Source organism: Hyla sarda, chromosome 3 (genome assembly GCF_029499605.1).
Source record: "Hyla sarda isolate aHylSar1 chromosome 3, aHylSar1.hap1, whole genome shotgun sequence".
Classification (NCBI taxonomy): Eukaryota; Metazoa; Chordata; class Amphibia; order Anura; family Hylidae; genus Hyla; species Hyla sarda.
In genome coordinates, this window is record NC_079191.1 from 284,144,488 (window position 1) to 284,432,845 (window position 288,358).

Sequence of the window (288,358 nt, forward strand, 5' to 3'; positions counted from 1 at the left end):
ACACACCTAAAAGGGACTACAACTCCCAGCATACACACACACACACACCTGGCAGGGACTACAACTCCCAGCATACACACACACCTAACAGGGACTACAACTCCCAGCATACAAACACACACCTAACAGGGACTACAACTCCTAGCATAATCACACCTAACATGGACTACATCTCCCAGCATACACACACCTGGCAGGGACTACAACTCCCAGCATACACACACACCTAACAGGGACTACAACTCCCAGCATACACACCTAACAGGGACTACAACTCCCAGCATACACACACCTAACAGGGACTACAACTCCCAGCATACACACACCTAAAAGGGACTACAACTCCCAGCATACACACACACACACACACCTGGCAGGGACTACAACTCCCAGCATACACACCTAACAGGGACTACAACTCCCAGCATACACACACCTAACAGGGACTACAACTCCCAGCATACACACACCTAACAGGGACTACAACTCCCAGCATACACACACCTAAAAGGGACTACAACTCCCAGCATACACACACACCTAACAGGGACTACAACTCCCAGCACACACACACACACACCTAACAGGGACTACAACTCCCAGCATAATCACACCTAACATGGACTACATCTCCCAGCATACACACACCTAAAAGGGACTACAACTCCCAGCATACACACACACACACACACACCTGGCAGGGACTACAACTCCCAGCATACACACACACCTGGCAGGGACTACAACTCCCAGCATACACACACACCTAACAGGGACTACAACTCCCAGCATACACACACACCTAACAGGGACTACAACTCCCAGCATACACACACCTAACAGGGACTACAACTCCCAGCATACACACACACCTAACAGGGACTACAACTCCCAGCACACACACACACACACCTAACAGGGACTACAACTCCCAGCATAATCACACCTAACATGGACTACATCTCCCAGCATACACACACCTAAAAGGGACTACAACTCCCAGCATACACACACACACACCTGGCAGGGACTACAACTCCCAGCATACACACACACCTAACAGGGACTACAACCCCCAGCATACACACACACCTAACAGGGACTACAACCCCCAGCATACACACACACATAACAGGGACTACAACTCCCAGCATACACACACCTAACAGGAACTACAACCCCCAGCATATACACACCTAACAGGGACTACAACTCCCAGCATACACACACCTAACAGGGACTACAACTCCCAGCATATACACCTAACAGGGACTACAACTCCCAGCATACAAACACACACCTAACAGGGACTACAACTCCCAGCATACACACACCTAACAGGGACTACAACTCCCAGCATACACACACACCTAACAGGGACTACAACTCCCAGCATACACACCTGGCAGGGACTACAACTCCCAGCACACACACACACACCTAACGGACTACAACTCCCAACATACACACACACACACATCTCCCAGCATACACACACCTAAAAGGGACTACAACTCCCAGCATACACACACACACACCTGGCAGGGACTACAACTCCCAGTATACACACACACCTAACAGGGACTACAACTCCCAGCATACAAACACACACCTAACAGGGACTACAACTCCTAGCATAATCACACCTAACATGGACTACATCTCCCAGCATACACACACCTGGCAGGGACTACAACTCCCAGCATACACACACACATAACAGGGACTACAACTCCCAGCATACACACACCTAACAGGAACTACAACCCCCAGCATATACACACCTAACAGGGACTACAACTCCCAGCATACACACACCTAACAGGGACTACAACTCCCAGCATATACACCTAACAGGGACTACAACTCCCAGCATACAAACACACACCTAACAGGGACTACAACTCCCAGCATACACACACACACCTAACAGGGACTACAACTCCCAGCATACACACACACCTAACGGACTACAACTCCCAGCATACACACACCTAACAGGGACTACAACTCCCAGCATACACACACCTAACAGGGACTACAACTCCCAGCATACACACACCTAACAGGGACTACAACTCCCAGCATACACACACACCTAACAGGGACTACAACTCCCAGCATACACACCTGGCAGGGACTACAACTCCCAGCACACACACACACACACCTAACGGACTACAACTCCCAACATACACACACACACACACACCTAACAGGGACTACAACTCCCAGCATACACACAACTAACAGGGACTACAACTCCCAGCATACACACACCTAACAGGGACTACAACTCCCAGCATACACACACCTAACAGGGACTACAACTCCCAGCATACACACACCTAACAGGGACTACAACTCCCAGCATAATCACACCTAACATGGACTACATCTCCCAGCATACACACACCTAAAAGGGACTACAACTCCCAGCATACACACACACACACACACACACCTGGCAGGGACTACAACTCCCAGCATACACACACACACACCCCTAACAGGGACTACAACTCCCAGCATACACACACACCTAACGGACTACAACTCCCAGCATACACACACCTAACAGGGACTACAACTCCCAGCATACATACACACCTAACAGGGACTACAACTCCCAGCATACAAACACACACCTAACAGGGACTACATCTCCCAGCATACACACACACCTAACAGGGACTACAACCCCCAGCATACACACACACATAACAGGGACTACAACTCCCAGCATACACACACCTAACAGGGACTACAACCCCCAGCATATACACACCTAACAGGGACTACAACTCCCAGCATACACACATCTGGCAGGGACTACAACTCCCAGCATCACACACACCTAACAGGGACTACAACTCCCAGCATACACACACACACACACCTGGCAGGGACTACAACTCCCAGCATACACACACACCTAACAGGGACTACAACTCCCAGCATACACACCTAACAGGGACTACAACTCCCAGCATACACACACACCTGGCAGGGACTACAACTCCCAGCATACACACACACCTAACAGGGACTACAACTCCCAGCATACACACACACCTAACAGGGACTACAACTCCCAGCATACAAACACACACCTAACAGGGACTACATCTCCCAGCATACACACACACCTAACAGGGACTACATCTCCCAGCATACACACACACACACACCTAACAGGGACTACAACTCCCAGCATACACACCTAACAGGGACTACAACTCCCAGCATACATACACACCTAACAGGGACTACAACTCCCAGCATACACACACCTAACAGGGACTACAACTCCCAGCATACACACACCTAACAGGGACTACAACTCCCAGCATACACACACCTAACAGGGACTACAACTCCCAGCATACACACACCTAACAGGGACTACAACTCCCAGCATACAAACACACCTAACAGGGACTACAACTCCCAGCATACAAACACACCTAACAGGGACTACAACTCCCAGCATATACACCTAACAGGGACTACAACCCCCAGCATACATACACACCTAACAGGGACTACAACTCCCAGCATACACACACCTAACAGGGACTACAACTCCCAGCATACACACACCTAACAGGGACTACAACTCCCGGCATACATACACACCTAACGGACTACAACTCCCAGCATACACACCTAACAGGGACTACAACTCCCAGCATACAAACACACACCTAACAGGGACTACATCTCCCAGCATACACACACACCTAACAGGGACTACAACTCCCAGCATACACACACACACCTAACAGGGACTACAACTCCCAGCATACACACACACCTGGCAGGGACTACAACTCCCAGCATACAAACACACACCTAACAGGGACTACATCTCCCAGCATACACACACACCTAACAGGGACTACATCTCCCAGCATACACACACACACACACCTAACAGGGACTACAACTCCCAGCATACACACACACACACACCTAACAGGGACTACAACTCCCAGCATACACACACACACCTAACTGGGACTACAACTCCCAGCATACACACCTAACAGGGACTACAACTCCCAGCATACATACACACCTAACAGGGACTACAACTCCCAGCATACACACACCTAACAGGGACTACAACTCCCAGCATACACACACCTGGCAGGGACTACAACTCCCAGCATACACACACACCTAACAGGGACTACAACTCCCAGCATACACACACACACACACCTAACAGGGACTACAACTCCCAGCATACACACACACCTAACTGGGACTACAACTCCCAGCATACACACACACCTAACAGGGATTACAACTCCCAGCATACACACACCTAACAGGGACTACAACTCCCAGCATACAAACACACACACCTAACAGGGACTACAACTCCCAGCATAATCACACACACCTAACAGGGACTACAACTCCCAGCATACACACACACCTAACAGGGACTACATCTCCCAGCATACACACACACCTAACAGGGACTACAACTCCCAGCATAATCACACCTAACATGGACTACATCTCCCAGCATACACACACCTAAAAGGGACTACAACTCCCAGCATACACACACACACACACACCTGGCAGGGACTACAACCCCCAGCATATACACACCTAACAGGGACTACAACTCCCAGCATACACACACCTGGCAGGGACTACAACTCCCAGCATACAAACACACACCTAACAGGGACTACAACTCCCAGCATACACACACACGCCTAACAGGGACTACAACTCCCAGCATACACACACACACGCCTAACAGGGACTACAACTCCCAGCATACACACACACACGCCTAACAGGGACTACATCTCCCAGCATACACACACCTAACAGGGACTACATCTCCCAGCATACACACACACACCTAACAGGGACTACAACTCCCAGCATACACACACACACACCGAACAGGGACTACAACTCCCAGCATACACACCTAACAGGGACTACAACTCCCAGCATACACACCTAACAGGGACTACAACTCCCAGCATACACACCTAACAGGGACTACAACTCCCAGCATAATCACACCTAACATGGACTACATCTCCCAGCATACACACACCTGGCAGGGACTACAACTCCCAGCATACACACACACACCTGGCAGGGACTACAACTCCCAGCATACACACACACCTGGCAGGGACTACAACTCCCAGCATACACACACACCTAACAGGGACTACAACTCCCAGCATACACACACACCTGGCAGGGACTACAACTCCCAGCATACACACACACCTAACAGGGACTACAACTCCCAGCATACATACACACCTAACAGGGACTACAACTCCCAGCATACACACACACCTGGCAGGGACTACAACTCCCATCATACACACACACCTAACAGGGACTACAACTCCCAGCATACATACACACCTAACAGGGACTACAACTCCCAGCATACACACACACCTAACAGGGACTACAACTCCCAGCATACAAACACACACCTAACAGGGACTACATCTCCCAGCATACACACACACCTAACAGGGACTACATCTCCCAGCATACACACACACACACCTAACAGGGACTACAACTCCCAGCATACACACACCTAACAGGGACTACAACTCCCAGCATACACACACCTAACAGGGACTACAACTCCCAGCATACACACACCTAACAGGGACTACAACTCCCAGCATACACACACACACACACACACCTGGCAGGGACTACAACTCCCAGCATACACACACACCAGGCAGGGACTACAACTCCCAGCATACACACACCTAACAGGGACTACAACTCCCAGCATACACACACACCTAACAGGGACTACAACTCCCAGCATACACACACACCTAACAGGGACTACAACTCCCAGCATACACACACACCTAACAGGGACTACAACTCCCAGCATACACACACCTAACAGGGACTACAACTCCCAGCATACACACACACACACCTAACAGGGACTACAACTCCCAGCATAATCACACCTAACATGGACTACATCTCCCAGCATACACACACACACACACCTAACAGGGACTACAACTCCCAGCATACACACACACACCTAACAGGGATTACAACTCCCAGCATACACACACCTAACAGGGACTACAACTCCCAGCATACACACACACACACACACACCTGGCAGGGACTACAACTCCCAGCATACACACACACCAGGCAGGGACTACAACTCCCAGCATACACACACCTAACAGGGACTACAACTCCCAGCATACACACACACCTAACAGGGACTACAACTCCCAGCATACACACACACCTAACAGGGACTACAACTCCCAGCATACACACACACCTAACAGGGACTACAACTCCCAGCATACACACACCTAACAGGGACTACAACTCCCAGCATACACACACACACACCTAACAGGGACTACAACTCCCAGCATAATCACACCTAACATGGACTACATCTCCCAGCATACACACACCTAAAAGGGACTACAACTCCCAGCATACACACACACACACCTGGCAGGGACTACAACTCCCAGCATACACACACACACCTAACAGGGACTACAACTCCCAGCATACAAACACACACCTAACAGGGACTACAACTCCCAGCATACACACACCTAACAGGGACTACAACTCCCAGCATACACACACCTAACAGGGACTACAACTCCCAGCATACACACACACCTAACAGGGACTACATCTCCCAGCATACACACACACCTAACAGGGACTACAACTCCCAGCATACACACCTGGCAGGGACTACAACTCCCAGCACACACACACACCTAACGGACTACAACTCCCAACATACACACACACACACACCTAACAGGGACTACAACTCCCAGCATACACACACCTAACAGGGACTACAACTCCCAGCATACACACACCTAACAGGGACTACAACTCCCAGCATACACACACCTAACAGGGACTACAACTCCCAGCATACAAACACACCTAACAGGGACTACAACTCCCAGCATACAAACACACCTAACAGGGACTACAACTCCCAGCATATACACCTAACAGGGACTACAACTCCCAGCATACACACACCTAACAGGGACTACAACTCCCGGCATACACACACCTAACAGGGACTACAACTCCCGGCATACATACACACCTAACGGACTACAACTCCCAGCATACAAACACACACCTAACAGGGACTACATCTCCCAGCATACACACACACACCTAACAGGGACTACAACTCCCAGCATACACACACACACCTAACAGGGACTACAACTCCCAGCATACACACACACACCTAACTGGGACTACAACTCCCAGCATACACACCTAACAGGGACTACAACTCCCAGCATACATACACACCTAACAGGGACTACAACTCCCAGCATACACACACCTAACAGGGACTACAACTCCCAGCATACACACCTAACAGGGACTACAACTCCCAGCATACACACACCTGGCAGGGACTACAACTCCCAGCATACACACACACCTAACAGGGACTACAACTCCCAGCATACACACACACACCTAACAGGGACTACAACTCCCAGCATACACACACACACACCTAACTGGGACTACAACTCCCAGCATACACACACACACCTAACAGGGATTACAACTCCCAGCATACACACACCTAACAGGGACTACAACTCCCAGCATACAAACACACACACCTAACAGGGACTACAACTCCCAGCATACACACACACACCTAACAGGGACTACAACTCCCAGAATACACACACACACCTAACAGGGACTACAACTCCCAGCATACACACACACACCTAACAGGGATTACAACTCCCAGCATACACACACACCTAACAGGGACTACATCTCCCAGCATACACACACACCTAACAGGGACTACAACTCTCAGCATACACACACCTGGCAGGGACTACAACTCCCAGCATACACACACACACACCTAACAGGGACTACAACTCCCAGCATACACACACACACCTAACAGGGACTACAACTCCCAGCATACACACACACACCTAACAGGGACTACATCTCCCAGCATACACACACACCTAACAGGGACTACAACTCTCAGCATACACACACCTGGCAGGGACTACAACTCCCAGCATACACACACCTGGCAGGAACTACAACTCCCAGCATACACACACCTAACAGGGACTATAACTCCCAGCATACACACACACACACCTGGCAGGGACTACAACTCCCAGCATACACACACACCTAACGGACCCCCCTCCTCCTCACATAGAAATCATCCCCAGGCAGAGATTTATTCCCAATCCCTGCAGTGTATACATCCCCAGCCCGTGTACAGTAAACATAGTCAGAGCTCAGGCAGGGGAGATGAGGAACAGTGCTCTGGCTTCTAGACCTGCATCCTCCGAGGGGAGGGGAGATGCCGGAGCCATACTCCTCCTCCACTGCTCTAACTTTCCGTGGAGATCTGCGTCCTCAGCTCGGGGAGATGAGGGAGGGCGCATGTACCTTCTCTCACCCCTTACTCTGCCCTCCCCCAGCTCTAGCTTCGGAAATCTTCGGAGAGCTGGCAGAGGAGCGGACGCATGAATTCACGGGGGCGCAAAATTCCACCTCACACCGGGTCTCGGCGGTGAGCACGGCAGGTGAACGATGCTCCGATACTCCTCCTCCCTGGATAACACTACACTGCTAAACAGGGAGGAGGAAACCCCTGAGCAGCCTGCCGTGCGATTCGCTGCTCATCTATGCGCGCTCCCAATAGGAGCGCAGCATAGATGAAGTGAGGGCGGAAGTCGTCGCCCAGCAGGTGTCAGTGACGTTGCGCTTGCTGGGGAAGTCTGCTTCCGGGAGAGCTAGGGAGAAGAGCAGAAGATGAGACATTTATAAGGTAGCAAACATTTTTTTAAAGGCAGGGAGGGGGTTAGGGATAGTTTAGCAATATATAGGGACAAGAAAAAAAATACAGATGTGGGAGCTACTTTTTAAGCATTCATGTTAGTTATAAAATGCTACTTTTTTTTAAAGGAGCAGATTTTCAGGTCGTGTACATGACAGCCCCACTAAAGGTTATGCTACAATTTAAAACAGTTTTAATGCCCAATGTGCTAGTAGTATGAAATTGCATACAACTGCATCCTTTTTTTTTTTTTTTTTTTTTAACAGTATGCCAACGTATGCCTTGTCAAGTGGTTAAACAGCCACTTAATACGAGATAAGGAGCTATTAAAGGGTATCAATACGGAAAATATCATTTTGAAAACAATGCCTAAAATGTGAAGAAAAAATAAGACCGGTGACTAAGATTAATCAAGATATTATTTATTTGTTTGACCTAGGCTAATGCCAACACATGTATAATTTTTCCAGTGTTTTCACAGAATGGAGCTGTCAGTTTTTAAAAATAAAATACATTAGTCAATTTCTTCAGCCCTGTCTGACACCACAAATGATTCGTATTTTCACCTACTTAAAATTAGAAGTACCCGTAAGACAATGCAGGGACATCCAAATCCGAAAGGCCTTAGATGAATGTTCAAAATATTTCCCTTTGTAGTCTGAGGAGGAGCAAATACTGTTAAGTCTGCTTCTGCTTGTTTTCATTGTTGCCATAGGTGGAGCCTCTGTCTATTTCAGTCACGCCAATCATGCGACGCACTCCGACAGAAACTGAAATCAATATATATATATAAATTATTTCTTCTGATAAAATCAACAAAACAACTGTGGTCCTAAAAAAAAGTTATTCATTTTTCGGACTCCTTTTTCTATATTTTGATCACTGACTCCACCTTCATTACATTATCTACGAGTCTGATTGTGTCTGAGCTTCATTAAAAGGATTTAAATGAATGAGTTAAAAATTATATTAAATATTTTCAACAGAGCTATATAAAAAATCTGCAGCTCCTCCTGCTGTAAAACATTATGCTAGCAGACTGAACAGCTGCTTTGGTATGGCAAGATCCCTTTAAAACTGCCTGTGTCTACTACTGACACTGCAAAATCTGCTGCCCAGTATGTATTACATGATCCCTCCAGTAGGGCTGGCATCACATAGGCAAGGTATGTGTCGGTCTAGAGTACCCATTGGATGAAGGAGCCATGGCTGATCGCTGCATGCCTGGCCTGAGGGGCATATGTGTACAGTTAAATGCGGCACTAGACTGTAAATTTGAGCCATTGGCTCATCATCATTTTAAACCCTTTCGTGCCCACTAGCTACATTATGCTGGCTGTCACAAGAGGAGTAGATGTGTATAGAAAAAAATAGAACACTAGTTATCTTTATGTGGTTAGTATAGCAGCAGTTATTGCACCCACCTTTAGGTGTTGTGTGCTGAGCACAACATTGATGTAGACCTTGTTAATAAATATATCTCTCGCCAGGAAGCCACCAGCATCAGACCTGAATACTAGATTCCTGGGATGGTCAAAGAAAATCCAAAAGGAGCAAGTCCAATTGAAACAAGTGGTACTCTATTGGCGCTCACCCGCAGGCACAATATGAATAGTAAAAAATTTCAGGAAAATTATAATAAAACTAATTTATTGCAACTGCAAACTGACAAGACATTTTGAGGGGATGACACTCCTTTTCATCCAATATACAAAAAAACACTAATTTTAATAGGAACAAAAAAAAACTGTAAACTAACTGATGTGGCATGCATTTCATCATGTGGGTCAATCTTATACCGAGAAAGACCAATAGGTATGTGCAAACAGATAATTTGATAAAGAGACAAACATTTACATGAACTACTCAAAATTATCATAGGTATACATTAAAGATAGTGGATCACATAAATTTGCCATTAACAAGAACTGAAAGTCTGCTCCGTTTAAGTGCAGTTGTAACACTCATAACTTGCTGTAAGCCCAAGTGATGAAAATTTTGCCCATAGACTATAATGGTATCCTGTGTAGCCAATAAGAACACAGGCTGTCAATGTGGAAAGCTAAGCAGATCTAGGTCTGGTTGTAAGAGTGGATAGGAGACTACGTGGGCTTCTGATCTCCTCATTGTGAGATAAAATTTATGAATAAAGTATCAAATAGAAGCTGGTACATTGACCTTAACTGACAGTGAGTGAAACATCAAAGGAATGTAAATAGTCAATTAGAACATACCAATTAAAGCATAGGGGAAGTAGAAAACAATGTAATGGCTGTACACCAACATTTATTATTCATATTGTGCCGGCGGGTGAGTGCCGATAGAATACCACTTTTTTCAGTTGGACTTGCTCCTTCTTATGGATCTTCCACTGTGCTCTGGCCTTAGAATGAGGCCATTGTATGCTGCAGAGTAGAGGAGGAAGAGAAGAGGCCATGCTGTGGACTGCACAGGAGGCAGCAGGGGAAGGTAAGTATATATATATATATATTTTTTTATATTAGCAAAAATGCCACTACCTCTGCAAAGATCCCCATGAAACCACAAAATTTCAACCAACTTCTACCACTGCAAAGAGCTGCTAACCACAGGGGCCTACTAACTACGAGGGACAACTAACCACATGGGACTTCTAAATAATGTACAACTATCTGCAAGGGGACAACTATCTACTACTTCTTGGGGGCAAGTATCTACAGGGGAACCTACCTAAAGGTGGCAACTATCCACCTGGGGCAGTTACGGAAGGAGGAAACTACATGAAGTGACTTGTCTACATACTTAATGCGTTACTGTTGTTACAAACAAGGTTTTTCTCTTTAATACTTCCTTAAAAACTAAGCATTTTTCTTATATACTTCATACAAAAATGTTATTGCTAAAGATGTGAACTAAATGTTTAAAGAGTACCTGTCATCAACAAAAACTTTTAATATGTTGTTCATAATCATTAATGAAGAGATATTGTAATATATCTTCATTAAAAAATATTAATATTTATACCAGTTTTTTCATTTTATACTTTTGGCCACTAGGGGTCTCTCTTCTATGCCTGGTCTGCAGGCAGCTTCCTATGCTTTTCATAGAAAGTGTACAGCTTTTAGGACTAATGCTGGAAGGGCTCTGGTTCTTCCACCGGAAGTTCAGTACTCTCAGCTCAGGACTCGCTCCCAGCCTGTGAGCTACAAGCCTGCACATGCCTCTCATATAACAGAGGCCAGTGACCTCCCCCTCCCCCCTGCTCTGTGTTCTCCCTGCCCCTCACCACACGTTATCTTATACATTGTATTATCTCACTGCCCCCCCCCCTGACATTAATCTTAACCACTGCATCTGTAATTGCTGCCTCAGCCTCTGGTTCTCAGCATTGACTTTTTAGTGCAGAGAGACACAGGAGAGAGAGAGAGAGAGACAGGCTGCCGTCCCTCCCCTGTACTTAGTCTGTATGCACACTGCAGAGCAGTGTTTCCCAACCAGGGTGCCTCCAGCTGTTGCAAAACTACAACTCCCAGCATGCCCGGACAGCTGTACAGGGAGAGCAGCATACAGGAAGACTGGCAGAAGCAGAGTCCCAGCCAGGCTTCATGTGACATCATGCCTGCCGGGACCCGCCTCCTTCTACCCCTCAGAAAGACAGTGCTCCTGAGCTAATGAAGAGGGATAAAAAAAGGTATTTCCACAGCGTTTTAAACCTCAATAAACACAGGGATAGGCATAGTTAGAGAAAGGGACAGATGGGAAGGGGGATCAGGGAAAGTTTAGATGATGATAGGTACTCTTTAAAAACATGGCCACTAGGCGTCTCTGTTTCTTTAATTTTAAAAACGAAGGGCTCTTTGGTCCTGGTTACTAAGAAAAGGGACCGAAATTCTGAAGGGAGGGCGAGTAGGGGTGGTTTTTTCTCTCCTCTGCTCACTCAATACAGTATTAGAACCAAAGAATAAGTTGGCCAGCCCTATTGATTCTAAACTATTATATGGACCTGGCTTACAGGTGCAGGCTGCTGGGCTAAATATACAGCAACAGGAGAATACAGCAGCACACTGCTAGCACAAAGATATAGATAAAACATGAGTATATAGATAAAACATGAAAAGCTATACAGCTGTAGTGCAACAAATGAAAATATGAAATTATGAAACAGTGAGGTACTTAGCTTGCAAATTTGGCGGCCAAATAGCTTGGACCGTCCCACCATGGTAATTTCATATTTTCATTTGTTGCACTACAGCTGTATAGCTTTTCATGTTTTTTTTATTTGACATGTATCTCTTTAAATGGTAATAACTTTAGAACGCTTTTTCTGAGCAAAGCGATTCTGAGTGTTTTTTCGTGACATATTGTACTTTATATAAGTGGTGCATTTTTGTTGACACATGAAGCATTTTTGTGAAAAACTTCAAAATATTGTGAAAAACTGGAAAATTTCTGGCGTTTTTTACATTTTTTTTTATGGTGAACACGGTGTGGTAAAAGTAATGTTATATTTATTCTGTGGGTCAGTACGATTATGGCGATACCCATTTTATATAGCAGCAAAATTCTTTTTCTGCCATTCATTTTCCAACAGCTGTAACTTTTTTATTTTTTGTCCGCCGCCATTGAGTAAGGGCTTATTTTTTGCGGGATGAGCTGTAATTTTTTATTGGTATCAATTTTGTGCTACGTGCTACCTTTTGATCATTTCTATTCCGCTATTTGTACCAAATTTGGCGAATTTTGCGCTTTTTTTGATGGTTCTTTTTACAGCGTTCACCGTGTGGGATAATTTACATTATAGTTTTATAGTACACGTCATTACGGATGTGGCAATACCTATTATGTATATGATTTGTGTTTTTGATCTTTTTTGATGATAATACAGGGCTTTTATATGAATAGGGGCTTTTTCTTTCACACTTCATACTTTTATTGAAGAACTTTTTATTAGATTTTTTACACTTTTTACAGGTTATACTATGCTGCAATACATTTGTACTGCAGCATAGTATGACCTGATGAGCTGCAGACACTCCGGCCTGTGCGATCCAACATTTGGCTGGATCTCACAGGCTTCCATAGCAGGCATACAGGAGGTCATGATCTGACATCCTGCTGCCATAGCAACCAAAAGGGACCCGCAATTGTATCTCGGCGCCGCCGTTGGAGAACAGGGGGAGAGCGCTCCACCTGTCAACACCATAGATGCCGTGATCAGGATTGATCACGGCATCTATGGGGTTAATGCTTCCGGGACTGGCGCGATCGCCGCTCCGGCAGCTGCGGCGGGACTCCGGCTGTGATTGACAGCCGGGTCCCATCGCCGATCTCCTGCGCTGCCCGCGGCAGTGCCGGAGATCGCTATGACGTATGCATAAATCCAATTGCGCAAACGTGTCTGATGATTGGACGTATGCATACGTACTATAGCGGTTAAACCTCATTATCGTTATATGCAGTGCTGAGGGTATAGAAATAAGTTATGCAGTATAGCTCTATAAGCAACATACCGTATTTATCGGGGTATACCACGCACCGGCCTATAACACGCACCCTCATTTTACCAAGGATATTTGGGTAAAAAAAGTTCTTTACCCAAATATCCTTGGTAAAATGAGGGTGCGTGTGTATACCCCGATAAACTGTTTCTTACCCCACAGAAGCCCCCAGGAAAGGCAGGGGGAGAGAGGCCGTCGCTGCCCGCTTCTCTTCCCCCTGCCTTTCCTGGGGTCTAGAGCCCTGCTGCCGCCGCTTCTCTCCCCCTGTCTATTGGTGTCACTGCCCCAATGCCGGTGCCGACAGACAGGTGGAGAGAAGGGGCAGCGGCACCGGCACCCATTGCCGGCGCCGCTGCCCCTGCCCCGTTGCCTCCCCCGGTTGTATAATTACCTGTTGCCAGGGTCGGGTCTGCGCTACTTCAGGCCTCCGGTGTGGCGTCCCCTGCGTCGTTGCTATGCACTGCGAGACGTAATGACGAGTGACGTCACTCGTCATTGCGCCGCGCTGTGCAGCGCATAGCAACGACGCAGGGGACGCACACCGGAGGCCCGAAGCAGCGCGGACCCGACCCCGGCAACAGGTAATTATACAACCGGGGATGGGGGAGGCAACGGGGCAGCGGTGCCGGCAATGGGTGCCTCTGCCCCTTCTCTCCCCGTCTGTCAGCGCCGCTGCCCCATTACCGATAGCCAGGGGGAGAGAAGGGGCAGCGGCACCGATAGACAGGGGGAGAGAAGGGGCAGCGGCACCGATAGACAGGGGGAGAGAAGGGGCAGCGGCGCCGATAGCAGGGGGAGAGAAGCGGCGGCAGCAGGGACCCCAGACAGGCAGGGGCAGAAAAGCTGCCTGCGGTCTCTGCACCAGAAAAAGCCGCTGCAGTTCATTGATTTAAAGCGCCCGCTTTAAATCATTGAACTGCAGCGGCTTATCGGCGTATAACACGCAGGTAGACTTTAGGCTAAAAATTTCAGCCTAAAAAATGCGTGTTATACACCGATAAATACGGTATTTATACAGAAAGAAGGAAACTAGAGCAATTGCTACTGATTTAAAAATAGTATACTTTATCAATATATTAAAACCACATACATGTGAAATTTATTATATATAGTGTTGATACAAAACAAATGGATGTTTAGATTATTAAATCCAATAAGATGGTGGGGCAGGTGAAGATGGTCATATATAGTAACAAGACATTAGAATAAAGTAGCAGCGAGATGGAGCAGCAATATGTGGCTAGCATTCATGTGGAGTATCTATAGGGGAACTAGGGTATAACCCTCCGCTAGTTATTAGCCGCACAGAGCTGGCTGATACAATATAAAACACCCTATACACTAAAGATTCCGTATACCAGAGCTGTACGTTTCATCTACTTGATGGACTTTCTCAAGGGACGCTCAGCGTACGTTGGGACGGTGCTGACAGGACATTATTATGGGTATTTTTCTGCATATGGGGATGTTTGAGGGCTCCTTTTTAGCACCGTGATCTGAAGTTTTTATCAGTACAATAAAAAAAAAAGTATCGCTTTTTTTATGGTATAAAAAAAATGACCAAAAATACACTATTTTGGACTTTGGAATTTTTTTTTTTTAACGTGAACGCCATTGAGCGTGCGGTTAACCCCTTAAGAACCAGGCCATTTTTCACTGTAGAACAACCTATATAAATAGACCACCAATACCTGTTCAATGTAACCACCCAAAAATTGGGGACACTAAAACCAACAGTATGGTCCCACTCAGTAATGATAAATCACCAGTGTGATTTGCAAAAAATATATATCTTTATTAATCAATAACACAATTCATAATTGACACAGCATGGGAACAGCATGATAGAGTAAAAATATATCTTCACAGATTTGTTGTGCAAATAGTGCGTAAATCAACATGAAAGTGCAAAACCATTAAGCTGGATAAGTTTTCCATCATAATATTGGTATAGATAAGACTATGCACAAATAATGTCCTCAATCCACATACCCAAAGATATAAGTGGAGGCTTGTGTACAAACCAATGCAGCTCCAATGTACTGTGCTTAATTGAAAATTTTGTATTTTTCTAACTTTGAAGCTTTCTGCTTGTTAGGAAAATAGACATCCCAAATAAATTATACATTGATTCACAAATACAATGGGGGACATGTATCAAAGATTTTACCCCTGTTTTGTGTGTATTTTTTTGCGCAATTTTTTTGCGCACGTTTTGGTAGAGCATGTCCTCCAGATGTGGCTGAATCAGGGTACCTTTGAGTGACATCTATAGTACACATGGATTTATTAACTGCGTACTTTTTTTTTTACACCAAAAATTTTGCCGCAAGAGCTGTTTTTTTTGCGCAAATATAAGCCATCTTGGACTTAACGTAGCAAGATGCTCTAAATCATTGATTCTATTTTCCAAAGAGTGGATTTAGGAGATTACTATATTTACCCGCAATTTATGAAGCTCATTGCACTTGATTGATAAATTTTGCGCTTCTGCTCATAATTTAGAATTCGGGAAAAGGGGTAAAATGCTTCTACCATACACAAATAATGATACATGTTCCCCAATATGTCTACTTTATGTTTGCATCATAAAGTTGACATGTTTTTACTTTTAGAAGACATCAGAGGGCTTCAAAGTTCAGCAGCAATTTTCCAATTTTTCTCAAAATTAGCAAAATCGGAAATTTTCATGGGCCAGTTCAGGTTTGAAGAGGATTTGAAGGGGTTTCTTATTAGAAATACCCCACAAATGACCCCATTATAAAAACTGCACACCCTTTAGGTGTTTCACAGGAATAGCAGCAAAGTGAAGGAGAAAATTCAAAATCTTCATTTTTTACACTGGCATGTTCTTGTAGACCCAGTTTTTGAATTTTTACAAGGGTTAAAAGGAGAGAAATCTTCCTAAAATGTGTAACCCAATTTCTCTCGAGTAAGGAAATACCTCATATGTGTATGTCAAGTGTTCGGCGGGCAAAGTAGAGGGCTCAGAAGGGAAGGAGCTACAATGGGATTTTGGAGAGTGAGTTTTTCTGAAATGGTTTTTGGGGGGCATGTCACATTCAGGAAGCCCCTATAGTGCCAGAACAGCAGAAAAAAACCACATGGCATACTATTTTGGAAACTACACCCCTCAAGTCACGTAACAAGGGGTCCAGTGAGCCTTAATACCCCACAGGTGTTTGACGACTTTTCGTTAAAGTCGGATGTGTAAATGAAAAAAAAATGTATTTCACTAAAGTGCAGTTTTTTTCAAAGGGTAATGGGAGAAAATGACCCCCAAAATGTGTAACCCCATCTCTTTTGAGTATGGAAATACCCCATGTTAGGACGTAAAATACTCTGTGGGCGAACTACAATGCTCAGAAGAGAAGGAGTCACATTTGGCTTTTGGAAAGCAAATTTTGCTGAAATGGTTTTTGGGGGGCATGTCGCATTTAGGAAGCCCCTATGGTGCCAGAACAGCAAAAATACCCACATGGCCTACTATTTTGGAAACTACACCCCTGAAGGAACTTAACAATGGGTACAGTGAGCCTTAACACCTCACAGGTATTTCACGACTTTTTGTTAAAGTTGGATGTGTAAATGAAAAAATATAATTTTTTCACAAAAATGCTGTTTTTTCCCTAAATTTTACATTTTTACAAGGGGTAATAGGAGAAAATTACCCCCAAAATTTGTAACACCATTTCTTCTGAGTATGGAAATACCCCATGTGTGGACGTCAAGTGCTCTGCGGGCGAACTACAATGCTCAGAAGAGGAGGAGTGCCATTGAGCTTTTGAAGAGTGAATTTGTTTGAAATGGAAGTCAGGGACCATGTGCGTTTACAAAGCCCCCAGTGGTGCCAGAACAGTGGACCCCCCCACATGTGACCCCATTTTGGAAACTACACCCCTCTCAGAATTTAATAAGGGGTGCAGTGAGCATTTACACCCCACTGGCATTTGACAGATCTTTGGAACAGTGGGCTGAGTAAATGAAAAATTAAATTTTTCATTTTCACGGACCACTGTTCCAAAAATCTGTCAGACACCTGTGTGGCGTAAATGCTCACTGAACCCCTTGTTTCATTACATGAGGGGTGTAGTTTCCAGAATGGGGTCACATGTGGGGGGGGGGGGATCCAATGTTCTGGCACTATGGGGGCTTTGTAAACACACGTGGCCTTCAATTCCGGACACATTTTCTCTTCAAAATCCCAATGGCGCTCCTTCTCTTCTGAGCATTGTAGTTCACCCGTAGAGCACTTTACATCCACATATGGGGTATGTTCTTACTCAGAAGAAATAGGGTTACAAATTTTGGGGGTCTTTTTTCCTATTTTCCCTTGTGAAAATGAAAAATTTAGGGTAACATCAGCATTTTAGTGAAAAAAATTATTTTTTTCATTTTCCCATCCAACTTTAACGAAAAATTTTCAAACACCTGTGGGGTGTTAAGGCTCACTATACCAAAAATGGGGTCACATGCCGGTTTTTATTTTTTTGCATTTATGTCAGAACCGCTGTAAAATCAGCCACCCCTGTGCAAATCACCAATTTAGGCCTCAAATGTACATAGTGTGCTCTCACTCCTGAGCCTTGTTGTGCGCCCGCAGAAGATTTTACGCCCAAAATATGGGGTATTTACGTACTCAGGAGAAATTGTGTTACAAATTTTGGGGGTCTTTTTTCCTTTTACCTCTTGTGAAAATAAAAAGTATAGGGCAACACCAGCATGTTAGTGTAAATTTTTTTTTACACTATCAGGCTGGTGTAGACCCCAACTTTTCCTTTTCATAAGGGGTAAAAGGAGAAAAAGCCCCCCAAAATTTGTAGTTTAATTTCTCCCGAGTACGGAAATACCCCATATGTGGCCCTAAACTGTTTCCTTGAGATACGACAGGGCTCTGAAGTGAGAGAGCGCAATGCGCATTTGAGGACTAAATTAGGGATTGCATAGGGGTGGACATAGGGGTATTCTACGCCAGTGATTCCCAAACAGGGTGCCTCCAGCTGTTGCTAAACTCCTAACATGCCTGGACAGTCAGTGGCTGTCCAGAAATGCTGGGAGTTGTTGTTTTGCAACAGCTGGCGGCTCCATTTTGGAAACACTGCCATACGATACGTTTTTCATTTTTATTGGGGGGGGGGGACAGTGTAAGGGGGTGTATATGTAGTGTTTTACCCTTTATTATGTGTTAGTGTAGTGTTTTTAGGGTACATTCGCACTGGCAGAGGTTTACAGTGAGTTCCCCGCTCGGAGTTTGGAAAAATTTGCCGCAGCCCAAACTTGAAGCAGGGAACTTACTGTAAACCTGCTCGTGTGAATGTACCCTGTACATTCACATGGGGGGGGGCAAGCCTCCAGCTGTTTCAAAACTACAACTCCCAGCATATACTGACAGACCGTGCATACTGGGAGTTGTACTTTTGCAACAGCTGGAGGCACACTGGTTGGAAAACCTTCCGTTCTGTTACCTAACTCAGTATTTTCCAACCAGTGTGCCTCCAGCTGTTGCAAAACTACAACTCCCAGCATGTACTGATTGCCGAAGGGCATGCTGAGAGATGTAGTTATGCAACAGCTGGAGGTACGCAACTACAACTCCCAGCATGCCGAGACAGCTGTTTGCTGTTTGGGCATGCTGGGATTTGCAGTTTTGCAACATCTGGAGAGCTACAGTATAGAGACCACTGCACAGTGATCTCCAAACTGTGGCCCTCCAGCTGTTGCAAAACTACAAATCCCAGCATGCCCAAACAGCTGTCTGGGCATGCTGGGAGTTGTAGTTTTCCAACATCTGGAGTGCTGTATAGTGGTCTCAAACTGTAGCCCTCCAGATGTTGCAAGGCAACTCACCGGCTTCCGTTGGATCCAGGGAGCCAGCTGCACGACATCACCGCCCACCGATCTCCGACACCGATCGTCGCCCGCAGGGTAAGTAGACTTCAGCGCTGGTCCTCCTCTGTTTCCCTGTTCTGCCCCGCCTATGGTGGGTGGGCAGAAAGGGGAAAACGAAAGTTAACCCCGTGCCCCCGATCTGCTATTGGTCGTCGCGTCTATATGACCAATAGGAAGGGTGGCACTCCTGCCACCTCACTACTATCCCTTCAGGGGGATCGTGGGTGTCTTGGACAACCCCGATCCCCCTTATTTTCCTGGTCACCATAGACCCATATGACCCGGAATAGCCGCAAATCGCAAGTGTATATTCACATGGGGGGGGGGGGGGGGGTGTCTGGGCATTTGCGCGAGGTGACTGCTGATCAATATCAGCAGTCCCCCAGGACTAGTCCCCGCCCGGCAGGGACCGAAATTCCCACGGATGTACGCTTGTAACCTGTTAAGGATGCAGGGCGTATCCATATGCCCTGCATCCCGAGTCCTTAAGGACGCAGGGCGTATGGATACGTCCGTGGGAATTCCGGTCCCCGCCGCTAGCCGGTTGGGGACCGGATTGGGATGCCTGCTGAAATCACCCCGGCACATCGCCCAGGGGGGTCCTGAGACCCCCCATGTCGGCGATCGGAGAAAATCACATCTCAATTCAGACATGCGATTTTCTCCAATTCTGGGCTCATCCGGTCTCTGGTGACCCGATCGCCCGGAAAATAGGGATGATCGGAGTTGTCAGTGACAGCCCCGATCAGCCTAAGGGATAGGAGTGAGGTTGCGATTTCCTCCTATTCCCTGCCATTAGTCAGAACTGAGTTCTGACCAATGGCAGAGCAGGACAGGGGGTTGCAATGGAAACCCCCCGTTCTGCCCCCCCCCCTGGATGTTGGGCAGAACGGGGGGAGAAGATGGAGTCCTGTACCTGAGGAGAAGATGCGTGGGGCCCGGCGATCATCGCAGACATCCAGCGGAGATCACGGCTCAGGTAGGGAATCGTCGGTGGGGGGGAGAAATGAAAGTGAAAGTAATGTGATCTTTACTGTGGCAACCACTAGGAAGGCCGGACTGCAACTCCCAGCATGCCCAGACAGCCAAAGGCTGTCTGGGCATGCTGGGAGTTGTAGTTTTGCAACATCTGGAGGGTCACAGTTTGGTGACCACTGTTACAGTGGTGCCCAAATGGTAGCCCTCCAGATGTTGCCAAACTACAACTCTCAGCATGCCTAGACCACCCAGGCATGCTGGGAGTTGTAGTTCTGTAAGATCTGTCCCTTCAGATTTTGCAATTTTCATGAAATTTTTGAAAATTGCTGCTCTACTTTGAAGCCCTCTAATTTTTTCAAAAAGTAAAAATATGTCCATTTTATGATGCCAACATAAAGTGGACATATTGTATTTGTGAATAAAAATCAAATTTATTTTGAGTAGAGAGCTTCAAAGTTAGAAAAATGCAAAATTTTCATGAAATTTTGGGATTTTTCACCAAGAAAGGATGCAAGTAACGCCGAAAATTTACCACCAAAATAAAGTAGAATATGTCACGAAAAAACAATCTCACAATCAGAATATTCTTAACTCTTAAAGTGACGGTGGTCAGAATTGCGAAAAAGGGCTCAGTCCTTAAGGTGAAAAAGGGCTCAGTCCTTAAGTGGTTAAGGGGTTAATTAATGATATAATTTTTTTTATAGTTCTGACATTTACACACGCTGCGATACCACATATGTTTATATTTATTTACATAGTTTTTTTTTCATGTTAATCACATTTATTAACACTTTATTTTCATGGGAGCCGGCGCAGGACGTAAATATACGTCCTGCGTCATTAAGGAGTTAAAGGAGTTATCCACCATAAGGTGATTTAAAGGAGTAGTCCAGTGGTGAACCCAGTGGTGAACAACTTTTCCCCTATCCTAAGGATTGAGATCGCGGGGGGTCTGACCACTGGGGCCCCCTGCGATCTCCTGTACGGAGCCCCGACATCGCCCGCGAGAAGGGGGCGTGTCGACCTCCGCACGAAGCGGCGGCCGACACGCCCCCTCAATACAACTCTATGGCAGAGCCAGAGCGCTGCCTTCGGCAATCTCCAGCTCTGCCATAGAGATGTATTGAGGGGGCGTGTCGGCCGCCGCTTCGTGCGGAGGTCGACACCCGCTATCTGGCCGGAGAGCCTGGCCCCCGTACAGAGAGATCGCAGGGGGCCCAAGCGGTCGGACCCCCCGCAATCTCAAACTTATCCCCTATCCTTAGGATAGGGGATACGTTTTTCACCACTGGACTACCCCTTTAAGTAGTATGTACCTGCCAGAACTGGGTATTTCCTGTTGAATTTCGTTCTCTAAACTACACATCCCATAGTTCCATAGTTTGTAAGTATAAGGTCACTTTACACAGATTCATTCGGAAGCTGCATTCTTAGTAAGAGGAGGGACGGTGTAGCTGCTGCTGATTTAATAGGGAAATCGATAGCTAGGCTAGTGTATTCAGTGTGCACTACAGTCCTGAAGGACTCATCTGATCTCTGCTGTAAGGACAGCACCCCAAAAAGCCATTTTTAGAGCTAGAACATCAGTCTGCTTTTTTTTTTCCCTTTGTAATCTAATTGCAGTTCCCTGCCTGCCAGCGTGTGTGTCAGGCTTACAGCGTATACTTGCACAGCGTATACTTGCCACTTGCCCAGTGCTACCACTCATATCTGGTGTCACAATAGCTTGCATTTAAAAAATAACTTTTTTGACTGTGAAATAATAGCAGTCAGTTTCCTTCACACGTGTGCGTTTCAGGGCCTGCCAGGGCACAGTGTCACACCAATGCAACTCATATCTGGTGTAACAGTAGTGTACATTTAAAAAAAAATGATTTTGACTGTAATAGAATGAATAGCAGTTAGTTGTCTGCAAGCGCGTGTGTCAGGCCTACAGCGTCTACTCTGCCAACTTCTGCCAGTGCACAGTGCCACTCATATCTGTTGTCACGGTAGCTTGCATGCATAGTACCACTAATCGGAAAAAAAATGACAGGCAGAGGCAGGCCACCCCGCAGGGAAAGTCGTGGTCGTGGTGCTGTGATTCCCTTTGGCCCTAGAATAATGCCCAGTGTTCAGAGGCCATGTACCCTGAACTCGAAAAGTTCTGAGGACATAGTTGACTGGCTAACACAGGACACCCAATCTTCTACAGCTTCTGCTCGGAACCTTGACGCACCATCCTCCTCCAGCTTAGCTTTGGGCACCTCTCAAGTTACCACTCGCCTGCCTGTCGCCACCACCAACCCTAGCACCACAGCCGCTTCACTTGATCTGTCAGAGGAGTCAAATGAGTGATGTGCAACTATTATTGCCAGAGGATGTAGATAACAGGGATATGTCTCAGTCAGGCAGCATTACACACATGGACGTATGGTGTGATGATGATGATGATGTTGTACCCGCTGCTGCTTCCTTTGCTGAGTTGTCAGATACAAGTGGAGCGGTTGATGATGATGAATCCCTGGATGTCACGTGGGTGCCCGCTAGAAGAGAAGAAGAGGGGGAAAGTTCAGATGGGGAGACAGAGAGGAGGAGGGGACGAGTTGGAAGCAGGGGGAGGTCGTCGCAAGGAGCTAGTGGCACAGTCAGACAGCATGCATCTGCACCCGGGGTCAGCCAGACAGCACACTAATCAACACATGCTGTTGCCACCACCAGAATGCAGTCATTGCAGAGCTCAGCAGTGTGGCATTTTTTTGTGTGTCTGCCTCTGACAACAGCGATGCCATTTGCAACCTGTGCCAAAAGAAACTGAGTCGTGGGAAGTCCAACACCCACCTAGGTACAACTGCTTTGCGAAACAACATGCCAGTGAGGCGCTTGATTTGCGACAGCCCAACATGTTGGAATTTAACACTCCTAATGTTCGACCGCCTTCTCCAACAAGAAAAAGCCGTTAACGACTATTTGTATGACCGTGGTGCTAGGACAGCCTCTGTAGAGCTGGGAATTTTTTTGCCACGTTACTGGACGCTCATGCGCAATGCCTGTAGGCTCATGAGTCCTTTTGAGGATGTGACAAACCTAGTCAGTCGCACCGAAGGCACCATCAGCGACATCATACCATTTGTTTTCTTCCTGGAGCGTGCCCTGCGAAGAGTGCTGGATCAGGCCGTAGATGAGCGTGAAGAGGAAGAGTTGTGGTCACCATCACCACCAGAAACAGCCTGATCAGCATCGCTTGCTGGACCTGCGGCAATGCTGGAAGAGGATTGTGAGGAAGAGGAGTCAGAGGAGAAATGGCTTTGAGGAGGAGGAGGAAGACCAACCACAACAGGCATCCCAGGGTGCTCGTTGTCACCTATCTGGTACCCGTGGTGTTGTACGTGGCTGGGGGGAAGTACATACCTTCAGTGAGATCACTGAGGACGAGGAACGGGACATTAGTAGCTTGGCATCCAACCTTGTGCAAATGGGGTCTTTCATACTGTCGTGCCTGTTGAGGGACCCTCGTATAAAAAGGCTGAAGGAGAATGACCTGTACTGGGTGTCCACGCTACTAGACCCCCGGTATAAGCAGAAAGTGCCTGAAACACACCACTCCTATCTGGTGGCACATTAGATTGCACGCGCAGTGCCCCAAATTTGAAGTAGGAGGACCAACCAAGCATCTTTTTCCATCTCCCGGTTCCTAAAATCGATGCCATATACATGTCCCCTGATAGGGGACGTAACAGGGATTAAACTGATAAGAATAGTACTACTTAACACACCACTGCTATCTGGTGGCACATTAGATTGCACGCGCAGTGCCCCAAATTTGAAGTAGGAGGACCAACCAAGCATCTTTTTCCATCTCCTGGGTATTAAAATTGATGCTATATACACGTCCCCTGATGGGGGACGAAACAGGGATTAAACTGATAGGAATAGTACTACTTAACACACCTTATAATAACGCAGAGAGAGGAGTCTGAAGAAGAGGAGTCAGAGGAGGAAGGTGGCTTTGAGGAGGTGAAAGACCAAACACAGCAGGCGTCCCAGGGGGCTTGTTGTCACCTTTCGGGGACCCTTGGTGTTGTACATGGCTGGGTGGAGGAACAGACCTTCAATGACATCAATGAGGACAAGGAACGGGACATGGCTAGCTTGGTATCCAACCTTGTGCAAATGGGGAGTTTGCGGTTGTGCAAATGGACTGTTTGCAGTTGTTTACGGTGGGTTAAGCGGGGAGTTTGGTCTGTCACTGCGAAGCGGGTGTAACCCTTACACTACCTGATCGATACAACATCATACCTGATGTTTTAAAGCACGTTATTCCAAACAATTTAGGAAGGTTAGGTGATTTATGCCCTTTATGGATTGAAACCAGACTCTGCATCAACTATGTAATTTTCCACGGGAGTTTTGCCATGGATCCCCCTCCGGCATGCCACAGTCCAGGTGTTAGTCCCCTTGAAACAACTTTTCCATCACTATTGTGGCCAGAAAGAGTCACTGTGGGTTTTAAAATCCACCTGCCTATTGAAGTCTATGGCGGTTCGCCCGTTCGCGAACATTTGCGGAAATTCGCGAACGGAAAATTTTATGTTTGCAACATCGCTAATCGTAAATTAAACCGCACGGTCAATGGCATAAGTGCTAAAAGATTCCAGAGTCCAAAATAGAGTATTTTTGGTACCTTTTTATACCATAAAAAAAAGGAATAAAAAGCGATTAAAAAGTCTGATCAAAACAAAAATGGTACCGATTAAAACTTCAGATCACGTCGCAAAAAATTTATTCATTTCAGTGCATGTAGTTATGATTTTTTCCAAAAGTACGACAAAATCAAACCTATATAGGTAGGGTATCATTTTAATTGTATGGACCTACAGAAATGGAAGCCCCCAAAATTTACAAAATGGCGTTTTTTCTTAAATTTTGTGGAACAATTATTTTTTTTTCCGTTTCGCCGTACATTTTTGGGTAAAATGACTGTCATTACAAAGTAGAATTGGTGGAGCAAAAAATAAGGGATGCAACATTTTAAGGGTTACGATTTTTAAAAGGTAAGGAGGAAAAAATGAAAGAGCAAAAACAGAAAAACGCTTGGTCCTTAAGGGGTTAAGCAACATAATTCCCTAATAGGAAGGGGGGACCTATCCCAATCGACTAATCTACCCACTCTAGTGTGTGGGAAACCAAAGGGGGCATTATTGGTACTGGAAAACTGCAAAGTAGGGATGTCCCGATATCCTTTTTTTTAAGACAGATTACGAGTACCGATACTTTAATTCTAGTACTCGCTGATACCAAGTATGAGTACTTTTATTTTAAAGGGAATCTGACACCAGGGTGACCTGGTTACTGGTGCTGCCTACCGTATGATATGTGGGTTCCCTGTTGTGTACAATGGAGGCGGCTGCTGTAGAATGAGCCAAGATTTCTCTCTTCTCCATTGGACAGAACAGGGAATTTGCATTGGTGGCGAGACCGATTTCTCCGAAACGATTGCGCTGACGTTCACATGGTGAGCAGCGGTAGAAACCGGGTAACCTGCACTATCTACATATAAATTGAAGTTAGTGCAGGTGACTCTGCTGTAAGATTGTATAGTAGGTAGTATCCCCTTGTAGGTAGTATAGATAGCTGCAGACATTAGTAGCAGCCCTCCTGTAGACCGCAGCCCCACCCCTGTAGACTGCAGCCCCCCCTTGTAGACAGTACCCCCTCTTGTCCCCCTTGTAGACAGCGCCCCCCGTGTCCCACTTGTAGACAGCAGCCCCCCCCCCCTTGTAGACAGTGGGACACCTCCTTGTATACAGGGAGCAGGTCCCCCCTTGTAGGGAGCAGGCCAGTCCCTTATAGACAGCAGGCCCCCTCCCTTATAGACAGCAGCCCCCCCCCCTTACAGCTCACCTGCGGCTGTCCTCGTGTGTTGCCGCTCCGCAGTCCCGTTCTCCCGATCGCATCATTGTATCCTATGGAGGAGCATGTGACATACACGTCACTCTGCTTCCTCTGTAGCGTTACGCTGGGCGCAGGGGAGGAGGAGTGACGTGTATGTCACATGCTCCTCCATGGAACGCCATGATACGATCGGGAGAACGGGACAGCGGAGAAGGGGACAGTGGCCGCAAAGCAGCAGGTATCGGACATGGTATCGGAGACATTAAACGAATCCCCGATACCATGCAAATGCTGAGTATCGGCACCGATACCGATACTAGTATCAGTATCGTGACATCCTTACTGCAAAGCCTAAAATTTTGGCAGGCTCTGCAGAGACAAGTCATGCTGAAAGAAGTCTGGGCTGGATGGAGTAGAAAAAGGAAAGGAAATGACTCCATTTAGAAAAGATGTCACCTGGGAGTCACTAGATGTAACTGCATTGTATTTGGTCTGCAGTCTTACATGGTTTTATTGGTAATATTGGTCTCAGCATACAGGATTTGCTCAGTAACAGTGTAATAGTAATATTTATGGTGATAATATTCCTCCTTGTTGTATACTGGTAGTATTGGTAACATGGGCCTCGGTTTACAGGATTTGCCCAGTAAACGTTCAATAGTAAATTTCTGCTTACATACTTTTGTCATTTGGTAAATATATGATTTATTTAAAAGTATATAAGTATAAAATATTCAAACTCTGCAAAACAATGCTGCATGCAAAAAGGTAACAATAAGTGAAAAGGTAAGCGTGCATAAAAGGTGTGGTGTTTTGCCTAGTGTGGCAAAATCCTTTAAACAGTCCTGCCCTCCAGATACAGAGTTTAGACAACAACCCAGATTTATCATTCTGTCCAAGACAAAAAAAATTGTCTCTAACAGATAGAAGCCAATCACAGCTCATCTTGAGAAATTTGAAAAATAAGTTGAGCTGTGATTGGTTGCTATCTGTCTGACAAAAATGAAACTTTTTTTTTGTCTCAGACAGATAGATAAATCTTGGCCCATGTAATCAAAGGACAACACAAACATTAGGAGAGCAAAGTAATGTGACTGCATATGGAACTATTAAGCTACTAAATAGCATCAGTGGATCCTGAACACAATTTTAAATGGAAATAAAAATAAAAAAACATGCAAAAATCAGTACACAAATACTTGCAATCAAAATTATTCAACCCCCAGCTGACAGTTTGTACATTTTGCAAAATATTCAACTTGGGGTTGAATCTTTTGCAAAATGTACAAACTGTCAGTTGGAGAATGAATCAGCTGACAGTTTGTACATTTTGCAAAAAAAAATAAAAAATCTGAATAATGAATATCTTAACATATAACAAGTGGCTTTTCTGCATCCTGCATAAAATGCTACTTACTGTATATTAAATACTTCAATCTCTGAATTATTTAAAGGGGTGATCCAGGGAAGTTAAGAAAAATAAAAATGCCCCAAAAGCCACCACAATACCTGTTCTGTCTCCCCTGTAGTTATCCATATGGTTTTGCTAGCTCCTGTGGCCACTGTTGTCTCCTGAATATTCTTTTTTCTTGCTTGCAGCCAAGATTACAACTCCCAGCAGCTAGTGCAGCTCTGTGTAATGGCTGCTAGCAAATTGCTTTTGCTATCTGTCTACATGCTGTGTTGTTGTAAACACACTGTACATGTCTTTTCTTTCAAACTATCCCTCCCCCCCAACAATAAATCATGATATTGTCTGAATGGCAGCAGTCAGTGATAAGATCTGAAGCAGGAAAAGAGCAGCATTATGTGCTGAGGAGACTGGGCTGTCTTTTTTCTTGGCAAGATTCTCACACAGAGAGGGGAGGTGTGGCTGTGAAGCCAGAAATCATGTGGTGTTTGTTTTCCAGGGGGGTGGGGGCTAGTCTCATTGAGGGGTTTGCACAAAGACAAGGAGGATCTGATAATGACAACGTTCTCTCACTTCCTGCATGTAAGTTAAGTGACAGCTGAAAGAGGGAAACTGCTCTATATAGCTAATAGATGATATTTAGACAAATAAATAGGTTTGTGAGAGGGGAAAGATGGGCTATGGGTTTAGTTCCCCCGAGTACCCCTTTAACTCCCTAAATAGAATCGCTCATGTAAGCACACATTTCATTAGGTGCTTCATTTATTGAATTAAGTACCTGGTCTAGCGCTTTGCAAACAAGGATGTTTGATGGAAAAAGTGGTCCAAAAAGTGGCTCCTTTGAGTGACTTTAAAATACCTGCAGCAAGATTTAGTGGCAGAAGGGATTGAGATTTCTGTTTGCACAGTAAGGTACATACTTAATGCTGAAGGTCTTCACGCTTAATCTCCAAGATGACTACCTCTACTAACCAAAGAAAATTAAGCTCCAACATGCTCAAAACCATATAAAAGAAAGCTAGAAACATTTGGGGATTCTGTTAAATAGTACTGTAATAAGTACTTAAGATGCTGATCATAAAGAGGCTGAATAATTCTTACACTGCAGTTGTCCTTAAAAGCTTCATTTTGTGCTGCATTGGGAGAAACATTTTATATCAGTTTGTGTTGAGCTATGCACATTGTTCTAGTTTCATTGGTTTTATGAAAGTAGATGGATATTGTACATTTCTAAATAAAATAATTTGCAATGGGGGTTGAATATTGTGATCACAACTGTGTACACACAGTGAGACTTCACTGTGTAAACCAGAACATTTTCTTCTATCAGTACTGACCTATTTTTTATTCAGTGATCACTAAATAATAATTTTAACATATTGCACATTAGTACAATACTCTAATTTGTCTTAAGAATTGTTCTCTGCCCAATTGACAATGATATGTAATGCCCAACACTAATAACTGTTTTTATTCAAGATTATGTGACTTACCTATAACCATGAGCAGTGCAAAAATGGCCAATGTGAGGTATGATCCACTGCTGATCATGTTAGCGAGGACTTTGCATAGAGGATAAGATAACAAGGAGGCCCAAAACAGCCAGTTTAGTAGAGTCCATGGTCTTCGGGAAGGTACAATAGCAGTGCCAGGATAGATTCCTGTCTTGTAGTACTCTTCTTGAAAAGCATCCTAGCAAAATTAAATAACCAATATTAATGTAAATTTACTAAAGTAAAAAAAAAAGTTCAATTGAGCCATTTTGTCCAAAGCAAGATTCCCAATGCATTCTCCCTTTAAACCAGTCTGCTCTTTTCCCCCCATCTTTTTCTGTCCCTTTATACATATAGCACCATCTTTAGCTTGAGACCAAGTGCCATGGAATCATGTAATACTGGGTCTCGTGCTGGAGACGGGTGCTGTGGAGACAGAGCAGGAATCTTCTTCTCTTAATGCATAGTTACATATGGTGGGGGTGGGGAAATAGGCACCCTGTTTAGACACTTAGGTGCCGAATTAAACCCCTATAGGATGCAGGGTATTGAAAATTAATAAAAAGCAATAAAAAAAAAGTCCCATCAAAACTAAAATGGTACCGATAAAAACTACAGATCATCAAAATGAGCCCTCATACAGCCCCCTATACAGAAAAAAGAAAAGAAGAAAATTAAGTTGGGTATTGACATAATCATATGGACCTAAATAATAAAGATAATGGGGGAGATTTATCAAAACCAGTGTAGAGGAAGAATGCTTCTTTCATTTTTCACAGACCTCTTCAAAAATGAAAGAAGCAATCTGATTGGTTGCTATGGGCAACTGCATCATTCTTCCTCTGCACATGTTTTGATAAATCTCCCACAATGTGTAATTTTTTATGAAAAATATACTGTGTAGAAACTGAAGCCCCCAAAAGTTACAAAAAGATTTTTTTTATGCTCACCGTAAAATATCTTTCTTGGAGAATCCATTGGGGACAAAGACCTTGGGTATATGCTGCTGTCACTAGGCGGCTTGACACTATGGCAACAAGAAATTTGGCCCCTCCCAGCAGTGTATACCCGCCTACAGGCACCTGAGATAATCAGTTTTAGTCCCAGAGCAGTAGGAGAGAACAGACAGGTCAGAGAAGACCAAAAACTCGTCAGAGGAAACCACAGAATAAAAAGTAACTGAAACCACCCTCGGACAGGTAAACAAAAAAACAGGAACACCAGAAAAAATGGGCGGGTACTGTATCCCCAAATGGATCCTCCGAGAAAGAGATTTTACGGTAAGCATAAAAAAATCTCGTATTCTCAATCGGCTCCATTGCGGACATAGACCTTGGGACGTACCAAAGCAGTCCCTAGGGTGGGCAAAGAAACCCCGTCAGGTGGAAGGCTGGACCACCGTCGCCTGCAACACCTTGCGACCCAGACTAGCATCAGCAGATGCAAAGACGACCAGGTGGTCACCTTACAAACTTGTGAGGCCGAAGCCTTGTTATGGAGAGCCCAGGAGGCCCCAACAGAATGAGTGGAATGAGACGAGACCCTGAAGGGTGGGGCTTTCCCCATGCAGCAGTAAGCTTCTGAAATGGCGGACCGGATCCACCGAGAAATGGTGTCCCTTAAAGCAGGCAGACCCTTACTACGACCCTGTGTGAGAATGAAGAAAGAGTCACTCTGCCAAAAGGAGGAAGTGACTGAGAGGTAGGTCCGTACAGCCCGAACCACATCAAGCTTGTGAAGCAAGCGTTCCCTGGGATGAGATGGGGCCGGACAAAAGAATGGGAGAACAATGTCCTCATTGAGATGAAAGGCCGAAACAACTTTAGGCAAAAAGGAAGGTACGGGACGGAAAACAACTTTATCCTGGTGGATGACCAGGTAAGGAGAACAGCAGGAGAGAGCCGCCAGCTCTGAAACCCTCCTAATGGAAGTGACCGCAATAAGGAAGGCCACTTTCCAGGAGAGGAGATGAAGAGGGGTGTCCCTGAGAGGTTCAAAAGGAGTGCCCTGAAGAGCATCGAGAACCAAGTTCAGATCCCAATGGGTGATGTGTAAGGCGGAGCCGCGTGAGCCACCGCTTGGAGAAAGGTCCGAACATGAGGATCAGATGCCAGAGGACGTTGAAAAAGAACGGATAGAGCCGAAACTTGTCCCTTAAGGAAATGAAGGGCCAAATGTTGTTCCAACCCCGACTGTAAAAAGGAAAGAAGTCGTGGGAGAGAAAACGTGACTGGAGAAAAGGAGTGAGATTCACACCAACCAAAATAAGACCGCCAAGTATGGTAGTAAATCTTCACAAAAGAGGGCTTGCGTGCCCTGATCATAGTGCGAACAACTTGGTCATAGAATCCTTTGGCTCTCAAAACCGCGGTCTCAACCACCATGCCGTCAAATGCAGCGACTGTAAATTGGGGTGGCAAAGAGGACCCTGAGAGAAGGTCCGGGCAGAGAAGGAGGCACAGTGGAACATCGTCCACTAGACGAAACACGTCCGCGTACCACGCCTGTCTGGGCCAGTCCGGAGCCACGAGAATGGCGGGAATGCCTTCTTCTTTGAGCTTCCTCAGTACCCTGGGAAGAAGGGGAAGAGGAGGGAAGAGATAGGGGAGGACGAAGTTGGACCAGGGAACTACTAGGGCGCCCGTGGCTAGGGCCAGGGGATCCTGGGACTTTTCCACAAAGCGAGGAACTTTTCGGTTGCGACAAGACGCGAACAGGTCCATGTCCGGAGGGCCCCAGAGGTTGCATATGATCGCAAATACCTCTGGATGAAGAGACCACTCGCCGGGGTCGGCTGAGGATCGGCTGAGAAAGTCCGCCTCCCAATTGTCCACTCCCGGTATGTGAATCGCCGAGATGGATGGAACTCCTGCCCAAAGAAGAATCTTGGAGACCTCGGCCATCGCCGCAGAGCTGCATGTGCCTCCCTGGCGATTGATATACAACACAGCTGTGGAGTAGTCCGACTGGACACGAACAGGAAGGCCCAGAAGAAGGTACTCCCAATGGCACAGACAAAGATAGATTGCCCTTAATTCCAAGATGTTGATTGGGAGAATGTCTTCTTGAGAGGAAAAGAGGCCCTGGACTGTCCAGTCCCTGAAAACTCCTCTCCAACCGCTGAGACTGGCATCCGTCATCACAACCTGCCAGTGAGGTGGCAGAAAGGACCTCCCAAACAAAGAAGAGGAGATTGAAGCCACCAGCGAAGGGACTGGCGAGACTTGAGGGTAAGAATGATCGAGGGACAGTGGAGACCTGTCCCACCGGGACAGAAGAGAAAGCTGAAGAGGACGATAATGGAACTGGGCAAAAGGAACGGCTTCCATGGCCGCCACCATTCGGCCCAGGACCTCCATGCAGAATTGAATGGAAATTGGAACAGGCTTCCAGAGAGTCTGAACTCCTGACAAAAGAGTCAGCTGTTTGTCCGACGGAAGCCGAATCTGGGCGGACGCCGTGTCGAATTGGAGACCCAGGAATACTAGAGACTGGGTGGGAGTCAGGTTGATTGATCAACCAGCCGAACTGGGACAACGTCTGAAGAGTGAGACGGAGGCTCTCCTGATTCTGGGCCCTGGTGGGAGCCTTGACCAAGAGGTCATCCAGGTAGGGGGATCAACGATACCCCCCCCGTGATCGCAAGAGGGCGATCATTGCTGCCAGAACCTTGGTGAAAACCCTCGGAGCAGTGGCTAGACCGAAGGGAAGGGCCACAAACTGAAAATGACTTGTGTTGGAAAAATGGGGATGTGAAGGTAGGCCTCTCTGATGTCCACCAAGGAAAGAAACTACCCCTGATCCATGGACGCCACAACCGAACGGAGAGACTCCATCCGGAAATGACGGAGAAGATGTTGGTTGAGGCGCTTCAGATCCAAGATTGGGCGAACAGCACCCCCTTTTTTGAGAACCACGAACAGGTTAGAATGAAAACCTGAAAAACTCTCCTGAAGAGGAACTGGGATAATTACTACCTGCACGAGAAGGGACTGAAGCGCGCCCCAAAAGGCCCGTACCACTGAGGGAGATTGGGGGGGGCAGGAAAGAAAAAAAGTGATCCTTTGGGAAGGAAACAAACTCGATCCGGTAGCCGTTGGTAACGACATCTCGCACCCAGGAGTCCTGCACCTGGCCGATCCAGACGTCCCGTAAGAGTAAAAGGCGCCCTCCCACCCGAGAAAAATCTGCGGGCGGGGGCGTCCCTTCAGGCGGTGGTAGGTTTACGGGTGCCTGCTTTGGCTGTAAAACGGCCTGAACCATTATCCAATTTCCAGGAGGGATGGGTCTTGAAGGAAGGAGTCCTCTTGTCCTGTGAGGACGCCTGTTTAGAGCCCTTAAAATGGAGGCATACGTATGAAAGGACCGAAAGGACGTCGACTTTCAAGGAAAGCTAGTGGTGCAAGATTTATTTTGAGGTAATAAAAAACTCTTGCCTCCCGTTGCCTCTGAGATTGTCATCTAGGCGCTTACCAAACAGTCTAGAACCCATAAAAGGGAGTTCCGTAAGAGACTTCTTAGAAGCGGCATCAGCGTCCCACTCTTTGAGCCACGTGGAACGACTAAGGGCCACTAGATTACCTGTGGCAAAGGCTGTACAACGGACGGACTGCATGGAAGCAGAGCACAAAAAGTCCCCAGCATTAGAGAGCTGAAGGGCCCTGGGCTTTCGACATCCAGGCAGAAGCAAATGCCGGAAGTAAGGAGGATCCTGCCGTTTCAAAGGCGAATTTCGCCAGATTTTCAATTCATTTATCCGCTGGGTCTTTGAAGGAAGCCGCGTCTGCCAGGGGCAGAGTAGTTGCTTTTGACAGGCGGGAGACCGGTGGATCTACAGTTGGTGGAGATGTCCATTTCGCAATGAGGTCCTTGGCAAAGGGGAACTGAGCCTGAATCTTCTTAGTACCCTGAAAGCCCATGTCAGAATGTTTCCAAGCATTCTCCAGCAATGTGTCAAATTCAGCATGAGAGCTTAAAGCCTTAGGTGCGAGACGGAAGCGCTGAAAGGAAACTTCTGGAACTGCGTCCGAAGATCCTCAAGAGGCAGAACCTCAAGCCTCTTCCGGGTCCCTAGGAGAGAGGGAGCGGGTGGAGGCAGCCTTGGATGAAGGCGAAGCTGACCTGGTACGCAGATCTGGAGACTGAAGCTGCGACCAGGAGAATGGCCCCTGGAGGAGGGGCGCTAACGGGGTGCAGAAGTAGAGGGTCGATACCTATGAGGAGAGCGCCGGTTCCTGCTAGCGGACACTGGAGATGAGTCGGAGGACCGACCCCTATGATGCTTGTGAGAGCGCTTAAAATGTCGAGAGTCCCCCTAGAGGATTGGTGTAGGGTGGACCTTACCAAAGCAGTCACCACAGAACGGGAGACCCGTGCCAAGTCAGAAATAGACTGGGAGGGAGAAGACACCCATTCCGGAGCGGGAGCAGAGCCCACAGGGTCTGGTGGAGTAGCAATACCAGGACAGACAGGGTGTGGAGTGGTGCAGGCAGGACAGGTAGGTTCAACCGAACCAGGCATTTTTGATTTGCAACCCGTACAGGTATATGAGGTAATCATGGCCCCTGGCACCTGACTGGAGGGAGGAACAGTTCTGGGTTCGAACATATCTACTTAGAAAAATAAGTTGAAAAGATCTCACCCTGCGTCTGTGTCCCCCTGCAGAGAAGCAACAGCTGTGAGGAGAACTCCGGTCTGTAGTACAGAGGAGAGCCGTGATGGGGAGGAGAACTGGCCAATGAGACAAAAGGGGCCGTCCAGAGGCAGGTTGCCTCTAATTGGCTGCACAGGGACCGCCGCGTGTGCTGATTGGAGGAGGAATCATCCTGTATTTGCGCGCTTCGGCGCATAGGTTGCAAATTCCGCCAGCTGGAAGGGGGCGGGGCTAAGCCCTGGCAAGAAGCCTGTGGCCATTAAATGAAATTACCCCCCAGACAGCTGGCGAATACTATATAATGAAGCCGGGAGGAAGGGGGAGCCATCGGCAGTGTGCGCATCGCTGCCGACAGAGGAGAAAGAATGAATGAACCCGATGCTCCGTTCGCATCGCATAAGATGCGGGCGAAGTGAAGGTGCCGGTGACTGAGAGGGAGTATAATGGGACAGCCGGCTCAATAGTGAAAAATGCTCCCGGCAGTATAAAAATAGAAAACCCTTTTCCACACCACAGAAAACACGCCCCTTTAATGTCCGGGATGCCAAGCAGGCAGAAACAAAGGGGAATAAAAGGAGTGGGCTCTAAATAGGGGGACTCTAGAGGTGCAGATTGTGGGAAACCTGCAAGAAAAAAGGGGAGAATACTCACCTCGTCCGGAGAGACTAACCTATGAAGTCTTCAGACAGCATTTAGTCACCTGCATCATGCGGGGCTGAGACAGCGAGATGAGCAGGGATGAGGTACAACCCCAGGCACTGACCGTTGGCGAGAAGGGGTTGACAGTACATGACTCGATGTCTGTGCCCTTTCTTCGCAAATGGGCAAACAGTGAACACCGGGTTCACCGGGACCCCACCTAAAAAATAAAAAAACAAAAGGGAGAAATATTCTAACTAAACATCCCTAACTAAAAAATAAGAAATAAGCGACCAGGTCTGGAGAACACCAGACCAGCATCTGCCTCCTATAGACACTAAGCTAAAACTGATTAGCTTAGGTGCCTGTAGGCGGGTATACCCTGGTGGGAGGGGCCGACTTTCTTGTTGCCATAGTGTCAAGCCTCCTAGTGAAAGCAGCATATACCAAAGGTCTGTCCCCAATGGAGCAACATGAGAAATGGAATTTTTTTCATGGTAAAATAAGTGATGTTATTATAAAGTATAATACATGGCTCACAAAAAGTCTTCATTTGGCTCTGTAGGTGGAAAATTTAAAGCATTATGGCTATTAGAAGGCAAGGAAAGAAAAATGAGAGTGCAAAAATAAAAAATACTGATGCCCTTAAAGAGAATCTGACAGCTAGTTCACCTGAACTAAAGCCAGTATAGTGGGTTATAGTGCAGGAGCACAGCTGTAAAATAAGGGGTTACTCACTGAAATCCGTTGGTTAGGTGCTGCATTATGCTTTTATTCCTAATGTTCCCCAGCGCGCATTGGAGGTGGGGAGTCGGCTGGCCAAGCTTCCCTGTCCCTTCATTATTATGCTTATGAAGGCTGCAGGTGAGCGCACAGAGATCAGAGCGCTCACCTGCGGCCTTCATTAGCAGAATAAAGGGGGCTGGACTGACGGGAGAATATAGAGGAGTCAAGCGAGCTCGGCCAGCCAGCTCCCGCCTCTAATGCGCGGTAGGGCGCATTATGAACAAAATTATTTACAACCATAATGCAGGACCTAACCAACGGATTTCAGTGAGTAACCCCCTCATATTACAGCTCTTTACCCGTGCTTCTCCCGCACAGTTCTCATCTAAGTATCTAAACATAATAGTATAGTATGTGTGATACTGCAAGTTCTTAACAGAGTATCTAAGGATAATATGTGTGATACTGCCTACAACATAGTATGTGTGATACTAAAGCAGTGTATCTACACCCTGTACCAAATTATTATGCAAATTATATTTTTCTAATTTACCTAAATAATTAATGTAAATAACAGTCAGCATAATTCTCATGTTATCAACTATTAAGAGTACAATTCAAAGTTTATCGAACAAACCTCCTAATGATAACAGTATTTTTTTTTTAAAACATAAAAAACGTAAAATGCACTTTTCCAAATTACTGCGCACAGTAAGTTTCAAGACACTTTATTGGTTGTAAAGAACTGAAAATTGGAATTGGTTGTTTTTGCAGAATATTTACTGAAATCAGCATATTTAGTTTCAATCAAACTTTTAACAACATTTAAACTTTTTAAACATTTTAACAAGTCACGTTACATTTTATCATAGGACCCCTTATTTGATAGCAGCTTCACAAGTCTTGCATCCATTGAGCTTGTGAGTTTTTGAACAGTTTCCGCTTGAATTTGTTTGCAAGATGTCAGAATAGCCTCCCAGAGCTGCTGTTTGTAAACTGCCTCACACCCTCAGATCTTTTGCTTGAGGATGCTCCAAAGGTTCTCAATAGGATTGAGGTCAGGGATGTATGGAGACCACACCATGACTTTCTCTCCTTTTAACCCCATAGCAGCCATTGATGCAAAGATATTCTTTGCAGCATGAGATGGTGCATTTTCATGCATGAAGATGATTTTATTACTGAAATCATAGTTCCTTCTTCCAGGGAAGAAAGTGTTCAGTCAGAAACTCCACATACTTTGCAGAGGTCATCTTTACTCCTTCGAGGACCCTAAAGAGGCCAACCAGCTCTCTTCCCATGATTCCGGCCCAAAAGATGACTCCACCACCGCCTTGCTGACGTTGCAGCCTTGTTGGAACAGGGTGGCCGTCCACCAACCATCCACTACTCCATCCATCTGGACCATCCAGGGTTGCACGGCACTCATCAGTGAACAGGACTGTTTGAAAATTAGTCTTCATGTATTTTTCTGCCCAAAGCAGCCATTTCTGCTAGTGAGCATTGGTTAGTGGTGGACGAATAGAAGGTTTATGCACAGTTGCAAGACACTGGAGGACTCTACACCTTGATGTCCGTGGGACTCCAGAGACACAAGCAGCTTCAAATATCTGTTTGCTGCTATGTAATGCTATTTTAGCATCTGCTCTCTTGATCCAATGCATGGATCTGACAGAAATCTTCCTCAATGTGCCTTTATCTGCACGAACCCATCTGTGCTCTGAATCAGCCACAAATCTCTTGATAGTGCAATGATCATGCTTACGTTTTCGTGAAATATATAATGTTTTCATATCTCGTCCAAACCATTAAACTATTTCACTCTTTTCGGCAGCAGACAGATCCTTTTTCTTCCCCATATTGCTTGAAAATGGTGCTCTGCTTAATAATGTGGAACACCCACCTTTAGTAGTTTTCTTTAAATGGGGCTCACCTGGCAATCTAATTATCACATGTGTCCGATATTGTTTTCAGTGATCAAAAGAGCTTTTTTATCACAATGATATAAAATGCACTCTAAACTCCAAATAGAGAAAGATCTATAAGTAAAGGTCAGTGAACCACGCAGAAGACTCAAAGCCCCAATCCTGGCAGAAGATCATGCTTTCTCTGAAATTGTACAGCTGTTCAAAGTGCATCATATAAGTGATTGAGCCCCTGGTTTTGACACTTGTAACAGGCTCCCTTTAAACTGAGATGATAAATGGAAGAAGTTCTTACTTTTTCCTGGTAGAGTTTGTGCAGCCACTGGGCACATTCCTTCTCATTTTCAGGTATTTCTCCTAATGGAATCCGCCTGCAAAAAAAAGGAAACCTAGGTCAGATTTTCTGCAAAACTAGTTCTATGGACCAGAATTTTTAGCATTACCCATAAAAACACAGACTACAATTTTTTTTAGGGCCACTTTCACATACTGCAGATTTGGTCAGTACTATGAATGAATTTTAAAAATGAAGTCTAACCAAAAGTGTATTGGGAAAAAATCCCAATCCTTCCTATTCTGTGTTTGGGATACACTATAGTGATCCCTCAACTTACAATGGCTTCAGATTACAATATTTTAGACATACAATGGGCTTTTCTGGACCATTGTAACTTGAAACCAGACTCAACATACAATGCTATGAACAGTCAGATCTGTGAAACATGTCAATGGCTGGAAGAACTGACCAATCAGATTTGCCATTTCACTGGGAAAACACCTGTATTACTGAAGTGCATGCACTGACTGGCTCTATGGTAGTGCCCCCTACAGTACATGGAGGTACTACATGTTCTGTAGTACTTTTTACCTGTGTCAGGATTAGCTGCTCATTTAGACACCCAGGGATAGCGGCTCATTTTACTTTTTTGGACATTTTGTGTACCGTAAAGGACCCTGAAGAAGTTCCTGTCCTCAACATAGACAGTGATATACAGCTCCCAGCAGCTCTAGCTTACTTTTATATGTAAGGACTTGCTTTATCTGTGTTAGTTATCTACTTATTCTTTCTTTAATCCTCACTTTTTTCAATTTTTGGATGACATTTTGGGGGCTTCAGAACCAATTACCAGGTTTCCATAGAGTTATGGTCTCAACATACAATGGTCATCCTGGAACCAATTAAAGGTATGGTCACACATAGCATATATGTAGCATATTTCACACTACACAAAATCCGCTGCGCAGAGGGAAATCTGCTGCGCATTCTCCTATGAGCAGACACACAGGGCTACCTGGTGGCAGCCCTGTGTGCGCAGTGAGATTTTGAGTCATGTCCATGTGTCACAGTCACGTCGGCACGCTGGCCTCGCCTCCAAACCTCACTGCACACACAGGCCTGCCGTCAGAAAGCAGACCCACAGGGCTACCCAAGAGAATACACAGTGTATTTCCCACTGCTGAGCATGAAATAAATGGATGCACAATACTGACTAAATTTACACTGTGTTAAAGTTGTCTAAGGCCAGTTTCATCTCATGTGGTAATTACACTTATTCACTTGTTGTTACCTGTGACTGCCAAGGCCATTGATTGGCTAGTGTCACGTGCACAGTGTACAGTGACTGGAGGGGGAGAATACATTTTTGTTACTTACCCCCCACTCCCTGATCCCCTTTAAATACTGGTGGGAGATAACTTGCTTACATTAAATTGCCTTGATGAATCAGTATTTTGAACTTTATCCAATTTAACCCCTTAAGGACTGAGCCCTTTTTTGCAATTCTGACCACTGTCACTTTATGCATTAATAACTCTGGGATGCTTTTACCGATTATCCTGAGTCCAAGACAGTTTTTTCGTGACATATTCTACTTTAACATAGTGGTAAATTTTCGTTGTTACTTGCATCCTTTCTTGGTGAAAAAATCTCAAAATTTCATGAAAATTTAGCATTTTTCTAAATTTGAAGCTCCCTGCTTGTAAGGAAAAAGAAAATTCCAAATAAATTATATATTGATTCACATATACAATATGTCTACTTTATATTTTCATCATAAAGTTGCCATGTTTTTACTTTTGGAAGACATCAGACGGCTTCAAAGTTCAGCAGCAATTTTCCAATTTTTCCCGAAAATTTCGGAATCGGAATTTTTCAGGGACCAGTTCAGGTTTGAAGTGGATTTGACGGGCTTTCATGTTAGAAATACCCCATAAATTACCCCATAAATTTCACAGGAATAGCAGCAAAGTAAAGGAGAAAATTCAAAATCTTCATTTTTTACACTCGCATGTTCTAGTAGAGCCATTTTTTGAATTTCTACAAGGGATAAAAGGAGAGAAATCCCCCCAAAATTTGTAACCCCATTTTCCTCGAGCAAGGAAATACCTCATATGTGGATGTAAAGTGTTCTGTGGTTGCACTAGAGGGCTCAGAAGGGAAGGAGCGACAATGGGATTTTGGAGAGTGAATTTTGCTGAAATGGTTTTTGGGGGGCATGCCGCATTTAGGAAGCCCCTATGGTGCCAGAACACCAAAAAAAAAAAAAAAACACATGGCATACTATTTTGGAAACTACACCCCTTAAGGAATGTACAGTGAGCCTTAACACCCCACAGGTGTTAATTCGGATGTGTAAATGAAAAAACCTTATTTATTTATTAGTTTTTTTTAACTAAAATGCATTTCTTCTCCCCCAAATTTCACATTTTTACAAGCGGTAATATGATAAAATGCCCCCCAAAATTTGTAACCCCATTTCTTCTGAGTATGGAAATACCTCATGTGTGGACGTCAAGTTATCTGCTGCCGCACTACAATGCTCAGAAGAGAAGGAGCGTCATTGGGCTTTTGGAGAGAGAATTTGTTTGGAATGGAAGTCGGGGGCCATGAGCATTTACAAAGCCCCCCGTCGTGCCAAAGCAGTGGACCCACCTCCAGATGTGACCCCATTTTGGAAAATACACCCCTCACAGAATTTAATAAGGGGTGCAGTGAGTATTTACACCCCACTGGCATTTAACAGAAAAATTAATTACATTTTTCATTTTCACGGACCACTGTTCCAAAAATCTGTCAGACACCTGTGGGGTGTAAATGCTCACTGTACCCTGTATAACATTACGTGAAGGGTGCAGTTTCCAAAATGGGGTCACATTAGGGGGGGTCCATTGTTCTGGCAGTTTGGGGCTTTGTAAACACACATAGCCTTCAATTCCGGACAAATTTTCTATCCAAAAGCCCAATAGCACTCCTTCTCTTCTGAGAATTGTGGTGCACCCGCAGAGCACTTTACATCCACATGTATGCTCTTACTTAGAAGAAATGGGGCTACAAATTTTGGGGGGCTTTTTTCCTATTTCACCTTGTGAAAATGAAAAATTTTGGGTAACACCAGCATTTTAGTTAAAAAACATTTTTTTTTTCATTTTCCCATCCAACTTTAACAAAAATGTGTCAATCACCTGTGGGGTCTTAAGGCTCACTATACCCCTTGTTACATTCCGTGAGGGGTGTAGTTTCCAAGTGGGGTCACACGTGGGTATCTATGTTTTTGCGTTTATGTCAGAACCGCTGTAAAATCAGCCACCCCTGTGCAAATCACCAATTTAGGCCTAAAATTTACATAGAATTTAATTCCAATAGATTCCCTTTTGGGAAGACCCTAATTTCCCATATACTACTTATTTATATATTAAAACTCCCATAAGCTTTATCGAATACTACACACTTTTATATTAAAATCAAATAGAGCTGTTTGCTCCATTTGCTATTTTGATGAGATGATTTCCTAATGCAGACTTCTTTGCTAGGGTAGCTCCCACCATCCTATTTTTTTTTTTTGCTAGCCCGTTCACCCCCCCCCCCCCGCTACGGCACTAGCCCGTTCCCTCCTCCCCCCCCCCGCCCCGCTCCCCCGTTCCCTCATTACACTTGCAGTTACTGCAAAGTCCGTCAGCGGGCGTGCAGGGACAGCGGCGGCAACGAGGCGGCGGCAATGTGCGGGAGGAGTGGCCTCCCAGCCAGTGGCCGAGGAGCCAATGCGCTCGCTCCCGCCTGTCTGATTGACAGGCAGGGAGCGAGTGCAGCCTAACTGAAAAAGGACTGATTGCCACTCCAAAATCAGTCCTTTTTCAGTGGCCGGTTTTTAAATGTAAATTAAACCTTTTTAATGAAAAAAATAAAAAAATAAAAGTATATTAGAGATATGTTGTAGTACATAAGTACTACAACATATCAAAAAATAAAGTTGGTGACAGTGCCCATTTAAATACTGATTTGTTTATGATGGAACAACCATGTATGCCTGCAGGTCACACAAGGTTAAGTGCTAAGAGCAGCAGCACTATAGTAATTTAAAATATCCACTCTGCCCCCCTCAACATGTTTCGCTATGACGTAGCGTTATCAAGAGGTAATGGGCAACTGAGCGTGGATGCGGTGTCGGTCGTTCTTATAACCTCCGTTTGTAGCGTCACTGATAGACAGCAGGATGTATTGCCAACCAATGGGCTGCATTTACCGGCTTCAACACAGCCCATTGGACAAGCCCTTTCGATTGATGGGCTCTGACTCCAATCAGAGTCCTGCTCAGAAACCAGCCCTATTCATTGTATCCTCATCGCGCCCGTTAGCCAATCCTCTCCTTTGTTTACCAGCTACGTCAGTGTATGACGTAAGCTGCGCAGTCTCGGCTGCGTGAAGACTCTGTCTAGTTTCTTCATCACTTAGCGCACTATCCCGTGTGCGCGTTCTCATATGCGCAAACTGTTTGCTTCTGACATGTAATGTGCGCAGATCCGTATGCGCAGACTCTTAGATTTATTTTGAGGTACATTGATACAATGTACCAAATCCACCTTATAGCCTATTGTGTTAATACTTTATTCTATTGATTTTTATTCAATTTGGTCTCTATCTAAAAATATTAACATGTGCATGTCTGAGATAAACCCTCATGGGGGAAGGGGGGGAGGGGAGGGGGGGGTTGTATATTGTGAAGAAGGTTAGGAAGGTAGTGGATTAAGGGCTGTTTTTGAATTGTATCTTTAGGATTTTAGATTATTAATTTATTGTTTTTAATAAACTATTTTTAGATAATATCCTTAGGATTTTGGGCTATTTTCTTTTTTCTTTCTTTATTAGATGGACTTCTTCTCCTGTGCCCCTCCATTCATCGGAGGGGAGCACTACTTCTATCCATATCCTCTCCTCTCCATAGGTACGTATTTAAATCCACAATCTCCTTGTAGATATTAGTGATTATATATATACCGGTAATTCAATTACTGGTCATATATATAGTGTTTTAGGGGGAGGGGAGGGGAGGGAAGGGGGGAGGGGAGAAGGAAGGGGGGAGGGAGGGAATGTAAGGGGTAAGTGGGGAATGTGGGATGTGTGGGGTAGGAATAGGTAGTAAATTTGATGAACTATTTTAATTATGTCCTTGAAGTTTTAGGTTAGTAGTTAATTATTTTTCATCATGTTTTTTCTTTTTTTCTTTCTTTTCAGATGAACTTATTCTTCTATACCTCTACGTTCACCGGAGGGGAACATCACATTTCTCCACATCTTCTCTTCCCCATAGGTAGGTATTTGAATCTGCTAAATCCATCTTGGTTCCCATATATCATGCACTAACAATCTATGTTTAAATGGCATTAAGGTTAGACAATCAATATAATCATATTGTATGATTTTAGGATGGATGATATTTAGATCTAATAGGGCCTGTACTTAATTGGTATAAGGACAAACCACTTCATTAGTTGTTCGTTTAGTATCGGGTTCTAGTCATCCTTTACTACTTTCGACTCGACATCTGCTCTTTGTGTAGGCCGTTATTGAATTTATAAGGTGTTTTAATAGACATAATATGTTAATTAACTGATAGGCAGGCATGTTTAGAGGAAGGCAGAAAAGGTAAAGCCTTCGTTAAGTCCCAGTGGACTAAGAGTTTTTAGCCTATATATCCATGTTGCCTCCTCTCTTAGCAATTTTTTGTCTAGGTTTCCTCCTCTCGGACCCACATACATCTTTGGGCAAGACCACACAACAGCTGAGAAGGAAAATTTCCAAACATCTTAGCACAATTAGAACGGGTGTGGACACCACCCTAGCTAGACCCATCCGTGAAATACATAGGGGAGATATGTCAAATTTGAAGTTTTGGGGTTTTCTTAAACCCCGTCTGGGTCCGAGAGGAGGAAACCTAGACAAAAAATTTCTAATAGAGGTGTTCAGGGGTCTGGCCTGTGCATCCCATTATGAGGTAAACCTTAATTTGCTCTTACACCCTGTCTTCTCTTTCCCCCTTTCTCATTACTGCCCTCTTCTTTCTTTTCTTTTTCTTTCACTTCCGCCCATCCTGCTCCGTTTCTAACTATACTCCGCTCATAATGGGGCCCTATGGGACTATATGTGATACTGGATTGATTTTAGATTTCACACAGGCTTCCCAACCCACCCATCGATCCGGAGCTATTAATGTTTGTTGTTACTACATTACTTTTATTGTGATTTCGCTGTATTTGCTGTTGTAGTGGACACTAGGTGTTACGCCGAGCGTTCCGGGTCCCCGCTCCTCCCCGGAGCGCTCGCGGCGTTTACCTACTCGCAGCGCCCCGGTCAGACCTGCTGACCGGGAGCGCTGCGATAGTGTCCCTAGCAGGGACGCGATCCGCGATGCGGGACGCGCCCGTTCACGGATCGCATCCCAGCCCGCTTACCAGACCCGTTCCCCGTCTGCACAGTCCCGGCGCGCGTGGTCCCGCTCCCTAGGGCGCGCGCGCCGGCTCTCTGCGATTTAAAGGGCCAGTGCGCCGCTGATTGGCGCCTGGCTCAAATTAGTGAAATCACCTGTGCACTTCCCTATTTAACCTCACTTCCCCTTCCCTTCCTTGCCGGATCGTGTTGCCATTGTGCCAGTGAAAGCGTTCTTTGTATGTCCCAAGCCAGTGTTCCAGACCTCCTGCCGTTGCCCCTGACTACGATTCTTGCTGCCTGCCCTGACCTTCTGCTACGTCCGACCTTGCTCTTGCCTAATCCCTTGTACCGCGCCTATCTCAGCAGTCAGAGAGGTTAAGCCGTTACCGGTGGATACGACCTGGTTGCTACCACCGCTGCAAGACCATTCCGCTTTGCGGAGGGCTCTGGTGAATACCAGTAGCAACTTAGAACCGCTCCACCGGTATGGTCCACGCCAATCCCTCTCTGACACAGAGGATCCACCTCCAGCCTGCCGAATCCTAAGGTCCCGCTGCCAGTTATCACTGACCTTACCACGGTGGTCGCCCAGCAGTCGCAACAGATAGCGCAACAAGGCCATCAGCTGTCTCAACTGACTGTTATGCTACAACAGCTTCTACCACAGCTACAGCAACCATCTCCTCCGCCAGCTCCTGCACCTCCTCCGCAGCGAGTGGCCGCTTCCAGCCTCCGCTTATCTTTGCCGGACAAATTTGATGGGGACTCTAAACTTTGCCATGGTTTTCTCTCGCATTGTTCCCTGCATTTGGAGATGATGTCGGACCAATTTCCAACTGAACGGTCGAAGGTGGCTTTCGTGGTTAGTCTCCTGTCTGGGAAGGCCCTCTCAAGGGCCACACCGCTCTGGGACCGCAATGATCCTGTCACTGCCACTGTACAGTCCTTCTTCGCTAAGGTTAGTAGTGTCTTCGAGGAACCAGCCCGAGCTACTTCTGCCGAGACTGCCTTGCTGAACCTGGTCCAGGGTAATTCTTCTGTAGGCGAGTACGCCATCCAATTCTGTACCCTCGGCTCTGAATTATCTTGGAATAACGAGGCCCTCTGCGCGACCTTCAAAAAAGGCCTATCCAGTAACATCAAAGATGTGTTGGCCGCACGAGAACCTGCCAACCTGCATGAACTTATCCATGTGGCCACCCGCATTGACATGCGCTTTTCCAAAAGACGCCAGGAGCTCCGCCAGGATATGGACTTTGTTCGCACTAGGCGATTTCTCTCCCCGGCTCCTCTCTTCTCTGGTCCGCTGCAATCTGTTCCTGTGCCTTCTGCCGTGGAGGCTATGCAAGTAGACCGGTCTCGCCTGACACCACAAGAGAGGACACGCCGCCGCAATGAGAACCTATGCCTGTACTGTGCCAGTACCGAACACTTCCTGAAGGATTGTCCTATCCGTCCTCCACGTCAGGAAAGACGCACTCTGATTCCGCACAAAGGTGAGACAGCTCTAGGTGTGAACTCTGCTTCTCCTCGTCTTACTGTGCCTGTGCGGATTTCGGACTGCCTTGGCTCCAACGCCATTCTCCTACCCTTGACTGGACCACCGGGGAGATCAAGAACTGGGGTGCTTCTTGCCACAAAAAATGCCTCACGTCTGCTCCCAGTCCCGCCAGTCAAACTCCTGTGGCTCCTCCTATACCAGGTCTCCCCAAGGCCTATTTGGACTATGCCGATGTTTTTTACAAAAAACAAGCAGAGACTTTGCCTCCTCACAGGCCTTATGGCTGCCCTATTGATCTCCTTCCTGGTACTACTCCACCTCGGGGCAGGATCTATCCTCTGTCAGCTCCTGAGACACAAGCCATGTCGGATTACATCCAAGAAAATTTAAAGAGCGGATTCATCCGCAAGTCTTTCTCCCCTGCTGGAGTGGGGTTCTTCTTTGTCTCCAAAAAAGACGGTTCCTTACGGCCATGCATCGATTACCGCGGTCTTAATAAGATCACTATAAAAAAACGCTATTCCCTGCTTCTTATCTCGGAACTCTTTGACCACCTACGTGGCGCTAACATCTTCACCAAATTGGATTTAAGAGGTGCATATAATCTCATCCGCATCAGGGAAGGGGATGAGTGGAAGACCGCATTTAATACCAGAGACGGACACTTTGAATATCTGGTTATGCCCTTTGGGCTCTGCAACGCCCCTGCTGTCTTCCAGGACTTTGTGAATGAAATTTTTTGAGATCTCTTATATACTTGTGTTGTGGTTTACTTGGACTACATTTTGATTTTTTCTTCTAACCTCGAAGAACACCGCCGTCATGTCCGTCTTGTGCTCCAGAGACTCCGTAACAATTAATTATATGCCAAGATGGAGAAATGTCTCTTTGAATGACAATCTCTTCCCTTCCTAGGATGTTTAGTCTCTGGCCAGGAACTTCAAATGGACCCAGACAAACTGTCAGCCATGTTAGATTGGCCACGCCCCTCCGGACTCCTAGCTATCCAACGCTTCTTGGGGTTTGCCAATTACTACCGACAATTTATTCCACATTTTTCCACCATTGTGGCTCCAATTGTGGCCCTAACCAAGAAAAACGCCAACCCTAAGTCCTGGCCTCCCCAAGCGGACGAGGCATTCAACCGTCTCAAAACTGCCTTTTCTTCTGCTCCTGTACTCTCCAGACCTGATCCATCTAAACCCTTCTTGCTGGAGGTAGACGCCTCCTCGGTGGGAGCCGGAGCTGTACTCCTACAAAAAAACTCTTCTGGACATAACATTACTTGTGGTTTCTTTTCGAAGACCCTCTCTCCGGGGGAGAAAAATTACTCCATTGGTGATCGAGAACTGCTGGCCATAAAACTAGCCCTCGAGGAATGGAGGCACCTGATGGAGGGTTCCAAATACCCAATTATCATCTACACGGATCACAAGAATCTCTGTTATCTTCAGTCTGCCCAACGGCCAGGCTAGGTGGTCGTTGTTTTTTGCCCGTTTTAACTTTGAAATTCATTTTCGCCCTGCTGACAAAAACATCAGCAACCCCTGCAACACATTGTTCCTCCTGAGTGTTTGATCTCCTCTTCCCCAGCTTCCATCAGACAAACACCTCCTGGAAAGACTTTCGTCCCCCCATGCCAGCGCCTCAAGATCCTCAGGTGGGGACATTCCTCGCACCTCGCCGGCCATGCTGGCGTCAAGAAGTCCATCCAACTCATCTCTCGATTTTATTGGTGGCCTACCCTGGAAGCAGATGTTGCTGATTTCGTTCGGGCTTGTACAGTCTGTGCCCGGGACAAGACTCCTCGCCAGAAGCCTGCCGGCCTCCTTCATCCTCTGCCTGTCCCTGAGCTACTATGGTCTCAGATTGCCATGGACTTTATAACGGACCTGCCTTTATCCCATGGCAACACAGTCATTTGGGTGGTCGTTGATCGTTTCTCCAAGATGGCACATTTTATTCCACTTCCAGGCTTTCCTTCTGCGCCACAGTTGGCGAAACAATTTTTTGTGCACATTTTTCGCCTTCACGGGCTTCCCACGCATATAGTCTCGGATAGAGGCGTTCAATTTGTGTCGAAATTCTGGAGAGCTCTCTGTAATCAACTAAAAATCAAATAAAATTTCTCGTCTTCCTATCATCCCCAATCCAATTGGCAAGTAGAGAGCGTTAACCAGGTTCTTGGTGACTATTTGCGACATTTTGTTTCCTCCCGCCAGGATGATTGGGCCGATCTCCGATCTTCTACCCTGGGCTGAATTCTCGTACAATTTCAAAGAGACTGAATCCTCTGCTAAATCCCCGTTCTTTGTGGTGTACGGCCGTCACTCTCTTCCCCCCCTCCCCCCTCCCACGCCTTCTGGTTTGCCCGCTGTTGACGAAGTTACCCGGGACTTCTCCACCATCTGGAAGGAGACTCAAAAATCCCTCCTACAGGCCTCATCTCGGATGAAGAAGCATGCCGACAAAAAGAGAAGAACTCCTGTCTTTGCTCCTGGAGACAAAGTGTGGCTCTCCGCCAAGTATATCCACTTCCGTGTCCCCAGTTATAAACTGGGACCACGTTATCTTGGACCCTTCAAAATCAAGTGCCAAATCAATCCTGTCTCCTACAAACTCCTTCTTCCCCCTTCTCTCCGTATTCCTAATGCTTTTCATGTTTCTCTCCTTAAACCGCTTATCCTTAACCGCTTCTCGCCCAAGGTTGTCGCTCCAACTCCTGTCTCCGGGTCTTCTCGCGTCTAAGGCGGTCAGAGGTAAAAAAAAATTCTCGTAGATTGGGAGAATTGCGGCCCTGAGAAGAGGTCGTGGGAACCTGAGGATAACATCCTCGACAAGGACCTCATTCGCAAATTTTTGGGTTCCAAAAAGAGGGGGAGACCCAAGGGGGGGGGGGTACTGTTACGCCGAGCACTCCGGGTCCCCGCTCCTCCCCGGAGCGCTCGCAGCGTGTACCTGCTCGCAGCGCCCCGGTCAGACCCACTGACCGGGAGCGCTGCGATAGTGTCCCTAGCAGGGATGCGATCCGCGATGCGGGATGTGCCCGCTCACGGTTCGCATCCCAGCCCGCTTACCAGACCCGTTCCCCGTCTGCACAGTCCCGGCACGCGCCGGCTCTCTGCGATTTAAAGGGCCAGTGCGCTGCTGATTGGCGCCTGGCTCAAATTAGTGAAATCACCTGTGCACTTCCCTATTTAACCTCACTTCCCCTTCCCTTCCTTGCCGGATCTTGTTGCCATTGTGCCAGTGAAAGCGTTCTTAGTATGTCCCAAGCCAGTGTTCCAGACCTCCTGCCGCTGCCCCTGACTACGATCCTTGCTGCCTGCCCTGACCTTCTGCTACGTCCGACCTTGCTCTTGCCTAATCCCTTGTACCGCGTCTATCTCAGCAGTCAGAGAGGTTGAGCCGTTACCGGTGGATACGACCTGGTTGCTACCGCCGCTGCAAGACCATCCCGCTTTGCGGCGGGCTCTGGTGAATACCAGTAGCAACTTAGAACCGGTCCACCGGTACGGTCCACGCCAATCCCTCTCTGACACAGAGGATCCACCTCCAGCCTGCCGAATCCTGACACTAGGTGCCCATTTTGACACATGTATACTTGTTCCTCTGAAAAATCCAATAAACATTTTTACAAATAAATAAATTGCTAAGAGAGGAGGCAACATGGATATATAGGCTAAAAACTCTTAGTCCACTGGGACTTAATGAAGGGTTTACCTTTTCTGCCTTCCTCTAAACATGCCTGCCTATCATTTAATTAACATATTATGTCTATTAAAAACACCTTATAAATTCAATAACAGCCTACACAAAGAGTAGATGTCGAGTTGAAAGTAGTAAAGAATGACTAGAACCCGATACTAAATGAACAACTAATGAAGTAGTTTGTCCTTATACCAATTAAGTACAGGCCCTATTAGATCTAAATATCATCCATCCTAAAATCATACAATATGATTATATTGATTGTCTAACCTTAATGCCATTTAAACATAGATTGTTAGTGCATGATATATGGGAACCAAGATGGATTTAGCAGATTCAAATACCTACCTATGGGGAAGAGAAGATGTGGAGAAATGTGATGTTCCCCTCCGGTGAACGTAGAGGTATAGAAGAATAAGTTCATCTGAAAAGAAAGAAAAAAAGAAAAAACATGATGAAAAATAATTAACTACTAACCTAAAACTTCAAGGACATAATTAAAATAGTTCATCAAATTTACTACCTATTCCTACCCCACACATCCCACATTCCCCACTTACCCCTTACATTCCCTCCCTCCCCCCTTCCTTCTCCCTTCCCTCCCCTCCCCCCCCCCCACCAACACTATATATATGACCAGTAATCTAATTATATATATAATCACTAATATCCACAAGGAGATTGTGGATTTAAATACTTACCTATGGAGAAGAGAGGATATGGATAGAATTAGTGCTTCCCTCCGATGAATGGAGGGGCACAGGAGAAGAAGTCCATCTAAAAAAGAAAGAAAAAGAAAATAGCCCAAAATCCTAAGGATATTATCTAAAAATAGTTTATTAAAAACAATAAATTAATAATCTAAAATCCTAAAGATACAATTCAAAAACAGCCCTTAATCCACTACCTTCCTAACCTTCTTCACAATATACAACCTCCCCTCCCCTCCCCCCTTCCCCCATGAGGGTTTATCTCAGACATGCACATGTTAATATATTTAGATAGAGACCAAATTGAATAAAAATCAATAGAATAAAGTATTAACACAATAGGCTATAAGGTGGATATGGTACATTGTATCGATGTACCTCAAAATAAATCTAAGAGTCCGTGCATACGGATCTGCGCACATTACATTTCAGAAGCAAACAGTTCGCGCATATGAGAACGCGCACACGGGATAGTGCGCTAAGTGATGAAGAAACTAGACAGAGTCTTCACGCAGCCGAGACTGCGCAGCCTACGTCATACACTGACGTAGCTGGTAAACAAAGGAGAGGATTGGCTAACGGGCGCGATGAGGATACAATGAATAGGGCTGGTTTCTGGGCAGGACTCTGATTGGAGTCAGAGCCCATCAATCAAAAGGGCTTGTCCAATGGGCTGTGTTGAAGCCGGTAAACGCAGCCCATTGGTTGGCAATACATCCTGCTGTCTATCAGTGACGCTACAAACGGAGGTTATAAGAACGACCGACACCGCATCCACGCTCAGTTGCCCATTACCTCTTGATAACGCTACGTCATAGCGAAACATGTTGAGGGGGGCAGAGTGGATATTTTAAATTACTATAGCGCTGCTGCTGCACTTAACCTTGTGTGACCTGCAGGCATACATGGTTGTTCCATCATAAACAAATCAGTATTTAAGCAGCAAAGAAGTCTGTATAAGGAAATCATCTCATCAAAATAGCAAATGGAGCAAACAGCTCTATTTGATTTTAATATACAAGTGTGTAGTATTCAATAAAACTTATGGGAGTTTTAATATATAAATAAGTAGTATATGGGAAATTAGGGTCTTTTTGGATTCCCAAAAGGGAATCTATTGGAATTAAATAAACGAATTCAACCCTCCATATACTGGTCTATGCCAGTTATTGTAAAATGTACATAGTGCGCTCTCATTCCTGAGACTTGTTGTGCACCCGCAGAGCCTTTTGTGCCCACATATGGGGTATTTCCGTGCTCAGGAGAGATTGCATTACAAATTTTGAGCGTCTTTTTTCCCTTTAACCTCTTGTGAAAATAAAAAGTAAAGGACAACACCAGCATGTTAGTGTACATTTTTTCATTTTTTTACACTAACAGGCTGGTGTAGCCCCCAACTTTTCCTTTTCATAAGGGGTAAAAGGAGAAAAAGACCCCAAAATTTGTAGTGCAATTTCTACCGAGTACAGAAATACCCCATATGTGGCACTAAACTGTTTCCTTGAAATACGACAGGGCTCCAAAGTGAGATAGCGCCATGCGCATTTGAGGACTAAATTAGGGATTGCAAAGGGGTGGACATAGAGATATTCTAAGCCATTGATTCCCAAACAGGGTGCCTCCAGCTATTGCTATACTCCCAGCATGCCTGGACAGTCAGTGGCTGTCCGGAAATACTGAGAGTTGTTGTTTTGGAGGCTCCGTTTTGGAAACACTGCCGTACGATATGTTTTTCATTTTTATTGGGGAGGACAGTGTAAGGGGGTGTATTTGTAGTGTTTTACCCTTCATTTTGTGTTAATGTAGTGTATTTAGGGTAGATTCACACTGGCGGTGGTTTACAGTGAGTTTCCCGCTAGGAGAGAATTTGCCGCAGCTCAAACTTGAAGCAGGAAACTCACTGTAAACCCGCCCGTGTGAATGTACCCTGTACATTCACATGGGAGGGCAAACCTCCAGCTGTTTCAAAACTACAACTCCCAGAATGTACTGACAGACCGTGCATGCTTGGAGTTGTACTTTTGCAACAGCTGGAGGCACACTGGTTGGAAAGCCTTCTGTTACCTAACTCCGTATTTTCCAACCAGTGGGCCTCCAGCTGTTGCAAAACTACAACTCCCAGCATGTACTGATCGCCGAAGAGTATGCTGGGAGATGTAGTTATACAATAGCTGGAGGTATGCAGCTCAAACTCCCAGCGTGGCGAGACAGCTGTTTGCTGTTCGTGCATGCTGGGAGTTCTAGTTTTGCAAGATTTAGAGGTCCACAGCTTAGAAACCACCGCACAGTGATCTCCAAACTGTAGCCTTCCAGCTGTTGCAAAACTACAAATCCCAGCATGCCCAAACAGCTGTTTGGGCATGCTGGGAGTTGTAGTTTTGCAACATCTGGAGGGCTACAGTTTAGAGGCCACTGTATAGTGGTCTCAAACTGTAGCCCTCCAGATGTTGTAATGCAACTCACCGGCTTCCGTAGTCTGCAGCAGGGAGCCAACCGCACGTCATCGCTGCCCGCTGATTGTTGCCCGCTGCCGCCGCCGATCGTGAGTGACCTTTGGCGCTGGTCACAGTTGGTTCCCCCGCTCTGTCCAGACTACAGTGGGTGGGCAGAGCGGGGGAACCGAACATTATTGGCACCCCGATCCCCCTTATTTACAGGTCACCGGAGACCCGTTTAACCCTGATTCGCCGCAGATCGCCGGTCTGAATTGACTGCCGATTTGTGGCGATCGCTGACATGGGGGGGGGGGGGGGGGGTGTCTCAGGACCCCGCTGGGCATATGCATGGGATGCCTGCTGATAGATATCAGCAGTCATCCCGGTCCGGTCCCCGAAATTCCCACGGGCTTACCCATGCGCCCTCAGTCCTTAAGGACTCTAAAACTGGGGCGTATGGATATGCCCGGCTTCCTTTACCCCTTAAGGACCCAGCCCAAATATACCTTAAGGACCCGGCCATTTTTTGAACATCTGACCACTGTCACTTCAAGCATTAATAACTCTGGGATGCTTTTACCTTTCATTCTGATTCCGAGATTCATTCTGATTCCTGTTTTTTCGTGACATATTCTACTTTATGTTAGTGGTAAAATTTTGTCGATACTTGCATCATTTCTTGGTGAAAAATTCCAAAATTTGATGAAAAAATTGAAAATGTTGCATTTTTTTTTACTTTGAAGCTCTCTGCTTATAAGGAAAATGGATATTCCAAGTAAATTATACATTGATTCACATATACAATATGTCTACTTTATGTTTGCATCATAAAGTTGGCATGTTTTTACTTTTGGAAGACATCAGAGGGCTTCAAAGTTCAGCAGCAATTTTCCAATTTTTCACAAAATTTTCAAAATCGGAATTTTTCAGGGACCAGTTCAGTTTTGAAGTGGATTTGAAGGGCCTTCATATTAGAAATACCCCACAAATGACCCCATTATAAAAACTGCACCCCTCAAAGTATTCAAAATGGCATTCAGTAAGTGTGTTAACCCTTTAGGTGTTTCACAGGAATAGCAGCAAAGTGAAGGAGAAAATTCAAAATCTTAATTTTTTACACTCGCATGTTCTTGTAGACCCAGTTTTTGAATTTTTACAAGTGGTAATAGGAGAAAAAGCCCCCAAAATATGTAACCCAATTTCTCTCGAGTAAGGAAATACCTCATATGTGTATGTCAAGTGTTCGGCGGGCGCAGTAGAAGGCACAGAAGGGAAGGAGCGACAATGGGATTTTGGAGAGTGAATTTTTCTGAAATGGTTTTTAGGGGGCATGTCACATTTAGAAAGCCCCTATGGTGCCAGAACAGCAGAAAACACCACATGGCATACCATTTTGGAAACTACACCCCCTCAAGGCACGTAACAAGGGGTCCAGTTAGCCTTAACACCCCACAGGTGTTTGACAACTTTTCGTTAAAATCTGATGTGTAAATGGAAAAAAAAAAAATTCACACAAGTGCAGTTTTTCCCCCAAATTTACCATTTTTACAAAGCGTAATGGGAGAAAATGCCCCCCCCCCAAATTTTTAACCTCATCTCTTCTGAGTATGGAAATACCTTATGTTAGGACGTAAAATGCTTTGCGGGCGAATTACAATGCTCAGAAGAGAAGGAGTCACATTTGGCTTTTTGAAAGCAACTTTTGCTGAAATGGTTTTTTGGGGGCATGTCGCATTTAGGAAGCCCCTGTGGTACCAGAACAGCAAAAAATATCCACATGGCATACTATTTTGGAAACTACACCCCTCAAGGAACGTAACAAGGGGTCCGCTGAGCCTTAACACCCCACAGGTGTTTGACGACTTTTCGCTAAAGTTGGATGTGTAAATGAAAATTTTTTTTTTTTTTACTAAAATGCAGTTTTTCCCCTAAATTTTACATTTTTACAAGGGGTAATAGGAGAGAATGACCCCCAAAATTTGTAACCCCATTTCTTCTGAGTATGGAAATACCCCATGTTAGGAGGTAAAATGCTCTGCTGACGAACTACAATGCTCAGAAGAGGAGGAGCGCCATTGAGCTTTTGGAAAGAGAATTAGTTTGGAATGGTAGTCAGGGGCCATGTGCGTTTACAAAGCCCCCCGTGGTGCCAGAACAGTGGACCCCCCCCCACATGTGACCCCATTTTGGAAACTACACCCCTCACAGAACTTAATAAGGGGTGCAGTGAGTATTTACACCCCACAGATCTTTGGAACAGTGGGCTGTGCAAATTAAAAATTAAATTTTTCATTTTTACGGACCACTGTTCCAAAACTCTGTCAGACACTTGTGGGGCGTAAATTCTCAATGTACCCCTTGTTACATTACGTGAGGGGTGTAGTTTCCAAAATGCGGTCACATGTGTCGGGGGTCCATTGTTCTGGCACTATGGGGGCTTTGTAAACACATCTCTACAAAATCCCAATGGCGCTCCTTCTCTTCTAAGCATTGTAGTTCGCCCGCAGAGCACTTTAAATTCACATATGGGGTATGTTCTTACTCAGAAGAGATGGGGTTACAAATTTGGGAGGGTTTTTTTCCTATTTTCCCTTGTGAAAATGAAAAATTTAGGGTAACACCAGCATTTTAGTGAAAAAATATAATTTTTTTCATTTTCCCATCCAACTTTAACCTCTTCAGGACATAGGGCGTATGGATACGCCCTGCATCCCGAGTCCTTAAGGACCGAGGGCGTATCCATACGCCCGTGGGAATTCCGGCCCCCACCGTTAGCCGGTTGGGGACCGGAGCCGGATGCCTGCTGAAATCGTTCAGCAGGCATCCCGGCATATCGCCCAGGGGGGTCATTATGCCCCCCCATGTCGGCGATCGCCGCAGATCGCTGGACAATTCAGTCCAGCGATCTGCGGCGATTCCGGGTCAATCGGGTCTCCGGTGACCCGGTGACCCGGAATTACTGGCTGTTCGGGGCCGTCTCTGACGGCCCCGAACAGCCAGAGCCTGCAGGGGTGAGGTGGCACTGGTGCCACCTCACGATCGCCCTGATTCGTCGGCCGGATTACCGGCCGACCAATCAGGGCGCCTGCTGCGGGTGTCACTCCCGCACCCGCTCCGCCCCTCTTCCGGAGGACGTGAGCGGGTGCGGGAAGACGACCCCCGGTGCTGGGGACCCCGATCCCCGGCGCCCCTGTTGGGATCGGGGCCCCAGGAGCAGCTGCGGCGGCGAGGGACAGCCTGCGATGGAGCAGCAGCAGGAGGTGAGTTACAGCCTCCTGCTGTTGCTTAGCAACAGCTCCCAGCATGCAAAAAGGGCATGCTGGGAGCTGTAGTTATGCAACAGCAGGAGGCAGACCACCACAACTCCCAGCATTCCCTTATGGGCATGCTGGGACTTATGGTTTTGCAACAGCTGCAGGCACATTCTTTCTATGGAAAAGTGTACCTTCAGCTGTTGTATAACTACAACTCCCAGCTTGCACAAACAGCTAAAGTGCATGCTGGGAGTTGTAGTGGTGCATCTGCTGGTTGCATAACTACAACTCCCAGCATGCCCGTTGGCTGTCGGTGACTGCTGAGAGTTGTAGTTTTGCAACAGCTGAAGGCACACTGGTTGTGAAACTCAAGAGTTTTTTTTTACCTAACTCAGTGTTTCACGACCGGTGTGCCTCCAGCTGTTGCAAACTACAACTCTCAGCAGTCACCTTACACCATGCACCGTACATGCTGGGAGTTGTAGTTTTGCAACAGCTGGAGGCACACTGGTTGTGAAACACTGAGTTAGGTCACAAACTCAGTGATACATAACCAGTGTACCTACAGTTGTTGCAAAACTACAACTCTCAGCAGTCACCGACAGCCAACGGGCATGCTGGGAGTTGTAGTTATGCAACAGCTGGATGTCCCTCCCCCCAATGTGAACGTACAGGGTACACTCACATGGGCGGAGGATTACAGTAAGTATCTGGCTGCAAATTTGAGCTGCCGCAAACTTTCTGCTGCAGCTCAAACTGCCAGCGAGAAACTACTGTGAACCCCCCGCCCGTGCGACTGTACCCTAAAAACACTACACTACACTACCACAAAAAATAAAATAAAAAGTAAAAAACACTACATATACACATACCCCTACACAGCCCCCCTCCCCTCCCCAATAAAAATGAAAAACGTCTGGTACGCCACGGTTTCCAGAACGGAGCCTCCAGCTGTTGCAAAACAACTCCCAGTATTGTCGGACAGCCGTTGACTGTCCAGGCATGCTGGGAGTTTTGCAACAGCTGGAGGCACCCTGTTTGGGAATCACTGGCGTAGAATACCCCTATGTCCACCCCTATGCAATCCCTAATTTAGGCCTCAAATGCGCATGGCGCTCTCACTTTGGAGCCCTGTCGTATTTCAAGGCAACAGTTTAGGGTCACATATGGGGTATCGCCGTACTCGGGAGAAATTGTGTTACAAATTTTGGGGGGTATTTTCTGCTTTTACCCTTTTTAAAAATGTAAAATTTTGGGGAAAACAAGCATTTTAGGTAAAAAAAAAAAAAAAATTTTTACATATGCAAAAGTCGTGAAACACCTGTGGGGTATAAAGGTTCACTTAACCCCTTGTTACGTTCCCCGAGGGGTCTAGTTTCCAAAATGGTATGCCATGTGTTTTTTTTTTGCTATCCTGGCACCATAGGGGCTTCCTAAATGCGGCATGCCCCCAGAGCAAAATTCGCTTTCAAAAAGCCAAATGTGACTCCTTCTCTTCTGAGACCTGTAGTGCGCCAGCAGAGCACTTTTCACCCCCATATGGGGTGTTTTCTGAATCGGGAGAAATTGGGCTTCAAATTTTTAGGGGTATTTTCTGCTATTACCCTTTTTAAAAATAAAAATTTTTTGGGAAAACAAGCATTTTAGGTAAAATTTTTTTTTTTTTTTTTACATTTGCAAAAGTCGTGAAACACCTGTGGGGTATTAAGGTTCACTTTATCCCATGTTACATTCCCCGAGGGGTCTAGTTTCCAAAATGGTATGCCATGTGGGTTTTTTTTGCTGTTCTGGCACCATAAGGGCTTCCTAAAGGTAACATGCCCCCCAAAAACCATTTCAGAAAAACGTACTCTCCAAAATCCCCTTGTCGCTCCTTCCCTTCTGAGCCCTCTACTGCGCCCGCCGAACATTTTACATAGACATATGAGGTATGTGCTTACTCGAGAGAAATTGGGCTACAAATACAAGTAAAAATTTTGTCCTTTTACCCCTTGTAAAAATTCTAAAATTGGGTCTACAAGAACATGTGAGTGTAAAAAATGAAGATTGTGAATTTTCTCCTTCACTTTGCTGCTATTCGTGTGAAACACCTAAAGGGTTAAAACACTTACTGAATGTCATTTTGAATACTTTGGGGGGTGTAGTTTTTATAATGGGGTCATTTATGGGGTATTTCTAATATGAAGACCCTTCAAATCCACTTCAAACCTGAACTGGTCCCTGAAAAATACTGAGTTTGAAAATTTTGTGAAAAATCGGAAAATTGCTGCTGACCGTTGAAGCCCTCTGGTGTCTTCCAAAAGTAAAAACACGTCAATTTTATGATGCAAACATAAAGTAGACATATTGTATATGTGAACCAAAAAAAAATGTATTCGTAATATCCATTTTCCTTACAAGCAGAAAGCTTCAAAGTTAGAAAAATGCTAAATTTTCAAATTTTTCATCAAATTTACGGATTTTTCACCAAGAAAGGATGCAAGTATCGACAAAAATTTACCACTATGTTAAAGTAGAATATGTCACGAAAAAACAATCTCGGAATCAGAATGATAACTAAAAGCATTCCAGAGTTATTAATGATTAAAGTGACAGTGGTCAGATGTGCAAAAAACGCTCCGGTCCTTAAGGCCAAAATGGGCTCCGTCCTGAAGGGGTTAATGAAAATTCGTCAAACACCTGTGGGGTGTTCAGGCTCACTATACCCCTTGTCACTTTCGGTGAGGGGTGTAGTTTCCAAAATGGGGTCACATGTGGGTATTTTTTTTTTTTTTTTCGTTTGTCAGAACCGCTGTAAAATCAGCCACCCCTGTGCAAATCACCAATTTAGGCCTCAAATGTACATGGTGCGCTCTCACTCCTGAGCCTTGTTGTGTGCCCGCAGAGCATTTTACGCCCACATCTGGGGTATTTCCGTACTCAGGAGAAATTCTGTTACAAATTTTTGGGGTCTTTTTTTCCTTTTACCGCTTGTGGAAATAAAAAGTATGGGGCAACACCAGCATGTTAGTGTAAAATTTTTTAATTTTTTACACTAACAGGCTGGTGTAGCCCCCAACTTTTCCTTTTCACAAGTGGTAAAACAAATTTTTTTTTACATTTTTCATTGGGGGGGGGGGGGAGTGTAAGGGGGTGTATATGTGGTGTTTTACTCTTTATTATGTGTTAGTGTAGTGTAGTGTTTTTAGAGCACATTCACACTGGCGTGTTACGGTGAATTTCCCGCTAGGAGTTTGCGCTGCGGCGAAAAATTTGCCGCAGCCCAAACTTGAAGCAGGAAATTTACTGTAAACCTGCCCGTGTGAATGTACCCTGTACGTTCACATGGGGGGGGGGGGGGGGGACCTCCAGCTGTTTCAAAACTCCAACTCCCAGCATGTACTGACAGACCGTGCATGCTGGGAGTTGTACTTTTGCAACAGCTGGAGGCACACTGGTTGGAAAAACTTCAGTTAGGTTCTGTTACCTAACTCAGTATTTTCCAACCAGTGTGCCTCCAGCTGTTGCAAAACTACAACTCCCAGCATGTACTAATCACCGAAGGGCATGCTGGGAGATGTAGTTCTGCAACAGCTGGAGGTACCCAACTACAACTCCCAGCATGCCGAGACAGCTGTTTGCTTTCTGGGCATGCTGGGAATTGCAGTTTTGCAACGTCTGGAGAGCTACAGTTTTTAGACCACTGCACAGTGATCTCCAAACTGTGGACCTCCAGATGTTGCAAAACTACAACTCCCAGCATGCCCAGACAACAAACAGCTATGTGGGCATGCTAGTTTTGCAAGATCTGGAGGGATATAGTTTAGAGACCACTGTATAGTGGTCTCAAACTGCAGCCCTCCAGCTGTTGCAAAACTACAACTCCCAGCATGCACAAACAGCTGTCTGGGCATGCTGGGAGTTGTAGTTTTGCAACATCTGGAGGGCTACAGTTAGAGACCACAGTCTCAGACTGTAGCCCTCCAGATCAACTTACCGGCTTCCGTAGGATCCCGGGAGCCGTCCTCTTCAGACGCACGTCACGCCGCCCGCCGATCAACGTCGCCGCAGCCTCCGGATCGGTAAGTGGACGTCGGTGCCCGTTCCCCTTCGGTTCCCCGTTCTGTGGGTGGGCAGGATGGGGAAAACGAAAGTTAACCCCCCCCCCCCGCCCCCGGTCTGCTATTGGTCGTCGCCTCTGACGATCAATAGCAGACCAATAGCAGGGATAGGAGGGGTGGCAACCCTGCCACCTCACTCCTATGCCTACAGGGGGATCGTGGGTGTCTTAGACAACCGCGATCCCCCTTCTATTCCGGGTCACCGGGTCACTTGCGATTTGCGCCGATCGCCGACGGGCGGGGGTGGGAGGTGGCGCTGTCTGATGACCCCCCTGGGCATTTGCGCGGGGTGCCTGCTGATTGATATCAGCAGTCACCCCGGCCCGGTCCCCGCCCGGGGCGCGGCGGGGACCGAAATTCCCACTTGCGTATGGATACGCCCTGGGTCCTTAACTACCAGGACGTCAAGGCGTATCCATACGCCCTAGGTCCTTAAGTGGTTAAACTTTTTTTTTATTATTTTTTTTAAATCAACTGGTGCCAGAAAGTTAAACAGATTTGTAAATTACTTCTATTAAAAAATCTTAATCTTTCTAGTACTTATTAGCTGCTGAATACTACAGAGGAAATTATTTTCTTTTTGGAACACAGAGCTCTCTGCTGACATCATGACCACAGTGCGCTCTGCTGACATCTATGTCCATTTTAAGAACTGTCCAGAGTAGAAGAAAATCCCCATAGCAAACATATGCTGCTCTGGACAGTTCGTAAAATGGACAGAAATGTCAGCAGAGAGCACTGTGGTCATGATGTCAGCAGAGAGCTCTGTGTTCCAAAAAGAAAAGAATTTCCTCTGTAGTATTAAGCAGCTAATAAGCACTGGAATGATTAAGATTTTTTAATAGAAGTAATTTACAAATCTGTTTAAATTTCTGGCACCAGTTGATTTAAAAAAAAAAAAAAAAGTTTTCCAACGGAGTACCCCTTTAAGGGGTTAAAGGTGTTTTAAGTTTACAAAACACCTGACATTACAGTACAGAAAAATAGATGGTAAATGTTCAGCCATTTACCCATTAGAAACATCTTAGAATAAGGACATATTACCTATCCACAGCTAAGGTTATAGTGTCTGATTAGTGGGGGTCCAATCGCAGGATGTCTACCTATCATGAGAACAGGGGTCCCTGGTGAATGATTAAAGGGGTACTTCGATGGAAATCTATTTATTTTTTAAAATCAATTGGTGCCAGAAAGTTGCACAGATTCGTAAATTACATCTATTAAAAAATCTTAATCCTTCCAGCACTTATCAGCTGCTGTATGCTACAGAGGAAGTTGTGTAGTTCTTTTCAGTCTGACCACAGTGCTCTCTGCTTCCACCTCTGCTCATGTCAGGAACTGTCCCGAGCAGGAGCAAATCCCCATAGCAATCCTCTCCTGCTCTGGAAAGTTCCCAAAATGGACAGAGGTGTCAGTAGGGAGCACTGTGATCAGACAGAAAAGAAATTCCTCAGTAGCATACAGCAACTGATAAGTACTGGAAGGGTTAAGATTTTTAAATAGAAGTAACTTACAAATCTGTATAACTTTCTGGCACCAGTGGATTTAAAAAAAAAATTTCCACCGGAGTACCGCTTTAATTTTTTGTGGGATGTAATGTGCCCAAAAACTAGAAATTTTGGACTTAAGTTTTTTGTTTTTTTTTACGTTTACTGTTTGAACATTTATGCATGCGGCAATACCATATATGTATTTTTTCTTTACATTTTTTATTTATATAATGGAAACAGGGTGCAAATAAATTTTTTGATGGGGCAGAGGCTTATTCATTTATTTTATTTTTTAACTTTTTTAAGTCCCCACAGGGGACTATTTATGGCATAACAACAATCAGTTATATCTGCAATCTACTTGTATAGTCTGCCAGAAGGAGATTTATCAAAACCTGTACAGAGGAAGAGTTGACTAGTTGCCCATAGCAACCAATCAGGTTGCTTCTTTCATTTTTATCAAGGCTTCAGAAAAAAAAGAAGCAATCTGATTGGTTGCTCTGGGCAATTGGTCAACTTTTCCTTTGCACAATTCTTGATAAATCTTCACACTACGTTCATATCAGCATTGTGCAAATCCATTGTTAACAAAAGATTGTTAAAATTAACCTGTTAACCACCAATCACGTGTATACACGTCCTTGTGCCGTTAACTGTGTGGCGCGGGCTCCTGATTCCTGTAGCTGAGGGATGCTGCTAATAGCTAACATGCGGTTATTAACCCTTAAAGGGTATTCCAGAATTATTATTTTTTTTTATTTGACTATGCTACAGGGGCTGTAAAGTTAGTTAAGTTCATAATATAGTGTCTGTACCTGTGTGTGATGGTTTTCTCGCAATTCTTTTGTGATTTTCGCCCCATTATTTAATTTTAACAGCATACAAAATTACTCAGGGTTTTCCCAGGTTGCAGTGCGTCGAGACGTGACATCACTAGTCAGGTGTGCAAAGCAAGCCTGTCCTGCTTCAATGGGCGGAGCAACCACTTGGTGGGAGAAATCATTTTGCAACAGCTGTAGGCACCCTGGTTAGAAAACACTGGTCTTTTTCATGGAATGCAACTCATTTGTGTTTCAATCGGTTGGGTTATTTTTACTGCAACCCAGCCCTGTGGGACTGATTATAAAGGTCCACTTGTTATCCCTCACTATAAAGTGTAAAACTTAACTTTTATTATAAATCCTAATATGTGACTTATAAACAGTGAATTAAAAGCCCAACATCACTAGCACTCTATTATCACTTGTTCACGGTGGTCACATCATGGACGTACACTGTAATCATCTTTTAGCACACTTGCAGTGTGTGCCAATTTATAAGTGCTGATGCTGATTTAAAAACACTTCACAAGGCCTCCCCCTAACATGTTTCGTCACAGACGTGACGTCCTCAGAGGTTATGGGGCCATGGATGGGGTGGCTGATGGATGGTAGGGAGGAAAATGACTTCATACTTACAAACATGGAACTATGGGATGTGTAGTTTAGAGAATGAAATCAAATAGGAAATACCCAGTTCACAAAAAGATATCCTCAGCATTATGGTAATCTCACAACATAGCCATTTAGCCCCAAGACAAGCACAGATCCTTCCTAAGCATGTCCATTACTGTCTGGCAAGTACGTACTAAATTCATCTTATGGTGGGTACCCCCTCTAAGATCACTGCTTTCAAAGCTGACAGTGGTGTCTAAAGGGACTCTTATGCATCCCTGGTGGTCCAGTGGGTTGGATCTCCCCCTCCCCCCCCCCCCCCGCATCGTGACTACAGGGGGTGATCAACTATAGAGGTAGCTAGAGGGCTTACCTCTCCTTCCTGCCCATATGTGGATCTGCATTTGATTGAGCCAGGCTCAACCAAATGAGCACAGATCACACAGATCAATCATGTTCTATAGAACTATAGAATCTAATGATTCCTCCTAAAAGTCCCCTAAGGGGACAAATAAAGTGTAAAAAATAAAAAGTTTAAAGTTTAAAAACATCCATTAACCCCTTCCATATTAAAAGTTTAAATCACCCCCCTTCTCCCATTTTCCATATAATGATTTTTTTTTTAATAAACATTAAAAAGTCTGATCAACACCAAAATGGTACCGATTTAAAGGGGTATTCCAGGGAAAAACTTTTTTTTTTATATCCACTGCCTCCAGAAAGTTAAACAGATTTGTAAATTACCATATTTTTCAGGGTATACCACGCACCAGCCTATAACATGCACCCTAATTTTTCCACGGATATTTAGGTAAAAAAAGTTTTTTACCCAAATATCCTTGGTAAAATGAGGGTGCATGTGTGTGCATGTGTATACCCTGATATACTGTTTCTGACCCCGCAGAAGCGCGGCTTTTGCGGGGTCAGAGACCGCCGTCGCTGCCCGTTTTTCTCCCCCTGCCTTTCCTGGGGTCTAGAGTCCTGCTGCCGCCGCTTCTCTTCCCCTGGCTATCCAGAGACAGCCGCCGCTGCCCAATTACCTCCCCCATCCACGGTTTTATAATTACCTGTTCCCGAGGTCCACGCTGCTTCTGGCTCCGGAGGCGTCCTTAGCTGTCACTGTGCGCCGGACCACTGACGGTGACGTCGCGTTGAAGACGTCACTCGTCATTGCACAGCGCATAGCAACAACGCAGTACACCGCCGGAGCCAGAAGCAGTGCGGACCCCGGGAACAGGTACCGTAATTATAAAACCGGGGATGGGGAGGCAATGGGGCAGTGGCGGTCTCTGGACCCCAGGATACACAGGGGCAGAGAAGCGGGCAGCGACGGCAGGTCTCTGGCCCCGTAAAAGCCGCTGCAGTTCATTGATTTAACCCCTTAAGGACTTAGCATTTTTGCATTATTTTTTCCTCGTCACCTTCTAAAAATCATAACGCTTTCAATTTTGCACATAAAATTCCATATGATGGCTTATTTTTTGCGCCACCAATTCTACTTTGCAGTGAAATTAGTCATTTTCAAATATTCACAGAGAAACAGAAAAAAAATTCATTGTGCGACAAAATTGAAGAAAAAATGTCATTTTGTAACTTTTGGGGGCTTCCGTTTCTACGCAGGTAAAAATAACACCTTATCTTTATTCTGTATGTCCATACGGTTAAAATGATACCCTACTTATATAGGTTGGATATTGTGGTACTTCGTAAAAAAATCATAACTACATGCAGGAAAATTTATATGTTAAAAATTCTCATCTTCTAACCCCTATAACTTTTTTATTTTTCTGCGTACGGGCCGGTATGAGGACAAATTTTTTGCGCCGTGTTCTGAAGTTTTTATCGGTATCATTTTTGTATTGATCGGACTTTGTGATCGCTTTTTATTAATTTTTTCATGATATAAAAAGTGACCAAAAATACGCTATTTTGGACTTTGGAATTTTTTTGCGCATACGCCATTGACCGTGCAATTTAATTAACGAAATATTTTTATAGTATGGACAGTTCCGCACGCGGCGATACCACATATGTTTATTTTTATTTACACAGTTTTTTTTTTAATGGGAAAAGGGGTGTGATTCAAACTTTTAATAGGGAAGGGGTTAAATGACCTTTGATAACTTTTTTTTTCACTTTTTTTTTGCAGTGTAATAGCTCCGATAGGGACCTATAACACTGCACACACTGATCTCTTATGCTGATCCCTGCAAAGCCATAGCTTTGCATGGATCAGCTAGATAGGGGCTCGATTGCTCAAGCCTGTAGCTCAGGCTTGGAGCAATCAAACCCAGATCGGACGCGACGGAGCAAGGTAAGAGGGTCTCCGCTCGTGTCCTAGCTGATCGGGACATCACGATTTTATTGCGATGTCCCGATCAGCCCGACTGAGCTGCCGGGAAGCCTTTACTTTCACTTTCAGACGCGGCGGTCAACTTTGATCGCCGCATCTGAAGGGTTAATAGCGCGCGGCACAACGATCGGTGCCGCGCGCTGTTAGCCCAGGGTCCCGGCTATGAACAGCAGCCGGGACCGACCCGGTGTGATGCGGGGTCACGGCATGACCCCGTTTTAAACACCGGGACCGGGCTCAGGGCGTACAGGTACGCCCTGAGTACTTAAAGGAGTAGTCCAGTGGTGATTCAGTGGTGAGCAACTTATCCCCTATCCTAAGGATAGGGGATAAGTTGCAGATCGCGGGGGGTCCGACCCCTGGGGCCCCCCGCGATCTCCTGTACGGAGCCCCGACAGCCCGCTGGAAGGGGGCGTGTCGACCTCCGCACGAGGCGGCGGCCGACACGCCCCCTCAATACAACTCTATGGCAGAGCCGAAGCGCTGCCTTCGGCAATCTCTGGCTCTGCCATAGAGATGTATTGAGGGGGCGTGTCGGCCGCCGCCTCGTGCGGGGGTCGACACCCGCTATCTCGGCGGAGAGCCGGGGCCCCGTACAGAGAGATCGCAGGGGGCCCCAGCAGTCGGACCCCCCGCGATCTCAAACTTATCCCCTATCCTTAGGATAGGGGATAAGTTTTTCACCATTGAACTGCAGCGGTTTATCGGCGTATAACATGCAGATAGACTTTAGGCTAAAAATTTGGGCCTAAAAAATGCGTGTTATACGCCGATAGATACGGTACTTCTATTAAAAAATCTTAATCCTTTCAATAATTATCAGCTGCTGAAGTTCAGTTGTTGTTTTCTATCTGGCAACAGTGTTCTCTGCTGACATCTCCTCTTGTCTCAGGAACTGCACAGAGTAGAATAGGTTTGCTATGGGGATTTGCTTCTAAACTGGGCGGTTCCCGAGACACGTGTCATCAGAGAGCACTTAGACAGAAAAGAACAACTCAACCTCAGAAGCTCATAAGTACTGAAAGGATGAAGATTTTTTAATAGAAGTAATTTACATATCTGTTTAACTTTCTGGAGCCAGTTGATATAGAAAAAAACTTTTTTCCTGGACAACCCCTTTAAACAATAGATAACAGTGCAAAAAATTAGCCCTCATACAGCCCAGTATAAGAGAAGAAAAAAAAAAGGTATAGGACTCAGTTTAGAATATTTTTTAATTAGTAAAACCTGATGCAACTATACAAATTGGGAATTGTTTCAATCATGACGCCCTAAAGTATCAAGATTACATATTAGTTTGACCACACAATGAATGGCGTAAAAATGAAACCACCCCTAATTTGAAAATTATTATTTTTTATTTCACCTCACAATATATTTTTTCCCGTTTTGGACAAAACATTACAAAGACATTACAAAGTATAATTGGTCCTGCAAAAAAACAAGCCCTTATATGGGTGTGTAAATGAAAAAAAAAAAAGAGTTAGGGTACGTTCAGACGAGCGGATTTTTGCAGCGTATTTCGCTGCGGATCCGCTGCTGAAGGACCCTTTGTATTCTGCCTTTACATGTGCCTGCTCGGAGCGGCAACGCGCCGCTACGTGCAGACACACTGCTATGAGCGAGTTGCCGCGCGCATGCGCAGTATACTCGCACATCGCGGCAGCTCATTGAGCAGGGGGAGCGGCCGCGATGTGTGCGAGTACACCGCGCACGCACGGAGACTCGCACATCGTTTCAGTGTGTCGTTTTGCCGCTCCGAGCAGGCACATGTAAAGGCAGAATACAGAGGGTCTTTCATCGGCGGATCTGCAGCATAAAATATGCTGCAAATCCACTCGTGTGAACGTACCCTAAGGCTAGGTTTCTACTTGTTTTTTTTGGGGCAAAAACGTCAATAAAAACGCCCATTCTGCCACAGAGTTTTTTGTGAAAAAAACGCTGTGGCCAGATGTTAGCTACAAGTCAATAGGGAACTGAAAAATGCCATTTTAACTTTGGCGTTTTTGCTGGCGTTTTTTATTCTTTTTTGGAGTTTAGCGATCCAAAAAAGTGATGGAAATACCTTTTTTAATAAATTTCGTAGGGTACCATTAAAAAAAATAAAAAGATACAGTAGTGATGGAAAAAATTGTATTTAACGAAATTTATCTTTTTTATAACTAAATTTTTATTAATATTTAAACAATTTAAATCAATTTGTAGCCGACAATAATAAAAATGTAGTGTGTGTGTGTGTGTGGGTGTTTTTCACTTATTTCTTTTAAATATTTTAGGTAGTACTACTACTCCCAGCATGGAACACACTGTTCCATGATGGAAGTAGTAGTTCCTGAACTAATAGACAGATCACCCCGGGTCCGTTGCAATCCTTTTGTATCATTTATAGATGCGGCCTGCCGCTCTTCTACGGTCCCCCGCACTGCTGTATATATACATATTTCCCGCAGAGAGCTGTGATTGGCCAGATGGTTAAAGCCAATCACAACTCTCTATGGGAAATATGAATAGGTGTATATATAAGTCAGTGCAAGGGACCATAGAGGAGCGGCCGCCCGCATCTATACATTATACAGGACGATCGCATCGGGTGTCAGAAGGGGCACTCGCTGCGATCTGTCTATTAATGCAGGTACTACAGCTCCCAGCATGGAGCAGAGTGTGCTCCATGTTGGGAGTAGTAGTACCTGAAGTTGAGGACAGATCACAGTGGGTGTCACTCCTGACACCCGATGCGATTGTCCTATCTATTGCAGAGATGCGGAGCGGCTCTGTACAGCGCTCGCATCTCTGCACTATACTCCGGCCAGTGATATGAATAGAACATCACTGATTCATATTTCCCTCTGAGAGCGATGATTGGCTGCAACCATCCGGCCAATCCCCACTCTGGATGGAAAATATGAATGAGTGAGGTGAATATCTATTTACATCATTGGCCAGCCGGAGTACAGAGCAGAGATGCGAGCACTGTATAGAGCCGCTCCGCATCTCTGCAATAGATAGGATGATCACATTGGGTGTCAGGAGTGACACCCGAGGAGATCTTTCTTTTAGTACAGTTACCTCATACTCCCATCATGGAACAGTCTGTTGCATGCCGGGAGTAGTAGTACTACCTAAAAAATAAAAAATAAATTGATAAAAAAGTGAAACACACACCATTAAAAAATAAAAAAAATTGGCTATAAAAATTTTGTTAAATACATTTTTTCCCATCCCTACTGCAACTTTTTACATTTTTTTTTGGTACCCAACAAATTTAGAAAAAAAACAACAAAGGGGCCAAAAAAATGCAATTTCCACTTAAAGGCAAAAACACCCGAAAAACTGCCAAAAATGTAGGAAAAACCTGTGGCAGTTTTTCTGGCGTCTTTTAAGTGTTAAAAAAACAAACAAGTGGAAACCTAGCCTTATGGCTATTAAAGGGAGAGGAGGAAAAAAGGAAAGACCAAGAACAAAAATTGACCTGGTCCTTAAAGGGTAAATATAAAATAATGGACCATTAACATCCTTTATTATCCTTAAGGACGCAGGATTTTTTCTTTTTGCACTTTCGTTTTTTCCACCTTACCTTCTAAAAATCATAAAGCATTCAATTTCCCACCTACAGACCCATATGAGGGCTTGTTTTTTGTGCTACAGATTGCACTTTGTAATAACATCAATAATTTTACCACAAAATCTACATCAACACCAAACAAAATATTTTTTTTTTACTTTTGGGGGTTTCCGATTCTAGGTAGTGCACTTTTCGGTAAAAATGACACACTCTTTATTTTGTAGGTCCATATGATTACAACCATATCCAAATTTATAGGTTTTATTTTGTTTTACTTCTTTTAAAAAATTATTACTTTTTGTATAAAAATTAGTATGTTTAAAATTTTCCTTTTCAGAATGTGTGAGGGCTAATTTTTTCCGCTGTTATATGTAGTTTTAATCAGTTCCATTTTTGTTTTGATCTGACATTTTGACTGCTTTTTATTAATTTTTTATGCTATACAAAGTGACCAAAAATACGCAATTCTGAAATATGGTATATTTGGTATATGTATACGCCACTGACACTGTGTTTACATTTTATTTTTTTTTCATGGGAAACGGGGGGTGATTCAAACTCTTGTTAGGGAAGGAGTTAAAGGGGTATTCTGGTCATTTAAAAAAAAATAAATAAAATTATATCAACTGGCTCCGGAAAGTTAAACAGATTTGAAAATTACTTCTATTTAAAAATCTTAACCCTACCAGTATTTATCAGCTGCTGAAGTTGAGTTGTTCCTTTCTGTCTGACCACAGTGCTATCTGCTGACACCTCTGTCTGTCTCAGGAACTGTCCAGAGTAGGAGCAAATCCCCATAGCAAACCTCTCCTGCTCTGGACATTTCCTGAGACAGACAGAGGTGTCAGCAGAGAGCACTGTTGTCAGGCAGAAAAGAACAACTCAACTTCAGCAGATGATAAGTACTGGTAGGATTAAGATTTTTTAATAGAAGTCATTTACAAATCTGTTTAACTTATCTGGAGCCAGTTGATATGAAAAAAAAAAATGTTTTTAACCGGAATACCCCTTTAAATCACATTTATTAACTTTTATTTTTATTTTTTACATTTTATTTTACAAAATCTTCTGATTGCATATATTGTTCAATACTGTTCCATAGACCAGCACTGATCAGTGTTATCGGTGCTCCATTGCTCCAGTCTGCCATGGCAGACTAGCACTTTGATGCACTGATCGGATGGCGAGGAGGCAGGTAAAGGCCCTTTCGCTGTCCTCTCAGCTGATCGGGACACCGAGATTTCACTGCGGTGGTCCCAATCAGCCCAACTGAGCATCCGGTATTCATTTTTTTTACACTTTAGATGCCGCTATATGTGTACTAAGCTCCTTAGCACGCGTCATAGAAGGGGAATGGGCGCAGGGCGTACATGTATGTCCTGCATCCTTAAGGTGTTTGAGACAGAAAACAATAAAGCAACAATTATTTGAAAAACTAAACTAGAAAAAACTTTACAGCTTTCCCATTCACATGTAATCAAAAGAAAATGGGGTACATTTATCAAAACCTGTGCAGAGAAAAGGTTGACCAGTAGTCCATAGCAACCAATCAGATTTCTTCTTTCATTTTTCAGAGGCCTTTTCAAAACTAAAAGAAGCAAGCTAATAGGTTGCCATGGTCAACTGCCCAACTTTTCCTCTGCACAGATTTTCCCCAATGTGTCTAGCCATGAAGGTGAAAGACTGACCTGGTCTACTAGTGATTAACCCCTTAACGACCAAGGACGTATATTTACGTCCTTGGCCGGCTCCCGCGATATAACGTGGGGTCACGCGGTGACCCCGCGTCATATCGGATCGGTCCTGGCATGTATCTGATGCTGGGACCCGGGGCTAATAGCACGCGGCAGCGATCGCGGTGCCGCGCGCTATTAACCTTTTAGACGAGGCGTTCAAAGTTGAACGCCGTGTCTAAAATTAAAATAAAACCTTCCCGGCTGCTCAGCGGGGCTGATCGGGACTACCGCAGTGAAAATGCGGTGTCCCGATCAGCTGGGACACGAGCGGTGGTCCTCTTACCTGCCTCCGGCGTGTCCCCTTGGCGATTGATTGCTCCAAGGCTGAGATGCAGGCTTGAGCAATCGACCGCCGATAATGCTGATCATTGCAAAGCTATGGCTTTGAAGTGAACAGTGCTGGCAATCAGTGTGTGCAGTGTTATAGGTCCCTATGGGAGCTATAACACTGCAAAAAAAAAAGTGTAAAAAAAAAAGTTAATAAATGTGATTTAACCCTTTCCTTAATAAAAGTTCAAATCACCCCCCTTTTCCCATAAAAAAAAACACTATGTAAATAAAAATAAATATAAACATATGTGGTATCGCCGCGTGCGTAAATGTCCGAACTATAAAATTATATAATTAATTAAACCACACGGTCAATGGTGTACGCGCCAAAAAAATTCCAAAGTCCAAAATAACATACTTTTGGTCACTTTTTATATCATAAAAAAATGAATAAAAAGCGATCAAAAAGTCCAATCAATACAAAACGTCAGATCACGGCGCAAAAAATGAGCCCCCATACCGCCCCATACGCAGAAAAATAAAAAAGTGATAGGGTTCAGAAGATGACAATTTTAAACATATAAATTTCCGTGCATGTAGTTAGGATTTTTTCCAGAAGTAAGACAAAATCAAACCGATATAAGTAGGGTATCATTTTAATTGTATGGACCTACAGAATAAAGATAAGGTGTCATTTTTACCGAAAAATGTACTGCGTAGAAACGGAAGCCCCTAAAAGTTACAAAATTGCGTTTTTCCTTCAATTTCGTCGCACAATGATTTTTTTTCCCGTTTCGCCGTAGATTTTTGGGTAAAATTACTAATGTCACTGCAAAGTAGAATTTGTGGCGCAAAAAATAAGCTTAGGAGCAAAATTGAAAAGGGTTATGATTTTTAAAAGGTGAGGAGGAAAAAACGAAAGTGCAAAAACGGAAAAACCCGTGGTCCTTAAGGGGTTACAGGGAACCCATCAACAGATTTTACCATGTATAATGTGTTCCTGCCGGCAGCGACGGTGAGGATATACAGTTTGAAAGGTGTCCCCCGCTGGTCTATAAGTAGTTTCCTGGGTGAGAAGCCATACTCTGATACTCAGCTGTTTCTAGTCCTGGATAACCCCTTTGGATATGTTCACATTGTGGAGTGTCCGCACAGAAAATTGCTGGTGCTAGGACAGATTGGAAATGAGCTGTCTCGTAGCCGGGAATGTATTGCCTTGTGGAATCCGCAAAAACATTAAACATGTTCAATGTTTTTACGAACGGCAGCAACATGCTGCGGAAATTCTGCCGTGTGAACACAGCAGCAGAATCCCACTGGAATAAATGGGACTCTGCTGCTGCAGAATGTCCGTGCAGAAGATTCATGTGGAATTCCGCACGGACATTCTGGCATGTGAGCCATTAGGTGCCAAGCAGTATAATGTGCGTGGAGGCAAATACAGAAAGAGCTGGGTTGGAAGGGTCTGCGAGGTGTCGGGAGGGTTTGTTTTTTGTGGTGGTGTAATCCTGCAGTTCACAGGAATTTAGCTACACAGGAGAGACTGATCACCTCTTTACACAGTACAGTTTATATTTTTCTGGTGGTCTGGCTGGTGATCACATGACTGAACTGCAATAATGAAATGTATGTATGCAGCTGAACTGAGATGAAATAAATAAGCCTGCAGGAATACTGGTGCTGTTTGCATTATATGGGGAAAAACTGCATAAATAATAATAAAAAAATAAATAAAAAAAATCAATAATGAAATAAGCTGTAGGCTATTGATTTATTAATATCTAATGTAAGCACTGTTTTCACTTTTACCACACAGCAACATTGTGTTATTTCAAGGAGTAATTTACCTAAATGACCCTAGGGCAGTAAGGGGCCCTTAACTACCGATTAACCAAACCCCAAGGCAAAAGCCCGGAGTGAAAAACCCCTTTTAGAATCAACCCTTAAGGGTTGATTCTAAAAGGGGTTTTTCACCCCGGGCTTTTGCCTTGGGGTTTGGTTAATCATTTCAAGGAGTAGTCTCATGGATAGAAACCTATCCCCTATCCGCAGGAAATGAGTTTTAAATTGTGGGGGTTCCAAATGCTGGGGCCCCCCACAATCTCCATTATAGAGCCCTGGCTCTCACCTGGAGTGGCGCATCACACAGCAGTTTGCGGGGCCCTGCGATCCTAAACTTATCCCCTATCCTGCGGATAGAAGAGAAATTTTTATCTATGAGACTACTCCTTGAACGCACTATGAAACATTAACGGTGATAAAGCTATTTAGCAATATGCACATTATGGCAAAGGTCTCCATTAGTACGTACCTTACATAAAGATCTGCGTGGTACTTTTTCCCATTTAATACTCCAAGTAAGGTAGGATTTTCATTATTTTTAAAATTGAGGGTGGAGTCATATACTGCAGACACTGTAGGGAGGATGGAGAAATGTTAGTCAATATTTCAGGCACATATCTGATATCTGATTTAATGTTTTGAACCAATCTTTATTTAATAAAACACTCTGGCTTTCATTTTTTTATTTTGCCCATATCATGCACACTCACCATCACAGTCATACAGCATCATTTGTGTAATTACAGCACAGCTGCATCTATGAGTTTCATCACTCTAATTTAGTCATGTGATTACCAGTCTGACACAAAGAAAATGACAGTGCTTAACCACTTTAGGACACAGCCAATATTGGCCTTAAATGGGCACTGTTAGATCCCAAAACTTTTTATATGTTATTACTGATTAAAATTAACCCCTTAAGGACCCAGCCCATTTATACCTTAAAGGAGAACTCCAGAATATAAAAATTGTCCCCCACTTCTGGCAGTAAAAAAATAAAGATGTACATACAGTACCTTCCCATCACCGGCCGCAGGGAAGTCCTGACTAGGCTGGCGATAGGCTGAGTGGCAGTGTGACGTTTTCGGCCACGGCAGCAAGTGCCGGTGTAGTGAAGAATTTTGTGTCTTGAAGCGTTCTCACATTGCCGCTCAGCCTATCGCTGAGTGGGGACCGAGTGGGGACTTCCCTGCGGCCGGTGATTGGCTGGGCGCAGTATGACTCGCCGACCACCAGCAACCAGGAAGAGGATCGTGGCGGAGACCGGAGCCGGTTACCGGAGGCCCCCGGGGAGCGAAGGAAGGTATGTACATCTTTATTTTTTTTTACTGCCGGCAGTATGGGGGACAATTTTTATATTCTGGAGTTCTCCTTTAAGGACCCGGCCATTTTTTGAACATCTGACCACTGTCACTTTAAGCATTAATAACTATGGGATGCTTTTACCTTTCATTCTGATTCTGAGAATGTTTTTTCGTGACATATTCTACTTTATGATAGTGGAAGAATGTCATAGATATTTGCAACATTTCTTGGTGAAAAATTCCAAAATTTTATGAAAAAATTTAACATTTTGCATATTTTTTTTTTAACTTTGAAGCTCTCTGCTTATAAGGAAAATGGATATTCCAAATAAATTATATATTGATTCACATATACAATATGTCTTCTTTATGTTTGCATCATAAAGTTGACATGTTTTTACTTTTGGAAGACATCAGAGGGCTTCAAAGTTCAGCAGCAATTTTCCATTTTTTCACAAAATTTTCAAAATCGAAATTTTTCAGGGACCAGTTCAGTTTTGAAGTGGATTTGAAGGGCCTTCATATTACAAATACCCCACAAATGACCCCATTATAATAACTGCACCACTCAAAGTATTCAAAATGACATTCAGTAAGTGTGTTAACCCTTTAGGTGTTTCACAGAAATAGCAGCAAAGTGAAGGAGAAAATTCTAAATCTTCATTTTTTACACTCTCATGTTCTTGTAGACCCAGTTTTTGAATTTTTACAAGGAGAAAAAGAAAAATCTTCCTAAAATTTGTAACCCATATGTGTATGTAAAGTGTTTGGCGGGCGCAGTAAGGGGCTCAGAAGGGAAGGAGCGACAGTAGGATTTTGGAGAGTGAGTTTTTCTGAACTGGTTTTTGGGGGGCATGTCCCATTTAGGAAGCCCCTATGGTGCAAAAAAAAAAACACATGGCATACTATTTTGGAAACTACACCCCTCAAAGAACGTAACAAGGGGTCCAGTGAGCCTTAACACCCCACAGGTGTTTGACGACTTTTCGTTAAAGTTGGATTAGTAAATTATATATATTTTTTTCACTAAAATGCTGGTTTTCCCCCAAATTTTACATGGGGTAATAGGAGAAAATGCCCCCCAAAATTTGTAACCCCATCTCTTCTGAGTATGGAAATATCCCATGTGTGGACATCAAGTGCTCTGCTGGCGCACTACAATGCTCAGAAGAGAAGGAGTCACATTTGGCTTTTAGAAAGCAAATTTTGCTGAAATGGTTTTTGGGGGGCATGTCACATTTAGGAAGCCCCTATGCTGCCAGGACAGCAAAACAACACCCCTCAAGGAACGTAACAAGGGTTACAGTGAGCTTTAACACCCACTGGGAGGGGGGGGGCATATCGCATTTAGGAAGCCCCTATGGTGCCAGAAGAGCAAAAAAAAAAACACATGGTATACTATTTTGCAAACTACACCCCTCAAGGAATGTAACAAGGGGTACAGTGAGCCTTAACACCCCACAGGTGTTTGACAACTTTGGATGTGTAAATGATTTATTTTATTTTTTCCCCTAAAATGCTGTTTTTTCCCCCCAAATTTTACATTTTTACAAGGGGTAATAGGAGACAATTCCCCCAAAATGTGTAACCCCATCTCTTCTGAGTATGGAAATACCCCATGTGTGGACGTCAAGTGCTCTGCTGGCACACTACAATGCTCAGAAGAGAAGGAGTCACATTTGCAAATTTTGCTGAAATGAATGTCGCATTTAGGAAGCCCCTATGGTGCCAGAACAGCAAAAAAACACCCACAATTTGACCTCACTTTGCAAACTACACCCCTCAAGGCACGTAACAAGGGGTACAGTGAGCCTTAACACCCACAGGTATTTAATAAATGTTCATTAAGTGGGATGTGAAAAGGGAATTTTTTATTTTTTTACACTAAAATGCTGGGGTTACCCCAAATTTTTCATTTTCACAAGTGGTAATAGGAAAAAATGTCACCATAAATTTGTAAATACATTTCTTTGGAGTAAGGACATACCTCAAGTCTGGATGTTCGCTGCTCTGCGGGTGCACACTGTACTCTTAGGAGCAGGAGCGCAGTCAGGGCCTTGAGCTTTCGCATTGCTGCCTATGGAGCAGGAACAGTGGGAACCCCCCCCCCCACTCAAGGGGCATTACATGGTTTAAATAACTGGGGTACACTAACTAAAATGGGGGTACAGTGGAACATAAAATTATAAAACAGGTTATGTTCCCAGAATGATGACCCAGAGCATAGCCAAAACTAAAAAATATGCCCACCTCAAACCCTATGCTCTGAATCATCATTCTGGGAATGTGATGTGCGTGGCCGTCCATAACCTGTTGAGTCAAATGTGCACCCCACTCAGGTGGAGAGAGCGCTGCACATTTGAGGCAATATAAAAAGTCCCCGATGATAGTGGCTCAGTGACCCATGATCCATTTTTGGAAAAAATACCCCCAGAGGTCTTATAATTTTTTTTTTTTTTTTTAAATAAAACTTTTTTTTTTGGGGGGGGGGGGGGCAATTTAGTGGTTTTATGGTGTTAAAATTTGGAATGTACTCTGGACTTGGTACATTGGGGTCAAATTATGGAGGGGGGAGGAGTATGTAGTGTGTGCTTGGTGTGACTGTATTATATAACAGTGTGTGATTAAAAATCACACACCTTTATATTGGATAAAAAAAAAAAAAGCACTGCGGCCAAAAAAAAGGGGGCAAATCGCAGCACCCTGAACCCCTGATTAGTTTTTTTACTTTTTGCAACTTTAACTGTTTTTTAACTCCTACCTTTCCCTGTTGAGTTATCTGTTCCTGCTCTAAGGGGGATCTTTGGTCCTGAGGGGGCTCCGATCTTGCAGGGGGGGGGGGGGGTGCCTGGCTTCCTCTTGCAGCTCTGACCGCTGACTGAACTCAGCCAGCCGTCAGAGCGGCAAGAAGGGGTCATTAACCCCTCCCCTGCCGGCTGCTATTGGTCGACCAATAGCATCGATCCTGGGGGGGTGACGAAATTGCCGCCTCCCCATAAATACAGTACTGAAAGGATTAAGATTTTTAAATAGAAGTAATTTACAAAATCTGTTTAACTTTCTTGCACCAGTTCATTAAAAAAAAAAAGTTTCCCACCGGAGTACCCCTTTAAGTACTAGGGCACCGGGACATACATTTACGTTCATTGTCCTTAAGGGGTTAAAGAGATTCACCTTTAGCTTGTAGTGTGGGTGACCCTTTTTCAAATAAGGTATCTCTCACCATAATCCGTGGACCCATTACAGAGTTATGAGCAAAAGTAAAAATATGCTTATTTAGAGAAACTAGCATGGGGGTGTTGCCATTGCTCTTTTAGTGACGAACGCGCCGATATCTCTGGCATGTCCCACCTGCCGCTTTATTACTATTCACTCCTTCTTCCGGTGATTTTGCTTGGCTAAGGAGAGTGATGTCATCACATGGAATGCATAGTAATCAAGGGGCGGGTAGGACAGACGAGAGATAGCATTGCGATAGTAACTAAAAGAGCAAAGTGAACACCCTCACTATAAGGGTCTATTCACACATGCATATTTTCTGCTGCAGATCTTGCAGAAGTCAATGGGCAACAAAATCTGAAGCAGCAAATCTGCATGCAGATCTGCAGCAAAAATACGCACGTGTGAACGCACCCTTAGGATACGTTCACAAGGGCAGATTTATTTGTGGGTTTCCTGCTGCGTATTTGAAAGGGGGCTGGCTCTTTAAGGTTGTCTGTAGCAGATTTTCTGCTCCGGAAAATCCGACGCAAGTCCCATTGAAGTTAGTAGGGTCTGCGGCGGATTTTCCACAGCTGCGGACAGCCGAGAAGAGCCCGCCCCCTTTCAAATACGCAGCGGGAAACCAGCAAATAAATCCGCCCGTGTGAACATACCCTTAGCCTATATGTTCAGCTTAATGGGTGTGACCCTCTTGTCATTTTCCCTTTAATGTGTCAAAAGGGAATCAAGTTTTGCATCAGTTGACTTACTGAGAACTAAAGAATGACATCATCACTTATTAACCCTTTAAATTACGCTGGGTTGTTTTGGCCTTAACCCCTTAAGGACTCAGCCCATTTTGGCCTTAAGGACTCAGACAATAAAATTTTTACGTTTTCGTTTTTTCCTCCTCGCCTTCTAAAAATCATAACTCTTTTATATTTTCACTGCCAGACTAGTATGAGGGCTTGATTTTTGCATGACCAGTTGTCCTTTGTAATGACATCACTCATTATATCATAAAATGTATGGCGCAACCAAAAAACACTATTTTTGTGGGGAAATTAAAAAGAAAAACAATTTTGCTAATCTTGGAAGGTTTCGTTTTCACGCCGTACAATTTACGGTAAAAATGACGTGTGTTCTTTATTCTGAGGGTCAATACGATTAAAATGATACCCATTATTACATACTTTTATATTATTGTTGTGCTTATAAAAAATCAAACTTTTTAACCAAATTAGTACGTTTATAATCCCTTTATTTTGATGACCTATAACTTTTTTTTCCGTATAAGCGGCGGTATAAGGGCTCATTTTTTGCGCCATGATCTGTACTTTTTTTTTGATACCACATTTGCATATAAAACATTTTAATAAATTTTTTATAATTTTTTTAAATAAAATGTATTAAAAAAAGTAGCAATTTTGGACTTTTTTTTTTTTTACGTTCACGCCGTTCACCGTACGGGATCATTAACATTTTATTTTAATAGTTCGGACATTTACGCACGCGGCGATACCAAATATGTCTGTTACATTTTTTACGCTTTTTGGGGAGTAAAATAGGAAAAAACTGACGTTTTACTTTTTTATTGGGGGAGGGGATTTTTCACTTTTTTTTACTTTTACTTTTAAATTTTTTTAAAATTTTTTTTACATTTGAATAGTCCCGATAGGGACTATTCATAGCAATACCATGATTGCTAATACTGATCTGTTCTATGTATAGGACATAGAACAGATCAGTGTTATCGGTCATCTTCTGCTCTGGTCTGCTCGATCGCAGACCAGAGCAGAAGACGCCGGGAGCCGGAAGGAGGCAGACGAGGGGACCTCCGTGCGGCGTTCTGAATGATCGGATCCCCGCAGCAGCGATGAGGGCGATCCGATCATTCATTGAAATCGCGTACTGCCGCAGATGCCGGGATCTGTATTGATCCCGGCATCTGAGGGGTTAATGGCGGACGCCCGCGAGATCGTGAGCGTTGGCCATTGCCGGCGGGTCCCTGGCTGCGATCAGCAGCCGGGATCAGCCGGCAATGACACGGGCATCGCTCCGATGCCCGCGGTTATGCACAGAACGTAAATGTACGTCCTGTTGCGTTAAGTACCACCGCACCAGGACGTACATTTACGTCCTACATCCTTAACCCTTTAAGGACCCAGCCAATTTCACTGTAGGACCCGGCCATTTTTTGCACATCTGACCACTGTCACTTTAAGCATTAATAACTCTGGAATGCTTTTACCTTTCATTCTGATTCCGAGAATGTTTTTTCGTGACATATTCTACTTTACGTTAGTGGTAAAATTTTGTCGATACTTACATCGTTTCTTGGTGAAAAATTCCAAAATTTGATGAAAAAATTGAAAATTTTGCATTTTTTAACTTTGAAGCTCTCTGCTTATAAGGAAAATTAATATTCCAAATAAATTATATATTGATTCACATATACAACATGTCTACTCCATGATTGCATCATAATGTTGACATGCTTTTACTTTTGGAAGACACCAGAGGGCTTCAAAGTTCAGCAGCAATTTTCCAATTTTTCACAAAATTTTCAAAATCAAAATTTTTCAGGGACCAGTTCCGTTTTGAAGTGGATTTGAAGGGCTTTCATATTAGAAATGCCCAACAAATGACCCCATTATAAAAGCTGCACCCCTCAAAGAATTTAAAATTACATTCAAAAGGTTTATTAACCCTTTAGGTGTTTCACAGGAATAGCAGCAAATTGAAGGAGAAAATTCAAAATCTTCATTTTTTGCACTGGCATGTTCTTGTAGACCCAGTTTTTGAATTTTTACAAGGGGTAAAAGGAGAGAAATCTTCCTAAAATGTGTAGCCCAATTTCTCTCGAGTAAGGAAATACCTCATATGTGTATGTCAAGTGTATGGCGGGCACAGTAGAGGGCTCAGAAGGGAAGGAGCGACAATGGGATTTTGGAGAGTGAGTTTTTCTGAAATGGTTTTTGTGGGGCATGTCGCATTTAGGAAGCCCCTATGGTGCCAGAACAGCAAAAAAAAAAAAACCCACATGGCATACTATTTTAGAAACTACTCCCCTCAAGGAACACATCAAGGGGTACAGTGAGCCTTAAAACCTCACAGGTGTTTGACGACTTTTTGCTAAAGTCGGATGTGTAAATGAAAAAAAAATTTTTTTTCAATAAATTGCTGGTTTTCCCCCATATTTTATATTTTTACAAGGGGTAATAGAAGAAATGGGGTTACAAATTTTGGGGGTCATTTTCTCCTGAGTATGGAAATACCCAATGTGTGGACATCAAGTGATCTGCTGGCGCACTACAATGCTCAGAAGAGAAGGAGCACCATTGAGCTTTTGAAGACAGAATTTGGTTGGAATAGAAGTCGGGGGCCATGTGTGTTTACAAAGCCCCCCCCCCCCCCATGGTGCCAGAACAGTGGACCCCCCCACGTGACCCCATTTTGGAAACTACACCACCCACAGAATTTAATAAGGGGTGCAGTGAGTATTTACACCCCACTGGCGTTTGACAGATCTTTGGAACAGTGGGCTGTGCAAATGAAAAATTACAAAAGTTCCAAAAACTGTCAGACACCTGTGGGGCGTAAATGCTCACTGTACCCCTTGTTACATTTCGTGAGGGGTGTAGTTTACAAAATTCATATGTGGGGGGGGGGGGGTCCATTGTTCTAGCTCTATGGGGGCTTTGTAAACACGCGTAGCCTTCAATTCTGTACAAATTTTATCTTCAAAATCCCAATGGTGCTCCTTCTCTTCTGAGCATTGTAGTTCGCCCGCCGAGCACTTTACATCCACATATGGGGTATTTTCTTACTCAGAAAAAATGGGGTTACAAATTTTGGGGGGCTTTTTTCCTATGTTTCCTTGTGAAAATGAAAAATTTGGGGTAACACCAGCATTTTTGTGAATTTTTTTTTTTTGTAATTTTTCCATCCAACTTTAATGAAAATTCGTCAAACACCTGTGGGGTGTTAAGGCTCACTATACCCCTTGTTACTTTCCGTGAGGGGTGTAGTTTCCAAAATGGGGTCACATGTGGGTATTTATTTTTTGGAGTTTATGTAAGAACCGCTGTAAAATCAGCCACCCCTGTGCAAATCACCAATGTAGGCCTCAAATGTACATAGTGCGCTCTCACTCTTGAGCCTTGTTATGCGCCCGCAGAGCATTTTACGCCCACATATGGGGTATTTCCGTACTCAGGAGAAATTGCGTTACAAATTTTGGGGGGCTTTTTTTCCTTTTAACACTTGTGAAAATAAAAAGTAAAGGACAACACCAGCATGTTAGTGTAACATTTTAAATTTTTTTACACTGACAGGCTGGTGTAGCCCCTAACTTTTCCTTTTCATAAGGGGTAAAAGGAGAAAAAGCCCCCCAAAATTTGTAACGCAATTTCTCCCGATTACGGAGATACCCCATATGTGGCCCTAAACTGTTTCCTTGAAATACGACAGGGCTCTGAAGTGAGAGAGCGCCATACGCATTTGAGGACTAAATTAGGGATTGCATAGGGGTGGACATAGGGGTATTCTACGCCAGTGATTCCCAAACAGGGTGTCTCCAGCTGTTGCTAAACTCCCAGCATGCCTGGGCAGTCAGTGGCTGTCCGAAAATGCTGGGAGTTGTTGTTTTGCAACAGCTGGAGGCTCCGTTTTGGAAACACTGCCGTTCAATACATTTTTCAATTTTTATTGGGGGGACAGTGTAAGGGGGTTTATGTAGTGTTTTACCCTTTATTATGTGTTAGCGTAGTGTAGTGTTTTTAGGGTACATTCACACGGGCGCAGGTTTACAGTGAGCTTCCCGCTAGAAACTTGCGCTGCGGCGAAAAATTCGCCGCAGCTCATACTTGAAGCAGGAAACTTACTGTAAACCCGCCCGTGTGAATGTACCCTGTACGTTCACATGGGGGGGCAAACCTCCAGCTGTTTCAAAACTACAACTCCCAGCATGTACTGACAGACCGTGGAGGCACACTGGTTGGAAAACCTTCAGTTAGGTTCTGTTACCTAACTCAGTATTTTCCAACCAGTGTGCCTATAGCTGTTGCAAAACTACAACTCCCAGCATGTACTGATCGCCAAAGGGCATGCTGGGAGATCTAGTTATGCAACAGCTGGAGGGATCGCAACTACAACTCCCAGCATGCCGAGACAGCTGTTTCGGCATGCTGGGATTTGCAGTTTTGCAACATCTGGAGGGCTTCCGATAGAGACCACTGCACTGTGATCTCCAAACTGTGGACCTCCAGATGTTGCAAAACTACAAATTCCAGCATGCACAGACAGCAAACAGCTATGTGGGCATGCTGGGAGTTGTAGTTTTGCAAGATCTAGAGTGCTACAGTATAGAGATCACAGTGCAGTGGTCTCTAAACTGTAGACCTCCAGCTGTTGCAAAACTGCATCTCCCACCATGCCCTGCAGCTGTCTGGGCATGCTGGGAGTTGTAGTTTTGCAACATCTGGAGGGCTACAGTCTCAGACTGTAGCCCTCTAGATGTTGCCAGGCAACTTACTGGCTTCCGTCGGATCCAGGGAGCCGTCCTCTTCTGCTGCACGACACGCCGCCCGCGCCGATCACCGCCGCCGATCCCGTCCCGCAGCTTCCACTGACGCGTAAGTGGATCTTCGGCCTGATGACCCCCCTGGGCATTTGCACGGGGTGCCTGCTGATCGATATCAGCAGTCACCCCGGCCCGGTCCCCGCCCGGCGCACGGCGGGGACCTGAAAATCCCACGGGCTTACAGGTACACCCTGGGTCCTTAAGACCCAGGTACAGAAGGCGTATCCATACGCCCTAGGTCCTGTAAGGGTTAAGGGGTTAAGGACACAGTGAATTTTCATTTTAGTTTTTTTCCTCCTCGCTTTTTAAAATCCATAACTCTTAATTTCCACCTACAGGGCCGTATGAGGACTTGTTTAACCCCTTGGGGTCGGAGCCCATTATGACCCTAAGGACGGGAGCATTTTTTGCAAATCGGACCACTGTCACTAAGCATTAATAACTCTGGGATGCTTTTACTTATAAATTTGATTCCGAGATTGTGTTTTCGTGACATATTCTACTTTATGTTAGTGGTAAATTATGGTGAAAAATTCCAAAATTTTATGAAAATTTTGAAAATTTTGCATTTTTCTAACTTTGAAGTTCTCTGCTTGTAAGGAAAATAGACATTCCAAATAAATTATATATTGATTCACAAATACAATATGTCTACTTTATATTTGCAAAAAACAAACACTTTAATGCCCAGGACGGGAAAGGGGGTAAATAAACCAAGAAAAACCTCCAAACCCCAGTCACCAAGGTGACGGGGTAAAAACCCCTACTGAAAGTTCCCTCCCTAACTATATAAAACTTCACTTTTATTGTACTATTATTAAAAAGTCCCCTGTAGTGAATAAAATTTGCAGACTATTCCCTCAACTAGTATTGCTTCTCCTGTCTGGAGTTTACAGTAATATGTGCTTGACAGTGGCTGCAGACCACTGTCTAATGGGGAAAACGCTGCAGTTAAAATGTAATCAATCTGTCTCCCCTACATGTTTCGTGGTATGACCCAGGTCCTCAGGGGTTAAGAGACAAATGACGGACGTGGACGTGGGTCATACCACGAAACATGTAGGGGAGACAGATTGATTACATTTTAACTGCAGCGTTTTCCCCATTAGACAGTGGTCTGCAGCCACTGTCAAGCACACATTACTGTAAACTCCAGACAGGAGAAGCAATACTAGTTGATGGAATAGTCTGCAAATTTTATTCACTACAGGGGACTTTTTAATAATAGTACAATAAAAGTGAAGTTTTATATAGTTAGGGAGGGAACTTTCAGTAGGTGTTTTTACCCCGTCACCTTGGTGACTGGGGTTTGGAGGTTTTACTTTATATTTGCATCACAAAGTTGACATGTTTTTACATTTGGAAGACATCAGAGGGCTTCAAAGTTCAGCAGCAATTTTCCAATTTTTCACAAAATGTTCAAAATCTGAATTTTTCAGGGACCAGTTCAGTTTTGAAGTGGATTTGAAGGGCCTTCAAATGAGAAATGCCCCCAAATGACCCATTTATAAAAACTGCACCCCTCAAAGTATCAAAAACGACATTCAGAAAGTTTGTTAACCCTTTAGGTGTTTCACAGGAATAGCAGCAAAGTGAAGGAGAAAATTCAAAATCTTCATTTTTTACACTCTCATGTTCTTGTAGATCCAGTTTTTGAATTTTTACAAGTGGTAATAGGAGAAAAAGCCCCCCAAAATTTGTAACCCAATTTCTCTCGAGTAAGGAAATACCTCATATGTGTATGTCAAGTGTTCGGCAGGCGCAGTAGAGGGCTCAGAAGGGAAGGAGCAACAATGGGATTTTGGAGAGTGAATTTTGCTGAAATGGTTTTTGGGGGGCATGTCACATTTAGGAAGCCCCTATGGTGCCAGAACAGCAGAAAACCCCACATGGCATACCATTTTGGAAACTACACCCCTAAAGGCACATAACAAGGGGTCCAGTGAGCCTTAACACCATGCAGGTGTTTGACGACTTTTCGTTAAAATCGGATGTGTAAATGGAAAAAAAAAATTTCACTAAAGTGCAGTTTTTTCCCCAAATTTACAATTTTTACAAAGGGTTATGGGAGAGAATGCCCCCCAAAATTTGTAACCCCATCTCTTCTGAGTATGGAAATACCCCATGTTAGGATGTAAAATGCTCTGCGGGCGAACTACAATGCTCAAAAGAGAAGGAGCGCCATTGAGCTTTTGGAAAGAGAATTCGTTTGGAATGGTAGTTAGGGGCCATGTGCGTTTATAAAGCCCCCTGTGGTGCCAGAACAGTGGACCCCCCCACATGTGACTCCATTTTGGAAACTACACCCCTCACAGAATTTAATAAGGGGTGCAGTGAGTATTTACACCCCACTGGCGTTTGACAGATCTTTGGAACAGTGGACTGTGCAAATGAAAGATTAAATTTTTCATTTTCACGGACCACTGTTCCAAAAATCTGTCAGACACCTGTGGGGCGTAAATGCTCACTGTACCCCTTAATACACTACATGAGGGGTGTAGTTTCCAAAATGGGGTCACATGTGGGGGGGGGTCCATTGTTCTGGTGCTATGGGGGCTTTGTAAACTCATGTGGCCTTCAATTCCGGACACATTTTCTCTTCAAAATCCCAATGGCGCTCCTTCTCTTCTGAGCATTGTAGTGCGACCGCCGAGCACTTTACATCCACATATGGGATATGTTCTTACTCAGAAGAAATTGGGTTACAAATTTTGGGGGGCTTTTTTTTTTCCTATTTTCCCTTGTGAAAATGAAAAATTTAGGGTAACACCAGCATTTTAGTGAAAACACCTGTGAGGTGCTCAGGCTCACTATACCCCTTGTTACGTTCTGTGGGGGGTGTAGTTTCCAAAATGGGGTCACATGTGGGTATTTATGTTTTTGCGTTTATGTCAGAACCGCTGTAAAATCAGCCACCTCTGTGCAAATCACCAATTTAGGCCTCAAATGTACATGGTGCGCTCTCACTCCTGAGCCTTGTTGTGCGCCCACAGAGCATTTTACGCCCACATATGGGGTATTTCCGTACTCAGGAGAAATTGCGTTAATAATTTTGGGGGGCTTTTTTTCTTTTTACTGCTTGTGAAAATAAAAAGTATGGGGCAACACCAGCATGTTAGTGTAAACATTTTTTTTTTTTTACACTAACAGGCTGGTGTAGCCCCCAACTTTTCCTTTTCATAAGGGGTAAAAGATGAAAAAGCCCCCCAAAATTTGTAGTGCAATTTCTCCCGATTACGGAAATACCCCATATGTGGCCCTAAACTGTTTCCTTGAAATACGACAGGGCTCCGAAGTGAGAGAGCGCCATGCGCATTTGAGGACTAAATTAGGAATTGCATAGGGGTGGACATAGGGGTATTCTACACCAGTGATTCCCAAACAGGGTGCCTCCAGCTGTTTGCTTAACTCCTAGCATGCCTGGACAGTCAGTGGCTGTCCAGAAATTCTGGGAGTTGTTGTTTTGCAACAGCTGGAGGCTCCGTTTTGGAAACACTGCCGCACAATACGTTTTTCATTTTTATTGGGGGGGACAGTGTAAGGGGGTGTATATGTATCATTATACCCTTTATTTTGTGTTAGTGTAGTGTAGTGTTTTTAGGGTACATTCGCACTGGCGTGTTACGGTGAGTTTCCCGCTAGAAGTTTGAGCTGCGGCGAAAAATTTGCAGCAGACCAAACTTCAAGCAGGAAACTTACTGTAAACCTGCCTGTGTGAATGTACCCTGTACGTTCACATGGGGGGGGCAAACCTCCAGCTGTTTCAAAACCACAACTCCCAGCATGCACTGACAGACAGTGCATGCTGGGAGTTGTACTTTTGCAACAGCTGGAGGCACACTGGTTGGAAAACCTTCAGTTAGGTTCTGTTACCTAACTCAGAATTTTCCAACCAGTGTGCCTTCAGCTGTTGCAAAACTACAACTCCCAGCATGTACTGACAGACCGTACATGCTGGGAGTTGTACTTTTGCAACAGCTGGAGGCACACTGGTTGGAAAACCTTCAGTTAGGTTCTGTTACCTAACTCAGAATTTTCCAACCAGTGTGCCTCCAGCTGTTGCAAAACTACAACTCCCAGCATGTATTAATTGCCGAGGGGCATGCTGGGAGATGTAGTTATACAACAGCTGGAGGTTACGCAACTACAACTCCCAGCATGCAGAGACAGCTGTTTGCTGTTTGGGCATGCTGGGATTTGCAGTTTTGCAACATCTGGAGGGCTACAGTTTATAGACCACTGCCCAGTGATCTCCAAACTGTGACCCTCCAGATGTTGCAAAACTACAAATCCCAGCATGTCCAGACAGCAAAGAGCTGTTTGAGCATGCTAGGAGTTGTAGTTTTGCAAGATCTGGAGGGATACAGTTTAGAGACCACTTTATAGTGGTCTCAAACTGCAGCCCTCCAGCTGTTGCAAAACTACATATTCCAGCATGCCCAAACAGCAAATAGCTGTCTGGGCATGCTGGGAGTTGTACTTTTGCAACATCTGGAGGGCTACAGTCTCAGACTGTAGCCCTCCAGATGTTGCTAGGCAACTTACCTGCTTCCGTAGGATCCAGGGAGCGGTCTTCTTCTGCCGCACGACGTCGTCGCCCGCCGATCACCGTCGCTCGCAGCCTTGGGAGGGGTAAGTGGATCTTCGGCGTTCGGTCCCCTTCGGTTCCCCATTCTGCCCTGCCTATTGTGGGTGGGCAGGACGGGGAAAACAAAAGAAAACCTTTCCGCCCCCGATCTTCTATTGGTGGTCGCGTCTAGACCACCAATAGCAGGGATAGGAGGAGTGGCACCTCTGCCACCTCACTCCTATGCCTTCAGGGGGAACGTAGTTGTCTTAGACAACCGCGATCCCCCCTTCTATCTATCACCATAGACCCGTAATGACCCGTAATCGGCGCAAATCGCAAGTGTGAGTTCACTTGCGATTTGCGCCGATCGCCGACATGGGGGGGGGGGGTCTAATGACCCCCCCTGGGCATTTGCACGGGGTGCCTGCTGATAGATACCAGCAGTCATTCCCACGGGCGTATGCCCTTCGTCCCCAACAGGTTAATGCAGTACCTCTTGTACTTTGTAACACCATTATTCATTTTTCCACAAAAACTATGTTAAGGCCAAATATATATTTATATATTGTGGGGCGTCACACAGGTTTTAAAATTGTCAACGGCTCAGTGGTGGTATAGTTCAGTAGAATAATGACCCATGAAAACAGGGGAGGTAGACATATTCAGCTCAGGTTATTGCATATAATCTGTAAACTTATCTTTCCTACACACGATTGCTCCCAGTGCTTGATCCCTATCTCTATTTCTTATGCCATCATTAGAACCGCTGTTTAAAACAAGTAACTGCTATACTCCCCTGACATTTCGCTGACGAATCAGCTTTGTCAAGGGCTATGAGGCTAATGCCCCATACTAGGGGAAAAATACCTTTCCAACTCCAAATATGAAATCAGAATAAATCCCACTCATCAAAGTTCTGTATGTTTCTATAAATCTAGTTTCCATGTAATATCATTATTCTCTAGAAATGTGTACAAGGCTATTTTGAACTCTCACCGAGTTCACCATGACCACTTCCTCTAGGAGAGAGTTCCACAGTCTCACTGCTCTTATAGTAAAGAACCCACGTCTGTGCTGGAGTAGAAACATTTTTCCTCTAGACGTAGAGGATGCCCCCTTGTTATAGATACAGTCCTGGGTATAGATAAGACATGGGAGAGATCTCTGTACTGCCCCCTGATCTATTTATACATGTTTAGTAGGTCACCACTAAGTTGTCTTTTTTCTAAACTAAATAACTCCCATTTTCTCCAATTTGTTCCCATTTTTCCATTTACAGTCTTTGAACCCTCTCCAGCTCTACTATAATCTTTCTTGTACACTGGGACCCAGTACTGTATACAGTATTTCATGTATGGTCTGACTAGTAATTTATACAGTGGTAGAATTATTTCCACGTCTCGGGCATCTTTGCCCCTTTTGATGCACACCATGATTTTATTTGCCTTGGCAGCAGCTGCCTGACACTGGCCGCTAAAGTATAATTTACTGTTAACTAAAACTTCCTAAAAGGACTAAAAGTCCTTTTTCCATGTCAGTCTTCCCCAGTATTTTCACATTTAATACATATTTACAGCCTGTATTCCCTTCCCCATGTGCATAACTTTACAGTCATCTATTTTGAACCTCATCTGCCACTTCTCAGCCAAAACCTCCAACCTATCCACATCCATTTGTAACAGCACCCTGTCCTCTATTGCGTTAACCACTTTACAGAGCTTAGTATCACCTGCAAAGATTGATACTTATTATATTTATTGATGACCTTGTAGAGGGATTATATAGTAAAAAGAATAGGACTCAAAACTGACCCCTGTGATACCAGACTAGTAACAGTCATCCAATCAGAGTAAGTACCATTATTACCCACCCTCTGTTTCCTATCACTGAGCCAATTACTTACAGTCGTATGCAAACATTTATGCAATCCTGACAATTTCCATGATTTTCATTTATAAATTATTGGGTGTTTGAATCAGCTATCAAATATCTGAATGACATAGTAATATTTCAGAAATGAAATAAGGTTTATTGAAAGAACAGAAAATGTGCAATCTGCATTAAAACAAAAGTAGACAGGTACATAAATTTGGATACCTCAACAGAAATATCAAATCAATATTTAGTTGAGCCTCCTTTAGCAGAAATAAGGGCCTTTAGATGCTTTCTATAGCCTGTAATGAGTTTCTGGATTCTGGATGAAGGTATTTTGGACCATTCCTCCTGCAAAACATTTCCAGTTCAGTAAGGTTTAATGGTTGCAGAGTATGGACAGCCCGCTTCACGTCACACTATAGATTTTCAATGATATTCAGATCTTGGGACTGGGATGGCATTCCAGAACATTTTGAGCAGTGTTTTGGGTTGAGGTCTTGTTAAAATATCGAGCCCCGGAGTAATTTTAACTTTATGACTGATTCCTCTACATTATTCTTAAAGGGGTGCTCCGCCCCTAGACACCTTATCCCCTATCCAAAGGAAAGGGGATAAGATGTCTGATTGCGGGGGGCCCGCCGCTGGGGACCCCGGGATCTGGGCTGCAGTACCCCGCTGTCATTACTGCACAGAGCAAACTCACTTTGTGCGTAATGACGGCAATACAGGGGCCGGAGAATCGGGACATCACGGCTCTGCCCCTCGTCACGCCCCCTCCCATAGACTTTCATTAAGGGGTGGGCCGTGATGTCACAATGCTCCAGCCCCTGTATTGCAAGTCTTGGAATGCTGTGTTCTTTTTATGCCATGCATAACGCCACTTGTTATGACCAAACAACTCCAACTTTGTTTCACAGCACCTTCTTCCAAAACAAAGTTGGCTTGTCCAAATCTACATTCAAATAGAGAGTAAAACCAGACATGGTCGTACATCTACAACATGCACAAGGATATAAGGCTTCTCAGCAACATTCATTAAACTAACAGGTCGTTAGTGCACTTTAGGATCATGAAGTGCAAGCCCGCTAGCCACATCATGGCCACCTGTAAGTAGCGGGTCCCTAACATCCCTAGCATAAAACGGTGCCGCACTGAGCGGTGACCAACACCACCGCAACACCAGTGACCACAGGGGGAACAGCCCACTGGCAGAGCAGCCCCAATGCTGCCTGAACCAGACCCTGGGCCGCACCTCCCCACAGACACGGTGCCGCAGCAGCAATAGACGCCGCTCAGCGCAGCACCAGTGTGAACAGGTGTAAAAGCTCACTTACCATGTGCTCCCAGTCAAAGACTGGGAGACTACCAGAAATAATAGGGCCCTAAGCAGCTTCCTGACAATTTATATAGGCCTGGGCTAAGGGGGAGGGCCAGAGTGCTGACCAAGTAAAAACAAAAAAAGAGGGGGATAAAAAACACATTGTGAATTCAGAGAGAGAATACTTGAAATCCCAGCCCAGGCCTATATAAATTGGCAGGAAGCCGCAAACGGCCCTATTATTTCTGGCAGTCTCCCAGTTTTTGACTGGGAGCACATTGTAAGTGAGCTTTTACACCTGTTTGCTCTGGTGCGGTGCTGTGTGTCGTCCATTGCTGCCGTGGTGCAGTATCTGTGGGGAGGCGCGGGCCAGAGACTGGTTCGAGTGGTATTGTGGCTGCTCTGCCAGAGTGTTGTTCCCCCTGTGGGCACTGGTGTTGCAGCAGTGGTGGTCGCCACTCAGTGTGGCGCCATTTTATGCTCGGGATGTTAGGGACCTGCTACTTAATGGTGGCCCTGAGGTGGCTAGCGGGCTTGCACTTCATGATCATAAAGTACACAAATGACCTATTAGTTTAATAAATTTTGCTGAGAATTCACCTTGTCCAAATGTACTGTACGCTTGCATACCTGCTGATCCAAACAACCAATTATTTTAAAAAAACATCTCTTTGGAGGGGCGTGGTTTGGATGCCGAGCTAAGCGGTCGCACGCTCCGGAGCTCCCACCACTTGGCACTGCATACCCTGAAATTACCCTGTATAAACGGCCAGTTCTTACCCCTGTGGCTCTCCGGTGTCAGGTGAAGGCTCCGGGACCCTGTTGGTGCGCGGTCATGGCTGGAGCGGCGGTCCGGTGGTGAGCTCTCCTGCTGTGGGCGGCAGACTCTGTACCCGGTGATCTCCTGGAGCGGGTGCTGTCTTCTCCTGCTGTGGCTGTCCAGTGGCTTCTCCTCTGCTCTGCGGTTGGCTGTTCCTACTGGTCCCCGGCCTGGGCTGCATCGCTTTGGAGGTGAAGATGGGGAGCCGCTATGACAGGCTTCGCGGGCGTGGCTTCCCCCGTCACCTAGGTTACTCCCGGGCTCCTCAGTGCAGGCCTGGTGTGGTGTCCTTGCGGCTCCTGGCTGAATCCATGGCTGCTGGTCTGGTTGGACTCCCTGCGGTTCCCATCTGTATCCCTGCTGCCCTCTGCCCTACCATAAAGGGTGCCTTTACAGCTGGACTGTCTTCTCATCCTGACCATCTCTTCTCTGCCATGCTTTAGGGGGCTATCCACTGCCTGGTCCTGTACGCTTCTATAGGCCTGTGAGTACATTGGAGGGAGACTGCTGTCTTGCTGGGACTTGTGGTGCTTGGTGGTCAACCTGAGACCTCTGCTATCAGCTGTGGGCCCTGCTCCTGCCTTGAGTGATTCTGCTTCTGCAATACTGGGACTGTGTGTCTGGTGACTTTCTACCCGCTCCCTGTGTGGTCCTGTTGATCATGGGTGGCCCTCACAACAAGAATAAGAAATCCAAAGTGTATGCTGAGGCCTCTCGGCCAACTTCTGATAAGGAGGCTTCCTCTGATGATGGGTCCTCTAGCTCTGGAAGCCCCTCTCAGCGAGACCCTGGTGCTCACACCCCGTTTGCTTCTAAAGTTTCTGTGCAGGCGGCGAAGGCGCTGAGCCAGTTCTCCAGGGCTAACAACTGTCCTAGGGGTGATTCTCCTGACCCACCTCTGTCACTGTTTGAAGGGTCTCTAACCCCCCTGCAGCCGCACTCTCCTGAACGACCTGTCTATGACGCTACAGCTCTGGACCATCGATTCTCCGAGCTCTTGGTGGCCTTTACCTCCTGCCAATCTGTTATGGTGTCTAAAGTGGGTGAGCTGTGGCAGGAATTTGTTATCCTGCGTCATGAGACCCAAAATATATGTGAGCGTACTGAAGAAGTGGAGCGCAGGGTCTCTACGGTGGTATAATCGCAGCATCCCGAACAGCTCTAGCACAGGAGGAGGTCTTCTTACCTTCTCCTGCGCTGTCCGATCGCCGAATGAATGCTTCAAGCCTGAGATCCAGGTTTGAGCATTCAATCGCCGAAAACACTGATTGATCCATTCCTATGGAGATGAATCGATCAGCGTAAAAGATCAGTTAATGCAATGTTATAGCCCCCTATAGGAGCTATAATATTGCATAAGAAAAGTGTAAAAAAATCATTAACCCTTTCAATTATCCCTTCCCCTATTAAAAGTTTGAATCACCCGGCATTTCCAAGAATAAAAAAAACACAGTGTAAATAAAAATAAACATATGTGGTATCGCCACGTGCGGAAATGTCCGAATAATAAAAATATACCGCTTTTTAAACCACACGTTCAATGGCGTATGCGCAAAAAAATTCCAAAGTCCAAAATAGCGCTTTTTTGATCACTTTTTATACAACAAAAAAGTGAATAAAAAGTGATCAAAAAGTCTGATCAGAACAAAAATGGTACTGATAAAAACTTAAGATCACGGCGCAAAAAATGAGTCCTCATACCGCCCCATACGCAGAAAAATAAAAAAGTTATAGGGGTCAGAAGATGACCATTTTAAACGTATACATTTTCCTGCATGTATTCATGATTTTTTTCTGAAGTGATACAAAATCAAATCTATACAAGTAGGGTATAATTTTAAGAATAAAGAGAAGATATCATTTTTGTCGAAAAATGTACTGCGTAAAAACGGAAGCCCCCAAAACTTACATAAGTGTTTTTTCATCAATTTTGTTGCACATTGATTTTTTTTCCCGTTTCACCGTAGATTTTTGGGTAAAATGACTAATGTCATTACAAAGTAGAATTAACGATGCAAAAAATAAGCCATCATATAGAATTTTAGGTGAAAATTTTAAAGAGCTATGATTTTTTAAAGTTAAGGAGGAAAAATTGAAAATGAAAAAAACGGAAAAAGCCAGGGTCGTTAAGGGGTTAAGTCTAGTAGGGCACCCCCTCTGGTTGGGTCCTGCACCACTTGGGACAAATATTTATCATTAGCTATGGTCAGAAACCTATTTCCTTTATGAGATTCACAGGTCTCAGTTTCCCAGTTTATATCAGGATAGCTAAAAATTATGAAGTCAGAACCCACAAAAAAAAATTATGCTATTACCTATATTTATTAGAAAAACACATCTTTTCTTTAGCTCACAGTGTTAAAAATCCTCTCAGGGGAATGGGGTGTGTCCCTTGTGGTGGTGGGAGGTGATTGGTGTGTGTGCTCATGCAGCCTCTGTTAGGATTCGGCAGGCTGGATGTGGATCCTCTGTGTCAGCGAGGGATTGGCGTGGACCGTACCGGTGGACCGGGTCTAAGCTGCTACTGGTATTCACCAGAGCCCGCCGCAAAGCGGGATGGTCTTGCTGCGGCGGTAGCAACCAGGTCGTATCCACCGGTAACGGCTCAACCTCGCTGACTGCTGAGAAGACATGGGACAGAAGGACTAGACAGAGGCGAGGTCAGACGTAGCAGAAGGTCAGGGAAGGCGGCAAGGTTCGTAGTCAATGGTAACGGCAGAAGGTCTGGAAACACTGGTAAGGCAATCACAGGAAACGCTTTCACTAGGCACAAGGGCAACAAGATCCGGCAATGCTGGAAAGGGGGAAGTAAGGTTATAAAGGCGTGGAGCAGGTGGGAGCTAATTACACTGATTGGGCCAGGCACCAATTAGTGGTGCACTGGCCCTTTAATTTCTAGAGAGCTGGCGCACGCGCGCCCTAGGGAGCGGAGCCGTGCGCGCCAGGACGTGACAGCCGGGGACCGGGACAGGTAAGTGGATTGGGATGCGATCCGCGAGCGGGCGCGTCCCGCTATGCGAATCGCATCCCCGTCGACAGTGTCAGTGCAGCGATCCCGGTCAGCGGGTCTGACCGGGGCGCTGCAGAGAGGAGAACGCCGCGAGTGCTCCGGGGAGGAGCAGGGACCCGGAGCGCTCGGCGTAACAGCCTCGTCCATGAGTCATCGTTTGTCCATGACTCATGGACAAGCTGATGCTGCTGCAGGACTGATTAGTGTCCCAGTAGGTATAGGGACCCCTAGTGGTGGGATTTTCAGGAGCAGTTTTCTTTATTAAATATTCTTTTTTTTTTTTAAACAATCATATTACAAATGGTCTTTAATTTTTATTAGTAACACCATTTAAAATGTTTTTGGATCCCCCATAATACCCACCTCATTGTGATTTGTTGCCTTGCTTATTTGTCTTCATAACTGATCATCTGCAGCATTTATAATATTTGGTGGCTTATAGCAAACCCCATCAGTATTTTATAATTTTTTTCTCCATATATTTCTACCCATAATAATTCCACATTATCAATTTCCTCTTAACCAATAATGTGTGTGGTAGATACAATAGTTGACACAGTCAAGCAGTCATAAGTTTCTGTTCATGCACTGTACAAATACTTTATGCATTAAGCAATCACCCAAACATTGTTCAGAACCAAACAATATATCCATGTTGTTTATTAAAGACAGAAAGCATGATAAAAAAAAATCCTCAAAGCAATGAAGGTAAAGTAAAAAAAAAAAAAAAAAAAAGGACCGTACGATTGTATAACAAAGTGTTGATCGCCAATTATAACTACATGTGACCGATGCTGGACAACACCAACTCAATGAATAAGCCAAAATCGCTGCTTCCAAATTGTGGGTAAACATGTTTTTCTCATCTGGTTCCCTGTTGTGGATATAATCCCAATGGGTTTCAACACCTTGCTCATCAAGTGGCAATGGGGAGCTCTAGAGATGCAAGCATACTGGCAATGCGCTGATGGTTGGTGGCACACAGCGTTGTGTAAGCTGTAATAGGAACCATGATGGAAGCTGGAGATTTTAATGGGGTTCTGTCTTGATGCACCCTGATGCTATACGTGGATAGAGTGGTCAATCCTCAGTCCCTTTGATCTTATTATAAAGCGCCTGGAGAACACTAACAGCACTAAAGAAGCGTTGCTCAGCTGACCATGTCCATTGCCGATGTTGGCAACCTCTTTTTATTGGCTTATGACCTGTTCCGCTTTTATGAAAAAGCCTGATGCAACGTGTTTCCTCACAGGAGGACACATCTGCATTTTCAACATGATGATGGGTTATGTGACTTAATGATTCTAGAGTGGTGCCGTCCATGTACAATTATGAATTAATGTGCAACAACAGCAGGTACACATGTGAAAATCAATATTACCTATGCCACTCATTAAAAAAATTTATGATCTTTTAAATTAAAGTTGGGATCATTTGAATTGTTTTACAGGGTAATGTAAGTTTGTACTAATTAAAGTATATAAATACAAATTTGAGTGGGAAGTTCTCCTTCATAGTGGTATAGAAGCTACAGAAGAATACATTCCCTTTCTACAAGTGACACTTCTTTGCATTATAGAAAACTGTTTCCCTATACCAGTGGTTCCCAACCTAAGATCCTCGTACCCTCAGAGATACTTAGCAGTTGGTCTGGGGATACGTGAAAAAAAAATCCGTAATGGCGCCGCTGCTCACTGCTTAAACGGCAGCAGCCCATGCTGCCTTATCTTAAAGTGGCTGCTGGTACTAGCTGATGTCACTGTTCTGAGGAGAAAAGCAGGAGGACAGCAGAGAAGAAAGCGCAGGCACCAGACTGCTGTGGATGGTAACTACCATATCCAGTTCAGTGCTTCAGTGCACCCCCAGACCGAGAACCTACTGCTATTGGGACTAAAACTATATGGGGGCATTGTGTGGGGCCTACAACTAAATGGGTACAGTATGGGGACTAACATTAAATAGGTGAAGAGAGGGGACCTAAAACTATATGGCTGTAGTATGGGGGCCTAGAAATACATGGAGGCACAGATGCCCCCCCCCCCCCTACTACAATATGGGGGCCACCTGCTACTATATGGGGGCCTAGAACTATGCAGAGGCACAGAGAGGGCCTTACTACTGTATGGGGGCCACCCAGGAGAAAAAGGCATGGTGCTCATTTCCCCCTCCCCAAATTTATCCTAAACCGTGGACCAATTGCCCATTGCTTGCTAACAATTAAATTTCTTTGTGGAGGGGAGTCCTGCAAAGGGTCTCACCAGCCAACAGCAAGAGGATTTCACTAACCAGCCACATGGCCTGCCCCATATGGTTTGTAAATGTGGCAAGACATATGCTTCTGTTGCTGCTAAATGATAGCCTACCACAAAAGACAGTGACACCTGGCCCCTTTATCAAAATTCATAAATATACAGTGGGCTGTATGCAAAAATAGAAGATTATAAACAGCGATAGTTAGAAGCTTCAAGTAAGTGTTAGTATAATGGAGTATGTTAAATGTTGCTGAATGATCTAGCTAGACTTTGTGCTCACACCACATTTCACACCCTTGGTCAGTCCTAGATTATACTGTGTGCCTACTTTGAATTGCAGACAACAGTCAAAACTGGGTAATCCTAACAGGCTTCATCCCGTCTTCTAATAGGATTGGTCACGATTTCATCATCAACTATTCATTTATTCAATTATTTTCATTATCTGAATGATTATGTTTAGCTAGTAATTCAGTGCATCAGATTAGTGGCCAATCCTTCAGCTGGTTATGATCTTTTTACATGTGACTAGCAGTTGGTCAGACAGCATTTGAAAAAGGCAGAGATTCTGGTAAATAAAATATAGTCATACACAGTCCTCAGAACAAAACAATGGTGGAGTTAGGAAATATGACATTTTCTAATGTTATATATAAATACAATATAATGTTAACAGTTTTACAAAATAAAGCATTTAAACTACTAAAACAGGAAGGCAGTGACGCCACATTAAAAAGCTATAGAGAAAAATGTAAAATATGTAAAAAAAACTGCTAAAAAAATAGAGACAGAAAGACTCATTGCCAAAGAGAGTAAAACCAACCCCAAAATGTTCTTTAACTATATAAATAGCAAAAAGGTCAAAAATGAAAGTGTAGGCCCTTTAAAAAATGATGAGGAAGAAATTATAAACGGGGATCAGGAAAAAGCAAATACCGTATTTATCGGCGTATAACACGCACTTTTTAGGCTGTGTGCGTGTTATACGCCGATACACCCCCAGGAAAGGCAGGGGGAGAGAGGCCGTCGCTGCCCGCTTCTCTCCCCCTGCCTTTCCTGGGGTCTAGAGCCCTGCTGCCGGACCTTCTCTCCCCCTGGCTATCGGCGCCGCTGCCCGTTCTGTCCCCCTGACTATCGGTGCCGGCGCCGATAGCCAGGGGGAGAGAAGCGGCGCCGACAGCCAGGGGGAGAGAAGGGGCAGCGGCACCCATTGCCGGCGCCGCTGCCTCCCCCCATCCCCGGTGGCATAATTACCTGAGTCGGCTCCGCGCTGCTGCAGGCCTCCAGCGTGCGTCCCCGGCGTTGTTGCTATGCGCTGAATGGCGCGGCGCATGACGTCAGTGCGCCGCGCCGTGCATAGCAATGACGCCGGGGACGCACGCCGGAGGCCTGCAGCAGCGCGGACCCAACTCAGGTAATTATGCCACCAGGGATGGGGGGAGGCAACGGGGCAGCGGCGCCGGCAATTGGTGCCGCTGCCCCTTCTCTCCCCCTGGCTGTCGGCGCCGCTTCTCTCCCCCTGGCTATCGGCGCCGGCACCGATAGTCAGGGGGACAGAACGGGCAGCGGCGCCGATAGCCAGGGGGTGAGAAGGGCCGACAGCAGCGCTCTAGACCCCAGGAAAGGCAGGGGGAGAGAAGCGGGCAGCGACGGCCTCTCTCCCCCTGCCTTTCCTGGGGGTATATCGGGGTATACACGCGCACACACGCACCCTCATTTTACCATGGATATTTGGGTAAAAAACTTTTTTTTACCCAAATATCCTTGGTAAAATGAGGGTGCGTGTTATAGGCCGGTGCGTGGTATTACCCAGATAAATACGGTATATTAAACAATTTCTTCTCCACTGTATTCACCGAGTAAAATGAAATGCCAGGTGAAATACATCGAGGTAAGGCAAACTCCCCAGTACAGATCACCTGTCTAACCCAGGAAGAAGTACAGTGCCGCCTACAAAAAATAAAAATAGACAAATCACCAGGTCCAGATGGCATTCACCGTAATAGACAGACCCCTATTTTTAATATTCAGGGACTTGATAAAAATAAATGTATGACTCCATATCAGCATGGCTTTATGAAGGCTATGTCCTGTCAAACTAACTTGATCAGCTTTTATGAGGAGGTGAGCTCCAGACTGAACAAGGGGCAATCGCTGGATGTCGTATATCTGGATTTTTCCAAAACATTTGATACAGTTCAAGATAAAAGGTTAGTGCATAAAATGAGAAGGATTGGGCTGGTGGAGAATATGTGTAAGTGGGTAAGTAACTGGCTCAGTGATAGGAAACAGAGGGTGGTTATTAATGGTACTAATTCTGATTGGGTGACTGTTACTAGTGGGGTACCACAGAGGTCTTGGGTCCTGTCCTATTTAATATATTCATTAATGACCTTGAAGAGGGGTTAAATAGTAAAGTAGCAATCTTTGCAGATGATACTAAATTCTGTAAAGCGGTAAACACAATAGAGGACAGTGCACTATTACAAATGGATCTGGATAGGTTGGAGGTTTGGGCTGGGAAGTGGCAGATGAGGTTCAACAGTGATGAATGTAAGGTAATGCACATGGGGAAGAAAAATCCGGGCTGGGATTATGTATTAAATGGGAGAACACTTGGGACGTCTGATATGGAAAAGGACTTGGGAGTCTTAGTTAACAATAAATTTAGCTGTAGTGACCAGTGTCGGCCAGCTGCTGCCAAGGCAAATAAAAACATGGGGTGCATCAATAGGGGAATAGATGCCCATGACAAGGAAATAATTCTACCGCTGTACAAATCATTAGTCAGACCACACAAAGAATACTGTATACGGTACTGGGCACCAGTGTACAAGAAAGATATAGTTAAGCTGGAGAGGGTTCAAAGACGGGCAACCAGGGTAATATGGGGAATGGGAGGACTACAGTACCCAGAAAGATTATCAGAATTAGGGTTATTTAGTTTAGAAAAAAGAAGGCTTAGGGGAGACCTAATAACTATGTATAAATATATGACCTTACAGAGATCTCTCCCATGATCTATTTATACCCAGGACTGAATCTATAACAAGGGGGCATCCTCTACGTTTAGAGGAAAGAAGGTTTCTACACCAGCACAGACGGGGGTTCTTTACTGTAAGAGCAGTGAGACTGTGGAACTCTCTGCCTGAGGAGGTGGTCATGGTGAACTCTGTAAAAGAGTTCAAAAAGGGTCTGGATGTATTTTTGGAGAATAATAACATTGCTGGTTATGTATACTAGATTAATAGAGACAGAACATTGATCCAGGGATTCATTCTGACTGCCATATTTGGAGTCGGGAAGGAATTTTTACCTCAAGTATGAGGTTTTTTTGCCTTCCTATGGATCAACTCAGTAGAGACTCATTAGGGTTATAGGTTGAACTTGATGGACTCTCGTCTTTATTCAACATTATGAACTATGTTACTAAAATAGATTACTTTATAGTTTTTATAGTTATGGAAGCATTCAGGGAAAAAAGCATCTGCAATTGCTTGCTTGCTCTTCCGAAGTTATCCGTAACATTAGGCTGCCCATGAAAAAGGCATGACAAGTTAAAGGGTAGCTCCCACCATCCTATTTTTTTTTTTGCTAGCCTGTTCCCCCGCTACGGCACTAGCACGTTCCCTCCTCCCTCCTCCCCCCCCCCCGCCCCGCATACCCCGTTCCCTCATTACACTTGCAGTTACTGCAGAGTCCGGCAGCGGGCGTGCAGGGACAGCGGCGGCAACGAGGCGGCGATGTGCGGGAGGAGTGGCCTCCCAGCCAGTGGCCAGGGGAGCCAATGCGCTCGCTCCCGCCTGTCTGATTGACAGGCAGGGAGCGAGTGCAGCCTAACTGAAAAAGGACTGATTGCCACTCCAAAATCAGTCCTTTTTCAGTGGCCGGTTTTTAAATGTAAATTAAACCTTTTTAATGAAAAAAAAAATAATAAAAGTATATTAGAGATATGTTGTAGTACATAAGTACTACAACATATCAAAAAATAAAGTTGGTGACAGTGCCCATTTAAAAGATTTCTTACTAATCCCTGCATTAAAATATCAGACTGTGACAAACGGTGGTACCCTGAGGAGTGTTACTATATCTAAGGGTATGTTCACACTGAGGAATTGGAGAGGAATTTCCACGAGTAATTCTGCAGTTTTTTTGCTCTCCAATTCATTCAGCAGTGAAAACCCCATAGAGCTGTGCAGAATTTCTGCCCTTCAGTTCACACTGATGAATTTCCTCAAGCAGAATTCTGACGAGGAAGTCTGTTCCGCTTAAAGAAAGAACATGTTCTTTCTTTCAGGCGGAATCAGCGTCTTACTCCCATAGAGGTCAATGTTAAATTTTTTTTCAGTCAGAATCATTTTCATGCGGAATTGGCGTGGAAATTGCACGGAATTGGCGCGGAATTTCCGCATGAAAAAAAAAAAGAGGCTAATATATATATATATTATACTCTTCTCCTCCTCCACTTGAAATTTTCATTTCCGCGTGTGGAATTCCGCTCGAATTCCGCACCAATTCTGCTCCAATTCCGCGCAAAATCTCTGTGAGTTCTTGTGGAAAAGTAACAATATTTTGAGGCAGAAAATTTCTGCTTGATTTCTGCCCCAATTCCTCAGTGTGAACATACCTTAACTCTTTTGCTGTGCCATTCATAAGCAAAAATATATTTTTTTAAAGTGACCAGACTTTATAACTTGAAGTTAAAGGTGTACTACAGAGGAAAAAATATATTTTCAAACACTGGTGCCAGGAAGCTATACAGATTTGTAAATTACTTCTACTTAAAAATCTTAATGCTTACAGTACTTATCAGCTTCTATATACTACAGAGAAAGTTGTGTAGTTCTTTCCAGTCTGACCACAGTGCTATCTGTTGATACCTCGGTCTGTGTCAGGAACTGTCCAGAGTAGAAGGTTTGCTGAGGATTTGCTCATGCTCTGCACAGTTCCTGATACAGACAGAGGTGTCAGCAGAGGATTAAGTTTTTTAAATAGAAGTAATTTAGAAATCTGTTTAACTTTCTGGCACTAGCTGAAAACATTTTTTTCAAATCAACCCCTTTAACTCTGAATTGGATTGTGATATTCTAAAGAATGAGCTCTCTACTTAACTTCTAACTTCAGTATTACATTGATACCACACCAATACAACAGTTGGGTAGAAATTATGAAAAGACCCAACTGCAGAATTCACATCTGCCACTGAAAACTGGGGATTATGATTTTAGTAACAATCCAGTCACTTATGCCAACTGAGTGATGGCAGCACATAAACCGACTTCAGGTCTGGGCCTTCCACCAAAAGGATATTTTGATAAATAATGCACTTTGTATTATAAGTCATGACTCCGAGTGCTACTGGAGAAACTGGCCTCACTGTCCATATACACCAGAACTCTTAATGCAACATGATTGGTTGCGAACAAGGCCAGTTTTTCTTTTAAACACATTGATAAATGAGGCCTTTTTTTGGGAAATGATCTGCATGTTGCTTTCCTTACCTACATTTCTCAAACTTTGCACAGTGAGAGTAAATCCTTTCGTTCTGGGCAGCAGGTGATGTTTCAGCTTGGGAAGGCCTTTGGCTTCAGCAACTTGCATACTGATTTCATGCTTTTTCTCAGTGAAACGTGTACCCTCACAGTGTATTAGAAACTGAGAACATAAGAACAGGAAATGACAACAATCTTTAGTTTTCAAATATATTTTTATTGGACAATAACTTCCGAAATTTGTAACTCAACATAATAGCAAACACTGTATTGTTTAAAGTTTTTTTTTCCAGTTTTTAAATCTTTATCAGGTTGTTGTCACACACAGTGTTTTCTGCCACAGTTTTTTTTTCCTCTAGGCAACAGCCATAAGTGTATCCAGCTAAAAAAAAAAAAAAAAAATGTGGGGAGATTTATCAAAATCGGTGCAGAGGAAAAGTGGAAAAGTTGCCAATAGCAACCAATCAACTTTTTCTCTGCACAAGTTTTGATAAATCTCCCAACTGTGTGCAACACCAGCCTAAGGTTAGATTTCCACACAGGTTTTTTTTCTGGCGTGTTTCACTTGACAGTGCAGACCATAAAAAAAGGTTTCTTAAAGGGGTACTCTCCTGCTCAGCATTTGATGTCATAGCCTCGCCCCCTCATGATCTCACTGCCCGCACCCTCAATGCAAGTCTATGGGAGGAGGAGTGATGTCTGCAACAAAAAGTAACAAAGTAACACTTTAGGGCACGACGAGTCTCTCACATAGGCCAGCATCAGCCAAATTGGTTCCATAGCAGTATCAACATTTCATATGCAAAATAAAATGAATCTCTCAATCTCATGAATGATGTGATAAAAACTATTACAAATATGATATTTGATATTTTTTATCTTGTATTAATGCAATTATTGTCTATAAAAATAACAAAATTCAAATAGGTGAGCTAGTGTAGGTAAAATACAACCCCCATTCATTATTATTTAAATATCGTACAAACTAATTTCATATTAGAATTAGATAATCAATGTACCGTTTGTACAAAATTGCATGATGGTACCATGAATGGTTCGATTCAAAGTACCTGTACTAGCTCACTTAAAGAACTGGAAAATTTGGATTGGGTTACTATTATAGACCATAATGGCAATAATACAAAGTTGTTTTTTCTCCGTTTCTGTTAGGACCTGCATACTGGAAGTTCATTTGCCGCTCTTGCTGATTTTAGAGGTTGGATCTTCCACGCAATCCCCTACTGGGCTATCATATGTGTAAATGTTTTTATTCCATTATTCATGTAATGAGAGAGACGTTCCTTTTATTTTGCATTTTAAATGATGTTGTACTGTTATGACCTTGATATTAATCGATGCTGGCCTATGTGAGAGACTTGCAAGGGATCTTAGAGTAATGCCCCTATCCTACCTACCTATGATTGTCTATATGTTGTTTATCTCATGTGGCATTAGGTCCTTGTGTCTGAGAAAGGGATAATGTTTATGCCCCAAAATGTTTAACTTTTTGGACTTAATAAAACTTTTTATGGTCAGTGCAGGGGGAGGTTTTTTTTGTCTTGAAGGGTTATTTTTTTCATGAATCTATTATATTGAGGTATCACAGATTTCATTTTCTGGCTAGTGAGACCTACAATGTAATTTCCCTCTTCTCATATCTCATATGTCTGAATTGTAAGAGGAAACGGATGCCCCCTGTGATGCAAACCCATCAGTTACCCATCAGTTTCTGTGCTTTTGTTATAAAGTAAATTTCCATTTTGAACGCTACTTCATTATACTTGATAAGATTATCATGTAGACAACTTCAAGGCCATGTAAACAACTTGATTTTCTAGTCAAGTGCCTCAAACCATTCATTAACACCTTTTGCACGTGGCAGGCTGGATCATCCTGATGAGAGAGTAAATTGCTTTTAGGGCGTAGTTAGTCTGAACAATGTTTAGGTGGGTAGTATGTGCAAAAGTATACATGAATGTCAGGACCGAGTGAGCTAGTCTTTACTTCTGATGTGCATCAATGCGCCTTGGGTGTTAACAGTTCTGTTGCCAGTTTATCAGATGTCCTTCCTCTGAACACTTTTGGTACTCCCAAACCATTAGGAACGCCCGACAAGAACAGAGTTTTGGAGATTCTCCCAGACCGTCATTTAGCAATCACGATTTGGTCCATTTTAAATTCACTCAAGTCTCTATGATTTCCATTTTTTTTCCATTTTTCCCAACACATCTGCTTCTGGAAGTGGCTGTTCACTTGTTGCCTTATATGCCCAATATATTGGCAGATACCAGTAATACAAGATAATCAATGTTATTGATTTCACTTATCAGTGGTTTTAATATTATAGTGTATAGGTGTATAATAACGGAAAACAAACCAAAAGCTTTTCTATAGTTTAGATGGCAATTCTAGCGAAAATAAAACTAGGGAACATAGCCTGAGTTAGTTAAGAACAGTTTATTTGGTGACTTTTTAATATTACCATTCTGAATAATAAAGGGTTGCAGACTGCCAGGAATCCACCTAAGTGGTTGCAACACTCAGATTCTACATAATTCTACTGAAAAAACAACAACTTTTATTACAAAGCAAGTTTTTGCCTGTAAATTGCTACACTGTCCCTTGAAGCAGATGAGCTAAAGCAGCAGAAGACTACACCGGGTGCCACTCATTTCAGCTAAGAACAGAATACTGAGGATACAATAAAAAAAAATTGGACAATAGAAGAAAGGATATGGTTCATACACATGTGCACTGTATGAACTATGGAGCAGAATACATATAAAAATGGAAAGTGGATTTCACATTCATGCATGAAAATAAATGCATAAATAAACAATAAGGACACTGTCCAGAAAAGTAAAAATTGTAAACTGTTTAAAGGGTTTTACCACAAAGATAAATCAATATACAAGTATTTCATAAAATGTACTCTCTAGGAGATATTTATACGTACTAATCCCGCATTTAAGTACTTTGTCTTGCCCTGTTGCCCTTAGTTACGACCGTTTTAGAGCAGAGAGATGGTCAGGCATACTCAGTTTGTTTATACATTGCTTGTTGATCTCTACTGTGTATACAGGCAAGGGGGATTGTGGAAAAGTGTGTGCTCTGTTGCATGTTGCAGAGAGGAAACCAGGAAGTGATCAGACCCATGGGGAAAAAAACAGTACAGGGATAAAGGTAATTTTACCTAAAATACAGCACATGTGTAATCCTATATATATATATATATATATATATATATATATATATATATATATATATATATATTTTTTTTTTTTTTTTTATTTATTTATTTTTTTTTTTGGGGGGGGGGCACACATCTGATTTTACCAGCTCTGCTTTGTGGAAAACCCTCTTTATATGCATAGATTATACAGTAAGCACAGACAAATAATCAATAAAGAATTTGGGCTTAACTCACCCAAAAATGTTCTGGGTAGTCCCTAAGATTTTGTAAGCCTTGTTCAACAGTTTTTCGATCTTCTTCCCATTTTCGTTTACAGAACACCATCTCCAAGAAGTACCACATCCAGCCGATTACAGGAACATATGTTAGTTCCTTCTTTGCTAACACTTTTGAGCTCTGGAAATATAAAAATGATAAATAAAATTAACAAGTCATGTTTTAACATTTCCCTTTATTGCAGAATTCACCTACTGAAGAAGACGTTAAACATGCTAAAAGTTTTGGATACTTTAAAATTACATCAATACAAAGTGCAAAAATTATTCATTAAATCCTTGTAAAAATTCATTTTAAATTCACCAGAAAGAAATACAGTGGCCCCTCAACATATGATATTAATTGGTTCCAGGAGAACCATCATATGTTGAAACCATCATATGCCGAGTACATATGTCTATGTAAAAATGGTAATTGGTTCTGGGGCCTTGGAACCATTGTATGTTGAATACATATCTCTATGGGAAACTGCTAATTGGTTCTGGGATGACCATTGTATGAGTGTATGGGGAGTGTTTAACAAACCAGGGTGCCTCCAGCTGTTGCACAACTACAACTCCCAGCATGCATGTACAGCCATTGACTGTCTGGGCATGCTGGGAGTTATAGTTTTGAAACAGCTGGAGGCACACTGATAGGGAAACATTGATGTATGGGGTGTATAGTGTGTATATGTATTGTATGTGATGTGTGACATTGCATACAGTACTGTACAGTTCTTTAAATACCTTCAGGGGAGACAGAATGTCCTCCATTACGATCCTGCCGACTACAGCTCTATAGGAAAGGAAGGGGAGGGCAGCCAGCAACTCATTGGATGCCTGCAGCAAGATGCTGCAGGCTATTGGCTATAGCTGCACTGGGGGGGGGGGGGGGCTTACACGGAGCTCATAGTGGAAGCCTGTATGAGTTAGCAGGACAGCATGTGAGTAACAGAAGGCAGAACGGGACACAGGGGGCACATTAAACGACTATCTGTCAGTTGCTGAAGTTGTCAGCGCTGTCAGATAGCTGTTTATACTATGGCCCCGACACACAGCAGCATCATATGTCGATGCTGCCTTCAACATACGATGGGCTCTGAGAGGCCATCATATGTTGAAATGATCATATGTTGGGGCCATCATAAGTCGGGGGGTCACTGTAGAATATTGCCATTCATCACCAAGGACACATCACCTTCAGTCACAATATACAAGTCATAGAAAAAAGGTCCCGGCACTCAAATATGGATGAATCAACTTCTTAGTATTTTATTAATGGCATACAAGTAAACGCAGCACGCGTTCCGGCTACTGCCTTTATCAACTGCACTGTGCAGCAGACAAAATGTACAGCAGAGGTTGGAAAGTTGAAACGCAGAAAAATTGCATAAATTGGAAATCTGGTTATCTGGTGGTGCATGTTGAAGCAAGCATACAAGCAAGTCCCAGATCTATATATCTATTAATGCTTTGAATGCCTGTACCATATTAAAGGTAAACAGATTCAGGAATGATCAAACTTTCATTCTAGAAAAAGGACAGCAGTTTCCCGTCATAATTTTCAAACCACATTAATATACACAATTTTGTAATAATTTTTTTGAAAGCTAATAAGAAAAAAAAATAATAATAAAAACAACGAATTATTTGTAATGTATTTGGTATTGGTATGCTAGCTAAAACCAGGATAACATTTTATTAGGTGTAAACAGATACGGTACCCTGAAGTTAATACTTGAAGCATGCACACCGTATCCTGCTAGAAAACACCTGAATTAGGTAACAGCACTGGGAACAGCAACAGTGTACATTCTTTATCTTGCATTAGAATTTAAAGCATTTACTTATATTTGCCAAAAAACTAAAACTATTATTTTCATATCAACTGGCTCCAGAAACTTAAACAGATTTGTAAATTACTTCTGTTTAAAAAATCTTAATCCTACCAGTACTTATCAGCTGCTGTATACTACAGAGGAAGTTAGTTGTTCTTTTCTGTCTGACCCAGTGCTCTCTTCTGACACCTTTGTCCATATCAGGAACTGTCCAGAGTAGGAGCAAATCCCCATACCAAACCTCTCCTGACAGTTCCTGACATGGACAGAGGTGCCAGCAGAGAGCACTGTGGTCAGACAGAAAAGAACAACTTAACTTCCTCTGTAGTTCAGTAGTACAGCAGCTGATGAGTACTGGAAGGATTAAGATTTTTTTTATAGAATTAATTTAAAGAATTAACAAATATGTTGTACTTTCTGGCACCAGTTGATTTGAAAAAAAAAAAAAAAAAAAAAAAAAAAAAATATATATATATATATATATATATATATATATATATATATACACACACACACACATTCATATATATATATATAGTTTTCCATCGGAGTACCCTTTTAAGCAACAATAAACTGCACATATCTGTAGGGTAATTCTACCAATGCAATAATACCCTAAACAATCTGCATGCACATGTAAAACTTGTGTACAAAGTGAAAGAATCCTCAGATTACAAAAGTTAATAAAACGCAATGTGTATAATGATCACAATAACTCCTTTTACTATACACATCACAGGACAACACATTATAGGACAAATGTTTGCAATATTAACCCCTTAAGGACCAAGCCCATTTTCACCTTAAGGACCAGAGCGTTTTTTGCACATCTGACCACTGTCACTTTAAGCATTAATAACTCTGGGATGCTTTTACTCATGAATTTGATTCCGAGACTGTTGTTTCGTGACATATTCAACTTTAACATAGCGGTAAAATTTCATCGATACTTGCATCCTTTCTTGGTGAAAAATTCAAAAATTTCATGAAAAGTTTTGCAATTTTCGAACTTTGAAGCTCTCTGCTTGTAAGGAAAATAGGCATTCCAAATAAATGATATTTTGATTCACATATACAATATGACTACTTTATGCTTGCATCATAAAGTTGACATGTTTTCATTTTTGGAAGACACCAGAGGGCTTCAAAGTATAGCAGCAATTTTCAAATTTTTCACAAAATTTTCTAAATCTGAATTTTTCAGGGACCAGTTCAGTTTTGACGTGGATTTGAAGGGCCTTCATATTAGAAATACCCCATAAAGGACCCCATTATAAAAACTGCACCCCTCAACGTATTCAAAATGACAATCAGTAAGTGTGTTAACCCTTTAGGTATTTCACAGGAATAGCAGCAAAGTGAAGGAGAAAATAAAAACTCTGCATTTTTTACACTCGTATGTTCTTGTAGACCCAGTTTTTGAATCTTTATAAAGGGGTAAAAGTAGAGAAATCCCCCCCAAAATGTGTAACCCAATTTCTCTCGAGTAAGGAAATACTTTATATGTGTATGTCAAATGTTCGGCGGGTGCAGTAGAGGGCTCAGAAGGGAAGGAGCGACTATGGGATTTTGGAGAGTGAATTTTTCTGAAATGGTTTTTGGGGAGCATGTCACATTTAGGAAGCCCTATGGTGCCAGAACAGCAAAAAAAAACTCACATGGCATACTATTTTGGAAACTACACCCATCAAGGAACGTAACAAGGGGTCCAGTGAGCCTTAACACCCCACAGGTGTTTGACGACTTTTCGTTAAAGTCGGATGTGTAAATGAAAACATTTTTTTTCACTGAAATGCAGTTTTTTCCCCAAACTTACCATTTTTACAAGAAGTAATAGGAGACAATGCCCCCCAAAATGTGTAACCCTGTTTCTTCTGTGTATGGAAATACCCCATATGTGGATGTACAGTGCTCTGTGGGCGAACTACAATGCTCAGAAGAGAAGGAGCGCCATTGGGATTTTGGAGAGAAAATTTGTTTGGAATGAAGGTCAGAGGTCATGTGCTTTACAAAGCCCCCCGTGGTGCCAGAACAGTGGACCCCCCCCCCCACATGTGACCCTATTTCGGAAACTACACCCTTCAAGGAATGTAATAAGGGGTGCAGTGAGCATTTACACTCCACTGGCCTTTGACAGATCTTTGGAACAGTGGGCTGTGCAAATGAAAAATTAGATTTTTCATTTTTGCCGACAACTGTTCAAAAAATCTGTCAGACACCTGTGGGGCGTAAATGCTCACTGCACCCCTTATTACATTACGTGAGGGGTGTAGTTTTCAAAATGGGGTCACATGTGGGTGTTTTTTTTTTGTGTGTTTATGTCAGAACCGCTGTAACGATCAGCCACCCCTGTGCAAATCACCTCAAATGTACATGGCGCTCTCACTCCTGAGCCTTGTTATGCGCCCGTAGTGCATTTTATGTCCACATATGGGGTATTTCCATACTCAGGAGAAATTGCGTTACAAATTTTGGGGGTCTTTTTTTCCTTTTACCTCTTGTGAAAATGAAAAGTATGGGGCAACCCCAGCATGTTAATGTAAAAAATGTAAAAACATTTTTACAATGACAGCTGGTATAGACCCCAACTTCACCTTTTCATAAGGGGTAAAAGGAGAAAAAGCCCCCCAAAATTTGTTAGGCAATTTCTCCCGAGTACGAAAATACCCCATATGTGGCCCTAAACTGTTTCCTTGAAATACGACAGGGCTCCGAAGTGAGAGAGCGCCATGCGCTTTTGAGGACTAAATAAGGGATTTGAGGACGGAACCGGATGCAAGAATTACACTTGCCTCCGATACCAAAAATACCCTATGGCAGGGTTTCCCAAACAGGGTGCCTCCAGCTGTTGCAAAACTTCCAGCATGCCTGGAAAATCAATCGCTGTCTGGCAATACTGCGAGTTGTCTTGCAACAGCTGGATTCTCCGTTTTGGAAACAGTGTCATATGAGAAATGTTTTATTCTTCTTTGGGGGGGGGGGGGGTGAAGGGGGGCTGTGTAGGGGTATGTGTATATGTAGTGTTTTACTTTTTATTTTGTGTAATATAGTATAGTGTAGTGTTTTTAGGGTACACTCACACAACCGGGGTCTACAGCGAGCTTTCCGCTGAGAGTTGCGGCGGAAAACTTGCTGCATCTCAAACTTGTATCATGAAGTTCGCTGTAGACCCTGGCCGTGTGGATGTACCCTGTACATTCACATGGGGGGAGGGGGGGGGGTCAAACCTCCAGCTGTTGCAAAACTACCACAACCAGCATGCCCTTTGGCTGTCCGTGCATGCTGGTGGTTGAAGTTATGCAACAGCTGAAGGCACACTGGTGCAAAACACAGTTTGTTACTTAACTCAGTGTTTTGCAACCAGTGTGCCTCCAGCTGTTACAAATCTACAACTCCCTGCATGTACAGTCTATCAGTGCATGCTGGGAGTTGTAGTTGGAAACAGCTGGAGACACACTGGTTGCCAAACACTGAGTTAGGTAACAAACTTTGCAGCCAGTGATCCTTCAGCCGTTGCAAAAACTACAACTCTCAGCATGCAGTGACAACTGAGGGCATGCTGGGACTTGTAGTTCTGCAACAGCTGGAGGCATACTACTAACACTCCCAGCATGCCCTCTGGCTGTCCGTGCATGCTGGGGGTTGTAGTTATGCAACAGCTGGAGCACACTGGTTGCAAAACACTGAGTTTGTTACTTAACTCAGCGTTTCCCAAAAAGGATGACTCCAGCTGTTGCAAAACTACAACTCCCAGCATGCCCAGACCGCCGAAAGACATGTTGGGAGTTAGTTTTGCAACATCTGGAGGGTCACAGTTTGGTGACCACTGTGCAGTGGTGTCCAAGCTGTAGCCCTCCAAATGTTGCAAAACTTCAACTCCAAGCATGCCCAGACTGTCCAGGCATGCTGGGAGTTGTAGTGCTGCAAAATCTGAAGGGCCACATGTTACAGAACTACAACTCCCAGCATGCCTGGACTGTCTGGGCAAGCTGGGGGTTGTAGTTTTGCAACATCTGTAAGAGCACAGTTTGGACACCACTGCACAGTGGTCTCCAAACTGAGGGCCTTCAGATGTTGCAAAACTACAACTTACAGCATGCCCAGACAGTCCAGGCATTCTGGGAGTTGTAGTTCTGTAACATGTGGCCTTTGGCTGTCTGGGCTTGCTGGGAGTTGTAGTTTGGCAACTGGGAACGCAGCAGTGAAGATCACTTACCGCTGATCTTCACAGCTCTGTCCGCCGCTGCCTCCGCCGGTCCCGCGCTGTCTGTCCGGTACCGTCGTGGGTCCCGCTGCGATCGCTTGGCTAGTATTGGCTGGTATTGCCCCTACTCTGGGTTGGCGGTTGGTGGGATGCCGCCTCGTGATGCTTATTTGATTGCTGTCTTGGCATCGGCCTTCTGGGTCGCCGGCTGTCTATTCGTGTCTTTTTCTTCTTGTTTCTTTTATATGTCTGGTTCCTTTTTCTTGGTTTCTGTTGTTTGTCTTCCTCGATCTTACTCCTTTTCTCTTTCCTCCTTTTCTTCCCTCTCTCTCTCCCATCCTTGCCTTCCTGTTTTCCTCCTCTCTTCCACCTCCCCTCTTCCCCCTCCTCCACCCCCTGTAGGTCTCCATGGATACCCCTTCGGTTTGCTCCATTAACGTGAAGGGGCTGAATGTTCCTTAGAAGAGACATCAGATCTCTCGTTTTCTGTATAGTCAGTGAGTGTCCATAGCCCTTCTTCAGGCTAACCATTTCCAATCCACGGCCTGCCCCTCGATCCGTGACAGTCAATATCCGGTCTGGTATCATTCCATGACGGCTGGGTATAAATCTAAAAGGGTGTCCATTGCCTTTCATAGGACCTTTCAACCATCCATACTCAAATCATCATGTGACCCTTTGGGTCATTACTTATTTCTCCAATTCTCTTCCCCTGTTTTCACTGTTGCCTCTGTTTATTTCCCAACCAGGGTCAGGTTGCCTTTGCCTCTCGTGTGCTCCGTCTCCTGAATGAATTTGAGGGTTATTCTCAGGTTATCCTAGGTGGCGACTCCGTAGACTAAGGAAGGAACTCCTGGACCATCGCTTGGTGGATGTGTGGTGCACGCTCAATCAAAGTCCAATAGCCGTATAGATATGGTGTTTGTTACAGCCACCCTCTTCATTCTACGTCCCCGAAAGCCTCTATTGCCCCTATAGTTTGGTCTGACCATGCCCTGGTGTTGGGGCATGGAGATTCATGCAGAAGACTCCACGGCAGCTCCTACCCAATGGGAGGTGCTGAAATGTACCGTTCGTGGTACATTTATAGCACATGGCTCCTGCCTTAAGAAAGCTAACTCTCAGAAGCTGCCCTCTCTTTGAGACTCTGACTTCCTTGGAGGCGACCAATAAGAGTTCTTACTCTGATGCAACCTAGGCTCAGATCTCGACTGTGAGACAGGAGATTTTGAATTGCCTAGATAACCGATTGTTCTGCCTTAGAGAGAAGGCACACTGGGGGGTACTATTAGTACACTGACAAGTCAGGTTATTGGCTTTCCAAGGCACTCCACCCTAAAACTATCTTCCCCTTTCATGCTCACTTCTTCTGTTTCTTGTAAACTACACAACCCGGCAGTTTGTTGGGTAGTGCCAATCCTACTACCAGTCTCTATATAGCATTAGGGGCCGCTATGCGGATCTCCCTACCCCCATTCTTTGGGACAAGATGAGTCAGTACCTGGATCGCCACGGTTTTCCCTTTTTGCCTTCCCACACCTGAGATCACCTTGAGCGGTCGCTGGAGCTTGCGGAGGTGACAGATGCCATAAAGGGCCTGAAAAATGGCAAGAGCCCCGGTTCTGATGGGTTTACTGCCTGTTTTTATAAGCTGTTCTCTGCTCTAGTGGCTCCCCCCACTTCTGAGCTCCTTTAATTCTATTGTTGATGGAGCTTCCTTCCCTCCCCAGACTCTGGCTGCCCATATCACTGTGATCCCTAAAACCGATAAGGACCCCACCTGTTGTTGTAATTATCGCCCAATATCTCTGCTTAATCTAGACATAAAACTATATTCTAAAATTTGCGCTTTGAGGTTGGGTGCCCTTCTTCCCTCACCCATACATACAGATCAAGTAGGGAGACCAGGGATAACACCCTGAAATCATTCTCTCTCATTGCTGCTGCCAGGTCCCGTGGTCTCCTGGTTTGTTTACTCTCTATAGATGCCGAAAAAGATTTCCATAGGGTGGGGTGGAACTTTTTAGATCTAGCTCTTTCACACCTTGGTGTGGGCCCGCAGTTCCATAATCATATTATAGCGCTTTATTGGGGTGCTACTGCGCACAGAGCTTTTTGCCATTCATAATGAGACTCGGCAAGGATGCCCCCTCTCGCCCCTCCTGTATGTTATAGCAATGGAATACCTGGCGGTAGCTCTGAGACAAATTGATTCTGTCCCTGGCTTATCCCTAAACTCTAGATCCTATAAACTATCCCTTTTTGTGGATGATCTGCTTCTTTATGTTACCTCCCTGCTTGTCTCCTTTCCTGTCATATTGGAAAAATTTTAGGAATATGGGGCCTTTACCCCTTGAGGACCAGGGTTTTTTCTGTTTTTGCACTTTCATTTTTTCCTCCTTACCTTTAAAAAAATCATAACTCTTTCATTTTGCACCTAAAAATCCATTTGATGGCATATTTTTTCAGCCACCAATTCTACTTTGTAATGACTTCAGCAATTTAACCCAAAAATCTACGACAAAACGGGGAAAAAACAAACAATGTACGACAAAATTGAAGATAAAAAACACAATTTTGTAACTTTTGGGGGCTTCCGTTTCTCTGCAGTAAATTTTTTGGTAAAAATTACACCTTATCTTTATTCTGTAGGTCCATCTGATTAAAAGGATACCCTACTTATATAGGTTTGATTTTGTCGTACTTCTGGGAAAAAATCATAACTACATGCAGGAAAATTTATACGTTTAAAATTGTCATCTTCTGACCCCTATAACATTAAATTTTTTCGCGTACGGGGCAGTATAAGGGCTAATTTATTGCGTTGAGATCTGAAGTTTTTAGCTGTACCATTTTGTTTTGATCAGACTTTTTGATCACTTTTTATTCATTTTTTCATGATATAAAAAGTGACCAAAAATACGCTATTTTGGACCTTGGAATTTTTGGGCGTGTACGCCATGTGGTTCAATTAACGATATATTTTTATAAATCGAACATTTCTGCGCATTGCGGTACCACATGTTTATTTTTATCTACACTTTTTTTTTTTATGGAAAAGGGGGGTGATTCAAACTTTTAGTAGGAAAGGGGTTAAATGTTCTTTATTCACTTTTTTTTCCACTTTTTTCCCGCAATGTTATAGCCCCCATACAGGGCTATAACACTGCACACACTGATCTTTTACATTGATCGATGATTCTGCCACTTGACTGCTCATGCCTGGATCTCAGGCACTGAGCAGTCATTCGGCGAACGGACACCAGGAGGCAGGTAAGGGGACCCTCCTCGTGTCCTACAGCGATTTCACTGCGGCGGTCCCGAACAGTCCACTGAGCTAACTGGCATAAGTTTACTTTCACTTTAGACGCGTCGATCAACTTTGAATGCTGCATCTAAAAAGGGTTAATAGCGCGCGGCACCGCCATCAGTGCCACTGCTATTAGAGCGACCCCCTATGACGTTATAGAAAGAGAAAGGACCCAGGATGTACAGGTATGTCCTTGATCCTTAACAGGTTAACCAGTTAAGGACCAAGGGCGTACAGGTATGCCTTTGCTCCCTGGTACTTAAGGACCAAGGGCATACCTGCGCACGGCGGGGACCAGACTGAGGTGACTGCTGATATCTATCAACAGACACCCCGTGCAAATGCCCGGGTGGGTCCTGAGACACCCCCCCCCCCCCCCCATGTCGGTGATAACAATGGCGATCTGCGGCAATTCCACGTCATACGGGTTTACGGTGACCCGGAAAATAAGGAGGATCAGGGTTGTCCAAGAAAACCACGATCCCCCTGAAGGGATAGGAGTGAGGTGGCAGGGGTGCCACCCCTCCTATCCCTGCTATTGGTCATTCAGAAGCGACGACCAAAAGCAGATTGGGGCGGAGGGGGTTAACGTTCAGTTCTCCCGCTCTGCCCACCCACTGTTGTCTGGGCAGAACGGGGGAACCGACGGGGACCGGCGCCGAAGGTCCACTTACCATCTGCACCGGCAGCAGCATTTGGAGGGCTACAGTTTGGAGACCACTATACCGTGGTCTCTAAACTGTAACCCTCAAGATGTTGCAAAACTACAACTCCCACCATGCCCAGACAGCTGTTTGATGTTTGGGCATGCTGGGACTTGTAGTTTTGCAACTGCTGGAGGGCCACAGTTTGGAGATCACTGTGAAGTTGTCTCTAAACTCTAGCCCTCCAGATGTTGCAAAACTGCAAATCCCAGCATGCCCAAACAGCAAACAGTTGTCTCGGCATGCTGGGAGTTGTAGTTGGGTACCTTACGCTGTTGCATAACTACATCTCCCAGCATGCATTTCGGCGATCAGTACATGCTGGGAGTTGTAGTTTTGAAACAGCTGGAGGCACACTGGTTGGAAAATAAGGAGATAGGTAACAAAAAACTACCAGTGTGCCTCCAGCTGTTGCAAAAGTACAACTCCCAGCATGTACTGATTGCCGAAATGCATGCTGGTAGATTTGGTTATGCAACAGCTGAAGGTACGCAACTACAACTCCCAGCATGCCGAGACAGCTGTTTGGGCATGCTGGGAGTTGTAGTTTTGAAACAGCTGGAGGTTTGCTCCCCCCCCCCTCCCCATGTGAATGTACAGGGTACATTCACACGGGCGGGTTTACAGTGAGTTTTTGGCTTGAAGTTTGAGCTGCGGCAAATTTTTTGCCGCAGCGCAAACTCCTAGCGGGGAAACTCACCGTAACCCCCAGACAGTGTGAATGTGCCCTATAAACACTACACTACATTACACTAACACATAATAAAAGGGTAAAACACTACATATACACCCCCTTATTCTGTCCCCCCAAATAAAAATGAAAAACGTATTGTACTGCAATGTTTCCAAAACGGAGCCTCCAGCTGTTGCAAAACAACAACTCCCAGCATTCCCGGACAGTCACTGACTGTCCAGGCATGCTGGGAGTTTAGCAACAGCTGGAGGCACCCTGTTAAGGAATCACTGGCGTAGAATACCCCTATGTCGACCCCTATGCAATCCCTAATTTAGTCCTCAAATGCGCATGGTGCTCTCTCATTTCGGAGCCCTGTCCTATTTCAAGGAAACAGTTTAAGGCCACATATGGGGTATTTCCGTACTCGGGAGAAATTGCACTAAAAAATTTTCTCCTTTTACCCCTTATGAAAATGAAAAGTTGGGGGCTACACCAGCCTGTTAGTGTAAAAATTTTTTAAAATGTACACTAACATGCTGGTGTTGCCCCATACTTTTCACAAGCGGTAAAAGGAAAAAAAAAAAAGACCATTAAAATGCTCTGCGGACGCACAACAAGGCTCAGGAGTGAGAGCGCACTATGTTCATTTGAGGCCTAAATTGGTGATATGCACAGGGGTCGCTGATTTTACAGCGGTTCTGACATAAACGCAAATAGATAAATACCGACATGTGAACACATTTTGAAACGACACCCCTCACGGAATGTAACAACTGGTATAGTGAGCCTTATCACCCCACGGGTGTTTGACGAATTTTCGTTAAAGTTGGATGGGAAAATGAAAAAAAATAATTTCAATAAAAGGCTGGTGTTACCCTAAAGTTTTCATTTTCACAAGGGAAAATAGGAAAAAAGTCCCCCAAAATTTGTAACTCTATATGTGGATGTAAAGTGCTCTGCGGGTGCACTGCAATGCTCAAAAGACAAGGAGCGCCATTGGGCTTTTGAAGAGAAAATTTTCCCAGAATTGAAGGCCACGTGTGTTTACAAAGCCCCCATAGTGCCAGAACAATGGATCTCCCCACATGTAACCCAGTTTTGGAAACTACACCCCTCACGGAATGTAATAAGGGGTGCAGTGAGCATTTACGCCCCACAGGTGTCTGACAGATTTTTGGAACAGTGGTCATTTTTCATTTGCTCAGCCCACTGTTTCAAAGATCTGTCAAATGCCAGTGGGGTGTAAATGCTCACTGCACCCCTTATTAAATTCTGTGAGGGGTGTAGTTTCCAAAATGGGGTCACATGTGGGGGGGGGTCCACTGTGCTGGCACCACGAGGGGCTTTGTAAATGCACATGGCCCCTGACTTCCATTCCAAACAAATTCTGTCTCCAAAAGCTCAATGGCACTCCTCTTCTGAGCATTGTAGTGCACCAGCAGAGCACTTGACGTCCACACTTGGGGTAAAGGGGCGATCAAAAGTTTGGCCACCCCAGGTAAAAATTTGTATTAATGTGCATAAAGAAGCCAAGGAAGGATGGAAAAATCTCCGAAAGGCATCACATTATAGATTAGACATTCTTATAATATGTCAACAAAAGTTAGATTTTATTTCCATCATTTACACTTTCAAAATAACAGAAAAAAAATGGCATCTGCAAAAGTTTGGGCACGCTGCAGAGTTAATATCTTGTACTGCCCCCTTTGGCAAGTATCACAGCTTGTAAACCCTTTTCGTAGCCAGCCAAGAGTCTTTCAATTCTTGTTTGGGGTATCTTTGCCCATTCTTCCTTACAAAAGTCTTCCAGTTCTTTGAGATTTCTGGGCTGTCTGTCACCCACTGCTCTTTTAAGGTCTATCCATAGATTTTCAATTATGTTGGGTTCAGGAGATTGTGAAGGCCATGGCAAAACCTTCAGTTTACGCCTCTTGATGTAATCCCCCGTGGATTTCGAGGTGTGTTTAGGATCATTATGCATTTGTAGAAGCCATCCTCTCTTTAACTTCAGCTTTTTCACAGATGGCATCAAGTTAGCATCCAAAATTAGCTGAAATTTTAATGAATCAATTTTTCCTTCTACTCGTGAGATGTTCCCTGTTCCACTGGTTGCAACACAACCCCAAAGCATGATTGATCCACCCCCATGCTTAACAGTTGGACAAAGGTTCTTTTCTTAAATTCTGTTCCCCTTCTTGTCCAAACGTATCTTTGCTCATTCCGGCCAAAAAGTTAAATTTTAACCTCATCGGTCCACAGAACATGTTTCCAAAATGCATCAGGCTTGTCTATATGTTCATTTGCAAAGTTCAAAGGCTGATTTTTGTGGTGAGGACATAGAAGAGGTTTTCTTCTGTTGACTTTTCCATGAAGACAATATTTGTACAAGTATTTCTTTATAGTGGAATAGTGTACCACAACTACAGTGTCTGACAGATCTTTCTGGAGGGATTGTGCAGTCAAACGTGGTTTTTCTCACAATCCTGTGAGCTGTTCTGTCTGATATTTGTCTTGGTCTTCCAGATCTTGCTTTAACTTCCACTGTTCCTGATGACTGCCATTTCTTAATTACATTCCGAACAGATGATATTGACATCTGAAAATGTTTTGCTATCTTCTTATAGCCTTCTCCAGCTTTGTGAGCGTCAACTATTTTTAGTTTCAGATTTCTAGACAATTGCTTAGAAGAACCCATGGTGCTGATTGTTGGGGCAAGGTCAGATGAGTCTGGGCATTTAAAACCTTTGATATTGACATCACCTGGTCTTCCAAGATGATGATTGAGAACAATCCCTGACACTGGCAGGTCTCAGCTTTGCAAAGGGGGCAGTGCATGCTATAAATTCCGCAGGTTGCCCAAACTTTTGCAGACGCCATTTTTTTGTTTTGTTATTTTGAAAGTGTAAATGATGGAAATAAAGTCTAACTTTTGTTGACAAATTATAAGAACGTCTAATCTGTAATTTGATGCCTTTTGGAGATTTTTCCATCTTTCCTTGGCTTCTTTATGCACATTAAAACAAATTTTTACCTGGGGTGCCGAAACTTTAGATCCCCACTGTATTTCCATACTCAAAATAAATGGGGTTACAAATTTTGGAGGTAATCTTCTCCTATTACCCCTTGTAAAAATGTAAAATTTGGGGAAAAACCAACATTTTAGTGAAAAAATATATTTTTTTCATTTACACATCCAACTATAACAAAAAGTCGTCAAAAACCTGTGTGGGGTACTCCACCTCTAGACATTTTATCCCCTAAGGATAGGGGATAAGACGTCTGATCGCAGGGGTCCCGCCGCTGGGGACCCCGGCAAAATAGCATGCAGCACCCACCTGTATCTGCTTCCGGCAGCGCTGGAGGCTCTGGCTCCCGACCACGGGAATGGAAGTTCATGACGTCACGTTTCCGCCCCTGTGTGACGTCATGCCCCGCTCCCTCAATGCAAGTCTATGGGAGGGGGCGTAACAGCTGTCCCGCCCCCTCCCATAGGCTTACAATGAGGGGGCGGAGCATGACGTCACATGGGGCGGAGCCGTGCCGTCATAATACTCCGGCCCCGTGATTGACAGTAATCAGACCCGGAGCAAACACGGGGTGCCCTGATTTTAATGGGGTGCCCAGCAGCGGGACCCCCGCGATTAGGCATCCTATCCCCAATCCTTTGAATAGGGGATAAGATGTCTAAGCGCCGGAGTACCCCTTTTAAGGCTTCTTGTACCCCTTGTTATGTTCCTTGAGGTGTGTAGTTTCCAAAATAGTAGGCCATGTGTTTTTTTGCTGTTCTGGCACCATAGGGGCTTCCTAAATGTGACATGCCCCCCAAAAACCATTTCAGCAAAATTTGCTTTCCAAAAGCCAAATGTGACTCCTTCTATTCTGAGCATTGTAGTTCGCCCGCAGAGTATTTTACGTCCTAACATAAGGTGTTTCCATACTCAGAAGAGATGGGGTTACAAATCTTGGGGGGCTTTTTCTCCCATTACCCTTTGTAAAAAATTTGGGGAAAAAGCTGCACTTTATTGAAAACTTATTTTTTTTATTTACACATACGACTTTAACGAAAAGTCATCAAACACCTGTGGGGTGTTAAGGCTCACTGGACCCCTCTTTACGTGCCTTGAGGGGTGTAGTTTCCAAAATGATATGCCATGTGGGGTTTTCTGCTGTTCTGGCACCATAGGGGCTTCCTAAATGTGACATGCCCCCCAAAAACCATTTTATAAAAACTCACTCTCCAAAATTCCATTGTCGCTCCTTCCCTTCTGAGACCGCCGAACACTTGACATACACATGAGGTATTTCCTTACTCGAGAGAAATTTGGTTACAAATTTTGAGAGGATTTTTCTCCTTTTACCCCTTGTAAAAATTCAAAAACTGGGTCTACAAGAACAAGATTTTGAATTTTCTCCTTCACTTTGCTGCTATTCCTGTCAAACACCTAAAGGGTTAACACACTTATTGAATGTCCTTTTGAATACTTTGAGGGGTGCAGTTTTTATAATGGGGTCTTTTATGGGGTATTTCTAATATGAAGGCCCTTCAAATCCACTTCAAAACTGAACTAGTCCATGAAAAAATCTGATATTGAAAATTTTGTGAAAAATTTGAAAATTGATGCTGAACTTTGAAGCCCTCTGATGTCTTCCAAAAGTAAAAACATGGCAACTTTATGATGCAAACATAAAGTAGACGTATTGTATGAAAAGAAAAACGCAATTTAGCAAATTTTGGAAGGTTTTGTTTTCACGCTGTACACTTTCCGGTAAAAATTATATGTTTTCTTCTTTCTGTGGGTCAATACGATTAAAATGATACCCATGATTAAATTCTTTTCTATAATTGTACCGCTTAAAAAAAATCTCAAACCATTTGAACAAAATTAGTATGTTTGAAATTGCCCTATTTTGACTACCTATAACTTTCTAATTTTTCCGTATATGGGGCGATATGAGGGCTAATTTTTTGCGCCATGATCTGTAGTTATCATAATCACTTTTGCTTAGGTCTTACTTTTTATAAATTTTTTATAAATTTTTTTTGGAATAAAATGTGACAAAAAAGCAGCAATTTTGGACTTTCTTAATTTTTTTTTACATTTACGCCATTCACCGTACAGGATGATTAACAATATATTTTTACGCACGCGGCAATACCAAATATGTGTATTAATTATTTTTTTACGCTTTTTTGGGGGTAAAATGGGAAAAACTGACGTTTTATTTTTTTATTGGGGGAGGGGATTTTTCTAATTTTTGTAGTTTTTTCTTTAAAATTTTTTAATTTTTTAACTTTATTTTATTATTTTTTTTACACTTTTTATGCCCCCATAGGGGACTATTCATTGCAATCAGTTGATTGCTAATACTGTGCAGTGCTATGTATAGGACACAGCACTGCTCAGTATTATCGGTGATCTTCTGCTCTGGTCTGCTCGATCTCAGACCAGAGCAGAAGACCCCGGGAGACGGCCGGAGCCAGGTGAGGGGACCTCCGGCCGCCATGCTGGATGATCGGATCCCCACGGCAGCGCTCCGATAATCCGTTCAAACTACCGCAATGCTGCGATCTGTATTGATCACAGCATCGGAGGGGTTAATGGCGGACATCCGCGCGATTGTGGATGTCCGCCATTACCGGTGGGTCCCTGGCTGCTGAAATCAGCCGGGACCTGCCGGTCATGATGCGTTAGAGTGTAAATATGTTAGAGTGTAAATGGGTAACCATTGGTTGCCAACAGTCTCGTGCCGAAGAGGAGGTATGAGAATGTGAGAAAATTAGAAGACAAGACTATGTGGAGAATCTTTCCAGTGCTGCCATTTCTTTTCGAAAGCGGAAAAAGTACCTGAACCGGAGGCCAAGAACTTTTCAAAGGAGAATGTATGATTACGTTTCTGAATGTTTTGTGAGACAGAAGGGACAGCAGGTGTTTTCCAATTACTCGTTAACAGGTTTTCAGCAATAATACATACAATGCAGAAAAATTTTCTCATGGGAGAAGGGAACAAGTGGAGATCAAGGAAAAGAAGGACTGATTGAGGGGTCTATACTGGGGTTATACTGAGGACCTCCTTCAAGAGTGTTAGACAGGCAGTCCAAAAGGGCTGTATCAGAGGACAAGTCCAGAGAGCATGGAAAAGGGTACCTTTATGGCCACAGGCACACCAAAATGCATCCAATGAGCAGTGATAGGCTCTAGCAATTCTGCCAGGGGTAAAATACCACCTAAGTATGGTTTTATAGGCTGATTCGACATGCATAGCTCAAAGAAAGGATTTAGAGATATTTTTAAATGCCTTGTGCGAGTAGTCAGAATGGTATGATACGTTCAGGTCCCTTTCCCATAGTCTCATAGGATGTGTTTGAGTGCATATATCCGATTGAGAGTATAAATTATAAGGACTTTTAAGGCCAGAAGATCTGTTCGCAAAATAGCTAAGAGTCTGCCTGTCAGGTCGGATCTTTGTGGCGGAGAGGGTGGTAAGGAAAGGTCTTATTTGAAGGCACTTGTAAAAGTCTGTCTTAGGGATTCTGAATGTGGAGCAAAGCTGTTGGAAAGAAACAAGAGTCTGATCCTGGTATAGATGGTGTACCTGAGTGATGCCCGACGAGATCCATGAGTGCAAAGTTAAATTAGGGATAGAGGCCTGAATAAAAGATATGGGAAGTTCAAACACTGACTGACCGATGGGAGAATTTACTGCGGTGAGGTACGTTTTCCAAACATGAAGGGAATGACAAAGGAGTGGACTGTCTATCTCTGGGGTGGAGAGCTGCCAGAGTGGGAGGTGGAATATGGGGAATACAGGGAGGCTAGATAATTTTCTATGGCTGCCCAGGGGACATGTGAATCTGTATGCCACCAATGTCATAGGGAGGATATCAGGGTAGCCACATAGTATGCCCTATGTTGGGAGAACCCAGGCCACCCGCATGTTTGGACTTGGAAAGCATAGTATGAGAAAGACTAGGTGCTTTATCCACCCATATAAAGTGAGTAAGGATCCGCTGTGCTTTTGTAAAAATGGACTCGGGCAGGGCAACGGGGAGTGTCCTGAAAAGGTATAGAAGTTTCGTGAGGAAAAACATTTTAAATGTGGCCACTCTTCCAATCCAGGAAATATCATGGGACATATATGAGATAGTCTCAGAGAAAAGGGATTGCAGTAAGGGTAAGTAATTGTTGGGAAATAAAGAAGCATATGGGTAGGACAATTTTATACCGAGGAAGTCAATAGTAGAGTTTTTCTAATCAAACATATAGGACGACTGTAAGGTTGAAAGTAAAGAACAAGGGAGGTTAATAGGAAGGGCCTGCATTTTGTTTTTATTTAGGGAATAATAGGATAGCTGACCGAAAACATCGGTAACGATTCCCCAGGTTCAGATAACATCAGAATGATTTTAGCTTTTTGCTGCCTAGCTTTCAGCTTGTGAGCCAATAGTTTTCCAGACTTATTGTTCTGGGAATAATATGAAGCACCTAATTTTCTGTGAGCTTTCTCGTAGATGGATAATAAAAGACAGCATCGGTCGACACTTTCTGCGCAGAGACTGGGTTAGGTGTGTGTTTGTTTTCCGCTTCAGCAGCATGGAGAAGAGAGAGTGTATCAGCAATTTGTTTATCCCTGTGTTTCTTAAGTGTATAGCTATATTTAATGCACAGCCCCTGCACAACTGCCTTGTGACAATTCCACAATGTAACTGGGTTATCCACGGAAGGTGCGTTCAATAGAAAATATTCCTGGATATCTCCTTTCAGGTGTTGCGAGTATTCCTTGTGGGATAGGAGGAAAGGGCTACATCTCCACATCTGCTAGAGACAGGGAAATTGTTGAATGGTCAGACCATTTAATCCCTTCTGGAAGAGTTTGTGGTATGGGATATGGAGGCCCTATCCACCAGGAACATGTCAAGGCGAGAATAGGAGTTGTGAACCCCGAAGTGGAATGTGTAATCCCTAGTGGAGGGGTGATGAACTTGCCATATATCATAGAAGTCTTCTGAGTGAAGCCAGCGCTCTATAGTGTGGGGAGGGACCTAGGAGCTAGAAGTGGTATCTAGAGCTGTATTGGCAATGAGATTAAAATCACCGCAGATTATGTGAGATCCCCAGGGAGATTAACGAAGCAGGCGGGTAATAGATTTCAAAAAACGCAACTGCCCAGTGCTAGGGGCGTAAATAGAGGTAATAGTTAGGGGTAGATAGTTGACAGTGTATTTGAGAATAATATACCGCTCAGAGGGCTCAGGAGTGCAGCTGTGTAAGGAGAAAGCAACTGTGTTTCAAACCGCAATAGTGACCCCCCCCCCCCCCTGGACTTAGAAGAGTAAGTGGGGTGGAATATTTGCGGATATGCCGGGTGCTTAATTCGATGTGTGTCACTAGAGAGAAGATGTGTTTCTTGCATACATAAAATATCACATTGAAAAGTGTTGGCTTCCTTCCACAGATATTGTTACGCTGAGCGCTCCGGGCACCCTGCTTACCTCGGTGCGCTCACAGCGTGTGTCCCCAGGCAGCGCTCTGGTCACCCAGTCTCGGCATGCGCGTCCCCGCTCTATAGGGCGCGCGCGTGCCGGGACTCTTAAATTTAACCCCTTAAGGACGCAGGACGTAAATGTACGTCCTGGTGAGGTGGTACTTAACGCACCAGGACGTACATTTACGTCCTAAGCATAACCGCGGGCATCGGAGCGATGCCCGTGTCATGCGCGGCTGATCCCGGCTGCTGATCGCAGCCAGGGACCCGCCGGCAATGGCCGACGCCCGCGATCTCGCGGGCGTCCGCCATTAACCCCTCAGGTGCCGGGATCAATACAGATCCCGGCATCTGCGGGAGTTCGCGATTAAAATGAACGATCGGATCGCCCGCAGCGCTGCTGCGGGGATCCGATCATTCATAACGCCGCACGGAGGTCCCCTCTCCTTCCTCCGTGCGGCTCCCGGCGTCTCCTGCTCTGGTCTGTGATCGAGCAGACCAGAGCAGGAGATGACCGATAATACTGATCTGTTCTATGTCCTATACATAGAACAGATCAGTATTAGCAATCATGGTATTGCTATGAATAGTCCCCTATGGGGACTATTCAAGTGTAAAAAAAAATGTAAAAAAATGTAAAAGTAAAAGTAAAAAAAAAGTGAAAAATCCCCTCCCCCAATAAAAAAGTAAAACGTCCGTTTTTTCCTATTTTACCCCCAAAAAGCGTAAAAAACATTTTTTATAGACATATTTGGTATCGCCGCGTGCGTAAATGTCCGAACTATTAAAATAAAATGTTAATGATCCCGTACGGTGAACGGCGTGAACGAAAAAAAATTAAAAAAGTCCAAAATTCCTACTTTTTTTATACATTTTATTTAAAAAAAATTATAAAAAATGTATTAAAAGTTTTTTATATACAAATGTGGTATCAAAAAAAAGTACAGATCATGGCGCAAAAAATGAGCCCCCATACCGCCACTTATACGGAAAAATAAAAAAGTTAGAGGTCATCAAAATAAAGGGATTATAAACGTACTAATTTGGTTAAAAAGTTTGTGATTTTTTTTAAGCGCAACAATAATATAAAAGTATATAATAATGGGTATCATTTTAATCGTATTGACCCTCAGAATAAAGAACACATGTCATTTTTACCATAAATTGTACGGCGTGAAAACAAAACCTTCCAAAATTAGCAAAATTGCGTTTTTCGTTTTAATTTCCCCACAAAAATAGTGTTTTTTGGTTGCGCCATACATTTTATGATATAATGAGTGATGTCATTACAAAGGACAACTGGTCGCGCAAAAAACAAGCCCTCATACTAGTCTGTGGATGAAAATATAAAAGAGTTATGATTTTTAGAAGGCGAGGAGGAAAAAATGAAAACGTAAAAATTAAATTGTCTGAGTCCTTAAGGCCAAAATGGGCTGAGTCCTTAAGGGGTTAAAGAGCCAGTGCACCAGTGATTGGTGCCTGGTCCAAAGTGGTTAATCTAGGGTTAAAGGTTCTGCTTTGACTTGATTCGGCCTGCACCTGTGCACTGCCTATAAGTACCATCTCCTCCCACAGCTTCCTGCCGGATCTTTGTTGCCTTAGTGCCCTAGAGAAAGCGTTTGTGTGTATTCACTGCCTGTTGCTGAACCTGTTGCTATTGACTACCGCCTGAGAACCGTTGCTGCCTGCCCTGACCTTTTGCTACGTCTGACCTCGCCTCTGCCTGATCCTCTTGCACCTTGCCTCATCTCAGCAGCCAGAGAGGTTGAGTCGCTACTGGGTGGAACGACCAGGGTGTTACCTGCCGCAGCAAGACCATCCCGCTTTGCGGCAGGCTCTGGTGAAAACCATTAACTCCTTAGACTCCGTTCCCCTGGTACGGCCCACATCATCACCTCTCTGGCACAGCGGATCCACCTCCAGCTACTGCTAGCTCCTGCCAGCCCGGATCCTGACAGATATGAGCGTCTATGTGGGTCATTGAGACCGTTTACGTTGAGACTAGCAATCTTAATAACTATGTTACATCCATAGCAAAAAAGATAAGAAAAGGTGTGAAATGAAGAGTAAGGCGACCATGTGTGCCTCCCAGCCAGCACACACATAATCTACTGAAGAGGGTAGGATGAGAAAGCAGGATGGGGTAAATTAAGTGGAGGAATGAAAAGAAAACAACAAAGTTAGCTATAAAGCAAAAAAAAAAAAAAAAAACGGAAGACTCAGCAATAGAGAGCTCCATCCTGATGCCGAGGCACATACCTCACCACCAGAGCCCGAAACCGTCATGTATAGGTAAGTAAGCGACAGCCGTCTTCAATCTTCACGCCAAGGCCCAGTCTTTTCGGATTCACTGTGGAGATGAGGCGCTTCTAGTACAGCCAGAAGAGACAATGGCAATATTCCAGCAGGGACTGTCCATCAGACAAGGAGCGGACCACATGAATTTTCTCGCCTCTGCAAATGAGCAAACATGTCGGAAAGCCCCAGTGGTATGCAATCTTAGCCGAGCGCAGGGCCAGTGTCACTGGAAGGAGGGCTTTCCTGCATTGTGGCTGCAGAGAGACCCACATAAATCGAAATCCTATGAAATGGTGCAGGTAGTCCATAATTTTTTCATGCATATTCCATTAGTCTCTCCTTAGTGGTGTAAATATGGACTCTTGCCAATACGTCTCTTGGTGTATTATCTGAGAGATGTTTAAGGTGGGGGAGTCGGTGCACCCTGTCCATCTCAATTTCCGTGGGGGAACAATCCGGCAGTGTGGCTTTAATCAGAGAGCAGACATATTGTGGAATATCCGGGGGGCAATACGGATTCGGGGACACCACGGAATTTCACATTATTGCGGCAGATCCTGTCCTCAAGATCAGCCACCTTCTCCCTCAAGGCAGTAACCTCGTCCTCGAGGTCATTATGGGAATCGATAAGCAAATTGTGGGAGTCAGAGAACTTCTCGAACTTAGTCTCAATATGATCCACCCTTGCCCCCATATCCTCAATAGAAGACTGTAGGGGGGGGACACCATCTTGTTCATGTCCCATAAGAAAGTCTTATGCAATACAAGAAGCATGGCCTTTATAGCGGTGTCCGTTAGGGAATCCCCCGAGACAGCCAGTGCACTTAAGGCATCCTCTTCCTCAACCTGCAGTGAGTCAGACACAGTCCAATCCCCCATAGTAGTGTTAGAGGCATACCTTGGTCTTTGCTTAAGAGGGCTTTGCGATGGGGAGTGCGCGGGCGAGGTGCTGCTGCTGCGTCTGGAAGCTGCTGGAGGTCCCTGAGCATGCGGGCCGGTGATGTTGTCGGGAGAGTCAGACGTCAGAGCAGATATGCTGGTGGCAGAGGAGTCGCTGGAGGGACCCCGGTGGAGCGCAGGCACCGACGGGGAGCGCCAAATGAAGGTAGGGGCAGGTCCAGAGTCCTCTGTCCCAGTCGGCTGTAACAGGAAAGGGGAGGGCACGTGGGAGCAGTCGGCGCCATCTTGGGTCCGAGTCCCGCCATGAGTAAAGATGACTTTGGCTAGCGTTTCCTGGCGAGCTGGTTTCTTCCTTATGCCAGTCATGATAGGTGACAGTTAAGGAGGCAGTTAGACTTGTTTCTGACGAAAAGGGCGGCTGTCTGCGGTGTAAAATGTTGCTGGGTCAGGCTAGAGACAGAAGCTCCTCTAAAGTGCGGCCATTCACCTCGGCTGCCAGGCCATGCCCCCGATGACAGGTGCTCTTTAAGTAATTTTAAGTTTAACACACATACATCAGAACTCCTCAACATCTCCCTCCCTCGGTACTGTTTAGTCAAATCTCGTCCCAATTTCCTTTTAGGGCTCAACCCCGTATTCTTCGTTACCTTGGGGTTTACCTCACTGCTGACTATAATACTCTCTTTGAAGTCAATTATCTCACGTTGTTGAGTGCCCTCGAACGGGACCTCTCCCCTTGGAGCAGCTTAACTCTTTTTTGCTTCAGCAGGATGGTAGTGATTAAAGTGGACACCCTCTGAGGCTTCTGTTCTATATACAGATGCTCCTGGTGCGGGTTCCAGCTTCCTTCTTCTCTCGACTCCGAACCTTGGTGACGCGATTCATTTGGTCCCGAGGCAGTCCTCGTCTTAGTTATCCACTCCTTGTTAGGGCCGGGAGAGGGGGGGAGTTCACCTCCCTGCCTTCCGCCTATATTATCGTGTAGTGGTCTGTTCCAGGATTCTTGATTTTTGCCACAATGCCGCCTCGAAACAGTGCGTGACCCATCCGGCAGCTCTCCCTTGGCTTCCCGCCTATCTGGCTTGAACATTCCCTACCTATATCGTCTTCTCCTAACAGTTTGGGACTCTCTTCTAACCACCCCTGCTCTCACCACTCGGCCGGGCCCTCTCATACCTCTGTTAAAGGGGTACTCCGGTGAAAACCTTTTTTCTTTTAAATCAACTGGTGGCAGAAAGTTATTTGTAAATTACTTCTATTTAAAAATCTTAATCCTTCCTGTACTTATTAGCTGCTGAATACTACAGAGGAAATTATTTTCTTTTTGGAATGCTCTCTGATGACATCACGACCACAGTTCTCTCTGCTGACGGTATTATAATAATAACGCTTTATTTATTGTTGTCCTTAGTGGGATTTGAACCCAACTAACCCATACTAACCACTGAGCCACCATGCTGCCCTTAGCATACATCTGCTATGCATGGTTGCTAAAATGGACAGAGATGTCAGCAGAGAGCATTGTGTTTGTGATGTCATCAGTGTTCCAAAAAGAAAGGAATTTCCTCTGTAGCATTCATCAGCTAATAAGTACTGGAAGGATTAAGATTTTTTAATAGAAGTAATTTACAAATATGTTTAACTTTCTGCCACCAGTTGATTTAAAAGAAAAAAGGTTTTCACCGGAGTACCCCTTTAAGTAACCCTGACCTCCCATTTGACTCTGAGGTTCTATCCCTCCTAGGCTACTCTCCTGATTCTTGCCCTCGCCTTCGGACCGTCCTCCATGATAGGTCTTTTCCATCAGCCTCTCTGGGGGCCAGTTCACCTATGAACGGCTTCGATCCTATTATTTTTCTCTCCATCCTAAATCCCAGTTGTATTACCCCTTAACAGTGTTTGAAGAGTTATGTGTCCTAGATTCTGCTCCTTCCCTTACAATTTCCTTGGTCTATGGAGTGCTGCGGGGATTGGTAGAGACACCCTTAAAACCGACTTACTTGGTCAAATGGGAATCTGGGGCGGGAGTTCTCTGAGGCGGAGGTAGCCCGGATGTTTGTTTTGACTCATAGGGCCTCTCTCTCATCTAGAATATAGGAGTGGAATTTTAAAATAATGTCCTCCTTACAGTATGTATGCTTTGCTTATGCCGTGGAGGACATAGTCTTCACATGTTTTTTATTTCTATTTTTTTTTCATTATTTTATTTAAAAAAAAATGTGGAAATGGAGGATTTAAACTTTTAATAGGAAGGGGTTTATTCACTTTTATTAACTTTTTTTTTCCAACACTATTTATTTATTTTTTTGACCCCATAGAGGGCCGTAACATGCAATCTTTTGATTGCATATACTGATCAGTGCTATGCCATTGCATAGCATTGATCAGTGTTATCGGTGCTCTGCTGCTCCAGTTTGCATGACAGGCTGGGAGCAGCAGAGCACCAATAAGATGGTGAGGAGGCCGGTAGGGGCCCTCCCTCCTTCCCCTCAGCTGATCGCTACATCACAGCTTCATCGCAATGGCCCCGATCAGCTCTGCTGAGCTGCTGAGACACTTTTATTTTCGGCTCAGATGCCGCAATCAACTTTGATCGCATTGTCTAAAGGGTTAATGTCGGGCATCTGCCCAATCGACGGTGCCCGGCATTAATCCTGGGTCCTGGCTGCTGATTGCAGTCAGGAACCACGGGGTTTGAAGCGTGCTCAGCTCGGCTATACCAAAAAATGATTCTTGGTAACGGGAAATTTACATTTTACACAGTGTACTTTATGGTAAAACTGACACAGTATATTTACTCTGCGAATGAAAGCAATTAAAACAATATCACCACAATAATCCCCCCCAAGAAATATATCCACTTTCCACCACCGAAGGTAGGTTGAGGAGGTCTTGACGACAAATTTTTCTATCCATATTTCTGATTATAGAATCCTCTACAGTAACTAGCTGTCTTGGACTACCTGCATAACCATTCTCCCATTGACTGTTCTCCCTACTGTTGGGGAGACTTGTATCCATAAGGGTCGTCATTTCTGATACTGAGGCCCTCACATCATCCCCCCAACTTGGCAATATTTCTTGGGAGCACATAAGCAGAAGTGGCACAGTCCCTCTATCTACATTAAAGGAGAAATGCATTAAAGGCCCATAACTTTTAATTTTCCCTGTGTATCAGTGTTCCGTTCCTCAGGCGCTGCTCTGCTTCTCAGGCTCAGAACGTCACACTGTGGTCAGAGTATCGCCAGCTGCAGTGATGTCCCGTCTCAGCCGGTGATATGCTGACCGCAGTATGAAGTTTAAAGTTCTGGGCCGCATTCCTCCTTTAACCCAATTCCTTACTTGGTCCTCCTGAGATATTTCTCCACCCTCCATGTCTACCCCACTAACTGCTAGCTCTGTAAGCAGCATGCTCCTCTCAAAATTGAAAATTGCCATCAGTGTTGCATTAACCTCTGAAGGACGCAGGGCGTATGGATACGCCCTGCATTCCGAGTCCTTAAGGATGCAGGGCGTATCCATACGCCCGTGGGAATTCCGGTCCCCACCGCTAGCCGGTTGGGGACCGGAGCCGGATGCCTGCTGAAATCATTCAGCAGGCATCCCGGCATATCGCCCAGGGGGGTCATTATGCCCCCCCATGTCGGCGATGGCCAGCGATCTGCGGCCAGCGATCTGCGGCGATTCCGGGTCAATCGGGTCTCCAGTGACCCGGTGACCCGGAATTACTGGCTGATCGGGGCAGTCTCTGATGGCCCCGAACAGCCAGAGCCTGCAGGGGTGAGGTGGCACTGGTGCCACCTCACGATCGGCCTGATTCGTCGGCCGGCCAATCAGGGCGCCTGCTGCGGGTGTCACTCCCGCATCCGCCCGCCCCTCTTCCGGAGGACGTGAGCGGGTGCGGGAAGACAACCCGGGTGCTGGGGACCCCGATCCCCGGTGTCCCTGTTGGGATTGGGGCCCCAGGAGCGACGGCGGCGGCGAGGGACTGTCCTGCGATGGAGCAGCAGCAAGAGGTGAGTGACAGCCTCCTGCTGTTGCTTAGCAACAGCTCCCAGCATGCAAAAAGGGCATGATGGGAGCTATAGTTATGCAACAGCAGGAGGCAGACCACCACAACTCCCAGCATTCCCTTATGGACATGCTGGGACTTATGGTTTTGCAACAGCTGGAGGCACATTTTTTCTATGGAAAAGTGTACCTTCAGCTGTTGTATAACTACAACTCCCAGCTTGCACAAACAGCTAAAGTGCATGCTGGGGGTTGTAGTGGTGCATCTGCTGGTTGCATAACTACAATTCCCAGCATGCCCATTGGCTGTCGGTGACTGCGGAGAGTTGTAGTTTTGCAACAGCTGAAGGCACACTGGTTTCACAGTGTTTCACGACCGGTGTGCCTCCAGCTGTTGCAAACTACAACTCCCAGCAGTCACCTTACACCATGCACCGTACATGCTGGGAGTTGTAGTTTTGCAACAGCTGGAGGCACACTGGTTTTGAAACACTGAGTAAGGTCACAAACTCAGTGATACATAACCAGTGTGCCTACAGCTGTTGCAAAACTAAAACTCTCAGCTTGTACAGTCTGTCAGCGCATGCTGGAAGTTGTAGTTTTGCAACAGCTGGATGTCCGTCCCCCCCCATGTGAATGTACAGGGTACACTCACATGGGCAGAGGTTTACAGTAAGTATCGGGCTGCAAGTTTGAGCTGCGGCAAATTTTCTGCCGCAGCTCAAACTGCCAGCGAGAAACTACTGTGAACCCCCCGCCCGTGTGACTGTACCCTAAAAACACTAAACTACACTAACACCAAATAAAATAAAAAGTAAAAAACACTACATATACACATACCCCTACACAGCCCCCCTCCACTCCCCAATAAAAATGAAAAACGCCTGGTACGCCACGGTTTCCAAAACGGAGCCTCCAGCTGTTGCAAAACAACTACTCCCAGTATTGCCAGATAGCCACTGATTGTCCAGGCATTCTGGGAGTTTTACAACCGCTGGAGGCACCCTGTTTGGGCATCACTGGTGTAGAATTCCCCTATGTCCACCCCTATGCAATCCCTAATTTAGGCCTCAAATGCGCATGGTGCTCTCACTTTGGAGCCCTGTTGTATTTCAAGGCAAGAGTTTAGGGTCACATATGGGGTATCGCCGTACTCGGGAGAAATTGGGCTTCAAATTTTGGGGGGTATTTTCTGCTTTTACCCTTTGTAAAAATGTACATTTTTTGGAAAACCAAGCATTTTAGGTAAAATATATATATTTTTTTTACATATGCAAAAGTCGTGAAACACCTGTAGGGTATAAGGGTTCACTTTACCCCTTGTTACGTTCCCCGAGGGGGTCTAGTTTCCAAAATGGTATACCATGTGGTTTTTTTTTGCTGTCCTGGCACCATAGGGGCTTCCTAAATGCGGCATGCCCCCAGAGCAAAATTTCCTTCAAAAAAGCCAAATGTGACTCCTTCTCTTCTGAGACCTGTAGTGCGCCAGCAGAGCACTTTTCACCCCCATATGGGGTGTTTTCTGAATTGGGAGAAATTGGGCTTCAAATTTTGGGGGGTATTTTCTGCTATTACCCTTTTTAAAAATGTAAAACTTTTGGGAAACCAAGCATTTTAGGTAACATTTTTTTTTTTTTTTTACATATGCAAAAGTCGTGAATCACCTGTGGGGTATTAAGGTTCACTTTACCCCTTGTTATGTTCTCCGAGGGGTCTAGTTTCCAAAATGGTATGCCATGTGGTTTTTTTTTTTTTGCTGTTCTGGCACCATAGGGGCTTCCTAAAGGTGACATGCCCCCCCAAAAACATTTGTCGCTCCTTCCCTTCTGAGCCATCTACTGTGCCCGCCGAACAATTAACATAGACATATGAGGTATGTCCTTACTCGAGAAAAATTGGGTTTCAAATACAAGTAAAAATTTTCTCCTTTTTACCCCTTGCAAAAATTCAAAAATTGGGTCTACAAGAACATGCTGCTATTCCTGTGAAACCCCTAAAGGGTTAAAACGCTGACTGAATGTTATTTTGAATACTTTGGGGGTGCAGTTTTTATAATGGGGTAATTTATGGGGTATTTCTAATATGAAGACCCTTCAAATCCACTTCAAACCTGAACTGGTCCCTGAAAAAAAAGCGAGTTTCAAAATTTTGTGAAAAATTGGAAAATTGCTGCTGAACTTTGAAGCCCTCTGGTGTCTTCCAAAAGTAAAAACTCATCAATTTTATGATGCAAACATAAAGTAGACATATTGTATATGTGAATAAAAAAAATGTATTTGGAATATCCATTTTCCTTACAAGCACAGAGCTTCAAAGTTAGAAAAATGCAAAATTTTTAAATTTTTCATCAAATTTTGGGATTTTTCACCAAGAAAGGATGCAAGTTACCACAAAATGTTACCACTATGTTAAAGTAGAATATGTCACGAAAAAACAATCTCGGAATCAGAATAATAACTAAAAGCATTCCAGAGTTATTAATGTTTAAAGTGACAGTGGTCAGATTTGCAAAAAATGGCCGAGTCCTTAAGGTGAAAAAGGGCTCAGTCCTTAAGGGGTTAAGCTACTCCAGATCTGTAATGCAAGCTTCCAGAAGAACAACATGCTCCCATCTGTCACAGTGGTATTCACCCTGGAATGCCTGCTCCAGTCTTGTATGCATATGGCACATTGTGCACTGAAGAAAACTTCTAATCTTGCTATCCTGGTTACATAAAACTGTGAAAAGTCAGTGAAAAGAAAGATAGTACTTACAGGGAGTTTCAACTCCTCTTTTTACGTCCTCATGCAACAAGCTCAAAGTGAGCACAGGAGTTTAAAGTAGGGATCGACCGATTATCGGTTTGGCCGATATTATCGGCCGATATTCACGATTTTGGACGTTATCGGTATGGGGAATTACCTTGCCGATAATCCCCCGCCACCTGCACCGCCCCCACCGCACCGCAATATGCTAATATGCTAATCACTGCCTTGGTGCAATGGAGTCGGGACCCGGCATACCCAGCATCCCTGCCATGCTGGGTCCTGCCTCTATTACACAAAGCGGGTGATGAACATATTAGTAAAATGGTCTGGGTGCCAGTCCTTGCTGCATATACTTGCCCGTGTCTGTATGAGCACTCAGTAGTTGAGGCCCGACACCGACAGCAGTGGCTGAGGGCCAACTATAATATATATATATATATATACACACACACACACACACAGTACAGACCAAAAGTTTGGACACACCTTCTCATTCAGAATTTTCTTTATTTTCATGACTATGAAAATTGTAGATTCACACTGAAGGCATTAAAACTATGAATTAACACATGTGTTTTTCCGTTTTTTGCATTTTCGTTTTTTCCTCCTTACCTTTAAGAAATCATAACTCTATAAATTTTGCACCTAAAAATCCATATGATGGCTGATTTTTTGCGCCACCAATTCTACTTTGTTGGTCATTTTACCCAAAAATCTACGGCGAAACGTGAGACAAAATTGAAGAAAAAAAAACGCCACTTTTTAACTTTTGGGGGCTTCCGTTTCTACACAGAACATTTTTCGGTAAAAATGACACCTTCTCTTTATTCTGCAGGTCCATACGATTAAAATGATACCCTACTTATATAGGTTTTATTTTGTCGTACTTCTGGAAAAAATCATAGCTACATGCAGGAAAATTTATACGTTTAAAATTGTCATCTTCTGACCCCTATAACTTTTTAAAATTTTCCGCGTATGGGGCGGTATGAGGGCAAATTTTTTGCGCAGTGATCTGAAGTTTTTAGGGGTACCATTTTTGTATTGATCGGACTTATTGATCGCTTTTTATTCATTTTTCATGATATAAAAAGTGACCAATTTAAAAGTTTAATTAACGATATATTTTTATAATTCGGACATTTCCACATGCGTCAATACTACATATATTTATTTTTAATTACAATGTTTTTGTTTTTGTTTTTTAAATGGGAAAAGGGGGGTGATTCAAACTTTTATTAGGGAAGGGGTTAAATGATCTTTATTCACTTTTTTTTCCCACTTTTTTTTTACAATGTTATAGCTCCCATAGGGAGCTATAACACTGCACACACTGATCTTTTACATTGATCAGTGGTTTCTCATAGGAAATTATTTTCTTTTTCGAATGCTCTCTGATGACATCACGAGCACAGTTCTCTCTGCTGACGTTATTATAATAATACTGCTTTATTTATTGTTGTCCTTAGTGGGATTTGAACCCAAGTCCCCAGCACTGCAAGGCAGCAGTGCTAACCACTGAGCCACCATGCTGCCCTTAGCATACATCTGCTATGCATGGTTGCTAAAATGGACAGAGATGTCAGCAGAGCGTACTGTGCTCGTGATGTCATAAGTGTTCAAAAAAGAAAGGAATTTCCTCTGTAGCATTCAGCAGCTAATAAGTACTGGAAGGATTAAGATTTTTTAATAGAAGTAATTTACAAATATGTTTAACTTACTGTCACCAGTTGATTTAAAAGAAAAAAGGTTTTCACCGGAGTACCCCTTTAACCTTTGATGGAGTTTAAAAAGTTTATTCTAATCTGCATTCATCGTTACAAGGGTTGTCTGAAATGAAAAGGGTTTAGTGCCACTCTCATCTATGGGCTTTGCCTGGTATCACAGCCCAGCTCCATTCACTTGAACCCCAAACAACCCTTCTAACTATTCCACCATCAAATTAAAAGCAAGTAAATGCAGTCTGAGGCATTCAACAGTCTGTAAAAGATGCTTATTATTGTGAAAAAGACACATGCACTTGCTGAGTTCTTTATAATTCTTGGTGGTAGGGGTAAATACATGCACAGTAGCAGAACTTGCATATGTTGCATGCAGTGTACCAATAATACTTACACTCAACAACGACGGCACCAGAGGCTCAACAGATAATGCACTTAAGAATCCACTTAGGAGAAGGAGATACAAAGGACAGCAAAACTTGACACTTCAAAAAAGGGAACATACAAGTTGCCCCATAACCCTATATACTTCCAAGATCTTAGTGATTATAAATGTGACCATATTCCTTAAAAAAAAGATCTTTCACTTTAGTAGACTAAAAGCTATTTAAGAACCTTTATAATTGCAGCATGGCTATTATCTTTATGTAATGAGAGATGTGCAGAAAGTGGCATGCTCAAGTAATCTTTTGTGTAAGGGTTCGTTCACACAGCCATCTGCCCCCGTAAAATTTATGCCCGTTCTGCAATCCGTTTGATATTTTTTAAACGGGTTGCAAACGGCTATAAAATAATCCCATTGATGTCAAAGGGATTTTTTTTACAATCCTTTATCACCCGTTTGCACCGTTTCCTTCCTGTACTGTTTTTTTTTACGGGGAAAAAACGTTGTATGCAGTATTTTTTCTCCTGTCAAGAATAACGGAATAGAAACGGATATTAAAAATTTAACATTGAAGTCTAAGGCAAACAGATGAGCATATAATGTAATCTGTTTGCACCCAGTTTATCCATTTTTCAACGGTTATTACTTCTGAGCATGCTCAGAAGGAATGAAGTCAGCAAATTCTTGCTGTGCTGTGGGATTACTACTACTCCCGTCATGGAAAAGACTTGTTTCCTTGATGGGAGTAGTAGTTTCCAGGTTGGGGGGGGGAGTCTGGGGAGGCTAGATTAATGCTTGTACTACTAACCCCCATCATGAAACAGAGTCTGTTCCATGTTGGGGGAAGTAGTACAGGGGCTGAGGGATTGATCGCACTGGGTCTCACGTCTGAGATCCCATGCGATCAAAAGTTATTAACCAGGGGAGCAGGCAGCATGGTCCGCAAAGCTGCGACGTAGATCGTGTGTGTTTTACTTTCATTTTCAAATACCCCTCCGAGAGCCCTGAATTGCTGGCACCAGAGCGCCCTGCAGGGTTTTTAAGGTCATTATTACAAGGATTGGAATATTGCACTACACTGCGCTGCATTCCCCGGCTGCCCTGATACACTGCAGGAGGGCAAGATCTATAGGTAGCGCAGCAGTGGGCAATATACATAGCTAGCGCAGTGGGGGGGCCAGACATATAGCCCTATATGTATAATGCCCCCCCGCTGCGCTAGCTATGTATAATGCCCCCAGCTGCGCTTACATATGTCCCCCCCCCCCCCCAGCAAGAGTATACATAAATCCCTTGCAGCGCTATCTGTGAATAGTATACTATCAGCAGCACATCATGCTGCTGGCCGTGAAAGGAAGTGTAATGCCGCCCGCTTCCCGGCCAGCAGATGCGCTGCTGATAGCATGCTATTCACAGATAGCACTGCAAGGGATTTATGTATGTGCTCGCTGGGGGGGGGGCAGTTATATATCACAATATATCTGTCCCCTGCAGCGCTTCTATACACATAAGTCCCTCACAGTGCTATCTGTGAATAGCATGCTATCAGCAGCGCGTCTGCTGGCCGGGAAGCGGGCGGCATTGCGCTTCCTTTCCCTGCCAGCAGCATGATGTGCTGCTGATAGTATACTATTCACAGATACCGCTGCAAGGGATTTATGTATGTGCTCGCTGGGAGGACATATGTAAGCGCAGCGGCGGGGATTATACATAGCTAGTGCAACGGGGGGCATAATAAATTGCTAGCGCAGCGGGGGGCATAATACATAGCTAGCGCAGCAGGGGGCATTATACATAGCTAGCGCAGCGGGGGGGCATTATACATATAGCGCTATATGTTTGGCCCCCCCCCACTACCCTAGCTATGTTAATTGCCCACTGCTGCGCTACGTATAGATCTTGCCCTCCTGCAGCACATAAGGGCAGCCGGGCAGCCGGGCAACGCAACGCAGTGTAGTGCAACATAACAATCCTCGCTAATGACTTTAAAAACCCTGCTGAGAGCCCAGGATGGCCCCTCGGCCATTCAGGACTCCCAGCGGGGTATTAAAAAATTAAAGTAAAAACACACCCATGATCTACATCGCAGGGTTGCAGACCATGCCGCACGCTCCCCTGGTTAATAACTTCTGATCACATTGGGTCTCAGAAGTGAGACCCGGTGTGATCAATCCCTCAGCCCCTGTACTACAACCCCCATCATGGAACATACTTTGTTCCATGATGGGGGTAGTAGTACAAGCACTAATCTAGCCCCCCAGCCGCCTGCAGACTCCCGCAGCCAGGGAACTACTACTCCCATCATGAAAAGAAGTCTGTTCCATGATTGTAGTAGTAGTAGTCCGGGCTGCAGGAGTCTGTAGACAGCTGATACTAACGGATGAAAAACTGATGCAAACGGATGCCACTAAAAAGCATCCCTTTGCATCAGTTTGCACCCGTTAAAAGAATGGTCCGCTTAGGAGGCAATAACGTACAAAATCTAGACGGGGGACAAAGGCTGTGTGAACTTAGCCTAAGGCAAATATTTCCAATATTTGTATCCATGTAATAGCAACATTATAATAAAATGTAATCTATTTTGCCTTTTTTGTTCCTACATAAGTGACAATTGTGGCAGAAAGAACAGATGCAAACAGATATGAAAGTGTACAAAATGACTGCACTTTGAGGCATAAAGGCCTAATGGTAGATATACTTACACCAAGGACACCAAATCTCTCACAAAAGTTCCAACCACAGAGAAAGTCAATTTCAAAGTTATGATTTAGAATTACTATAGCCTTCTCTTTTCCATACTTGTTATAGTTTGAAGGATCTGTATAGAGTGTGCAATCGGTGGCTGACCACCACTCCAGTAACATCACCAGTTCTGCAATAGATTAAAATCCAAAATTAAAAGTTAAGATATATAGCTATACTGTATATAATACAACTGGCAAAAACATTTTCACACATGAAGCAAATGAACCTCTGTTTCCTGAATGTTTAAAGGGGTTTTCCAGACAAAAAAATGACTTGATTGGCAGGGTGATGACACCTGACACCTCCACCAATCAGGAGATTGTAAGAGTTTCATCAGAAGTTGCTGAATAGAACAGAAATTTTGAACCGACAAGCAACTGGGAAACATTGAGCACCTCAGAGTTACAAAAGTGACTTCCACTCCAAACCACTGTGCAAGCAGAGCAGTCACTCTACAGGGCAGCAAACCTAAAACCGCTATATTATCAGTGAAACAAAGCCATCCAATAAGTGGGAGAGCAGGACAGCTGTTAAGCTTTAGCATTCTTATCCCCTTAACCCCTTAAGGACCCAGCCAATTTTCACTGTAGGACCCGGCCATTTTTTGAACATCTGACCACTTTCACTTTAAGCATTGATAACTCTGGGATGCTTTTACCTTTCATTCTGATTCCGAGACAGTTTTTTCCTGACATATTCTACTTTATGTCAGTGGTAAAATTTTGTCGATGCTTGCATCGTTTCTTGGTGAAAAATTTCAAAATTTGATGAAAAAATAGAAAATGTTGAATTTTTTTTTAACTTTGAAGCTCTCTGCTTGTAAGGAAAATGACAATTCTAAATAAATTATATATTGATTCACATATAAAAATAGGTCTAATTTATGATTGCATCATTAAGTTGACATGTTTTTACTTTTGGAAGACATCAGAGGGCTTCAAAGTTCAGCAGCAATTTTCCAATTTTTCACAACATTTTCAAAATCGAAATTTTTCAGGGACCAGTTCTGTTTGAAGTGGATTTGAAGGGCCTTCATATTAGAAATGCCCCACAAATGACCCCATTATAAAAACTGCACCCCTCAAAGTATTCAAAATGAGAAAATTAAAAATCTTCATTTTTTACACTGGCATGTTCTTGTAGACCCAGTTTTTGAATTTTTACAAGGGGTAAAAGGAGAGAAATCTTCCTAAAATGTGTAACCCAATTTCTCTCAAGTAAAGAAATACCTCATATGTGTATGTTAAGTGTTCGGCAGGTGCACTAGAGGGCTCAGAAGGGAAGGAGCGACAGTGGGATTTTGGAGAGTGAGTTTTTCTGAAATGGTTTTTGTGGGGCATGTCGCATTTAGTAAGCCCCTATGGTGCCAGAACAGCAAAAAAACAAAAAAAAAACAAACAAATACATGACATACTATTTTGGAAACTACACCCCTCAAGGCACGTAACAAGGGGTCCAGTGAGCCTTACACCCCACAGGTGTTTCATGACTTTTTGTTAAAGTTGAATGTGTAAATGATTATTTTTTTTCCAGTAAAATGCTAGTTTTCCCCCAAATTTTAAATTTTTACAAGGGATAATAGGACAAGATGCCCACCAAAATTTGTAACCCCATCTCTTCTGAGTATGGAAATGCCCCATGTGTGGACGTCAAGTGCTCTGCTGGCGCACTACAATACTCAGAAGAGAAGGAGTCACATTTGGCTTTTGAAAAGCGAATTTTGCTGAAATGGTTTTTGGAGGGCATGTCGCATTTAGGAAGCCCCTATGGTGCCAGGGCAGCAAAAAAATACACATGGCATACTATTTTGGAAACTACACCCCTAAAGGAATGCAACAAGGGGTACAGTGAGCCTTAAAACCTCACAGGTGTTTGACAAATTTTTGTTAAAATTCGGATGTGTAAATGAAAAAAAAAAAAAGTTTTTCACTAAAATGCTGGTTTTCCCCAAAATTTTAAATTTTTACAAGGGGTAATAGGAGAAAATGACCCCCAAAATTTGTAACCCCATTTCTTCTGAGTATGCAAATACCCCATGTGTGGATGTAAAGTGCTCTGCTGACGCACTACAATCCTCAGAATAGGAGGAGTGCCATTGAGACAGAATTTGGTTGGAATAGAAGTCGGGGGCCATGTGCATTACAAAAACCCCCGTGGTGCCAGAACAGTGGAACCCCCCCCACATTTGACCCCATTTTGGAATCTACACCCCTCACAGAATTTAATAAGGGGTGCAGTGAGTATTTAAACCCCACTAGTGTTTGACAGATCTTTGGAACAGTGAGCTGTGCAAATGAAAAATTACATTTTTCATTTTCACGGACCACTGTTCCAAAAATCTGTCAGACACCTGTGGGGCGTAAATGCTCACTGTACCCCTTATTACATTACATGAGGGGTGTAGTTTCCAAAATGGGGTCACATGTGGGGGTCCATTGTTCTGCCTCTATGGGGGCTTTGTAAACAGACGTGGCCTTCAATTCCGGACAAATTTTCTCTTCAAAATACCAATGGTACTCCTTCTCTTCTGAGCATTGTAGTTCGCCCGCATCCACATATGGGATATGTTCTTACTCAGAAGAAATGGGGTTACAAATTTTGGTGGGCTTTTTTTTTTCCTATTTTTTCTTTGTGAAAATGAAAAATTTAGGGTAACACCAGCATTTTAGTGAAAACATTTTTTTTTCCATTTTTCCATCCAACTTTGAAGAATTTTCATTAAACACCTGTGGGGTGTTCAGGCTCACTATACCCCTTGTTACGTTCCGTGAGGGGTGCAGTTTCCAAAATGGGGTCACATGTTTGTATTTCTTTTTTTGCGTTTATGGCAGAACTGCTGTAAAATCAGCCACCCCTGTGCAAATCACCAATTTAGGCTTCAAATGTACACAGTGTGCTCTCACTCCTGAGCCTTGTTGTGCGCCCGCAGAGCATTTTACGCCCATATCTGGGGTATTTCCGTACTCAGGAGAAATTGCGTTACAAATTTTGGGGGTCTTTTTTTTCCTTTTAACACTTGTGAAAATAAAAAGTATGGGGCAACACCAGCAAGTCAGTGTACATTTTTTATTTTTTTACACTAACAGGCTGCTGTAGACCCCAACTTTTCCTTTTCATAAGGGGTAAAAGAAGAAATAGCCCCCCCAAATTTTTTGTGCAATTTCCCCCCGAGTACGGAAATACCCCATATGTGGCCCCAAACTGTTTCCTTGAAATACGACAGGGCTCCGAAGTGAGAGAGCACCATGTGCATTTGAGGACTAAATTAGGGATTTCATAGGGGTGGACATAGGGGTATTCTAAGCCAGTGATTCCTTAACAGGGTGCCTCCAGCTGTTGCTAAACTCCCAGCATGCCTGGACAGTCAGTGACTGTCCAGAAATGGTGGGAGTTGTTGTTTTGCAACAGCTGGAGGCTCCGTTTTGGAAACACTGCTGTACAATAATTTTTTAATTTTTATTGGGGGGGGGGGGGGGGGACAGTGTAAGGGGGGTGTATATGTAGTGTTTTACCCTTTATTATGTGTTAGTGTAGTTTAGAGTTTTTAGGGTACGTTCGCACTGGCAGAGGTTTAAAGTGAGCTTCCCGCTAGAAATTTGCGCCGCTGCGAAAAATTTGCCGCAGCTCATACTTGAAGCAGGAAACTTACTGTAAACCTGCCCGCGTGGATGTACTATGTACGTTCACATGGGGGGGGGGGGGGCAAACCTCCAGCTGTTTCAAAACTACAACTCCCAGCATGAACTGACAGACCATGCTGGGAGTTGTAGTTTTGCAACAGCTGGAGGCACACTGGTTGGAAAACAGTTAGGTTCTGTTGTAGTTTTGCAAAATCTGGAGGGCTACAGTGTAGAGACCACTGTATAGTGGTCTCAAACTGTAGCCCTCTAGATGTTGCTAGGCAACTTACTGGCTTCCTTCGGATCCAGGGAGTCGTCCTCTTCTGCCGCACGACATGCCGCCCGCGCCCCGCAGCCTCCACCAAAGGGTAAGTGGATCTTTGGCGCCCGGTCACCTTCAGTTCCCCATTCTGCCCAGCCTATTGTGGGTGGGCAGAACGGGGAAATCGAATGTTAACCCCCCCCCGCCCCCGATCTGCTGACGACCAATAGCAGGAATAGGAGGGGTGGCACCCCTGCCACTTCACTCCTATCCCTTCAGGGGGATTGTAGTTGTCATGGACAACCGCGATCCCCCTTATATTCCGGGTCACCATAGACCCGTATGACTCAGAATCGGCGCATATCGCAAGTGTGAATTCACTTGCGATTTGCGCCGATCACCAAGATGGGGGGGGGGTCTGATGACCCCCCTGGGCATTTGCGCAGGGTGCCTGCTGATCGATATCAGCAGGCGTGGCGGGGACCGAAATTCCCACGGGCATACAGGTACGCCCTTGGTCCTTAAAGGACAAATGCAGCACAATATACACTTATCCCCTATCTACAAGATAGGGGATAAGTGTTTGATCGCGGGGGGGTCCGACCGCTGGGACCCCCCTCGATCTTCCTAACGGGGCGCCGCCATTAGCGCTCATAGTGACGCCCCGTCTCCTCCCCGTCCCAATACAGTTCTATGGGGGAGACGGGGAGGCATGAACACTGCCTCCCCGCCTCTCCCATAGAGATGTATGGAGGAGGCGTGCCGGCCGCAACGTCATGCTGCGGCTGGCACGCTCCCTGCACGGGAGAGCCACGGCCCCGTACAGGAGATCACAGGGGGTCCCAGCGGTCGGACCCCCCGCGATCAAACACTTATGTGTTTAAGTGTTAATTACGCTGCAGATGTCCTTTAAGACCCAGGTACAGAAGGTGTATCCATACGCCCTGGGTCCTGAACGGGTTAAAGGGGTACTCCGGTGGAAATTTTCGACTGGTGCCAGAAAGTTAAACAGATTTGTAACTTACTTCTACTAAAAAAATCTTAATTCTTCCTGTACTTATTAGCTGCTGAATACTACAGAGTAAATTATTTTCTTTTTGGAACACAGAGCTGTCTGCTGACATCATGACCACAGTGCTCTCTGCTGACATCTCTGTCCATTTTAAGAACTGTCCAGAATAGAAGAAAATCCCCATAGCAAACATACCCTGCTCTGGACGGTTCCTAAAATGGACAGAGATGTCAGCAGAGAACACTGTGGTCATGATGTCAGCAGAAAGCTCTGTTTTCCAAAAAGAAAAGAATTTCCTCTGTAGTATTCAGCAGCTGATAAGTACTGAAAGGATTAAGATTTTTTAATAGAAGTCATTTACTAATCTGTTTAACTTTCTGGCACCAGTTGATTTAAAAAAAAAAAAGTTTTCCACCGGAGTACTCCTTTAAAGGACATCTGTAGTGCATGAATTTTACATATTCCTGTGCCCGGGCTGCAAAAATAAACCAAATAAACTTTAAATCCCCTTCCTACCTTCCCCCATTGCTCCAGTACCGGTCTGACGGTCCCTCCGCTGCGATACTCTTGCTGCTTCCTGGGGACGGTAACTTCACAGAGCCGTCAGCATATCACTAGCCGCAATGTCTCGCCTAGGCTAGTGATAGGCTGACCGCACTGTCATGTAAGGATTGATGCTATGGACTGGGCCCGCCCGTCCCCCAGACCTGAATCCAATTGAGAACATCTGGGACATCATGTCTCGCTCCATCCACATTACACCATTACACCACTGTCCAGGAGTTGGCGGATGCTTTAGTCCAGGTCTGGGAGAATATCCCTCAGGAGACCATCCGTCACCTCATCAGGCGCATGCCCAAGCGTTGTAGGGAGGACATACGGGCACATGGAGGCCACACACACTACTGAGCCTCATTTTGACTTGTTTTAAGGACATTACATCAAAGTTGGATCAGCCTGTAGTGTGGTTTTCCACTTTGAATATGAGTGTGACTCCATATCCAGACCTCCATGGGTTGATAAATTTGATTTCCATTGATCCATTTTTGTGTGATTTTGTTTTCAGCACATTCAACTAAAGACATAAGTATTTCATACGATTAGTTCATTCAGATCTAGGATGTGTTATGTTAGTGTTCCCATTATCTTTTTGCGCAGTGTATGCCCACCTCATAGGATCAACCCTGGTGATATTTTTATTTGATCTTTCTATTTCCATATAAAGCGCATTGCTTTATACCCTGACATAATGTAGGCCTAAGGTACCATCTTGCTCACATGAACACAGAGCGGGGAGCACTTCTCTCCCCTATCATTCTACTGATTGGTCGGGGTCTGAACACCCAAACCTCGATGAAAAAAACATTTTGACAGGTCACTAGGACATGTCAAAAGTTTTTCTTAAAAAAAAAAAAAAAAAAACACAGGTATACTTTGTCTCCTTCCCGAACGATGACTGTTCTAGTCCATCATGGTGCTCCTAAGGTAGCATGGAATGGGATCTTGATGCCATTTTTTATATCTGCCATGACATATAAAAACCCATAAAAATATTTGTGTCCGAAGTGTTAACGTATGACTGAACAGTGAATGATGTAAACCAGAATTGCTTTTTTTTTTTTTATCACATCTCACAAAAAAACATAAAAAAGTCTGATCAATACCAAGATGGTACCAATAAAAACTAGAAATAATGACAAAAAAAAAAAAAACAGTCCGGTTAAAGAAAAATAAAAGAGTTAGAAATTATAAATCACAGAGTAGGGTGTGTCTCACTTTGCTATCCAGATAACTGAGGCTACTGCTAGAGATGAACGAAGTAACAGTGATTCGATTCGTCATGAACCTCTCTTCTAGGACTGTATCCACCTTTTCCAGACCACTAGAAAGCTGAACTAATTTATGCAGGCTAAAGTCAGCAACTGCCGAGCCGAGAAGTTTGTGACGAATTGAATTACTGTAACTTCGCTCATCTCTAGTTACTGCTGTAAGCCTATACCCAAGGAATAAAAAGTAAACTAAAAACACCAACGATAGCAGTCCTCAAAGTTATATGGAAAAATATGTATTAATAATTCATACGACAATAGGTAGAGAAAAGTATAGTTAGTAGCATATTATGCAGCAATTATACTGCTGAAGAAAGGGCCTTGCCCTAAAACGTGTCCAGTGCCTTTAATATATTTTTGCATATCATAAAACATTACCACATCGCTACTACATATGCCTGCTTTCTGACTACGAGGATGCTGCTATTGTCAACTACCCGCCCGGAATCAGCTTACACACCTGCCTACCGGATCTGATTCATCCACGATGCACAGGAACTAGATTTGCACTGTTCCAGCACCAGCTGCAAAAAGCTAACAGTAAGCTAATATTCACACCAACAAACACTACGGTACTTACAGTACATCTACTTGTGATGTGTTATTTCACTAAAGCAGCAGCAATCCAACGTGTATTACGGGTCTCACAGCCTCTCACCTTTGGCTGCCAATTACACATTTACCTGTTATATCAATCAAACAGAGGGATTTTGCTGACTACGAAAAGGACATTATGGGCCTTATAGTCCTCAATTTTATGCTGAACTAATATTTTTTTCCTGGCTGGTAGCTCTATTTGCATTTACCATCTAAACTAAATGGGGAGACTTTGTTGATTATTAACGGGCATTATGAGACTTTTAGTCCTCTATCTGTTCTAGTGCAATATAGAAATTTTATTTTTGTATTCTATATCTTTTCGTTCTTTATCTGGGAAACACCTCTGCTATACCAATCCTTCACTTGTTGCAGTGGCTTCCAGGACTGACGAGTGACCCCCTGGTGTTGTGCAGAGGAGCCGCGCATGAGGACGTCACTCGCCAGTGTGTGTCGTCCAGACCTGCCGATAGGACACTGGCTGGCTGCCTGCACTGCAGACCTGAGCCTGATGCTGGAGGAGACACAGGCCTGCTCTATTGCTACAGCAGCAGGGATTAAAAAGGAGTGGGGTGGGGGGTACTGAAATGGCACATGGAAGGGAATTAAAATGGCACAGGGGAGGGCGATTGAGATGGCACAGGTAATATATGTGTATAATTCCCCCCTAATAAAAGTTTGAATCACCCCTCTTTTCCCATTTTATAAATAAAATTATGTTGGCAAAAATAAACACAAACATATGTGGTATAGCAGTGTGCGTAAATGTCCAAACTATTAAAATATAGCGTTAAAGGGGTACTCCGCCCCTAGACATGTTATTCCCGCGATCTCTGAGCTGGCACTGTGGTGTTCTGATCACGCCAAGCCCCCTTCATTTAGGTCTATGGGAGGGGATGTGACGGCTAATACACAGCCGACAATCTCCCTCCCATAGACATGAATGGAGGGGGCTTGACGTCACGATGACGGAAGCCCCAGGCTTTCGTCACTGTAACACAGAGGCACCAGCCCGGAGATTGCGTAAGGTCCCAGTGGCCGGACTTCCTGTGATTAGAGAGGTTATCCTCTATCCTTTGGATAGGGGTTAAAATGTCTAGGGTCGGAGTACCCCTTTATTAAAAATGTTATATCTTTTTTACATTTACGCCATTCACCGTACGGTACCATTAACATTATATTTTAGTATTTCGAACATTGCCGCATGCGCCAATAACATATATTTGTTATTTAAAAAATGTTATACATGAAAAAAAGGGAAAAAAAGGGATAATTTTAACTTTTTATCAGGGGATTGGTTTGTATATGTTTTAAAAATATTTTTTTGTATTATTTTATATACATTATTTAACTTCCTATAGGGGACATACAATCAATAGATTGCAAACGCTGAATAATGCTATGCTACTGCATTTTTTTTTTTTTACATTGTTTTATTTCTAAAATGTGAGTAAGGGGTGATTTAATTTTTATTGCGGGAGGCGCTTATTCATTTTAAATAAACTTTTACTTTTTTTGAAAAAATAATCACAGGGGACTATTTATAGCAATCTACTGATTGTTCCAATCACAGTGTTAAAACCCCGGAAACATACATGTACTTTGCTGTGCGTTTAGCACCAGGCCGCAGCGATGTTTGGTACTACCATAACTCATAGGCAGTTTGGTCACTGTCTTGGGATCATGCCAAAGACAGATATGTCCCACACTCCCAGACAACAGTCACTTGTACTTTCATGTCAAAAAATGTTCCGAGTCCAAAACCAACTGGCAACCACCAGGTATAGAGAGGGCTCAGCTCCTGTGCCCACTTCACACATCCCTTATGCAAACAGGACATACCAGTATGTCCTTTTGCGTGAAGGGATTATAGAAAATGGGGCCCAGTACAGGCCCCTGTGGTACCCCACTAATGACCCAGTCAGAGTATGTTTCGTTTACAACCACCCTCTGTTTTCTATTACTGAGCCAGTTACTTACACACATTTTACCCCAGCCCAATCACTCTCATTTTATGTACCAACCTTTTAGTATCAAATGCTTTATAAAAAATAAAAAAAATAAAAAATAAATAAAGATATATAACCTCTAAATGACTCGCCCTGGTCCAGTCTTCAGTTCTCATCTTGTGTAATATCTTACAAAAAAGATGCCTCTTTCCTTATCGTGCTCATTTTTAGACTACTCATCAATCACTCTGAAAAAAGGCTCAATTCCATTCCATATGCATTGAGTTGCTGCATACTCTGACTGGGTCATTAGTGGATTACCACAGGGGTCTGTACTGGGCCCCATTCTCTTTTATCCCTTCACGCAAAAGGACATACTGGTATGTCCTGTTTCTATAAGGAATGTGTGAAGTGGGCACAGGAGCCGAGCCTTCTCTATACCTGGTAGTTGCCAGCTGGTTTTGGATTCGGAAAATGTTTTGACATGAAAGTACAAGTGAGTCAGGGAGTGTGGGACAGATCTGTCTTTGGTATGATCCCAAGACAGTGGCCAAATGTCCTACGAGTTATGGTAGTACCAAACAGAGATGGAAATGTCAGGCTCAGATAAGTTTGTGTTTTTTCTTTCTTCTCATTTCAGATCCGTGTATGCAGAGAATTCGGTGGATTACGTCGATGACCAGCGTTTTTTTTTTTTTTTAATATTAATAAAATAGTTATCAAGGGCTTGTGAGGAAAGGCTTTTTGGACTAAAAGTTTTTTAAGCATGTGTTTAATTTTATTTACTTTACAGGCTCAGTAGTGGAAGCCGTCTTACAGATCCTGGTAACGTCAGGATGATGCAGCTTGGTTCGTATCTGGCTGAAAATGAAAATACAGGTAACCCTACACGGTTTTTACATAAATAATAATAAAAAAAAATTTAATGTGGTTTCTCAAATCTTTTGTACCAACCAAACAGCAACATCCCGACGTTACCATGGTGGGCGAGGACCATTGTTACTGGCCCTCCCCAGCCTAAATAATGCCAGCCTGTTACCAACTAGGCCTAGAAGTTCACTTTTTGACGATACCAGCTCTTTCCGGCACCCCTGTGGTAGTGGGTACCGAGGTAATAATTGGGGGTTAGCGCTAGCTGTTTTAAGGCTAATGCTAAGTCCCAGCTTAAACTTTTATTCCAAAAAAAATACTCCCCCACCAGTCCTCATTAACCATTTTATTCATAATAAAACAAAAAGAAAAGAAAAAATACGCCTCCAGCCGACCAATCATGGCTCCGCCTGGGAAGTATGTGCACCGTAGTTTCATATTTCTGTCAGCCGGCAGCTCTGCTCGGTGACCACCCGTCCACATCTACCACCCTCCCGCTAACTGTTGTAACTACAACTCCCAGCATGTCCTTACTGTAAGAGCATGCTGGGAGTTTTAGTCCTGCAATAGCTAGCGGGCAGGTGGTAGATGCGGGAGGGTGGCCGGGGGAGTAGAGCTTTGCAAAAAGTCACAGTTCTGACTTTTGTGCGACTTTTTAAAAAATGCTGTCAAAATGCAAGTTTGTAAGCTAGGTCTGATCTGGCTTTGACTTGCGACTTTTTTCGGGCGGTTTGCGACTTTTTATTTTTTTTATTTTTTTACCAAGTTCAACCTATATCCCTAATGAGTCCCTACTGAGTTGATCTAGAGGAAGGCAAAAAAAAAACTCATACTAGAGGTAATAATTCCTTCCTGACTCCAAATATGGCAGTCAGAATAAATCCCTGGATCAACGTTCTGTCCCTATAAGGCTAGAATTCCACTGAGGTTTTTTCCCACCAGTAAAAACGGCAGGAAAAACTGCCAAGGATTTTCCTTGCATTTTCACAGTTTTTCTGGCGTTTTCCTGGTGTGTGGAAATAGCCAGTTTTGTCCCCTGTGGCAGTTTTCTCACTGCCTTCAGGTACCACTCAGTGTGTCTGATGCTGAGCGTCTGGTCCACAGAGTGTAAGGAGATGAGGGGTGATGTATAACATCACTACTCGCCTCCCCCGGCCGTATTGTATACAGGGGTGCATAGTGTACCCGTGTATACTATACAGGAGCCAGGAATCCTGTCACCAGACTGACAGGACTCCTATAGCCCTTTGGGCGGTATACAGTATATACAGCTATCTATAAATATAGTGTATACAGAACACGAGATCCACTTACCTTCCTCGCTCCCTGTCCCCGTCGGGTCAGTGTAGCTCTGCCCCCTAGTGATGACATCATTAGGGGGCAGAGATACAGATGGGAGTCAGGCTAGTAAGGGTCTGAAGCTCTGTTCACATTGTCCATTTTGTATAATGTGAACAGACCCTTCTGGCAGTGTCTGCCCAGCTGTTGCTAAACTAGAACTCCCAGCATGCCCAGCCAGCCAAAGGCTGTCTGGGCATGCTGGGAGTTGTAGTTTTGCACCAATTGGAGGCTCCCTGTTTGGGAAGACATTGCATTATGGGCACTCTCGCCAGTGGAGAGTGCCAAAAATTTACTGACCAATTTTTTTGTGTTTTTTTTTCTTCTCTTTTCAGATCCGTGTATGCTGAGGATTACGGCGGATTCGATGGATCAACTAGATTTTTTTTTCTTTTAATAAAATGGTTAACGAGGGCTGTAGGGGAGTATTTTTGAAACTAAATTAATTTTTCAAATGTGTTGTGTTTATTTTTTTAATTGAATTTTAAGGCATATTAGTGGAAGCCAGTCTTATTGAGTGAATCCATTACTAAGCCAGGGTTTAGCATTAGCCCCAAAAACAGCTAGCGCTAACCCCCAATTATTACCCAGATACCCATCGCCACAGGGGTGCTGGGAAGAGCCGGTACCAACAGGCCCGGAGCGTCAAAAATGGCGCTCCTCGGCCTAGACAGTAACAGGCTTGCGTTATTTAGGCTGGGGATGACAGTAATAGAGATGAGCGAACTTACAGTAAATTCGATTTGTCACAAACTTCTCGGCTCGGCAGTTGTTGACTTTTCCTGCGTAAATTAGTTCAGCCTTCAGGTGCTCCCGTGGGCTGGAAAAGGTGGATACATTCATAGGAAAGAGTCTCCTAGGACTGTATCCACCTTTTCCAGCCCTCCGGAGCACCGGAAAGCTGAACTAATTTATGCAGGAAAAGTCATAAACTGCCGAGAAGTTTGTGACAAATCGAATTTACTGTAAGTTCGCTCATCTCTAGCCAGTAACAATGATCCTCTCCCACCCTGGTAATGTCAGGCTGTTGCTGCTTGGTTGGTATCTGGCGGAGAATGAAAATACAGGGAACCCTAGGAGTGTTTTTTTTTTTTTTTTATTTAAAAAAATAAAATGCATAGGGTTCCCCATATTTCACACTCAGCCGGATACCAATCAAACAGCAACAGCCTGACGTTACCAGGGTAGGCGAGGACCATTGTTACTGGCCCTCCCCAGCCTAAATAACACCAGCCTGTTACCACCTAGGCCCAGGAGCGCCATTTTTGAAGCTCCGAGCCTGTTGGTACCGGCTCTTCCCAGAACCCCTGTGGAGGTGGGTACCGGGGTAATAATTGGGGGTTAGCGCTAGCTGTTTTTGGGGCAAATGCTAAGCCCCGGCTTAGTAATGGATTCTGTCTATTACACAGCCTCCATTACTAAGCCTGAAAATTCAATAAATAAAAAACACAACACATTGGAAAAGTTATTTTAATTAAAAAAATAAAAATAAATTCCCCCACAGCCCTCGTTAACCATTTTATTAAAATTAAAAAAATCCAGTTAATCCATCGTAATCCATCGAAACCGCCGTAATCCTCTGCATACACGGATCTGAAACGAGAGTAAAATAATAAATAAAAATAATAAATAAAACTACAACTCCCAGCATGCCCAGACAGCCTTTGGCTGTCTGGGCATGCTGGGAGTTGTAGTTTAGCAACAGCTGGAGTCTCCCTGTCTGGTAAGACACTGGCAGAAGGGTCTGTTCACATTATACAAAACGTAAAATGTTAACAGAGCCTTATACCCTTACTAGCCTGGATCCCGTCTGTAGTGCCGCCCCCTAATTAAGTCATCACTAGGGGGCGGAGCTACACCGGCGCGCGGAGATTGGAGGGAGGTAAGGGGACTTCATCTTCTGTATACAGCTATCTATAGATAGATAGATGTATATATTGTATACTGCCCAAAGGGTTAGTCTACACTGTCCAGCAGTGTAAGTTAACTCATTCCTTGCCGAGCTGGCTTAGCGCACAGCTCAGCAAGGGGTTAAGTGGGCCAGCAATGTGTATACTGTATACACATTGCAGGCTCACTAAGTTCTTGCTGGGCAGTAGATATACGATGTACAGCGGTCCCTCAAGTTACAATATAAATTGGTTCCGGGACAACCATTGTATGTTGAAACCATTATATGTTGAGACCATAACTCTATGGAAACCTGGTAATTGGCTCTAAAGCCTCCAAAATGTCATCCAAAAATAGGAAAAAGTGAGGATTAAAAATAAATAAGTAAATAACTAATATAGATAAAGCAAATCCTTACATATAAAAGTAAGAAAGATCTGCTGGGAGCTGTAAATCACTGTCTAGTTCAGTGTTTCCCAACCAGGGTGCCTCCAGCTGTTGCAAAACTACAACACCCAGCATGCCCGGACAGCCTCTTTGGGAAACACTGGTCTATGTAGAGTACAGGAGCTTCTTTAGGGTCCTGTACAGTACAAGTACTAAAAAAAAAAAAAAAAAGTAAAATGGAGCCATCCCTCACCTGGTGTCCAAAGGAGCAGCTAACTCTGGGACAGGTAAAGAGTACAGAACATGTAATACCTTCCTGTACTGTAGGGGGCGCTACCAGACACCAGTCAGTGCATACACTTCAGTAATACAGGTAAAGAGAACAGAACATGTAATACCTCCCTGTACTGTAGGGGGCGCTGCCAGACACCAGTCAGTACATACACTTCAGTAATACAGGGTTTTTATCAGTGAATGCCCATTCTGATTGGTCGGTTCTTCCAGCCCTTTACACGTTTCGCAGATCTGGACTGTCCGTACATTGTAACTTGAAACCAGACTCAACATACAATGTTCCAGAAAAGACTGTTGAAACTATTGTATCTTGAGGCCATTGTAAGTTGAGGGATCACTGTATATCTACTGCTCAGCATCAGCTGTTCTCCTGACTCTGTAGCCTTGAGAACAGCTGAACCCGACATTCACTCTGCTGTGATCTGTCCCTTACTGCAGGAAATACTACTCCCAACATGGAGCACACTCTGCTCCATGCTGGGAGTTGCAGTGCCAGCATTAATAGACAGATCACAACAAGTAACTTCTGACACTCGTTGTGATCCTGCTGTATAACTTATAGATGTGGGTGGCCGCTCTTCTATGGTTCCCTGTAGAGATGAGCGACCTTACAGTAAATTTGATTTGTCAAGAACTTCTCGGCTCGGCAGATGATGACTTATCCTGCAAAAATTAGTTCAGCTTTCAGGTGCTCCAGTGGGCTAAAAAAGGTGGATACAGTCCTAGGAAAGATTCTCCTAGGACTGTATCCACCTTTTCCAGCCCACGGGAGCACCTGAAAGCAGAACTAATTTATGCAGGATAAGACATTAACTGCCGAGCCGAGAAGTTCGTGACGAATCGAATTTACTGTAAGGTCGCTCATCTCTAATCCCCTGCACTGACGTGTATATACACCTATTCATATTTCCCACAGAGTTGTGATTGGCTGGAATTATCTGACCAATCACAGCTCTCTGCAGGAAATTATATATGTATATATATATATATATATATATATATATATATATATATATATATATCGCAGTGCAGGGGACCATAGAAGTGCGGCCGCCGCATCTATACATTATACATGAGGATCGCAAAGGGGCAATCTGTGAATTAATACAGGTACTACTACTCCCATCATGGAACAGTGTGTTCCATGCTGTGAGTAGTTGTACTACCTTAAAAAAAAAAAATTAAAAATAATTAAAACACTACATTTTTATTATTTTTCGGCTACATTTATAGTGCCCTGCCCGCCCACATAAATTGATCCCTGTTTAAAAATTTATAAAAATTTTGTTCTAAAAAAGATAAATTTTGTTAAATACACTTTTTTTCCATCACTACTATATCTTTTTTATAATTTTTTTTTAATGATACCCTACAACATTTTATTTAAAAAAGGTATCTCCATCACTTTTTTGGTTCGCTAAAGTCCCAAAAAAGAATAAAAAACGCCTGCAAAAACGCCAAAGTTAAAACTAACATGGTGTTTTTCTTGCGTTTTTTTCTCCCATAGAAGTCTATGGGAGAGCAAAAACTCCAACAATTACTGTGCGAAAATCGCCAAACTAGGTTTTGTCGGGTGTTTTGAAAAACCAGCCTCTAAGCCCAAAATTGCTGAAAAACGCCAAAAGGATAAAAAAAAAACGAGAAAATGAAAAACGCCAGGTGGATCTGGCATTTTGCAGTTTACTATTGACTTGTAGCTAACATCTGGACGCAGCGTTTTTTGCTGAAAAAACGCTGTGCGGGAAAATTGGCGTTTTTTATGGCATTTTTGCAAAAAAATCCTCAGTGGAATTCCAGCCTATATCTAGTATACATAACCAGCAATGTTATCTACAAAAATGCATCCAGACCCCTCTTGAACTCTTTTACAGAGTTCACCATGACCACCTCCTCAGAGCGTTCCATAGTATCACTGCTCTTACAGTAAAGAACCCCCATCTGTGCTGGTGTAGAAACCTTCTTTCCTCAAGATGTAGAGGATGCCCTCTTGTAATGAATTCAGTCCTGGGTATAAATAGATCATGTGAGAGATCTCTTTACGATCCCCTGATATATTTATACATAGTTATTAGGTCTCTCCTAAGCCTTCTTTTTTCTAAATTAAATAGCCTTAATTCTGATAATTTTTCTGGGTACTGTAGTCCTTCCATTCCCCGTATTACCCTGGTTGCCCAACTTTGAACCCTCTCCAGCTCCACTATAGCTTTCTTGTACACTGGTCCCAGTACTGTACACAGTATTCTATGTGTGGTCTGACTAGTGATTTGTACAACGGTAGAATTATTTCCTTGTTGTGGGCATCTATGCCCCTATTGATGCACCCCATGATTTTATTTGCCTTGGCAGCAGTTGCCTGACACTGGTCACTACAGCTAAATTTACTGTTAACTCCTAAGTCCTTTTCCATGTCAGTTGTTCCAAGTGTGCTCCCATTTAACCCCTTAAGGACCAAGCCCATTTTCACCTTAAAGGACCAGAGGGTTTTTTGCACATCTGACCACTGTCACTTTAAGCATTAATAACTCTGGAATGCTTTAACTTTTCATTCTGATTCCGAGACTGTTTTTTTGTGACATATTCTACTTTATGTTAGTGGTAAATATTTGTCGATACTTGTATCATTTCTTGGTAGAAAAATTCCAAAATTTTATGAAAAATTTAGAATTTTTCTAACTTTGAAGCTCTCTGCTTGTAAGGAAAATAGACATTCAAAATAAAATTATACATTCATTCACATATACAATATTTCTACTTTATGTTTGCATCATAAAGTTAACATGTTTTTTACTTTTGGAAGACATCAGAGGGCTTCAACGTTGCGCAGAAATTTTAAATTTTTTCAAAAAAAGTTCTAAAATTGGAATTTTTCAGGGACCAGTTCAGTTTTGATGTGGATTTGAAGGGCCTTCATATTAGAAATTAGTGCTGGGCAGTATACTGGTTCATACCGAATTTCTTTTCCTGTACAATATTATCAGCCGCAGCGCGCTGTCCCAACATCGGGCAACTAATCATATGTGACCCGCGGATGCTGTTCTGCTTCTTTTCCCCAACCCCCCCCCCCCTCCCCCACCACCATGAATTATCCCCCCTCCCCCCCGGTTTATCGGCTTAGCGCTGCGCTGTCCCCCACATCGGAAAACTAATCATATGTCACCCGCGAGCGCTGCTTCTCTCTCCACCCCCCACACACACACCAAATAATTATCAGCCGCTGTAGTGTCCTATCCTGAGGCCTGGCTTAAAAATAAACAAAATAAACTTTCACTCACGTTCCCCCGTTGCTCCGGTACCAGCCTCACGGTCCCTCCGCTGCTCTTGCTGCTTCCTGGGGATGGGAACATCACAGAGCCGTCAGTGATGTCCCACCTCGGCCGGTGATAGGCTGAGCACACTGTCATGTAAGGAGTCGGCCAGAGCTCCTTACATGACAGTGCGCTCAACCTATCACCGGCCGAGGCGGGACATCGCTGCGGCCGGTGATACGCTGATGGCTCTGTGATGTTCCCAGGCCATAATTTACAAAAATACTGTGATACACATTTTTAGTCATACCGCCCAGCTCTATTAGAAATACCCGACAAATGACCCCATTATAAAAACTGCACCCCTCAAAGTATTCAAAATGACATTCAGTGTGATAACCCTTTAGGTGTTTCACAGAAATAGCAGCAAAATGAAGGAGAAAATTCAAAATCTTCATTTTTTTCACTCGCATGTTCTTGTAGACCCAGTTTTTGAATTTTTACACGGGGTAATAGGAGAAAAATTCCCCCAAAAATTGTAACCCAATTTCTCTTGAGTAAGGAAATACCTCATATGTGCATGTCAAGTGTTCGGCAGGCACAGTAAAGGGCTCAGAAGTGAAGGAGCAACAATGGGATTTTGGAGAGTATATTTTGCTGAAATGGTTTTTGGGGGGCCACAGCCCTTATGGTGCCAGAACAGCAAAAAAAAAAAAAAAAAAAAAAAAAAAAACAAACAAAAAAAACACATGGCATACTATTTTGGAAACTACACCCCTTAAGGAACGTAACAAGGAGTACAGGGAGCCTGAACACCTCACAGGTGTTTGACGACTTTTTGTTAAAGATGGATGTGTAAATGAAAAAAAAAATTATATACACACACACACACACTATATATATATATGTGTGTGTGTGTGTGTGTATATAATTATTTTTTTTCACTAAAATGCAGGTTTCCCCCAAATTTTACATTTTTACAAGTGGTAATAGAAGAAAATGACCCACAAAATTTGTAACCCCATTCCTTCTGAGTATGGAAATACCCAATGGGTTGACGTCGAGTGCTCCGCTGGTGCACTACAATGCTCAGAAGAGGAGGACCGCCATTGAGCTTTTTAGAGTAAGAATTTGTTTGGAATGGAAGTGAGGGGCCATGTGCGTTTACAAAGCCCCCCCCCCCCCGTGGTGCCAGAACAGTGGACCCCCCACATGTGACCTTATTTTGGAAACTGCACCCCTCACAGAATTTAATAAGGGATGCAGTGAGTATTTACACCCCACTGGCATTTGACAGATCTTTGGAACAGTGGGCTGTGCAAATTAAAAATTACATTTTTCATTTTCACGGACCACTGTTCCAAACATCTCTCAGACACTTGTGGGGCTTAAATGCTCACTGTACCCCTTATTACATTACGCGAGTTGTGAAGTTTCCAAAATGGGGTCACATGTGGGTGTGTGTGTGTGGGGGGGGGGGGGTTCATTGTTCTGGCACTATGGGGGCTTTGTAAACACACGTGGCCTCCAATTCCGGACAAATTTTCTCTCCAAAAGCCCAATGGCCCTCCTTCTCTTCTGAGCATTGAAGTGCACCCGCAGAGCACTTTACATCCACATATGGGGTATGTTCTTACTCAGAAGCAATAGGGTTAAAAATTTTGGGGGGCTTTTTTTTCCCTATTTTCCCTTGTGAAAATGAAAAATTTAGGGCAACACCATCATTTTTCTGAAAAAAAATTTCTTCTTCATTTTCCCATCCAAATTTAATGAAAATTCTTCGAACACCTGTGGGGTGTTAAGGCTCACTATACCCCTTGTTACATTCCGTGAGGGGCGTAGTTTCCAAAATGGTGTCACATGTGGGTATTAATTTTTTTGCGTTTATGTCAGAACCGCTGTAAAATCAGCCACCCCTGTGCAAATCACCAATTAAGGCCTTAAATGTACATTGTGTGCCTTGTTGTGCACCCGCAGAGCACTTTACGCCCACATATTGGGTATTTCTGTACTCAGGAGAAATTGCGTTACAAATTTTGGGGGTCTTATTTTTCCCTTTTATCGCCTGTGAAAATAAAAAGTATGGTGCTACACCAGCCAGTTAATTTTATTTTATTTTTTAAACTAACTGGCTGGTGTAGCACCATACTTTTTATTTTCACAAACAGGCTGGTGTAGCCTCCAACTTTTCTTTTTCATAAAGGGTAAAAAGGAGAAAATGCCCCGCGAAATTTGTAGTGTAATTTCTCCCAAGTACGGAAATACCCCATATGTGGCCCTACACTGTTTCCATGAAATACGACAGGGCTCCTAAGTAAGAGTGCGCGCCATGCGCATTTGAGGACTATTTTAGGGATTGCACAGGGGAGGACATTGGGGGATTCTACGCCAGTGATTCCCAAAGAGCGTGCCTCCAGCTGCTGCTAAACTCCCAGCATGCCTGGACAGTCAGTGGCTGTGCGGAAATTCTGGGAGGAGTTGTTTTGAAACAGCTGGAGGCTCAGTTTTGGAAACACTGCCGTACGATACGTTTTTAATTTTTATGGGGGGGGGGGCAGTGTAAGGGGGTGTATATGTAGTGTTTTACTTTTATTATGTGTTAGAGTAGTGGGGTTTACGGTGAGTTTCCCGCTAGGTGTTTGTGCCACAGCTCAAACTTGAAGCAGGAAACTCACTGTAAACCCGCCCGTATGAATTTACCCTGTAAAGATTGCTACTTTACTATTCAACCTCTCTTAAAGGTCATTAATGAATATATTATATAGAATAGGACCCATGATAGACCCCTGTGGCACATATTTCACATAAAGACAAACTCCTCCCCCTTTCCGTTTTGTCCGATCCTTCCTGAATAGACTATAAACCTGTATGTTGACTGCCCAGTCACAGCTATCGTCCAACCAAGTTTCTGTTATACCCACTAAGTCATAATTCTCCTCAGACATTATCAACTCGTTCGTCAGTTTTATTGGTCAGACTGGTAATCCTTTGATAAATGTGCCCCATTATGTCTATGACAGTTGACAGCCAGCAACTGGTGTTTTGCAGAAATGCTTATAAATTTTTTTTTATATATATAAAAAAAATAGATAGATCTAGATATATATATATATATATATATATATATATATCTCTATCTATCTATATATATATATATATCTCTCTCTATCTATCTATCTATATATATATATATCTCTCTCTCTCTCTCTCTCTCTATCTATCTATCTATCTATATCTCTCTCTCTCTCTCTCTCTCTATATATATATCTCTCTCATATATATATATATTATATATATCTATCTTCGTTTATCAGCTAGAAATTAGGGATCGACCGATTATCGGTTTGGCCGATATTATCGGCCGATAATCACGATTTTGGGCATTATCAGTATCGGCAATTACCTTGCCGATAATGCCCCGCCCCCCTCACCGCCACAACCGTGACCGCGCCCCCCCCCCCCCCCACCGCCCCATTGCCTCCCCCATCCCTGGTTTTATTATTACCTGTTCCCGGGGCCCACGCTACTTCTGACTCCTGCTGCGTCCTGCCTTACGCTGTGCGCAATGACGAGTGACGTGACGTGCGCGACGTGACGTCACAGTCAATGCACACAGTGACAGCTCAGGAGGACTCCACCGGAGCCAGATGTAGAGTGGACCCCGGGCCAAGGTAATTATAAAACCGGGGATGGGGGAGGCAATGGGGCCGGGGCGGTGCGACGCGGCGGTAGGGGGCGCAGAGCGGTGCGGCGGTGGGGGGAGCGGTGCGGGAGCAGTGCGGGGGTGGCGGTGATAGGACTCAGGACCTCCGGACAGGCAGGGGGAGAGTAGCGGGTGGCGGCGGCGGTCTATGGCACCGCAAAAGCCACTGCAGTGCATTGATTTAAAGCGCCCGCTTTAAATCAATGATCTGCAGCGGTGTCGCGGGGGGATAAATAGCCGATAAATTATACCGTAATATCGGTATAAGTTATCGGCTATCGGCCCTAACCTCCACTGATTATCGGTATCGGCCCTAAAAAAACGATATCGGTCGATCCCTACTAGAAATAAAAGGTAATCTGACAAACAAACCCCATTAGTAATTCCTTATTGTACAAAAGACTCATGCTGAGCTTAATACATTTCCAGGCTATAGAGATCAGCAATATTATGTGCCACCTTGTGTATGCACAAGCCCTCTGGGATCCCAGACCAATTAGGAAACATTTTCTGCTTAGTAATTATACATGTGACATATGAGAAATGTTTGTCACCTAGGCAGATACTAATGGGTATCATTTCATACACAAGGCTCATTTCCAACGAACCTATTCCTTATAATTTACTTAATTAGCAGTTAATCGGAAACTGGCCCTTTACTTTTCTATGAACAGTTAAAGGTCTAGATGCCTAAAATGAATCCTTTCACATTCATCCCCGTTCTTAAGAAACCCCTTCCTAAGGTTATGTTCACACAGCATTATTTCCACAATTATGCAGTTTACAAATTCAGAATTCAGCTGAAATTGCGGTGGAATTTAAGCAGAATTCTGTGTCATCTAAACAAAGAATTCTGCTGAAATTCAAGCTCCATTGATTTCAATGGGATTCAGCCACAGAATTCCGCAAAATATAAGACTAGACTTATATTTTGATGGAATGCAGAAAGTATGCATTCTGCTGTCTGACTGGAACTGTGGAATCTTATTCAAATAAATTAGCAGTAAATTACAGCAGAATTTGCATCAGAAATTCTTCTGCGGAATTGTGCACAGAAATGTTGTCGTGTGAACATACCCTGAAAGAGCAATTCACTTTGCAAAAGAAAGAAGGTAGTCGGCAGAAAAAAATATTTTTTTCAGTGTAGTGCAATATATGCCTTATACAACCTTACTGCAAACATCATCATCTACTATTTCATACATAAAACATATACATTTCTTTATTAACCATGCAGTGCATAAACCAAACCTAACAAAACAAATTGAATGTTAAAAACAGAAAAGAGCTTACGACTTGATACGCAGTATGCCAGCCTACAGTTGATTTTGCGGTACAGTTGCTTGTTAAAAGGCCAAATGGCAAGAGTAAAAAGTTGAATTAAATTAATGATAATTCCAGTGCCAATGAACACGTAGCTGATAAAAAGATGACAAAGGAACTGAGATTTCAGAAATCCAATGATGTCCATTTTTCACCAAGAACAGATGATCGAAGCTTCTCAAAACCATTCAGATTGTCAGGAGAATACCTATTTAACAACAAAAGAAAGGATAAGAGACACAAATCCATGTCAAGACAACACAGAAGACAACAGCATAAATATAAACATATATGGTAATATTCACTCTACATTCACTCTACATTCCTCTAGTTACATTCTACATTCTCTGTTTTAGGGTACAATCACACGCTGTGAACCCGCTGCGAGTTAGCTGACCCATTTAGCTGAATGGTAGCATGACAGTCTGCAAATCTGCCACTATTGCAGACTGTCCGCAGACCCATACCCAAGTGAACGGTAGCATAACTCGCAGTGGAATTCCCAAAGCGGAAAACACCCTGCCACTTACCAGTGAGTGAATGTACCCTTAAGACGTACTCTGGTATAATACTAAAAAAAGCTTTCTATTGATATGATTTACATTCACAAAATATGGAATAGTTACAGGAATGCATCCATATTCTGGAATTCTATTCTAAAATAATAAGACACCGTTTTGCAGTGACATTAGTATAAGAAAAAATATTATATAGCTGTTAGGGAACATATTTGACAACATGCTGGAATAAATCACTTTCACTCTGTGTGCTCATAAATTCTGCTAGTACACACACACCACGTTTTCTTCATACGGTCACCAGATCTGGTGGGGAAATGTCAAAACCGGCATCTACCGTATCCCCGCCAGACCTGGCCCCCATCTAATTTATTTGAACGAGCCGACCAGAGTCCGGTATTGACTCTGGTTGGCTCATTTTTTTGCACCGTATCCTGGTTTGTCACTGGACTGAAAACTGCAGCATGCCACGGTTTTCAGTCCGGCAGAAAAACTGGATACAGTGCAAAAATTAGCCAACTGGAGTCTGATTCCGGTTGGCTCATTCAATTGAATGAGATGTGGGCCAGGTCCAGCTGGGATAAAGGTAGCGGACGGTTTTGACATACCCCTGTTGGATCCAGTGGCTGTAAGAAATAAACGTGGTGTGAATGCACGCGAATATTGCAAGTCTTGTGCAGGAGTACAGTATTATTCAAATTTTCAGCATTTCACAGTTGTACATTGCTACAAAGGGCCTTGATAAGAGGTATGACTAAGAACCCAATGGTCACACCCCCTCCCATAGACATGAATGGAGGGGGCGTGGCATCAGTTGGGGGGTGGCGTGGTGTGACGTCAAGACCACCTGAACCCAGCATTGTAAACATAATAGGGGAGATTTATCAAAACCTGTCCAAAGGAAAAGTTGTTCAGTTGTCCATAGCAACCAATCAGATCGCTTCTTTCATTTTTCACAGGCCTTCCTAAAAATGAAAGAAGCGATCTGATTGGTTGCTATGGGCAACTGTACAACTTTTCCTCTGGACAGGTTTTGATAAATCTCCCCCTATGTTCAGAACGTCGGGGTGTTCGCATGGAGATAGAGGGAGGTCCCAACTGTCGGACCCTCGTGATCAGACATCTTATTCCCTATCCTTTGGCTAGGGGCCAAGATGTACCCCTTTAATGGAAACCTTATTCAGATTGCTCTGGACCTCAGAATGGACTAAAGGTTCACTTTCCAACAAGACAGTGACCTTAAGCACACAGCCATATCAACACTCCGTGAATGTCCTTGAATAGCCCAGCCAAAGCCCTGACTTGAGCCCAATTGAACATATCGGGAGAGACTTGAAAATGGCTTCCACCAAAAAGGTCTCGACTAGAGATGAGCAAACTTACAGTAAATTCGATTCGTCAAGAACTTCTCGGCTCGGCAGTTGATGACTTATCCTGCGTAAATTAGTTCAGCCTTCAGGTGCTCCGGTGGGCTGGAAAAGGTGGATATAGTCCTAGGAAAGAGTCTCCTAGGACTGTATCCACCTTTTCCAGCCCACCGGAGCACCTGAAAGCTGAACTAATTTATGCAGGAAAAGTCATCAACTGCCAAGCCGAGAATTCGCTCATCTCTAGTCTCAACCTTACAGAGCTTTAGAGGATATGCAGAGAAGAATGACAAAAATCACCAAATCCAGGTGTGCAAACCTTGTGGCATCATACCCAAGCAGACTGGAGGCTTTTCAATAAATTAGCAAAGACTTCTAACATTCTGGCCCTCATTTACTAACATGATTCCGACTCTTTGTTGCATGTTTTGTGCGACAGAATTTAGGCGCAAAACCCGACAAAGAATGTGTGACAGAAAAAACCCGACAGAATCTGAATCACCCTACAAAATGTGCGTTTATTTCGGGAAAAGGGGCGTGTTCCCTACATTTCAGCCAAAATCACAGCCAAAACCACTCGGATATTCATGTGAATTATCTGGGAAGAAAACCTGACACTTTAAAGCAAGTATAAAGTTTCAAGCAATTTTTACAATTACATTTTTAAGCAAGGTTTTAGCTTTATTAACACATTTTTTTATGAATCTTTTCAAACCCTTTTTTTTCCCTATCGTTTCAGTAATGATGGTAATTAAAAAAAAATTTACTAGACAAGGGAAATTTTCGTTTAGTTTTGTTATACTGTTTTCGTTTTGGGTAAAATTTTCGGTTTGGTAATTTTTTTCAGGTTAGATTTTTCGGATACATTCAGTATCAATTCAGTATAAATTTTTCGTTTAACTTAGTTTCGTTTCGTAACTTTTTTGCCCTTTTGCAAGGTTACCATGAAAAAGAAAGATGCTGGAGGGAATTGTGAGGAACTAATTTTATTTTTTTGATAACGAAATAATTTTTTACATTAGAAGCAGGGGACCATTATCGGGAGCGGGTGCAGGAAAAGAAGGGAGCTGCAAAGATCAGAACATTGGAAGACAAGTAAGATCATGTATAATTTTATGCAATTTATTAATACATTGGCCCAGATTTATCAAACTGTGTGGGATAAAAAGTGGAGAGATTTTCCCACAGCAACCAATTCACAGCTCAGCTAATGATCTCTGGTAAAGTGAAAGCAAAGCTGTGATTGGTTGCTATAGGAAAAATCACTCCACTTTTTCTCTCACACAGTTTGATAAATCTGGGCCATTATGTAATGTTGAATGAATGAATAAATGAATGAATGAGTCTTGAATGATTGATGTGTTTGATCGATGTGTCTGATTGATGGGTGATTTATGTATAACAGGTCATGTTGATTATTTTTACTGTATTTTTCATGTAGATATTTATAGTAAAATATGTGATTTGAATATATACTTAATGTTAATACAGGAATTTTAATGTAAGGTGTATTTTTTGAACATTTAAGACAGGTTAGATACGTGTTTTATACTTGCGCTAACCCAGTGTTTGTTACCCAACAAACCAGGGTGCCTCCAGCTGTTGAAAAACTACAACACCCAGCATGCCCTGACAGCCAAAGGCTGACCGGGCATGTTGGAAGTTGTAGTTCTGCAACAACTGGATGCACCCTGCTTTGTTGGCAAACAATGCGCTAACCTATTTCTGGTTTTTCTTTTTTTAAATTTCCCTCTCTTCACTGAACTGATTAGTAGGTTAATCAAATGCATAGTAAATTGCCGTGGGAAAATTTTTTATTGACAAAACCACAGACATAATTCTTTGCATTTTATTAACCTACTAACCAGTTCAGTAAAAAGAGGGGAAAAAAAAAAAAGAAATAAGTTAGCGCAATGTTTGCCAACGAACCAGGGTGCCTCCAGCCGTTGAAAAACTAAAACTCCCAGTATGCCCGGACAGTCTTTGGCTTGCAGGGCATGCTGGGTGTTGTCGTATTTCAACAGCTGGAGGCACCCTGGTTTGTTGGGTAACAAACACTGGGTTAGCGCAAGTGTAAAACACGTATCTAGCATATTTAACATTTTCAAAATAATGCACATTACATAAAAATGTATGTATTAACAATAAGTATATATTAAAATCACATTTTACTATAAATATCTACATGAAAAATACAATAAAAATAACCAACATGACATGTCATACATAAATCACCCGTCAAACACATCAATCATTCATGCAGCATTCATTCAACAATACATCATATTGAAGCACAAAGCATATAAAATTATACATTATCTTGCCAGTGTTCCAATGTTCTGATCTCTGCAGGTCTCTTTTCCGTGCACCCGCTCCCGATAATGGTCCCTTGCTTCTAAATGAAAAAGTTTGTTGTAAAAAAAAAAAATTGTTTTTCACAATTTCGTAGGCACGTACAATTAGTTTTGTTACAAATTCGGATTCATTCGGATGTAAATATTTCGTACATTCAAATCAATCAGAATGCAAGAAATATGAACAATTTGGACAAAAATGAATTTCTTACAAAACGAATTGCATGTCTAATATATACTCATTTAATAGATCTATCTGTGTTTCCCTCCTTCCACAGGTCCGAGTTACAGTACTTTATATATATATATTTCCATGAATACATTAACCCATTAAACATTTGAAGTTTTCTGGGTCTGAATGCCATTGGAGGCAGAGTATGACATCAGCCTCTAGGGTCTATTGGGGGTGTATAGATTGAATTGGCTAGATCTATAACATTGTGACTTTTTTTGCCCATTGAAATCAATGTGCCTATTGTGGTCTATGAGATCTTGTGGCAAACGGGGTAGAAAGCTAAACAGCAGGGTCTTGGATAGTTAAGAAAGTGTTTGAACCATGGAAACTAGGTCCCACGGTTCAAAAAATCATGTCTATCCTAATTAAAGTATAAACCCAACACTGTTTATCAACCTGGGAATTGAACCTACAGGGTCTCCCATCCAAGTTACTACCAGGACCCTGCTGTTAAGCTTTCTACCCAGCTTGCTGCAAGATCTCCATAGACCACATTGGGCCCATTGATTTCAATGGGCAAAAAAAATCTCAATGTTATAGATCTAGCCCATTCATTCCTATACATCACCAATAGACCCTGGAGGCTGATGTCACACTCAAATGTTTAATGCGTTAATGTATTCATGGAAATATGTATTTATAAAGTACTGTAGCCACACACTGTAACTCAGACCTGAGGAAGGATGGAGCCCCTCAGAAACGCGTAGTCCTACCATGTATTGCCACTTTGTATGATTAGAAGTAGAAGAAACCCTGTGACAGAAATAAACCTGCCTGCGACACAATTTACAATGAGACAGAAAACCCTGCAACAGAAATTACCGTGCGACAGAAACATCCGACAGAAATTACCGTGCAACAGAATTTTTCTCTGCGACTAAAAATATCGGGAAAAGTGCGACAGATTAGTAAATACAACGTAAAAAAAAAAAAAAAAAGATTGAAAACACAAAAAAGAAACACAAGCCGACACTCCACTCTTAGTAAATGAGGGCCTCTGTTTATAACTGACCAGGGAGCAGTTATGATATTTTGTAGGGATCGACAGATTATCAGTATGGCTGATATTATCGGCCGATAATCACGATTTTGGGCATTATCAGCAATTACCTTGCCGATAAGCCGATAATGCCCCGCCCCCCACCGCACCGTATACCGGGTGGTATACCGGTATGGATTTTTGCCCATACTGCGCCCCTCCTTCACCCTCCGAGTCAATAAAAAAAAAATTAAAAACTTACCCGTAATGGGGGTGGTCCGGGCCATCCATCCTTCCTGTAGTGTCCGGGGCGTTCCGGGTGAACCGGTCCGGGCTGTCCTTCTCCGGCGGTCATCTTCTCCACTCCGGGCAGGCTCCGGCCTAGTAGCTGCATAGACGCCGCTACGCCGTGACGTCAGGTGCGTCGCTGCGCACGGGCGTCACTGCGCAGCGGCGTCTATGCAGCGTACTAGGTCGGAGCCTGCCCGGAGTTGAGAAGATGACCGCCGGAGAAGAAGGACAGCCCGGACCGGTTCACCCTTCACCCGGAACGCACCCGGACACTACAGGAAGGATGGATGGCCCGGACCACCCTGACAGGTAGGGGGAGAGAAGCGGGTGGTGGCCTATGACACCGCAAAAGCCACTGCAGTGCATTGATTTAAAGCGCCCGCTTTAAATCAATGATCTGCAGTGGTGTCGCGGGGGGATAAATAGCCGATCACGGAATATCGGTATAAGTTATCGGCTATCGGCCCTAACCTCCACCGTTTATCGGTATCTGCCCTAAAAAAACGATATCGGTCGATCCCTAATATTTTGTTTATGAATGTTTTGCAGGATGCTTGGAAAATAAGCATTTGTCCATGGCCATGTGATGGCTGGACAGATGCAGGTGGTGTGCTATGTATGCAGCTTTTATTACTGTACTCCGTGTACTACTGTATTACTGTAGTCTAAAGAGCCATGCACCTGTGTGTCCCGTGACCAGGACAGATTTACATGCCCTGGAAGCAAGAAAATGAAGGTTTCTACTGTATAAAAGATCTAGTGCACAGTCATGAGAAAAAGAAAGTGCACCTTGTTTGAATATAGCTTTATATATTAAGACATTAAAAGAGACATTATGGTCCTTAAAGATATGTTTAAAAAAAAAAAAAAACACAAAGATAAAAATGAGAAGCAGTGGTTGATAAAATAAGGACACTCTTCAAAGGGTGTGTGGTTGCCAGGTACTGCCAATCAAATGCTCTTGATTAACTAATTAACAAGTGTGATCACCTCTCTGAGGGTGCATTCACACCACGTTTTGGACATACGGGTGCCGGATCCGGTGGGGGAGGGGAAAACCGGGCGCTCCGGTACCCCGGCCGTATCAGCCCGTGACTCCATTTACGTTAATGACCCGACCGGAGTCAAACGGGGACTCCGGTCGGCTCAGTTTTGACCCATATGCGGTTTTGGTCAGGAAACAGCATACGGGTCAAAAGGAAGCCGACCGGAGTCCCCGTTTGACTCCGGTCGGGTCATTAAAGTAAATGGAGTCACGGGCTGATCCGGCCGGGGTATGGGAGCGCCCGGTTTGCCCCTCCCCCACCCGTATGTCCAAACCTAAGACTAGGTTTTCATACAGGTTTTTTTTTCAGTCGAGGGCTGTTTTTTTTACTTTAAAAGCTTGATAGTAAAGGCTGTTTCATTGACAGTACATTACAAAGCCGGTGGCTTAGTGTTAGCCCCCAAAATAGCTAGAACTCACTCCAGTTATTACCCTTGTACCAACCACCACAGGGGTACAGGCTGATACCAAAAGGCCTAGAGCTTCATAAATGGTGCTCCTGGAATTATTTAGGCTGAGTAGGGCCAAAAACAATGTTAATCAATCACCCTGGTAACATCAGGCTGCTGCTTGTTGGCATGGGGCCGATACTGAAAATGGGGGGGGGGGGGCTGATAATGAAAATGGGGGAACTTCCCACCTTCTGGGATGACAGCCATGCAAACCAATTTGATGCTGTGCAGAGTATAGTCTGAGCACTGACAGGCTGATGCCCCACTCCTTTAACCTCTGCAGCAATTCCTGCAGCACTCATACAACCATTTCCCAAAGACAATCTATGAATGACGCTGAACATGTGCACACAACATATTTTGTCAACCATGGCGAGGCCTGAGTGGAAGCTGTCCTTTGAAACCACCATGCTGCAGCTCAGTTTTAGGGTCTGGCAATCTTCTTCTAGCCTTGGTCATCTTTATGTAAAGCAACAATTTTTTTTTTCAGATCCTCCGTGAGTTCTATGCCATAAGGTGCTAGTGACCAGTATTTGATGTTATAGCTCTCACACTCTCCAAGACATTTAAAGGGGTACTCCACCCCTAGACATCTTATCCCCTATCCAAAGGATAGGGATAAGATGTCTGATCGCGGGGGCCCGCCACTGGGGACCCCCGCATTCTACCATGCGGCACCCACCTGTAACGGCTTCTGGAACCGCTGGAGGCCCTCAGGTTAATACCATCCCGACCACGGGGACGTAAGATCGTGACGTCACACCCCGCCCCCTCAATGCAAGTCTATGGGAGGGGGCGTGACAGCTTTCACGCCCCCTCCCATAGACTTGCATTGAGGAGGTGGGTGTGATGTCACACGGGGGGCGGAGTCATGATGTCACGATCTTACGTCCCCGTGGTTGGAATGGTATTAGCCTGAGGGCCTCCAGCGGTTCCTGAAGCTGTTACAGGTGGGTGCCACATGGTAGAATGCAAGGGGCCCCAGCGATCAGACATCTTATCCCCTATCCATATGTCTAGGGGTTGAGTACCCCTTTAAGACACCTACTCCTCATTTACACCAGTGATCTTGTAGCAATAACGAGTTACATGACACGGTGAATACATTTTCTTAATTTGGCCCAATTTAAATATTTCCACTTAGGGGTGTTCTCACTTTTGTTGCCAATGTTTAGACATTAACCCCTTAAGGACCAGGGGTTTTTCCACTTTTATTTTTTCCTCCTTACCTTTAAAAAATCATAACTCTTTCAATTTTGCACCTAAAAATCAATATGCTGCCTTATTTTTTGCACCACCAATTCTACTTGGTAATGACATCAGTCATTTTACCCAAAATTTGATGGCGAAACGGAAAAAAAAAATCATTGTGAGACAATTTAAAAAAAAAAACGCCATTTTGTAACTTTTGGGGGCTTCTACGCAGTACATTTTTCGGTAAAAATGACACTGAAGTTTTTAGCGGTACCATTTTTGTATTGATCGGACTTGATCACTTTTTATTCATTTTTTCATGATATAGAAAGTGACCAAAAATACACTATTTTGGACTTAATTTTTTTTTTTCGTGTACGCCATTGACCGTGCGGTTTAATTAAGGATATATTTTTAAAATTCGGACATTTCCGCAGCGGCGATACCACATATGTTTATTTTTATTTACACTGTTTTTTGTTTTTGTTTTTAAATGGGAAAGGGGGGGGTGAGTCAAACTTTTATTAGGGGAGGGGTTAAATGATCTTTATTCACTTTTTTTTTTTCAGTGTTATAGGTCCCATAGGGACCTATAACACTGCACACACTGATCTTTTACGATGATCACTGGTTTCTCTTAGGAAACCAGTGATCAATGATTCTGCCGCTTGACTGCTCATGCCTGGATCTCAGGCACTGAACAGTCCTTCGGCGATCCGACACCAGGAGGCAAGGTTGGAGACCCTCCTCGTGTCCCAGAGCTGTTCGGGATGCTGCAATTTTGCCGCGGACATCCCGAACAGCCCCCTGAGCTAACCGGCAGTGATTTACTTTCACTTTAGACGCGTTGTGGCCCCGTGTGATAGAAAGGTAGAGGACTCAGGACGTACCAATACATCCTTGGTCCTTAAGAGGTTAATGGCTGTGTGTTGAGCAATTTTAAATGGGACACAACATTAACACCTTTAGGACTCAAAACCATCTTCGTTTTTGCACTTTCATTTTTTCTTTATCTTCTGGAAATCATAACGCGTTCAATTTTGCACCTACAGACCCATATGTTTTTTGCGTCACCAATTGTACTTTGTAATGACATTACTTATTTTATAACAATCTGCGGCAAAACAAAAAAAAAGTGGGGTGAAATGAAAAAAATTTAAAAAAACGCCATTTTGCTACTTTTTAGGGCTTTAGTTTCTACACAGTGCACTTTTCGGTAAAAATGACAAATTATCTTTATTCTGTAGGTCCATACGGTTACAGGGATACCCAATTTAAGTATGTTTTATTTTACTACTATAAAAAAAAAAATTAAGTAATGATAACTACATGCACCAAAATTAGCACATTTCAAATGGTCATCTTCTGACTCCTATAACTTATTTTTCCGCGTACGGGGTTATATAAGAGCTTATTTTTTGTGCCGTTGTCTGTAGTTTTTATCTTGATGGGATTTTTTTAAATCAATTTTTATTAATATTTTTAAGGTATATGAATGAAGTGACTAAAAATTCACAATTTTGGACTTTGGTATTTTTTTTACATGTATGCCATCGACCGTGCAGTTTAGCTAACCTTATATTTTAATAGTTCGGACATTCACGCATGCCGCAGACCACATATGATTTTTTTTATTACATAATTTTATTTAAAAAAAGGAAAATTATATACACATTCTCTCTTTTTTAAATAATTTTTAACTTTTTTTTTTCTACCCCCCCCCCCCCCTTAGGGGGCTACACCATGCAATCTTTTGATTGCATACACTGATTAATGCTATGATCACCGATCAGACGACGAGTAGGCAGGTGAGGACCCTCCCGTCGTCCAGTAAGCTTATCAGGACATTGTGATTCTGTCGCGATGGTCCTGATCAGCTCCACTGAGCTTTAGACGCCGCAATCGACTTTGATAGCAGCATCTAAAAGGGTTAATGCCGGACATCGGCCCAATCGGCGGTGCCCGGCATTAGCCGTGGGTCTTGGCTGCCCGTAGCAACCGTGACCCCCAGGGTTTAACCCGTTTTACGCTCGTGAAAATGGTTTAAACCCAGTTAGTGGGACTCAGGACATACAGGTACGCCCTGAAGGACTTGGGAACGGGGGCATACCTGTATGCCCTGCGTCCTTAAGTTGTTAAACACTGTTATACAGGTTGTACACTGACTATGTTACATTGTAGCAGAGTGTAATTTCTTCAGTGTTGTCACATGAAAAAATAAGAAAATATTTACAAAAATGTGAGGGGTGTACTCACTTATGTAAGCTACTATGAGGCTAAGTTTCCACTTTGTTTTTTTTCTGGCAGTTTTTGGAAAACCGCCACTGCAGTTTTTGAGCCAAAGTCAGAAGTGGATCCATAAGGGAGGAGACGTATAAGTCCTTCCTTTATATGTCCTATTCCTATTGAATACACTTCTGGCTTTGTCTCAAAAGCTGCAATGGTTTTTTTTCTGGCAGTCTTTGTAAACTTGCCAAGTGGAAACTTAGCCTAAATCCAGATGCTTGAGAAGCATGGGTTTAGGGTGATGGAAAATACACAACACAGGTGACATTGTGTTTAGGAGAACTGTTCACAAGTATCAAAACATATAACTTGGCTTATTCTAAAAATAGGTTTGAAGCAGAAGAAAGGTACTGCACATGATTGACATTTTAAGCAAGAATAATACTAAGGTGTTATAAAAGCGGACCTGTTGGCAGGAAATCATGGATATAAATAAGCCCATAGCTAGATAGGGCTAGTCATCATGATTGCGGGGATACCTTCTTTTACTATATTACTTCTCAGTACCAAGCTGTCTTGCTATTATGTAACTGATGCTTAAAAAGGGGTACTCCACTGCAAATTTTTTTTTTTTTTAAATCAACTGGTGCCAAAAAGTTAAACAGATTTGTACATTTCTATTTAAAAATCTTAATCGTTCCAGTACTTATCAGCTGCTGAATACTACATAGGAAGTTCTCTCTGCTGACACCTCTGTCCATTTCAGGAACTGTCCAGAGCAGGATAGGTTTGCTATGGGGATTTGCTCCTACTCCGGACAGTTCCTGACATGGATAGAGGTGTCAGCAGAGAGCACTGTGGTCTGACAGAAAGGAAATTCAAGAAGAAAATAACTTCCTCTGGAGCATATAGCAGCTGACAAGTACTGGAAGGATTAATATTTGTAAATTACAAATTAATTTACAAATCTGTTTAACTTTCTGGCACCTGATTATTTAAAATGAAACGTTTTCCAGCGGAGTAGAGATGAGCGAACTGTAGTAAATTCAATTCGTCACAAACTTCTCGGCTCGGCAGTTGATGACTTATCCTGCCTAAATTAGTTCAGCTTTCAGGTGCTCCCATGGGCTGGAAAAGGTGGATACAGTCCTAGGAGACTCTTTCCTAGGACTGTATCCACCTTTTCCAGCTCACCGGAGCACCTGAAAGCTGAACTAATTTATGCAGGATAAGTCATCAACTGCCGAGCCGACAAGTTCGTGACGAATCGAATTTACTGTAAGTTCGCTCATCTCTAGAGCGGAGTACCCCTTTAAGTCCCTAGTGCAGCAAAAGCCCAGGGTTAACCGTTAACCAGTTCATCAACTCTTTATGATCGCCCCCTGGCCTGCTTGCATTCACCTGCCCTGTTTAACTGACAGCCACTAGGTAAAGAGGAGATGGGTTGGACTTAGGCTCTTGCTGCACTAAGGAACACCCAATGGGCACTTGAGCCTCAATTACATTTTAACAAAATGCTGATGGAGTGGACTACTGAAATAAAAAAAGGTATGCTCGGAATCATTATGACTGATAAAACCAAACCCCTGGGCCATAGCCTGGGGTAAAAAAAAAAAAAAAAAAAAAAAAAAAAAAACCCTATTAAGCTTCCCTTTAAATTTAACTTTTATTGTGATAAAAAAAAAAAAAAAAAAAAAAAAAAAAAAGTGGCAGAATGAGTGTAACATGTTGTCACTATTGGAACTGCCCTTTTGAATAAATATAAACGGCGCTGCAGTACACCGTATCAACACTCTGTGACAGTGATGTTAAAATGTAACTAACATGCCTCCCTCGACACGTTTAGCCGTAACAACAGCATTGTCAAGAGGCTATTGAAGCAATGGCAAACAGTAATGCCCACCGGGGTTATTTATAACCGTCCCTCTTTGCATCCTCTTTGCATACATGCTTGTCTGGTACCATGATGTGGTGAAAGAATTACATTAGCAATATTCTTTCACCACATCATGGTACCAGGCTCCAATTGGGTCCTCAGTACGTGATATTATAGTTCATGTATAAGATGCTCTAATTATACATCTTTCATTTTTACCGGTGTTGAGGTGTCCTGAATTTAGGATTCTATTGAGGGTAATACCTTGTTTATAGAACAAATGTATTCATTGTCACTTTTTACTATTAAGTTGACCTGTGGGACCCCTTGGTAATATTAGTTATAAAGGTGGTATCCTTATATAGCAGCTTAGTCCCTTGGCTATATGTGAGTAATATGGCAAAATAAAAAATTTGCTGATATGCACAGTGATAGTGAGGTTGCTAGCATCTCTTCCAAGTTCCTTGACATGCACTACCGTGACATGCGCAGTGGCAAGTAGCGCTGCAGCTAAGTGCTTTTTTGTTGTCAACACGCAGGCGCAGTGAGTGTACAGGTAGATTGCGATGTGTAAGTTCCCCGGGCTTATTACTGAGCATGCGCCGCCATCCGTGCACCTTGTTTACTTGACGGTGACTATATGGACAGGTCAGTGATGTGCCAGATTGTGCTTAAAGGGGTACTCCGGTGGGAATTTTTTTTTTTTTTTAATGAACTGGTGCCAGACAGTTAAACAGATTTATAAATAACTTCTATTAAAAAATCTTAATCCTTTCAGTATGTTTTAGCAGCTGTTTGCTACAGAGGAAAATCTTAATTTTTTGAATTTCTTTTTTTGTGTTGTCCACAGTGCTCTCTGCTGACACCTGATGCCCGTATCAGGAACTGTCTAGAGCAGGAGAAAATGCCCATAGCAAACCTATGCTACTCTGGACAGTTCCTGACACGGACAGAGGTGTCAGCAGAGAGCACTGTGGACAACACAAAAAAGAAATTCAAAAAAGTAAAAGAAATTCCTCTGTAGCATACAGCTGCTAAAAAGTACTAAAAGGATTAAGATTTTTAATAGAAGTAATTTACAAATCTGTTTAACTTTCTGGCACCAGTTCATTTAAAAAAAAAAAAAAAGTTTTCCACCGGAGTACCCCTTTAATAGTGATAGGTGAAGGTAGGTATCTTACCTGAAAGTAATTTCTCCAGTTTAACAGGCCATTGGTCTAAAATTAGTTCTATAAACAAGGTAAGTATTACCATCAATAGAATCCTAAACTCAGGACACCTCAACACCGGTAAAAATGAAAGATTTATAATTAGAGAATCTTATACATGAACTATAATCTCACGTACTGAGGACCCAATTGAAGCCTGGTACCATGCAAGCATGTATAGGGGGATGCAAAGGGCGACTGTTATAAAATACCTCCGGCGTCCATTACTGTTTGCCATTGCCTCAATAGCCTCTTGACAATGCCGTGGTTACAGCAAAACATGTTGAGGGAGGCATGTTAGTTACATTTTAACATCACTGTGACAGAGTGTTGATACGGTGTACTGCAGCGCCGTTTATATCTAAACAACAGGGCAGTTCCTGTAGTGGCAACACGTTACACGCACTCTGCCACTTCACTGTTTTTATCTTTTGTTCGTTTTGGGGATTTTTTGTTTGAACAAAGTTAATTTTTTAAAGAGAAGCTTAATAGAGTTTTTTTACCCCGGGCTACAGCCCGGGGGTTTGGTTTTCATCGTATAGGGGCCCCTTACTTACCCTCGGGGAATTTCTTGGATGTCATTATGATGGCTAGCCCCATATGGCCATGGAATTATTTACACCCTTGTTTTCCTTCTTTCAACAGAAGACCAGTTGCTTTTTTCAGAAGTGTAGTTAAGAACCGCTTCACTTTTGCACAACTACTGTATTACTGGTTTATAATGCTTATTTCTAGATTAGGGATTATCTTAAAAAGTATTCCCTGCTTAGGAATTCTGATCCCCTCCTGATGGCTACCTCTATTTTGATTTTCACATTCTAATTGTCTCATGTTTATTATATTACTGTATGATTTGGATGTTTATACAAGAACCTCAGTAAAAAAATCTTGGAAAAAAAAATCTGAGACATTTATGCGAGCACCAGTGGTGGGACATGTATCAGACCTTTATGGCATATCCTGTGGATGTAGCATAAATATGTCTATGTAATTGACTTGATGCTAATATATTTTCTAATAATTTGCATAAAAAAACAACCACTAGACTGTTATATCTAGAATAGAAATGCTCACATTTACTTCGAAGAACAAATGGCGATAAAAAATATATTATATTGCTGACATTCTGCAATTTTAGATAACTCCAGAAAAAAAAAATACATTCTACCTGGATCATAAAACAGGAAGACAAATAAAAAAGGGAAGCAGGCAAGCAGGATCCAACGTGCTCCTCCACATATAATGTACAAAAAATAAATAAATCTGTTAGCATTTTTCATCATGGGATGGAAAGAATGTGAAGGATCCAGAAGGATGGCAGTGCCTGATCTGAAAAAGAAAATGTCAGGCCCAATTCACTCCATAAACAGTCGGACACCTTCAATAAAAGGATGCCAATATACACTACGGTAAAGCCATAGGATGAGACTTATCAAAACTTGTGTAGAGGAAGAGTGGAGCAGTTGGCCATAGAAACCAGATTGTTTATAAAAACAAGAAATGATCCAATTCCATACAGGTAAGGGATGTGGAATTCCTATCGCCCGACGCCCGGGACATGCAGTTCCGGGGGCCGGGCAGGTGAATTTTTCTGGCCCTTAGCCCGGCTTCGGGCAAGCAGGGCACGGCGGCGCTCAGCAGTCTGTATGGAGTGGGCTCCGGACTCGTGCCCACTCCATACTCTGCAGCCCCGGGCTGTTCTCAGTAGCCCGGGACCGCCGCTAATAGACAGCATGCGGCAATAGTCGCGGCTGGCTATTAACTCTTTAGATCGCCGCTGTCAAAAGCTGACAGCAGCATCTAAAAGGGACACACACACAGCGTGATCGAGGGGTTGGGACGATCCACTATAGAGGTAGCGGAAGGGCTTACCTCTGTTCCCTGGTGTCCCGTGGCTGTCATTGATAGATCCTGGCTGGACTAGGCTCTATCAATGTATCACAGAGCAAACAGATCAATGGAGTTCAATAGAACTCTATTAATCTGTATGAGGAATTTAAGGCTAGGTTCACACTGAGGAATATATGGGCAGAATTTCTGCCGGAGATCGATCAGGCGGCACTAGGACTGCGTGGACTACATTGCCGTCCCCATAGATGGCAATGCATTTCTGAGCAGATCTCCCAAAATATCCACCCAGAAATGCATTGCAGTCTATAGGGACATCAATGCAGTCTGCTCGGTCTTAGCACCGCCGGCTTGATCTACGGCAGAAATTCTGCCCAGAAATTCTGCAGTGTGAACCCAGCCTAATAATTCCTCCTAAAACCCTAATAAAGTGTTAAAAAAAAAAAAAAAAAGTTTTTATTAAAGTTTAAGACACACATTAATGTCAAGTCCAAATCACCCCCTTTTCCTATATAAAAACATGTAAACATAATAAACATATTTAGTATCGCTGCATGCGTAATTGTACGAACTATTAAAATATAACAACATTATGTATCCCATACGGTAAAGGACATAAATGTGAAAAAAAATACCAAACCACAGAATTGCAATTTTTCGATTAAAAAGTCAGATCAATACCAAAATGGTACAGATACAACAAAAAAAATAAAAAAAAAATAAAAAAAAAAAAGATTATGGTGCAAAAAATGAGCCCTCATACAGCCTGGTATGCAAAGAAATAAATATATATATATATTTTTTAAAGCTACAGGGGTCAAAAAATGAAAAAGTTGGAAAAAGTTCAGAATTTTTTTAAAATTAGTAAAACATGATGGAAACTATACAAATCTGGTATTGCTGTAATCAGGCAATTATCCACCGCTGAAATTCTGCAGCGTGAATGGGTAACGCGGAAGACCCATTCATACTAATGGTACAGTACACTGCGCGGAATTCTGCTCTGGGAACTCCGCTCTTGGAATTCCACTCTGGGCATTCCACAGTGTGAAAGTACCCTAAAGAGTAGTTATACACCAGTATACTTTCTGTATCCATTTTGTTTCTGTATTTATTTTTCAAAGCCAGATAAATTGTAGAACTTTACAGAGGTGGCAGTAACAGACCTCACTGTTCCTGCCTTTCATAAAATATGATAATGTGAATTCATTGTTTAAAACAATGTGTCCTTGTGAAACTGATATATGTGCTGCTTGTAAGTGGCATTAACAGCAATTTCACAGAGATAAACTGAGCCATTTGACCTCTATTTCCTTGACAGATTAAAAGAGCAAGGAATTTCTGTCATTATAGAGACATGTATCCTTTAAGTTAACAAAATACTATGCATGAGAAAAGATTTTCTTTCAATGTCCTCAAATACAAAAGTCCATGTTTAGTCTTCTGGTAGTGCATTTCAGTCATGCTCATACAGTAGTTGTCAGACAAAACATCACTGGGACCTTGGACAAGAAATCTGGAAGAAATACATGGAAACCTCTTCCTCATTGTGCTATACCTAAGGCAGTATCTAGGGGGGGCCAGAGGTGATGCAAGCCTTCTGTCTCAGAGTTCAGCACACCACCCCTCAGGCTCTGCAGAAGGGTTAACACAATGGCACAGAATTAATCTTCATACTGGATCCCAACAGGGAATATAAAATAGGAAGAAAAAAAAAGTGCCACCCCCTTCCCCATTGCTAGGATCTTCTACAAAGAGAGTAGCTTTGTAAACATCCCCCCCCCCCCCCCCGCAACATTGACTGCCCTCCATCCCCCCCCCCATATGAATCTGTTAGGGTGCCTCCACAACATTCAGCCAAGGAAAGGATCCTAAAGTGTCCATGTCATTTAAAAAAAATTAAAATTGGTAGGCAAATTCAAAAGAATAACCATAAATAAGGAATTGCACGATTCTATGGCTAAAATACAAATAAACACAAACGTTACAGCAGCACACTACAAGTACTTACAGTAGATATATTTTAAACAGTAATATTGCCATAGAAAAAAAATGGAGGTTCTTAGCTTCGCTCCCTGGCTTCAGCGAACTCCCTCCTGCTTTACAGAATGGCAGTCAACAGAAGCTTCTTCTTACTTGTTCTAATGATCGGTCATGGTCTCAGTGCTGAGACCCCAATCAATCAAAAGTCCCTATTAGTAACATTATATACTGCAGATAAACAACCAAAGTTATCCTTCTTGTACATGGCAGCTTTAGTTCCCAAATGTGATCCCAATCTGGTCTTCTTGCTCTGGTCCCAGATAAGTAGTGTGAAAGAAACAACTACACTCCCTGAAGCCATAGTAAAGTGAAAGGAGATGAGCTGCAATACTAGACACAACCCATGGAAATAAGTGGGGATAAATCTGAAACATCCCCTTTCAGTTCAGTGGCATGAGATGCTCTTTGGGGGAGATTTATTAAAGGGTACTCTGGTGGAAAACACTTTTCTTTATCATCAACTGGTGCCAGAAAGTTAAGCAGATTTGTAAATTACTTTTATAAAAATTTTTTAATCTTTCCAGTACCTATTAGCTGCTGAATACTACAACGGAAATTATTTTCTTTTTGGAACACAGCGTTCTCTGGACAGTTCTTAAAATGGACCGAGGTGTCAGCAGAGTAGGAGAAAATCCCCATAACATATGCTGCTCTGGACAGTTCCTAAAATGCACAGAGATGTCAGCAGAGAGCACTGTGTTCCAAAAAGAAAATAATTTCCTCAGTAGTATTCAGCAGCTAATAAGTACTGAAAGGATTAGTATTTTTTAATAGAAGTAATTTACAAATATGTTTAACTTTCTGGCACCAGTTGATTTAAAAAAAAAAAAAAAGGTTTTCCACCGGAATACCCCTTTAACCTCTTAAGGACGCAGGGCGTATGGATACGCCCTGCATCCCGAGTCCTTAAGGACGCAGGGCGTATCCATACGCCCGTGGGAATTCCGGTCCCCACCGCTAGCCGGTTGGGGACCGGAGCCGGATGCCTGCTGAAATCGTTCAGCAGGCATCCCGGCATATCGCCCAGGGGGGTCATTATGCCCCCCCATGTCAGCGATCGCCGCAGATCGCTGGACAATTCAGTCCAGCGATCTGCGGCGATTCCGGGTCAATCGGGTCTCCAGTGACCCGGTGACCCGGAATTACTGGCTGATCGGGGCCGTCTCTGACAGCCCCGAACAGCCAGAGCCTGCAGGGGTGAGGTGGCACTGGTGCCACCTCATGATCGCCCTGATTCGTCGGCCGGATTACCGGGCGACCAATCAGGGCGCCTGCTGCGGGTGTCACTCCCGCACCCACTCCGCCCCTCTTCCGGAGGGCGTGAGCGGGTGCGGGAAGACGACCCCGGGTGCTGGGGACCCCGATCCCCGGCGTCAATGTTGGGATCGGGGCCCCAGGAGCGACGGCGGCGGCGAGGGACAGTCCTGTGATGAAGCAGCAGCAGGAGGTGAGTTACAGCCTCCTGCTGTTGCTTAGCAACAGCTCCCAGCATGCAAAAAGGGCATGCTGGGAGCTGTAGTTATGCAACAGCAGGAGGCAGACCACCACAACTCCCAGCATTCCCTTATGGGCATGCTGGGACTTATGGTTTTGCAACAGCTGCAGGCACATTTTTTCTATGGAAAAGTGTACCTTCAGCTGTTGTATAACTACAACTCCCAGCTTGCACAAACAGCTAAAGTGCATGCTGGGAGTTGTAGTGGTGCATCTGCTGGTTGCATAACTACAACTCCCAGCATGCCCGTTGGCTGTCGGTGACTGCTGAGAGTTGTAGTTTTGCAACAGCTGAAGGCACACTGGTTGTGAAACTTAGAGTTTTTTTTTTTACCTAACTCAGTGTTTCACGACCGGCGTGCCTCCAGCTGTTGCAAACTACAACTCCCAGCAGTCACCTTACACCATGCACCGTACATGCTGGGAGTTGTAGTTTTGCAACAGCTGGAGGCACACTGGTTTTGAAACACTGAGTAAGGTCACAAATTCCGTGATACATAACCAGTGTGCCTACAGCTGTTGCAAAACTAAAAAATTCTCAGCATGTACAGTCTGTCAGCGCTTGCTGGGAGTTGTAGTTTTGCAACAGCTGGATGTCCCCCCCAATGTGAATGTACAGGGTACACTCACATGGGCGGAGGATTACAGTAAGTATCGGGCTGCAAGTTTGAGCTGCAGCAAGTTTTCTGCAACAGCTCAAACTGCCAGCGAGAAACTACTGTGAACCCCCGCCCGTGCGACTGTACCCTAAAAACACTACACTACACTAACACAAAAAATAAAATAAAAAGTAAAAAAACACTACATATACACATACCCCTACACAGCCCCCCTCCCCTCCCCAATAAAAATTAAAGCGTCTGGTACGCCACTGTTTCCATAACGGAGCCTCCAGCTGTTGCAAAACAACAACTCCCAGTATTGTCGGACAGCCGTTGACTGTCCAGGCATGCTGGGAGTTTTGCAACAGCTGGAGGCACCCTGTTTGGGAATCACTGGCGTAGAATACCCCTATGTCCACCCCTATGCAATCCCTAATTTAGGCCTCAAATGCGCATGGCGCTCTCACTTTGGAGCCCTGTCGTATTTCAAGGCAACAGTTAAGGGTCACATATAGGGTATCGCCGTACTCGGGAGAAATTGGGCTTCAAATTTTGGGGGGTATTTTCTGCTTTTACCCTTTTTAAAAATGTAAAGTTTTTGGGAAAAGCAGCATTTTAGGTAATTTTTTTTAATTTTTTTTTTACATATGCAATAGTCGTGAAACGCCTGTGGGGTATTAAGGTTCACTTAACCCCTTGTTACATTCCCCGAGGGCTCTAGTTTCCAAAATGGTATGCCATGTGGGCTTTTTTTGCGGTCCTGGCACCATAGGGGCTTCCTAAATGCGGCATGCCCCCAGAGCAAAATTTGCTTTCAAAAAGCCAAATGTGACTCCTTCTCTTCTGAGACCTGTAGTGCGCCAGCAGAGCACTTCTCACCCCCATATGGAGTGTTTTCTGAATTGGGAGAAATTGGGCTTCAAATTTTGGGGGGTATTTTCTGCTTTAACCCTTTGTATAAATGTAAATTTTTGGGGAAACCAAGCATTTTAGGTAAATTTTTTTTTTTTTTTTTTTACATATGCAAAAGTCGTGAAACACCTGTAGGGTATTAAGGTTCACTTTACCCCTTGTTACGTTCCCTGAGGGGTCTAGTTTCCAAAATGGTATGCCATGTTTTTTTTTTGCTGTCCTGGCACCATAGGGGCTTCCTAAATGCGGCATGCCCCCAGAGCAAAATTTCCTTCAAAAAAGCCAAAATAGTGCGCCAGCAGAGCACTTTTCACCCCCATATGGGGTGTTTTCTGAATCGGGAGAAATTGGGCTTCAAATTTTGGGGGGTATTTTCTGCTATTACCCTTTTTAAAAATGTAAAACTTTAGGGAAACCAAGCATTTTAGGTAAAAAAATTATTTATTTTTTTTTTACATATGCAAAAGTCGTGAATCACCTGTGGGGTATTAAGGTTCACATTACCCCTTGTTACGTTCCCCGAGGGGTCTAGTTTCCACAATGGTATGCCATGTGGGTTTTTTTGCTGTTCTGGCACCATAGGGGCTTCCTAAAGGTGACATGCCCCCCAAAAACCATTTGACGCTCCTTCCCTTCTGAGCCCTCTACTGCGCCCGCCGAACACTTTACATAGACATATGAGGTATGTGCTTACCCGAGAAAAATTGGGTTTCAAATACAAGTAAAAATTTTCTCCTTTTTACCCCTTGCAAAAATTCAAAAATTGGGTCTACAAGAACATGCGAGTGTAAAAAATGAAGATTGTGAATTTTCTCCTTCACTTTGCTGCTATTCCTGTGAAACCCGTAAAGGGTTAAAACGCTTACTGAATGTCATTTTGAATACTTTCGGGGGTGCAGTTTTTATAATGGGGTCATTTATGGGGTATTTCTAATATGAAGACCCTTCAAATCCACTTCAAACCTGAACTGGTCCCTGAAAAAAAGCGAGTTTCAAAATTTTGTGAAAAATTTGAAAATTGCTGCGGAACTTTGAAGCCCTCTGGTGTCTTCCAAAAGTAAAAACTCATCAATTTTATGATGCAAATATAAAGTAGACATATTGTATATGTGAATTAAAAAAAATTATTTGGAATATCCATTTTCCTTACAAGCAGAGAGCTTCAAAGTTAGAAAAATGCTAAATTTTCAAATTTTTCATCAAATTTTGGGATTTTTCACCAAGAAAGGATGCGAGTTACCAAAAAATTTTACCACTACGTTAAAGTAGAATATGTCACGAAAAAACAGTCTCGGAATCAGAATGATAACTAAAAGCATTCCAGAGTTATTAATGTTTAAAGTGACAGTGGTCAGATTTGCAAAAAATGGCCGAGTCCTTAAGGTGAAAAAGGGCTCAGTCCTTAAGGGGTTAAGCTGGTCCCACTGCAGCTCCTTCCACTCCACCGCTGCTCATCTTTTCCAAACAACGCATTGAAGCAGGACCTATCTGCTCAGCCAATCACTGGCCACAGCGGTCTCCCATCTTGGCCAGTGACTGGCTGAGTGGCAGGTCATCCTCCAATGCATTGTCTCGGAAGCAGGAAAAAGAGGTGAGCAGTGGGGGGGGGGGGGGGAGAGTGAAAGGAGCTGCAGCAGGACCTGCAGGTGACCAGGGTAGGTAAGCATTACATAAAAAATAAAAATAATAATAAAAATAAAAGACCTTTGAATCCCTTTAATATATTTAGGGTACATTTATACATAATAAAATTGGAGCAACATTTTTGTCTGGATTTGGGGACAGAAAGTCAATAGCAAATTACAGTAACAGGAAAGTGGATCAATATCATTTATACAATGAATACATTTTCTGTGCAGATATTGACCTGCAGCACCAAAATTTATTAGGGATGCACTGAAATTTGGGCCCCTGAAAATTATTGGCCAGAAACAATGTGCAGAAAACTTTGGGGTGGGGGCTGGGTCAAATAGAAGGACACAAATACAGGGCAGAGGGATCCAGGTGGGACTGTGATGAGATAGTGGCTAAAGGACATTTAATGATGACATAGAGTATGTAGGGCAGAGCTGCAATGAGATTGTGGTTGAAGGACCTTTGATGATGACAGAGATGATGGGGTTAAGGGCTCGTTCACCTTGCAACCAGGCTCAGCTATATGGAGCTTTGGTAGGTAAAGCTAAACTGTGACGAGATTGTGGTTAAAGGACCTTTAATGATGAGAGATTAGGTGGTGCTAAATTGTGATGAGATTGTGCATGAAAGACCTGCAATGATGCCAGAGTTTGTAGGTCTGAGCTGTGATGAGATTGTGGCTGAAAGACCTTTAACCCCTTAACGACCACAAACGTAAATGTACCTCCTGGTGCGGAGGTACTTCGCGCACCAGGACATACATTTTGTCCTGTACATGAACGTGAGCATCAGAGCGGTGCTTGCGTTATGCAATACAGGTTCCGCCGGTAATGGCGGACATCAGCGATCGCGCTGATGTCCACCATTAACCCCTCAGATGCCGTGATCAATACAGATCATGGCATCTGCGGCAGTGCACCTGTTTAAATGGATGATCGGATCGCACACGGCGCTGCCACGGAGATCCGATCACCTAAAATGGCGGCCGGAGGTCCCCTCACCTGCCTCCAGCAATCTCCAGGGGTATTCTGCTCTGGTCTGAGATTGATCAGACCAGAGCAGAAGATCGCCAACAACACTGAACAGTATTAGCAATGAAATGATTGCTATAAATATGTCCCCATAGGGGACTAAAAATTTTTTTTTAAATCCCCTCCCCCAATAAAAAATAAAAAAGTGCCTAAATGTCCGAACTAATAAGATATAATGTTAATGGTCTCAAACGGTGAACGGCGTAAACGTAAGAAACAAAAAAAAAGTCCAAAATTGCTGCTTTTTTTTCCTGTCACATTTTATTAAAAAATAAATAAATTAAAAGAGGGATTCTAAAGTTTCATATATGCAAATGTGGTATCGATAGAAAGTACAGATCATGGCGCAAAGAATGAGCCGCGTACACTGAAAAATTAAAAAGTTATCCAGCATAAAAGTTATGGATGTTAGAAGGAGAGGAGGAAAAAATAAAAAATGCACAAAAAATTGGCCTGGTCCTTAAAAGGGGTAGTTCAGTTAAGTAAAATATCATTTAATTCCCTCATGTAATGATAAATATAACTTCCTAAGCAAGTAATTAAAACTAATGCTCCATTGCAGAGCTATATGAAGCACAAAATGTGCAAATGAGGAAAATGAGCCATCCTGAATCCACTCTGTCTCAGCTTTTTTCCCCCTAACTGCCTCTGGCCCCCACCCTTGGAGACAGAGTCATGTGACTTTCATGCTGTCTGTGTCCATGTAAGCCACGCCCCCAGAAGCAACTGCACAGAAGAAAGATCTGATAACTTTGAGGAAGTGAGGGTGTTTACAGATGGACTTTGACTTTTTGGAATGCTGGGAGTTGTAGTTTTGCAACAGATGGAGGCACCTATTTTGTGAATCATTGCTGTATAGTACAGAAGATGGAAGCAGGATGGGGGATTGTTGCTTAGTAATGCTCTGCGGGTTGGGGGCCAAGGGACTAGGGAAGAAAACGGCAGCAAAGTGAACAAAGAGCGTCAGCAAAAGGATGCTGGGACCTGTAGTTAAAAGACAGCATGTGGGGAAGGGAACAATTAGGAGGGAAAAAAGGTGTACTAGAGCCACATACAGGAGATTTAATAGGTCACAGTAGAATAGATATAAGGTTAATGTCCTAAGTTGATCTGAGTTTTTTTGTTTGTTTGTTTTTTAATTCCACTCATTGGATAACCCCTTTAAGGTCAAAATGGGCTTGGTCCTTAAGGGGTTAATTAGGACAGAGTTGGTGGGGCTAAGGGCTCACTCACATTGCTGTCAGGCTCCACTATATGGAGCTACATAGGCCAGTCAGCCGTAACAACAGGAGTTTAGTGAAGAAAAAAATATTGTGCATGAACTTTTTTTCTGCGCTAAACTCCAGTAAACTACCGCATCTCCCACAGACCCCATTCGAGTCAATGGCATCCGTGGGAACCTAGTGGTGTCAAGCTGTGCTCCGACCCGTTTTGGGACCCTTCCGGTCCAGAACGGGATGGAACACATTGGCAATGTGAACCTATCCTTAGCTGTGATGAGATTGTCATCAGAGGTCCTTCAGCCACAAAGAGTAGGTGGGGCCGAGTTGGGATGAGATTGTGGTTGAAGCTACTTTTTGGTGATGACATAGTGTAGGTGGGGCTAAGCTGTTATGAGATTGTGCCTGAAGGACCTTTTAACAATGACAGATTATGTGGGGTTTAACCAACGAGATTGTGGCTGAAGGATCTGCCATGATGATGATGTGGGGATAGGTGGGGTTGAGCTGGAGGGGGCTGTAAAAAAAATAAATAAGATGAATAGACAATATTGTGTTAAGTTTTGTACAAAGGGGCAGGTTGCAGATCTCTGCTCTATAGCAGTACATGCACAAAGTCTATCCATGTGTTACTGGCAGTAAAACACAAATAAACTTGATGCGTGCACTGCTGTAAAGTAGTGATTTGCAACCTGTGACTCTAAAGCTGGTGGAGAACTACAACTCCCAGCATGTCCAGACAGCCAAAGGCTGTTCCATCGCAGTACATGCACTTTATTGTGTTAGGCTATGTTCACATGGTGGAATGTATCTGAAAGACATTCAGATAATGCAGCGCCGGCATGTTCTAGGACCGCTCAGAAATGCGTCGTCTCATAGATGGTAATGCATTTCCTTGCGGAATCCGTAAAAACTTTGAACAGTTTCAATGTTTTTGCAGATGTCGGAATCAAGATTTCTGCTGCTGCAGAATGTCTGTATGAAAGATTCATGTGGAATTCCGCACGATCATTCTGCTGTGTGAACCTGGCCATACTGTCCCTCATTGCTGGTTGTTGTCATTGCCTGCTGAGAGTTGTACTGCTGCACCAGATAAAGCCACAGGTTGCAGGTCACTGCTCTATAGCACAACATGCTGGGAATTGTAGTCTGTGTACCACTACTTTTTATATAGATAGCATGTCAAATGCTGTTGTGGATTGTTTGCAGACTACGCTCACTTGGGAAATCAAGAACTGCAATATAATATGCATACAGATTTTGCTGATTTAAAAATCCATATTTTAAAATAAATATTTCTTTGGAAAGCCACAGGAAAAGGTGCAGCAGTAAATCCAATCTCAATCCACACTCTAGCATAGATTACGATGTAGGTAGAACATTTTTAATAGGGGTTAGACAAAAAAATAGAAACTCTCTTCACACAAAAAATACACTGCTCAAAAGGAACACAAACAACACAATGTAACTCCAAGTCAATCACACTTCTGTGAAATCACACTGTCCACTCAGGAAGCAACACTGATTGACAATCAGTTTCACATGCTGTTGTGCAAATGGAACAGACAACAGGTGGAAATTATAGGCAATTAGCAAGACACCCCCAATAAAGGAGTGGTTCTGCAGGTGGTGACCACAGACCACTTCTCAGTTCCTATGCTTCCTGGCTGATGTTTTGGTCACTTTTGAATGTTGGCAGTGCTTTTACTCTAGTAATAGCATGAGACTGAGTCTACAACCCACACAAGTGGCTCAGGTAGTGCAGATCATTCAGGATGGCACATTAATGCGAGCTGTGGCAAGAATGTTTTCTGTGTGTGTCAGTGTAGTGTCCAGAGCATGGAGGTGCTACCAGGGGACAGGCCAGTAGATCAGGAGACGTGGAGGAGGGCAACAACCCAGCAACAGGACCGCTACCTCCGTCTTTGTGCAATGAGGAGCAGGAGGAGCACTGCCAGAGCCCTGTAAAATGACCTCCAGCAGGCCACAAATGTGCATGTGTTCACTCAAATAGTGAGAAACAGACTCCATGGAGGGTGGTATGCGGGCCCAATGTCCACAGGTGGGGGTTGTGCAGGATGTTTGTCATTTTCCAGAGAACACCAAGATTGGCAAATAAGCCACTGGCGCCCTGTGCTCTTCACAGATGAAAGCAGGTTCACACTGAGCACATGTGACAGACGTGAGAGTATGGAGATACCGTGGAGAACATTCTGCTGCCTGCAACATCCTCCAGCATGACCGGTTTAGCGGTGGGTCAGTAATGGTGTGGGGTGGGATTTCTTTGGGGGGGGGGGGGGGGGGGGGCGCACAGCCCTCCATGTGCTTGCCACAGGTAGCCTGACTGCCATTAGGTACCGAGATGAGATCTTCAGACCCCTTGTGAGACCATATAAAAATGCATGGGGGCGCATACATTTGGGGGTCAAATTAGTTTAAAAACCCTGCCAGGAGCCCTGAATGGCTCCTTGGTGCCGGCCATTGAGGGCACCCGGCGAGGAATTTAAAAGTGAAAGTAAAAATACACCGTACCTCGCAGGAGAGCGGAGCATGCCACCTGCTCCCGTTTAAGAACTTCTGATCACATTGGGTCTCAGAAGTGAGAGTCAGTGCGATCAAGCCCTCAGCCCCTGTACTACAACCCCTAATGTAGCCTCCCCAGCCACCGGCAGACTCCCACAGCCAGGGAACTACTACTCCCATCATGGAAACAAGTCTGTTCCATGATGGGAGTAGTAGTAGTCCCTCAGCACTGCAGGAGTCTGCTGATGTCACCTCTTCAGAGCATGCTCAGAAGTAATAACTGATATTATAATGGATGACATTAACCACTTAAGGACCAAGGGCGTACCTGTACGCCGGTGGGAATTTCAGTCCCTGCCACATGGGGACCGGACCAGGGTGACTACTGATATCGATCACCGGCACCCCGCGAAAATGCCCAGGGGGGTCATCAGATCTCTCCCCCCCCCCCCCCAATGTCGGCGATCGCCGCAAATCGCAAGTGAATTCACACTAGCGATTTGCGGCTACTCCGGGTCATACGGGTCTATGGTGACCCGGAATATAAGGGGGATCACGGTTATCTAAGACACCTACGATCCCCCTAAAAGGGATAGGAGTTAGGTGGCAGGGGTGCCACCCCTCCTATCCCTGCTATTGGTCGTATAGATGCGACGACCAATAGCATATCAGGGGCGGGGTTGTTAACTTTCGGTTTACCCGTTTTGCCCACCCACAATAGGCGGGGCAGAACAGCGAAACTGAAGGGGACTGGTGACGAAGTCCACTTACCCGGCGGGCGGCGATGTCGTGCGGCAGGCTCCCTGGATCCTTCGGGAGCCGGTGAGTTGCTAGAAACATCTGGAGGGCTACAGTTTGAGACCACTATACAGTGGTCTCAACTGTAGCCCGCCAGATGTTGCAAAACTACAACTCCCAGCATGCTCAGACAGCTATTTGCTGTGTGGGCATGCTGGGATGTGCAGTTTTGAAACAGCTGAAGGGCTACAGTTTTGATATCACTGTGTAGTGAACCAACTGTGGCCCTCTAGATCTTTCAAAACTACAACTCCTAGCATGCCCACACAGCTATTTTCTTTGTGGGCATGCTGGGATTTGTAGTTTTGCAACATCTGGAGAGCCACTGTTTGGAGATCTCAAACTGTAGACCTCCAGAGTGGTCTCAAACTGTAGCCCTCCAGATGTTGCAAAACTGCAAATCCCAGCATGCCCAAACAGCAAACAGCTGTCTCTGCATGCTGGGAGTTGTAGTTGAGTACCTCCAGCTGTTGCATAACTACATCTCCCAGCATGCACTGTGGCGATGAGTTCATGCTGGGAGTTGTAGTTTTGCAACAGCTGGAGGAACACTTGTTGGAAAATACTGAGTTAGGTAACAGAACCTAACTGAAGGTTTTCCAACCAGTGTGCCTCCAGCTGTTGCAAAACTACAACTCCCAGCATGCACGGTCTGTCAGTACATGCTGGGAGATGTAGTTTTGAAACAGCTGGGAGGTCCCCCTCATGTGACTGTACAGGGTACATTCACACGGGCAGGTTTACAGTAAGTTTCCTGCTTCAAGTATGAGCTGCGGCAAATTTTTCGCCGCAGCGCTAACTCCTAGCGGTAAACTCACTGTAAACCGCCACCAGTGCGAATGTACCCTAAAAACACTACACTAACACATAATAAAGGGTAAAACACTACATATACACCCCCTTACGCTGTCCCTCCCAATAAAAATGAAAAACTTATTGTACGGCAGCATTTCCAAAACGGAGCCTCCAGCTGTTGCAAAACAACAACTCCCAGCATTTCCGGACAGCCACTGACTGTCCAGGCATGCTGGGAGTTTAGCAACAGCTGGAGGCACCCTGTTTGGGAATCACTGGCGTAGACTACCCCTACGTCCACCCCTATGCAATCCCTAATTTAGTCCTCAAATGGGCATGGCGCTCTCACTTCAGAGCCCTGTCGTATTTCAAGCAAACAGTTTAGGGCCACATATGGGGCATTTCCGTACTCGGGAGAAATTGCACTACAAATTTTGGGGGGGCTTTTTCTCCTTTTACCCCTTATGAAAAGGAAAAGTTGGGGTCTACACCAGCCTGTTCGTGTACATTTTTTACACTAACAGGCTGGTGTTGCCCTTTAACTTTTTATTTTCACAAGAGGTAAAAAGGAAAAAAAGACCCCCAAAATATGTAACGCAATTTCTCCTGAGTAAGGAAATACCCCATATGTGAACGTGAAATGCTCTGCGGGCGCACAACAAGGGCCTAAATTGGTGATTTTACAGCGGTTCTGACAAACAGAAAAATAAATACCCACATGTGACCCCATGTTGGAAACTACACCTCTCACGGAACGCAACAAGGGGTATAGTGAGCCTTAACACCCCACAGGTGATTGACGAATTTTCATTACATTTTGATGGGAAAATAAAAAAATAAAAAAAGCCACGTGTGTTTACAAGGCCCCCCATAGAGTCAGAACAATGGACTCCTCCCACATGTGACCCCATTTTGGAAACTACACCCCTCACGTAATGTAATAAGGGGTACAGTGAGCATTTACACCCCACAGGTGTCTGACAAATTTTTGGAAAAGTGGTCCGTGAAAATGAAAAATTTTATTTTTCATTTGCTCAGCCCACTCTTCCAAAGATCTGTCAAACGCCAGTGGGGTGTAAAAACTCACTTCACCCCTTATTAAATTCTGTGAGGGGTGAAGTTTCCAAAATGGGGTCACATGTGGGGGGGGGTTCCACTGTTCTGGCACCATGGGGGGCTTTGTAAACACACTTGTCCCCTGACTTCTATTCCAAACAAATTTCCTTTTCAAAAGCTCAATGGCGCTCCTCCTCTTCTAAGCATTGTAGTGCTCCAGGAGAGCACTTTACGTCCACACATGGGGTATTTCCATACTCAGAAGAAATGGTGTTACAAATTTTGGGGGTCATTTTCTCCTATTACCCCTTGTAAAAATGAAAAATTTGGGGGGAAAACTGCACTCCATTTACACATCCGACTAACGAAAAGTCATCAAATACCTGTGGGGTGTTAAGGCTCACTGGACCCCATGTTACGTGCCTTGAGAGGTGTAGTTTCCAAAAAGGTATGCCATGTGGTTTTTTTTCTGCTGTTCTGGCACCATAGGGGCTTCCTAAATGTGACATGCCCCCCAAAAATTATTTCAGAAAAACTTATTCTCCAAAATCCCCTTCCGAGCCCTCTACTGCGCCTGGTGAACACTTGACATACACATGAGGTATTTCCTTACTCGAGAGAAATTGGGTTACAAATCTTTTCCTTTTACCTCTTGTATAAATTCAAAAACTGGGTCTACAAGAACATGCAAGTGTAAAAAAAAATGTAGATTTTGCATTTTCTCCTTTATTTTGCTGTTATTCCTGTGAAACACCTAAAGGGTTAACACACTTACTGAATGTCATTTTGAATACTTTGAGGGGTGCAGTTTTTATAATGGGGTCATTTGTGGGGTATTTATGATAGGAAGGCCCTTCAAATCCACTTCAAACCTGAACTGGTCCATGAAAAATTCAGATTTTGAAAATTTTGTGAAAAATTGGAAAATTGATGCTGAACTTTGAAGCCCTCTGATGTCTTCCAAAAGTAAAAAACATGTCAACTTTATGATGCAGACATAATGTAGACATTGTATATGTGAATCAAAATATAATTTGTTTGGAATGTCTATTTTCCTTATAAGCAGAGAGCTTCAAAGTTAGAAAAATGCTAAAAATGTTCAATTTTTTCATAAAATCTTGGAATTTTTCACCAAGAAATGATACAAGTATCGACAAAATTTTACCACTAACAAAGTAGAATAATATGTAACGAAAAAACAATCTCAGAAACAGAATGAAAGGTAAAAGCATCCCAGAGTTATTAATGCTTAAAGTGAAAGTGGTCAGCTGTGCAAAAAAACAATTAACGTCTATTATTCATAACGGCTATAACGCATGATAACGGATATTTAAAAAAAAAAAAAAAAGCCCATAGACGTGAATGGGATTTTGTAAACTGACGTTTTTAAGGGTTTTCTAACAGAAGTTTATAGCGGATCTTTTAACAGAGCAAAAGTATAGTGTAAAGGCAGCCTTAGTGGTCCCTTTATTTTTTGAGCAGTGTAGTTATAAAGAACATCACATACAGAAGAATTTGCACAATTGTCACATAGGGGCAGATTTATCATTAGGTGTCTATTGTAGACACAGATCTACCCCTTTACACTGCTTGTCTAAGGCGAGCTCATGGGAGGACAGAAACCTCCTGCTCAAGATTTACAAAAGTTGTGCCCTCCTTTGATAAATTTTGTGCAAATATAGAAACGCCCCCCCCCCCCCCCTCGCTCTACTGTGCACTCCTTCTCTACCTCACACTTCACAGAGCTGTGGCATTTTCCCACAGTACACTGCTCACATAGCTAGAAGTGCTGGAGCAGCAGGCAGTGTGTGCCGAACAAAACTCTGCACAATAGTAAAATCATAAAACTTTATAAAAGTACACAGATGGGGAGATTCTCAAAGAATTTTGCGCCAAAAAAAGTTTTTTAAATGATGACACAAAAGGTATCAATCACATTTTCGAAGAGTTTTGTGCCTTGGTTTAACTGTTCACATCAGTTTTGTAAAAGTGGGCATGTCCACGTATATTGTATGCTTTACATGATGTTTTCTAAGGGGTGAGATTCCAGTTTACATCAAAAAGTTCACACCACCTTTTTGATAGTGTAGAAATCACAGAAATGGTTGTACTTGTATTGTTTTCTTCTCATTTTAGATATGCGAATGCGGAGAACTACGTTAGATTCGGTGGATTGCGATGATGAATAGAGTTTATTTAAATGTCAATAAAAGGTTTAATAAGGGCTGTGGAGGAGTGGATTTTTTTTAAATAAAACCTTTTCTCAATGTGTTATTTTTTTTATCATTGAATTTTCAGGCTTAGAAGTGGAAGCAGTCTTGTAGACAGCATCCATTACTAAGCCGGGGCTTAGTGTTAGCCCCAAAATCAGCAAGCACTAACCCCCAATTATTACCACGGTACCCACCACCACAGGGGTGCCGGGAAGAGCCTGTACTAACAGGCCCGGAGCATCAGAAATGGTGCACCTGGGCCTAGGTGGTAACAGGCTGGCGTTTTTTAGGATGGGGAGGCCAGTAACAATGGTCCTCGCCCACCCTGGTAACATCAGGCTGTTGCTGCTTGGTTGGTATCTGGCTGATACTGAAAAAATTGGGGAACCACACGTTTTTATTTATAGTTAAAAAAAAATAAAAAAAAAGGGTTCTATGCTTTTTTTCTGTATCAGCCAGATACCAACCAAGCAGCAACAGCCTGATGTTACCAGGGTGGGTAAGGACCATTGTTACTGGCCCTCTCCAGCCTATTACCGCCAAGGCCCAGGTGCGCCATTTTTGACGCTCAGGGCCTGTTGGTACCGGCTCTTTCCGGCTTCCCTGTGGCGGTGGGTACCGGGGTAATAATTGGGGGTTAGCGCTAGCTGATTTTGGGGCTAACTCTAAGCCCCGGCTTAGTAAGGGATTCTGTCTAAGACAGCTTCCACTACCAAGTCTGAAAATTAAATTCTAAAAACACAACACATTGAAAAAACATTTTTTTTTTTAATTATTAAAAGACAAACATACACTCCTTCACAGCCCTCGTTAACCATTTTATTGATATTTAAAAAAATGCTGGTCAGTCGCAATCCATCGAATCTGATGTAGTCCTCTGCATTCACGTATCTGAAATAAGAAAAGAACAACAAAATATATGGGTTAGTAAATTTTTTGTGCTTTCCCCTGAGGAGAGCACACATAATGCAGAGTGTTCCTAAACAGGGAGCCTCCAATTGTTGCTCAACTACAACTCCCATCATGAGGGCTGTAGTTAAGCAACAGCTGGAGTCTCCCTGTTTGGGAACACACTGCCAGAAAGGCACTGTTCTCATTATGTGTTTTGCATAATGGGAACAGAGTCAGGACTGGACAGTGTAGCTCCGCCCCTAAGGACATCATCACTAGTGACGGAGCAGTAAAGGGCACAGGGGGTCTCAGGAGTGGGACCCCCTTTCGATCTGTCCCTCTGCTCTTGGACTACTACTCCCATCATAGGACAGAGTCTATCCCATGATGGAGTAGTTGTAGTACCGCAGCGCTGAGGGATGGCACTTTCACATCCCCCGGATTGCAGTGGATCTCTGGAGAATGACCTGCTGCGATCTGCACCTCAGCCTAGGGATCAACCGATAACGTTTTTTTAGGGCCGATACCGATAATCGGTGCAGGTTAGGGCCATTAGCCGATAACTTATACCGATATTCCGGTATAAGTTATCGGCTATTTAACCCCCTGCGACACCGCTGCAGATCATTGATTTAAAGTGGGCGCTTTAAATCAATGATCTGCAGTGGCTTTTGCGGGGCCATAGGCCGCCGCCGCCACCCGCTTCTCTCCCACTACCTGTCAGGGTGGTCCGGGCCATCCATCCTTCCTTCCTGTAGTGTCCGGGGGCGTTCCGAGTGAAAAGTGAACCGGTCCGGGCTGTCCTTCTCCGGCGGTCATCTTCTCCACTCCGGGCAGGCTCCGGCCTAGTACGCTGCATAGACGCCGCTGCACAGTGACGCCCGTGCGCAGCGACGCACCTGACGTCACGGCGTCTATGCAGTGTACTAGGCCGGAGCCTTCCCGGAGTGGAGAAGAGGACCCCCGGAGAAGGACAGCCCGGACCGGTTCACTCTTCACCCGGAACGCCCCACGGTGGGGTGCGACGCGGTGCGGTGGGTCGGGTTTGCGGTGCGGCGGGTCCGGGGGGGGCTGGTGGCGTTCGCGGTGCGGGGGGTGAGGCATTATCGGCTTATCGGCAAGATAATTGCCGATAATGCCCAATATCGTGATTATCGGCCGATAATATCGGCCATACCGATAATCGGTCAATCCCTACCTCAGCCCCTGGACTATAACTCCCATTATGGATGGATTCTGTCCATGATGGGAGTAGTAGTCCTAAAACTTCCAAAGCCGGGGATGTGCAAGTGCCATCCCTCAGTGCTGCGGTACTATAACTACTCCCATCATGGGACAGACTGTCCATGATGCGAGTTATAGTACAGGGTCTGAGGGAAAGATCGCAGCAGGTCATTCTCCAGAAACCCGCATTTATTAACTGTACAAGCCGGCGGCTCCACTGCGCTCCCTGCCGGCTCCTGTATACAGCTCTCAATTCATAATCCCTGAGATATTCACCAATCAGAGCTCCCGTCTCCCGGCGGTGGGGATTATGAATGATGACTGCGTATACAGTATTCCCTGCCAGGAGCACAGTGTAGCCGCATGTGCTGCCGGCTTTTACAGTTAATAAATGCAAGTCGCAGTGGGTCTCTGGAGAATGACCTGGTGCGAACTGCCCCTCAGCCCCTTGACAATAACTCCCATCATGGGCAGTCTGTCCATGATGGAGTAGTAGTCCTAACTGTCCCAAAATAGTTAATATATTATGTTTCCAAAATATGTGTATGTATGTGTATATTATATATATATATATATATATATATATATATATATATATATATATATATATATATATATATATATATATATATATATATATATATATATATATATAGAAAAGTTTTTTTTCACTTTTCTTGTGTAAAAAAAACGCAGTTAATAAATTCGGTTCTACAGTAGAAAGTGATCTATGGTAAAATTAGACATGGCTATGAAGAATTCTATCAGATTTTACGCAAAAAAAAAATTATATACACACACATATATATTTTATTATAATCCATTTTAAAAACACACGCAAAAAAAAAAAACTTACAAATGTTTGCTTTAAAAAAATACACAAAAAAAAAGGCTCTAAATACAATGATAAATTCCCCTCATAGCACTCTTCCTGACTAATATCAAACACCACATTTATTTCTTAAAATTTTTACACATTTCCGTATCTTATTTTGGCAAGGATATATATATATATTTTATATTATATTTTGGCAAGGATATATTTATTTCTCTTACTATTGCTAAATAGTGTCTTTGTATGGCTACGATCCAATGCTTGCAATTTGTTAGACACAATAGTGTTTAACCCAGGTGCAACTTATCCTCAGCTCACATACCAAGTCTGCAGTGATGAATTCCAGCCAGCATAATTTATTAAAGCCACGAACAAAAGATAAAGAAAGCCATCTTAGACTTCTTTTACATTGCCGTTAGGACACGGCAGTGTGATGGTCGTTGCGAGAGCGGGGGGGGGGGGGGGAGGGAGGGAGAATAGCGGGAGAAAAGAATACCGCTACAAAATAACAGCGCCCGAAGAACCCCTTTGTAGTAAATGGAATCCATTGGGACCGGTTATTGCCTGTTGTGCCCTGTCCAACAGCGGGGCACAACGGCAGTGTGAAAGTAGCCCAAGAAGAAGATCTAGTTGTTAGCAAAGAGGAGAACAATTACTTGCTAAATTAAAGCGCACTTGGCATTTCAATTCATGTCAATTTTAGGGGTTCACAGAGGTTCTGCTGCAGATTTAATGCGGCAGATCGGAAGCTGTGTTCAATCAGGAACTTTCAAGTAAGCTCCCCCGCACTAACCAGAGGTACTGGCTGGTAGTGCAGGGGACGCTGATCAATTTGCTGGAGACGCTGATCAATTTGCTGCCTAGCATGCCCGAATCCATCCCACTGTTCACCCCTTTTTTGTGGATATGCAAATAAGCTGCTAACTGGCATGGGAGGGGTTACAAGGCTCCTTCTGGCACTCTGACATCGGTGCCGTTCGTTCGCCGCACCACTCGGCTTATGAATATTCATCCCCTCCCTCCTCAGTGGAGTCCAGTAAAGAGCAGGGAGGAACAGTTGGAGGGAGGGGATGAATATTCATTAGCCGGGTGGTGCGGCGGCCGAGCGGCACGCACCTCCGAATGCCAGAAGGAGTCTTGTAACCCCGCCCATGCCAGTTAGCAGCTCATTTGCATATCCACAAAAAAAGAAGAGAATGTGTGAATTGCGGGACGGATCCGGGCATGGTAGGTAGCAAATTGATCAGCATCCCCCTTTAAAAAGGAAATCTTTCAGCAGTATCACCCACACTAAAGCTGTCACACAGGCTTGTAGTGCAGGTGATGCTGATCAAAACGATACTCACTGTGTCCAGATTCGCCTAGCCGTTCCTCTGCAAATCGCCTTTTTCTTTTTATGCAAATAAGGGCCTTGGGGCACAGGCAGAGCTCCGAACTGAGCTTGGGGCACGCTGACGTCATCTTCACCAGGCGGGCACTCTGCTCGACTCATCAATATTCATAACCCCCTCCCTACTCTTGCTCCCCGTGCTAGTGTACTGCGCATGCGCCGTACACTAACACGGGTCGCAAGAGCCGGGGGGGGGGGGTTATAAATATTGATGAGCCGGGCGGAGCGCTCATGACATCAGCATGCCCCAAGGCCCTCATTTGCATAAAAAGAAAAAGGCGAATTGCGGCGGAACGGCTGGGCAGATCTGGACGTCGTGAGTATCGTTTTGATCAGCATCACCCACACTATAAGCCTGTGTGACAGCTTTAGTGCGGAGGATACTGCTGACAGATTTCCTTCAAGTTCACAGTGCTCAGTCTGTGAGTAGACTTTTGAAAGAGGAATTAGTAAGAGTTAGAAAACCAGAGATATCTGCTGTGCAGAGTGAATTCTGAAGCTGGAATGAATTGTGCGAGTACTTAAAATGGGCACTGTCAGATACAAAATCATTTGATATGTTGTAAAGCATGCAAAACCAATAGGTTTTGTAATTGCTTTCATTAGAAAATCCTCAGTATTTCATACTAAAAAAGCCATTCAAACAACTACCCCCCTGCCAGCTTGGACACATACTAGTCCTGCTGTGTCCATGCATCATCACCTACGTCATAGACACACTTCCTTGATTGACAGCTGTGAGCGCAGGGCTCACAGCTGGAGGAAAAATCCTCCCACTGTCAGCTTGTGTCCCACTACTGTCAGCGAGGACAAGCTGGGAGTTGTAGTTTTGCTAATGCTAGTGGAGATGTGAGCAGACAGTATACTGAGGGAGGGGCGGAGACCTGCACAGTGAGACCACTCCCCCTCCCTTTGAGAGTAATTCAGACTAGTGAGCTAAATTAGTGTAATAAAACAAATAAAAGGTGCTAGACACAAAAATTTGATGTACATGATCAGGATTAGGTACTGAGTGATATATTTTTAAAAAAAAATTTTTTGTTGGCTCTGATGCGTACGCTTCGAAGTTGCAGAGGGATAACTGCTAGACTTTTAAACAGCTTTTTTTTCTCCACTCCACAGGTGTATAAATCTTAGTTTGGGACTCTGCGTGCTCTGTCTGTGAGTTGGCTTTGGAAAGAGAAGAATTTCTAAGAGAGTTAGAAAACCAGAGAGTTTGAAAGCAGGAGTTTGAGATCGCTGTGAGTGTTATTTTGCTTACACTGTAGAGACTTTAACTCACAAGGTCTACAGAGAATTAAACTGTAATATTTATTGTATTTTTGCCTGTTAATTTGTGAAATTCCCATATCTAGTATGGCCTCCATGTTGGAAAATGCAGCCTGGTGTACATCCTGTTCAGTGTATGCAATCCTTGAAAAGCAGTTTGAGGGTGCATATTGTTGTGTAGGATGTGTGCGTGAGTTGTTCCTTTGGAAGCCCAGATCCTGGATCTAGAGGAGCAACTGGCAACACTGAGACGTATTGACAACTTGAGGAGTCTCCTGCTCACTGAGCAAGTACTCTCTGGGGTAGAGGTGGGGGAGGATAGTGGGACGGAGGTGGGTTAGCTGGGTTACAGTTAGAAAACAGGGTAGAGGGAAAAGTGTCAGGGAGGCTAGTCCTGAACTGGCACACCCCAACAAGTTTGCCCGGTTGAGAGATGAGGGCAATCAGTAATGGAGAAAGAAGAGACCACTGGAACCAGGCGCTGCTTAATCCAAGATATTCAAAGTCGCAAACAGGATATTATCCAAAGGCTTTTATTCAAGTTACAGGAATACAGGGTTATGACGCGTTTCAGGGCATGTTACCCCTTCCTCAGACAACCTAAAGCACTACTGACACCAGTAGGCTTTATATAGCACAAGATGGAGGCAAGTACAGGTCAAGGGGTGTAGTTCGCATGATGTCACATCCAGCATGAAATTCTTCGTTTTAAAAGAACAGATAATATATCACAAACAACATATTCTTTATTAGTATAATATAACCCATGTTAATCCACTGTATACACACATACATATAAAAAAAAAAAAAAAAAACAGCTGCCGATCATAGCAATATGAAGACAGCGCATCCCGGTAGTTAAAAGCTCAAACCGAGGCTCTATAGAAGGTGTTATAACAAATAGTAAACAAACTGGCCATGTGTCTTTTTAATAAACAAACAGGCGAGCTGTATTGGACTGTGTTGTCAGCGCAGAGCTCCGTGGGCAGCACGCGCCGACGCCATCCTCTGACAGATGTCGCTAGGGACGCGTTGCTAAGGTATCCCAGGCAGCCAATCATGAGTGGCGGGGCGTGGCCGCCAACGGAGGTCCGAGGCTGTACGGCATAAAGCAGGATCACGGAATGGCAACAAGATCGTGGGTAAACTAATATTTTAGCAAAGCGATCGGTGCAGGTAGAGTATAAAAGTGTCCTAAAATGAACAGAAAACAGCACGTATTAGTCCACATACATAAAAAAATTAAATAAAAAAAAACAACAACCAGGAGGCAGTCAGATATAAACATAATCAATACGACCAGCAGGGTGTATAAAACCAAAAGGTCAATGCAAAAATAGAGCAGAAGAATAGTTGCTAATGGAAACCACCAAACTCAGTCTGCATTAGATATACTTAATAAGAACATTTAGATATGGGTAAAAGATAATACATAAACCCATATATAAAAGGCTAAAACATATAAATACAAAAATATTGTACATCTAAAATGGTTGCTAATAAAACTGACCAAAAATGGGAATATATAAATAAATACAAAATCCAGAAGAAATACATAAAAAGATGTCATTAAAAGCACACTAAGGGTTGTGTACCAATGGAGAATAGATAAAAGTACATAATCTAGAATTTATATAATCTATATAACGTACCTCCAGGACGCAGTCCCTTACAAGGGAAAAAAAAAACGTGGATCGTGGGGATTAAAAATGGACCTACAGATACACATTACTACTAGAGTCATTATAGGGCACTTTCCACCATCTTGTTTAAACCAAGGGGGATCAATGTCTGTAATTTAAAAATCCCTAAATTTTCCCTCCTTTTAAGAACATTAAATCTTTGCGGATTATCCTTGGATATACTTTCTATCGCCGAAAGTTTCATACAGCTAAAATTGGACTGAGTGTGTAATCAAGTGTCTGGAAACACTGTGTAAGGTGAAACCCAGATTTGTATTGCTGCGATGCTTGCTAATCCTATCCCTAAGGAACTGTGTAGTGCGGCCTACATATTGGAGGCCGCAGGGGCATTCTAGAAGATAAATGACAAAACGGGTGGTACAATTTATGAATGTTTTGATGTTAAAGACTTCCTTGGATACCGTAGAAATGAAACTTTTACAACGGTTCTCAAGGGAGTTACAACACTTACACCTGTCATGTCCACACTTAAAGCACCCAACCATCCCCAAAAAAGTTTGGGAGGTCTTCCTGGGTGCCTTAAGTCTACTAGGTGCCAGGATGTTTTTAAGTGCACGGCCCCTCCTAAAAATAAATACCAGGTTTAGGAGGTAAAAGGGGTTTCAGAAAAGGATCCTTGCATAATATGTGCCAGTGTTTCTTAAAAACGTCCCAAATGGCCTGGTGATCACAAGTAAATGTAGTTATAAAATTACCAGACCAATCAGGTTGTTTGTGGTGTACTTTGAGGCTAGACATTCTTGCTGAGTAAGGATTTTAGCCCTATTCAAGGTGTTTTAACCAAATTCTTAGGGTATTTTTTGGCTGCAAAACGCGCTTCGAGTATTTTGCTCTGTTTGTCAAAATCACTCAGAAGAGTGCAATTCCTCTGGATACGTTTTAACTGCCCAAATGTAATATTAACAAGCCACTTTTTTTAAATGTGCACTGTTAAAATCCAAATAGCTGTTACTATCTACGGCTTTAAAATAAGTCTTAGTGCGCAGAACCTGTGTCATCATAAAAAACCACAACATCTAAAAACTCTGCATGATTTTTAAAAACAGAATGTGTAAATGACAAGCCCCATTGATTGGTGTTAAGACAGGATAAAAAGTCATTCAGTTCTATGACAGTCCCATCCCAAATAAAGAAAATGTCATCAATATATCTCTTAAAGTGGCGGCAGTGCATAAACAAAGGATGTGCATAGACAACATTTTCTTCAAATAAACCCACAAACAAATTTGCAAAACTGGGCGCAATTTTAGAACCCATAGCGGTACCCGTATCTTGCGAATATATCTGATTTTGGAATTCAAAATAGTTATGTTTCAGTATGAACATGAGACTAAAATACATTTTCTCTGAGCGACCGGCATCATATTGTCTCTTAATAAAAATTAATTAAACAGCATTAACTCCCAAATCATGGTCTATTACGGTATAAAGTGATGAGATATCCATGGTGACCAGGTGGTAATGGTCCTCCCATGGTATATCTATCACACTGCTAATGAACTGAGAAGTATCCCTAAGGGAAGATTTAAGGCCCACGACGTGTTTCTGCAAAAGTAGATCCACATAGTGGGACAGATTCGAAGTCAGGGAATTAATTCCCGACACTATAGACCGGCCAGGTGGATTTGTAACACATTTGTGGACTTTTGGTAAAAAATAGAAAATAGGTAAAGCAGGTTCGGTCACAAAAATCTCTCAGCTTTACTCAAAACGCCCCCATTAAAGCCTTTCATAACTAGAATGTGTAGCTCTTTGGTATATTCAGTTGGAGGATTAAAGGGGAGGGGCCTGTAGAACTTGTCATCAGAAAGAAGCCTCAATGCTTCTCTGATGTGGTCCTCCCGGTTCATGATGACTATCCCCCCCCCCCCCCTTTGTCAGCACATTTAATCACAATACTGTCATTCTCAGCTAATTTCTTAATGGCCCTTGCCTCCTTCTTATTAATGTTACTGGAGTGTTTGGTATCAGATTTAGGGAGCCCCTCTAGATCTGTATTAACTAAAGAGGAAAAGGTTTCTATAAAACAGCCCCTCGACTGAAGGGGAAAAAAAAAAAGTTGATTTAGGGCGCACTTCTGTATGTATAGGTGGTGGGTCTAAAGTCTCTAAATGTGTGGAGACTGGGTTACATTCTATCATATTGGGTCCTTCGCTCTCTCTGATAGCAAAAAAACCTTTGATCGTCAGTTTTCTGATAAAACCATTTAGTTCCATAAATACATTGAAACTATCAGAACTATCTGTAGGACAGAATGATAGGCCCCTTTGTAAAATATTATTTTCAATCTCATCCAAAACATAATTGGAGAGATTGAATATTTTAACAGTGGTTACTGTTTGAGAGGGTGTCTAAGTTTCTTTTTTCCCCTTCTCTTCTTTCTTCCTCCTCTACATCCTCTTTTCCTCTGTCTTCTTTTTAGACCTAGGGGAGGTGCTACGTGTACCGTCTCCACCAGTTGGGTTTCCATGGTGACATGACTGGTGGAGGAACGTTCATAGAAAGAGGGAGTCCTAAAAAAGCTGTGGTATTGCCTTGTTGGGAGGCATCTAGATCAGAACAATCATGTATAGTCAGAGCTGAAAGTGATATATTGGGGCCTGTAGGGGTATAGAATTGATGATCCAAATTGGTGATGGTGGGTGTGACATGATGCACCGTAATCAAGGAATCATCCAAAAGGGATTCTTCCATACTATCAAACCTTCCTGCTGGAAGATTGTTGCCATTCCCTGGTAAATGATCTAGAAGGTCTAACAGATCTTGGAGGAATAATAGTAGGTGTGGCAGAATGGGATAGAATACTACTAGAACTGTCAGTGGTACTGATGAGTGGCTTGGAATGGCAGGTCGTCTCCATATGCGTGATGGAGGTAAGTGTCTTTATAGAAACTGTTGATACGGGGATATGGACCGTCTCTATATGTGTAAGTGGAAGGACAGGCCATAGATGTTACATAGTGTTTTTCTGATGGTGTGGTTTGATCCTAGGGGATACCTCACTGTCTGATCCGAGATATTTGGAAGTTGTCCTGAACCTGTCGGACATGTCACGGTAAGTGGACCTGAAACTAACGGATGTATCACAGTGGAATTATTGCTGTGTGTGGTGGATCCCTGTTTATTCTGAGGGTTAGTGTGTTTACTGGGATATTTGGAAGCTACAAAGGACCGTGTATATTGTTGTGGGTTGGAATGAGTGGTATTACGGTTAGAAGGCAGTCTCTTGTGTGGTCGAGACTTGTTATGTATAGGACGTGGTGTCCTCTTGTTAGAGGCAGAACTTTCTGATGCCTCCACAAGTTCAATCTGGTCCTGATTTTTGAGCCAGTATCCAAAATTGTCAGTCCTATAATCATCTGTCTCCATTTAGTTTGCCCAATTTTTTATGCAAGATATCATGTTCAAACTTATTCATTTTTTTTCTTATAATTCGTAAACCAAGATGTATATTCAGGTAAATGTTCAAAAGCGGATAGTGACATAATACAAGCATCAATTCTATTGGACATATTCTCAACTATGGTATTACGTTCATCGCGGGGCAATATCAAAAGTATATTAGAGCAATAATTCAGTGCATTATCCCAAGACCCACAGAACTCTAAATAGTCATTGAATGTAGGTAGGGGACGCAACCTAAGGCCGCCTGGAATGATCTACTCAGTTAGGTACACCTCTAGAAATTAACTGTCTAAATGATGTCTTGACTCTCAAGAGATAATTTCTCTATGATGAGGGGGATGCCATTTCAGAGCTAGCAGTACTGCAGCAGGACTCTGTCTCTTACCGCTGGGGGCGGTCTGTTCAATTGAGGAAGGAAGGGAGGAGTGCAGGGCAGGCCAGACAGGTACTGGTAGTGGGGGACTCAATTATAAGGGTGAAAGACAGGGCAATCTGTCACAAAGACCGGGATCGCCAAACAGTGTGTTGTCTTCCTGGCGTTTGAGTTCAGCACATCACGGACCAGGTTGACTGGTTGCTGGGTGGGGCTGGAGAGGACCCAGCGGTTATTGTACACATTGGTACCAATGACCAAGTAAGAGGTAGGTGGAGTGTCCATAAAAATGATTTCAGGGAATTAGGCCGCAAGCTTAAGGCAAGGATCTCCAAGGTAATATTTTCCGAAATATTACCTATACCACGAGCCACACCAGAGAGGCAGTAGGAGATTAGGGAGTTAAACAAGTGGCTCAGAAGCTGGTGTAGGAAGGAGGGGTTTGGGTTCATGGAGAACTGGGCCGACTTTGCTGTCGGTTACCGGCTCTACCGTAGGGACTGGCTGCACCTCAATGGGGAGGGTGCAGCTGTGCTTGGGGAGGAATTGCCTAGAAGGGTGGAGTGTTTAAACTAGGGACTGGGGGGGACGGACTTATTAATGAACCTGGGAGTGGAGCGGAGGGAGGGGTTAGAATAGTTAATAGGCTATATAGGATCGGATGTCCGGGCAGTATTACACACTGCGCACATCCATTTATTTATTAATTTTTTGTCACTGTGTCCACTTTGTGTTCGTTTGTTCACTAGGATTTGGTAGGGTGCGGTAGCCCTTCTGGGTGTCCCTCCTGCCGGTCTAGGGGAGGTGTGTGTGGCCATTAGGTTCCTCACCTCCCTGCTATACCCCGTGGCATCCTGTTTCGGCAGGATGTCAAACCGGTTTTACTGGTTCCTTGGTGACAACCTGGTTAACGCCTAGTTGTTTGCCGGGAACACTATCGGTCCCTGAGTAGCTTCGGCGAAAGGAGACATCGTACCTGGAACCTCGCAGGTGCCTTTTGGCCCGGAGGAGAAGGGTTTGGTTTGTTAGGGGGCCTCTCTCCTTTCGGAGACTGGCTTGCAATAGACCGCATCCTCGTGCACGTTTTTTGTGAACACTTGCACTTTTTACTTGCACTTGGGTGATTTGAGAGCACGTACCTCGGCTTTAAAAAAAAAAAAAAAAAAAAAAAAAATAGGTTATATAGGAAAAAATAAAATAAAATAGACCATTGAATTGCATGTTTACTAATGCGAGTAGTCTGTCCAATAAAACGGACGAACTGGAGTGGATAATATCTGAGGAGGATTATGACATAGTGGGTATAACAGAGACTTTGTTGGAAGATAGCTGTGACTGGACGCTCAACACACAGGGTTATAGTCTATTCAGGAAGGATCGGACCAAACGGAAAGGGGGAGGAGTTTGTCTTTCTGTAAAGTCCAGTCTGAAGGCCACACTGCGGGAGGATATATGGGAGGGAAACGATAATGTGGAGTCATTATGGGTAGAAATATATGGAGATAAAAATAAAAAATAAAATTCTCATAGGGGTTTGCTATAAGCCACCAAATATAATGGAAGAGGCAGAAGATCAATTATTGAGGCAAACAAACAAGGCAGCAAATCAGAATGAGGAGATAATAATGGGGGACTTTAACTATACTGATATAAACTGGGAGACTGAGACCTGTTAATAAAGGAAACAGGTTTCTGACTATAGCTAAAGACATGTAGAAATTATAAATAAAAAATATTTATGTGAACCAGTCCTCAAAAGCACAGGGGAGAGAAAAAGGAAAAGACTAGTGGAGATGGGATCCAAGAAATGGTCTTTATTATATAAAAAGGATATATATGACCAATCGCCTAGCAGGGCCCTTGCTAAAGGCGAATGGAATATACTGGGTAAAAAATAGATATAATAAAAAATACAGAATATAGTAGGATTAAAATGAGATTAATATGATGGGTAAGTAGCACCAAAGAAAATTCATTAATTAAATATCTGCTGCATATATCAGGAGAAAATGTTCTCAGTCCATATAATTCATAGGGATATTTCAATGAAAAATCCACAAGAAATGTCCAGAATGAAAAGTCACAATTAGTTTGGGTGTGTCCGGAGTAACGATATATGGTAGTGAGTGTAGCGACAATAGCTACAATAGGAAATTCATGGACAGGTAATGCAGACAATGTGGCAAACACTGTCAGCGATGAAGATGTCAAGTCTCGGTGCACAGCACCACTCACCCTCCTTTGGAGTCCTCAGGTCCGGGCTGGCACGGCTGAGTCCGGCACTCTGGATATCAATGCCCGCCTGGGTGGTATGCTGGGTGAATGGCTGAATCTCCGGGGGTCCGAGTGTCCTGGGCTGGCACGGGAGGCGTCCGGCCTTGGGGAGGATGATGTCCAGGAGTAACTCTGCCGACCAGGGCTGTGAGAGGATGCAGGTAACAGGTGGTGCGGATTGCACGTATGAATAAGGTGCTAACAGCGCGCATGCAGTAGTGGTCCCGGAATCGCGGGCATCCAGCTGTTGCAATTGGAATATGGCAGATACAGTCTATTTGAAGTGATATACACTTATGGATAAGGTGCAGATAATGGGCTAGACGCGTTTCAAGGCCGCGGGCCTTTTCTTCAGTAGCTATAGGTGTGGATAAAGGGTGGAAATGCTGGTTTTATATAGTCTCCATACAGTGATGTAATACTAATTGGAAAAGAGGAAAAAGTGGAGACTGGAAGTTTCAGGTATGTTGTAAAATGGGTAATGGATCCAGATAGAAAATGGGAATAGGGAAGAGAAGAAAGAAAATAAAACATAGGGATAAAGATGGTGAATTAGATATGAGTGTGAGTCAGGAGAAAAAATAAAATAAAAAAAATAGTGCATCTCTACACATACCCAATGACCATTATGGATCAAGACTATAGTGGAAATCATGAGAAAAATATGAATAGTAAAATTCTTAAAAAGGTGTGTGAAAAAAAAAAAAAAATAAAATATTTTGATAAAAAAAAGTGAACAACTGCAATGCAAGATATGATAATGCATTGATAATGATGTAAATGGTACATATGTAGTTTATGGTGTGTATAGAAATTAAAATTATATAAAGTTAAGCCACAGTGGGAATGGATTAATTGATGAAATTTAGTAAAAATGTATATAAAAATTAATTGATAAAAGATAGAAATTAATTAATAAAAAATATGAAAATGGATGAATATGATATAAAAAAATATAAAAATGTAAAAAAGCAGGAGGAGGGCACTTCAAAGGAGAGGTCCATAGACATGTTCTGTGGATAGTCTCCACAGCCATCGGCTGTCCGGGCTTGCTGGGAGTTGTAGTTTTGAAACCTCCGGAGGTCCGCAGGTTGAAGACCACTGCGGCCTTCGACATCATCCAGCCCCCTCTCACCCCCTTTAGTTCTGAGTACTCACCTCCGCTCGGCGCTGGTCCGGTCCTGCAGGGCTGTCCGGAGAGGAGGTGGTCCGGTGGGATAGTGGTTCCGGGCTGCTATCTTCACCGGGGGCTCCTCTTCTCCGCGCTTCCGGCCCGGAATAGAGGCGTTGCCTTGACAATGACGCAGAAGTACGTTGGCAATGAACGCACCTCTGCGTCGTTGTCAAGGCAACGTGACTATTCTGAGGCCGGGCCCGAAGCGCTTAGAAGAGGCCTCCCCGGTGAAGATAGCAGCCCGGAACCACTGTCCCACCGGACCACCTCCTCTCCGGACAGCCCTGCAGGACCGGACCAGCGCCGAGCGGAGGTGAGTACTGTACAGAACTAAAAAGGGGGGTGAGAGGGGGCTGGATGATGTCGAAGGCCGCAGTGGTCTTCAACCTGCGGACCTCCGGAGGTTTCAAAACTACAACTCCCAGCAAGCTGGGAGTTGTAGTTTTGAAACCTCTGGAGGTCCGCAGGTTGAAGACCACTGCGGGTGGGGGAGTTCACTCGAGTATAAGCCGAGGGGGGTGTTTTCAGCACGAAAAATAGTGCTGAAAAACTCGGCTTATACTCGAGTATATACGGTATGTAAAAAACGGATAAAAGCTGCAAAAATAGAGACGAAAGACTCATTGCCCAAGAGCGTAAAACTAACCACAAAATGTTCTTTAACTATATAAATAGCAAAAAGGTCAAAAATGAAGGTGTAGGCCCCTTAAAAAATGAAGAGGAAGAAATTATAAACGGGGGATCAGGAAAAAGCTAATATATTGAACAAATTCTTCTCCACTGTATTCACCAAGGAAAAATGAAATTCCAGGTGAAATACAGTGAGATAAAGGTGAACTCCCCTTTACAGGTCACCTGTCTAACACAGGAAGAAGTACAGTGCTGCCTACAAAAAATCACCAGGTCCAGAAGGCATTCACCCCCATGTTCTAAAAGTAGTAATGTAATAGACAGACCCCTATTTTTAATATTCATGGACTTCATAGCAACAGGGACTGTTCCCCAGGACTGGCGTATGGCAAATGTGGTGGCAAAAGGGGGACAAAAGGTGACCCCGAGAATTATAGGCCTGTTAGAAAACCCTCAAACAATTTACATAAAACAGAGGTTAAACTAAGAGATGCTATTTTGGAGTATCTTGATAAAAATAAATGTATGGCTCCATATCAGCATGGCTTTATGAGAGATCAGTCCTGTCACATGAACCTGATCAGCTTTTATGAGGATGTGAGCTCCAGACTGGACCAGGGGGAAGAATCGTATATATCTGGATTTTTCCAAAGCATTTGATACGGTTCCACAAAAGATTGGTGCATAAAATGAGAAGGATTGGGCTGGGGAGAATGTGTGCAAGTGGGTAAGTAACTGGCTCAGTGATGGGAAACAGAGGGTGGTTATTAATGGTACTTATTCTGATTGGGTGACTGTTACTAGTGGGGTACCACAGGGGTCCGTCTTGGGTCCTGCAATGTTTATTTTTTATTAATGACCTTGTAGAGGGGTTGAATAGTAAAGTACCAATCTTTGCAGAGGATACTAAACTCTAAAGCGGTAAACACTATAGAGGACAGTGCACTATTACAAATGGATCTGGATAGGTTGGAGGTTTGGGCTGGGAAGTGGCAGATGAGGTTCAACACTGATAAATGTAAAGTTATGCACATGGGGAAGAAAAATCCGGGCTGGGATTATGTATTAAATGGGAGCACACTTGGGACGACTGACGTGGAAAAAGGACTTGGGAGTCTCAGTTAACAGTAAATTTAGCTGTAGTGACCAAGGTCTGGCAGCTTTGGCCAAGGCAAATAAAATCATGGGGTGCATCAATAGGAGCATAGATGCCCACCACAAGGAAATAATTCTACCGCTGTACAAATCATTAGTCAGACCACACATAGAACTATGTACAGTACTGGGCACCAGTGTACAACTAAGATATAGGAGGAGCTGTAGAGGGTTCAAAGACTGGCAACCAGGGTCATACGGGGAATGGGAGGACTACAGTACCCAGAAAGATTATCAGAATTAGGGTTATTTAATTTAGAAAAAAGAAGGCTTAGGGGAGACCTAATAACTATGTATAAATATATCAGGAAAGAAGGTTTCTACACCAGCACAGACGGGGGTTCTTTACTGTAAGAGCAGTGAGACTGTGGAATTCTCTGCCAGAGGAGGTGGTCATGGTGAACTCCGTAAAAGAGTTAAAAAAAAAAGGGGTCTGGATGCATTTTTGGAGATCATCATCATCACCGGTATACTAGAATTATAGGGACAGAATGTTGATCCAGGGATTTATTCTGACTGAGTCGGGAAGGAATTTTTACCTCTAGTATGAGGGTTTTTTGCCTTCCTCAGGCAAAAACTCAGTAGGGACTCATTAGGGTAATAGGTTGAACTTTATGGACTCTGGTCTTTTTTCAACCTTATGAACTATGTTACATGGTAGAATGTCTGCAAAAAAAAAAAATATATATATATATATATAATAATAATTTCTGCACGGACAACCTGCTGCAGTGGAGTCCCATTGATTTCAATGGGATACTGCTACACTGTGCACAGAAGTTTCTGCAGCAGATTCGGCTAGAAAATGCATTGTAGTCTATGGTGACAGCTCATTTCAGAGCGGTTCTAGCACTGGTTTAATTTCTCCTGGTGCTCGCTTTCTTCAGAATGTCCGCTGCAAAATCTTTTGGTAAGACATAGCCTTGGGGTGCGTTAACACGGGAGGATTTGTTTGCAAAGCTGCTAGTTTGAAAGAGGGCAAGCTCATTCAAATCAACCGATTAAAATTTAAAAAAAAGACCACCCCTGGTCAATAGGATGAGAAACACAAGTATGAAATTTTCCACCACCGATTAGTTACATGTAGATTCGGCATGGATTGGTCACAGTTTTATTTGCATTAAATCCAGAATGTTTTTTCTGCTATATGGGAAAATATATTAATATATATGTGTGTATATATTACATAACAGTAGAGCAAGCAATGGGACAGAACATCATGTATCATCTCTATTCTAATCAAAATATTTGCTGGAGGCTGGGAAGACGCACTGACAACGTCTCAACCCGATGAGCTATTTTAGGATAATCTTCAAGGTCAAGGAAATAATGCCCTACAGGAAATGATGAGTTTTACCATGAAGATCTTTAAAATATGTGATAAGGATAGCAAAAGTCTGCAAATCTGCAAGTGTGGCAAAAAGGAATGTACAGTGTAATAGAACAGGTACATGCAATTACAGTAAAGGTGGGTTCACACCACTTTTTTTGCAATACAGTTTTCGTATACGTTATCAATTTGAAAACCGTACGGAACCGTATGCATAGACTCTTCATTGAAAACGGTATACCAAAAGATGCATCCGGTTGTGTCCGATTTGCAACCTGTACGGTTTGGTCAGTTTTTTTCCCATACCCAAAACCATAGCCTACCATGGTTTTTGGTCCGGTTTAAAAACCGTATTGAAAACGTATGTTTTTTTTTCTTTTTTACATGGGAGTCAATGTGCATTTGATTTTGCACAGTTTTTTTTCTTGGAATTTCAAAGTGACACTTTATTCATAATGGAGTGAAAAGTTAAAAACTTATATTTTTTTAAGAAAAACAAACAAAACAGATAAAACAGACATTTTTCAAGCTGTATACGAATTAAAACGTTTACACGTTTTGATACAGTTTAGTCAGGTTTTGAGGAATCTTTTTTTTTTTTTTTTTTTTTTATCAAAAACCTCATACGGGAACTGTATTGCAAAAACGTGGTGTGAACCCAGCCTAAGTCAATGTATGGATGGAGATCCTGATCAACTTCAGAGAACCTTCAACAACAATAACCACCACCATTTCTTAATGTTCCTAAATATTTATGCATTCCTTTGTATTCTATCCATCTCTACACCAATGTATTTTTATCTGCCAATAACCACAGTGATTTTTAGCAACAGTTATTTTTCCTTTGTACTTTACCTCCTTTTGCTCCTTCCAAAACCATAAAAGCATTATGGGGAGTTACATAGTTAGTATGGTTGAAAAAAAGACATACGTCCATCAAGTCCAACCAGGGAATTGAAGGGAAGGGTGTAAGGGGATAAGGGAAAGGGATGTAGTTTTATAATTCTGCATAAGCATTAATGTTATTTTGTTCCAGGAATGTATCTAACCCTGTTTTAAAGCTGTTAATTGTTCCTGCTGTGACCAGTTCCTGAGGTAGACTGTTCCATAAGTTCACAGTTCTCACGGTAAAGAAGGCGTGTCGCCCCTTTAGACTAAACCTTTTCTTCTCCAGACGGAGGGAGTGCCCCCTCCTCCTTTGGGGGGGGGGGTTAACCTGGAACAGTTTTTCTCCATATTTTTTGTATGGGCCATTTATATACTTATATACGTTTATCATATCCCCCCTTAAACGTCTCTTCTCAAGACTAAACAATTGTAACTCCTTTAATCGCTCCTCATAGCTAAGATGTTCCATGCCCCATATTAGTTTAGTCGCGCGTCTCTGCACCCTTTCCAACTCTGCAGTGTCCCTTTTATGGGCAGGTGACCAAAACTGAACAGCATATTCCAGGTGAGGCCGTACCAATGCTTTATAAAGGGGGAGTATTATGTCCCTGTCCCTTGAGTCCATGCCTCTTTTGATACATGACAATATCCTGCCGGCTTTGGAAGCAGCAGCTTGACATTGCATGCTATTCTGTAGTCTGTGATCTACAAGTACACCCAGATCCTTCTCTACCAGTGACTCTGCCAGTTTAATCCCCCCTAAGACATACGATGCATGCATGTTCTTAGTACCCAGATGCATAACTTTACATTTATCCACATTGAACCTCATTTGCCAAGTGGATGCCCAGACACTAAGTCTATCCAAGTCATCTTGTAACTTATGCACCTCCTCTATAGACTGTACCGTGCTACAAAGCTTGGTGTCATCTGCAAAGATAGAAACAGAGCTGTTAATGCCATCCTCTATATCATTGATAAATAAATTAAACAGCAGCGGGCCCAGTACTGAACCTTGGGGTACACCACTAATAACCGGGGACCAGAGTACGAATCATTGACCACCACTTTCTGGGTACGATGCATGAGCCAGTGTTCAATCCAGTTACAAATTAAAGTTTCCAAGCCCAAGGACCTTAACTTACCTGTCAGACGTCTGTGAGGGACAGTATCAAACGCTTTGGCAAAATCCAGAAACACTATATCCACAGCCATTCCTCTGTCAAGGCTTCTACTCATAAAAGCAAATTAGATTGGTTTGACAACTTCTATCCCTAGTAAACCCATGCTGGCTATCACTTAAGAACACTAGCCTATCATACATACTCTGGCTGCTCCCTGACCTCTAGATATGATCACAGGGTGAAGGAGAGCTGTAAACACCACAAGCACATGTGGTGCCTTCTCCTTACATCAATACACTGGTTGCTTCCTGAACTAGTGCTGAGTAAACTTCAGGTTGTTCAGGTCGTGAACAATGGAGCCTGTGTACGGTCACCCAACCTTCAGGCATGCAGTCACACGTGTGTGAACAATGCCGTGCATATTGTATGTAAATAAAATTATAAAAAGTCACATATCGCATCCTCCTGAGACCCTCCCTATGTCACTCTAGGGCTACACACCCATGACAATTCCTTGGTTACTATGGAGATGATGGGAAGGAGAGGATGATGCTGCTCAGCACAAAGACAAGACTGCCTCGTCTACCAGAGACATGACCTTAGGTGCCCGCAGCCTCGTCAGCCTTTCCAAGGTTAGCCTGGCCCAGCTACACTGAAAACTTCCCGCTCTTCATGGAGAAGTCGAGGGCAAGGCGGGCACAGGATCCTGACAGGGCAACAGATGGGAAGGGTCAGCTCCATCCACAGGAGAGCAGGGATCTACACCATGGTACCTCGTGTATTCCAGAGCTGGACATGAGCACCGGACACACACACACACACACACACACCTGTGGGCACAACAGCTGGAGGAACCCTGGTTAGAAACCCTGCTCTATGCAATCTATACACCATGCCTCCTATACCATCTTGTCCAGTACAATGCCTTCTGTCCATCTTGTCTATACACCATGCCTCCTATCCAGGTTTGGAGGCTGCTGTCAGCAGCCAGGACCAGTAGTTAATTCCAGACATCACCATGATGATAGTAATACTGCGGCATTAACTCTTTAGATGCCACAATCAAAGTTGATTGCGGCATCGTATAGAACACCAGAATAAAGTGCACTGTGTAGAAACCAAAGCCCCAAAAAAGAGCGAACAGGGCATAGAGGTCATCTGAATGTGATATGCCTCTGTTCATACTATCCAGATCCTGCATTATCAGATGATCTTTATGCCTCTGTACACACTTTTCTGATTCTGCATTATCAGAACTTTTGCTTCTGTTCACACTACTGTTTTGGGTGATATATATTATGCACTTTTTGCTTGCTTTTTTCTTCTGTCTCAATACACAACATCTGTAATAGGCTTTTGCTCATTGTTGATACATATAATTTTCTGAATTTTTTTGCTTAGGGTTTGTATATAACTAGATTTTTCATTGTCTGCACTATTCGAAATTTTCCTGGCATGATTACATGTATTTCATCCTTTTATATTATAGGGATTTATTGTTATGATATATCTTGATATTTATAGTCATGTACGTATTAAACATAAGGTTTTAGTCCTTTGTATATTTTTTGATTGACATACCTTTTAGTATGTTTTACTAGGAATCTCTGTCTGTTCATATAGGTGGGGGGCCGTGGAGAAGACCTGTGTGTTTGCCTGTAGCAAAATACACTGCAGTGGGAAATAAGCAGCGTATCTCCTTCTTGAAGTTATTTCCTATCCATTGGACAGGGGATAACTAGCTGATCAATGTGGGTCCAACAGCTGGGACGCTTTACCTTTCCCAACTTTATGTAAGAGAAAACAATGGTGACAAAGAGCTCCTAAGAATGGATTCCAAACTTCCCCTGAATGAATAAGGCTATGTTTACATTGTGTTAGGTTATGTTCACACAATGGAATTCCGCAAAAGCAGAGTGTCACACCCGCTGTCCAGCCCCATTATCAGTTTGTGTAACAGAGCTCCCAAACGAAGCTCCACAAGGCTAATGTGAACTTAGTCTAAGTAGCATTCATGCTCAGTCACCATTGTCTATAAAACTACCGACTATAGCAGAGCTCAGCAATCTTTGGAAGCTGAACCATCACTGACAATATTTGGGGAACAGTTAGCCTCCATTCTTGGGATTCGTGGGTTCCCAGTGGTTAAACCCCCACAGATGAGCTAGGGGATCATTCTGATGTTGGGAATACCACCGAGTGACTTCTCATGCCGGAAATATGGCATAATGCTTTGCCTTTTTTGTATCCTAGGAAGGTCACAGAAATATCCATCTTTATTTCCCGAGTGTCGAATGACTGTGACGTTTGTTTATTAACACAATCAGATAATGTCAGTATTGTTTTCTCTTCAGTACATAGTTTCAGATTTCCACTATATTGGCAGATTAAATAAAACCACTAGTCATGCCATTCAGAAAATATATCTACCATTTACTCATGCTAAGGGCATATAATACAGCGGACCTTCAAGTTACAATATTCATTGGTTCTGGGACGACCATTGTATGTTGAGACCAGAACTCTATGGAAACCTAATAATTGGTTCTAAAGGCACCAAAATGTCATCCAAAAATAGGAAAAAGTGAGAATTAAAGAAAAATAAGTAGATAACTAATATAGATAAAGCAAGTCCTTACATAAAAGTAGGAAAGATCTGCTGGGAGCTGTAAATAATTGTCTATGTCAGTGTTTCCCAAGCAGGGAGCCTCCAGCTGTTGTAAATCTACAACTCCCAGCATGCCCGGACAGCCAAAGGCTGTCCGGGCATGCTGGGAGTTGTTGTTTTGCAACAGCTGGGGCCACGCTGCTTGGGAAACACTTGTCTATGTAGAGGACAGGAGCTTCTTCAGGGTCCTGTACAGTACACAGTGTCCTAAAGTAATGGAGTCGCCCTCACCTGGTGTCCAAAGGAGCAGCTAACCCTGGTACAGGAAAAGTGTACAGAACATGTAATACCTCCCTGTACTGTAGGGGGAACTACCAGACACCAGTCAGTGTATGCACTTCAGTAATACAGGGGTTTTACCAGCGAATGCCCATTTTGATTGGTCGGTTCTTCCAGCCATTGACACGTTTCACTGATCTGGACTGTCCGTAGCATTGTATGTTGAGTCTGGTTTCAACTTACGATGGTCCAGAAAAGGCCATTGTATGTTGAAACTATTGTATGTTGAGGCCATTGTAAGTTGAGGGATCACTGTATAGGAATGGAGGTAATGAACCTAGCCACACACTAGAAATATTTCAGTTGCCTACATACAATATAACAGAGGGCAACGCATGCCATTCATGCAATATTTTCAGAGGACTCTTAACCCCTTAAGGACTCAGTTTTTCAATTTTTTCCTCATGATTTTTATAAGGTGATATTGCTTTCAATTTTGCACCAAAAAAAATCCATATTATGGCTTATTTTTTGTGCCACCAATTCTACTTTGCGGTGACAGTCATTTTACCAAAAAATCCACGGCGAAACGGAAAAAAAAAAAAAAAAAAAATGTAAGAAAAAAAAATGTAATTTTGTAACTCTTGGGGGTTTCTTATGTCAACAAAATTGACGGTTTGCTGCATCATCCAGTCCGTTGAAAATAGCACATGTCTGAAAAAATGACTGTTCGAGCCATTGAGGTGAATGGCCTCTGTTGCGCCCCTCTGTTACAGTATACAGTGGGGATCAAAAGTTTGGGCACCCCAGGTAAAAATTTGTATTAATGTGCATAAAGAAGGAAAGATGGAAAAATCTCCAAAAGGCTTCAAATTACAGATTTTACATTGTTATAATATGTCAACAAAAGTTAGATTTTATTTCCATCATGTACACTTTCAAAATAAAAAATAAAAAAAATGGCATCTGCAAAAGTTTGGGCACCCTGCAGAATTTATAGCATGCACTGCCCCCTTTGCAAAGCCGAGACCTGCCAGTGTCGTGGATTGTTCTCAATCATCATCATCTGGGAAGACCAGGTGATGTCAATCTCAATGGTTTTAAATGCCCAGACTCATCTGACCTTGCCCCAACACTCAGCACCATGGGTTCTTCTAAACAGTTGTCTAGAAAACTGAAAATAGTTGACGCTCACAAAGCTGGAGAAGGCGATAAGAAGATTGCAAAACGTTTTCAGATGTCAATATCCTCTGTTCGGAATGTAATTAAGAAATGGCAGTCATCAGGAACAGTGGAAGTTATAGCAAGATCTTGAAGACCAAGAAAAATATCAGACAGAACAGCTTGCAGGATTGTGAGAAAAACAATTCAAAACCCCCGTTTGACTGCACAATCCCTCCAGAAAGATCTGGCAGACACTGGAGTTGTGGTACACTAGTCCACTATAAAGAGATACTTATACAAATATGGTCTTCATGGAAGTCATCAGAAGAAAACCTCTTCTAAGTCCTCACCACAAAAATCAGCACTTGAACTTTGCAAATGAACATAGACAAGCCTGATGCATTTTGGAAACAAGTTCTGTGGACCGATGAGGTTAAAATTTAACTTTTTGGCTGGAATGAGAAGGGGAACAGAATTTAATGAAAATAACCTCTGTCCAACTGTTACGCATGGAGGTGGATCAATCATGCTTTGGGGTTGTATTGCAGCCAGTAGCACATGGAACATCTCACGAGTAGAAGGAAAAATTGATTCAATAAAATGTCAGCAAATTGTGGATGCCAACTTGATGCCATCTGTGAAAAAGCTTAAAGAGAGGATGGCTTCTACAAATGGATAATGATCCTAAACACACCTCAAAATCCATGGAGGATTACATCAAGAGGCATAAACTGAAGGTTTTACCATGGCCTTCACAATCTCCTGACCTCAACATAATTGAAAATCTATGGATAGACCTTAAAAGAGCAGTGCGTGACAGACAGCCCAGAAATCTCAAAGAATGAAGACTTTTGTAAGGAATAATGGGCAAAGATACCTCAAACAAGAATTGAAAGACCCTTGGCTGGCTACAAAAAGCGTTTACAAGCTGGGATACTTGCCAAAGGGGGCAGTACAAGATATTAACTCTGCAGGGTGCCCATACTTTTGCAGAAGCCATTTTTTAGTTCTGTTATTTTGAAAGTGTAAATGATGGAAATAAAATCTAACTTTTGTTGACATAAGAATGTCTAATCTGTAATTTCATGCCTTTTGGAGATTTTTCCATCTTTCCTTGGCTTCTTTATGCACATTAATAAATTTTACCTGGGGTGCCCAAACTTTTGATCCCCACTGTACATCTACATGCCATTTTTGGCAGGATGCCCACTGAAACATTTGACAGAAGCCTGAATGCAATGTGAACCTAGCTTAAAGGGGTATTCCAGGCAAAACCTTTTTTTTATATACATCAACTGGCTCCGGAAAGTTAAACAGATTTGTAAATTACTTCAATTAAAAAATTTTAATCCTTCTAATAGTTATTAGCTTCTGAAGTTTTCTGTCTAACTGCTCAATGATGATGTCACATCCCGGGAGCGGTGCATGATGGAAGAATATCCCCATAGGAACTGCACAGCTCCCGAGACGCGAGTCATCAGAGAGCAGTTAGACAGAAAACAACAACTCCACTTCAGAAGCTAATAACTATTGGAAGGATTAAGATTTTTTTAATAGAAGTAATTTACAAATCTGTTTAAAGGAGTACTCCAGTGCGCACTTTTTTCCTTTTATCCCGTCCGGGTTGCAAAATAAAACACACTCTCTCTTACCTGCCAACGAGCCCCCGGAGCTCCGGTACAGGTGTTCGGTCCCCGGGCTGTATTCTTCTTACTTCCTGTTAGCCCATCTCGTCACAAGGAGCTTCAGCCTATCACCGGCCGCAGCGATGTCCCGCCTCGGCCGGTGATAGGCAGAAGCTCCGTGTGACGTGCCGGGCTAACAGGAAGAAGAATACAGCCCGGGGACCGAACACCTGTACCGGAGCTCCTGGGGCTCGTTGGCAGGTAAGAGAAAGTGTGTTTTATTTTGCAGCCCGGACGGGATAAAAAGGAAAAAAAGTGTGCGCCGGAGTACTCCATTAACTTTCCGGTGCCAGTTGATATATAAAAAAAATTTGGCCTGGAATACCCCTTTAATGCTGACAGAAGGTGAATATAGAAAAGCCAGTCTTTTTCACATTGTTGATACAGCGGGCGTTCACCATGACAGCCCACATGAGAGATGGTCCCATAGGACCTAATAGGAATAGGAAACAAAGGTTAAAAGCCCCTCCCCCTGGCACCTTCCCCAGTGTTTTCCTGTTCCTATTAGGTCCAGGACAGAGTGGGAGTCTCTTTTTGCGCTCCTTTTATTTTTTCATTTAGTTAGTTTTTTTTGTTTCCTGTGGGCTTGGGATCGGTATACTTCATGTTTCCCTTCACTTTGTATGCCTAGTTGTTGTAGGGATCCCCTTTTCCCTACCTCTGGGAGTGTGGGTTACTGCACTCCTGAGAGAGTTAAAAAAGGTACCTACACGGGGAGGGGATTTTTTTTTCCTCTTCCTTCCCCGCTCCGCACGGGCCTCTCTTACCTTTGTTTGCCATGTCTGGTCAGGGGGAGGCTGTTCGGGGACTGCATTCAGTGATCTGGCGGCACTTCCTGTCGGGCGTCGTGCGTGTACATGCCACCAGAAACTTGGATGTGAGTATTGGTTCTGGACAGCGGAAGTGCTTGAGAGCGGAAGTGACGCTTCAGGGCACCAATATTTGAAACTTACAAGGGTAAAAAAAAAAAAAAAAAAAAAAAAAAAAAAAAAAAAGGTAGGGAACCAGCGTCCTCTTTGTCTATGCTGTGTGTCTACTCCAACCATGGACTCACAGGCCTTCTCCAGACCTGACTCTGCCGAGCAGCCTGTAGCTTCAGTTCTTGTAAGTGATATATTTTCCTGCATATGTTTTTGCTATATGGATTGAGGTTTTTCCCTTCTCAGTTACTTAGTAGGCTCCTTTCTCTTCCACAGGGAGACAAGGAACCATCTCAAAAACTTAAAGGGGTACTCCGGCGGTAAGACATTTTATCTCCTATCCAAAGGATAGGGGATAAGATGCCTGATCGCGGGGGTCCCGCCGCTGGGGACCCCCGTGATCTTCCACGCCACACCCCATTAGAATCAGCCCACGCTCCGGGTCTGATTACTAGCGATCACGGGGACTGAGCATAGTGACATCACGGCTCTGCCCCCGTGTGACATCACGCTCCGCCCCCTCAATGCAAGCTTACAGAGGGGGCGTGACAGCTGTCACACCCCCTCCATAGGCTTGCATTGAGGGGGCGGAGTGTGACATCACTATGCTCCGTCCCCGTAATCGCTAGTAATCAGACCCGGAGCGAGCACGCGGCGGGACCCCCGCGATCAGGCATCTTATCCCCTATCCTTTGCATAGGGGATAAGATGTCTTAGTGCAGGAGTACCCCTTTAAGTCTAAAAAATGTGTCATGGGCTCGGATAAATTACCTGACAAGTATAGAAAAGCTTTATGTAAAAAAAAAAAAAAATTACCTGCTAAAAAATTTATGTTTCCTATTCATGAAAATTTTAAAAGTTTAATTCTGTATGAATGGCGTGATTCTGGAAGGAAATTGCAAGTTTCCAAAGAGATTAAAAACAGATTGCCTTTTGATGAAAAAGATACAGATCTGTGGAGCTCAGATGTCTAAAGTAGTCAAGAAGATAGCCCTCCCCTTTGGGGGATTCTTCTCAGCTGAAAGATCCCATGCATCGTAAAATGGGCGGTCTTTTAAAGGAAAACTTGGCAGGCCTCAAACGCAATCTTAAATCCTAATATTGCTGCCTCTAGTGTGGCCAGGGCTTTTTTTTTTTTTTTTTGGCTCTTCCAAATAGAAGAGCAAATTGAGAATAGAACCCATAGAGAAGATTTATTAGCTTCTATTCCTATGCTAAAACTTGCTTCTGGTTTTCTGGCGGATGCCTCAGAAAGTCAGTCAGAATGGCAGAAAAATCTGCCGCTTTATCAAATTCCTCTAGAAAGGCTGCATGGTTTAAGTTTTGGAAAGGGGATTCAACTTCAAAATCTAAGCTTTGCTCTATTCCTTGTATGGGTAAATCTGTGTTTGGGCCTGTCCTGGATGATACCCTGGAAAAGGCTGCTGATAATAAAGTTTTTCCCGGAAGAAAAATCTGAAAAACCTGTTAATATTTTTCGTTTCCAGGCGAATAGAGCCAATAGCTACAGAGGTAAAGGAAAGTCAGGTTGATGGAGCTACCCCAAAGGGGAAAGGTAACCCCAGTCAAATCGCCAACAAACAATGACGTTTGGTCGGCGTTCCTCAATGGGAGTCTATAACATCAAATCCCTGGATCCCAAATCTTCTAAGATTTAGATACTAGATAGAGTTTTCCTTCCTACTGCCTCAAACGTTTCTAGTCTCCAGCCAACCCTCCCCCCTTCTGCATGAGAGAATGTTGTAAGGGGTGAAGAATTTGCTTCAGTTGGGAGCCATTACTCGGGTTCCCTTTTCAGAAAAACATCGGGGTCATTATTCATCCCTCAGCCTAGTCCCGAAACCCAACGGGTCTTTCAGGACTATACTAAATCTGAAGTTCCTCAACAAATTCATAGTATGCAAGAGATTCAAAATGGAATCAATGAAAACTGCGATGCCTAGGATATCTCCCAATGCTATCATGGTTAGCCTGGATTTAAAAAGATGCCTATTTCCATGTACCAATCCACCCAGACCATCAACAGTATCTACGGTTTGCTGTCAAGGTGGGAGATCAAGTTTTCCCATTATCAATTTGTGGCCCTTCCGTTCGGCATGTCATCTGCCCCGAGACTGTTCACAAAAATAATGGTGGAGGTGGTAGCTCATCTCAGACTACAGAATATAATTCTAGTTCCTTACCTGGACAACATTCTGTTAACAGCATCTTCAAAACAACTTCCCATTTGAATCAGGTGATCCAGTGCCTTTAGAATCTGGGATGGATCATCAACCTTGAAAAATCTGACCTTCATCCAAGCCACAGGAAAATTTTTCTAGGGATGCTAATGGACTCTTGGGGGGGGGGGGGGGGGGGGGGAACAAAAAAAAAAAAAAAAAAATCTACGATGCTTCCTCCGGAGAAGATAACGCTAATTTAGTCAAAAAAAGAAATTTCAGAAATGAAAACGTATATCGGTAAGGGAAGCCATGTCAGTATTGAGCACAATGACATCCACGATTCCTGCAGTCAGGTGGACTCCGTTCCATTCAAGACAGCTTCAACTTCAGACTCTCAGTATGGAACAGATCTCAACTAACGCTGGACAAGAAGTTCTGCTAGCACCTGGTGTAGTGAAGTCCCTAAATTGGTGGCTAAATGCAACAAACCCAATAAAAAAAATAAAATATATATATATTTTTTTTTTAAAAAGGGGGGTCCCTTGGGTTTCAGGTCCTGTTCTAGTAGCTATGGATGCAAGTGCCTTAGGTTGGGGTGCTCATGTTCTAGGGTCGCTGGCCTCATCTCAAACAGTTCTCCTCGAATTACAAAAGGAACTGAGCAGTGTGGGAGACCCTTCAGGCGGCCAAGAATCTTCTCTTCAATCAGGATCTAAAAATCTATTTGGACAATTCTACCGCAGTCGCTTTCCTAAGACATCAAGGTGGCACAAGACAAGGCTCTTCAAGCTATTGCAGCCAGAATCTTTGCCTGGTTGGAAAGAAATGTTTCCTCCATAATGGCCGTCCACCTGAAAGGCTCAAAAAAAAAAAAATAAAAAAACACAACAGGTAAGAGACTTGAGTTGGATAACTCTGGATCTGGGGGAGTGATCTCTAAATACTTCCACATCAACTTCTTGTGCTGAAATGGGGTCAACTGTTTGCCGGCCGCCAGAATGCAAAGGTTGCTCTGTTTTTTTCTCACTAAATCCAAGGGACAGACCGCAAGCAGTGGATGCGCTAGCAGAAGACTGGAATGCTCCTCTGGCATATGCCTTCCCTCAATTCCCATTGATAGCAAGGACTCTTGCAAAGATTCGAGACAGCAACCTAAAAAGGTGATTTTTGTAGCCCGATACTGGCCGAAGAGAGGGCGATTCTGCCTCCTAAAGAGCTTAGCCATAGAACCTCCTTTTCCTCTACTTCGAATAAAAGAACTTGCTGAGCCAGGGTCCAGTAACCCATCAAGGTCTAGATAATCTTCATCTCACTGCCTGGATTTTGAGAAGTCAACCTTAAAGAATCAAGGTCTTTCAAGTAAAGTTATTTCTACACTGTTGAAAAGTAGGAAACCTTCTACAGACAAGATTTACAGATCCCTCTAGACCAAATTATCCACAGATATTGGACTTTTTGCAAGAAGGATCTCTCTCACAGCCCTTTGATGATCAAAATACGCCCCCAGGGCTGCAACCTGAACTTTCAAATAGCAGACCATCGGTGGATTAAAAAGGTTTTTTTTAAAGCAGTATCTAGATTAAAACCTAAAAACCCAATCCGTACTCCATATTGGAACCTCAACTGGGTGCTCTCAGCCCTTACTACTCAACCCTTTGAACCTCTACATCAATGCTCATTAAAATGAATTACTATCAAGATGGCCTCTCTCATTGCAATAATATCTACATGGAGAATTTGAGAAATTCAAGCCCTGTCAATTAATGAACCACACTTGTCTATTTATGATGATAGGGTAACTCTTCGATTAGATCCCTCGTTCCTCCCCAAAATAGTAACAGATTTTCATAGATCTTTAAAAAAAATCATCCTTCCATCTTTTTGTAACAAAACTAAAAGAGCCTCAGGAAGAAAAATGTCCTTTGCTAGATGTTAGAAGGTGCCTTCACTATTTAGAAGTCACTAATTCTTGGAGAAAATATTAAAATTTACTCTTACAGTTCCAAGGTCCTAACAAGGGTAAAAAAGCATCTAAAAGTTCAATAGCCCATTGGATAAAATATGCTATTGCTGGAGCCTATAAAAAAGGTAGAGGCGAGCAAGTCGCTGTTGGTCTAAAGGCCAACTCTATTAGATCAGTGTCAACCTTTGGGCAGAAAGATCTGCTGCCTCTATAGACCAAATTTGTAAAGCTGCTACTTGGTCCAATCCTCATACCTTTTTCAGACACTATAGACTTGATTTTTCTGATTCTCACGATTTGGCTTTTGGTAGAAAAGTTCTGCAGGCCATTGTCAAACCCCCCCCCCCCCACACCGCCTACCAAGACCGGATCAGTGACTGTTAGGCTATGTTCACACAGTGGACACTGGAATCCAAAACCTCTGGCGCGGAAATTCTGCCAAGTGACCAGTGCAGCAGAATCCCATTGAAATCAATAGGACTGTTGCTGTGGCATGTCCTAGCGTAATTACGCGTGGAAATTTTGCCGTGTCAACGTTGCCTTATTCTTTTTGTCATTATGCTAATTAGCAGCCTGGGCACGGGTGGGGTCAAGATCTCTCCTTCAGCACGCTGACTGTAGTGCTCGGCCTGGCTCAGTCATAGCATGCCTCTGCCTCCCTACTTTGTGTCATGCCCAAGGTTTAAGTTGGCCACGGCTGTGGAACTGCACCACGGCCGCTTAAGAGTGTACCAAGGAAGCGGCACGTGTGCACTAGGGCATGAAACAGAGCGTTCTGATTGGCGATTTCTTGCAGGTGTTATGAACCTACCTTTTATAGTCAGTCCATATCACATTTGTGCCCTCTGTGGCATGGATATGTCTGCATAATGTCAAAATGATATGCCAACATATCTGTGCCTGGGCCCCATTAATTTCAGTGTCCTAAAGGCAGTCAGCTAGTTATTACATTCAGGTCGTATTCTAAGTGTATTCTCACAGAATTACGCAATTAAATTTTTTCTTCTTCTTCAACAGTGCCCTACATATAATATTTTCTGGTTCCGTTATACTATATATGAAACTAAAGTGTGCTAATGAAGAGTACAATTTGTCCCACAAAAAAATAAGCCCAATACAACTTTGGTAGTGGAAAAAAGAAAAAAAAAATTATGGGTTTTAGAAGGTGAGGAGGAAGAGAACGTAGGCCACAAATCAAAATGTATGAGATTGTTCCAGCTACTTGGTTTTATGCAGTTTTTTTTATCTAATTTTATTCATCTGCAATAAAGAACGGGATCTTAAGAAGTGCCGGCTTATGTGACATTTCTACCAGGTTGTGGAAGGGTTAATTTCAATGGCCCAAATGTAGTCACAATTTGGGCTGTATGCGCTTAAAAACGTGGTTTACTGAGTCCGCTGTAGATAGCGCATGCAGCCTAAATGGTGACTACGTTCAGGCCATTAAATTGAATGGCATCCACAGCCCTCCATTACAGTATATGTCGGCATCCTTTTATGGCAGAGGCAAAATGCAGGACAAAGCCTAACAGGGATTATCTGTCTGTGCCTGCCAATGATATGGATTTTCACAGGGTTGAGGAGTCAAAGCTATGCCTTTCTGACCATGCATAGTCACTACTTTCAGGTACATTGGATTACTGGTAAGTACAATGTTCCCATAATGTGGGGGGTTAAAGAAAACTATGGAAACCCTAAGATTTAAGAAAACCACCTAAAGTTCGTGGAGTAAAAGATTAAAAGCACCTTTGCAACAGATTTTTATTGCAGCGAAGTAAAGGTTATGTTCACATGAGTGTTTGGAGCTGTTATCTGATTAACCCCTTAACACGCTAACGACCATGGCGGGGGGGATGCACGTTCCCGCACCTGGACGAGTATACACGTCCATGCATCTTGTGGGTACTGCTCAGTGTACACACGAGATCAAAGCAGGGACTCGGCTGTAACACACAGCCGCATTTTAACCCTTACAGCTGGAAGTGACCGCGGTCTGTAAGAGTTTTGACAGAGGGAGGAAGCTCCCTCTGTCTTCCATGCAGCGTGATCACGGGGTCCTGTGTGTGATCCCTGGTGGGTGGGGGACTGCCGCACTGCCGGGACCGAAGTAAGCTTCGGTCTCAACAGTTTAATCCTTACAGCCGCGGTCGGAAGCGACTGCGAGCTGTAAGGAGTTTGACAGAGGGTGGGGGCTCCCTCTGTCTCTCTCCTGTAGCACGCCGCAACAATCGTGGGGTGCTGCTAGTTACCTGGGCAACCGGGGGGGGGGGGGTCTTAAAAGGTTATTGACTGTCAGGATGTGCCAGAGGTAGGCAGCATATAACTTCCATGCTTTGGAATACTAAAGTATTCCAAAGCAAAAAAAAAAAAAAAAAAAATTCACATTTAAAAAAATTTTTAAAAAATAAAAGAAAAAAGTGTAAGGGTAAATAAAATACATTAAATATATAGAATTTTTTTTTTTTATAATGTGTAGGATCACACAGCGCACCCAGCTGCAGCAGTGATCTTGCCCTTGTGCAATCTCGGTGTGAAATATGCTGCAGATGCGCTCTATATGACCCTACACTGCGCCCCGGTCATACTGCGTTTCAGCAGTACGCTAGAGGTATCAGTCAGCATCACGTTAAAAAAATAAAATAAAAAAAATGTGATGCTGACGTATACTGTAGCAGCTCCATTCATTTCTGAAAGACTGCTACAATATACATTGACATGCTTCTTTTTTTGACATGACAATGGACACCTATACTGCAGAAATGCAGTATGAATGGGGACTCTCACCCAACCCCCTCCCGCAAAATAAACCAGTCTTTCCAAGTTTTTTTTTAACCCCTTGGGGACAGAGCCCATTATAACCCTAAGGACGGGAGCATTTTTTTTGCAATTCTGACCACGGTCATTTTACATATTCTACTTTATGTAAGTGGTAAATTTTTGTCGATACTTGCATCATTTTTTGGTGAAAAATTTCAACATTTTATGAAAAAAATAGAAAATTTAGCATTTTTCTAATTTGAAGCTCTCTGCTTGTAAGGAAAATAGACATTCCAAATAAAGGATATTGATTCACAAATACAATATGTCTACTTTATGTTTCCATAATAAAGTTGACATGTTTTTACTTTTGGAAGACATCAGAGGGCTTCAAAGTTCAGCAGCAATTTTCAAATTTTTGACAACATTTTCATAATCAGAATTTTTCAGGGACCAGTTCAGTTTCAAGTTGATTTAAAGGGCCTTCATATTAGAAGTACCCCACAGGTGACCCCGTTATAAAAAACTGCACCCCTCAAAGTATTCAAAAGGTTTAACACTTTAGGTGTTTCACAGGAATAGCAGCAAATTGAAGGAGAAAATGTAAAAAATAAAAAATAAAAATTTATTTTTTTATTTTTACACTCACATGTTCTTGTAGACCCAGTTTTTGAATTTTTACAAGGGGTAAAAGGAGAAAAAGTCCCCCAAAATGTGTAACCCAATGTCTCTCAAGTAAGGAAATACCTTATATCTAATATATAAGTGTTCGGCGGTCGCAGTAGAGGGCTCTGAAGGGAAGGAGCGGCAATGGTATTTTGGAGAGCGAGTTTTTCTGAAATGGTTTTTGAGGGGCATGTCACATTTAGGACGCCCCTATGGTGACAGAACAGCAAACAAAATTAAAAAATAAAATACACCATATGGCATACTATTTTGGAAACTACACCCCTCAAGGCACGTAACAAGGGGTCCAGTGAGCCTTAACACCCCACAGGTGTTTGACGACTTTTCGTTAAAGTCGGATGTGAAATGAAAAATTAGATTTTTTAACACTAAAATGCTGGTGTTACCCCAAATTATTCATTTTCACAAGGAGTAATAGGAGAAAATGCCCCACAAAATTTTTAACCCCATTTCTCTCGAGTAAGGAAATACCTCATATGTGGATGTAAAGTGATCTACGGGTGCACTAGAGGGCTCAGAAGGAAAGGAGCGACATTGTGCTTTTGGAGAGCGAAAAAAATGGTTGCTGCAAAATGTTTTTTTGGGGGCATGTCGCATTTAGGAAGCCCCCCATGATGCCAGAACAGAAAAAATAAAATTCAAAAAAAATTCAAAAAACCAACCACACGGCATACTATTTTGGAAACTACACCTCTCACAGAATTTAATAAGGGGTGCATTGAGCATTTACACCCCACTGGCATTTGACAGATCTTTGGAACAGTGGGCTGTGCAAATGAAAAATTACATTTTTCATTTTTACGGACGACTGTTCAAAAAATCTGTCAGACACCTGTGGGGCGTAAATGCTCACTGCACTCCTTGTTACATTCCGTGAGGGGTGTAGTTTCCAAAATGGGGTCACATGTGGAGGGGGTCCACTGTTCTGGCACCATGGGTGCTTTGTTAACACACAAAGCCTTAAATTCCAGCCTAATTCTCTCTCAAAAAGCCCAAAGGCGCTCCTGCTCTGATCATTGTAGTTCGCCTGCAGAGCACTTTACATCCACATATGAGCACTTTACATCCACAGAGCACTTTACATCCACATATATACTCTGGAAAAAAGCCCTCCAAAATTTGTAACCCCATTTCTTCTATTACCCCTTGTGAAAATGAAAAATTTGGGGTAACACCAGCATTTCAGAGTGAAAAAAATAAAAATTATTTTTTTTTATAATTTTCATGTCCAACTTTAATGAAAATTCGTCAAACACCTGTTGGTTGTTAAGGCTCACTATACCCCTTGTTACATCCCGTGAGGGGTATAGTTTCCAAAATGGGGTCACATGTGGATTTTTTTTTTGCGTTCCATGTCAGAACCGCTGTAACGATCAGCCACCCCTGTGCAAACCACCAATTTAGGCCTCAAAATGTACATGGCATGGCGCTCTCACTCCTGAGCCTTGTTGTGCATCCGCAGAGCATTTTAGGTCCACATATGGGGTATCAGAAGAAATTGCGTTAGAAGTTTTGGGGGTCTTTCTCCTTTTCCCTCTTGGAAAATGAAAAGTATGGGGCAACACCAGCATGTTAGTGTAAAAAAAAATTAAAAATTTTCCACTAACATGCTGGCTGGAGGTTTGCCCCCATGTGAACATACAGGGTCAGGGATGTGGAAATCCTATCGCCTGACGCCCGGGACAAGTAGTTTTGGGCGCCGGGCAGGTGATTTTTTTTGTAGATTTAGCCCTGTATCGGGCTAGCAGGGACAGACAGACTTCCCCCTTCTTTTTCTTTAATGCCGGTGTGAGGCGCAGGAGCCGATGCAAGTCTGCACCTCACACCAGCGCTCAGGGTGTATGGAGGGGGCGGCGGCCCCCAGCTGATTTCAGTAGCCGGGTGCCGCTGCTCAGAGAAATTTCCACCCCCCTGAGGGTACATTCACACGGGCAGGTTTACAGTAAGTTTCTTGCTTCAAGTATGAGCTGCGGCAAATCTTTCGCTGTGGCGCAAATTTCTAGCAGGAAGCTAACTGTAAACCTCTGCCAGTGCGAATGTACCCTAAAAATACTACACTACACAAACACATAAAGGGTAAAACACTACATATACACCCCCTTACACTGTCCCCCCCCCCCCCCCCCCCCCCAATAAAAATCGTATTGTACGCCAGTGTTTCCAAAATGGAGCCTCCAGCTGTTGCAAAACAACAACTCCCAGCATTTCCGGACAGCCACTGGCTGTCCAGGCATGCTGGGAGTTTAGCAACAGCTGGAGGCACCCTGTTTGGAAATCACTGTCGTAGAATACCCGTATGTCAACCCCTATGCAATCCCTAATTTAGTCCTAAAATGCGCATGGCGCTCTCTCACTTCAGAGCCCTGTCATATTTCAAGGAAACAGTTTAGTGCCACATATGGGGTATTTCCATACTCGGGAGAAGTTGCACTACAAATTTTGGGGGGCTTTTCCTTTTTTTTAAAAGGAAAATTTGTGGGCTACACCAGCCTGTTAGTGTAAAAAAAATAAAAAATTACACTAACATTCTGGTGTTGCCCCATACTTTTTATTTTCACAAGTGTTAAAAAAATTTAAATAAAAGACCCCCAAAATTTGTAATGCAATTTCTCCCGAGTACGGAAATACCCCATAAGTGGGCGTGAAATGCTCTGCGGGCGCACTACAAGGCTCAGGAGTGAGAGCGCACTATGTACATTTGAAGCCTAAATTCGTGATTTGCACAGGGGTGGCTGATTTTACAGCGGTTCTGACAAACACAAAAAAATAAATACCCACATGTGACCCATTTTGGAAACTACACAACTCATGGAACGTAACAAGGGGTATAGTGAGCCTTATCACCCCACAGGTGTTTAATTAAAATTCTTCAAATTTGGATGGAAAAAAAAATGAAAAAAAAAATTTCTCACTAAAATGCTGGTGTTACCCTAAAATTTTTTCATTTTCACAAGGGAAAAAAGCCCCCCAAAATTTGTAACCCCATTTCTTCGAAGAACATACCTCATATGTGGATGTAAAGTGCTCTGCGGGTGAACTACAATGCTCAGAAGAGAAGAAGCACCATTGTGATTTTGAAGAGAAAGTTTGTCTGGAATTGAATGCCACGTGTGTTTACAAAGCCCCATAGTGCCAGAACAATGGACCCCCCCCACATGTGACCCCATTTTAGAAACTACACCCCTCATGTAATGTAATAAGGGGTACAGTGAGCATTTACGCCCCACAGGTGTCTGACAGATATTTGGAACAGTAGTCCGTGAAAATGAAAAATTTTATTTTTCATTTGCACAGCCCACTGTTCCAAAGATCTGTCAAACACCAGTGGGTGTAAATGCTCACTACACCACTTATTAAATTCTTCGAGGGGTGTAGTTTCCAAAATGGGGTCACATGTGGGGGGGTCCACTGTTCTGGCACCACGGGGGGCTTTGTAAACGCACATGGCCCCCGACTTCCATTCCAAACAAATTCTCTTGCCAAAAGCTCAATGGCGGTCCTTCTCTTCTGAGCATTGTGGTGCGCCAGCAGAGCACTTGACATCCACACATGGAGTATTTCCATACTCAGAAGAAATGGGGTTTCAAATTTTGGGGGTCATTTTCTCCTATTACCCCTTGTAAAAATGTAAAATTTTGGGAAAAACCAGCATTTTAGTGAAAAAATAAAATAAAATCTCTCTTCATTTACACATCCAACTTTAACAAAAAGTCGTCAAACACTTGTGGGGTGTTAAGGCTCACTGTACCCCTTGTTACATTCCTTGAGAGGTGTAGTTTCCAAAAGAGTATGCCATGTGTTTTTTTTGCTGTTCTGGCACCATAGGGGCTTCTTAACCCCTTAACGACCACGGACGTAAATGTACATCCTGGTTCGGCGCACATCCGAGATTGCGCGGATGTCTGCCATTAACCCCTCAGATGCTGTGGCAATGTGCATGTTAAAAATAGATGACCGGGTCGCCCACATCGCTGCCGCGGCGATCCGATTGTCTGTAATGGCGGACGGAGGTCCCCTCACCTGCCTTTGTCCATCTCCCGGGGTCTCCTGCTCTGGTCTGAGAGAGCAGACCAGAGCAGGAGAAAGCCGATAATACTGATCAGCGCTCTGCCCTATGCATAGCACTGAACCCTATTAGCAATCAAATGATTGCTATAGATAGTCCCCTATGGGGATATAATGTAAAAAAAAAAAAATTAAAATTAAAAATCCCCTCCCAATAAAAATGAATATTGTCCGTTTTTCCAATTTCCCCCCCCCAAAAAAGTGTACATTTTTATTTTATTTTTGATAAACATATTTGGTATTGTCACGTGCGTAAATGTCCAAACTATCAAAATATAATGTTAGTGATCCCATACGTTGAATGGCATAAACGTAAAAAAATGCTGCTTTTTTGTCACATTTTATTCCCAAAAAATAAAAAAAATTATAAAAAAAAGTTTTATATATGCTAATGTGGTATTGATAAAAAATACAGATGGCTCAAAAAAAAAAAAAAAAATGAGCCCTCATACCACCCTATATACGGAAAAATGAAAAAAAGTTATAGGTGGTCAAAATAGGGCGATTTTAGACTACTGATTTAGTACAAAAAGTATTATATATTTTTTTTTAAGTGGTACAAAAATATAAAAGTATCTAGCCATGGGTATCATTTTAATCGTATTGACACAGAATAAAGAACACGTAATTTTTACCGTAAATTGTACAGTGTGAAAATGAAACCCTCCAAAATGTGCAAAATTGTGGTTTTCACTAAAATTTCCTCCCTAAAAAAATATTTTTTGGGTTCGCCGTACATTTCATGATAAAATGAGGTTTCATTACAAAGTACAATTGGTCATGCAAAAACAAGCCCTTATATGGGTCTGTAGCAGGAAATAAAAAAAAAGTTATGGATTTTAGAAGGCGAGGAAGAAAAAACGAAAACGCTGAAATAAAATTGGCCTGGTCCTTAACCCCATTTGGGATTAAAGGAGTAGCCCAGTGGTGAACAACTTATCCCCTATCCTAAGGATAGGGGATAAGTTGCAGATCTCGGGGGGTCCGACCGCTGGGGCCCCGACAGCCCGTGGGAAGGGGGCGTGTCGATCACCGCACGAAGCGGCGGCCAACACGCCCCCTCAATACAACTCTATGGCAGAGCCGGAGCGCTGCCTTTGGCAATCTCCGGCTCTGCCATAGCAATGTATTGAGGGGGCGTGTCAGCCGCCGCTTCGTGCGGCGGTCGACACCCGCTATCTGGCCGGAGAGCCTGGCCCCCGTACAGAGAGATCGCAGGGGGCCCCAGCGGTCAGACCCCCCGCAATCTAAAACTTATAAGTTTTCACCACTGAACTACCCCTTTAAGGACTTTTATAATTTTTTGAAGGCGAGGAGGAAAAAACAAAAAACTTTTGTATTTTCATCCACAGACTAGTATGAGGACTTGCTTTTTGCGTGACCAGTTGTCCGTTGTAATGCCATCACTCACTTTACCATAAAATGTATGGCGCAACCGAAAAAATACTATTTGTGTTGTGCAAAAAAAAAGTTTAAATTCCCCCTATTTTGAAGGCCTATAACTTTCATTTTTCCGTATAAGCGGCGGTATGAGGGCTGATTTTTTTTGCGCCATGATCTGTACTTTTTATTAATACCATATTTGCTTTAATAAAAAATTTATTAAAAGTTTTATATATTTTTTTTTGAATAAAATAGCAGCTATGTAGCAGATCCGATCATCCAATTTAGTGACCGCAGCGCTGCAGATGCCGTGATCTGTATTGATCACAGCATCTGAGGGGAATCTAGAGAGAGGGAGGAAGGCGCCTCATGTGCGGGATCAGTAGATCTTGTTGGTGGGGGTAGGGGATGGTAATTCCCAAGCCGCTTACCAAAGTTGGTTGTGCGCCCACACACAACAAGGTAAAGTGCAGAAGAAGTAAAGAAGAAGGTCCACTGCAGCCCTCCTGGGTAAGAGTAAAATCAAAACCGAAAGACCAGGGAGTCAGGAGTTTGTCTGGCGCAGAGAGGAGCCATCAGGCAGCCAAGTAAAATCAATGGATTTATTAGATGCAACGCGTTTCGCTGCGCATGCGCAGCTTCATCAGGCATGACAAGAGAAGGCTGGTAACAGATATATATACCTCCAGGAATTAACCATTAGAGTACTTTTTGAAAGAGTTGTTACATAAAATTACAAATCCACATATGAATGTGACAATGTATGAAAAATATATAAATAGATATAAATAAATATAAATAGACAAAGGTCGCAAAAATAATAATGAAACAATAATGTAAACACACAATGGAATCATATAAACACATATACATATACATATATATAATACAATTATCGCATGTGGTGTGAATATACCACCACAAGGAACTCAAGCAATCACACCGCCTAGTCACCGGTGCGGCATTCAACAACGCAAGTTGGATATTATTTTAATATATATAATATTAGAGACCTATAAAAGGTGCTATATATGTTAGTTCAAAAAAGTAAAAAATTGATTTGTATATCACTGCATTATTAAATGAAAGGTAAATAAACAGTGCGATAAAACAAATCGCAACTGACGAGAGGGTGATGTATGAACACTATTTAGAGAAAGTGAAAAAAATGAACTAAAATAACTAGTGCGGTATTGAATACAGCACCCGGCGAAAACGCAGGGTGTGAATATTCGTAAAGATCCAAATTTACAAACCTTATAAAAATATATAAAAATAATATATAAAAAATGCTGTATGCAGAAAGGAAAGAAAAACAAAAAGCAGAACATGGATAATAAAACAAAGAATAATAGATACCCAATGGGGCGCTCCAGGGTGAACAGCACCGAAGGAACAACGAAAAAAACTATCAAGATATAATATTTTGGAGATTAGTACATTGGAAGAAATGGAAAGATTTTAAACCCTAATTTATCAGATTATTTAACTGTATCGATACATTCATTAAAACCTTGAGGGTGCAAAGTGTGTAGTTTGTGGATCCAGAAGGATTCACGATTATTTAATCTTTGTATTCTGTTAGGTAAATGAATGGGGATAGTTTCTAAAATAATTAACTTTGAAATTAATTTTAGAAACTATCCCCATTCATTTACCTAACAGAATACAAAGATTAAATAATCGTGAATCCTTCTGGATCCACAAACTACATACTTTGCACCCTCAAGGTTTTAATGAATGTATCGATACAGTTAAATAATCTGATAAATTAGGGTTTAAAATCTTTCCATTTCTTCCAATGTACTAATCTCCAAAATATTATATCTTGATTGTTTTTTTTCGTTGTTCCTTCGGTGCTGTTCACCCTGGAGCGCCCCATTGGGCATCTATTATTCTTTATGTTTTATTATCCATGTTCTGCTTTTTGTTTCTCTTTCCTTTCTGCATACAGCATTTTTTATATATTTTTTTTTATATATTTTTATAAGGTTTGTAAATTTGGATCTTTACGAATATTCACACCCTGCGTTTTCGCCGGGTGCTGTATTCAATACCGCACTAGTTATTTTAGTTCATTTTTTTCACTTTCTCTAAATAGTGTTCATACATCACCCTCTGGTCAGTTGCGATTTGTTTTATCGCACTGTTTATTTACCTTTCATTTAATAATGCAGTGATATACAAATCAATTTTTTACTTTTTTGAACTAACATATATAGCACCTTATAGGTCTCTTATATTATATATATTAAAATAATATCCAACTTGTGTTGTTGAATGCCGCACCGGTGACCAGGCGGTGTGATTGCTTGAGTTCCTTGTGGTGGTATATTCACACCACATGCGATAATTGTAATATTATATATTTATAATATATATATATATATGTTTATATGATTCCATTGTGTTTTTACATTATTGTTTCATTATTATTTTTGCGACCTTTGTCTATTTATATTTATTTATATCTATATATTTTTCATACATTGTCACATTCATATGTGGATTTGTAATTTTATGTAACAACTCTTTCAAAAAGTACTCTAATGGTTAATTCCTGGAGGTATATATATCTGTTACCAGCCTTCTCTTGTCATGCCTGATGAAGCTGCGCATGCGCAGCGAAACGCGTTGCATCTAATAAATCCATTGATTTTACTTGGCTGCCTGATGGTTCCTCTCTGCGCCAGACAAGCATCTGAGGGGGTTAATGGTGGACATCCGCGCAAACGCGGATATCCGCCATTACCGGCCGGTCCCTGGCTGCTATCAGCAGCTGGGACCTGCTGCGCATGATCCGAGCATCGCTCCGATGCTCACAGTTATGTATAGGACGTAAATGTACGTCATGATGCGTTAAGTATCAGCACACCAGTACTTACGTTTACGTCCGGCGTCGTTAAGGGGTTAAGGTGAAAATGGGCTTGGTCCTTAAGGGGTAAACCGTGACATGCCCCCCCCCCCCCCCCCCCCCCCAAAAAAAAAAAAAAACATTTCAGAAAACTCACTCTCCAAAATCCCACTGTCGCTCCTTCCCTTCTGAGCCCTCTAGTGCACCCACAGAGCACTTGACACACACATATGAGGTATTTCCTTACTCGAGAGAAATTGGGCTATACATTTTAGGAAGATTTCTCCTTCTACCCCTCGTAAAAATTCAAAAACCAGGTCTACAAGAACACGAGAGTGTAAAAAATGAAGATTTTGAATTTTCTCCTTCACTTTGCTGCTATTCCTGTGAAACACCTAAAGGGTTAACACTTATTGAATGTCATTTTGACTACTTGGAGGGGTGCAGTTTTTGTAATGGGATATTTCTAATATGAAGGCCCTTCAAATCCACATCAAAACTGAATTGGTCCCTGAAATTTTTTTTCTTCATTTTGTGAAAAATTGGAAAATTGCTGCTATACTTTGAAGCCCTCTGATGTCTTCCAAAAGTAAAAACATGCCAACTTTATGATGCAAATATAAAGTAGACATATTGTATGTGTGTATCAATATACGATTTATTTGGAATATTCATTTTCCTTATAAGCAGAGAGTTTCAAAGTAAAAAAAATGCTACATTTTCTATTTTTTTTCATAAAATTTTGGAATTTTTCACCAAGAAATGATGCAAGTATCGACAAAATTTTACCACTAACAAAGTAGAATATGTCACGAAAAAACAATCTCGGAGTCAGAATGAAAAGTAGAAGCATCCCAGTTAATGCTTAAAGTCAGATGTGCAAAAAATGGCCGGGTCCTACAGTGAAAATTGTCTGGGTCCTTAAGGGGGTTAACTGATGCAGCCTAGCTTAGGGTGCATTCACACCACGTTTTTGCAATACAGTTCCCGTATCAGGTTTTTGGTGAAAACGGATTCCTTAAAACCTGACTAAACTGTGTGTACAAATTTCAACCCGTATACAGTTAAAAACCATATACGGTTTGAAAAATGATGTCCGGTTGCATCAGTTTTTTTTAAGAAAAAACTTATACGTTTTTAAACTTTTCACTCCATTTTGAATAAAGTTTCACTTGTTTGATTGAAATGCCAAAAAAAAAAAAAAAAAACTGTGCAAAGGCAAAAACCGGATGGAACCGTACGCACACACAGTTTCCATTGACTCCCATGTTAAAAAAAAATTTATAACAATATATACGGTTTAATACAGTTACATTTTTTACCAGGACCAAAAACAGTCGTAGACTACGGTTTTGGGTCCGGGAAAAAAAACTGAAAACCGTACAGGATGCAAAACGGACACAACCTGATGCATCTTTTGGCTCTGTTTTCAATGGAGTCTCAATGCATACGGTTTGGTACGGTTTTCACATAGAAAACTAATACGGGAACTGTATTGCAAAAACGTGGTGTGAATGCACCCTTAGCCAGGCTGTATCAGCGGTAATCACACTGTGTAATGATAGCAGTATATAGTGAATGCAATCTAATGATTGCATATAAAAGTCCCCTAGGGGAACTGAATAATGGTAAATGGTGGAAACGTATAAAAAATACCAAACACCAGAAACAAATTTTTAGTTGCATCATATAATCAGGCAAAATTTATGAAAGAGCAATCAAAAAGTCCCATCAAAACAAAAATCAGGATCATCAAAAATACATCACCATAAAAGAAAAAAAAGTTATAGGGGTCCGAAAATGACCATTTTAGACATACTGGGGGACATTTACTAATCTAGTCTATTCTGGGTATGCATATAGACCAGCGTATGTGGTAGTCTCCTGTCTATTGTGCTCCTAATTTATCAAAGGTCTCACAGCCCTTGATAAATTCTGTGCTCAGACTTCAGGGTCTACAGCTTAAACTGCATTTAGACCTGCTCCAACATGGTCTGACATTTCAGCGTATTTTGGGCAGATGCGACTTGTTGCACAAAAGTCGCACTTGATAAATTCAGCACCAATGCATTCTCCAATGCATTTCCGTCTAAAATAGACTTGCATGCATCATGTTCTAAAAATCCTCCACAGCAAAAGTCGCAGAAAAGTCGCACATATTTAGACTGCGACTTTCTGTGCGACAAAGTTAGACAGGAAAAACCAGTCTAAATCCTTTGATAAATCTCCCCCACTGACTTTGGTAAGGGTTTTTCTTTTTTGGTAGTACAATAGAAAAGTTTTATAAATTGGGTATCGTTTTTATCACATTGACCTACAGAATAAAGCAAATTGCATAAAAACCAAACCCCCAAAAGTAGCAAAATTGCGGTTTTCTTATCGATTTCCACTCAAAAACAAGGATATATCTAAGGTTGAAAAAGCTATTTTCTACATATGAATCTGCGTAAGGGTACGTTCACACATACGCAGATTTGATGCACAGGATTTTCTGCTACAGATTTCAATGTAAACTAAATGACTGAGCACAGCTTCTAATCAGCAGTTACAAATCCTGCATATCAAATCTGCACAGGATCTTATACGTGTAAACGTACCCTTAGGGTATGTTCACACGAGCGGATCCACAGCGTATTTTACGCTGCAGATCCGCCGCTGAAGGACCCCTACAGGGTTCCTTTACATGTGCCTGCTCGGAGTAGCAATAGGCCACTACGAGCAGACACTGCTGCGATGTGCGAGTTGCCGCGCATGCACAGTGCACTCGCGCACATCGCGGTCCCTTCCCCTGCTCCCTGAGCTAGGCTGCGAGTATACTGCGCATGCGCGGCGACTCGCACATCGCAGTGTGTCTGCTTGTAGTGGCGTGTTGCCGCTCCGAGCAGGCAATTATAAAGGCAGCATACAGCGGTCCTTCAGCGGCGGATCCGCAGCGTAATATGCGCTGAGGATCCACTCATGTGAACGTACCCTTAGGGTCTATTCACTCGTACAGTATTCTGCGCAGATTTAATGCGCAGGATTTCAAGCTGTGTTCAGTCATTCAGTTTACAATGAAATCTGCAGCAGGAAATCCTGCGTATCAAATCAATTTATGAATAGACCATTAATATACAAAATAATTGTCATTCTAACAAGAGTGCATTGTAAAGACAGTGATCTATCAGGCAAGAAGAAAAAAAAAAAAAGCAGCTGGCTCTAAGTGAATGTTCACATGTGGCAGATTAAACATTTCTGTGACTGCACATTTTTCCATACCTCTCCCTCACAAATGTCACAGAAATTCCTTAGAGGGGAATGGACAGTGCCAGGAACGTCTCCAACACATCTGCCGCAACAAGTGAGCACAGAATAGGGGCTTGTACACACACAGCCAAGGGTGGACCATACTGCGGAGGACCGCCTCTAGGGGGCGCTTTACAGCGCAAAGCTTTCAAATAGCTGTCATTGCACCTGACTATTAGCGGGCTCCTCACAGACAGCCCAGGAAAATGGAGCGCAGCCAGTCACACGTGTGTGAACAATGCCCTGCATAAAAATAGAATAACAGCCGCATATCGCGTCCTCCTGAGCCCCTCCTTGTGTCACTCTAGGGCTACACACCCATGACAATTCCTTGGTTACTATGGAGATGATGGGAAGGAGAGGATGATGCTGCTCGGCAAAGACAAGACTGCCTCGTCTACCAGAGACATGAGCCCAGGTGCCCGCAGCCTCGTCAGCCTATCCAAGGTTAGCCTGGCCCAGCTACACCGAAAACTTCCCGCTCTTCATGGAGAAGAAGTCGAGGGCAAGGCGGGCACAGGATCCTGACAGGGCAACAGATGGGAAGGGTCAGCTCCATCCACAGGAGAGCAGGGATCTACACCATGGGGCACGTACCTCGTGTATTCCAGAGCTGGACATGAGCACCGGGGGGGCACAGACGCGGGCACCCACACACCCCCACTTACTACAACTACTTTCCAATCGGCTCCTGCATGGAAGGAAGCCAGAGCCCGCCTATGGGGTGGTATTACACTCATAAGCTACAATGGCCCTCATCTGACGCGTCTCTCCACCTCACGGCACTTCCTTTTAAAGCTACAATTCCTGACTAGTCCTTTCATGAGGCAGAACACACGTGTCTCAGGACCTACACATAATGACTGTTTCCCAACCAAGGTGCCTCCAGCTGTTCCAAAACTACAACTCCCATCATGCCCGGACAGCCTTCGGCTGTCCGGGAATGATGGGAGTTGTAGTTTTTGAACAGCTGGAGGCACCTTGGTTGGGAAACACTGCATTATGATCTTATTACTGCTGTAGCTTCTCAATATATGTGGGTCTTAGGCCCCTTTCAAACTATAAAGTTGTTCCGTTAAAAGATCTGTTATAAACATCCGTTAGGGTTCACACCACGATTTTGCTATACAGTTTAAGAAAAAAAACGTATGCAACCATACAGAAAACCGTGCCCATAGACTTCCCATTCAAAACCGTATGCACCATATTGCATACGGTTCTCTCCGTTTTTCAAACCATACTTTTTTTTTCCGGACAGAAAACCGCAGCCTACCACGGTTTTTGGTCCAGGTGAAAAACCGTATTAAACCGTATACGTTTTTTTTAAACATGGTAGTCAATGGGAACCGTACAGAACTGTATGTGCGTACGGTTCCATCCAGTTGTCACCATACGGTTTTTGACTTTCCGCAGTTTTTTTTCTTGGAATTTCAATCAAACAAGTGAAACTTTATTCATAATGGAGTGAAAAAGTTCAAAACGTATAAGTTTTTTTCTTAGAAAACAAATGCAACTGGACAATTTTTCAAACCGTATGCAGATAAAAATTTGTACACGTTTTGATACCGTTTAGTCAGGTTTTGAGGAATCTTTTCTTTTATCAAAAACCTGATACAGGAACTGTATTGCAAAAAGGTGGTGTGAACCCACCCTTAGAAAAACCCTAAAAACGGATGTTAAACGTCCGTTACAAAATCCCATTCAAGTCTATGGTATTTTTTGATTATTATTGACCCGTTATAGCCCTTCATGAATAATGTGACGGAAGAAAAAATGGCACATGCACTAATTTTTCTTCCATCACAAGAAACAGGTAAATTAACGGCCGTTATTTTTAACATTGAAGTCTATGACAAACGGATGAGCCTTTATGTCATCCATTTGCCCCCAGTTTATAATATATGTTATTACTTCCGAGCATGCTCAGAAGAGGTGACATCAGCAGACTCCTGCAGTGCTGAGGGACTACTACTACTCCCATCACGGTAACAGACTTGTTTCCATGATGGGAGTAGTAATTCCCCAGCTGCACGAGTCTTCAGACAGCTGGGGAGGCTACATTAGGGGTTGTACTACTACCTCCATCATGAAACAGTCTGTTCCATGGTGGGGGTTGTAGTACAGGGGCTGAGGGATTGATTGCACCGGGTCTCACTCCTGAGACCCCGTGCGATCAGAAGTTATTAAGCAGGGGAACAGGCGGCATGATCCGCAACCCTGCGATGTATCGTGTGTTTTTACTTTCTTTTTCAAATCCCCCACTGAGGGCCCTGAATGGCCGGCATCGAGGAGCCATCAAGGGCTCCCAGCGGGGTTTTTAAAATGTACATTGTGAGTGGCAGCGGGGGCCATATGTATATTAAAAGAGCTGTAGGGGGCAAGATATATAGCGCTGCAGGGGGGGCAGACATATAGCCTATATATCTAGCCCGCCCAGCGCATTTATAATATCCCCCCCCCCCCCCCCAGGGCTTCTATATACATATACCCCTGCACCGCTATGAATGAAAAGTATTGTATCAGCATCATCGGACTGGCCGGATACTTTTCCCATATAGCGCTGTGGTGGCATAATATGACAAATGCGCTGCAGGGGGCACATTATAAATGCGCCAGTGGGGGATATATATTCATTAATGCGCCGGTGGGGGATATATATTTATAAATGCGTTGGCAGGGGTATATATTTATTAATGTGTTGCGGGGGGCATATTATAAATGCTCTGGGGGCTAGATATATAGGCTATATGTCTGCCCCCCCACCCTGCAGCACTATATATCTTGCCCCTCACAGTGCTTTTCATATACATGTGGCCCCCTCTACCACTCACAATGTTCATTTTAAAAAATCCCCGCAGGGGATTTACCCTCTTGGGGATGAACTGCTTCCCCGATCTTTGAACGGGTACTCCGGTGAAAACCTTTTTCTTTTAAGAAAAGTTAAACATATTTGTAAATTGCTTCTATTAAAAAATCTTAATCCTTCTTTTACTTATTAGCTGCTGAATACTACAGAGGAAATTATTTTCTTTTTGGAATGCTCTCTGATGACATCACGACCACAGTTCTCTCTGCTGACGGTATTATAATAATTATTATTGTTGTCCTTAGTGGGATTTGAACCCAAGTCCCCAGCACTGCAAGGCAGTAGTGCTAACCACTGAGCAACCATGCTGCCCTTAGCATACATCTGCTATGCATCTGCTATGCATGGTTGCTAAAATGGACAGATATGTCAGCAGAGACTGTGTTCGTGATATCATCAGTGTTCCAAAAAGAAAGGAATTTCCTCTGTAGCATTCAGCAGCTAATAAGTACTGGAAGGATTAATATGTTTGGATGTGATGCTGGAACGTACACACATACACACACACACATTGAGTTTTATATATATAGATAAACTAGCTGAATACCCGGCGTTGCCCGGTTTTTCCTTCCTAATCCTTGTTGCGGAGGAAAATAAACAAAGGAGGAAGCTTTTGACTTCATATCCCATCCTCATATATTGTTGTCATATCCCAACACCATATCCTGTCCTCACATCCCGACCTCCTATCCAGTCATCATATCTCGACTTCACGTCCCGACCTCCTATCCAATCCATCTATCCCAACCTCGTATCCAGCCATTTGGAAGTTATGCAGTAACATATTTCCCATAGTCTTGTATGGGACTTAAAAAAATAAAAAAAAATAAAAAAAAACGACTTTGGCAATTGGGGGTCAGTAAGGGTTAAACTACCTATCCTATGTTTGTTGTTGACATGTAAGTAACATGTGTGCCAAGTTTCTTGTTAATATCTTTAGCAGTTTGGACGGGATGCTGGAACATACACACACACACACACACATCCTGAATTCATTTTTTGCATGGTGGGTTCTTTCATCTGCTGGTCTTTTTAGCTGGACTGCATGTCTTAGTGGATGTACTATGACACATTCTGGATCTTAGGTGGTGTTTACAAGTAACAGTCTGCCCGAACATGCTGTACAATATGCATTTTTAGTGCTTATAGGTGTGAAACGTCCCACAGTATTTTGACATCTTTTACATATATAGCTGAACTTATAGTTAATGTCAAAGTTATGAAATTCAGTCTCTGGTGGTAGCTCAGGGTGAATTTTGCAGACACTATTAGCATATTTTACCCATAATGGTCCATGGTTGTCCTGTTGGAGGCCTCGGATTATCCAGGTTGCAGAATTGCACATTTCATGAATTAATATGTCTAACTCGCTCTGCACTGTCACATACTTTGTCTGCTAACTCGATCCTGGCAATGCGTTTCCTCTTCTCCTTATGGTTTAAACACTGACCTCCTGTGGTTCTAAGCCGTTTGCTCCAGGTTATCTGTAAGTCCTTAGGAAGCTTGTTGTTGAATACAGTTTGGTTGTACAGCTTATAACGTTTTGCCACCAACTCCTTCTTGGTGTCCTGAAAATTAGTAATGTATGAATAATCGGGTCTTGTGATTTCCTGTATAAAGCAGCCAGGGATTTTGCACTTATTTTGTGAACCATCCTCCTGGCTTAGGTTACAAGTAGAGATGAGCGAACTTACACTAAATTCGATTCATCACGAACTTCTCGGCTCGGGAGTTGATTACTTTTCCTGCATAAATTAGTTCAGCTTTCCGGTGCTCCGGTGGGCTGGAAAAGGTGGATACAGTCCTAGGAGACTCTTTCCTAGAAATGTATCCACCTTTTCCAGCCCACCGGAGCACCTGAAGGCTGAACTAATTTACGCAGGAAAAGTCATCAACTGCTGAGCCGAGAAGTTCATGACGAATTGAATTTACTGTAAGTTCGCTCATCTCTAGTTACAAGTCCTTTGTTTCTTTTTGGTATGAGTCTGATGGGAATCCTCATCACCACTACTGTCCTCTGATTCGGACAGAACAATATCACGGTTATAACGCCTTTTTCTTGACATTTCTGTAAGTACAGATGAGCACGATCCTTTCTCTATAACGCCTTCACTCACTCTCAACAGAAATAGCCAATCCATAGACTTTAGCCAGTCAGAATGACATAATGGTATTACAACGGTACTGTAACATCATGTTGTATAGGGATATTACAGCAGGTGGGACATGGCTATCTTGATATCATTACCTGAACATGAATATACAGTATAAAGCAGGATTACGTGTATAGATAGGAAGGCTGTGTCTGCTTTCCCAATGAGTTATTCCAGTAACCGGCATCGGCAATCGGCATTTTCTTGCGCAAATATACACCACCTCGGAGGACATGTACCAAAGTGTCTATTTTGGCACAGTAAGGACTGCTACTCCCATCATGGGACAGACTCTGCCCATGATGGGAGTTGTAGTCCAGGGGCTGAGGTGCAGATCGCAGCAGGTCATTCCCTATAGACCCGCTGCGATCCGTATTTATTAACTGTAAAAGCCTGCGGTACATGCGTCTACACTGCTCTGCCACCGGCTTCTATATAAGAAAATAAGCCTATTTAAGTGTGTGAAATAAGGCGGGGAGGGCCTAAAATATAACTTAATATGTCTATTAAAATGTTCTTACATTAAACACCCAGTGTCAGTGTTATAAAATTGAATTAAATATGCCAACTGAAGTATACTCATAACACATAGACATCATAATCCGGTGTCCATGCTGTTAACACGAATATTCTAAAGGATGCAGATTTAGTGATGTAAAATCACAGATAGAACACATTTCAATATTGTAAAATTCCCAACGCGTTTCTAGCGCAATCATGCACCGTCCTCAGGGGAATAAAGACAAAAACAAACTATCAGGTATCATTAACAACCTGAGTAAATATGTACAATTTGTTCTCATATATGCATCAATCAGATCAGATAGTCCTCAAAGGAGGATCACCTTTACTGCAGTCCCTTAAAACGGAGCAGTTAGTCACCCTGCTCACTAGATTAGGGACTCAATTGCTGTGGAACTCCAGGTACCTATGGAGACAAATAAAGGAGACATATATGGCCATCAGCATTGGTTCCTGCAAAAGAAAGCCTGTGCCCCATCATTTAGTTGTTCTCACTCACATATATAGTGGTGTATTCAGATGCCTGCAAAAGATATACAATCAATGCCCCAATCACTATTGTGTCCTGTAAAAGAAAGGGGGCTAAGCTGAAATAAGATCTTTTACTCACGGTCCTGAAGTACGGCAAGCGGTTCAGACGGAGCGCATACCTACAGTGGCAGGGAGCCGTCACTATCAGCTGCTGTGAGCTCTGTACATGTGTGTGCGGAGTGTGACGTTATATCCGGTCGCTGTCTGACAACCTCAGGAGTGCTGCGCCCCCGTCAGACGTCATCAGGAGGGGTGCGGCAAGGTATCCCGGTGCTGTCAGTTGTATCAGCGAGCGGTCAATAGAGCCTGATGTTGATTGCTATGGTTGCAATTACATCACTGGTGTGTAAGTAATCGGGCAGTGGAAACTTGTAAGTCTCCAGCGCATTCACAGGTACGCCAATAGAAGGTAAAGAAAGTGAATGTGCTAGTGGCCACAAGACACCGGGTTCACAAATGGACAGGGACGGATCTAAAGTATGTATAGCAATATTTGCCAAAGATAGCGATAACTAGAAACACATAGTAAACCAAAGTCTGATTTCGGTAACCCATGGTTACAACTGACAGCGCCGGGATACCTTGCCGCACCCCTCCTGATGACGTCCGACGGGGGGGCAGCACTCCTGAGGCTGTCAGACAGCGACCGGATATTACGTCAGACGCCGCAGACACATGTACAGAGCGCACAGCAGCCGATAGTGACGGCTCCCTGCCACTGCAGGTATGCGCTCCGTCTGAACCGCTTGCCGTACTTCAGGACCGTAAGTAAAAGATCTTATTTCAGCTTAGCCCCCTTTCTTTTACAGGACACAATAGTGATTGGGGCATTGTTTGTATATCTTTTGCAGGTATCTGAATACACCACTATATATGTGAGTGAGAACAACTAAATGATGGGGCAACGCTGATGGCCATATATGTCTCCTTTATTTGTCTCCATAGGTACCTGGAGTTCCACGGTAATTGAGTCCCTAATCTAGTGAACAGGGTGACTAACTGCTCCGTTTTAAGGGACTGCAGTATAGGTGATCCTCCATTGAGGACTATCTGATCTGATTGATGCATATATGAGAACCAATTGTACATGTTTACTCAGGTTGTTAATGATACCTGATAGTTTGTTTTTGTCTTTATTTCCCTGAGGACAGCGCATGATTGTGCTAGAAACGCGTTGGGAATTTCACAATATTGAAAGATGTTCTGTGATTTTGCATCACTAAATCTGCATCCTTTAGAATATTCGTGTTAACAGCATGGACACCGGATTTTGATGTCTATGTATTTTGAGTATACTGCAGTTGGCATATTTAATTCAATTTTATAACACTGATACGAACATTTTAATAGACATATTAAAAGTTATATTTTAGGCCCTCCCCACCTTATTTCACAAATTTAAATAGGCTTATTGTGTTATTGTTTATGCTTGGGAGCACCATTATGATTTAGGCCCTTCTGCTGGACCCGTATAAATTAGCTGACCCATTTTCTTACCGGCTTCTATATACACCCGTCATAATTCATAATCCCTTCCGCCGGAATACGGGAGCTCTGATTGGTCAATAACTATTCTCCAACCAGAGCTCCCCTCTCCCGGCGGGGATTATTAATCATAAGAACTGTATATAGAAGGAGGAAAGAGCGACTACTTTGTGCATTTGTATGCGATGCTGTCGTTCTGACCAGGAGGAATGCGCAGTGTAGACTCATGTACTCCTGGCTTGTATAGTTAATAAATGCAGATTGCAGTGGATCTCCAGAGAATGATCTGCTGCGATCCATCCCTCTGCCCTTGGACTACTACTCCTATCATGGGACAGAGTCTAGTCCAGGGGCTGTGGTGCAGATCGCATCGGGTCATTATCCAGAGACCCGCTGCGATCCGCATTTATTAACTGTAAAAGTCAGCGGGACATGTGTTGTCACCGGCTTCTATATACACTGTCATAATTCATAATCCCTGCCGCCGGGAGAGGGGAGCTCTGATTGGTCAATAGCTATTCTCCAATCAGAGCTCCCGTCTCCCAGCGGGGATTATGAATTATGAAAGTGTATATAGAAGCCGGCGGCAGCGCAATGTAGCTGCATGTAACGCCGGCCAGAGGCGGCTCTAGCATTAGGCCACTAAGGCCATCGCCTAAGGCCTCGCACTGATGGGGGCCTCGCTCTGACCCCGACCGCCGCAAGTTTTACATCAACATCAACAGTGGGACTCCCGCGATCAGGCATCTTATCCCCTATGCTTTGGATAGGGGATAAAATTTGTAAGCACCGGAGAACCCCTTTAAGAAGAGTTGTTGCTGGAGCTGGTTGTGTGCCGTGCACATGATGTCTGTTACATCCTTGCCCGGCCCTTCCCCCGGCTACTCACCAAAGTACCTGCCTCTCCTCCTCCTGTGAGCTGCTGCCGTAAGTGCTCTGCGTTTGCTGCCCGTTCTCCAGGTCATGCGAGTCCCGGTCAGCATGCAGCCCTCTGTGCCTGGCTGCCTATAAATCCTCCGGTATTTTGCAGATAACGTGCTTACCTGTGACTGCTGTTCCTACTGCCCTGGCTGGCTCATGCCATATACATATAGCATGGACAAGCCAGGTCAGTAAGCACAGCACAGCCACTGGTATGCACATGAGTGGTAATACAGTAGTAGGGCTAGGATGGGTAGTAGTACAGTAGTAGGGCTAGGGCATATATACCTTAGCCCTACTACTGTACTACAACCCACCCTAGCTCTTCTACTGTACTACTACCCACCCTAGCCCTACTACTGTACTACTACCCACCCTAGCCCTTCTACTGTACTACTACCCACCCCAGCCCTTCTACTCTGTGACATCACTGCACTTCATCCTGTAATTTGATGTCCCTGTGTATAATAACCCTGTAGTGACATCACAGTATATTATTCTTGTACGGTGACATCACTGTATATTTTCCCGGTATGGTGACATCACTGTATAGTAACCCTCTACTGTGACAACACTGCGTTTATTAGCCCTGTAGTGACAAAACTGTTTATTGTCCTTGTACAGAGACATTACTGTGTATAATATCCCTGTGCTGTGATGTCACTGTATATATTAACTCTGAAATGTGATGCCACTGTGCATATTAACCCTGTATTGTTACTCACAGTACAAGGTAAATATATACAGTGACAAAGTACAGGGTTAATATATACAGTGACAAAGTACAGGGATAATATGAACAGTGATATCACGGTACAGGATTAATATATACGGTGATGTCACGGGGAAGTTTAAGTATCCACAGTGATGTCGCAGTATAGGGAGAACACACAGTGATGTTATAGTAAAGAGATAATACACAGTGATGTCACAGTACAGAGATAATACACAGTGATGTCACAATACAGGGATAATACACACAGTGATGTCACAGTACAGGGATAATACACACAGTGATGTCACAGTACAGGGATAATATACAGTGATGCCACAGTACAGGGATAATACTCACAATAATGTCACAGTACAGGAATAATACACAGATGTCACAGTGATGTGTACATCTGGTATCTACCACTATATGGTCAGTGTATGTGGTAATATTGGTCTTTCTATAGTAAATTTTATACAGTAACAATTGGAGTTAATCACAATGGTAGTCGTGGTCATGATGTGGCAGTATTATTTGTTTCTTGCTGATAACACACACAACTAACAGTGAGCACATGTGCTTCATTTTGTCTGGAGGTGCTGACCATTTTTATTTTCTTGTACTGGTATTATCAGTAATATTGGTTTCAGTATACAGGATTTGGTCAGTAACAGTATGATGGTAATATATATGGTGATAATTTCCCTCCTTGTATACTGGTATTATTGGTAATATTGGTTTCAGTATACAGGATTTGGTTATTAACAGTATGATGGTAATATGTAGGGTGATAATATTCCTACTTTTATTCTGGTAATATTGGTGACGGTAGTCTGTGTACTAGACAGAATTTGCCATGGGGTCCATAGGACACTAGTTATGCCCCTGATCTTATATCTGCCACGTCAACACTTGAGATTTGTGCTGCGGCGACAGCACAGCAATCTCATATCCAATTGGATCACCATGGGGGAGTTTTATCAAAAACTGTCTAGAGGAAAAGTTGTCCATAGCAACCAATGAGATTTCTTCTTTCATTTTTAGCAAGGCCTCTGCAAAATGCAATAAGTGATCTGATTGGTTGTTATAGCAACTGGGCAACTTTAACTTTGCACAGGTTTTGATAAATTTCCCCCCATGGGTCTTCAGAAAATGATGTGGGGCCTCATGTTGGAGTTTTGCAGTCTAGAGCCGCGTCTGCCGCCGGCTTTTTAATTTAAATGCGGATCGCAGCAGATCATTCTCTGGAGATCTGTTACAATCCGCATTTATTAACTATATGTGCGGAGAAACTGTCCCCCTGACGGAGGGTAGCGGGATGGAGTGAGAGGGAGTGGGCTGTAAGCAGAAAACTGTGTCCCTATACGGAGGGTCACTTTCCACTACAGGGCACAGTTTTCTTCATTACACCGGCAGTACATTCGTCTCCACTGCGCTGTCGGCTTCTATATACACTGTCATAATTCATAATCCCCACCGCCAGGAGACGGGAGCTCTGATTGGAGAATAGCTATTGACCAATCAATCAGAGCTCCCCTCTCCCGGCGGCGGGGATTATGAATTATAACAGTGTATATAGAAGCCGGTGGCAGCGCAGTGTAGCCGCATGTACTGCCGGCTTTTACAGTTAATAAATGCGGATCGCAGTGGGTCTCTGCAGAATGACCCGATGCGATCTGCATTTCAGCCCCTGGACTACAACTCCCATAATGGGCAGAGTCTGTCCATGATGGAGTAGTAGTTCTAAAAGTCCCACAGCCAGGGGATGTGCAAGTGCCATCCCTCAGCAGCCTGCGGTACTACAACTACTCCCATCATAGGACAGACTGTCCCATGATAGGAATAGTAGTCCAAGGGCAGAGGAACAGATCTCTGTTCACATTATGCGTTTTGCATAATGGGAACAGAGCCTTTCTGGTAGTGTGTTTCCAAACAGGAAGACTCCAGCCCCCCATGATGGGAGTTGTAGTTTAGCAACAATTGGAGGCTCCCTGTTTAGGAACACGCTGCATTATGTGTGCTCTTCCCAGGGGAGAACGCAAAAAATGTACTTACCCATATTTCTTGTTTTTCTTTTCTTCTCATTTCAGATACGTGAATGCGGAGGACTACGTCAGATTCGGTGGACTGCGACGATGACCAGCATTTTTTTTTTATTTCAATAAAATGGTTAACGAGGGCTGTGGGGGAGTGTTTTTTTTTACATAAAATTTTTTTTCAATGTGTCCGTGTTTTTTTATAACTGAATTTTCAGGGTAAGTAGTGGAAGCTGTCTTATAGATGGAATCCATTACTAAGTCGGGGCTTAGCGTTAGCCCCAAAATCAGCTAACGCTAACCTCCAATTATTACCTCGGTACCCATGGCCACAGGGGTGCCGGGAAGAGCCGGTACCAACAGGCCCAGAGCATCAAAAATGGCGCGCCTAGGCGGTAACATGTTATTTAGGCTCGGCAGGGCCAGTAGCAATGGTCCTCGCCCACCCTGGTAATGTCAAGCTGTTGCTGCTTGGTTGGTATCTGGCTGATACTGAAAATAGGGGGAACCCTATGCATTTTTTTTTATATATAAATAAATAAAAAAAATGTGTGTTTCCCTCATTTTTTCAGTATCAGCCAGATACCAACCAAGCAGCAACAGCCTGACATTACTAGGGTCGGTGACGACCATTGTTACTGGCCCTCCCCAGCCTAAATAACACCAGCCTGTTTCAGCCTAGGAGCGCCATTTTTGATGCTCCGGGCCTGTTGGTACCGGCTCTTCCTGGAACCCCTGTGGCGGTGGGTACTGGGGGTAATAATTGGGGGTTAGCGCTAGCTGTTTTGGGGCTAGCGCTAAGCCCCGGCTTGGTAATGGATTCTGTCTACTAGACGCCTTCCACTACTAAGCCTGAAAATTCAATTATAAAAAAACAACACATTGAAAAACATTTTTGATTTAAAAAAACACTCCCCCACAGCCCTCGTTAACCCATTTGACATTTAAAAAAATAAAAACGCTGTTCATCGTCGCAATCCACTAAATCTGACATAGTCCTCCGCATTCACGTATCTAAATTTCGAAGAAAAAAAAACTAAAAAAGTTTAGTACATTTTTTGGTTTCCACACACCAGCAAAAACACAAGAAAAAAATGCAAGAAAAACTGACAAAACGCAGGAAAAAGTTGGGACAGTTTTTCTGGCGTTTTTGCTGATGGACAAAAAACCTCAATGGAATCCTGGCCTCTAAGCAATAGAACAAAATCCCTACATCCACTTTTCCTGTGAGGTAGAGAAGGAGTGTACGGTAGAGCGAGGGGGGGACGTTTCTATATTTGCACAAGATTTATCAAAGGAGTGTACAGCCTTAGTAAATTCTGAGCAAGAGTGTACAATAGACAAGAAGTGTAAAGGGGTAGAACTGTGTCTACAATAGACAAATAATGTGTGTATGTTCCAGCATCACATCCAAACGGCTAAAGATATTAACATGAAATTTGGCACACGTTACTTATATGTCAACAACAAACATAGGATAGGCGGGATGACCCTGAATCACATGTGAGATGCAGCTTATCAGCATTCATTGACCCCTGTGATGTCAAAGCCCTATATAATCGGCAGCCATCATTCCTCTCTTCATTTCGTCTATGCACTCAGAGATAGAGAGAACGGGACTGCGTGTGTGTGAATAGCTTATACCACAGCGTTACACTACAACTGCTAGTCACATCAGCATTGGGGAAAGACAGGAGTGCAGAGTGCTTTGCTGTTCTCACTGAGAAGGATCATTGATAGTTAAACCTATTCACGTTATTGAGCATTGCAGCAGAGAGGGGCAGATAGCTGTCAGCTGCCTCATACAGATCTCCATGCTGCCTGAACTTTCTGAAGCATTTTACCACCTCATTTTTCAGCGCAATTCAGTATTTTTTTTGCTCCATAAATCATCTGCTGCTCAGAATTGTGTGACAGAGTGCAATTTAGGGTTTAATCCCTGTATTTATAATTTTTTTTTTGTGGTGCTGCACTGTTGGGTCCTGCTGCTGTTCACAAATACATTCTTTTTCAGCTTACTATAGTGCATTTTTCTGCCCTCATACGTGCATAACACATGCCTACATCAAAGCAGTCTACTATTCTGTATCTGTAACAAGTCTAGATACATGGAAAGTCCTGACTCCTGGCAAAAGTAATCACCTGCTGGTGTTTTTAAAAAATGCTTATTTTTTCTGCGTATAGTTGCGCATATTATTGCCCTCATCAGTGCATACCGCATAGGTACATCCAAGTATTGTACCATTTAGTACCTGTTAATCTGCAAAGCTTTGCCGTTTTGATTGAATTTCTTCCTGGCTTGATTTACTCTAAGATGTTACATGTAACTTTTGAAAATGTGTTCAAAAGTCGCACAGCCCACACCAGTCAGGTCTTGGTCTAAAAGCCAGCATCCTGCTGGTGTGAGCTGTAGCATTCATCATTCTGTATGGAATGAGAAATGTAGCCCTATATGCTATAAACAGCTGTGCATAGCACAATATACAATACAGGAGCAAGACTCCTGTCACTAATGATGCTGCTGTAAGCAAGTCTAAGCTGTACCTTGGCAATACAGCTGCTTGTACAGCTTGGGCTGGTTAGTAGATATATGTTGTATACCCTCTGTCCAGACAAAAAATAACTAAATAGTAATGCATCTCCAGTTAACTCTTTCTAGTCTATGTAGTATATAGCCATATATAGAGATGACAGTATAGAGCACCCAAAATGTAGTAACCTTTTCTGTTTTTTTTTTTTTTCCTTGTTTGAGATCCTGTGAACTACTTCGGATTTTAGGTCTACATTGACAACAAGGGTTGTGTGGTTATGTGGGGGGTGTATTTTTTTGTCATAATGATTTTATTCTATGGTGTATTTTTTTTTTTTTTGCAGATTTATTAGCAGAAGCCATCTGTTAATAACCTGGGACCTAGCATTAGCCTTTCAAGTGGCTATCGATACCACTCTCCCCCCCCCCCCTCCCGCCATTATTACCCGGTGCCCACCACCACAATAATCGGGTAACAGGCCCAGAGTATCAACAATGATGCTCCAGTACCTGGATGGTGGCAGGCTGACACCGACCAAGCAGCAGTCTGACATTACCAGGGTGCGCAAGGATCATTGTTTTTGGCCCTCCCCAGCCTGAATAATGTCAGCCTACAATTTCTCAGGCCCTAAAGCATCATATTTGAAGCTCTGGGTCTTTTGGTATCCAGCTCTTCCCAATGCCCCTGTGGCGGTAGGCTAATGGTTGAAACACTCACGTTTCAGAAGACAGGAACTCCGGTGGATGTGGAACCGCTGGACCTTTGTGGCAGATGACTCTGACCGTACCAGGGAGCGGAGTCTAAGGTGCCGCTGGTTTCCACCATAGCCCGTCGCAAAGCGGGATGGACTTGCTGCGGCAGGCTGCACCCAGGTCGCTACCCCTGGCATGGCTCGACCACACAGGCGGCTGAGGAGATACGAGGCACAGGAGGGATAAGGCAGCTTGTAGTCAGGATAGCAGAAGGTCAAGGCAGGCGGCACAGTAGCATAGTCAGGAAGTAGCAGGAGGTCAGTAGGCAGGCGGCAGAGGAGCAAGCTCTAGACACAGAGCAAAGGATCAGATACATGGAAAGACAATACTTAGGAATGCTTTCTCTCAGGCACAAGGCAACAAAGATCTGGCAGGGAAGTGAGGAGGGATTTATCAATGAGCCACAGGTGAATTACACTAATGAGCACACTGGCCCTTTAAATCTTAAAGCTCCGACGCGCGTGCACCCTTGGGGATGGGGACACGCGCCGGAGCAGAGATGCAGAGGCGGGGGCAGGAAAAGCACCAGGTGAGTGATGGACTGGGGCTCGCATGCGGGCGCGTCTCGCAATGCAAGTCCCAGCACCTCCGGTAGCAGCAGGTAACAGGACCATGCGCGCACGGCCAGCGTGTGCGGCCGGAGCACATAATGTAACAATGGTAAGCCCTAGCTCAGTGTTTCCCAAACGCGCTTCTCAAGCCCCCCCCCCCCCCCCAACAGGTCATGTTTTCTGGATTTCCTTAGTCTTTCACAGGTGATATAATTATGGTCAGTGAATCAGGCATCACCATAGTTATATCACCTGTGAAAGACTAAGGAAATCCTGAAAACATGACCTGTTTGGGGTGCTTGAGGAGCACGTTTGGGAAACACTGCCCTAGCTTATTATTGGATTTGTCTAATAAGCCTGGAAAAAAAAAAAAAAAAAAGAAACTAAACTTATACACCCTCACACAACCCTCATTAGCCATGTTATTTAAAATAAACCAAAAAAACACTGGTCATCGACAGATTCCTCAAATCCAAAGTACTCCAGGCAGCACGATTTAGTGTGCAGCAGGCAGATAAGAGTGCCTGGTGCTCTGCACTTGACACATTTGTCATTCTTGCATTCGGTCAAGTGCATTACGATACCCTGCAGTGAAAATCTGTGCACTGTACTGGTGTGAATATTAACCAGCATGAATCAATAGGTGCAACCTCTTAATACAGTACATGCCACCCAGCTGTGCCGGCCACAATCATTATGCACAACTTTGTTGTAAAAAACCTGTTAGCTGTTATTAGGTCAAATAAATTCCTCTGTGAGATATGCTTTAAATATCAATGGCAGGATGTAAACTATATATGTGAGTTATTAGCTAATATGTGGGCTATTTATTAAGACTAACAAAAACAAAACAAAAAATTACTATGGTACGTGTAAAAAGTAAAATTTTTTATTTTAGACTTTATAGGGCCCAGGCAAGGCATACAAGAAAAGAAGTTAGGTTGGAGAGATAAGTCCTTGAATTGCTTCGATTCTTAAAGGGGTACTCCGGTGGAATTTTTTTTTTTAAATCAACTGGTGCCAGAAAGTTAAACAGATTTGTATATTACTTCTGTTAAAAAATCTTAATCCTTCCAGTACTTGTTAGCTTCTGAATACTACAGAAGAAATTATTTTCTTTTTTGAACACAGTGCTCTCTGTTGACACCTCTGTCCATTTTAAGAACTGTCCAGAGTAGGAGAAAACCCCATAGCAAACATATGCAGTTCTGGTCAGTTCCTAAAATGGACAAAGATGTCAGCAAAGAGCACTGTGCTCGTGATTCAGCAGAGAGCACTGTGTTCCAAAAAGAATAGAATATTCTCTGTAGTATTCAGCATCTAATAAGTACTGGAAGGATTAAGATTTTTAATAGAAATCATTTACAAATCAGTTTCTAGCACCAGTTGATTTAAAGAAAAAATATATATATAATAGTTTTTCACCGGATTACCCCTTTAAACAGTGACTTTTTTCGATATTTTGTCTGATAAAAATCTTAACCTGTTGGGGACGAAGAGCGTATGGATACGCCCTTGCGTCCTGGTACTTAAGGAAGAAGGGCGTATCCATACACCCGTGGGAATTTTGGTCCCCGCCGCCCGCCGGGTGGGGGCCGGACTGGGATGACTGCTGATATCAGCAGGCACCCCGTGCATATGCCCAGGGGGGGTCATTAGACCCCCCCCATGTCGGCGATTGGCGCAAATCGCAAGTGAATTCACACTTGCGATTTGCGCAGATTCCGGGTCATTACGGGTTTATGGTGACCCGGTGACCCAGAATAGAAGGGGGATCGTGGTTGTCTAAGACAACTACGATCCCCCTGAAGCGATAGGAGTGAGGTGGCAGGGGTGCCACCCCTCCTATCCCTGCTATTGGTGGTCTAGACGCGACCACCAATGGCAGATTGGGGGCGCAGGGGTTTACTTTCATTTTCCCCATCCTGCCCACCCACAATAGGCGGGGCAGGATGGGGACCGAACGCCGAAGGTCCACTTACCCCTCCGGAGGCTGCGGGCAATGGTGATCGGCGGGCGGCGACGGAGATCGGCGCATGCGGCAGAAGAAGACGGCTCCCTGGATCCTACGGAAGTCGTTAAGTTGCCTAGCAACATCTGGAGGGCTACAGTCTGAGACTGTAGCCCTCCAGATGTTGCAAAACTACAACTCCCAGCATGCCCAGACAGTGGTTTGCTGTTTTGGCATGCTGGAATATGTAGTTTTGCAACAGCTGGAGGGCTGCAGTTTGAGACCACTATACAGTGGTCTCTAAACTGTATCCCTCCAGATCTTCCAAAACTACAACACCTAGCATGCTCAAACAGCTCTTAGCTGTCTGGGCATGCTGGGATTTGTAGTTTTGCAACATCTGGGGGGTCACAGTTTGGAGATCACTGGGCAGTGGTCTAAAAACTGTAGCCCTCCAGATGTTGCCAAACTGCAAATACCAGCATGCCCACACAGCAAACAGCTGTCCCAACATGCTGGGAGTTGTGGTTGCGTAACCTCCAGCTGTTGAATAACTACATCTCCCAGCATGCCCTTCGGCGATTAGTACATGCTGGGAGTTGTAGTTTTGCAACAGCTGGAGGCACACTGGTTGGAAAATTCTGAGTTAGGTAACAGAACCTAACTGAAGGTTTTCCAACCAGTGTGCCTCCAGCTGTTGCAAAAGTACAACTCCCAGCATGCACTGCCAGTGCATGCTGGGAGTTGTGGTTTTGAAACAGCTGGAGGTTTGCCCCCCCCCCCCCCCATGTGAACATACTGTAAACCTGCCTGTGTGAATGCACCCTGTAAGTTTCCTGCGGCAAATTACAGGCAGGTTTACAGTAAGTTTCCTGCGGCAAATTACAGGTTTACAGTAAGTTTTGGTCTGCGGCAAATTTTTCGCCACAGCTCAAACTCCTAGCGGGAAACTCACCGTAACACGCCAGTGCAAACGTCCCCTAAAAACACTACACTAAACACATAATAAAGGGTAAAACATTACATATACACCGCCTTACACTGTCCCCTCCAATAAAAATGAAAAACGTATTGTACGGCAGTGTTTCCAAAACGGAGCCTCCAGCTGTTGCAAAACAACAACTCCCAGCATTTCTGGACAGCAACTGAATGTCCAGGTATGCTGGCAGTTTAGCAACAGCTGGAGGCACCCTGTTTGGGAATCACTGGCGTAGAATACCCCTATGTCCACCCCTATGCAATTCCTAATTTAGTCCTCAAATGCGCATGGAGCTCTCTCATTTTGGAGCCCTGTCGTATTTCAAGGAAACAGTTTAGGGCCACATATGGGTATTTCCGTGAGAAATTGCTCTACAAATTTTGGGGGGCTTTTTCTCCTTTTACCCCTTATGAAAAGGAAAAGTTGGGGTTTACACTAACATGCTGGTGTTGCCCCATACTTTTTATTTTCAGAAGCAGTAAAAGGGAAAAAAGCCCCCCAAAATTAGTAACGCAATTTCTCCTGAGTACGGAAATACCCCATATGTGTATGTAAAACGCTCTGCGGATGCACAACGAGGCTCAGGAGTGAGAGCGCACCATATACATTTGAGGCCTAAATTGGTGATTTGCACAGGGGTGGCTGATTTTACAGCGGTTCTGACATAAACACAAAAACATAATGCTGGTGTTACCCTAAATTTTTCATTTTCACAAGGGAAAATAGGAAAAAAGCCCCCCCCAATATTTGTAACCCCATTTCCTCTGAGTAAGAACATACCCCATATGTGTATGTAAAGTGCTCTGTGGGCGAACTACAATGCTCAGAAGAGAAGGAGCACCATTGGGATTTTGAAGGAAAATGTGTCCGGAATTGAAGGCCACATGAGTTTACAAAGCCCCCATAGCGCCAGAACAATGGACCCCCCCCCCCCACATGTGACCCCATTTTGGAAACTACACCCCTCTTGTAATGTAATAAGAGGAACAGTGAGCATTTACGCCCCACGTTTCTGACAGATTTTTGGAACAGTGGTCCGTGAAAATGAAAAATGTAATTTCTCATTTGCACAGTCCACTGTTCCAAAGATCTATCAAATGCCAGTGGGGTGTAAATACTCACTGCACCCCTTATTAAATTCTGTGAGGGGTGTAGTTTCCAAAATGGGGTCACATGTGGGGGGGTCCACTGTTCTGGCACCACAGGGGGCTTTGTAAACGCACATGGCCCCTGACTACCATTCCAAACGAATTCTCTTTCCAAAAGCTCAATGGCGCTCCTCCTCTTCTGAGCACTGTATTTCGCCCGCAGAGAATTTTACATCCTAACATGGGGTATTTCCATACTCAGAAGAGATGGGGTTACAAATTTTGGGGGGCATTCTCTCCCATAACCCTTTGTAAAAATTGTAAATTTGGGGAAAAAACTGCACTTTAGTGAAAAAATTTTTTTTTCATTTACACATCCGATTTTAACGAAAAGTCGTCAAACACCTGCGTGGTGTTAAGGCTCACTGGACCCCTTGTTACGTGCCTTGAGGGGTGTAGTTTCCAAAATGGTATGCCATGTGGGGTTTTCTGCTGTTCTGGCATCATAGGGGCTTCCTAAATGTGACATGCCCCCCAAAAACCATTTCAGCAAAATTCACTCTCCAAAATCCCATTGTTGCTCCTTCCCTTCTGAGCCCTCTACTGCGCCCGCCAAACACTTGACATACACATATGAGGTATTTCCTTACTCGAGAGAAATTGGGTGAAAAGTTTTTGGATGCTTTTTCTCCTATTACCAATTTTAAAAATTCAAAAACTGGGTCTACAAGAACATGCGAGTGTAAAAAATTAAGATTTTGAATTTTCTCCTTCACTTTGCTGCTATTCCTGTGAAACACCTAAAGGGTTTATAAACTTACTGAATGTCATTTTGGATACTATGAGGGGTGCAGTTTTTATAATTGGGTCAATTGTGGGGCATTTCTAATAGGAAGGCCCTTCAAATCCACTTCAAACCTGAACTGGTCTCTGAAAAATTCCGATTTTGAAAATTTTGTCAAAAATTGGAAAATTGCTGCTGAACTTTGAAGCCCTCTGGTGTCTTCCAAAAGTAAAAACATGTCAACTTTATGATGCAAATATAAAGTAGACATATTGTCTTTGTGAATCAATATATAATTTATTTGGAATGTCTATTTTCCTTACAAGCAGAGAGCTTCAAAGTTAGAAAAATGCAAAGTTTTAAAAAATTTTCATCAAATTTTGGAATTTTTCACCAAGAAATGATGCAAATATCGACAAAAAATTTACCACTAACATAAAGTAGAAAATGTCACGAAAAAACAATCTCGGAATCAGAATGAAAAGTAAAAGCATCCCAGAGTTATTAATGCTTAAAGTGACAGTGGTCAGATTTGCAAAAATGCTCCCGTCCTTAGGGTTATAATGGTCTCCGTCCCCAAGGGGTTAACATCTGTGGCCATTTTAAAAGAAAACTAAACATTGATATCCAGCCTTATCAAACTAATGGCCTTTATTTACTATTAGGTCTGTGGTTTTCTGACTACTGGCACCCCTGCTGCTCGTACCTGCATAACTGTATTTTAGGTAGATCTGCAATGTACTGCAGCATTGTCCTATTCACTTGAATGGGACATAGTTCCAGTATCTTGCATTGCTGCTATTCAAAGTATGACAATGTAGGTACACATGCTGGCAAACACTGAGGCAGCACCCCCGTACCCCCCCCCCCCCCCCCCTTTGATTGGCGGAGGTCCCAGGAGTCCAACTCCCACCAATCAAAATTTTAGGGCCTAGCCTTTATGTTTCTGAAACCTTTTCCTGACTTGTTGCAGGTGAAACCTACCCTACTGTTTATTTTTTACAAAGAAAGTAGGTGACCTAAACCAAACTTCTTAAGCCAAGAATCATACCATTAGCTAAAATTAACATGCTCTGAAAAAAATCTAATCAAGTTTTTAAAACAGTTTTCATCATAGTCCCATAAAAAAGGTATTGTTATCTTATTTATAATTCAGTTGTGATTTTCTGGCTCCCTCTAGTGGAGGTAATACTGCATTACATAAAAAAAAAAAAAAAACTTTTGTATTTTTTTTTCATTATATAATTTTTGTGGTCAGGGACTTTCGACAATAAAGAATAAACTGACCTGTCTACATACCCATCTAATTATCTCTACCTGTGGTGTGCCCTAAATTGCTGTGTAGGTATGCCTTAAAAAGGGGCACACAATAAATTCATGAATGAATTAGAAAATTACGAAGAACTGATAAGAGGGGAAAGGAAGGTGTGGACCAAGTTGAAACCAAGGATGTCAGCCAGGTAGGTGTGGGGAAGCTTTAAAGGGGTTATCCCAGATCAACTCCTACCTGTTTGTAGGCACCTATGTTTTTTTCATTATAAAGTATTAGTGGTCATGAGCATCTGACAATACTGACAATGAACTAACCTGCCTACACACATATCTAATGGACAATTAGGTACCACTAAAAGGGGGGAAAAAGATGCACTTGTGTAGGTTTTTATTAATGTCTTACTGGGATATCTCTTCCTATGTGTGACAGGCGTGATCAGCTATTTACTACAAGCCTGTGCCACTCTGCTAGTGGATAAGGGATATATATTGAGAGTAGGCAGGCTTTTGATGACCTCTTACTAATATTGAGTAATATAACATTTGGATGCTGCTGATGCAGTGCCTATTTGGAAGATCAGGGCTGGAACTATGTACTGTATGGGATAGAGAGAGACCAATATTAGAGGGAAAATGTATCACATGTCTAATAATTAGTACTTTCAAGTTTTAAAGTGAGGGAGCAAAGATAGGAAGGCTAGAAAGTACTTGCCAGCATCTGAACCTGAGTTTGGGTGATGGGGCTAGAATTACTACATGGGGCGAAACTTGAGGAAAACAAGGGGCAGAACTTGAGGTAAAAGTCTCTTAGTTATACAATTATCAAACACTTGAATTACATTCTCTTGACATCCAAATTGTTGATAAGCAGCAAGACTATTGCAAATATGCAGCAACGGGACACCTATAAGATGGTGCAACCAGAACACGCCTTTGCTTCTATATGAAATAAATCTATGTTATGTAATGGCCTATCCTTAACCATCTTCTGACCATGTGTTTCTCTTTATAATATAATTACAAAGTTACATAGTTTGAAAGACTGAAAGACAAGAGTCTATCATGTTCAACCTAAAGCCCGACTGTGTTGATCCAGAGGAAGGCAAAAAAAAAAAGTGCTGAGCTGTACAAGTAATATGATGGATACAATATAGTAAAGTGGATTATGGAAGTTTCTGGAATAAAGACACAAACAAATGCCTTAAAGGGATACTTGTGTATTTTTTTTTTTTTTTTTTATTAACTGATGCCAGAAAGTTACACAGATTTGTAAATTACTTCTATTTTAAAATCTCAATCCTTCCAGTACTTATTAGCTGCTGTATTATTTAGAGGAAGTTCATTTCTTTTTACATTTCTTTTCAGTCTGTCCACGGTGCTCTCTGCTGACACCTCTGTCCATGTCAGGAACTGTCCAGAGCAGGAACAATTCCCCATAGCAAACCTCTCCTGCTCTGGACAGTTCCTGACATGGACAGAGGTGTCAGCAGAGAGCACTGTGGACAGATAGAAGAAATTCAAAAAGAAAAGAACTTCTGTATTATACAGCAGCTGATAAGTATTGAAAGGATTGATATTTTTAAACAGAAGTGATTTACAAATCTGTTTAACTTTCTGGCACCAGTTGATTAGGAAAAAAAAAAAAAAAAAAGTTTTCCACTGGAGTACCCCTTTAACCACTTAAGGACCTAGGGCGTATGGATACGCCTTGACGTCCTGGTAGTTAAGGACGCAGGGCGTATCCATACGCCCGTGGAAATTCCGGTCCCCACCGCTAGCCGGTTGGGGACCGGAGCCGGATGCCTGCTGAAATCGTTCAGCAGGCATCCCGGCATATCGCCCAGGGGTATTAAGGTTCACATTACCCCTTGTTACGTTCCCCGAGGGGTCTAGTTTCCAAAATGGTATGCCATGTGGGGTTTTTTGCTGTTCTGGCACCATATGGGCTTCCTAAAGGTGACATGCCCCCCCAAAAACCATTTGACGCTCCTTCCCTTCTGAGCCCTCTACTGCGCCCGCCGAACACTTTACATAGACATATGAGGTATGTGCTTACTCGAGAGAAATTGGGTTTAAAATACAAGTAAAAATTTTCTCCTTTTTACCCCTTGCAAAAATTCAAAAATTGGGTCTACAAGAACATGCGAGTGTAAAAAATGAAGATTGTGAATTTTCTCCTTCACTTTGCTGCTATTCCTGTGAAACACCTAAAGGGTTAAAACACTGACTGAATGTCATTTTGAATACTTTCGGGGGTGCAGTTTTTATAATGGGGTCATTTACGGGGTATTTCTAATATGAAGACCCTTCAAATCCACTTCAAACCTGAAATGGTCCCTGAAAAAAAGAGTGTTTCAAAATTTTGTGAAAAATTGGAAAATTGCTGCGGAACTTTGAAGCCCTCTGGTGTCTTCCAAAAGTAAAAACTCATCAATTTTATGATGCAAATATAAAGTAGACATATTGTATATGTGAATAAAAAAAAATTATTTGGAATATCCATTTTCCTTACAAGCAGAGAGCTTCAAAGTTAGAAAAATGCAAAATTTTCAAATTTTTCATCAAATTTTGGGATTTTTCACCAAGAAAGGATGCAAGTTACCAAAAGTTTTTACCACTACGTTAAAGTAGAATATGTCACGAAAAAACAGTCTCGGAATCAGAATGATAACTAAAAGCATTCCAGAGTTATTAATGTTTAAAGTGACAGTGGTCAGATTTGCAAAAAATGGCCGAGTCCTTAAGGTGAAAAAGGGCTCAGTCCTTAACCCCTTCACGACGAGCGACGTACATGTACGGCGCCGCGAAGTGTCACTTGGCGCGCGGCGACGTACATGTACGTCGCGGGGTTCCGGGAGCGCCGCGTCGCCGGGAGCGGTGATCGGACCGGGATGACTGCTGTTATCTAACAGCAGGCATCCCGGCACATCGCCGAGGGGGGTCCTGAGACCCCCCCATGACCGCGATGAGCGCAAATCGCAGGTCAATTCAGACCTGCGATCTGCGCGATTCCGGGTCATACGGGTCACTGGTGACCCGGAAAATAAGAGGGATCGTAGGTGTCCGAGACACCCTCGATCCCCCTAAAGGGATAGGAGTTTGGTGGCAGGGTTGCCACCCCTCCTATCCCTGCTATTGGTCGGCCGAGCGACCAACCGATAGCAGACCGGGGGAGGGGGGGTTAAAGTTCGGTTCCCCCGCTTTGCCCACCTATCGGTGTCCGGGCAAAACGGGGGAACCGTCCAGGGAGGGTCGGCGCCGAAGGTCCCTACCTGGATCCCGGATCGCGATCCTCCATGCGGGGATCCCCCACGTGCGGCGGCGGCTTCCGGGTCCTGCTAGGTGAGTTGTTGCCTAGCAACATCCGGAGGGCCACAGTTTACAGTGGTCTCTAAACCGTGGCCCTCCAGATGTTGCAAAACTACAACTCCCAGCATGCCCAGACAGCTGTTTGCTGTGTGGGCATGCTGGGACTTGTAGTTTTGCAATATTTAGAGGGGTTCAAGTTGTAAATCACTGTCCAGTGGTCTCAAACTGTAGCCCTCCAGATGTTGCAAAACTACAACTCTCAGCATGCACAGACAGCAGTTTGCTGTCTGGGCATGCTGAGAGTTGTAGTTTTGCAACATCTGGAGGGCCACAGTTTTGAGACCACTGGACAGTGATTTACAACTTGAACCCCTCTAAATCTTGCAAAACTACAACTCCCAGCATTCAGGAACAGCATAAGGCTGTCTTGGCATGCTGGGAGTTGTACTTGCGTGCCTCCAGCCATTGCATAACTACATCTCCCAGCATGCCCTTCCGCAATCAGTACATGCTGGGAGTTGCAGTTTTGCAACAGCTGGAGGCACACTGGTTGGAAAATACTGAGTTAGGTCATAGAACCTAACTCAAGGTTTTCCAGCCAGTGTGCCTCCAGCTGTTGCAAAACTACAACTCCCAGCATGCATGGTCTGTCAGTGTATGCTGGGAGTTGTAGTTTTGACCCCCTCCCGTGTGAATGTACAGGCTACAGTCACACTGGCGGCAGATTACAGTGAGTTCCCCGCTGCAAATTTGAGCTGCGGCAAATTTTCCGCTGCAGCTCAAACTCCTAGCGGGAGACTCAGTGTAATCTGCCGCCAGTGTGAATGTAACCTAAAAACACTACACTAACATAAAATAAAGAGTAAAACACTACATATACACACGTACACTGCCCCCCCCACCCCCCTTCTCCAATAAAAATGAAAAACGTATTGTATGGCAGTGTTTCTAAGATGGAGCCTCCAGCTGTTGCAAAACAAAAACTCCCAGCATTTCTGGACAGCAATTGACTGTCCAAGCATCCTGGGAGTTTAGCAACAGCTGGAGGCACCCTGTTTGGGAATCACTGGCATAGAATACCCCTATGTCCACCCCTATGCAAGTCCCTAATTCAGGCCTCAAATGCGCATGGCGCTCTCTCACTTTGGAGCCCTGTCGTATTTCAAGGCAACAGAATAGGGTCACATATGGGGTATCGCCGTACTCGGAAGAAATTGCCTAACAAATTTTGGGGGGCTTTTTCTCCTTTTACCCCTTATGAAAAGGAACAGTTGGGGTCTACACCAGCATGTTAGTGTAAAAAAATAAAAATGTTTACACTAACATGCTGGTGTTGCCCTATACTTTTCATTTTCACAAGAGGTAAAAGGAAAAAACGCCCCCCAAAATTTGTAACACAATTTCTCCCGAGTACGGAGATACCCCATATGTGGGCGCAAAGTGCTCTGGGGGCGCACAACAAGGCCCAGAAGGGAGAGTGCGCCATGTACATTTGAGGTGATTTGCACAGAGGTGGCTGATTGTTACAGCGGTTCTGACAAACGCAAAAAAAAAAACACACCCACATGTGACCCCATTTTGAAAACTACACCCCTCACGGATTGTAATAAGGGGTGCAGTGAGAATTTACACCCCACAGGTGTCTGACGGATCTTTGTAACAGTGGTCCGTGAAAATGAAAAATTTTGCACAGCCCACTGTTCCAAAGATCTGTCATACACCAGTGGGGGGTAAATGCTCACTGTACCCCTCATTACATTCTGTGAGGGGTCTAGTTTCCAAAATGGTATGCCATGTGGGGGTTATTTTGCTGTTCTGGCACCATAGGGGCTTCCTAAATGCGACATGCCCCCCGAGCAAAATTTGCTCTCAAAAAGCCAAATATGACGCCTTCCCTTCTGAGCATTGTAGTTCGCCCGTAGTGCACTTCAGGTCCACTTATGGGGTACCTCCATACTCAGAAGAGATGGGGTTACAAATTTTGGGGGTCTTTTCTGCTATTAACCCTTGCAAAAATGTGAAATTTGGGGGAAAACCAACATTTTAGTGAAATTATAATTTTTTTTTTAACATATGCAAAAGTCGTGAAACACATGTGGGGTATTAAGGCTCACTTTATTCCTTGTTAGGTTCCTCAAGGGGTCTAGTTTCCAAAATGGTATGCCATGTGTTTGTTTTTTTTTGCTGTTCTGGCACCATAGGGGCTTCCTAAAGGTGACATGCCCCCCAAAAACCATTTCAGAAAAACGTACTCTCTAAAATCCCCTTGTCGCTCCTTCGCTTCTGAGCCCTCTACTGCGCCCGCCGAACACTTTACATAGACATATGAGGTATGTGCTTACTCGAGAGAAATTGGGCTACAAATATAAGTATACATTTTCTCCTTTCACCCCTTGTAAAAATTCAAAAATTGGGTCTACAAGAACATGCGAGTGTAAAAAATGAAGATTTTGAATTTTCTCCTTCACTTTGCTGCTTTTCCTGTGAAACACCTAAAGGGTTAAAACATTTACTGAAAGTCATTTTGAATACTTTGGGGGTGCAGTTTTTATAATGGGGTCATTTATGGGGTATTTCTAATATGAAGACCCTTCAAATCCACTTCAAACCTGAACTGGTCCCTGAAAAATTGCGAGTTTGAAAATTTTGTTAAAAATTGGAAAATTGCTGCTGAACTTTGAAGCCCTCTGGTGTCTTCCAAAAGTAAAAACTCGTCAATTTTATGATGCAAACAAAGTAGACATATTGTATATGTGAATCCCCCAAAAAATTTTTTGGGGAATATCCATTTTCCTTACAAGCAGAGAGCTTCAAAGTTAGAAAAATGCTAAATTTTTAATTTTTTCATCAAATTTTGGGATTTTTCACCAAGAAAGGATGCAAGATACCACAAAAATTTACCACTATGTTAAAGTAGAATATGTCACGAAAAAACAATCTCAGAATCAGAATGATAACTAAAAGCATTCCAGAGTTATTAATGTTTAAAGTGACAGTGGTCAGATTTGCAAAAAAGGGCTTCGTCCTAGAGGTGAAAATGGGCTCCGTCCTTAAGGGGTTAAGGGGTTAATACTTGTCCATCTTTTGCAATACACTAACCTCCACATCACATATATGACTATACTAATATTAATATATAATTAAAACTAAAGGGGCCATATATAAATGGCAAAAATTTTATATATACAGTACCTCATCCATTATCATACCATGTCAAATACATTTAAAGGAATAAAATAGTAATAATGCCTAGGTTATATATTAGATAAATATATGACAGGAATGCTAGTAAAAAAAAACATGAGACACGGATTGAGTATTAAGAAAAAGTTGTGACAGACAGATATATGCATATTAATCACACATGATGAAGTTAACATTTTAGTCCAGAGATCTGCGGACACTTTCTGTCTTATATATTTAAAGATTAAGCCCAGACATATATGTATATCCCTTTTATCAGACACATTTATAATAACTATATCTGGAAATATGCACACAGCATATCTGTGTGATACTTATAAAATTGAAGTTTGGAAACAAGCCCACATCATTCCTGTTTGATAGTTATAAAATCTAAGTCTGGAGACATGCGCACATCACTCCTGTCAGACACGTACAAAAAATATGTTTGGAAACATGCGCACATCAATCCTGGTATGATACACGTAAGAACTATGTCGGAGATATGCGTACATCTCCTTCTCGTCAGACATCTAGAAAAACTAAGTCTGGAGACCTGCGCAAATGAGCTACAGTGTGCAGCAAAAAACTAAGTTTGGAGTCATGCACGCAAATAGATTAATACTAACAGCGATCACATAGTCTTGAACGATCATATGATCAGTCATGCGAGATCCATGATGTTATGGAGGAGAGTGATTGGTTAATTAGAATGCCAAACAATTAAGCTATCAAGGTACAAGTCTATAAATAGCCGGAATATTGGGAAAGATTTACTATCATTATCTATTCTCTGCAGTACTTTAGACGAGAAAAATCTCTGAGTATGGGTCTATTGTCCGTGAAATTTATCAAACGTTGCATGGCATTTAGTACATTTTGCAAATGGACACTATTGTCTATTCTTCGCAGCATTTTAGATGAGAAAAGTCGCATTAAAGTCTCAGAGCCTGAGACAAATATATCAAAAGTCGCACATAGTACAGTAATTTATTCAAACTTACTTACTGCAAAACAGAAGGTATACTCTAAGGCGAACACCTCCTATGTCTTCTGTTAGGTGGTTACACCTGATTATGTTCTTAGTTTCTAATATATGTACAATAAAATGTAACAAAATATAACAAAAATGAGCAGAAAATAAAAAAAAATTAAGGATAAATGGGATTAAAAATTGTATTGATCTAGAATTTTATATATTACTAGCTGAGTACCCAGTGCTGCCCGTTTTTTCCTACCTTATCCTTGTTGGGGAGGTAAGCAACAAAGGAGAAAGCTTTTGTCCTCATATCCCGTCCCTAAATCCTGAACTCATTATATATCCCCTCCTCATATTCCGACCTCATATCCTTACCTCATATCCCGTCCTCATTTCTCGTCCCTATATCTCGACCTTATATCCCGTCTTCATATCCCAACCTCATATCCTGTCCCCATAGCTAATCCTCATTTCTAATCCTCATATCCTGTCCTCAGGTAGGGCTGCATTGTGGTAAAGATACTGTAAGCTTAAAATAAAAGGGGTGTGGCTTAAAAGGTGGGCGTATCTGTGAGATGGGACATGGCAGGCAGGGAGGGCGTGACTTACCAGCTGCACTGACGCATTCACCAGGAGAAGCAGAGCAAAGCTTGTGGAGTAAGGCACCAGAAGTCCTATATACTTGCATAGGAATTGAAACAAAAAACCCATCCTTCACATATGGGGGCAGGTTAGGAGTTAATTTAACTATTATATATTTTTATTTGACATATAAGTAACATGGGACCAAGTATTATCGAAATATCTCCAGCTGTTTGGAAGTTATGCAGTAACATATTTCCCATAGACTTGTATTGGACTTTAAATAAAAACCTTGACTCTCGCAAATGGGGGTGGGTAAGGGTTAAATTTCCTATCCTATATTTGTTGTTGACATGAAAGTAACATGTGTGCCAAGTTTCATGTTAATATCTTTAGCGGTTTGGAAGTGATGCTGGAACATACACGTTGAGTTTTATATATCTATACTAGCTGAGTACCCGGCGTTGCCCGGTTTTTCCTTCCTCATCCTTGTTGGGGAGGAAAATCAGCAAAGGAGGAAGCTTTTGACTTCATATCCCGTCCCCCTAACCAGACCCCCTCTCTTTGTGAGATGGGGTGTGGCTTGCAAGCCAGATTGACACATTCACCAGGAGATGCAGAGCCGAGCTTGTGGAGTAAGGTACTGGAAGTCCCATATACTCGTATGTGACTTGAAACAAAAACCCATCTTTTATGTAAGAGAGTAGGTAAGGGTTAATTTAACTATCATATCTTTTTATTTGACATATAAGTAATATGTGTACCAGGTATTATTGAAGTATCTTCAGCCGTACGGAAGTTATATGGGAACATACATTTCCCATTGATTTGCATGGGACTTTAAACAAAAACCCTGACCCTCACAAATGGGGTTAGTTAATGGTTAAATTAACTATCCTATATTTTAAGTGGACATATTATGACAGTATTATCAAAATATCTCCAGCTGTTAGGGAGTTATGCAGTAACATATTTCCCATTGACTTGTATGGGACTTAAATAAGAACACTTACCCTAGCAAATAGGGGCGGGTAAGGGTTAAATCACCTATCCTATGTTTGTTGTTGACATAAAAAGTAACATGTGTGCCAAGTTTCATGTTAATATCTTCAGCTGTTTGGACGTGATGCTGGAACATACACACATACAAACATTGGGGGGAATTAGAGATGAGCGAACTTACAGTAAATTCGATTCGTCACGAACTTCTCGGCTCGGCAGTTGATGACTTTTCCTGCATAAATTAGTTCAGCTTTAAGGTGCTCCGGTGGGCTGGAAAAGGTGGATACAGTCCTAGGAGACTCTTTCCTAGGACTGTATCCACCTTTTCCAGCCCACCGGAGCACCTGAAGGCTGAACTAATTCACGCATGATAAGTCATCAACTGTTCAGCAGTTCGTGACGAATCGAATTTACTGTAAGTTCGCTCATCTCTAGGGGGAATTTATCATTGCATATAGAACTATTTTGTGTATTTTTTTGCGCAAAAAAAGCGCAAGTGTTTTTTGGGTTTTTTTGCGCAAATTTTGATAGAACTTTTCATCCCCTTGTCTATGGTTAATTCTACCATAGAGCATTTTCTACTGTAGAATCAGTTTACTAACTGCGTTGTTTTTTTTTGCGCAAAAAAATTTGCAAGCGGCATTTTCTTGCGCAAATATACACCACCTCGGAGAACACGTACCAAAAGTGTCTATTTTGGCACAGTAAGGACTGCTACTCCCATCATGGGACAGACTCTGCCCATGATGGGAGTTGTAGTCCAGGGGCAGATCGCACTGGGTCATTCTCTAGAAACCCGCAATTATTAACTGTAAAAGTCGGCGGTACAAGCGCTACACTGCGCTGCCCGCGGCTCCTGTATACAGATGTCATAATTTATAATCCCCGTCGCCGGGAGAGGAGAGCTCTGATTGGTCAATAGCTATTAACCAATCAGAGCTCCCCTCTCCCGGCGAGGATCATAGGCGTGCGCACAGGGTGTGTCGGGTGTGCCCAGGCACACCCTTATCACCGCAGCTGTGGAGCAAAAGGGGCAGCTGCCCCGGGCCCTGTAATTCCTGGGGGCCCAAAAGCAGCTCGCCCCTTTTGCCCCATGGGCCCTGATAAAGCTGATAAAGGCTGGCGGGCCAGGCGTCAGGGGCCCGGCCAAAATGTTAGTGTGCGTGCGTGTGTGTGTGTTGGGGGTATTTATTATATAGTGTGAGTGTGTGTGTGTGGGGGGGGGGGGGGATTTATTATATAATGTGTGGGGGGATTTATTATTTAGTGTGGGGGGGATTTATTATATAGTGTGAGAAGGGAGGAAATTATACATGTGAGGGGAGGATAATAATGATTATTATAATCGTCCCCTCACAGATATGTAACATCTCCCCCTCACATGTATAATCTGATAATCCCCTCCTCACATTGATTATCCCTTCACATATAATCTGAGTATGATATTATATGTGAGGGGGTAATCAATGTGAGGAGGGGATTATCAGATTATACATGTGAGGGGGAGATGTTACATATATGTGAGGGGACGATTATAATAATCATTATTATCCTCCCCTCACATGAATAATCTGATAATCCCCTCCCCCGTACGTATCCTGTACTGATCCTGAGTTATATCCTGTATTATACTCCAGAGCTGTACTCACTATTCTGCTGGTGGGGTCACTGTGTACATACATTACATTACTTATCCTGTACTGATCCTGAGTTATATCCTGTATTATACTCCAGAGCTGTACTCACTATTCTGCTGGTGGGGTCACTGTATATATACATTACATTACTTATCCTGTACTGATCCTGAGTTATATCCTGTATTATACTCCAGAGCTGTACTCACTATTCTGCTGGTGGGGTCACTGTGTACATACATTACATTACTTATCCTGTACTGATCCTGAGTTATATCCTGTATTATACTCCAGAGCTGTACTCACTATTCTGCTGGTGGGGTCACTGTGTACATACATTACATTACTTATCCTGTACTGATCCTGAGTTATATCCTGTATTATACTCCAGAGCTGTACTCCCTATTCTGCTGGTGAGGTCACTGTGTACATACATTACATTACTGATCCTGTACTGATCCCAAGTGTGTGTGGGATGGGGGTGGGGGACCAAAAAAAATTGCTCTCCCAGGGTCCAATCAAAATTAAAGACGGCCCTGTCCATTATACATACACTGTACAGCAAGCATACATCCATTATACATACACTGTACAGCAATCATACCTCCATTATACATACACTGTACAGCAATCATACCTCCATTATACATACACTGTACAGCAATCATACCTCCATTATACATACACTGTACAGCAATCATACCTCCATTATACATACACTGTACAGCAATCATACATCCATTATACATACACTGTACAGCAATCATACATCCATTATACATACACTGTACAGCAATCATACATCCATTATACATACACTGTACAGCAATCATACATCCATTATACATACACTGTACAGCAATCATACATCCATTATACATACACTGTACAGCAATCATACATCCACTGTACAGAAATCATACATCCATTATACATCCACTGTACAGAAATCATACCACCATTATACATACACTGTACAGAAATCATACCACCATTATACATACACTGTACAGCAAGCATACCACCATTATACATACACTGTACAGCAAGCATACCACCATTATACATACACTGTACAGCAAGCATACCACCATTATACATACACTGTACAGCAATCATACCTCCATTATACATACACTGTACAGCAATCATACCTCCATTATACATACACTGTACAGCAATCATACCTCCATTATACATACACTGTACAGCAATCATACCTCCATTATACATACACTGTACAGCAATCATACCTCCATTATACATACACTGTACAGCAAGCATACCTCCATTATACATACACTGTACAGCAAGCATACCTCCATTATACATACACTGTACAGCAATCATACCTCCATTATACATACACTGTACAGCAATCATACATCCATTATACATACACTGTACAGCAAGCATACCACCATTATACATACACTGTACAGCAAGCATACCTCCATTATACATACACTGTACAGCAAGCATACATCCATTATACATACACTGTACAGAAATCATACCACCATTATACATACACTGTACAGCAAGCATACCTCCATTATACATACACTGTACAGCAATCATACCTCCATTATACATACACTGTACAGCAATCATACCTCCATTATACATACACTGTACAGCAATCATACCTCCATTATACATACACTGTACAGCAATCATACCTCCATTATACATACACTGTACAGCAATCATACCACCATTATACATACACTGTACAGCAATCATACATCCATTATACATACACTGTACAGCAATCATACATCCATTATACATACACTGTACAGCAATCATACATCCATTATACATACACTGTACAGCAATCATACATCCATTATACATACACTGTACAGCAATCATACATCCATTATACATACACTGTACAGCAATCATACATCCATTATACATACACTGTACAGCAATCATACATCCATTATACATACACTGTACAGCAATCATACATCCATTATACATACACTGTACAGCAATCATACATCCATTATACATACTGTACAGCAATCATACATCCATTATACATACACTGTACAGCAAGCATACATTATACATACACTGTACAGCAAGCATACACCCATTATACATACACTGTACAGCAATCATACCACCATTATACATACACTGTACAGCAAGCATACATTATACATACACTGTACAGCAAGCATACATCCATTATACATACACTGTACAGCAAGCATACCTCCATTATACATACACTGTACAGCAATTATACCACCATTATACATACACTGTACAGCAAGCATACATCCATTATACATACACTGTACAGCAATCATACATCCATTATACATACACTGTACAGCAAGCATACATTCATTATACATACACTGTACAGCAAGCATACCTCCATTATACATACACTGTACAGCAAGCATACATCCATTATACATACACTGTACAGCAATCATACATCCATTATACATACACTGTACAGCAATCATACATCCATTATACATACACTGTACAGCAGTCATACATCCATTATACATACACTGTACAGCAAGCATACCACCATTATACATACACTGTACAGCAAGCATACCACCATTATACATACACTGTACAGCAATCATACATCCATTATACATACACTGTACAGCAAGCATACCTCCATTATACATACACTGTACAGCAAGCATACCTCCATTATACATACACTGTACAGCAAGCATACCTCCATTATACATACTGTACAGCAAGCATACCTCCATTATACATACTGTACAGCAAGCATACCTCCATTATACGTACACTGTACAGCAATCATACCTCCATTATACATACACTGTACAGCAATCATACCTCCATTATACATACACTGTACAGCAAGCATACCTCCATTATACATACACTGTACAGCAAGCATACCTCCATTATACATACACTGTGTGACTGTACAGCAATCATACATCCAATCCATTATTAATGGATTGGATGTATGATTGCTGTACAGTCACAGTGTATGTATAATGGAGGTATGATTGCTGTACAGTGTATGTATAATGGAGCCTCCAATCCAAAAAAAGCCTCCAATCCAAAAAAAAGTTTTAATAAAGTTTTAATAAAGTTTTTCATTTTGTTTGTATTGATATGAGTGTAGGTATGTTTATGTATGTGTGCATGCAAGCAAGAGTGTGTATGTGTGTATATATATATCACACACACGCGTGCGCTGCGTGAGTTTGTGCTTTAGGGTGCCCTAATGCAATAGGCTGCGCACGCCTATGGCGAGGATTATGAATTTGCTGTATATAGGAGTTGGCGGGCAGCGCAGTGTAGACGCATGTGCCGCCGGCTTCTATAGTTAATAAATGCGGATCGCAGCAGGTCTCTGGAGAATGATCTGCTGCGATCTGCCCCTCTGCCCTTGGACTACTACTCCCATCATGGGACAGAGTCTGTCCCATGATGGGAGTAGTTGTAGTCCCGCAACGCTGAGGGATGGCACTTGCACATCCCCCGGCTGCGGGACATTTTGAATTACTACTCCCATCATGGACAGACTCTGCCCATGATGGAAGTTGTAGTCCAGTGGCTGAGGTGCAGATTGCACTGGGTCATTATCCAGAGACCCGCTGCGATCCGCATTTATTAACTATAGAAGTCGGCGGTACATGCGGCTACATCGCGCTGCCACCGGCTTCTATATACAGTACACTGTCATAATTCACCGCCAGGAGAGGAGAGCTCTGATTGGTCAATAGCTATCCACCAATCAGAGCTCCCGTCTCCTAGCGGCGATTATGAATTATGACAGTGTACTGTATATAGAAGCCGGTGGCAGCGCGATGTAGACGCATTTACCACCGGCTTTTTAATTTAAACGCGGATCGCAGCAGGTCATTCTGGAGATCTGCTGCGATCTGTGTTTATAAACGGCATTCAGTTAACCCAGCGATGCGCGGCATCGCACGGGTTAACTGGCAGAAGCCCCGCTGTTTCCAGCAGGGGACAACTTCTGCAACACCCCCCAGGACCATCTGTCGATGGTCCTGGTCAGCGATCACTGTGATTGGTCCCTGTGGACCAATCACAGTGAATGAGCTGACTGGGGGGTAAAGTTTATTTCCCCTGCTCTGCCCGCCGCTAGAAGTCCGGGCACAGCAGGGGAAGATGACGCCGACAGCTGCGGCGGGAACCGCGGCACTTACCGAACAGCTGGAGGCACACGGGTTGGCGGCGGCGGGTAAGTGGAGGCGGCAGCAGCATCTGCATCCGAGGCAGCAGTGATGCTCTTCAGTGCTGCTTCTGGTAGTTTAAAAACTACAACTCCCAGCATGCCCAGACAGACTTTTGCTGTCTGGGCATGCTGGGAGTTGTAGTTTTGCAACATCTGGTGGGCCGCAGTTTGGAGACCACTGTACAGTGGTCTCCAATCTGTGCTCTTCCAGATGTTGCAAAACTACAACTCCCAGCATGCCCAGACAGTCCAGGCATGCTGGGAGTTGTAGTTCTGTAACAATGGTCCTTCAGATGTTGCCAAACTACAATTCCCAGCATGCCTTGGCAGTCTGGACATGCTGAGAGCTGTAGTTTTGCAACATCTGGAGGACTACGGTTTGGACACCACTACACAGTGGTCTCCAAACTGTTCTCCTCCAGTTGTTGCAAAACTACAACTCTCAGCATGCCCTTCGGCTGCGTGGGCATGCTGGAGTTGTAGTTTTGCAACAACTGGAGGCACACTGGTTGGGAAACATTGTCTGTTTCCTAACTAAGTGTTTCCCTACCTGTGCACCTCCAGCTGTTGCAAAACTATAACTCCCAGCATGCACACAAACCATACATGCTGGGAGTTGTAGTTTTGCAACAGCTGGAGGTGCACGGGTTGGGAAAACACTGAGTTAAGTAACGAACCAGTATGCCTCCAGCTGTTGCTTAACTACAGCCCCCCCCCCCATGATGGAAGTTGTAGTTTAGCAACAATTGGAGACTCCCTTATTATGAAAACGCTGCATGAAAAAAATGTACTAACCCATATTTCTTGTTTTTCTTTTCTTCTCATTTCAGATACGTGAATGCGGAGGACTACATTGGATTCGGTGGACTGCGACGATGACCAGCGTTTTTCTTTTTTTTTTTATTTCAATAAAATGGTTAACGAGGGCTGGGGGGGGGAATGTTTTTTTAAATACATTTTTTTTTTAATGTGTCCGTGTTTTTTATTATTGAATTTTCAGGGTTAGTTGTGGAAGCTGTCTTATAGACTGAATCCATTACTATGCCAGGGCTTAGCGTTAAGCCCCAAAAACAGCTAGCGCTAACCCCTAATTATTACTCCGGTACCCACCGCCACAGGGGTGTCGGGAAGAGCCGATACCAACAGTCTCGGAGCATCAAAAATGCCGCTCCTGGGACTAGGCGGTAACAGGCTGGCGTTATTTAGGCTGGGAAGGGCCAGTAACAATGGTCCTCGCCCACCCTGCTAACGTCAAGCTGTTGCTGCTTGGTTGGTATCTGGATGATACTGAAAATAGGGGGAACCCTGTGCGTTTTTTTATTTTAAATTTTTTTATTTTTTATAAAAAAAAAAAAAAGTGTGTGGTTCCCTCATTTTCTCAGTATCAGCCAGATACCAACCAAGCAGCAACAGCCTGACGTTACCAGGGTGGGTGAGGACCATTGTTACTGGCCCAGCCTAAATAACGCCAGATTGTTACCGCCTAAGCCCAGGAGCGCCATTTTTGACGCTCCAGGCCTGTTGGTACCGGCACTTCCCGACACCCCTGTAGCGGTGGGTACCGGGTAATATTTGGAGGTTAGAGCTAGCTGTTTTGGGGGCTAATGCTAAGCCCCGGCTTGGTAATGGATTCTGACTACTAGACGCCTTCCACTACTAAGCCTGAAAATTCAATTATAAGAGACACAACACATTGAAAAATGTTTTTTATTTAAAAAAACACTCCCCCCCCCCCCCACAGCCCTCGTTAACCCTTTTATTGATATTTAAAGAAAAACGCTGTTCATCGTCGCAATCCACCAAATCTGACAGTCCTCCACATTCACGTATCTAAATTTCAAAGAAAAAAAAGTTTAGTACATTTTTTTTGTTTCCACACACCAGCAAAAAAGCAAGTAAAAAACACAAGAAAAATTGACAAAACGCAGGAAAAAGCTGGGACAGTTTTTCTGGTGTTTTTTTATGATGCATAAAAAACCTCAACGGAATCCTGGCCTCAAAGCAATAGAACGAAATCCCTGTGTCCACTTTTCCTATGAGGTAGAGAAAAAGGGTACGGTAGAGCCAGGGGGGGGGGGGTTCTATATTTGCACAAGATTTATCAAAGGAGTGTACAGCCTTAGTAAATTCTGAGCAACAGTGTACAATAGACAAGAAGTGTAAAGGGGGTAGAACTGTGTCTACAATAGACAAATAATGATAAATTCCCCCCATTGAGTTTTATACATTCCCCCCATTTTTGCTTATTTTAAGCAGATATATTATCGCAGGTGCGCCTAAGCAACTTTCCGTGCGACTTTTTGAAGGGAGTGCCTTTTAACCTCTTCAGGACCCATGACGTATGCATACGCCATCACACCCTGGGTCTTAAGGACCCATGACATATGCATACGTCATGGCGTTTTCCGGTCTCTGCCGCTCGCCGGGCAGAGATCGGAACCGGATGCCTGCTGAAATCCTTCAGCAGGCATCCAGGGCAAACGCCGAGGGGGGCCATGTAGGCCCCCCATGTCGGCGATTGCCGCAAATCGCAAGGGAAATCGCCCTTGCGATCTGCGGCGATACCGGGCTGATCGGGTCTCTGGGACCCGACCACCCGGTAATTTCGCATGATCCCGGCTGTCACAGACAGCCAGGACCATGCTAACATATAGGAGCGAGGTGGCACGCCTGCCATCTCCTCCTATACCCTGCGATCTGTCAGGTAGTTAACCGACCAATCGCAGGAGGGGGGGGCGGTTACTTCCTCCCGTCCTGCCCGGCCCCTGAAAGTCCGGAGAGGACGGGAGGAAGACCGGAGGACGCGGCGGGGGATGGGGGAGTGCTGGGGACCGGCCCCGGTACTTACCTCGTCCCTGAAGATCCGGATCCCGGCGAGGAAGATGGCGGCGGCGGCGACAGGTGAGTAGATCTTCAGCCGCGGTCGGGCCCTTTACAGCAATGCACGTCGCCGTAAAGCGACATGCATTGCTGTAATAGGACCCTGTAAACTACAACTCCCAGCATGCCCAGACAGCCCTTGGCGTCTGGGCATGCTGGGAGTTGCAGTTTTGCAACATCTGGAGGTCCACAGTTTGGAGACCACTGTGCCCTTCCAGATGTTGCAAAACTACACATCCTCAGCATGCCCTTACTGTCCAGGCATGCTGGGAGTTGTAGTTCTGTAACATCTGGCCCTTCAGATGTTGCAGAACTACAACTCCCAGCATGCCTGGACAGTTTTGGCATACTGGGAGTTGTAGTTTTGCAACATCTGGAAGGGCACAGATTGGGAACCACTGTATTAGTGGTCTGCAAACTGTAGTCCTCCAGATGTTACAAAACTACAACTCCCAGCATGCTGGGAGTTGTAGTTCGGCAACATCTGGCTCTAAAGATGTTGCTGAACTACTACTCCCAGCATGCCTGAGAATGTTTGGGAGTTGTGGTTTTGCAACAGCTGGAGGCACACTGGTTGGGAAACATTGTTTCCTAACTCAGTGTTTCCCAACCCGTGTGCCTCCAGCTGTTGCAAAACCACAACTCCCAAACATTCTCAGGCATGCTGGGAGTAGTAGTTTTGCAACAGCTGGAGGTCCCCCCCCCCTGTGAATGTACAGGGTACATTCACATGGGCAGGGGGCTTACAGTGAGTATCGGGCTGCAAGTTTGCGATGCAGCAAATTTTGCGCGGCAGCTCAAACTCGCTGTAACCCCCCCGCCCGTGCGACTGTACCCTAAAAACACTACACTACCACAAAATAAAATAAAAAGTAAAAAACACTACATATACACATACCCCTACACAGCCCCCCTCCCCTCCCAATAAAAATGAAAAACGCCTGGTGCGCCACGGTTTCCAAAATGGAGCCTCCAGCTGTTGCAAAACAACAACTCCCAGTATTGCCAGACAGCCTTTGACCGTCTAGGCATGCTGGGAGTTTTGCAACAGCTGGAGGCACCCTGTTTGGGAATCACTGGCGTAGAATACCCCTATGTCCACCCCTATGCAAATCCCTAATTCAGCCCTCAAATGCGCATGGCGCTCTCACTTCGGAGCCCTGTCGTATTTCAAGGCAACAGTTTAGGGTCACATATGGGGTATCGCCGTACTCGGGAGAAATTGACTAACAAATTTTGGGGGTCTTTTTCTCCTTTCACCCCTTATGAAAAGGTGAAGTTGGGGTCTACACCAGCATGTTAGTGTAAAAAAATAAACTTTTTACACTAACATGCTGGTGTTGCCCTATACTTTTCATTTTGACAAGAGGTAAAGGGGAAAAAAGCCCCCCAAAATTTGTAACGCAATTTCTCCCGACTACGGAGATACCCCATATGTAGGCGTTAAGTGTTCTGGGGGCGCACAACAAGGCCCAGAAGGGAGAGTGCGTCATGTACATTTGAGGTGATTTGCACAGGGGTGGCTGATTGTTACAGCGGTTTTGACAAACGCAAAAAAACCAAAACCCCACATGTGACCCCATTTCGGAAACTACACCCCTCACGGAATGTAATGAGGGGTGCAGTGAGAATTTACACCCCACAGGTGTCTGACAGATCTTTGGAAGAGTGGGCTGTGCAAATTAAAAATGTTGTACAGCCCACTGTTCCAAAGATATGACAGACACCAGTGGGGGGTAAATGCTCATTTTATGCCTTGTTACGTTCCTCAAGGGGTCTAGTTTCCAAAATGGTATGCCATGTGGGGGATTTTTGCTGTTCTGGCACCATAGGGGCTTCCTAAATGCAACATGCCCCCCAAAAACCATTTCAAAAAAACGTACTCTCCAAAATCCCCTTGTCGCTCCTTCGCCCGCTGAACACTTTACATAGACATATGAGGTATGTGCTTACTCGAGAGAAATTGGGCTACAAATATAAGTATACATTTTCTCCTTTTTCCCCTTGTAAAAATTCAAAAATTGGGTCTACAAGAACATGCGAGTGTAAAAAATGGAGATTGTGAATTTTCTCCTTCACTTTGCTGTTATTCCTGTGAAACACCTAAAGGGTTAAAACACGGACTGAATGTCATTTTGAATACTTTGGGGGGTGCAGTTTTTATAATGGGGTCATTTGTGGGGTATTTCTAATATGAAGGCCCTTCAAATCCACTTCAAACCTGAACTGGTCCCTGAAAAATTGTGAGTTTGGAAATTTTGTGAAAAATTGGAAAATTGCTGCTGAACTTTGAAGCCCTCTGGTGTCTTCCAAAAGTAAAAACACATACATTTTATGATGCAAACATAAAATAGACATATTGTATATGTGAATAAATAAAAAAATTATTTGGAATATCCATTTTCCTTACAAGCAGAGAGCTTCAAAGTTAAAAAAAAAGCAAAATTTTCAAATTTTTCATAAAATTTTGGGATTTTTCACCAAGGAAGGATGCAAGTTATCACAAAATGTTACCACTATGTTAAAGTAGAATATGTCACGAAAAAACAATCTCGGAATCAGATTGATAACTAAAAGCATTCCAGAGTTATTAATGTTTAAAGTGACAGTGGTCAGAATTGCAAAAAATGCCCGGGTCCTGAGGTGTAAAATGGCTGGGTCCTTAAGGGGTTAATCAATTTTTTTTCAAAAGCCTAGGTAAGCAAGTTTTCAATATTTCACTTTGCAGTAGTAGTAAAAAATAAAAAATAAAAGTAAAAAATACCACAGAGCAAAGCAAATAAAATCCTGTCTTTTGAAAAGCAAAAGAAGAAGAATGTCCAGCGCACACACGTATAAAACTGAGCTGCTTTATTGCATAGTTGCCATGAGAAACATCAGACACTCAGGTAACGTGACGCGTTTCGGCCAGCAAGGCCTTAGTCATACACATGTCTTTTGAAAACCACTTATGTACGCAATATCAATGGGCCTGGTAAGGTATGTGAGGTGATTTTCAAAGTTTGACTTTCGTGCGAAAAATTTACCAATGCCGTACAACATTTTAATAAATTTTGCGCACGAAAGAAAAATCAAAGAAATAAAGAAACTACTTATATAATGACTTTCTGATGACTCGCTCTTGTAAATAGTTGCAGTACAGAGGCCAGGAAACAGTACTTTTCAAATCAAAGTTCAGTGTTTTATTCACACTTGGCACAGAGCAAACAGTCTTTAACCCCTTAAGGACTTAGGACGTATGAGTACATCCTAAGTCCGGTCCCTGTCTATAACGCGGAGTTCCGGCGGGGCGCCTATTCTCAGCCGGGACCCGCGGCTAATAGCGCGCAGCCGCGATCGTTAAGCCACACGCTATTAACCCTGTCGATGCGGCGCTCAAAGCTAAGCGCCGCATCGAAAGTGAAAGTAAATGCTTCCCGGCGGCTCAGTCGGGCTGATCGGGGTCATCGCGATAAAATTGCGATGCCCCGATCAGCTACCCGGAGAGAAGAAGGTCTCTACCTTCCTCCGGCGGCATCTGGGCTCTGATTGATTGCTCCATTCCTGAGTTACAGGCTGGAGCAATCAACCACCGATTACACAGCTTGTTGCCATGCAACGGCAAGGCAACAATCTGTGTATGCAATCAGCCATTGTAAGCTCATAGGTCCCTATAGGAGCTATGAGCTCGCAAAAATAAAGTTAACCCTTTCAGGTATTAAATTCCAAATTAAAAGTTTAAATCACCTGGCATTTCCTAGTAACAAAATAAAACAGTGTAAATAAAAATAAACATATGTGGTATCGCCGCGTGTGGAAATGTCCGAATTATAAAAATATATCGTTATTTAAACCGGATGGTCAATGGCGTGTATTTTTGGTCACTATGTCATGAAAAAAAATGAATAAAAAGCGATCCATAAGTCCGATCAATACAAAAAGGGTACCGCTAAAAACTTCAGATCACGGCGCAAAAAATACCGCCCTCATACCGACCCATAAGTGGTAAAATAAAAATAAAAAGTTATAGGGGTCAGAAGATGACAATTTTAAACGTATACATTTTCCTGCATGTAGTTCTGATTTTTTTCAGAAGTACAACAAAATCAAACCGATATAAGTGGGGTATCATTTTAACCGTATGGACCTACAGAAGAGTGTCATTTTTACCAAAAAATGTACTGCGTAGAAACAGAAACCCCCAAAACTTACAAAATGGTGTTTTTTTTTTCTTCAATTTTGTCTCACAATGATGTTTTTTTTCCATTTCGCTATGGATTTTTGGGTAAAATGACTGATGTCATTAAAAAGTAGAATTGGTGACGCAAAAAAGCCATCATATGCATTTTTAGGTGCAAAATTGAAAGGGTTATGATTTTTTAAAGGCAAGGAGGAAAAAACGAAAATGCAAAAACGTGAAATCGCTCAGTCCTTAACCCTTTAAGGACCCGTGCTTTTTCAGTTTTCAGTTTCAATTTTTCCTCCTTAACTTAAAAAAATCATAACTCTTTAAAATTATCACCTAAAATTGTATATGATGGCTTATTTTTTGCGTCACTAATTCTACTTTGCAGTGATATTAGTCATTTTACCCAAAAATCTACGGTGAAACAGGGAAAAAAAAAAAATCAATGTGCGACAAAATTGATGAAAAAACACTATTTTATAAGTTTTGTGGGCTTCCGTTTTTACGCAGTACATTTTCCGGCAAAAGTGACACCTTATCTTTATTTTGCAGGTCCATACTGTTAAAATGATACAAAATCAAACCTATACAAGTAGGGTATCACTTCAGAAAAAAAACATGAATACATGCAGGAAAATTTATACATTTAAAATTGTCATTTTCTGAGCCCTATAACTTTTTTTTATTTTTTTGTGTTCAGGGCGCTTTGAGGGCTAATTTTTTTGCGCCGTGATCTGACATTTTTAGCGGTACCATTTTTGTTCTTAGACTTTTTGATCACTTTTTATTCACTTTTTTGTGGTATAAAAAGCGCTACTTTGGAATTTTTTTTGCGTGTACGCCATTGAATGTGTGGTTTAAAAAGCAGTATATTCTTATAATTCGGACATTTCCGCACGCGGCAATACCACATGTTTATTTACAGTTTTTTTTTTTTTATTCTTGGAAATACCAGGTGATTCAAACTTTTATTTGGGGGAAGAGATAATTGAAAGGATTATACCACGGCGATCCCGAACAGCTCCCTGAGCTAGCCGGGCACTTTTACTTTTTAGCCGTGCGGCTCAGCTATAAGCGGCGGGTCCCGGCTTCACTATGACGCCGGGCCCGCCGCGATATGATGCGGGGTCACCATGTGACCCTGCATTATATCACAGAATTGAGACTCAGGGCTTAAGTTTACACCCTGGGTCCTTAACAGGTTAAGGGGTTAAATGCAGAACCAAAGAAAACATAACAAAAGGCCACCTGCAAGTATTTTCTAGGCCTCCAGGCAGACTGTTCAGCAGCTTCCAACCTTGGAGCAAACACAGGGAAGAACTCCACTCTCAGCTCTCTCTGGCAGTGTGAGCTGCAACTAGCAAAATCCCTCTCAGCTGGCGAAACAGGCTGCCTTTAAGGCCAACAAAAGGTGGCCTGGATTGTGGGGAATGACCCCCACCCTGCACTTGGCAATTCCCAGTAAGAGCTGTCCCAGATTGACCTTCCAGCCATACTATAGCCACAGTGTCAGACTGCATCGCAGCGCAGACACTGAATGATACCAGCTCTTACTTCACCAAAGCCAGGAGCCTTGGTGACACATATCACCCATCCACCACGATGCCTTTCACCTTATCACATACCTCCCCCCCTTTGTTTAAGCCCGAGGGGGTGAACACCTGTGCAACGGTGGACTCGTGATAGGGCATCAGCGTTGCCTAGCAAACGACCCGCTCTGTGTTCAACCTTGAACTTGAAATTCTGTAGTGACAGAAACCACCTGGGGACCCTGGCATTTTTTGTCATTGGCATGGGACATCCACTTAAGGGGGGAACGATCCATCACAAGACGAAACTTCCTGCCCAACATATAAAAGCGAAGAGACTCGAGTGTCCACTTAATGACCAGGCACTCTCTCTCCACTATACTATACCTGGTCTTCCGGGGTCAGTTTCCCCATTGACTTCCCCGATGCTCTTCCCCGTTGACTTCCTGGGAGAGTAAAACACCTAGACCTACCTCGGAGGCATCGGTCTGTACTACAAATTTCCTTTTGAAGTCGGGTGTCACCAACACTGGAGACCCACATAGGGCAGATTTCAAAGCGAAAAACGCCTGCTCTGCCTGTTCGTTCCAACAGACCATGACAGACTTGCAACCCTTCAGGAGGTCAGTTAAGGGTGCTGCCACCGTAGCAAAATGGGGGATGAATCTCATATAGTAACTCACCATTCCTAAGAACAACTTCACCTGTCGGGTAGTGACTGGTTGGGGCCAATTTCGGATAGCCTCTATTTTGATCACCTGGGGTTTGACAACTCAACGCCCAATGATGTACCCCAGGTATTTGGTCTCTTCCAATCCTATAGCAGTTAACCCAGCCTTCCTAAGGGAGTCTACCACTGCCTGTACTTTAGGAAGGTGACTTTCCCAGTCTGTACTGTGGATGATGATATCGTCCAGATAAGCTGAGGCATATCGACGATGTGGCCGCAGTACAATATCTATTAGCCTTTGAAATGTAGCGGGAGCACCATGTAAACCAAAGGGTAACACCTTGTACTGAAACAAACCTTCTGGTGTGACAAAGGCTGTTTTCTCTCTGGCAGCCTCCGTCAAGGGCACCTGCCAGTACCCTTTGGTGAGGTCCAAAACAGAAAAATACCAAGCCTGTCCTAGCCTTTCAATAAGCTAGTAAACTCTGGGCATGGGATATGCATCAAACTTGGACACCTCATTAAGTTTGTGGAAATTGTTACAGAATCGCAACATCCCATCTGGCTTGGGTATTAAGACTATTGGACACTCTTTGATTTCTCAATGACATCCAGTTTTAACATCTGCTGTACTTGTTCCGAGATGGCTTGTCGCCGCGACTATACCCTAAAGGAACAGATCATGCTTAAAGTGCGACAGAAGGGTGCTGTGGACTTCGATGGTGCCACCCTCCAACTGTACCCTGACCTGTCTCGACGCACCCTCCGACAGCGTGCTCTACTGCTACCCCTTCTGCGGGCACTACAGGACCGACAGATCCCGTATCGCTGGGGCTTTCCCTTCGCCCTACATGTCAGCATCGGAGACACTGTGGCCACCCTCCGGACACCTGGAGATCTCCCCACTTTCCTCTATGCCCTCGGTCTGCCGACCATGTCCCTCCCGGATTGGAGTGACTTCTTGATGGACCCTTATGCAGCTCTTCCAGTGCCCAGCTCCTCCCAACGACCTTCCACCAGACGTCCTAACCCGGGGTGGCCGCTGCAGCAGCGTCCACGCAGGGCACGCCATCAGTCAGCGGGACCCTCTTCGGAACCATGAGGACTGGGATGGTGCCTTAACTGGCAATGGACAACCACTGTGCCCTAGTGGCTGTCTCCTACGCACCAATGCAAGAGCTACCAAGGCGGTCTACTCTGAATACTAGACTAGCTGTGTCCTATTTATAGCCCCCCCCATCTGAAGCATATGGACTGGGTCAGTGCCTCCCCAGAGAGTGGACGGCTATTGCTTGCCCCAGTAGAGACTGTCTATAGCCTAGCTGACCAGGGACTGCCTAGGCAGTTCTCTTTGGTTACTGGTTCAGTAGTGTTATACTTTTGCCTCCACCTCCCCCCACACCCCCCCTCCTTCCTGCCCCTCCCCCCCTTTTCTGGTCCACTATCCCCCCTCCTGGTCATCACCTTACCCCTCAACCCCACCACCCCCTGGCCGTCATTGACCCAAACTCTTCATCTTATTTCCCCCTCCCATTATCCCATAGTAGCCCCCTAGCGGGGATATGGCTCATGCCTTCATTTGGCCGTGGACAGACCTCAACGCTTACACCCACGGTTTCAAACACAGCCTTTTTCATTCCAAAGTTGCTTACACATAGCGTTTAATCCTCTCCTGTGCTTCACCCCCCGCACTTAGGGTTGGTGTGTGTTGCTCACACCTGTTTGGCAGGCGGTTTTTTCACTCTGCCACTAGAGATACTTCGCAAGTTCCCTTTCTTTGTTAGGTTTATTGTGGATTTTTATTCTTATTTTTATTTGTTTATATAATTTTTTCCCTACCTTTTTTGTTACCCTCCTCCCCCCCCCTCCCTCCAGCTCTTGCTCCCCTCTTTATAACCATTCTTGCCTTCTCTTTTCTCTTTCCTTCTAGGACCTGTGGATAATCAGACATCTGCTCATCTGTCCCTGCCTGACCTCGGTCATCAGCCTGACAACTGCACCACAGCATCTATGTCGGAGATAAAGCTGGCCACCTTGAACGTCCAGGGTTTCAATGTCCCAGAGAAGAGATCGCAAATTCTGTACCATATGCACAAGCAGAGGGTTAGCATACTTTGTCTCCAGGAGACGCATTTTAAAGCAGACCATGTCCCTGATAGATTGAGCCGCTACTTCCCCGCCTGGTTTCATAGTCCTCACCCGTCGTCCCGCTCGAGGGGTGTCTCTATTGGTTTCCACCGATCACTCCCCTTCAGTGTACAAGCGGTTCGAGCTGATCCTGAGGCCAGATACCTCTTTGTACGTGGTGAGATTCTGGACCAGGTGGTTACGGTAGCCGCTATCTATGCCCCCAATAACTCCCAAGTCACCTTC

At 43.5% G+C, this 288,358-nt stretch overlaps 1 protein-coding gene across 7 annotated transcripts; it reads right to left on the reverse strand.

Moving 5' to 3' along the window:
- Window positions 1–9,322: 9,322 nt before the first annotated feature.
- Window positions 9,323–241,648, reverse strand: AGPAT4 (1-acylglycerol-3-phosphate O-acyltransferase 4). 7 transcript variants are annotated; one of them, XM_056566792.1, is made up of 10 exons: window positions 241,282–241,648; window positions 163,263–163,500; window positions 140,931–141,100; window positions 106,927–107,088; window positions 103,509–103,662; window positions 74,543–74,645; window positions 39,269–39,344; window positions 30,031–30,229; window positions 29,639–29,670; window positions 9,323–9,678 (listed from the first exon to the last, which is right to left on the reverse strand). In XM_056566792.1, the coding sequence occupies exons 2-10, from the start codon at window positions 163,438–163,440 to the stop codon at window positions 9,655–9,657; spliced, it is 1,098 nt and encodes a 365-aa protein (XP_056422767.1). In that variant the 5' UTR covers window positions 163,441–163,500; window positions 241,282–241,648; the 3' UTR covers window positions 9,323–9,654. The 7 variants fall into 7 exon arrangements, with proteins under 7 accessions (XP_056422767.1, XP_056422763.1, XP_056422764.1 ...); XM_056566788.1 differs by lacking the exon at window positions 29,639–29,670 and adding an exon at window positions 167,492–167,572 and having other exon boundaries at window positions 241,282–241,644; XM_056566789.1 differs by lacking the exons at window positions 29,639–29,670; window positions 241,282–241,648 and adding exons at window positions 167,492–167,572; window positions 215,646–215,667.
- Window positions 241,649–288,358: the final 46,710 nt, after the last annotated feature.

What these genes read in the sequence shown, in the direction of transcription:
- AGPAT4 (XM_056566788.1), bottom strand. Translation starts at nt 163,440, where the DNA reads ATGGACATCATTGGATTTCTGAAATCTCAGTTCCTTTGTCATCTTTTT. An exon ending in ACTACCCAGAACATTTTTGG is followed by an intron (nt 103,663 to 106,926) that starts GTGAGTTAAGCC and finishes TTATGTTCTCAG; the next exon opens with TTTCTAATACACTGTGAGGG. An exon ending in ACAAACTCTACCAGGAAAAA is followed by an intron (nt 30,230 to 39,268) that starts GTAAGAACTTCT and finishes TAATTTTGCTAG; the next exon opens with GATGCTTTTCAAGAAGAGTA.